Below are 227,602 nucleotides of genomic sequence, written 5' to 3'. Positions count from 1 at the left end.
GTGTACAGCTTGTATAGCAGTGTAGATTTACTGTCTTCTGAAAATAACTCAACACACAGCCATTAATGTCTAAATAGCTGGCAACATAAGTGAGTACACCCCACAGTGAACATGTCCAAATTGTGCCCAAATGTGTCGTTGTCCCTCCCTGGTGTCATGTGTCAAGGTCCCAGGTGTAAATGGGGAGCAGGGCTGTTAAATTTGGTGTTTTGGGTACAATTCTCTCATACTGGCCACTGGATATTCAACATGGCACCTCATGGCAAAGAACTCTCTGAGGATGTGAGAAATAGAATTATTGCTCTCCACAAAGATGGCCTGGGCTATAAGAAGATTGCTAACACCCTGAAACTGAGCTACAGCATGGTGGCCAAGGTCATACAGCGGTTTTCCAGGACAGGTTCCACTCGGAACAGGCTTCGCCAGGGTCGACCAAAGAAGTTGAGTCCACGTGTTCGGCGTCATATCCAGAGGTTGGCTTTAAAAAATAGACACATGAGTGCTGCCAGCATTGCTGCAGAGGTTGAAGACGTGGGAGGTCAGCCTGTCAGTGCTCAGACCATACGCCGCACACTGCATCAACTCGGTCTGCATGGTCGTCATCCCAGAAGGAAGCTGACGCACAAGAAAGCCCGCAAACAGTTTGCTGAAAACAAGCAGTCCAAGAACATGGATTACTGGAATGCCCTGTGGTCTGACGAGACCAAGATAAACTTGTTTGGCTCAGATGGTGTCCAGCATGTGTGGCGGCGCCCTGGTGAGAAGTACCAAGACAACTGTATCTTGCCTACAGTCAAGCATGGTGGTGGTAGCATCATGGTCTTGGGCTGCATGAGTGTTGCTGGCACTGGGGAGCTGCAGTTCATTGAGGGAAACATGAATTCCAACATGTACTGTGACATTCTGAAACAGAGCATGATCCCCTCCCTTCGAAAACTGGGCCTCATGGCAGTTTTCCAACAGGATAACGACCCCAAACACAACCTCCAAGATGACAACTGCCTTGCTGAGGAAGCTGAAGGTAAAGGTGATGGACTAAACCCAATTGAGCACCTGTGGCGCATCCTCCAGTGGAAGGTGGAGGAGTTCAAGGTGTCTAACATCCACCAGCTCCGTGATGTCATCATGGAGGAATGGAAGAGGATTCCAGTAGCGACCTGTGCAGCTCTGGTGAATTCCATGCCCAGGAGGGGTAAAGGCAGTGCTGGATAATAATGGTGGTCACCCAAAATATTGACACTTTGGGCACAATTTGGACATGTTCACTGTGGGGTGTACTCACTTATGTTGCCAGCCATTTAGACATTAATGGCTGTGTGTTGAGTTATTTTCAGAAGACAGTAAATCTACACTCCTATACAAGCTGTACACTGACTACTCTAAGTTATATCCAAGTTTTATTTCTATAGTGTTGTCCCATGAAAAGATATAATGAAATATTTGCGGGGTGAGGGGTGTACTCACTTTTGTGATACACTGTATGTACTCTTCTTTCTACCCAGAAGCTGGGGCAATAACACAGAGCAATATCCAGCTTCCTTATAGTCAGGTGAGTCACAAATCTGTCAAGTACCAGAATTTATTATGAAAGAAATATAAGTAATGCCAGCATACAGGGAGGATTTATAATTAAGCAAACATACTCTACGAATAGATTATCAATTAAGTAATGTTTAGACAGGCCAAGAGGATACTAATATCAATAAGAACTCATCAGTAATAGTGGAGTTGGATAATGTTGGTTCTTTTTACATAATCTGTTGTGTTTTTACTGTGTTCTGCTAAGGAAACAAGACCCACCAGTAACAGCAAGCCTTTGCCTCCCAACAAACCCCCAGAATACATTCCATCCAGACCATAGCACATTTTACTACTTTTTGAGATGATGCCAACAATGTCTTTGTTTATTATGACATAAGAGACATTTGTCTCCCTTTTTGAAGTCAAAGTTTACACAACTACTAAACAAGAAACCCTACATTTTCAATACCAAAACCCACATGCTTATTACTACCATGCATGAAGGCGCAAACATGTTATTTTTATTAGTGAAAGCCTGACACTATAGAAACATATAAACCAATAAAACCCATAAAGCAATCCTGTTTGCTATATCAAAAATTAATTGATGCAATAATAAAATAAACCTTCACATTATTAAAAAGATTTATTAGCCAAACCTGTTAAACTAAAAAGTTGCCTATTGATCTGAAAGCTATGATGTAGTCATCTCTTCGTACTGTATTTGACTGTATTCACCATGTTATTCAACATTTTTGTAATGTGTGCAGCATGTGGTTTTCTATTGTCTTGTTGAAAAATGCATGGACGTCCCAGGAAAAGATGACGTCTTGAAGGCAGCATATGTTGCTCTAAGATCTCAATGTACTTTCCTGCATTAATGCTGCCATCACAGAAGTGTAAATAACCTTTGCCAAGGTCACTGACACAGCCCTATACCATGACAGACCCTGGATTTTGGACTTGTTGCAGTTTGGATGGTCATTTTCGTCTTTGGTCCGGAGCACGTGGCGTCCATTTTTTCCGAATAAACCTGGAATGCTGATTCATCTGACTACAATACACGTTTCCACTGTGTGATGGTCCATCCTAGATGCCTCCAAGCCCAAAAAAGTCGACACCGCTTCTGGACATGGTTAACATAAGGCTTCTTTTTCGCACAGTAAAGTTTTAAGTGGCATTTGTGCATATGACTCTGTATTGTAGTGCTTGACAAAGGTTTGCCAAAGTAATCCCTCACCCATGTGGTTATATTAGCTATTGTTGAGTGGCGGTTCTTGATGCAGTGCCGTCTGAGGGATGAAAGATCACAGGCGTTCAGCTTAAGACTTGACCTTTCCTGGATGCTGCTTTTATACCAAACCATGATTACAATCACCTGTTGACATCACGTGTTTAGAATCTCATCAGTTTTTTCACCTCATTACTAGCCCTAAATTGCCCTCGTCCCAATTTTTTTGGAATGTGTTGCAGGCCTGAAATGCAGGAATGGATGTTTATTAACAAATGAAATGAAGTTGAGCAGACAAAACATGAAATGTCTCAGGTTCATCCTGTCTGCAATCCAATATAAGTCAAAGTAAATGTAAGGAACACTGTGTTTTTATTTTATTTGCGTTTTTCAAACTGTCCCAACTTTTTCTGATTTGGAATTATAATATTTGCATATACACTTTATCTACATTTACAGTGTATCTAATCTAATCTAGGGCAGTGGTAGCTCAGTGGTTAAGGTACTGGACTAGTAACCAGGAGGTTGCCAGTTCAAGCCCCACCACCGCCAAGTTGCCACTGTTGGGCCCCTGAGCAAGGCCCTTAACCCTCAATTGCTCAAAAATTGTGTTCAGCCATAATTGTAAGTCGCTTTGGATAAAAGCGTCTGCTAAAATGCCGAAAATGTAAATGTAAAAATCTAATCACAACTTTCTCGAGAACCTTATAAGTCTACACCCATCATAAAATCACTAAAATATGACTAATTAAACAAACCGCAGTATGAGAAGAGAGATAGTTTGAAAAAGATTAGGAATTATTTAATAGGCAGGTATTTCTGAAAGAAAAGGAGAAACACACATAGTGACTGATGTTTTAAGATTACATTTTGAAATAAGAATGCCTACGTTGTGCCACTTGTGCCATAAATCATATTTTGTTGCAATGAAAATGTGTTCACAAAAAAAGTGAATTAATTACATGAATATCATGTACATACAACAGCTCTGCTCTGCACCATGTGCAGCTTCTATCCTTGCCCTGATCGATACACCGATCAGACATAACATTAAAATCACCTACTTGTTTCTACGCTCACTGTCCATTTTATCAGCTCCACTTACCATATAAAAGCATTTTGTAGTTCTACAATTACTGACTGTAGTCCATCTGTTTCTCTACATACTTTTTTAGCCTGCTTTCACCCTGTTCTTCAATGGTCAGGACCCCACAGGACCACTACAGAGTAGGCATTATTTGGTTGGTGGATGATTCTCAGCACTGCAGTGACACTGACATGGTGGTGGTGTGTTAGTGTGTGTTGTGCTGGTATGAATGGATAAGACACAGCAATGCTGCTGGAGTTTTTAAACACCTCACTGTCACTGCTGGTTTGAGAATAGTCCACCAACCAAACCATGGGCAGCGTCCTGTGACCACTGCTGAAGGTCTAGAAGATGACCAACTCAAACAGCAGCAATGGATGAGCGACCGTCTCTGACTTTACATCTACAAGGTGGACCAACTAGGTAGGAGTGTCTAATAGAGTGGACAGTAAGTGGACACGGTATTTAAAAACTCCAGCAGCGCAGCTGTGTCTGATCCACTCATACCAGCACAACACACACTAACACACCACCACCATGTCAGTGTCACTGCAGTGCTGAGAATGATCCACCACCTAAATAATACCTACTTTGTGGGGGTCCTGACCATTGAAGAACAGGGTAAAATTAGGCTAAAAAGGTATGTAGAGAAACAGATGGACTACAGTCAGTAATTGTAGAACTACAAAGTGCTTTTATATGGTAAATGGAGCTGATAAAATGGACAGCGTGTGTAGAAACCAGGAGGTGGTTTTAACGTTATGGCTGATCATTGGCTGGAGTTGAGAACTGATGGCATGGAACTAGACAATGAAATGCAAATTGTGGGCTCTTATTCACCCAGGTGTGTGCATTTCCATTTTTCAGTTAAGTTCTAGGATAATCAAAGCAAACAGGATGCACCTGACCCCATCATGGAGTTCCACAGCAATTTGGGATTTCACTTTCTGATTTTTAAATCATTGCTTTTAACTACCTCTAAAATACATAAGCAAAAAACATTTAAAAACAAAATATAGATAGATAGATAAGATTAGATAGATAGATAGATAGATAGATAGATAGATAGATAGATAGATAGATAGATAGATAGATAGATAGATAGATAGATAGATAGATAGATAGATAGATAGATAGATAGATAGATAGATAGATAGATAGATAGATAGATAGATAGATAGATAGATAGATAGATAGATAGATAGATAGATAGATAGATAGATAGATAGATAGATAGATAGATAGATAGATAGATAGATTAGATAGATAGATAGATAGATAGATAAAGCCCCAGTAGCATAATACAACATTTTTAGGATATACAATAATACACAAAATACACACTAAACATACACTATACAAAAGAAAGAAAGATTAGTACTATAGATATATTAGTACTACCAGCATTTGTAAACCATTCTGTAAAGGTTTGGTTATTTATTTTTAGATCTTGTTTTTTTTTAGTAATAATGTAATTTCATTCATTTTAAATTACTTAGTAAGCATCCATCTAAGTTCACTTTTTCACAATTAGAATAATAGGAGACCCCTCCTCCCACATTCCTATCATTGATCAAGCTTCATTAACATTCAGCTTTTAACATGCTTCTCGGCAGAGACAGAAAGAGAGACAGACACAAAGTGTGTGTGCGTGTGCGTGTGTGTGTGTGTGTGTGTGTGTGTGTGTGTGTGTGTGTGTGTGTGTGTGTGTGAGAGAGAGAGAGAGAGAGAGAGAGAGAGATCTGGTGGATTGTTCTCAAATGTTTGGAAAGTTAAAGCTCCTACTAGACGCCGTGTTAAGGTAAGAGATCTTGATGCTCTTTCACTGTTAAAACTATTGAGGAATAGAACTAATAGCCTTCAGGTAGAAGTCTTTATTCTTTTTAAATGCAGTTACTGAACAATGTGCACACACGTGAGCATGCTTAAAAGTTCTGTTATACTGCGAGTCATATTTCAAGACGCAGTAAAGTCATGCATGTTGGCACTTGACATTGCGCACAGTGCAATTGTGCAAATGTATCTTTGTCTGAAATGTGCAGTTTGCGGATATTGAAATCTAGCTGCATGTTAATAGCAGGTGATGTGATATATATATTAAAAAAAAAGGGTTTAAAGGGTAAACATGGGGTAAAGTGTGAACATGGTTCACTTAAGAAGTTTAAGATGACCCGCACCATACCGTAGTCTGTCAGAAAGATGATACATGAGAAAAATTTCAGTGAATGTGAGCTTGGAAAGTGTATTTTTTACAAAATAGAGGGACCTGAGAAGATTATTTGATGGTACCACAAATGAATGAATTTCCTACCATAACATTAAAACCACCTCCTTGTTTCTACACTCACTGTCCATTTTATCAGCTCCACTTACCATATATAAGCACTTCTAGTTCTACAATTACTGACTGTAGTCCTGTGATCTGTCTCTCTGCATGCTTTGTTAGCCCCCTTTCATGCTGTTATTCAATGGTCATGGTCTCAACAGGACCACTACAGAGCAGGTATTATTTAGGTGGTGTGTTAGTGTGTGTTGTGCTGGTATGAGTAAATAAGACACAGCAATTCTGCTGGAGTTTTTAAACACCTCACTGTCACTGCTGCACTGAGAATAGTCCACCAATCAAAAATATCCAGCCAACAGCGCCACGTGGGCAGCGTCCCATGACCACTACTGAAGGTCTAGAAGATGACCAACTCAAACAGCAGCAATAGATGAGCCATCGTCTCTGATTTTACATCTACAAGGTAGACCAACTACGTAGGAGTGTCTAATAGAGTAGACAGTGAGTGGACACTGTATTTAAAAACTCCAGCAGCACTGCTGTGTCTGATTTACTCATACCAGCACAACACACACTAACACACCACCACCATGTCAGTGTCACTGCAGTGCTGAGAATGATCCACCACCCAAATAATACCTGCTCTGTGGTGGTCCTGTGGGGGTCCTGATTACTGAAGAACAGGGTGAAAGCAGGTTAAAAAAGTATGTAGAGAAACAGATGGACTACAGTCTGTAATTGTAGAACTACAAAGTGCTTCTATATGGTAAGTGGAGCTTATAAAATGAACAGTGAGATTAGAAACAAGGATTTTAATGTTATGGCTGATCAGTGTATATATTTTGGTGTAATCTAGAACAAATAAAATATGAAAAACATCAGTCCTAATAATGATTTAGTAGCTTAGTAAATATAACAAGTACAGACTTGTGTTTTTGCACACAAAAAAAAGTCATTAGAAGTGTAAACCCAATTCTAAAATAGCCGGGAGAGGAGAGCTGGTGAAACAAAACAAAAAGCTATTATTATTTAATTTATTTATTTATTAGGATTTTAATGTCATGTTTTACACTTTGGTTACATTCATGACAGAAACGGTAGTTACTTGTTAGATAAGATTCATCAGTTCACAAGTTTAATGTCAAATGTCCACAGTTATGGACAATTTAGTGTCTCTAATTCATCTCACTCGCACGTCTTTGGACTGTGGGAGGAAACCGGCGCTCCCGGAAAAAAACCCACGCAGACACAGTGAGAACATGCAAACTCAGCACAGAAAGGACCCGGATTGCCCCACCTGGGGACCGAACCCAGGACCTTCTTGCTATGAGGCAACAGTGCTACCCACAGCGCCACTGTGCCACCCAAAAAGCTTTTAAATTAAAGTAAACTCTTAAAGAAACAGTCATGTCTAAAAATACTGGCACTCCTGCACTTGTTTCAGAAAATGCATCTCTACTCTCAGAATAATGTTGCAATTACAAATACATTGGTGTGTTTACTTCTTTTTTTTTTTAATTGCAACAACACAAGGGATGGCACTGGGTTGCACTGTTGCCTCACAGCAAGAAGGTCCTGCGTTCGGAGGAAAGTAGATTCAATCTTTGTGTCTGTGTGTACCACACTGAGCATGGAGGAAAGAAAGCTTTGTCAGTGGATGTGAGCTAAAATTGTTGTGTCTGTGTTCACTGTGTGCAACATTATATAGAAGTTTACAGCCCCTGCCTTTTATAAACTTGGTGCAGACATCAAATTTTAAATCATCATGTACTTACTGTAACAATAGTAGTTAAAACATTAAAAGTAGGTAAAATGGTAAAACACGCTAGCACACCAGAGCTGACATTTCGAACTCATCGGTTCGGAACTCGGCTCTGCCATCCGACTGGGCTGGGCGGCTCCATGAACAGCGGTAGGATAAGCCAAATACGGACTCCTCATAACTGAGCGAATGACTACCTCTGCTGGCTGATTGATGGCACCTGCACAGAGTCGAGGAATAATGCGATCAGGGGGCAGCTCAGGTGGCGCAGCGGTAACTCTATGCTAGCTCACCAGAGTTGGGGTTTCGAATACATCGTATCGAATCTCAGCTCTGCCTCTCCGACTGGGTTGGGCGGCCGCATGAACAACGATCGGCTGTTGTTCAGGGTTAGAGGGTAAAGAAAGTCGGATCATAGGTCCTCATAACTGGTGCAACTGCGGCCCCTGCTGGCTGACTGATGGCGCCTGCACAGGGCTGAGGAATAACGCTGGTGGGGGTCTGGCCCTCCGAGCATAGTGTCCGTCAAGTGTATGAACTCGACTCGCGCAGGTGAAAAATGCACAATCCGTACTGACTATGTGTGCCGGAGGGGGCGCATGTCAGTTGGGAGGCGTCCTCAGTCAGCGGTGAAGGGTCGAATCAGTATAGAGGATGCATTCAGGGTAAATTGGACACGACTAGACTGGGGGATAAAATTGGAGGAAAAAAGTGGGAAAAATAGTAAATAAAAAAAATTTTAATAAAAAAAAATTATGAGATCAGGGTGTGGCTCTCCATGCACAAAGCTGATACACGTATGAACTTGCCTCATGCAGGTAAAAAGATGCAGTCGACTACTGCACACGTGTCGGAGGGGTCGTGTGACAGTCTCACTCTCCTCACTCGGGGCGGGGGTCAGCTCCAGTGGAGAGGAAGCATAACGCAATTGGGTAAAAATGAAACATGCTAGAAAAGGGAGAAAATGCATTAAAAAAAATTTATATTTTGTCTTTATCTGGTCATGATCACAGTGGTCTCGTGGCACCTTGAAACACTGGGCACAGGGCAGGAACAATGGAGAGAATATCAGTCTATCTCAGCACAGACTATTCATACATTCACATCTAGGGGTGACATATAGAGCTGCATATTTTTGTCCTCATAGACCAGGGCCAGGGATTAAACTCTGGTCCACATGCCCAATGCTGTGCCAACCAGGTGTTCTGGGCAAAATTGTAAATACCGCTCCGTTTGGCAAAGTTATCTGATATCTCCTGCGTAACATTTTATTTGTTAGTTAGTTAGTTATCTGATTCAAATAAAGATTGTAGCCTGCGAGGTAAGGTGCAGCCACGATTATCTTCACTTAATCAGGTAAATAACTGACTCACCCTTCAAGTAAACTCTACTGGATTCCTGATAAATGCTGTTCCCTGTAGCAAATATGATTAGTACATTTAGATCTTTGATATGGTCGATGACAAATATGTCCTGTTATGTTTCAACTGCGAAAAACCTTTTCCAAAAGCAGCTGTCACTGAGCCTGCTGGAATTTGAATATAGAACCAGTATAAGTTTTCAGTGAATGGACAGAATTAAAATCTAAATTTTCTAATGCTTGGTTGCACACCTCTTTCCAAAGATTGTCAGTTGGATTAAGATGAGGACCAGTTTTAATTTTTCGACTTGTGCTTTGTGTCATTATCCTGCTGTAGGACCCTTCTGTCTGACTCAAATCTAGTTTTCTTACACTTGGGAGCACATTTTGCTCTAAAATGCTCTGATAATTCTCTGATTTCCTTGTTCCTGGAACATGTTCAAAGCCTTTAGTCCAAAAGTCAGCAAAGCAGCCCCACAACATTATGGGTCCTCAACTATGTTTCACTGTAGGTAGGGTGCACTTTTATTCATAGGCTTCATTTCTTCATTTATAAACATAATGCTGGTGTGCATTGCCAAAGGGCTCTAGTTTGGTTTCATGTGTTGATAGAATAATTCAAGGTGAAATTCTTGCAATTTGGCAGTTTCACAATTTGTGCACAGAGAAACTGTTTTTTTGCAAAGAAAACTGTGAATTTTGACCCATTGTTCATAAACCTGCTTCAAATGCATTACTATCATGTGCTTCAGTTCACCTGCTTCAAATGCATTACTATTTCACAGCATTCCTGGTCTTAATTAGCCCAGTTCCAACTTTTATGGAATGTGCTGCAGGTGTAAAATTATGAATTAGCATATCTTTATTGAAATCAACAAGGTTAATAATGTAAACCTATTTTTAAGCTGTTTTGAATTCAATCTCTATGAAATACTGTTTACAAATCACTTTTGTCTGATCTCTTGATGCATTCTCAATAATCCAGGTACACAAATCCACAAAGTTGAATCAGTTAATCTGGACAGTTCATCTTGTGTCCAGATGAACTGATTCAACTTTGTGGACTTTTGTTTGATATTTTCATTTTACCTACCATCTTTTTGGAATTGGAAATGTGAACTTAATTTATGTTAAAAATTAAGGATGTAACCATACACTCTACCCATGATGCGATGCGATTCACGATTTTTCCCCCAATTTTTTTTAAACAAAATGAAATTGAAGACAAATTATGAGAAAGTTTTCTTTTATAAATAAAATACTGCATTTGTGCTTATCTTTTATTTATCTAAATAATGAATTGATTTCTGAGGTAGGTACAAACTATGCAGAACAATGCTGCACATTTCCATTTTTGTGTAAAAAAAAACTGAAATGAAATTTTTAAACAAATCCCACATTAAATAAATAAATGAATAATACCAATAAAGAAAGTATCCTCATATAAACAAATTTGGCTGGAAAATTCTGAACCTGGCAATCCTGTAGTAACGTCAACCAGGTGAGGTGAATAGCGCCAGTGCCGTCTGCTGTTTAAAGTAAATATCGATTCATTATACATGTAAACCGATTTGAATCGTTACACATGTGAATCGATTTTTAACTGTCTTGTGGTGCAACGTTACATCCCTATTAAAAATACAATTAATTTTAGGCAGATCGTGTGACCATTCTCATTACATTATCAGATACATCTATTAAAAGGGTGATTAGAACAAAAATATATCCATAATTTATGCAATGCTTTTATTTTGCATTAATCTTAAGCAAAAGGATAACATGTTGTTTATCATGAAAAAGATACCAAGTGACATTTGTTTTGCAAGAACCGTCTAGCTTTTGCGACATATTATGAGTCATATTAAACTAATAGTTAGGCTGGTTCTGTCAGGTGCAAACTAAAGCAACATAGTCACAACAAAGATTTGTTTAAACATGTTTTCAGCCCTTTTAATCACGCCACCTTTTTTCCTGGATATTTAAATTAACAGAATTGTTGAAAAAAATACTGATTGAAGTAACTGCAATGTGTGCCTGGGAAAAAACACCTGAAAAAACACAACTATGGGCTAAACATCTAAGTCACATTATAGATATGCCCAAAATGGCATGCATAGACTTTAGTGCTTTAATGCCCAATTTTACTGGCTTAAAAAGTAAACAGATCTTCTTTTGAATTTACAGCTTTTAGATTTGTAATTTAAATATGTGTATTAAATTTAGTTAAGTGCAAAAAGAAGCATTTTTAGTGGTCTCAGACCTGACCCCCCAACATATACAATTTAATTGTATAAATTGTAATGAAACTTTTGTACAAAATGAAAAATGGAAGCATTTTTACTAGTGGTCTCAGACTTTTCGCCCCCACTGTATGTACACGGTAAATAGTGAGCTTTGCTGTAATCCTACAAGGGCTGTTTATGTTAAAAACAGTTTTGAAGGTAATAACTGTTTTTGAAAATGTCTAATTGGCTACAGTAAGCATTTGGGGTTGGTTATTGTTGCTAAGGACAAATCTTCATGATTCAAATGTGTTAATAGAATGGCATGTTGACTCGGTGGGTAGCACTGTCTCCTCACAGCCACAAGGTCCTGGGTTTGATTCCCAGGTAGAGCGGTCTGGGTCCTTTCTCTGTAAAATGTGCATGCTCTTCCTGTGTCTGTGTGGGTTTCTTCCGGGAGCTTCAGTTTTCTCTGAGTCCAAAGGCATACAACTTGGGTGAATAGGAGATACTAAATTGTCTGTGACTGTGTTTGACATTTAACTTAAACTGATGAATCATGTGTAACCTGTCTGTACATGGCCTGTCATGAATGTAACCCAATTGTAAAACATGACCTTAAGATCCTAATAAATGAACAAATGTTAATATACTTAATATACTCTTTTTAAGCCTAAATAATTAATCACTTAGTACACAAGTACAGTTGTTTTTAATGTTACTTTGGACAGAATGAATCTATAATTGAATATAAAGAGTACAAAGAGTTGAATTGAGTATAAAGAGTAATAAATGCAAATCATTTCACAGGATTCACAAACTTTCACTTGCAGTTGTAGTTACCTCAGACAAATATTACAGCCTCTTATCTGAATACGGTTGGCCAACTCACCTAACATATAAACGGTTTGGGTGTGTCATAGTGACTTACATATATCAGCTGCTATTCAGGTTATTAGGGTGACAAAGATTAAAACTGAAAGCTAGATTACAATATGATTTCTGTTTCTAGGCTGTTGGGGAAGAAATGTGCTGTGCAGAAACATCATGACTGTTATTGCTTTGTATTACGAATGTCTATAAATGTTTCCAATCATGTGTTAGATACAAGTCCAAAGTCCCCCTGACTATCTTTAATGATGCCAATACAGTGTATCAAGGCTAGCTTTTCTGTTTGGATGTCACTAAAGTCTTTGAATTGCATGAATGAGATTTATTGGAATAATGCTGGAACATTTAAGACGTCATCTTAGATAACAAGAAGAACAAACAGGCTGTGACGGAAGTTTAAGTTCCTGTTTGAAGGACAGCGTTCACATATCATCCATGATACTTTAAATATGAGTAATTTAGAAGCTATGCTGGGACAGTAAGGTTAAACATTTGTACATTTGTTAGGATCAAATTCAAAAATAACTACACTATGAAATAAGGCGGCGCAGTGGGTAACACTGTCGTCTCACAGCAAGAAGGGCCTTGGTTCAAATTCCTGGCCGTGTTTGCACGTTCTTCATGTGTCTGTGTGGGTTTCCTCCGGGTGCTCCGGTTCCTTAGGTTTCATCCCACAGTCCGTGTTAGTCTCGCTCTCCTCAATCAGCTGTGGAGATCAGCATCAGTAGAGAGTAAGTGTAATGCAATTGGGCAATTGAATACGACTTAATTAGGAAGTATGCAAACAAAAAGCAAAAAAAAAACATAATCTGCTCAACATGTTAGTCTATAAAGGTGAGCTTAAACACCTTTGAGTCAGTTATAGCATACAACTAGTTAGAATCCATGGGAAATACCCACATAAAATGGAAAAAATGCATTACATCTGTTATTTTGTACAACTAGGAACACAAAGCTATCTGCTTATTATGTACTCCTGCACTGTTATTAGGAAACCAAGTGTAGCCTTAAATTATAAACTATGAGGACACATTCACGTCTTTTAAATGGAATGAATGTGTTTTGAGTTTAGACTGTAAAAAAGTGACTTTTAATGGAGCGTGTTGATCTTATGTATATAAATATACATTATATTTACATTTATATAATAATGCTGATTATTATTGAGCTACTTTTGTAAAGTCCTAAGTAGGCTTGTTAAAGCTTTGCCTGTAAAATCATCAGGTTGTATTGTTCTGTAGTTCTTCACCGAAGCATGTTAACAGAAACCGACCGTTGCAGCATGTAATAACAAACTGATGTTTTTGAGCAATAATTAAAGATAACCAGTTTGGCTGGTGTGATGATTATAAATGCAAAGTGTATGTCATAGCATTATGGCTATGACTGACAATCCAATGTGTTTTTTTTTGTTTGTTTTTTGAGACTACAGTTATTCATTTATAGGTTTTAAATAAAAATTATGTTCTGTACATTTTTGTTTGTTAAAAAAACATGCAGTAAACATGCAGTAAATAATTTTTAATAAAATTAGCACATTAAATCCAGATGTGTCATATATGATACAAAACAAAACTCTTCTTATTTAATTTCTTTTTTTTTGTATTTCACAGATGGTCAAATAAGGGCTCCAGTTTAAAAGAATTAGAATTTTTGGGATATTTTTTGGTGGTTTAGGCTTTAAAGGGTAAAATATCTAAACTAGTGGGAAAACATAGATACATTTATTGTCCTTAAAAGCATTGTAATATGTTTTTAAGGTAAAAATTGTATTTGGTAAGTAGCCTCAGACTATGGACTGAAAAGCCACATAAAGGCTTATTTATTTATTCTTTTATTACTGTACGTTCCAAAATGGAGATACTAACATATATCTTTTTGTCTTCAGGGTGGTACCCTCAAGGGTATGTCTTTTGTATATTTTATATGTATATTTCTTACATGAGGACACTGAAAATATTAAGTTTTATCAGCATATGATGTACCATTATTAAGTTCAAGATACAAAACAGTACTTTCTCATGTATGTGCGTATATAGTTACTGTTTGTACAGTTGTGGTCAACATTATTGACACCACTAAATATTAACTACACCATGTAAAATATTTCCTGAAATAGTGTTTAGTGAAACTGATTGGATATACAGTGTATCACAAACGTGAGTACACCCCTCACATTTCTGCAAATATTTCATTATATCTTTTCATGGGACAACACTATAGACATGAAACTTGGATATAAGTTAGAGTAGTCAGTGTACAGCTTGTATAGCAGTGTAGATTTACTGTCTTCTGAAAATAACTCAACACACAGCCATTAATGTCTAAATAGCTGGCAACATAAGTGAGTACACCCCACAGTGAACATGTCCAAATTGTGCCCAAATGTGTCGTTGTCCCTCCCTGGTGTCATGTGTCAAGGTCCCAGGTGTAAATGGGGAGCAGGGCTGTTAAATTTGGTGTTTTGGGTACAATTCTCTCATACTGGCCACTGGATATTCAACATGGCACCTCATGGCAAAGAACTCTCTGAGGATGTGAGAAATAGAATTGTTGCTCTCCACAAAGATGGCCTGGGCTATAAGAAGATTGCTAACACCCTGAAACTGAGCTACAGCATGGTGGCCAAGGTCATACAGCGGTTTTCCAGGACAGGTTCCACTCGGAACAGGCTTCGCCAGGGTCGACCAAAGAAGTTGAGTCCACGTGTTCGGCGTCATATCCAGAGGTTGGCTTTAAAAAATAGACACATGAGTGCTGCCAGCATTGCTGCAGAGGTTGAAGACATGGGAGGTCAGCCTGTCAGTGCTCAGACCATACGCCGCACACTGCATCAACTCAGTCTGCATGGTCGTCATCCCAGAAGGAAGCTGACGCACAAGAAAGCCAGCAAACAGTTTGCTGAAAACAAGCAGTCCAAGAACATGGATTACTGGAATGCCCTGTGGTCTGACGAGACCAAGATAAACTTGTTTGGCTCAGATGGTGTCCAGCATGTGTGGCGGCACCCTGGTGAGAAGTACCAAGACAACTGTATCTTGCCTACAGTCAAGCATGGTGGTGGTAGCATCATGGTCTTGGGCTGCATGAGTGCTGCTGGCACTGGGGAGCTGCAGTTCATTGAGGGAAACATGAATTCCAACATGTACTGTGACATTCTGAAACAGAGCATGATCCCCTCCCTTCGAAAACTCATGGCAGTTTTCCAACAGGATAACGACCCCAAACACAACCTCCAAGATGACAACTGCCTTGCTGAGGAAGCTGAAGGTAAAGGTGATGGACTAAACCCAATTGAGCACCTGTGGCTCATCCTCAAGTGGAAGGTGGAGGAGTTCAAGGTGTCTAACATCCATCAGCTCCGTGATGTCATCATGGAGGAGTGGAAGAGGATTCCAGTAGCAACCTGTGCAGCTCTGGTGAATTCCATGCCCAGGAGGGTTAAGGCAGTGCTGGATAATAATGGTGGTCACACAAAATATTGACACTTTGGGCACAATTTGGACATGTTCACTGTGGGGTGTACTCACTTATGTTGCCAGCCATTTAGACATTAATGGCTGTGTGTTGAGTTATTTTCAGAAGACAGTAAATCTACACTGCTATACAAGTTGTACACTGACTACTCTAAGTTATATCCAAGTTTTATTTCTATAGTGTTGTCCCATGAAAAGATATAATAAAATATTTGCAGAAATGTGAGGGGTGTACTCACTTTTGTGATACACTGTATACACCAGCTAATATCCAGAGTAACCACCGTGTGCAGCACGGATAGCAGCTAGACGGGCTGGGAGTGGCTCAATAAGGTCCTGGTAGGTTGTCACAGGTACTTGGCGCCATGCTGACTGCTGTGCATCCCACAGCTGCTGGAGGGTGTGTGGGGGAGGATCCATAGAGCGAACACGACGATTGAGGTGGTCCCACAGATGTTGGGTTCAAGTCTGGGGAATTGGGGTCCAGGGTAGTACTTGTAAGCTCTTTCAACCAATGTTGGGCATTTCTGGCCAGGTAACATGTCGCATTATCTTTGCTGAAGATCCCATCTGTCCCAGGGAAGACAATCGGCATGTATGGGTGTACGTGATCTGCTAGGATGAATTCATACCCAAATCAGTTAAAAGTGCCTTCCACACCTTATATACCCACCAAGCCAGCTCACAAAACGTGCCTTCCTTCATGAGCTACGCGCTGCAGCCACGTAGGATGTGGTCATAATAATGTGACTCGACAGTGTATAAACTTGTAGGTTTGATACAGAAAAGCACAAGGCACAAAACTCAATGGGCAAAGGCCAAGACAGACCCCACTGCTTAAAGAAAAGTTACATAGACAAACCACAATCTTTCTGTGGAAATGTCCTGTGGCTGGATATAACCAAATGCTGGCAATGCCTGTCAAGGTTATACCAGCAATTTGTTGATCGATTATAAAATAAAACCTAAAAGAAAAGTGCACACTGCCTGCAGTGGTCCATAATGTTTTGGGGCTGTTTTACCACTTCTTGAATTAGAGAGCTTAAATGTGTTATAGGAACAATGCAATCACAGGATTATCAGAGCGTTTTAGAGTGAAATGTGCTCCCAGGTGCAAGAAAAATAGGTTTAAGTCTGACTAAAATGGTCCTACAGCAGAATTAAAGGTACACAAGAATGGTTTGGGGAAAAGAGACTGTTTTGGACCACCAATGAGTCCTGATCTCAAGCCACTAACAATCTATAGATGAAATCTGCTTTGGGGAAATGAAACGGTATACAATTTAGGGCCCCTGAGCAAGGCCCTTAACCTTCAATTGCTTGCATGGTGTTTGGTTAATGTGTAAAGTAAACCATTTATATGGTCAGTAATTGTCCCAGAAGACAGTTAAGCATGTACTTATTTAAAACTGGACTGGACTTTTAAGCTTAATGTCTTAATACCGGATACAAAACACTTAATTTACATTACTGTGGTAAAATTGCTACAGTAAAGTATATGCAGACTTTGTGGTGTTTATAAATCTGAAGCATTTAGGAAAAGATTAATTAGATTAATTATTATGATCTTGTTTGCCTGCCCATCTGCCATTCAGTCATTAAACCACAGATCAGATCCATAAATGCCACCAAAGTATTTGGCTAAAGAGTTAAATGTGCAGCTGCAGTATGAAACCACTCTTGGCACCCTAAGGTACCCAGGGGTGTGTTTAGGGCTCTTCTTATTTGAATACTTTCAACTTTTTTATCCTTGTCATACAGGTCTGAGATGCGAGTCATTACAAGTACATCTACACACTTCGAAATTCAGCCCCATTATTTCAAAAGAAGCTCCTGTTCAATTGCATCTACTTTCTAACTGTGAAGAAAACACGATGTACACAAGAGACGGCATTTTCAAAGTCTGCTGCAGCGGAATCTACAGTTGCTACTGGAAAGGACTTAAAGAAAGAAACCCAGGAGTAAGCATCTTTTCTTCTATGATTTTACGGTTTTAGATAGATTTAGATAAATATTTAATTTAGATAAACACGTTTTAATCAAATAGGTCATTAATGAGCACTTACTATGTAAATGTGTTTGCTTGTTAACTAAATATAGGAATTGTGATCTCGGACAAATGATTTAATCCTGGTGGAAGGTATTCTGATTGGAAGTCTGTTTGCTGATGCATTGAGTGATTTCTGAAACCTTGTAAGGAATGAAGTAGTTTCATGTTTTTAGCTGCTGTTAAAAGCTGCAAGTTTGTTATTATACGCAACATCCTAAGTCTCATCAGTCTGTTATTAATAATGAAGAAAAGCTTAGCATGAAGGAACAGTGGCATGGTTCCAAGGGGCCTTTGAAATAGCTGAATACAGCCCCCAAAAGCAAAGAAAAGGTTATTTTCTGAGCTGTTGATTTACAGAAAGGTTCAGGGGATTTTTTTTGTTTGTTTTTCTCAAGGAAAGCACAATGAATTAAATTTCATTCATGATGTTTCAATGCATTTTTACAGGAACATGGATATTAATATTACAAAACATGGGGTGAATTCAGGTAAATTGCATTGAAGGCGGATGGACCAAATTTCTTTTTCACACAGTTTGGTGTGAGACTGGTGGGATACTGGTGGGAAAGCTGCATTCATAAAAAATCTTAGTTTTTCTTATAGTGTTAATACATTTTATTAATTTACAAATTACTTGAAACTAAAAGTTTCCGACTATTGGACATCCAGCATGAAACATGAGTAGAATACTGCAGCAAATCATTGGTTGTTAATTCCCTTTTTATGATATTTTAAAATGTAAACATTTAAATTTTAATTTTACATTGAAGCAACATCAGCAGAAGAACTTTGTTGGCCACTATATGTGAGGTTTTCATGGCATACACCAACCCTAGATGTGCAATATTATGTGTAAAGCACAATGACATTGGACTCTGTAGAAATGTATTGTGGTTGCCAGGATATTACCTGCACAAATAAATAGTGTCAGTGCCCAGCACAAATTGTCACAAATTGTCACTGGCATACTTTGAAGTCTCATGGGGGCATTCTCAGATCGACCTTACATTGTGGTCACTCTGTTTAATACCATTTGTTTTTTAATGTGATGTTCGTTAAATGTGATGTCCAACAAGACTTCAATAGAATTATGCAAGAAAGGTCCATTTATGTGAATTCACATTACATTAATAACAATATATATAATAATTACAATATATTACATTATGTAAACTTAAATGATATAAAAATGAGCTATGTGAAAGCTGAACCGTTAAGATTTGCCACATGTGTAGTTCTAATATACAGGGTGGGCCATTTATATGGATACACCTAAATAAAATGGGAATGGTTGGTGATATTAACTTCCTGTTTGTGGCACATTAGTATATGGGAGGGGGAAAACTTTTCAAGATGGGTGGTGACCATGGCGGCCATTTTGAAGTCGGCCATTTTGGATCCAACTTTAGTTTTTTCAATGGGAAGAGGGTCATGTGACATATCAAACTTATTGAGAATTTCACAAGAAAAACAATGGTGTGCTTGGTTTTAACGTAACTTTATTCTTTGAATGAGTTATTTACAAGTTTCTGACCACTTATAAAATGTGTTCAAAGTGCTGCCCATTGTGTTGGATTGTCAATGCAACCCTCTTCTCCCACTCTTCACACACTGATAGCAACACCGCAGAAGAAATGCTAGCACAGGCTTCCAGTATCCGTAGTTTCAGGTGCTGCACATCTCGTATCTTCACAGCATAGACAATTGCCTTCAGATTACCCCAAAGATAAAAGTCTAAGGGGGTCAGATCGGGAGACCTTGGGGGCCATTCAACTGGCCCACGACGACCAATCCACTTTCCAGGAAACTGTTCATCTAGGAATGCTCGGACCTGACACCCATAATGTGGTGGTGCACCATCTTGCTGGAAAAACTCAGGGAACGTGCCAGCTTCAGTGCATAAAGAGGGAAACACATCATCATGTAGCAATTTCAAATATCCAGTGGCCTTGAGGTTTCCATTGATGAAGAATGGCCCCACTATCTTTGTACCCCATATACCACACCATACCATCAATTTTTGTGTTCCAACAGTCTTGGAGGGATCTATCCAATGTGGGTTAGTGTCAGACCAATAGCGGTGGTTTTGTTTGTTAACTTCACCATTCACATAAAAGTTTGCCTCATCACTGAACAAAATGTTCTGTGTAAACTGAGGGTCCTGTTCCAATTTTTGTTTTGCCCATTCTGCAAATTCAGTGCGCCGATCTGGGTCATCCTCGTTGAGATGCTGCAGCAGCTGGAGTTTGTAAGGGTGCCATTTGTGAGTAGCTAATATCCGCCGAAGGGATGTTCGACTGATGCCACTCTCCAGTGACATGCGGCGAGTGCTACGCTGTGGGCTCTTGCTGAATGAAGCTAGGACAGCCACTGATGTTTCTTCATTAGTGACAGTTTTCATGCGTCCACATTTTGGCAAATCCAACACTGAACCAGTTTCACGAAACTTGGCAAGCAGTTTGCTAACTGTAGCATGGGAGATGGGTGGTCTCGTAGGGTGTCTTGCATTGAAATCTGCTGCAATGACCCGGGTACTGCGTTCACCAGACATCAACACAATTTCTATCCGCTCCTCACGTGTTAACCTCTGCGACATGTCAATGGCTGTAAACAAAGAGAAGCTTGTAAATAACTCATGAAAGAATAAAGTTACGTTAAAACCAAGCACACCATTGTTTTTCTTGTGAAATTCTCAATAAGTTTGATGTGTCACATGACCCTCTTCCCATTGAAAAAACTAAAGTTGGATCCAAAATGGCCGACTTCAAAATGGCCACCATGGTCACCACCCATCTTGAAAAGTTTCCCCCTCCCATATACTAATGTGCCACAAACAGGAAGTTAATATCACCAACCATTCCCATTTTATTTAGGTGTATCCATATAAATGGTTTAAATGAATGTTGACAATTTAAAGTACTTATTTGTTTTTTTGGGAGGTGTTGATTTAAATTAACCAGTTAGTCCGGTATAATAATTACAAGTGAAAGTCATTTTGAAACGTAGCATGTAGAGACTTGAACAATCCTTATTCTTTTTTTTTTTATTATTCTTTACAGTGTAAAGGCTTCTGGTTCACCTTCCATTTTCTGATGTCCATTCTGACCCTGGGGTGGATTTACATTTGCTTTGTTGCTTACAATGACCACAATGATGTCAACTGGTAAACACACACTCCTTTTATTAAGAAGAATTTTAAATTATATTTATTCATCTATTGCTAGTATGGTATGCTTCCTTCATGCTGTAGTTATGTTTTCATTTCTATGACTTAAACAGGAAAGCCTTTAATATACTTGGTGTTTGGATACACTGGTACATGGCTGTTATTATTCTGTCTGCAGTACTGGCCATATACTGTCTCCTGCTAGTGGTGAGAACAATACACAAAAATGCATGCATTTACAATACACACCTAAACATATATTCAAAAATGTGGACACACTTTGTAATTAGTGCATTTTGATAATTCAGTGTTTCCACAGAAGAACAATTATACACTGTGTTGAATTTAAGAAGCCAGTAACATTATGCACAATGTAAAGTGGCACAAAGCACACTTCACCACATACCAGTCTTATGCATAATTCTCTTTTTGGTACAGGCCAGAAGAACAAACCTGTCCAAAAGCATAGTGCCAACTGCATGGTTGGATAATGGAAAACTTGTTCTTTGGGGCTGTTTCATGATATAACTAGACCTCTTTCATACTGTGACATTTTAGGAAACTATTTTAGGAAACTATGCTTCTGTATGGTTTCAACTGTTTTCAAATAACAATGCACCTGTGTACAACGAAAGGTCCATAAAGACAAGTTTTAGAGTTTGGTTTTGAATAATCTAGTAGACATATACAGAGTTCTATCCTTAACCCAAGTGACTACCTTTTAGGACTAAACTTAAATTTAATTTGCTTGGGGTGGCACGGTGGCTCAGTGGGTAGCAGATCCCCAGGTGGGGAGGTACGGGTCCTTTCTGTGTAGACTTTGCATGTTCTCCCAGTGTCTGTGTGGATTTCCTTCGGGTGCTCCGGTTTCCTCCCACAGTCCAAAGACATTCAAGTGAGGTGAATTGGAGATACTAAATTGTCCATGACATTGAACTTGAACTGATGAATTTTATTTAATGAGTTACTACCGTTTCTGTCATGAATGTAACCAAAAATGATATTAAAATCCTAATAAATAAATAATTTCGCTAGTGAGTACTTATTGGTACTCACCAATATATGGTGCCTAAATAGAAAGAAATCCCTTCATGTTAGAGGACTGAGTGGCAAAAACCGATCAGATTGTAATGAGATGTCAAATAATTCAGTCATGATGGAAACGTTTTGGCGTCCACATATTATTTGCATTTATTAATATTGCCAGTGCATGTAAGTTATTATTTCTTGTAATTAAATTACTTGCTCTTTCAGGTTTTTGCATTGGTGCTGTTTTCTATGAAAGAACCTTTGGACTTGCACTGTATACATAAGGTAAAATATTCCTCTTTATGACCGGTCACAGATTGTTTAATATTACCTGAAAAGCCTGTTTCTATCATTTCATTTAGCATATTTCCTTTGAGCATAACATCCTTTCTGTGTGAAGTTTGTGTTCTCCCCGTGTCTGTGTGGGTTTCCTCCGGGTGCTCCGGTTTCCTCCCACATTCCAAAGACATGCAAGTGAGGTGAACTGGAGACACTAAATTGTCCAAGACTGTGTTCAATATAACCTTGTGAACTGATGAACCTTGTGTAATGAGTAACTACCGTTCCTGTCATGAATGTAACCAAAGTGTAAAACATGATGTTAAAATCCTAATAAACAAACAAACAAACAAACTTTTAGCATATTTATATACAGTTATCTACAGTGTTGGGTTGGGCTGAATATTTGTGAAAACGTAATAATGTATGAATAATAAATGTAGTGAACTAAATGTATTCAATGAAGTATTTCTTTAAGGTACATGGAAGAATTTTGTATTAAAATATCTTTAGAATAATATTCTGGGGAAAACATGGTAACATATCTGATTACTGTATTTATTAAATTTACCATTATAGAAAACATCGAACACAAGTATGATTTGAAAAGTATTTAAAAATGAAATTATGCTTTAAAAAGCTTATGCCTTTAACTTCAAATTATGTGCAAGGCCGTTGAGCTTTAAAGGGAACATTTGGCTGGTGAGCAACATTTTAAAAGTGCCGCATGATAAAAAATGGCTATTAAGCAAACCAAGTGTATAAGCAGGTATGCGAAATAGTCCTAAATAATTGTAAATGCTATTAGCTATGAGAGTAATTGTACCTTTTTACTGACACACAATATAAAATATTCTAATGTTTATATCTAATGTTAAAGCAGCACTGTGGCCTGGTGGGTAGCACTGTCGCCTCACAGCTAGAAGGTGCTGGATTAGATTCTCATGTGGAGCGGTCCAGGTTCTTTCTGTGTAGTTTGCATGTTCTTCCTATGTCTGCCTGGGTTTCCTCCGGGAGCTCCGGTTTCCTCCCACAGTCCAAAGACATGCATGTGAGGTGAATTGTAGATGCAAAATTGAACTGATGAATCTTAAAGACATGTGCACTAGTGGAAATGCGAGTTGGCTACATGTCTAATAGTGCACTTGTCTACTCACATGTCCAGTCTTTAAATATGTACCTGTGGTGCTAAAAAATGCAATTTGCTCATGTTTTAGCATATTGGTTGTACTTGATTGTTTAGTTACATTTAATATTATCTAACACCAACTGGCCCTGTGTAAAATTAAACTTCCCTTAGCAGTTTAATTATCCAATTAACCAAATTAATGGGTTAATTTACATGGGACATACCCAGGCTTAATTACTGTCAGCCTGGTTAAATATAATCATCAGTTAAATAAGATCAAAAATGTAAAGTATACTAAACAGTCTAAAAAAACCTTGGACAAAGCACCAGCAAACCACAGTCCAAGTGGCACAGCTAGTTAATAATAGGGGTAACACTTCTTTTTTTTTTTTTTTTACATCGGTGATATAGTTGTTGCATACCCTTTTCCTTCAGTGAATGAAATTATCATTTAAAACAGTTTTGTACTGAGAATCTGAAACTATTTTGTGAGATGATTATGCAGAAAGAGAGGAAATCAGGATCACAGCATCATAAATTATTACAATTACAAAATACAATTATTTTTATAGGCAAACATTTACAGTTTAACTTATTGTGAAAATCAACAAGGACAGCAATTTTGTATTCACACAAATATGTGGGTAAATTAGACAACAGCTAGAATGGTTTCAATCCCATCAGTACAGATAATTAGAATCTAGAGTCTATTCAGCACTCAGCTTTAAACCTGTTCTAGAAGCATGTGGTGGCCCAGCACTTTAAAAATGATGAATAAATTTAAAATTGTTCTGAAAATCAATGTGTGTTTTCTTATTGTGTAGTTTTTGCTGTTTGTGGGCCTAATAATAGTTGGGTTTGGCGTAGCTGGAATAAGCATAGAATGGCGTGAGGAATGGAATACCATCCATATGTCTTTGCAGGTATGTGTAGCCTGTATATAATAGCAGTGCTTTGTTGTACCACTGTCTGTACTGTAAACTGAAAATGGAATTTTATCTTACTGTTCCACAGGCCACAGCTCCTTTTCTGCAGCTGGCTGCTGTTGCGGCCTTGACTGTAATCAGCTGGTTTGTGTTCGAGAAATTCTTTAGAGCTCAAACGACTGGTAGGTATTGCCTGTATTTTTGAATATTTCAGTAATATCTGATATCTAGTGGCATCAAATTGTTTGATAAACTGTGGTCAGCGAGGATGTACTGTATGTGATTACAAACACCATTTTAATAAGGGGCACAGCCTCAACTCTTTGTGGCAAATTACACAAGTTATTTCCAATTCCCCACTGTACTTCCATCCTGCCAAGTTTAGCCACAGATTATTAAATTGTTATGATGTACGTGGAACCAGTTTGACATGGCTGTGCTTGGTGACATATAGTGTAATATTGTGGGCATACTGTAAAGTGACCCATATTGTCAGTGGCTTTTGAAGGATGTTTGTTTGGCATTAGGTACCACAAAATGTGCTAAAAGTGTTATATCATTCACACTCTTTGCAACAGATTCAGACCTGCTATCTGCATGTTGAATCAGAAAAAGAAAATCATCAAATCTTCAGCTGTTCATTTTTGGTGAACCTGTGCCCACTGTAGGCTTAGATTCGTATTCAGATATGCCCACATTCTGTCAGACTTGTGGATTTATATGATTGAAATGATTAACATGAGTCAGTCAGTAATCTGACTTATCAGTGTGATGACCTGTAGTTAAGTGTTTAGAAATAAGAACAAATTGATTATTGGCCATAAATCCAGAAGTTAGTAGAAGTGCGTTTTGCTCCATGTAGTCAGTGCCAGTTTCTTTATTGCAGTTCTCATTTGCGCTGCCCAAAGCTGTATCAAGTACTATCATGAGATAATCAGATTACAACCAAAACCTTAGCAAAGTCAGCTTGAGCAAAATATCATATGAGGTAAAAAAGACAGTTATTGTAATTACATTAGCAAGTCTCTCTTAACTGATGTTGTTTAGTGGTTTTTAGCAATACCATTTTCAATTCCAGCAATTCCAGTCATGTTCCAAGATCTATTTCAAGGCCAACATTGTGAACTCTTCTATGAGGAATCTTCAAAAAGTTTGATATTTTGGTTGGAAACGGTGAGGGTGGGAGGAGGAGTAATTGGTCATGTCTGAGAGACTGAGAGAGATTATAGTCCAGATTTCCAGATAGATCCAGATTGTTATTTAGAAGATTGTTACAGTATACAGATATGTGTTAATTAAGCAAACCATTGTCTTTGTGTTGGAACAGTATGTAAGGTCTTCATCATTGGGACATTAGTGGCAGTTGCGGCCCTGATTTTCCTCAGTCCATTGAAGATTTATTCTCCATGTATTACTGATAATCTTCCCCCTAAACCTGCCCTTGTGGCCCATCGTGGTGCACCTCTGGTAAGAACAGCTTTTTCCTAAATACTTTAACTTTCTAATTCTATTACTGTTTTGCTATACACCTCGATATACCTGACACTGGAGTTTCTGGGACAGAGGGGTTTTATTCTAATGTTTTTTTATGTAAGTTGTTACAGTGTGACAGAGACACAGTTTAATTATTAATGAATGAACTACTTATTATTTCATCTACAGTATTGGCATTGTTCCTGGATTGTAAGCTGCTAAAACAAAACTGTGTTTTTATTCCACATGATCAGATCAGTTTGGCAGATAATGTGGAAATGTTAATTAAATCCAGATGGATTTGTAGACTAATTTGGTATTACTGAGACAGATTTTTCCCAACCAACAAAATCCTTTAAACTAGTTGATCCAGATAAAGACTTAAACTCAATGAAAGAAGATTTTGAGATTTGAACTCCAACTGAGCTGAACAATGTTAAATGGTTGACATGGTATTGGGGATTTTGATTTGGGAAGCCAGGTATTTCATTTAAGCTCTGAAACTTTAAGGTAATAAGATACAGTGTTTATACAAAATAACCAGTGACAGGGCTGTGGTTGTAATATAAAATAGCAGGTACTGGTAATGATGGTTGCCAATCACTTGTAATCTATCAGTTTAGACCTAGACTCAATTAGACCTTTCCAAATGTACAAAATACAAAGCTATTTAGGATTTGGGTCTACCCTTAAAGCTGATGGCACTGTAAAATAGGACATGATGTAGCTTAATCAACCTGGATATGTTGGATCAATATGGATACATGTGGATATTGCTTCTAACTATTCATGACTTTAAAGTCTTAATTGTTACATATTATTTTTTTATTGGCTAAATGGTGCAGTACCTATGTTGTAGATGCTTCTAAATTGGACCTTCAAAAATACACACATAAGCCGCTCAGGTGGCGCAGCGGTAAAAACACACGCTGTTCACCAGAGTTGAGATCTCGAATACATCGTATCGAATCTCGGCTCTGCCTGCCGGCTGAGGCTGGGCGGCCACATGAACAACGATTGGCCTGTTGTTCAGATAGGGGCGGGATTAAGCCGGATGGGGACTCTCTTTCAGACTAGTGCGATTACGACCTCTGCTGGCTGGTTGGTGGCGCCTGCACGGAGATGGGAAAGGAGGTGCGGTAGAGGGCGTGGCTGTCCGTACACAGCGCTGTACTGCACTGCACTCGTCAAGTGTAGGTGATAAGATGTTCGATTGCTGTGCACGTGTCGCAGGGGGCGTGGAGCAGCCTCGTCCTCCCCAATCAGGAGCAAGGACCAGCATTAGTGAGAGGATGATTGACGGGCAGAAATTGGATGCGCTAAAGTGGGAGAAAAAGGGGGGAAAAATACACACATAGTAAGAAGTCAGTTGAAATTCGGCCCTGTGAAATATGTTTCATACTTTTACCAGAATCATTTTAATTATTTCCTGTTCTAAAGTGTTTTTTATCCATATAAAGGACACAGATAGGTAGCACAGGTAATGAGTAGAAAGCTATTTGTAATTTGACCCTACAAAATGTGCATTTATCTTCTTTCATTTCCATCTTACATTTGGCTTTTTGTTTAACTTTAATGCAAGATAAGAATAAGTGAACCGACTTCAAATACTTGAAACAGCATACCCTTGACATAGCTTGACATTCTGTTTTACAGTTGTGTACAGTTTGGTATGCAGCCCAAATAAAGTGCTTGCCAAATACTGCAATTATGCTATTGGCAGCTAATAGTGGTTATTAGCAGTTAGTTGGCTGGCTTGCTTTTAGGGGTGATTGAAGAGGACTTTAATTTACATTACATTACAGTACATTGTATTTTCTTGCAGAATTACTTAAATCAGACACATTGGAAGACTTTTAAGCATGAAAGGTTCCATTTCAGCATCACAATAATATTCAAGTCAGAACTTTTGACTAGGCCACTTAAAAACATTATTAAATGTTTCTTTTAAGCCGTTTAGAGGGGGGCTTGTTTTTGTATATTGGATTTTTGTGTTTCATAACTTAATTGCTGATGACTAGATATTTTTCAGTAATATTTTATAGAGCACACTTGATAGGTTCTTAATATTGGACAACATTTATTAATAACTACAGACAAAACAACGGTTAATCTACATTGCTGACTATCTCTTAATTAAACAACATACACTGATCAGCCATAACATTAAAACCACCTCCTTGTTTCTACACTCACTGTCCTTTTTATCATATCCACTTTCTGTTTGTCTGCATGCTTTGTTAGCCCCCTTTCATGCTGTTATTATATGGTCAGGACCCTCCCATGACCACTACAGAGCAGGTATTATTTAGGTGGTGGATCATTCTCAGCACTGCAGTGACACTGACATGGTGGTGGTGTGTTAGTGTGTGTTGTGCTGGTATGAGTGGATAAGACACAGCAGTGCTGCTGGAGTTTTTAAATACCGTGTCCACTCACTGTCCACTCTTATTAGACACTCCCACCTAGTTGGTCCACCCTGTAGATGTAAAGTCAGATCGCTCATCTGTTGCTGCTGTTTGAGTTGGTCATCTTCTAGACCTTCATCAGTGGTCACAGGACGCTGCCCATGGGGTGCTGTTGGCTGGATATTCTAGGTTGGTGGACTATTCTCAGTCCAGCAGTGACAGCAAACTCCATCAGCACTGCCTTGTCTGATCCAATCATACCAGCACAACACATACTAACACACCACCACCATGTCAGTGTCACTGCAGTGCTGAAAATGACCCACCACCCAAATAATACCTGCTCTGTAGTGGTCCTGTGGGGGTCCTGACCAATGAAGAACAGCATGAAAGGGGGGTAACAAAGCATGCAGAGAAATAGATGGACTACAGTCAGTAATTGTAGAACTACAAAGTGCTTCTATATGGTAAGTGGAGCTGATAAAATGGACAGTGAGTGTAGAAACAAGGAGGTGGTTTTAATGTTATGGTTGATTGGTGTATACTTACAAAATTAATAGCAATAATATTTGCTATCTCGTGTACAGCTGGCTCCAGAAAACACTTTAATGTCTTTCGAGAGAAGCATCGAGTGCAAAGTCGCAGCATTCGAGACAGATGTACAGCTTAGGTAAGCCAACTCCTGTTGTTTAGTGAAATAATTCACCTACTGTGGCTCTGCTATGTAATATAAATCTTCTCCTCATTTCAGCAAGGACAACGTTTCCTTTCTTATGCATGACCATGGAAAAGAATTTCTAAAGAGGACAACTAACGTGGCTGCCGTTTTTCCTAATCGAAAATATGACACGAGTCATGACTTTACTTGGGAAGAGCTACAGGGGCTAAATGCGGGCGAATGGTTTGTCAAGGTAAATAAAAGTGTAATATTTATAGCAAATTGTAGTTGGTTAAATAATTACTGAAGTTTTATAGAAGTTGTTCTGTTATCCATGCAGACAAACCCGTTTTGGTCCGTATCCTCGCTTTCGAAAGAACAGAAGGAACTTGCTCGAGAACAGCGAATAGCATCTCTTGCAGAACTTTTAGAGCTTGGAAAGAAGCACAACATCTCTGTCATATTTGACATAAAGAACGAGGAGGATGACTGCGAGCACATTGTGACGACTGTCCTGAAATCCAACATTCCACATAATTTGGTGAGCATCCCATGTAATTAACTTTTTTTGCAGTGTTGTTTGCCTTAGTGTTGGTGTTGTAATGGGGTTGCATGGTGGTGCAGCAGAGCCTTTAATTTTAGCCTCTTGTAAATGTCTTATAAAAGTTTAGTATGTTCTCCCAGTGTTTATTAGTTGGCTTTTTACAGCCATCAGTTTTCCTTTCACCTGGTTTGTGTTACCACAAGCAGAATTATCACCAAGCTCTGGGCCATGTAGATGGATTAGAATGTTGTTTGAGGTTATTTTATTAAACTTGTTCATTTTTAATTACCCTGTTTTTTGTCTTTCGATTACAAACACATTAAATATACACCGATCAGCCATAACATTAAAACCACCTCCTTGTTTCTACACTCACTGTCCATTTTATCAGCTCCACTTACCATATAGAAGCACTTTGTAGTTCTACAATTACTGACTGCAGTCCATCTGTTTCTCTGCATGCTTTGTTAGCCTGCTTTTATGCTGTTCTTCAATGGTCAGGACTCTCCCAGGACCACTACAGAGTAGGTATTATTTGGGTGGTGGGTCATGCTGACACTGACATGGTGGTGTGTTAGTGTGTGTTGTGCTGGTATGAGTGAATAAGACACAGCAATGCTGATGGAGCTCACCTCACTGTCACTGCTGGACTGAGAATAGTCCACCAACCAAAAATATTTAGCCAACAGTGCCCCGTAGGCAGCGTCCTGTGACCACTGATGAAGGTCTAGAAGATGACCAACTCAAACAGCAGCAATAGATGAGCGATCGTCTCTGACTTTACATCTACAAGGTGGACCAACTAGGTAGGAGTGTCTAATAGAGTGAACAGTGAGTGGACACGGTATTTAAAAACTCCATCAGCATTGCTGTGTCTGATCCACTCATACCAGCACAACACACACTAACACACCACCACCATGACAGTCACTGCAGTGCTGAGAATGACCCACCACCCAAAAAATACCTACTCTGTGGTTGTCCTGTGGGGGTCCTGACCATTGAAGAACAGGGTGAAAGCAGGCTAAAAAGGTATGTAGAAAAATAGATGGACTACAGTCAGTAATTGTAGAATTGGTTTTAATATTATGGCTGATCAGTGTATACAGGGATTCTGACCTCTGACATTTATCTTCAACTGTTAATAATGTAATTTTCTGAATAAGATGTTTGCTGTATTCTGTATTTCTCTATTTAGATTTGGTGGCTCCCTTCAAGATGTAGAGACACTGGATTCCGTCAGGTGTACGACAAGCCGTTAAATGAAAGTGTCAGCGGAGATTTTCTGAACTTAAAATATAGTGCATCCAGTACTAAGGAGATTAGGTGTGTATTAGATGTCTATTCACACACCCTATGACATGTTCAGACATGATATTAGCTTGTTGAATGTTGGCTTAAGAAAAACAGTAGTTCTACTCCCTAAGGGAAAGATGCCTGAGTTAAAATTAAGAACATGGTGCATTCTGTTGTGTATAGTGGAATGTGCAAAATGTGGCATATAACCAAATAGCATCTTTTCATATGGATTCATATTTATTAAGAATAGAAATGTACCCACTTCAGCATCCACAGAAAAATAGATTTAATACCAATACAAAAAAGCTACTTTATATTTTAACAAAAGTTGGGACAGCATAAAAAACAGTTTCTTACATTTACTTTGACTTTTATTTGATTGCAGACAGAATGAACCTGAGATATTTCATGTTTTATCTGCTCAACTTCATTTCATTTATAAATTAACATCCATTCCTGCATTTCAGGCCTGCATTTCAGGCCTGCAACACATTCCAAAAAAAGTTGGGACAGTAAAGCATTTACCACTTTGTAATGTTGCCATGCCTTTTCACCACACTTAAAAGAAGTTTTGGCACCGAGGATACCAAGAGATTTAGTTTTAGGTTTAATTTTGTCCCACACTACATACATTTTTTCAAAAAAAGACCTGGAATGTTGATTCATCTGACCACAATACACGTTTCCACTGTGTAATGGTCCATCCTAGATGCCTCAGAGCCCAGAGAAGTTGACACCGCTTCTGGACATGGTTAACATAAGGCTTCTTTTTTGCACAGTAAAGTTTTAAGTGACATTTGTGCATGTAACTCCGTATTGTAGTGCTTGACAAAGGTTTGCCAAAGTAATCCCTCACCCATGTGGTTATATCAGCCATTGTTGAGTGGCGGTTCTTGATGCAGTGCCATCAGGGGAATCAAAGATCACGCCTTTACAAACTGAAATTCCTTCATATTCCTTGAATCACTAATGATATTATGCACTGTAGAGGGAGAAATATGCTAATCCCTTTCAATCTTTCTTTGAGGTACATTGTTTTAAAACATTTCAATAATTTTCTCACACATTTGTTGACAAACTGGAGATCCTCTGATCATCTTTACTCATCAAAGACTCAGCCTTTCCTGGATGCTGCTTTTGTACCAAACCATGATTATAATCACCTGTTGATATCACCTGTTTGGAATCACATCATTTTTTAGTTGTTTTCACCTCATTACTAGCCCTGAATTGCTCCCGTCCCAACTTTTTTTGGAATGTGTTGCAGGCCTGAAATGCGGGAATGGAGGTATATTAACAAATGAAATGAAGTTGAGCAGATCAAACATGAAATATCTCAGGTTCATCCTGTCTGCAATCAAATATAAGTCAAAGTTAATGTAAGGAACACTACATTTTTATTTTATTTGCACTTTCTATACTGTCCCAACCTTTTCTGAATTGGGGTTGTATATTTAGGTAATGCTGAAATACACTGTATGTCTAAAAATATGTATAAATGGAGCTCACTTTGGTACATGGGCACAGTCATCCTGGAACTGAAAAGGGCTTATCCCCAACCTGTTGCCAATAAGTTGTGTAATTGATTTTGCACACCTGTCAGCAATGGGTAAGGCTAAAACAGTGTCTACATACTTTTTCCCACACAGTGTAGTTATATAATTAATGCTAAAACCAGAAAAATAAATGCACAAACCCTTTAGGGGAAATGTACTACAGGTGCATGAAATGAACCAGGAAATCAATAAATAAATGAATTTAATGGGTAATAAAAGAGAACAGAGCAGCAAATATGCACAATGAAAAGAATGTACATGTTACTTCAGCATACTTTTTAAAAGTACAAGTACAAATCATAATACAAGCTAAAGTCACTAACTGTACATTTGAAAAGTACATTTCTAACTTGTATATCTAACTTGAGTGCAAACTAAGAAGTACACTGACAAAAAATAGGTAACGTTATGCAATATACTTTTTCACATTTGTGATACAGTAAGTCACGGGAGAAGGATATATCTGTCAACCTGTGGGTGGTGAATGAGCGCTGGCTTTTCTCATTGCTCTGGTGCTCGGGGGCAAGCTCTGTGACCACCAATACCTGCCACCTCCTCAAGGACATGTCTCGGCCTGACTGGCATCTGGTAATTACTACTTTGCTTGTTGCTTTCATCGTCTCCACAGTGGCAATGCTAACAGAAATGCAAATAAAGCTTAATAGTACATACATAGTGGTGTATAAAGTTTAGCGTACTATATCTTTGTTTTCTCATAACTGTGTGTGTGTGTGTGTGTGTGTGTGTGTGTGTGTGTGTGTGTGTGTGTGTGTACTTCTTCAGGCCCCTTACGTATACAGGATTATCTGGATCACTGCTGACGTGGTGTCATTCTTCGTGACGGTCATACTGTTCTTTTTACAAAAGTAAGAAGAGCTCATATGTGTTATCTCGTTAATGTGAGACACTACAGGAAATGATTGAGGTCACATGACTTTAGATAACATCTATAACGTCTTTAGGAAAATGTAAATTATATAAAAGCAGGTCTGTTGGGTTTTTTCCTTTTCTTTTCCTGACCACTTGTGTAAAAATCTAAAGTTGGTTATTTTTGTGGGCTTTAATTCACCGTACCTTGCACACCTTCACTCATTTATACCTAAAGACAATGTCCCTACTGGCAAGTAGTTTTTTAAGCTGGTAGATAACCTAATTATATCCAACTACTGTGAACTCCTCCCAGATAGTGTGCAAAGGATTGAAGTTAGGTCTACAGGGCCCATGTCACTGTGCAGTACCCACACTACCTAAACCTTGGTTTTTGTCTGACATTGCTATGCAAATTTGGGGCCCTTATAGACCCAGGTGTGCGCTTTTCCAAACTACTCTACAACACTGCTGACAGGTGTAATAAATTAGTTATAAAGGGTGTCCCAAAATTCACGCAAGATTTGAATTTGGCGCCATTTGTGCGGTACAGTGTTGCCAACAAAAAAAAAAGACAGCGTGACAGCTCACAATTCAGGGTTATTAAAAATGGAGCGCTACACGAAAGAACAACGCGTTTTCATTGTTGAGCAATATTTTAAAAATAATTAAGGTTTGGCAGCTACAGTTCGCAATTTTCGTACAAAATATAGTCGGAATAGTGATTTAACTTCATCAACTGTGAAGAGATTAATTAAAAAATTCAGGGAGACTAAATCAATTAGTGATCTTAGACACTCTGGCCGTCCTTCAACAAGTCGTTCAACACAAAACATCGAAGCAGTTCGTGAGAGTGTTGCTGAGAGTCCAGGAACATCAATTCGGCACCGTGGTCAAGAATTGAACATTTCCAGAAGCTCTCTACAGCGTATTCTCACGAAAGATTTGAATCTTCATGCTTACAAAGTTCAATTGAGTCAAGAACTGAAGCCTACTGACCACGCACAGCGAAGAGAGTTTGTTGAATGGATTTTGGAACAACAACAAGTGGATGCCGATTTTTCGAACAAAGTCATCTTCAGCGATGAGGCTCATTTTCATCTTGATGGCTTCATTAATTGTCAAAATTGTCGCATTTGGGGTTCAGAAAATCCACGAGTGATTGTTGAGAAACAAATGCATCCACAACGTGTCACTGTTTGGTGCGGATTTTGGGCTGGAGGCATCATCGGACCATTCTTCTTCGAAAATGCGTCTGGTCAGGCAATAACAGTTAATGGTAATCGCTATCGCGACATGATAATCCAGCTTTTTGTGCCTAAATTGCAAGATATGGATGTGGACGACATGTGGTTTCAACAAGACGGTGCCACATGCCATACAGCCCGAGAAACAATTCAATTACTGCATGAGTCATTTCCTGGTCGTGTAATTTCCCGTTTTGGTGATCAGAATTGGCCGCCCAGATCATGCGATTTAACGCCGTTGGACTTTTTTCTTTGCGGTTTTTTGAAGTCTAAGGTTTATGCCATCAAGCCCACGACCACCCACGCCTTGAAGGAGGAAATTGAGCGCTGTATCAACGAAATTCAGCCACATTTATGCAAAGCGGTCATGGAAAATTTCGACAAAAGAGTGCGTATGTGCCAGCAAAGCCGTGGAGGCCATTTACCCGATATGCTATTCCATACATAACCCTATACTGTATACTTTATGAATCAATTAAAAATTTACAATTTTTAATTAAAAACCTGTGTTCTCTATCAAAATTACTTCTTGCGTGAAATTTGGGACACCCTATATAAAGGAAACTATGCAGCAGTAGTTTAGGGAAGGCCCTTCCTGTTCCAGCATTACTGCGCCCCTGTGTACAAGCAAGGTCTATAAAGACGAGAGGAAAAGCTTGCTTTAAAGGCACAGAGCCCTGACCTCAACCATCAAAAGAGGTCACTCTACTTTAGTACTATTTTTAATGGGATGTCCAACAAGCTCATGATCAGGCAGGTGTTTAAATATTTCTGACCATATACAGTAGTGAATGTGCACTAAATTCAAATAGCAACGTGTCGACTACAGTTGAGTTCTTAGCACATCATAAGGATAATTAAAGCAAAGACGTTACACCTGACCACAGTGCCAAAGTACAGTGAAGGCTTGTGATTAAGAGATTTCAGTTTTTGAAAACATTCTAATGTTATTATTGGCGATAAAGGGAAGATTGCTGGGTAAAATAGCAATTATATCATTCAAATTTAAATACAAGACACATTGCAGTGTGTAAAAGGGGTCTGAATACTTTCTGAATCTATCGTAACAAAGCAACCATGTAATATAATTGTGGTTTATTTTTCTCTACAGGAGAAGAAACACAAGACGAAGCATTTCATCCTGGAGTCAATTAGGTCTTTATTACAGACCACATTTAATCACCTGAATAGTTTTGTTATACTTCCCTAATACAAAGAGTCCGAACAGCATATAGTAAATTACCTAAAGCATCACTTCATGGAAAGTACTTCATGGCCAACCTGTTAAAAGGTAGTATTATGTTAAACAAAGGTTTAGGGACTTGAGTAAAATACTTTATGGTGGTGCCCCTGTAGTATCACATGAATCTATAAAAATATAGTATAAAAGCACAGTTCAAGACAAAGTCCCAATGAAAAACCTCATCATACTGGGTTTAGCTAGTTTTTGGAGTCCCTAGTAGAATCCGTGGTAGATCATTATCCTGGAAAAACAAGGCTTTATAGTGGAAAAGTCCTAGAGGCTCTGTACAGATTTCCATATTTGTACTATTAGACAGTTGTTTGCACAGATTACTCTCCTGTGACATTCCTGACCTGTGAAAATATACTGTCTATTATGAGCTCTGTACACAGCTTTCCAAACTTCCCCAAAGTAATGCTATTGGACCCATCAGTTAGAAGTGCAGTTAAACTAGTTCTATTCATATGGGCACTCATGGAGGTCACTCTATGTAGTCATAATCAATAGAAAGAAATTGGAAGGCCATGCAACAAGGTTAAATAACATTACAGAATTTTCTACACCACCAAACTAATAGTTGAAGTTACTGTATATATGTTTTGAATCAGCAGGTTGTGTCATATTTTTAGAAAACCTTTAATACGTTCATTAAAGTAGAACCATTGTCCTGGAAAAGCAAAGCATTATAGTGGAAAAGTCCTGAAGGCTCTTTACAGAATTCCATCCTTGTGCTATTAGACAGTCGTTTGCACAAATGAACCTAAAGATGCTTAGAAATAACTTTCCTATGATCTGTGACATTCCTGACCTGTAAAAATATACTGTCTGTTATAAGCTCTGTACACAGCTTTCTAAACCTCCCCAAAGTAATGCTATTGGACCCGTCCTTTAAACTAGTTCTATTCATAGGGACACTTAGGTACAGACTGCATTTTTCACCTGCACGAGTCGAGTTCATACAAGTTGCAGAAATCAGACTGCTATGACGAGTATGTATAAACTACTGAACTTTAACTTTATTAATGTGTTATCAACCACTATCATTTGCTTACATCATAAAATCTACTTATCGGAATGAAATGTTAGATTGATTTATGGCCGTTACCAGCACAACTCTTTGGTTTGTTAAGGGTTCATTATTTTGATGTTTATTACTTTATGAACATAATATATTGCACTAATAGATGATTCTGGGATCAAGCATGTGGGACATTGTTGTTTACAAAATATGTTGTAATGGTTTGTTAATTTCATATCGCATTTTATTTTTGTAGCTTTTTAATGTTTATGGATAGTTTATACAATTTATTTGTGAAGGGCATTTATGGGAATTGTAATGATAAACAGATTTGTAAAGATTATTGTATCAGGTCTTACTGAAACAGCATAAGTGTACTTCATTGAGAATAGCTCCTTTACAACTTGGTATTTACATTAGTAGAGTTTTTAAAAGGCTTTTTTGTATGGATGGGGGACTGTCATATATTATGTCTAACTGAGCCAAGGGAATTGCAAAAAAGTAAAATAATAAATGGAAGTCAGATTAATAGTGTTAAAATTGATTTGTTTTGATTTATTTACACAGAGTTACAGAGTTTTCAGATTTCAGAGTAAAATTTAAATAAAAGTAAACGTCGTGTCCACTTGTTTGATTTCTGCAAACTAATAGAAAGTTATTCTGAATGGTCACTTTCAGAATAACAAGGATCAGAACATTAGAGGTAATGAAAACTGGCATTTTTAATTAAAATTAAACTATCCAACTGAGGGTTAACATTGGCACTGCCCTATGAGTGAGTGTATTTAAAATGTCAAATATACACCGATCAGCCATAACATTAAAACCACCTCCTTGTTTCTACACTCGCTGTCCATTTTATCAGCTCCACTTACCATATAAAACCACTTTGTAGTTCTACAATTACTGACTGTAGTCCATCTGTTTCTCAGCATGCTTTGTTACCCCCCTTTCATGCTGTTCTTTAATGGTCAGGACCCCCACAGGACCACCACAGAGCAGGTATTATTTGGGTGGTGGATCATTCATGCAGTGACACTGACATGGTGGTGGTGTGTTAGTGTGTGTTGTGCTGGTATGAGTGGATCAGACACCGCAGCGCTGATGGAGTTTTTAAACACCTAACTGTCACTGCTGGACTGAGAATAGTCCACCAACCAAAAACATCCAGCCAACAGCACCACATGGGCAGTGTCCTGTGACCACTGATGAAGGTCTAGAAGATGACCAACTCAAACTGCAGCAGTAGATGAGCGATCGTCTCTGACTTTACATCTACAAGGTGGACCAACTGGGTAGGAGTGTCTAATAGAAAGGACAGTGAGTGGACACAGTATTTAAAAACTCCAGCAGCGCTGCTGTGTCTGATCCACTCATACCAGCACAACACACACTAACACACCACCAGCATGTCATTGTCACTGCAGTGCTGAGAATCATCCACCACCTAAATAATACCTGCTCTGGTGGTCCTGTGGTCCTGACCATTGAAGAACAGGGTGAAAGCAGGCTAAAAAGGTATGCAGAGAAACAGATGGACTACAGTCAGTAATTGTAGAACTACAAAGTGCTTTTATATGGTAAATGGAGCTGATAAATTGGACAGTGAGTGTAGAAACAAGGAGGTGGTTTTAATGTTATGACTGAGCAGTGTATACAGTTCTAGCACTTAAGAGTTAAAGGCTGTGCTCAAGGGCACCAGCGACCCTCCAGTTATTTTTCCAATGCCATTTCACAGTGGTTTTTACGAATCACTTCAAAGGGCACAGTAAATACACAATCTTTTGAGAGATAACTTTGTTCATAAGTTTACAGACGACAAAGCATGACTATCTCTTACCAGGATCTATAATAAAGGAAATGAAAGCAAGTAAAGGCAAGTAGATCACAATAGGCTGCTTCAGTGGTGAGAAAAAGATGTCAAGTACACTAAGTTTTTGAACTGAGACTGAAATCAAAAGTTTGCCGTAAGCAGTGATTCCCATGAACTGTCATATTCACAGTAACAAAATGTTGGTAGTTATTTCAGCCACACCCATTTTAATTAAAACCAAGCACACAGTTGTGCAATCTTCGTAGATGCTGACAGCAAAATACTGTTAGTTACACTAAACTGCACCGTCAGTTTTAATGTGGTACTGTCAAATAATGCCCCCTGTTTCAGCAAGTCAGCATGTAACATTTCATTGTAACATTTTAAAGTGGAAATTTCAAGGAGCCAAAACATCTCAGCTGCCAAATCAAAGGTCACACAAGCTAAAATATAAAAATAATCTATGCTTCGTTGTCTCCAACCTGCCTTTGGAGATATTAACACATGAACGGGGTATCAGGAGCTTAATGGATTGGGTTTTTATGGCCAAACAGCTGGATACAAGCCTAGAAAACCAGAAATGACTATCAGATATAATTGGCCTACGCACTTTTTTGTGCTATCTTTACAAAGAGTTTGGAAGGTCCTGGGTTCGATCCCCAGGTGGAGTGGTCTGGTCCTTTCTGTGTGGAGTTTGCATGTTCTCCCCTTGTCCACGAGGGTTTCCTCCGGGTGCTCCGGTTTCCTCACACAGTCCAAAGACATGCAAGTAAGGTGAATAGGAGACACTAAATTGTCCAGGACTGTGTTTGATATGAACCTTGTGTAATAAATGATCACCGTTCATGTCATGAATGTAACCAAAGTGTAAAACATGATGTTAAAATCCTAATACACAAACAAACTGTCAAATGATGCCCCCTTTTTCAGCAAGTCAGCATGTAACATTTCTGTCCTGTTGGAGATGCATTAGTGCTGTTTTTGTAAAGTGGAAAATTCAAGGAGCCGTAACACCTCAGCTGCTAAATCAAAGGTCACACAAGTAAAAGTATAAAAAATTATCTATACTTAGTTGCCTCCAATCTGCCTTTGGAGATATCAACACATGAACAGGTTATCAGGAGCTTAATAGATTGGGTTTTTATGGCCAAGCAGCTCGATACAAGCCTAGAAAACCAGAAATGGCTCAGATAGGACTGGCCAATGCACCCTTCGTGCTGTCTTTTTCAAGGAATTTGGAACACTGCTCAAAGGGGTTCATTTGTTCAGTGTAACAGCACCACCATCTGTCAGTCAGGTTCGTTTCCAATGCTGCCACACCATTGTTAATGTTGGCAAACATTCTTATCTTTTCGGGAACTACGAGGGATCTTCAATAAGTTTCCACACTTTTATATTTTGGTTGGAAATGGTAAGGTGGGAGGAGTAGTAATTCGTCGTGTCTGAGACCAAGAAGAGAGCTTGTTGTCTGGATTTAGCACCATCTGATTTCCACCTGTTTGGACTGCTCAAAGAAGCTTTAAGGGGAAGAAGATTTTCATGTGATGATGTGCTAGCAGTGGCGCATCAGTGGCTATGCGCTTAACCAAAAACATTTTTTGCTGATGGCATTAAAAAGCAGTGTGGTAACAATTGGTTTCTGATTGGCTGCCCTATTGTCTTCTGAGCTTTTACCACTTCAGATGGCTGCAGCTCAGTCATACAAAGACAGAGATAACCCAGTCTTATCCAGTTTTAACTAACCGACTGTTCATTTCACTTTGACTGCATAATTTACCTCATAAAGTAGGCCAAGATAAAAACTTGCAATGCTGTAATTGTTTTTAAATTGTCTTTTATATTTGTATATTTGGCTTCAGATCTTCATACATGTCTTATATAATCAGGTACTGTGACCTTCAAACATAACTACTAGTTCCACTTTTACGTGGAACAAATGCTTTCATATCACTGTGGAAGACGTTTGGCACACTCATTTTTGTAAAATTGCTTGAATTCAGTTAAACTGAATGGCTTTTGGGCATTAACTAATAAGTTCCTGCCATCCTGGCATTAACTAAGTTCCCCAGCATTTCAATGTAATTGAAGTCAGGGCCTTAAAGCAACGAAGTATCCCTTACAGTACTTTTTACCCTGGACTTCATCTGCAATGTTCAAGCTCTGCAGTTAGACTGTCTGCATTTTTGGGACTTCCTGGATTAGCTGTTTATTGACTTTTGGACTTGTGGTAGGCTGGCCCTTTCTGGAAAGAGATTACACCACTGTTCTTGGTTTTCCTCATTTAAAGGTAATGACTCTTACTTTAGCTCACTGTCTTAGAGCCTTAGAAATAGCTTTGTAACCTGCTCAAAGTAATATATTTACATGTTCACATTATACATCTCTTTTACAACTACTTTTCCTTCTAGCATAGTGTACTTGATTATAAGGACCATTTAACTTATTTTACATTGCTGAAGAGAATCATTTTAGGTCATTTAGATTTACATTATCAGCAATTAAGCTTCATTGTGTCTAGTGTACCAATTTATTAATCAAATTTACTATTAATGCCGAGGTGTTTTTTTTCTCGGAAAGTTTCAGCATTTCAGCTTTTTACCACTAGATGGCAGCAGCGACCTGTTAATTACTCAAATATTTACTGCTCTGCTTACAAAAAAGCTGCTTTAATTTAATGATTCGTTAACCTTGTAAGGTTTTACAAAGAGCATAGTGTGACTCTCCACAATTATACAGCTCTCTGTGAAAAGATATTTGGATATTTCTCTTCCAGTTTGAACACCTTGATCGGGAAATATTTGCTCATCTTGTTAGATGTCCTATTCAGGGTTGCAGTGAGTCCATTCCATAGGGGGAAAGGTAGGAAACACCCCGTACAGGTCGCTAATCTGTCACAGGCCAAACACTCACACACATTCATACCTAGCACAATTTTAATAGCTCCAATTAACCTGACTGCATGTCACTGGTCTGTGGGAGGAAACTGGAGCTCCCGGAGGAAACCCATGCATACACTGGCAAACTCCTGGGAATCAAACCCAGGACCTTCTTGCTACTGGGAGAGTGGTAGCCTAGTGGGTAGGGCTTTGGGCTATCAACTGAAAGGTTGAGAGTTTGAATCCCCACTCTGCCATGCAGCCACTGTTGGGCCCTTGAACAAGGCCCTTAACAATGGCTAACTCTGAGCTCTGACCAAACAAGCTGGGATATGCGAAGAAAGAATTTAATTGTACTGTACATATATATACTGTATATACACACACTGATCGGCCATAACAATAAAACCACCTCCTTGTTTCTACACTCACTAGTCCATTTTATCAGCTCCATTAACCACACAGAAGCACTTTACAATTACTGACTGTAGTCCATCTGTTTCTCTACATACCTTTTTAGCCTGCTTTCATCCTGTTCTTCAATGGTCAGGACCCCCACAGAGTGGGTGTTATTTGGGTGGTGGATCATTCTCAGCAACTGCAGTGACACTGACATGGTGGTGGTGTGTTAGTGTGTGTTGTGCTGGTATGAGTGAATCAGACACAGCAGCGCTGCTGGAGTTTTTAAACACCTCACTGTCCCTGCTGGACTGAGAATAGTCCACCAACCAAAAATATATCCAGCCAACAGGGCCATGTGGGCAGCGTCCTGTGACCACTGATGAAGGTCTAGAAGATGACCAACTCAAACAGCAGCAATAGATGAGCCATCGTCTCTGACTTCACATCTACAAGGTGGACCAACTAGGTAGGAGTGTCTAACTCCAGCAGCGCTGCTGTGCCTGATCCACTCATACCAGCACAACTCACACTAACACACCATCACCATATCGTTGTCAATGGAGTGCTGAGAATCATCCACCACCTAAATAATACCTGCTCTGTGGTGCAGGCTAAAAAAGTATGTAGATACATAGATGGTCAGCAATTGTAGAACTACAAAGTGCTCCTATATGGTAAGTGGAGCTGATCAAATGGACAATGTGTGGTTTTAATGTTATGGCTGATCGGTGTATGTATATATGACAAATAAAGGCATTCTATTCATTCTATTCTATGAGGTGACAGTCCTACCCACCAAGTCACTGTGCCGCTCAGATTATAATGTGTCATGTAATCAGACAAAATTTACTCTTTTAACAATGTATAATTTTTAATCTTGTTTAAAACCAGGGGCGGCTCGTTCCTTAGGGCGATCGGGCGACGCACCACCAAAGGGCGAAAGGGAAGAAATTTTTCTATCACAGCTGTGACTGTTCTGGAGTCAGTCTTGTCTCGGAATATCGTAGTCCGATCAGCGTCGAGTTGTGTTCCGTCTCAGTACCGCCCCTTTCGGGGCGACATCAGCCTAACTGAAAATCGCCCCGGATCGCTCTCATAGACTCATGTTAAGGCTCTTTTTTTCGAACTGCAGGCGCTGCAATACATTGTGAATGGCTTCCGGTAGGGCTCGCACTTACGTGCTTGCGTCACACGTAACCTGGTGTCGCGATCTCGTCACCATGACTACCATATACCTCAGTTCGGAGCGACTCCATCGTGTAATCAGGATAAATTAGCAACTTAAGAATTAGAGCTACCCAGACCAAATTTAAACATCAAGTATCTTCAAGGGGGGTGGGGGGGGATCATATAAGTTACAAGTAAATTACAAGTAAGTAATGTCATTTTTAAATTGTGATTGCACTTATTGTATCTTCGCAATTGTTTAATTGTACTTCTTTATTCATTGCACATCAGCCCCGATGCCAATCTTTATTCTGGATCTGCTGCACCTAAAATAAAATGCTATCTGATGAAGACTGAATGAAATTGTTAGTGTGAAGTCTTTACCTAATTTTATGATTAATGGTTAAGCTGTTCTCTCTCCACGTTCAAAGTTATTAACTGACAGATGACTTAAGATGTTAATTATTTAAGCTTTAATTTACCCATTGAACGGGTCACCCTGGCCATCATCGCAACAATTGCCCCCCCTGAGAGATTTGGCAGGAGCCGCCACTGTTTAAAACTATTGAACATTGATCAGTGTAGTGAATTGTGAGTGACCAGGTCAGTCATGTGGATGTTAGTGAGTCAGTAATGCTCACTCCGCCCTCACTGCTCTGCTCCGTCTGTTCTGCTCTCTGAAAGAAAGTTTACAGCATTATGAAGGCCTGTCAGACTGCACAGACTGCACAAACCGACATCCTTACCTCTTCTTAAACTCTCAGATGACTGACAGACACTGGACACAGACAGTGGACTGGAAGTGGACGGAAAACCCGAGGAGTCGCGACATTGTGAAAGCAAAAGGAAAGAGAAGTGCACGAGTAACGACGCTTCTGTAAACGTGGACGCGCTGGATAAGCGGACTGTGTAACTGTCAGGCTGGGTAACTGTTCACGATGGTCCATAAATACGGTAAGTTCAGTTCAGGTTGTAAAAGCTTAGGTTTACTGTATGTAACGCACTTTTAACTCGTTATCTTTGTACCTGAAGTGTGTGGTAGGTCATGCTGCTGTTTACACAACACTTGGGCACGCAGTGTTTGGCTGGGTGGCGTTTTATCATCCTGTTATGTTGGGAAATTCCACTGGGAAACGAGAAAGTGGTTTTACTTGCTTGGCTGCAAACTTTCATCCTAATTGTGGATGGATTTTGAGACGAGATGACTTTTTGGGGGGATGGGGTTGTTGGGTAAAAGTTTAGGTTCTCAGTGTGCTTTACTGTAACTTAACCCCTGTTTGTCTTTGCTCTTATGCACCAACTCTTTAGATATGTAAAATTGTTACTCTTAAATTATTTTTATACGATTATTTTACTAGTATACTATAGTATACCATTAAACACTTTTTCTAATATAATATTATTATGGCTGTCATGCGATTAAAACTTTTAATCGAGATTAATCGCGATTAAAGAACCAAATTAATCGCAATTAATCGTGTGCAAACATAACAGCACAATTTGAACACGTGGTTACCAATAAAAAATTAATAAAATCAAAATTATTTTTAGAAAGCCAGCCAATGCCTATATAGCAGTGTTTCCCAACCACTGTGCCGCGGCACATAAGTGTGCCGTGAGAAATCATCAGGTGTGCCGTGGAAGATTATCCAATTTCACCTGATTGGTACTGCGGTGTGTAGCGACAGGCAGAACAATTACATTCTCTTCCACTAGAGGGCAGTACAACTTCTTGGTGGTGTGCCTTGTGATTTTTTAATGTGAATTATGTTCCGTATCTCATAAAGGTTGGGAAACACTGCTATAAGCAGTCAAATGAGGCTGTTAAACCAATGGCATACAAAGCAATACAAAGATGAGCCAATGACAGATAATATTGATAAAAAATGTAACCAGTTCACTCCAAAAGGAGGATTTTTAAGTGTCCGTCCTAGCGTTGCATGGGCGGAGGACTGGCAGCTGAAAAACGCGAGGCGAGTTCATTTGCCGATCAGCTTTGTGTACGGAGAGCCACACCCTGATCAATGCATTATCCCTCATCTCTGTGCAGGCGCCATCAATCAGCCAGCACAGGTCGTAATTGCACCAGTCATGACAGAGAGACCCCATCCGGCTTAGTCCCGCCCATCTGAACAACAGGCCAATTGTTGTTCATGTGGCCGCTCAGCCTAAGCCCGCAGGCAGAGCTGAGATTCGATACGATGTATTTGAGATCCTAGCTCTGGTTCCAGCATGTGTTTTTACCGCTGCGCCACTTGAGCGGCCTCCTTACATTTACTTTAACTTTTATTTGATTGCAGACAGTTTTAATCCAAGATATTTTATGTTTAGTCTGGTCAACTTCAGTGTGGCGAAAAGGAATGGCAACATTACAAAGTGGTAAATGCTTTACTGTCCCAACTTTTTTTGGAATGTGTTGCAGGAAATAGTGAACTCAGGGTAGACAGGGTATGACTGTTATCAGTGCAATCGGGTGAACTTATCATTTTAGGCGATGTACTGTGTCTATGTAAATGTGTTGATGGACACGTTAATATGTGAAGATTCTTTGTTGTACTTGAAAAAGCAGGCTACTAATAGCTAGTTTGTTCTCTGTTTTCAGATACGGACAGAGCCGTTGGATTACTGAAGCAGTATCAGGCTAGTTTAACTAGCCCAGAGGAACAGGCTCTAAAGACCAATGTGGGAAAGGTTTCTGCTATATTTGGCAGTCAACTGTTTAAAGCTCTGTTAGGTAAGATTTGCTTCTCTGTGAATCATGTCTCAGGTCATTAAATATTAGAATTTTAAAGTGGAACCTCTGCACTGCATTTTAAAGTGAAATCACTGCACTCAGAAGAAAATTGGCTTTGCAGGACTTTGCTATGCTCTGGTTTTGGCCATGTTTTGTTTATCGTCGTCCAGTAATTATCCAGTTTTATTGTTGCATAAAGCCACATTTCCACCAGCTCTGGTGGTTCTTTTTTCTACTGTATGTTTTAGTACTTGCATACACATGAAATGCAGGCACATATTTGATGTTTGAGCTCGGTTTGAAAAGCGAAGTCTTTATTCTCCTAACCAGTATAAAGAGATTGAAGCCATGTTATATTAATTTATGTGCACACATAACAAAATTGATGTTTATTGAATTAGGAGCATTCCAGGTAATAAAAATAAACATGGATCATTATTAGGTCCATGTGACAGCCTGCAAATTTCATTATACTCAATTGCATAACCTGTTTTTTATATAAATGTTTTCTCATTTTTCATTTTCATCATTTGATTTATCATGGTCAGTGTCGCGGCAGTGTATGCTTGAGTATAGTGATATTTAAGAGTATTTGAGTATTCACTGGACAGGGATTCTATCATCCTAAAACATAGCCAGTGATGTTTGTGTAGATCTCCGACTGGCTGATAGCACCACTGAGATTTGAACCCATAACAGACTTTATCTCACCTTTTTATCAGCTTGACCCCAACAGTGAGCATCTCCAGAGTGCCATCTCCATCTCTTTGCATTATTTTTGTATATTTGCCAAACATATTTGTTCAAATTCTCATACAACATGTAATAAAAGACCTATTTAAAAAACATTTTATTAATTATCCATGTAACTTAATAACTGGTTGTGCAACAACAACTGCAACCAAACCCTTTCAAGATCTTAACATCATGGTTAACGGACTATTTTGCATTTCTTTTTTGGCTGCTTCCATATTTAGGAATCGCCACAGTGAATCTGGTCCGCATTTCAGACTTGGTACACTGGTTTTTACGCTGGATGCCCTTCCTGAGGCAATAATTTTTATTCAAGCTTGGGCCCAGCGCTGAGAGCACACTGACTAGTGCGTCGTCCATTGGCTGAACTCACAAGTTTACAATCAAACCAAAATACGTCGAAAAGAAGTGATGTGCGACGTATGGATGATGTACTTTGCTAGCCAGTCATCAAAACAATGCACCATGCTGGGCTCGGGGATTTTGTATACCAACTGGAAACACAGTAAGAGCTGGTAAAATGGATAAAGGAGTCAAACAGCACCAGTTCTCTCATTTACATTTACATTTTTGGCATTTAGGAGACGCTTTTATCCAAAGCGACTTACAGTTGTGACAGTACACAATCTAAGCAATTGAGGGTTAAGGGGCTTGCTTAAGGGCCCAACAGTGGCAACCTTGCAGTGGTGGGGCTTCAACCGGCAACCTTCTGATTACTGGTCAAGTACCTTAACCACTAGGCTACAGCTGCGTGTTTAACATCACATCTGGTGTCTTGTGGCGTGTTTAGTGTCGCATCTTGTGACATCACGTTTAGATGCCTTTGTTTTGTATTGTGTTCATACCTGAAACAAATTGCACCAGAATTCGTTAGAAATAGGCTGTGACCCCCTTGCTCCAGCGATTTTGATCTGCTTATTTGGTGTGCACCAGAGATCAAAAAGAACTGTTCAAGCTGACTGTAACAAACCTCACTAAGGGAGCAATCTCATAAAGGTTAGTTTTAATCGAACCAAAGCTGACGAGTATAAACACATTGATAGGGGCAAACACATTTTTATGCTGCAAATACAGAAAGAAGGTATAGTTTGTTGGTTTTGGAATCAAAGGCTGCTAAATGCCATCTCTTAACAAAACTAAATATCATACATTCAAAATCTGGAAGCTGTCAGATAACCTGTTATTTCATCCTGAAGGGATCAAGCCCTTTCATTTGCATCTGAATGAATCTCACTTCACATCAAAAGCACTTTTGAAACATATTGAAGTGTTGCGTTTTGAAGAATGGGTTTGTCTGCCGTGCTTACCTAGTTAAATTCACCAGTGAGCAGTGTACTACATTGAATTCGGGTTTCAATGCATCTTTTATTCACTGTTATCCAATAATACTGATAGTGAAGAGAACTTGAAGAGAAGCATTTTATTGAGTTACTCACTCTATATCTGTCCTTGACCTTTTTGCCTGTTTTCTTTTTGTATTTAAATCTTTGTATAAGCTTAGCATCTTGAACCCTGTGCCTGCTCTTTCATTGTAGTTGTATGTTTTAAAGTGTTGGCTTTAAAAATAATAAATGTCTACCCATGTGTTATACACCACTATGTATAAAAAAAAGATTAGGACACAGAAGATAAACTGTTGGTCCATTATTTCTGCTTCTATTGTAACTGAAACCCTAACTTCCCTAACAAGAGTTCACCTTCTGTGGTAATAATAATAATAATAATAATACATTTTATTTATATAGCGCTTTTCAAGATACTCAAAGACCAGTGTCTTTAATAATAGTTATGACATAATAATGCACATGAAAAATACTATTTGTACAGTATATGCAATACTAATATCTGTCACAGCCACACATGCCAGTAATTTATACTTACCTTCATGCTTGTTGGGCATGCAGAGCTAAAGTAAGTCAGGAGAGTTATTATTATGTCATTTAAGAAGGTGCTGCATGAGCGGTGTTTGGCTCAAGAGCACCACTTTACCTGGCATGAACCTTTGGTCATGATGTCTGACTAACCTCATCTCTAAAACCCAGCTATTGTATAATTAGCCTTTATTCAGAGTTGTTTTTCCTTGTTGAACCTCCCGTCTATTCTACAGAGGAAAGAAATTTCCATCACCTTGAGACTTAATTAGCACCCCCATACCTTAATGAGGGTTTTCTTACTGTTACAGCAGTGCTGGTAGATACCAGCAGGGGATGTGACTGAAGCAGGGTGTTGGTATAGCTTGGGTTGCTATGAGCCTGTAGTGATGAGAGGGACTTGTGCTTCCTCTGGTTATTTCTAGGTGACTTGGTTGGGGCAATCTTACTACTTACTACTGTGTTAAAAAGCATTCTGTTTTCTCCCATGATGCATTCTGTTAAAAAAATAAACAGTAATGTATTGCGGCTGCAGACATGACTTTTAAATAAACTCTTCTAGTAGGTTAAGCAAGTTTTGTTTCTAATTGTCTAACGATCAGATTATTATACATTTTATCCTCAAAGTTGATGTGTTAGAAGCAGAAAAAATGAGCAAGTGTGAGGATTTGAGCGAGTTTGACAAGGGTCAAATTGGTATGGCTAGACAACTGGGTCAGTGCATCTCCAAAACCGGCGACAGGGGAATTGGCGGCTAAGCTCCACTCTACCTTAGAGAACTCATAAAACCCTGCTCTGTACCATGCAAGCTTTGTGCAACAAGTCTAGCTCGTCTTGATCCACCACTCAGAACTAAAGGAAGACATGCATCAAGGATATTCTCTCTACATTTATATTATCAGCATTTAGCAGACGTACAATTATCCTCTGCTTTCCACCATCTATCAGCTCCAGTAAGTCATCTGAGTACTTTTCGCGTACTCTTTCATGTATACTACGTATTCGGACATACTAACCGCTCTCGCTTACTGCTTTTGTGTACTGTTCACTATGGAAGTATGCGATTTCGGACGCAGCTGTGGTCTCCCTGTGTCTGCGAGAGTGATATTGCCCTAAGTGTGAGTGTGTATGTGGGGGGTGTTTTACCCAAGTTTTTATTTTATACAAGGACTGATAATTCCCATTTAAATCATGTATTAAGAAAGCACAAACACAAGAATTTTAGTGCAAAGCTGAGTGGAAAGGATTACACTTAGGTTCTGGATTGTTAGAGGAATGTGCATGCCTGACATGTACTGTAGACTTCAGTGTTTCATTCACATTTCTCACAGGCTGGGAGTATGATTTTTTTCTGCAGAGCATACTTAACTCTGGGGGAGAGGTCAGACTGTCTCACAGGTATAAACGAGAACAGAGTCGCGGAAAGCTGGGCTGCTAAAAACATGTGTCTTTAATCAGAGCAAGCTCTGGTCTGGTACTAATGTCAGGAATGAAAATAGGAGCATAATTTCCTCACTTGAGTGATTTCTCTGTGTTATACACAGAGCAGTGCTTGCAGTAGAGGAAGCGCTGCTTATGATGTCTGCAGTCTGTTTTTCATTCTTGACCTCTGCTTGTGGTTTTATGGACAGTTTTAGTGTCCTGAATGTTAAATGTTAAATGCTAAATGTTTTAGACTTAATTGCCTAGGTCTAAATTCATGCGTTGGTGTGGCTACCATATTTTGGTGTAGCATCGTAGCCTCAAACTTAGTAAACAGTATGCAAATGTAGGCTTCATAAAGCTTCAGATCCATTGCAAACACCAACAAACAAAGCACAGAGGGTTTAGTTTAAAGATATGCCAGTACTCACGAGATTTCTATTCCTTTGGTCAGGTAAAGCCAATCATTTCTGTGTCTGGGCATCTGGAACGAAGTCAAAAGATGTTATGTGAGTAAAGTTGAGAAAGATCAACTGGGGTTATTGGTTGGTGCAGGACTAAATCATGCTATCAGCTGGTTGGGCGTCTACACAGAAATGGTTGGCTTTGTTGATATGTGTGTGTGTGTGTGGGGGGGGGGGGGGGGGTGGACAAACAGCTTTGCCATTGAGAGATTGAAGGAACAGTGGTAAACGAGCGACAGGGTCATGGGCGGCCAAGGCTCATTGATGCACGTGGGGAGCGAAGGCTGGCCCGTTTGGTCTGATCCAACAGACGAGCTACTGTAGCTCAGATTGCTGAAGAAGTTAATGCTGGTTCTGATAGAAAGGTGTCAGAATACAAAGTGCATCACAGGTTGTTGTGCGTGGGGCTGCATAGCCGCAGACCAGTCAGGGTGCCCATGCTGACCCAACAGTGGACACGTGAGCATCAGAACTGGACCACGGAGCAATGGAAGAAGGTGGCCTGGTCTGATGTATCACATGGGAACCTGTGGAACACATGGCACCAGGATGCACTATGGGAAGAAGGCAAGCCAGTGGAGGCAGTGTGATGCTTTGGGCAATGTCCTGCTAGGAAACCTTGGGTCCTGCCATCCATGTGGATGTCTTTGACGCGTACCACCTACCTAAACATCGTTGCAGACCATGTCCATGACCATGGAAACGGTATTCCCTGATGGCTGTGGCCTCTTTCAGCAGGATAATGCGCCCTGCCACAAAGCAAAAATGAAGTTTGAGGTGTTGACTTGGCCTCCAAATTCCCCAGATCTCAGTCCAATCGAGCATCTGTGGGATGTGCTGGACAAACAAGTCCAATCCATGGAGGCCCCCACATCACAACTTACAGGAGTTAAAGGATCTGCTGCTAACATCTTGGTGCCAGATACCTCAGCACACCTTCAGGGGTCTAGTGGAGTCCGTGCCTTGATGGGTCACGGCTGTTTTGGCAGCAAAAGGGGGGACCAACACAATATTAGGAAGGTGGTTATAATGTATGCTTGAGAATTGTGTATTATATTACTTGTACAGGCATTACAGAAGCTCACAGAGGTCTTTACCAAGGCACTGCTCTGTGGGAGGCAGGGGGAGAGAAGCTGGGATGCTTGATTGGATGTTTGCGTGATTGCACAATCTTGAACAAAAGTCTCCCCAACAGCAGACTCTTCCCTTTCTTCCAGAGCACACAAAAGCCCAGGGGAACATGCAGTTCTCACAATACATGTTCTATGGCGACCTCTGTCAGTGAATCACTGATTCGTAGTGCATGAAAGGGAATCACCCAGTTAAATTGTGAGGTTATGTAACCAAATTAGAACATTTTAGAAATGTAGAAAACACAACTGTGCTGTACGAGCCAAGCATTTGGGAGGAAAGGTTGAACTGAAATTTTACGTGTGTGTGGGGGCTCACATATAGCATTGTGTAAATCTCTGTATGTGATATGGCTTTGTTTGAGTTCAGTTTGGGAATTGAAAATGACTATATTGAGTGAAAAGGGGGATGGTTGGATGGTGTTACAGTCAGGGTTCTGTCATAAAACCCAGCAAACTATATAGACCTTACTTTGTACACATACAAAGATTTTATAAGCTCCACTTTGTAGTTCTACAATTACTGACTGTAGTCCATCTGTTTTTCTACATCCTTTTTTAACCTTATACTCTGTTCTTCAATGTTCATGACCACCACAGAGCAGGTATTATTTGGGTGGTGGATCATTCTCAGTACTGCAGTGACAATGACATGGTGGTGGTGTGTTAGTGTGTGTTGTGCTGCTATGAGTGGATCAGACACAGCAGCGCTGCTGGAGTTTTTTAGATACAGTGTCCACTCACTGTCCACTCTATTAGACACTCCTACCTAGTTGGTCCACCTTGTAGATGTAAAGTCAGAGACGATCGCTCATTTATTGCTGCTGTTTGAGTTGGTCATCTTCTAGACCTTCATCAGTGGTCACAGGACGCTGCCCACAGGCGCTGTTGGCTGGATATATTTTTGGTTGGTGGACTATTCTCAGTCCAGCAGTGACAGTGAGGTGTTTAAAAACTCCAGCAGTGCTGCTGTGGTAAAAGGAGGTTAAAAAAGTAGGTAGAAACAGATCGTCTACAGTCAGCAATTGTAGAACTACAAAGTAAGTGGAGCTGATAAAATGGACAGTGTGTGTAGAAACAAGGAGGTGGTTTTAATGTTATGGCTGATCTGTGTATAGATATATCATACTAAACGTGGTAAGACAAACCAAACTATTGCCTATTAACAATGGCTTCTCTTGAATTTTATTGCATGCAATATAACTTACATTTGTCTTCACTGTAACTACTGGGTGCAGCCCAAGTCTTTTAAAACAGACACACACCATTGTTCTTCTTCAACCAAACTTTACAGACTGCTCAGACATGAAAATCCAATCCATAAAGATCCCTCTCAACTGTTCCAGTGCTAAATTTGCTTTCAATGGGAGTTTAGAACTCAGTTTTAAGTGTTCTGTGATCTGTGTTTGTGTCGTGTCAGCTTGTATGGACTACCACAATGTAAATGAGTTAGTTATTTTTAAGTTATAATAATCTTCTCTGTTGCGTACATGTTGGAGCTCACATCTGTCACCATCATACTGAACATAATGTAATGGATTGGTGTGGTAAGTAATGAGACAGTGTTAATGGAAATGAGTGGGCTAAGATAGGGTTGCCAGATGGATTGTTTTTTGTTCATAGAACTGGAGTACTTCTAATCTCACAACATTTTCTGTCCATGGGTTGGAAGTGGAATTATTTTTAACAGAATACAGAATTACGAGGGTTCTTCAAAAGTTTCCACACAAATTTTTTTAATGAATTTCTAGAGTTTTTGGTTAAGTGTGTAGCCACTGATGCACCGCTGCTTTCACATCATCATCACATGAAAATCTTCTTCCCCCTAAAGCTTCTTTGAGCGGTTAAAAAAGATGGAAACCAGATGGCGCTAAATCTGGACTATAATCTCTCTCTCTCCAATTACTACTTCTCCCACCCTCACTGTTTCCAATCAAAATATAAAAGTTGGAAAACTTGAGGGGATTGAGGGGAGCGAACTGATACACGTCCCCTCCAATACGTGTGCAGTAGCTGACTGCATTTTTTCAGCTTCACCAGCCGAGTTCATATGCGAATCAGCCCTGTGCACAGAGAGTCACACCCTGATCAGCATTATTCCTCTACTTTGTGCAGATGCCATCAACCAGCCAGCAGAGGTCGTCATTGCATCAGTTATAAGGTCCCTCTTCAGCTCCCTAACCCTGTATGAACAACAGCCAAACGTTGTTCATATAGCCACCCAGCCCGATGGCAGAGCTGAGATTCGATACGATGTATTCGAAATCCCAGCACTGGTGTGCTAGCATATTTTACCACGGCACCACCTGAGTGGCTTTTTAAAAGTGCGGAAACTTGATCCCTCATATTTTCTGTACTTTTAATAAGATTACATAATTGTATATCTACCCTGTTCTACAACCCCAAATCAGAAAAAGTTGGGACAGCATGGACAATGCAAATAATAAATAAACACAGAGTTTCTTACATTTACTTTGAATTTTATTTCATTGCAGACAGAATAAATCTGAGATATTTCATGTTTTGTCTGATCAACTTCATTTCATTTATTAATAAACATCCATTCCTGCATTTCAGACCTGCAACACATTCCAAACAAAACAAAAAAACATGTGGTTTTGCATTGTCTTGTTGAAAAATGCATGGATGTCTCTGGAAAAGATGACGTCTTGAAGGCAGCATATGTTGCTCTAAGATCTCAATGTACTTTTCTGCATTAATGCTGCCATCACAGAAGTGTAAATTACCTTTGACAAGGGTTCAGCTTAAACTTGCGCCCTTGGCCTTTACGCACTGAAATTCCTCCCGATTCCTTGAATGGTTTAATGATATTATGCACTGTAGAGGGAGAAATATGCAAATCCCTCCCAATCTTTCTTTGAGGTACATTGTTTTTAACATTTCAATCATTTTCTCACGCCTGTGTTGACAAACTGGAGATCCTCTGATCATCTTTGCTCATCAAAGACTCAGCCTTTCCTGGATGCTGCTTTTGTACCAAACCATGATTACAATCACCTGTTGACATCGTTTTTTCACCTCATTACAAGCCCTAAATTGTCCCTGTCCCAACTTTTTCTGATTTGGGGTTGTATTTATTAAGTACTTACAGTATTCTTATAATATTTTAAGTCTGGGTCGGTGTTTTTAAAAAAAGTTTTCTATTCACAGAAACGTAAAAAATATGCAAAATGACATGCTGGCCATGTGCAGGTGTCCAGAATATGGTGTACCATTTTTAAGTTTCATAACCTCGAGTGGAACAAATTACAAATAGCTTTTCTATTTTTGCACTACATAGGAAACATGTCGGCTTTTACACTTTATTCAGTGAACTATGTAGCCAATAAGTAGAGATGGAAGGATCAATCGGCTATGTATCGAAATCGGCTGATTTTTAATCAAAATATGCAATCGGTGATCGGTCGATATTTCCTAAATTCAGCAGATCCGATCGCGTGATATATAAAGATCACCTCCATGTTAAGCTTAACAGCTCAGGGGATTGATCCAGACTTTGAGCTACAAAGCACCATTCGTCAACCATCGCATTTCACAACCTAAAATAACATAATTAACGTTGTGCATAATACATACGATGCAATTTTGCTGATTGAAATATTTACTTTAAAAAGATGATTCAACCCGGTCACATCTGAGTCGATTCTATGAGCACATTATATAAATTCGTGGTTCACTTTGGTAAATCGTAAGCGGTTCTAGCTTTTGATGTAGATGAGAACAGAAAACGTTACAGAGCCAATCAGAGGCAAAAGTTTATTAAATACTAAATTCATTAGTTCAGGATCATCTGCTCTGACTGACAGAAAACTTTTAGCTCCACAGGCAGAACGAGTCTGACTCGGTTACCGCTCTGTGGTAATAGCAGATTATTTAAGCTTTTTAATTGAGCTTTTTAATGTAAGAGAGTCACACAAAATGTTCTGTAGTAGCTGGTGTTTATTTAAAACCATGACATTAATTAATAACAGTAAACACGGAGAGATAACTGAGAAGATAAACTTACGTTTCGCATAAAATGAACCGACCCCTGAATCACTTATATCGATACTGTGAACAGAGCGTCTCTCTTAAAGACACACACGCCGTTGCTTTTGTGACCGGTTTATCTTCACAGTTAGACCTATTTTTAAGGTTTTTTCAGACTGAACTGGATAACATTAAACCTGCGTGTGTGAGTGTGTGGTCAGTTAGACTAATGAAATATGTCTCCTGTGGGTGAAAAAATTAATTGCTTTAGTTTTTGAAGTAACATATCCCCCCCACGGTTGGAATCGACTATCGACCAAAACAGGAGATCGCCCTGAAAGGAGATCGGAGATCGAAATCGGTGCCAAAAACCCCGATCGGTACATCTCTACCAATATGTACTAATTTAGAAATGGCCCTATTGTCTGGCATCACATTTTCATCAGAGTAGCTGTTTTGGTTGTGTTCTAAACTAAACCATTCAGATTTAGGTAAGTGTACATCTTAGTGTACATAAGCCAGACTGCCAAGTTTAATAATCAAGAGCTAATTCTTTTTAGTTCAGTTTTTTCTGTATTCATACTACAATACCTCATTGGCATTTTTCATATTTATTAGCTGTAATTAGTGGAATAAAAAAGAAAGATGAGTTTTACCTATGAATTTACCTATGTAAGTGTGAACTAGGCCTTGAATATTTCATATTTTATAAAGCTAAATGTTTTATAATCATGCTAACTGACTTGAGCCAGACTAACTTTCGTTTCAGTTTATTTTATTCACTTCATTTTTTTCTGGTTCTATTTATCTTTTTCTTTTTCTCTGGTCAGCTGGGCAACTACCACCCACACAGTGTTCTCCTCCCACTCATACAGACTCACAGAGACACAGATGAGTCACATTCTTTCCCCAATTCTTTTAATGTCTCCACCGTTGCACCTCTGGGGGACACTAGCGCCGGCCCTTTCACCAGCTTGAGCACAAATTAACCCATGTGTTTAACAAACTGCCACTCAGAAATCTTAAAATTCTGTTAAAATGCATACAAAAGGACATTTCAGGGCAGTACATAAATGTATCCATCATTTGTATCTTACAGTTTTGTAATGGCTTTAGATCAGAAGACTGGATGACCATGGTCTGTACTTGACTCTGGGGAATTGTCGGATTGCTCTGTGAATTTGTGAATGTTGTAAATGATGGTCATTCTGAAGGATTCAACCACAACCCAGTTTTAGCCTCTTGGCATGGGCAGTCAGAATGCCATTTAAAATATTCTGGTACTTCATTAAGTCTATGCTGCTATGCTAACCAGTCACTGTTCCAGTAGCATCTGGTGACCTCAGGGGCTTTCAGAAAAGACAATGCTTTTAGTTCTAATTGTGGTGTACGTTTGAGACTTGATTGCCCCAAAATGTGACCAATAGGGTGGAGGTCACAGCTTTGTGCTGGACACTGTTGTTCGCAGCAAACCAAACTCACCAAGCCCTGTTGTTATAGACTTTGCGTCGTGCACTGTATGCATTAGACCGTAAACATCAGATCATTTTGACTGTATGGCATGTGATGTGTCACACATACCTGGTGTTAAACATCATGTCATACATGGTATGGACAAACACATTAGTGTGGGATGCGCCTGGGAACAAATTAACCTAATTATGTATGACACACAATGTACACAAATGTGATTAGTTAACCAACTGTGTTAACAGTTTAGCTGTTAGTTTGAATGTGTGTGACCTATAGTAATGCCAGTGATGATTGTACGCTTGAGGAATGTTCTGTGTACTTAGCTGTGCTATCAGCAGTGAATCACATTAACAGCCTGTCTGTTAGTGAGTGTGACTGCTGCTACTCTCTAAACTTATTATGAGTGGAAATAAATGGACGGAGCTGCTGGAAATTATTTATAGAGCTTTATAATGGCAAACCTGATGCTCAAGTTATGCCAAAAGCTGACCCTTGTTCTATCCTGTCATTTAATAAATGTTTACTGATGAAACAACATGACAGTTTGTGGTAGTTTTAGAGATGCTTCATGTTATGGCCAGGGATTTATTACTTTTTCGGCTAATGGTTGTTACTCATAGTACACATGTGAATGCAGCCAGTGATGTAAACAAGGGCCAAAGTATTATAGCTAGAAGACTGTGCTCATGGGCCGCCTAATTACCTTCCAAAAGTAGTCTGTGGAGAGATAAGCTACAAATGCTGACAGGGTGTTGGACAGTAAAGATTAAGTCATTGACGCCAAAGACAATGAAGGCTATTGTGTCCATTGTCCAAGAATACAATTGGGTAAAGTAAAATTTTTGAGTTTTCTTTTAATTTACCAACACATACCTTGATGATATCAGCTTTTATATCCATATAACTCAGAGCTTATATGGTTGTATTCATTATAGATGTGTGTTGTTGTTTCTTTTTTGATTCAGTGTCATCTATGGCAGCAGTCCCCAACCTTTTTAGCACCACGGACCTGTTTCATATCAGATATAATTTCACGGACCGGCGGGGTGGGAGGATTTTAAAATACTGGGCCGCACAGAAAGAATAAATAATTAGAGATCGCTACAAGAGCAACTACATTTCCAAAACTCTTTGGGTGTTATTGTCTCTTATCACCACTAGATGGGAGCAGCGTCTTGTTGCAGCATAAAAAGCTTAGGACTCACACTGATTTTTAATTCTATAGTTATTCAATTCCTCCCGCCCCACCGGTCTGTGAAATTATGTCTTTTATGAAACTGGTCCATGGTGCAAAAAAAGTTTGGGGACCACTGATCTAGGGGATCAAATGTCAAAAACATTTAATGTTGGTTAACATGCTTATTATATGTGCACAGAGATTTCATCAGAACTTTGAATCTTGTAATAATATTTTGGACTGTAGATGGCACAGTAGGTAAATTTATCTGCCATTATACATGGATAAACATTGTTTTGTAGCTGTTGAACTATGTTCCTATTTTATTTATGCATTTTTCTCCCATTTTTCTCCCAATTTAGTGGAGTCAATTTGTCCTCCACTGCTGGGGGATCCCTTCTCCGACCCGTGCGCAACCCTTAGCGGAACCCTTTTTCACCTATGCACTCTGCACAGGCACCTCTCTATCTGCCAATCAGGGTCCCTACACAGCGTTTGAAGACCCCACCCACATAGTCCGGTCATCCCACTTTAGCAGAACCAATTATGCCATAGATGGCACACAGCCGACTGGTGGCAACGCCGAGTTGCGAACCGAGGAGTTCAGAATCTTGGTGCTGGTGTGCTAGCGGAATATCCCGCTGCGCCACCTGGGTGCCCAAAATTGCAAATTTGTACCTACTTTGCTACTAAACAACATATATTAATTCTCCTTTTTATACCCAATCATGAAAACAATGCCTGTTGACGCTTAGCATTTATGTGAAAACAATAAATCTTCTGCTGTTTTCACATAAATACGTATAAAACACAATTAGCGGATCACTGCTGTCTGTTTTATTAGCAATCCCGCTACTGTCTCAGCTTTTTTCTCAACTGTAACTATGGATACTGTTTTTCTACTATTATTTTTTTTAGACATTCAAGAATGCTATGAGGTGACCTTGCAGCTAAATGCAAACGAACATAAAAGTAAAGAAAACGGCCCTAAGGACACATGGAAGGTAAGAGGCTTACAGAACATGAAAGGACACAAAATGAACCTTCCAAATTATTTGTAGGCTCACATAATTAATGCAGTTTTACCAGCAGACACCAGTTCACTTTGCTTTTGTGTTTCCTGTTCATAAAAGAAATAGGCAAACTGTGGACTCTAATGGCTCAAAAAAGAGAAGGATGAATTTAATAAAGCAAAAATAAATGTGAAACTAGATAAAGGGAGAGAAAAATCAAAGGGAGTTATACTGTAATGCAGTAATTATTTCTACAAGGGACTGTGTTGATAGCATCTCATCAGCGGCAAGATAACAATGTAACCAAGATCTTCAAATTAGGTGTCCAATCACATGGTCAAAAATATTTTGGCACAAACTACTGTTTTCAAAGCCAGCTTCTGGGGACCCCTAGTGGTGCCCAAGGAGGGGGTGACTTGACTGACACACACCGGCGACCTCTGTGCTCCTCCACCGCTGTTCGAGCATCCTGGGCAACCAGGTTCCTTTCACAGCTCCACCCCTTTGTTAAATCCGGTCCTTTCCAATGCTAACAGACTGGAGGCCAGTGTTGACTGCTGCAGGGAGCCCAGCCGACCGGTAGCAGAGCCGAGACTCGAACCTGGGAGTTCAGAATCTTGGCACTGGTGTGCTAGCGACTTATCACACTGCGCCACCTGTAAACAAATAGTAAAATAGGACTCGAATAGGTAGTAATTTAGGAAGTATTATAAGCGATTTATAAAATAAATGGTCAAATCTTGCAAATGCTGTTTGTATTGTATTTTTTGTGCATTTTTCTCTCATATAATTTAATGTTACCCTGTGCACATATCAGTAATAGAATAGAATGCCTTTATTCGTCATATATACATATACACGTGTACAGTACAATTAAATGCTTTTTCCCCATATCCCAGCTTGTTTGGATGCTGGGGTCAGAGCGCAGAGTCAGCCATCGTACAACGTCCTTGGTGCACTGAGGGTTAAAGGCCTTACTAAAGAGCCAGGATTTGAACCCACAAGCTTTGGATTGATAGCCCAGAGCTCAACCCAGTAAGCTCCCACTGTCCTAATAATGATAAATATGTGAGCTTAATAGTGAATCAGTATTCAACACTGAAATGATTGCAGCTGGACCTTTTTTGTGCCTAAAGCTATGCCAACAATCCAAAAAAAACCCATGTAATTATTAGGGATGTAATGATTCACCACAAGACAATTAATAACCGATTCAAAAATTCCACAATTCAAATCGATATTCACTTTAAACAGCAGAGGGCACTGGCGCTGTACACGTTGCCTGGTTGACGTCACTGCCGCTATACGCCTAGTTGCCAAATTCGGGGGTTTTCAGCCAAATTGGGCTTAAATCAAAATTGTTTTGCATAGTTTGTACCTACCTCAAAAATACAAGGGCATTCATTATTTAGATAAATAAATAAAAGATAATCACAAATACAGTATTTTCTTTTCTTTTTTTAAGAGAAATAATAAAAGGAAACTTTGTCATCATTTGTCTTCAATTTCAGTTTTTGAAAAAATTGTGTAGTGAACCCAGTATCGTGACCCGCATCACATCGTGGGTAAAATACAGTGTGGCGCATGAAAAACCGAACCGTCTCGCGTACGTCGGCGTAGGTTTCTTAGCCCGTACATGAAACGAAAGATCTGCAAATACAAAAATCTGTACTTACTGGTTAGAGGGGGTACTGGAAATGATTTCCTTGTGTTGTGCGTCAATACACTTTTCCGCGATCGCGACGGCGCCCGCCTGTATAATAGCTCGAGCCAGCTGATCAGAGACGGTTCTGTTTTTTGTGTGCCACCCTGTATATCGTTACATCGCTAGTCATTATAAATGTATGACTGACTTTGTAATGGTAGTTTTTTTTTATTTCACAAAGGTTACCCACTACAGCATTAAGAATTTATTGCTGTAATGAACTGATTGAGAAGCAGATTTAAACAGATTGAGAAGCACAAGTTCCACATTTTACTGTTTCCAAAAGCAGCAGCACTGTGCGACAAGATCTTCTCTTCCTTAAACATACTGCAGGGGTCACTGACTCACTGTGTTATCAGTGCTGAAGAACGTTCCAGGCCCAGCAGAAATGCAAAGCTTCAATGTGGAGAGCTACCGGCTGTCGAGTGAAAGCTAGCAGACATGCAGGGGAGGGCTGGAGCTGAAAGAGAATCCAGCGCAGTTTCATTAGCATTCACCACACATTCCCACCTGAGTGGAGGAGAGTTAAATGAAATGAGTCTGCAAATTCAGTGAATTTGTGCACAGGCTAGATGTAAGAAAAAGACATCAGCAGCTCTTCTGACTGACTAAAGCGCCATTATGAGCCCACCGATGTAATCACTTGCAATTCATCTGATTATTTTATGTATGCAGCCAGAATGAATAGGACTAAGATTTTAGGTAGAGACGCACCGATCCCGATTTAATTTTTTTATATCACAGCTATCGGGATCAGTGATTTCCGTTACTGATGGGCTTAACAGCGACCGATACTTCACATGTTTTGGTGTTATGCAACAAGTTATGTAAAATGGCACAGGCGTGATAATGCCAGGTGTTAACACAATTTGTTGCTGATGTTTATGTGTGAAATCAGTTCAAACCACACTCATTAAGCATAAAATACAGCAGTGGATCAAATGAGAAAATAAACCGATGAGGCATAACATTATGACCACTGACAGGTGAAGTGAATAACACTGATTATCTCTTCATCACAGCACCTGTTAGTGGGTGGGATATATTAGGCACCAAGTGAACATTTTATCCTCAAAGTTGATGTTAGAAGCAGAAAAAAGCATAAGGATTTGAGCGAGTCTGACAAGGGCCAAATTGTGATGGCTAGACGACTGGGTCAGAGCATCTCCAAAACTGCAGCTCTTGTGGGGTGTTCCCGGTCTGCAGTGGTCAGTATCTATTAAAAGTGGTCCAAGGAAGGAACAGTGGTAAACCGGCGACAGGGTCATGGGCACATGGGGAGTGAAAGCTGGCCCGTGTGGTCTGATCCAACAGAAGAGCTACTGTAGCTCAAACTGCTGAAGAAGTTAATGCTGGTTTTGATAGAAAGGTGTCAGAATACCAGAGCAGTCAGGGTGCCCATGCTAACCCTTGTCTATTGCCGAAAGCGCCAACAATGAGCACGTGAGCATCAGAACTAGACCACAGAGCAGCAATGGAAGAAGGTGGCCTGGTCTGATGAATCACGCTTTATTTTACATCACGTGGATGGCCGGGTGCGTGTGCGTCGCTTACCTGGGGAACACATGGCACCAGGATGCTCTATGGGAAGAAGGCAAGCCGGCGGAGGAAGTGTGATGCTTTGGGCAATGTTCTGCTGGGAAACCTTGGGTCCCACTATCCATGTGGATGTTACTTTGACACGTACCACCTACCTAAAGCCCTGCCACAAAGCAAAAATGGTTCAGGAATGGTTTGAGGAGCACAACAATGAGCTTGAGGTGTTGACTTGGCCTCTAAATTCCCCAGATCTCAAACCAATCGAGCATCTGTGGGATGTTCTGGACAAACAAGTCTGATCCATGGAGGCCCCACATCACAACTTATAGAAGTTAAAGGATCTGCTGCTAACATCTTGGTGCCAGATACCTCAGCACACCTTCAGGGGTCTAGTGGAGTTCATGCCTCGACAGTTGCAGGGCTGTTTTGGCAGCAAAAGGGTGACCATCACAATATTAGGAAGGTAGTCATAATGTTATGCCTGATCAAAATAGCTTTTGTGCTGCTGTGCCGTTATTTCCTGTGGAGTGTGCTGGTGCACAAAGCTTAACCCTTTGATGCACAAGCTAAGCAAACCCCTTCTAATGCACAACATGGGTCAAAAATGACCCATATTCATCCATTCAAGAATATTTTCATATGCACATTTGTCAGTTATTCATGTATTTGCTGTCTTAGCTAATAAAAGCTATCTACAGGTCCTTCTCAAAAAATTAGCATATTGTGATAAAGTTCATTATTTTCCATAATGTAATGATAAGAATTAAACTTTCATATATTTTAGATTCATTGCACACCAACTGAAATATTTCAGGTCTTTTATTGTTTTATTACTGATGATTTTGGCATACAGCTCATGAAAACCCAAAATTCCTATCTCAAAAAATTAGCATATCATGAAAAGGTTCTCTAAACGAGCTATTAACCTAATCATCTGAATCAACGAATTAACTCTAAACACCTGCAAAAGATTCCTGAGGCTTTTAAAAACTCCCAGCCTGGTTCATTACTCAAAACTGCAATCATGGGTAAGACTGCCGACCTGACTGCTGTCCAGAAGGCCATCATTGACACCCTCAAGCAAGAGGGTAAGACACAGAAAGAAATTTCTGAACGAATAGGCTGTTCCCAGAGTGCTGTATCAAGGCACCTCAGTGGGAAGTCTGTGGGAAGGAAAAAGTGTGGCAGAAAACGCTGCACAACGAGAAGAGGTGACCGGACCCTGAGGAAGATTGTGGAGAAGGGCCGATTCCAGACCTTGGGGGACCTGCGGAAGCAGTGGACTGAGTCTGGAGTAGAAACATCCAGAGCCACCGTGCACAGGCGTGTGCAGGAAATGGGCTACAGGTGCCGCATTCCCCAGGTCAAGCCACTTTTGAACCAGAGAAGCAGCACTGGACTGTTGCTCAGTGGTCCAAAGTACTGTTTTCGGATGAAAGCAAATTTTGCATGTCATTCGGAAATCAAGGTGCCAGAGTCTGGAGGAAGACTGGGGAGAAGGAAATGCCAAAATGCCTGAAGTCCAGTGTCAAGTACCCACAGTCAGTGATGGTCTGGGGTGCCATGTCAGCTGCTGGTGTTGGTCCACTGTGTTTTATCAAGGGCAGGGTCAATGCAGCTAGCTATCAGGAGATTTTGGAGTACTTCATGCTTCCATCTGCTGAAAAGCTTTATGGAGATGAAGATTTCATTTTTCAGCACGACCTGGCACCTGCTCACAGTGCCAAAACCACTGGTGAATGGTTTACTGACCATGGTATTACTGTGCTCAATTGGCCTGCCAACTCTCCTGACCTGAACCCCATAGAGAATCTGTGGGATATTGTGAAGAGAAAGTTGAGAGACACAAGACCCAACACTCTGGATGAGCTTAAGGCCGCTATCGAAGCATCCTGGGCCTCCATAACACCTCAGCAGTGCCACAGGCTGATTGCCTCCATGCCACGCCGCATTGAAGCAGTCATTTCTGCAAAAATTATTGAGTGCATAACTGAACATAATTATTTGAAGGTTGACTTTTTTTGTATTAAAAACACTTTTCTTTTATTGGTCGGATGAAATATGCTAATTTTTTGAGATAGGAATTTTGGGTTTTCATGAGCTGTATGCCAAAATCATCAGTATTAAAACAATAAAAGACCTGAAATATTTCAGTTGGTGTGCAATGAATCTAAAATATATGAAAGTTTAATTTTTATCATTACATTATGGAAAATAATGAACTTTATCACAATATGCAAATTTTTTGAGAAGGACCTGTATACTAGAATATGTAAACAGCTAGCAAGCAAATAGTATTGGACATATTCAAGATTCAAGAGCCTAATCTTTGGTTGTCTTTCAAAAATTCATTAAATATGTTTTTGACTACAAACACTTACAAATGTCAGTAGTTTCTGTCAAACTCCGTAGTAAATACATAAGGGTCATTTTTGACCCATGTTGTGCATTAGAATGGTAGTGATACAAAAATTATTTTTATTAAAAAAGCAAAAAATATAAAACTGAAATAAGGATTTGTGATGATCAAAAACAAGTTAATTGAAAAATTCATGAAAGCTTGAATGACGAAATTAATTTATTGCAAAGATATAGAAAATAAAAACTCATTTGGGTCACTTTTGACCCAGGTTGTGCATCAAAGGGTGCCTTATAGTACTAAAACCACAAGCAGGGATTTTTTGTGTGGAAAGAACTTATGAGCAGTAATAATTATGAGAGGTTTAGTGTTCCTGTGTCGTTCTTTTAATACATTAAGTCACATTAAGCTTTTTTTTTTACCAATAAGTGTTTTAGACTCTTTTAGAAAAACTGACTCTCACAATTTCTCAGAACCCCAAGCTATAACACAAGTTTAAAAGTGAAACATGAGGAAAATCCAGCTAAACACAGATACTTGCCACACAAATGCAGATTCGTCTCATATTCGCACTTTGATGATGTTTTACCACACCGCTCAAGCCAAGCTCTGAACAAAACGGCAGTCGCACACATGTCAAGTTTAAGGTAAACGTTGAGTTTAAGGGTACAAATTTCTTGACAAATGGTGTTGAGTTTTAAAGATTTTGAGTTTAGGGGACGTCGGGTTACAAGGTATCACTGTAATCTCAATGTTTTTAGATAGATACAAACTTTTTTTTATCTTGTATGCTGTCATGTATTGCTCTTGCTATTATCGGAAATAAGATTATAAACCATTTACATTAAGTTTATATTGATTTATTTTTATTTACATTTTACAATTCATCAATCTGTGTATTTTATTTGTTTATGTGTAACAGAACTGTACAATGGAGGGTGTGTCCAGAGTCCGAGTGACCAGCAGGAGTAGCCCACAGAAGTTGGAGAGAGTGGCTGGGATTGTGAGTCTCTCCCATGTGGAGACACCCAAGGTATGTGGCAACTGGATTTACAGAATGTTTCAGAATTCAGTAGAGGCTTGTACTGATTTGAAATAGTCGTATTTGTCTAAAGAAGAATATTGATTTACTCACTTTCAATATGTTAATAAGGCCGAAGTTTAGAGTTTGGCCTTTTAAAATGTGTAAATTACAAATTTCCTCTTGTTCATATTTGTATTATTTTACCGAGGTCATGTGACATTATTTGTGCATAAGGCTAAATAGTTCATGCTTGACAAACGAAATGGACCAGGGTTGTGGTGGATCTGGATATCACCTATAGTTTAGCCAAAGTAAGGGGCATTTACATTTGTTTTCAAATCAAACTTGGGAGATTATGACTCTCACTGTGTCTCACTGGAGTCTATGAGCCTTATAAATAGCTACCCATTTAGGACTAATATAATCTCATTTTTGTTAGCTGTTGTCGCAAAGTATTCCAGTATTCCAGAGACTTTACGGTGACTGCTTGTATTTATGGTGAAGGTTTAGCATTAGTGAGATTTATCTAATAAATATAAAATTGAGAAAGGACATCCAACATTAAATAGGATTAAATGGTTACTTAACATTATGAATCAATTAAAACTGTAAAATATTTCACCTGTTACTGTCAGGTGTAGTATAGCATGTTGTTTATACACTATATTGCCAAAAGTATTCACTCCATCATTCAATTCATTAAATTCAGATGTTCCAATCACTTCCATGGCCACAGGTGTATAAAACCAAGCACCTAGACATGCAGACTGCTTCTACAAACATTTGTGAAAGAATGGGTCGCTCTCAGGAGCTCAGTGAATTCCAGCGTAGTACCGTGATAGGATGCCACCTGTGCAACAAGTCCAGTAGTGAAATTTCCTCGCTACTAAATATTCCACAGTCAACTGTCAGTGGTATTATAACAAAGTGGAAGTGATTGGGAACGACAGCAACTCAGCCACGAAGTAATAGAACACCTTTGGGATGAATAAAAACGGAGACTGCGAGCCAGGCCTTCTCGTCCAACATCAGTGTCTGACCTCACAAATGCACTTCTGGAAGAATGCTCAAAAATTCCCATAAACACACTCTTAAACCTTGTGGAAAGCCTTCCCAGAAGAGTTGAAGCTGTCACAGCTGCAAAGGTTGGGCCAACATCATATTAAACCATATGGATTAAGAATGGGATGTCACTCAAATTCATATGCGTGTGAAGGCAGCCGAGCGAATACTTTTGGCAATATAGTGTATGTTTATGTCACTACTTCAGGGACCCTTCCACATCCCAAAAACATGCCAGTGCAAAAATGCTTCAGGAATGGTTTAAGGAGCACTACAACAACGAGTTTGAGGTGTTGACTTGGCCTCCAAGTTCCCCAGATCTCAGTCCAATCAAGCATCTGTGGGATGTGCTGAGCAAAGAAGTCCCACAGATGCATGGAGGCCCCACCTTGCAACTTACAGGGGTTAAAGGATCTGCTGCTAACATCCTGGAGCACACCTTCAGGGGTCTAGTGGAGTCCATGCCTCAACGGGTCAGGGCTGTTTTGGCAGCAAAAGGGGGACAAACACACTATTAAGAAGTTGGTCATAATGTTATTCCTGATCGGTGTATATATAGACTAAATAATTTAGCAAAGATATTTCAAATGTCTAAGTATTACATTTTAGAATTCTTAAGGGCCTGCTTTTAAGAAACTGATGCCCTGTTTGCTACAATTTGGTACCAACTGATAATTTTCCATGAATGGAGTGTGATAAATGCCTCTGATTGGCGGCTCTGTTAGACAACCCATCTAAATTAGTAAGCCCCTCAGTCAGGCAAAAAATCCTAACAAAACATCCTGCTATTCATTATGTGAGAGATGTCACGATGTCTGAGATGTCTTCGTTTCTTAGAATGCTCATCTAGGGATCATGGCAGAGTGCCACCCTATCATGGCAGACCTCATTTTCACATGCCTTCCCAATCACAACATGCCCAGAGGCGCATGGCAGCACAATGCCTGCAGGCGCTGGCTTTTGAGCCGAGTGAAGAACTAAGCGAGGGGTGTGGGTGTGACGAGGGGGAGGAAGGTGCGATGGTCTCGGCTTCTGCTTTAGCTGTGTAGTCTCGGCGGATTTTAAAGACATGTCGAGTGTCGTTTTTCTGCATTAAACTGTATGGTATAACACCGGGGACGTTCCAATGACGGCAAGGCTGGGTGATGCTGAGATGAATGTTGTGCCATGTCTCTGCGCGCACGAGGAGGGAGGATGAGGGTATGAGGTGCTGAGGAAGGATGCAGAAAGAGTCGCAAGTAAAGCGGGAGATAGAGAGAGAAAGAGAGAGAGAAATAAAAATAAAGAGAGTGGGGGAGGATAGAAGAAACGAGCCGACTGAGAGGCAAGGGCCGGTGCAGTGCAACGCAGTTAGAGCTGGAACGGACACCCAGAGCTCAGCCTTCTGCAGGTTGCCATGGTTACCACATTCCTCCCTCTGCTTGCATCCCCACAGACTGAGTGCTTAGCTCGCTCACCCTCCCTCTACATTTTCTCATCATTCTTATGGATCTTTATACCTTACTCAGTCACATATGTGCATCGTTAGTCCATAAAAATAACCCCAAACCATGACGGGTGTTGACGTTTTCAGCTAGAAGTGAACTCGATGCTTTAATCCAATTATTTGTGTGCAACAAGTTTCCTTTTTTTAAAATAAATCACTAGGGTTTTTTTGATATGCACATATTTCTTGTCATCTTCACTAGCATGGTGTTGTAGCTCAGTCTTTTCACTCACTTTTTGTTTCCCTTTTGCCACCATTCCCTCCCCCCATTATTATACTGTCACTCAAATGTGCAGTATTTGGTACAGCAGCTGTTTTCTGACACCATTCTTATCTGTACTAACAGATTTAGTTTAGGATCTTATAGAGGATCTTATGAAGGTCTAGTCTGAGCATTGCTATCATTAATTCTACATAGAAAAACACAATCAAATCATTTAAATATTTGTATATGCATGACACCAAACCACAATCCCCAAAATACCCCCAAACATAACGTACCAAGACCTGCGACATATTCACACCATATCAAAAAAAGCCCTCTATTATACAACACTGCCTCTGCATTTCATTCAAAGCCTGCTTAGTAATGGTGTTGCTGCCCCTTTAGGTCCGCCGGTACCTTCTCATACCTTATATGGGCATGCTTCCTGTCAAGTGGTAAAAGAGCAGTCACATGGGCTGCTATGAGAATGCACAAAAATTCCAGAAATGTTCTTTCGATGCTGTCTATGTGAGTGAGTATGTGCAGCATGTGAGGCAGGCTCAAGGGTTTATGTAATTGGGATTGCAGGAGCTGGCAATAAAGCTGGCAGATAAAAGCGATTTGTCAAAAGGTGGACTCTGCCCTCCTGAAACCTGCTGTTTATGCTATGCGTAAAGCTTTCCAGTCATCTTTTTTTGAAGAGTATGTTATGACTTTGCTGTTTATGGTGATTAACTGTAGTTGCCTCCACTGTTAGAGTGTTTAGACCAGGGGTGTCAAACTCACGGCCCGCGGGCCAGATCCGGCCCGCCACGTCATTTTATGTGGCCCGCGAGAGGTTTAACGACTGTATGATTGTTGTGATGGTTCGAGTCGTTACAGAGACGCGCTTATAATTTAACGAGACACCTGCGCCTTTAAGAGACAACCGTGACATCGTAGTCATGGCAACTAATTTTAACCATAAAAAAACTAAAAGCCATGTGACTTTTACGGCAAAGAGAATGCGAAGTAGCGTAGTCAGTAATGTAAACAATAATAAATAAATACTGTAAATAAATAATTATCTTTCTGTATAATACCAAAGCTTCGTCTGTAAGTAGTGGTGTTTATATTCTCAGTTGTTAGTAAATGTTTAGTGAGTATATCACAGCGTTTTAGTTACAAATTTACCGTAATTAAATACTGTTGTTACGTTACTGTAGCGATTAGTATCTTTACACAAAATTTAAACTCGTTAGCGTTATTTTACGTTTGGTTAAATCTCATATTGTACCAGATGTAACACTTGACTACAGCTGTGTGCTTTTACTGTATTAAGTTCTTTATTGTTTTTATTGTTTGTGTTTTTACTTCATTTTGATGCACACAGTATCACACAGCTGGCGAGCAAATAAACCGACTGTATTCTGAAGAGAGCTGTCTGTAGGTCTGTCTGTCTGTCTAGCTGGGAAAGGGGGATAAACTATTAGTGAGGGCAGAATGATTGTCTTAAAAATACACTGTAAAATCCTAAACAAACTGCATCTTTCAAAATGCATGCTGATTTTGTGACCTGCAAAGTGACACAACCCGCCAGTAGATGATGTTACACATATTTACACATGATCCTAAAATGTACAAGAAGATAAGTAAGAAAATTAAGCATAAGGAGGAAATTTAATGAAAATGAAAACAAGTTTGTGCTTCAGGAAGAGAAACCGGTGCGTCTCTTGTGTTATGAGGCCATGTCTGTGGTAAAGTAGGACAATATAAATGCAGAATTCGGCCTCCAAGAAAAACAACAGACTGCAATCACAGCAGGATACGTTACAATCGGCCCTTTGAGGGCCACCATAATGCTGATGTGGCCCTCGGTGAAAATGAGTTTGACACCCCTGGTTTAGACCTATATTGAAGCTTCTTTAAATGATAATAATTCAAAAACAAGAATATTAGAAGTATAGAAAACCTTTATTTGTCATATATACATATACAGGTGTACAGTACTGTACAATGAAATTCTTTCTTCACGTATCCCAGCTTGTTTGGAAGCTGGGGTCAGATCGCAGGGTCAGTCATCATACAGCCCCCTGGAGCTGAGAGGGTTAAGGACCTTGCTCAAGGGCCCAACAGTGGCTGCATGGCAGAGCTGGGATTCGAACTCTCAACCTTTCAGTTGATAGCCCAAAGCCTTACCCACTAGGCCAACACTGTACCCTTCAGGTAGATATTGTATCTACCTAACTTCCATAAAGTGATGATATGGTTATATACAATTAATATACAATTTATATACACCTGAAGAAGTATGAAGTATTTTTTGTTGCTGGAAATATTCTATTCATAGGTTGAAAATATGAATAGGATATGCATAAAATATACATATTAAAATTAAACAAATTAAAGCCTATATATTACAAAGCTGTAATACTATTTAACATTGCATGACCTTCTAATTCTTCGTTAAAGATTATGCTAGACAATAGCTGGTGATTTCTCTGTGCACATAAAAATAGGACTACATTACCAAAACCTAAGTACATGAAAGAGTTGTCTTGTGCCAAGGTCAGGAAGACAACTCAAATGGTCATTTAATGACCTATTCAGTATGGTTCCCTATGAGGCACAGCCACTGACAAGTAAAAAGATGCCACAGGGAGTATGTGATAGTCTAGGCTCTTCTCAACCAGAGGTATTGGCAGTGATGAGAAGTGAAGTATATGGAAAAGTGCAATAAAACCCCAAACCGCTTTATATCTTGGAGCACGAATGGGTTCAAGTTTATTGAAACAGCGACACTAGGAGTCAGTATCCATCGATAGCCATAGGTATTCAAGATACCATTATAAGGAGTATGTGATAGTCTAGGCCAGGGGTGCACAACATACGGCCCGGCAAAACTCTCGATCCGGCCCGCCAAATGAAGTGCTGATGCATTTTTAAATAAATGATGCTGTCACTTTAAATTCACCGGGTAATTCCATGAACTTGCGACTGAAAAGTAAATTATGTAAATACAGGTTACTTTAGCGGTACCATGTTTGTCCAAACCAAGTACGAGTAAAAAAAGAAAAGTGGATCTCGAGCATAGGAAATTTAACCCTGAATGGACATACAAGTATTTTTTTTTTATTAAACGGGCCATGGCGTTTTCTCATGTCTGGTTTTCACGATTAATTCGGTTAATTTGAATGAACGTTTTCACCCGATGTTAGAAATGTGACAATCGCAATTGTTTACATACTTTATATTTTAATTACATTTACATTTACATTTTCGGCATTTAGCAGACGCTTTTATCCAAAGCGACTTACAGTTATGACTGAACAGAATTTTGAGCAATTGAGGGTTAAGGGCCTTGCTCAGGGGCCCAACAGTGGCAACTTGGTGGTGGTGGGGCTTGAACCGGCAACCTCCTGGTTACTAGTCCAGTACCTTAACCGCTGAGCTACCACTGCCCTAAAATTAAAATACCAACATGTCACGAGGCAGAAACTGACCAGACGCCCGCAGATTATAAATCAGGGAAAGTTTAATATCAAAAGGGCGAAAACAGTGTACAAAATCCAAAACCAGAGGATAAACAGACCGGCAGCAAACGGAAGACAACAAGGATCATACACGGTAATGGTTAGATTCAGAAATAAGGACCGCAAACACGAACGGCAAAACTTCACAACGAGACTCAAACAGAAGAGTTTAATTAAGCTGCGCATGGAACCGAACACAGCTGAACTGAATCAAAACTCCGGAGACGGTGAGCGCGATCAGGATTGGCTGACCCTGGACATGTGATAGTCACGTGAGAGTACGTGGGAGCATGGGAATTATAGTCCATATTGTTAGACGCAGAATGTGCCCCGTCCATCCACCCACCCAGTCACAAGAGGACAAAATCAAAGCTGAGCTGACTGCTCACTTGATGTCCCCTAGTGTAGATACTGATACAGACTCTTTAAATTATTGTTAATTATTGTTATATTGTTATTGTTATAAAGTTTATAGGTGGTGCTGTCTCTATTTTTTAGTCTTTTAAATTAAATTTTTTTAATTGCATTATACAAAAACAAAACAAATCGTAATTGAGAATCGATAATACATTTGAAAATAATCGAAAAATTTTTTTTGGCTTAATCACCCAGCCCTAACTGTATTAAAAATTCATGTGGACAGGCCTGTAAAAATGAAATTTGTGGTCCCTCTGGTTTAGGTGTTTATGTGAAATCGGCCCTTGGTAAAAAGAAGTTGTGCACCCCTGGTCTAGGCTCTTCTCAACCAGAGGTATTGGCAATGATCAGAAGGAGCACGAATTTTATATCTTTATATCTTGGAGCACGAATGGGTTCAGGTTTATTGACACAGTGGCATTAAGAGTCAGTATCGCCTAGGTGTTTCACTTTAAGAAAGTATATTCTGTATTCTATCAAGTATAATCTAAATATCACTCTTTTATGTGATTTAGAAGAATATGTTACATAATGCATTTAACATTTAGTAATTAGCATGGAATACTTTATTTGGATTTTTCCCAATCTTGTTCTTAATCCAGTTTTACTATTTTCTTGGGCCTTACTAAGCAATTTTTTTAGCTTTATACACTTCTGTGCAAAAATGTGCCAAGCCTAAAGTGGCAATACATTAAGCATTTAATGATCTTAACAACAAATCATTAGTCAGTAAATGAATTCAACAAATGCAAGAAATGCACTGCCAAGACCACTCACTGTGCCACCATTTGCTGCCTAACTTTTGCCACAGTGTAGGGGTACAAATTTTGCCAGTTTTCTATCAACTCTAATGTCATTAGTCGATGGTTAACCAAAAACCAGAAAGCTAACATTAAAATATATTCATATTATTAAATTTTTATATTTAATTAAATAGCATAATGTTGTGAATGTGTCAGTAATGTTGAACAGTAACATAAACACTAAGAACTAGTGAGATTTTAAACAGAAGCCAGTAAAGAACAGTGTATTATTAACTCTGACTTAACATGCTTATCATAAATAATAAAGATGCAGCTTGTTTTTAAAGCGTTTCCTAACATAATTAGTATTAAGCAATAATAAGCAAAATTCTACCTATATACTGGGACATGCTGCATCTTTTTCCACATCATTTTGTAAAATAAATAAAATCTGTAGAGATTACCATGGAGTCAGATTCCATACTGACACGAACCAGCTTCTGTTTGTGATTTTTTTGTTTAGTAGTTCGGCATCCACAATCTAAATTCATATAAATAAACAAATTAATAAGTTCTTCTATTCTGGTTAGATCAGCAGCTGTCTTGTTCGGACACCTAGTTGGCATTAAGCTTTTTTTAACAATAAATGTTTCAAACACAAGTTTAAAAGTGAAACAGGAGAAGAATCTGGCTAAACACAGATACATGTGGATCTTTTAGAGTTGAGAATTTGACTGTTATCCCACACAAATGCAGATTCGTCTCATATTCACACTTTGATGACGTGTTACTGCACCACTCAAGAGTTTAAGGGTACAAATTTCGAGTTTCAAAGATTTAGAGTTACAAGGTACGACTTTATTTCAAATAAACCGGTGTGAACAGAAAACTATGAAAGAAGGGGTAAACAAACAGGAATGTTCAGGAATATGGAAATACGTAACAGAACATATACTAACAGTGAACTAGGAATCCATCTAACAGTGAAGCAGTTATTAACACTCAAACAATGCAAAACAAAGGGAACAAGTTTTTTGTAAAAGCACTAATCAGGGGAACATGCGGAACAAATGAAGACAATAAACAAGAACAAATCAAAAGAAAAGGCTGGTGACTGGGTTGGGATCTGGAAATGACAGCAAAACTAAGAAGTTCTTGTCAAGCGTGTAACTGTTTCATTTTGTGGTTTTAAAAATCTAGTTTTGCTATTTTATGTCACATAGACTGTGTGGTTGTGCGTATCAGTTGCACTAGAAAACATTTATATATGTGAATACTGTATTTAAAGACATGCTGGGTTTACGAATCTTAATCTAGAGCTTCATAGATGCTTTTCCTTACATCATTCAGCTGTACTAATGGCATATTTGTTTTTAGAATTCAGCCTGAGAGGATGCATCTGCCTCTCCTATCACACAGAGCATACAGTATGTGTGTAGCTGCCTGCAACTGCGAAATGCATATGAGCACATAGTTAGAGATGCTCGATGGCTGCAGCTTGATATTTTAAGACCTTCTTTAATCCGTGTTTATGTGTATCAAAGCTCACTATCCCTTTAACAACCTCTTTCTTTTATTCTTCTTTTATCCAGCTTGTGCTCTCATGCCTAGGATTACATACAGGGGTTGGACAAAATAACTGAAACACCTGTCATTTTAGTGTGGGAGGTTTCATGGCTAAATTGGACCAGTCTGGTGGCCAATCTTCATTAATTGCACATTGCACCAGTAAGAGCAGAGTGTGAAGGTTCAATTAGCAGGGTAAGAGCACAGTTTTGCTCAAAATATTGCAATGCACACAACATTATGGGTGACATACCAGAGTTCAAAAGAGGACAAATTGTTGGTGCACGTCTTGCTGGCGCATCTGTGACCAAGACAGCAAGTCTTTGTGATGTATCAAGAGCCACGGTATCCAGGGTAATGTCAGCATACCACCAAGAAGGACAAACCACATCCAACAGGATTAACTGTGGACGCAAGAGGAAGCTGTCTGAAAGGGATGTTCGGGTGCTAACCCGGATTGTATCCAAAAAACGTAAAACCACGGCTGCCCAAATCACGGCAGAATTAAATGTGCACCTCGACTCTCCTGTTTCCACCAGAACTGTCCGTCGGGAGCTCCACAGGGTCAATATACACGGCCGGGCTGCTATAGCCAAACCTTTGGTCACTCGTGCCAATGCCAAACGTCGGTTTCAATGGTGCAAGGAGCGCAAATCTTGGGCTGTGGACAATGTGAAACATGTATTGTTCTCTGATGAGTCCACCTTTACTGTTTTCCCCACATCCGGGAGAGTTACGGTGTGGAGAAGCCCCAAAGAAGCGTACCACCCAGACTGTTGCATGCCCAGAGTGAAGCATGGGGGTGGATCAGTGATGGTTTGGGCTGCCATATAATGGCATTCCCTTGGCCCAATACTTGTGCTAGATGGGCGCGTCACTGCCAAGGACTACCGAACTATTCTGGAGGACCATGTGCATCCAATGGCGGTGCCGTGTATCAGGATGACGATGCACCAATACACACAGCAAGACTGGTGAAAGATTGGTTTGATGAACATGAAAGTGAAGTTGAACATCTCCCATGGCCTGCACAGTCACCAGATCTAAATATTATTGAGCCACTTTGGGGTGTTTTGGAGAAGCATCACGTAGTGACCTGGCCACTATCCTGCAAGAAGAATGGCTTAAAATCCCTCTGACCACTGTGCAGGACTTGTATATGTCATTTCCAAGACGAATTGACGCTGTATTGGCCGCAAAAGGAGGCCCTACACCATACTAATAAATTATTGTGGTCTAAAACCAGGTGTTTCAGTTATTTTGTCCAACCCCTGTATATAGACAGCCATTGATTTATTGTTGCCTTAACTACGAATACCCTATTTTTATTATGGTATTATCCGTTACATTATTACATGATCCCTGCAGGAGTAAGATCCTTTGCCAAGGATACTACAAACACCCACATACACATGCAGCACAACAAACAATCAAGAGGGTTAATTTAAGCATATAATCCATTATGATCTGTATCTCCAGTAGAGAAGAGTGTAAAGATTTAAACATTGCTTTTGGTCAGAGTTTTAATTTGGGCATCAAGACGTGTGTGGTTGACCATCACAGGTATCTAACACATGTGCTGTGATCTACACAGATCAGCCATAACATTAAAACACACTCACTGTCCATTTTATCAGCTCCACTTACCATATAGGAGCACTTTGTAGTTCTACAATTACTGACTGTAGTCCATCTGTTTCTTTGCATGCTTTGTTAGCCCCCTATCATGCTGTTCTTCAATGGTCAGGACCCCCACAGGACCACCTCAGAGTAGGTATTATTTGGTTGGTGGATCATTCTCAGCACTGAGTGACACTGACATGGTGGTGGTGTGTTAGTGTGTGTTTTGCTGGTATGAGTGGATCAGACACAGCAGCGCTGCTGGAGTTTTTAACACCTCACTGTCACTGCTGGACTGAGAATTGTCCACCAACCAAAAATATCCAGCCAACAGCGCCCCGTGGGCAGCGTCTTGTGATCACTGATGAAGGTCTAGAAGATGACCAACTCAAACAGCAGCAATAGATGAGCGATCGTCTCTGACTTTACATCTTCAAGGTGGACCAACTAGGTAGGAGTGTCTAATAGAGTGGACAGTGAGTGAACACAGTATTTGGTCCCTTCCCCCTTTCCCAGATAGCACAGATGAGATTCAAAACCAGAGAATTGGTGGGCTAGAGTAACAGACTGCTTTGCAGGGCAGTTGTAGCCTAGTGGTTAAGATACTGGACTAGTAATTAGAAGGTTGCCAGTTCAATCCCCACCACTGCCAGGTTGCTGCTGTTGGGCCCTTGAGCAAAGCCCTTAACCCTCAGTTGCTTAGACTGTGTACTGTAAGTCGCATTGTATAAAAAGTAATAAACTGCTAAGCAGGCTAAGCCGCATGATAAAGTTAATTAATTAATTGAAAATTGTAGAGATGAAACTTTCATCTGAATGATCTCAGTGTAGCCTTTATCATGAGTTAGTGGTAAAGCATCTATGCTTATGTCCATGCTGATATACGGAGCGCCGGCCCTTTAAGAGCATCCACTGAAACAATGGGCGGTGGCGCTGCTGCTGCTGCCCATGGCTGTACCGTGCTCCGATTGGCTGCGCCTCTCAGAGCCGAGATGCTGTAGGGATGCTGCTACGCATCTCCCTCTCCCCCCTCTCTGTCTCGCATCCTCCGTCTCTCTCCCTTGCCTGCTCGCATCCTTCTGTATATTTCTCATTTTGGGCGAGCTAACCGAGAGGCAATTCAATGCTCAGCTTCTTTCTGCAGGCTGAGAAAAGAGAGAGAACGAGAGAAATCGCTTCCCAACGCAGGAGAAAGAACAGGAGGAAAGCTTTCCGGTGAAAAGAAGAGAAACACAAAGGAAGACTTGATTACGGATATTATTCATTTACATATATATATACAAATGGTTTATTATATTATATATTTGTACACACGCATATAGATATTTATACATATATATCTATCTATATGTATATATATACCTAATATATCTGTATAGAATTGTATCTGTGTTTGTCTGTTTATATTAATATTTTTATATGTAAGTGTGTGTGTAAATATATACATATTTAAACAAATGAATATATATATCTATGAATTTTTATACACATCACTGTGAACCAAGACGGGCACGAAGAAAGTTCTATCATCGGGGCTGGTCTCTGATTGTGTGATCATATACAATATTTTCATCGTTCCAGCATTTAATTCCCCATTTTTCTTACATCGAACAGAGGAAGACTACAGACCTTTTTGTATCACTTGTTTACTGGTTGCTACTTTCTCGCCTCCTTTTTCCCCGATTGGGAGGAACAACGAGGAAACGAATAGGGCTTTTATAAGCAGGGAGACGACGGCAAGGTTCCTGTGATTTGTGCTTTTCACCAGCACTGCTGTTCCCTGAGCCGAGCAGCATTGTGCACCGTTTGATCTAAGCAACAGAATCAGCAACAGCAGCAACGTACGACAGTGCCACACCGTGCGATCCAGCCAGCATGCACAAACACCACCACTGCTGCAAGTGCCCAGAATGCTACGAGGTGACACGCATGGCCGCCCTGCGCAGAATGGACGCCCCGGCGTACGGAGACTGGCAGCCCGAACCCTACGGATACCCGGCCAGCTACGGTGGCGGCCAGACCCTGCCTCCCCAAACCTCGGGCGGTGGATCGGGCATGAGCGGAGGGGGCACGCTGGGCAGAAGTAAGGGCAAAATGATGTCAGCCGGTGGTCCCGGAGGCCCCACTTCCAAGAGCCAGTCCAAGAGTGGTCCTAAGGTAAATGGCAACAACTCGGGAGGGCAAGGTGGATGGTGGCCAGAATGCACCTGTACCAATCGGGATTGGTATGATCAGGTAAATGCCTTTGCCATGCTTGATAGTGTGTGCATGCCAGTGGGGCATTGCAAGTAGGCAGTTGATGGATGTGCCTGCTAGGTTATTTAGTGGAGTTAAAAAGCCTGTTGTACCGTACAGAATCAAGGCTCATGTTGCGTATGCATTTAGTCATATTGCTGTGTGTGATTATACATGATAGGGCTCATATTTTCCATAAGGACTGTCTTTTGCGTGCTCATCTTATATTCTCAGTCTAGTTGAACGTTTATTTTTTAAATATAATGCAAATCATCAGACAGAAATTTTAGAACAGCAAACTGTAGACGTGAATGTAAAATGTACCTCATAATTTACATTGATTTATTATTCTAAGTTAAAATAGTAACATTCAGCACAGATGCTTGGATGCAGTACTATTTATACAGACCTGTATTTTTTTTATGAAGACGTGCTAAAAAGGCAGCAAAATGCATTCATGTGCATAGATTTTTGCAGAGAACATGGAGGAAGGAAGTGACAGGGTACAGAATAGCACAATAACTCTATTCTCTGTGATGATTGTACAAGATCTGTTGATGCACCGCTTATTAAGGATGGAATGGAATCATCGAAGGGAAATGTTCAGGATAAAACACACCATTCCTCGTAATTCCTAACTATGCGAATGGTGACGGCTTTACACTGCTCCCGATTGCTTATTTTCTGACAGATCGTGTCGGCTTGGAGGCTAGGAACACAAACTGTAATTAAATAAGGTGTGTGTGAAAAAGAGCAGGGGTGGGGGAAGGGTCGCTCTTTTATGTATGAAATGGAAGGCACAACAGGCTCCCTGCACGAGCAACACAGCCTGCGTGATTCTAGTTTATTGAAAAAAGAAACCTGCAGTACATGAATATTTACATGGATTTGAAATTTGGGATTTGCATTATTTGGGGGTGGGATTTGGATAGAATAGATGCTAGTAGACAGCAAAAGTGCAAGAGTAAAATGGAGGGTGAAGTGTCAGTGACAGATTCCACCGTGCGTGCATGGGCCTGGAGAAAAATGTGAGCAGATGGTGATGCTTGGTTTACTCGGTCAAGATTGCAAAGGTTTCTATGCCAGTTGGGCTAATTTGGGTATTGCAACTAAGACAGAGTGTATAGTACATCCTCCACAGGTTTCCTCTTTTTACTTAGATGTATGTGAAAATTTGCCTTGAATATGAACACTGACCAGGTAGCTTTAGTTATGTAATGGCTTAGTAGGCAGATTTCGCTTAGTGTCTTTCGGTAGGATATGCTCAACATTGAAAGGTGGTTAAATAACAGAAAGCAGGCAAGCGAGACTATTTTGGGATGCTAAATAATTCAGCTGATTCCATCTTGCCTGTCACAGCTCATGAGCAGGCTTCAGTAATCTTCAAGGGCCACCTCCACATCCTTTACATTACGTTGCAAGTTGCACAGCAGTAAAGGCGCCAGAATCATTCGCTCATCACATCTGCTCGTCATTAGTGAATGGCCGTGATAAAGCTGAAATTTTTAATTTTAACAAATAAGCTGGTAAAAAACAGGCGGTCGGGCAAGGGGGGAGGGGGTTATGTAAGCTCAGGCGCTTGGTGATGCTGAGCGGAGATGCTTAGAGAGAGCAGCAATGGAGCTATGAACCAGCATCTGCCCTTATTCTCTGTAGGGCAACAGTTTACTGCTTGCAAGCTCTCATTAGTGTATAGGCATTCACATACGCCTACGATTGAGCCGGTTTACTTTTCTACTCTTAAATGAACGCGCTGTTAGGCTACACAGCTAGACAATTATTATGTCTAGTTATTCATTTCTTACAATCACCTACAATCACACTTTTTTTGGCTGAGATAGTTTGTCTCACATTATCTTACAAAATTGCTGTACAAAGGCAATACTGATGGTTGTTCGCCATCATGAGCACCGCCCAGCCAATGCTCTTCATATACAACATTGCTCGCTGTGCAGATCATCATTTCTCAATATTTAGCAGACCTGTTTTGATTCTAGTATGATAGTTATTTAGCTGGTAATTGCAAGCGCTATGGTTGTGCCATGGGTTCTGTCAATGCCGACTAATTGTAAGGAGCTACAAACAACTGTTTCCCCTGTGTTTGCATTGGCAAGTGTCCCTGGAGTACTTCAGTTTAATCCCCCTTCCAAAAACATGCCAGAACTGGGTAGCCCATTCTAAATTGGTCCTAGATGTGGGTTTGTAAAATTGATTGTGTGTTTTTTTCTGTAACGGATTAGTACCCTGTCCAGGGTGTATTTCAGCCATCTATCTATCTATCTATCTATCTATCTATCCATCCATCCATCCATCCATCCATCCATCCATCCATCCATCCATCCATCCATCCATCCATCCATCCATCCATCCATCTATATCTGGCCAGTGTTTTAATAAATTGCTTGATTAAACACATGACAACATTTAGGAGACGTACATCTGATACTGCATATCACCACACTACACAGTGTGTCAACATACTGATCACAGTATTGATGGTAAAAGATTTTGGCACGCCAGTGTGTATATGGTAATAGTAGATCAGTGGTTAAGGTACTGGACTATTAATTTGAAGGTTGCCAATTCAAGCTGCACTATCACCAAGTTCCACTGTTGGCCCCCTAAGCAAGGCCTTTAACCCTCAATTGCTTAGACAATAAACTGTCATAGTACTGTAAGTCTGCTAAATGCCAAAAATGTAAATGTAAATGGTAATAGTAGATCAGTGATCTCCTAGTTGCCACTGTTGGCCCCCTGAGCAAGGCCCTTAACCCTCAATTGCTCCAATTGTATTCATTCCTAATTGTAAGCCACTTTGGTTGAAAGCATCTACTAACTGCAGCAAATGTGAATTGTAGTATTCAGTTTAAGAAACAGCTATAAATCACATTTTTTTGAACCAGGATATGTAAGCTAATGTTTCACAGTGAGCAAAAAGTCTATTCACCATGCTACCTAGTTGAAAGGATTGGTTTGCTGGTTGTGTCTTATTTGCTCTCATGTCACACTCATCTCTAGCTTTTACTGACAACGTAGGACTTAAAGCTCCATAATGAAACAACAGAGCACTCCTGTCATCAGAACATTACAAGTTCAGTAGTCTGGAAGATTGTTGATAGTTGTCCCTTCTCCCATAATGATCAAGAAAGAAGCACTAGCCGATCTAATGCAACTTACGAGTATGACTCTTTCTCCAAGACTGGTAATTTGCCCAATTGTTTTGCACTAATTGCTGGTTAATAATGTGGCATTGGTGGCTTTACATGTCTTGGAGGAAGCATGTGCTAGCCCATGTCCTCCCAGTATGGTTCATTTCATTTGATAAGTATGGACACTGTGGGAACTGAGAAACTAAGAAAAATGAGGCATGACAAAAGAATGACTTGAAAAGCTTTAACTACTGTCTAATTCACCTATTTGTGATAAAATGTATTCACATAGGAATTGTGTACACATTTAAATAGTCATTTAATTAAAGTAGTTATTAAACAACCACCTTTGAGGAAACATATACTGTTGGAGGAACGTTTACCTTGTGTAAATAGAACTATAATTCAGGATCATATGTGACTACTGTGTGACACTGTTATGCTAGTTATGCTGCATAGTAGCGTTGATTTTGTGAGCCTAGGTTTGGTTCTTAGTTTTAGCCATTTATTGTCAGGAACTTTGTATGTTGTTCCAGTGTCGCACTGGTTGAATGATTGAACACCTTTATTTGTCATATATACAATTACAGACGTACAGTACAACGAAATTCTTTCTTCACGTATCCCATGTGGAAGCTTTGGTCAGAGCACAGGGTCAGCCATCGTATGGCGCCCCTGAAGCAGAGAGGGTTAAGGGCCTTGCTCAAGGGCCCAACAGTGGCTGTGTGGCAGAGCCTGGATTCGAACTCTTAACCTTTCAGATGATAGCCCAAAGCTCTACTCACTAGGCTACCACTGTCCCACATTTTGGCTACTACATAACTACAGGGCAGTTGTAGCCTTGTGGTTAAAGTACTGGACTTAATTGGACTAGTAACCGAAAGGTCGCTGGTTCAAGCCCCACCACCGCCAGGTTGTCACTGTTGGGCTCTTGAGCAAGGCCCTTAACCCTTAATAGCTTAGACAATATACTGCACAGTACTGTAAGTTGCTTTGAATAAAAGCATCTGCTAAATGCCAAAAATTTAATGTAGGCTATCACACAATAACTCATTTTACTACATACAACAAAGAAATGTTAATGTAGAGAGATATGTTTATTTTATTAGATCTAATTATAACAGAATATATCACACACATTCATCAGGCATGAAAATAAATTTTTCTATCTTTCCTCTGTGCAAAATGATCTAGATTTATTCCCCTGATTATTATAATGTTATTTAGTTGGATAAAACAGGGTGAAACAGTCAAATGTATATTAAACAGGTCAGTTGTAGCCTAGCGATTTAGGTACTGGACTAGTAATCAGAAAGTCAGTGGTTCAAGCCACACCACTGCCAGGTTGCTGCTGTTGGGCCCTTGAGCAAGGCCCATAACCCTCAATCGCTCAGACTGTAAACTGTCGCAGTACTTTTAGTACCACTGATAGTACATGGGAAACCCTTTGGTGGTATGCCAGATGATTGTGGAAACAAAATGCAGAACCCAGGTGGAATGATGGTAGCTCTGATGAATCAGATATGTACCTGTTAGAAAGACTAAAAACAACAAAAATGAATATAATGCATTTCTTAATATAATGATATAATAAAGCAGTCGGCAGTAGGTAGTAAGAGAAAAGAGCTTAAACAAGGCTTTAACTTACAGCCAGACTATTAATGTGTTTTTACTATGAATTAGTGTTAACATTTTGTCTGTTTGACAGCTACCCAACCAAACCCCCAAACCCCAGTGCAGCCAGTGTTCAATTAACACCTACAATGTTCAGCTGAACATAAATTGACTTGTTGTTTATTTATCAGTACATTTTCTCTACAGAAAGAAGAAGGAGCTGTCATTAAAACTATTAAAGAATATGTTGGGTTATGTACATATAAGTATTTTTATAACAAAATAAGGAAAATATTTGTTTTATTTTACTACTTAAAATAAATGTCATTATAAATGCAGGGTCTATCTGTAAATGCCATTGTTACTAGTGTCATTACCTATTAAAATATAATCTAACCACCTAATAGATGAACAGACAGTTTTCATTCATAGTAGGCATGTCCTGATTCATTTTTAATCCCATCCTGATGTCATAGCTTTGAGTACCAGCCAATATTAATATTTATACTTATACATTTATCCAATTCCAATTCCGTCCTATTGGAATCATGCTGCCCAAGAAAGCACTCAGACGCACATAGTCGCCAGCTGCATCTTTTCAGCTACCTGCATTGGAGTCTTCATCATGTTCGAACAGACACTCCGTCTAAGCTCTTCATATCATCCATTCCTAGTACAGGCGCCTCGACCAGACAGCAGAGACCACGACTGTACTGCAGTGATTAATTTTGGTTTAATTTCTTTTTTCTACTTCGTGCCAGGCAATTGTGCATGTGTTGGGTGCCCAGCCTGGTTGATAGCACAACTGAGATTCTACCTTGGTAGTGCATTAGACCGATTTGTAGCGATAGCTTTGTATGGATATAAATGAATAAGTTTAAATATGTCAGCTGGTGTCAGAGCGCAGAGCTAGTCATTGTACAGCACCCCTGGAGCTACAGTCTTAAGGGCCATGCTCAAGGGCCCAACAGTGGCTGTTTGGAAAAGCTGGTATTCAAACCCACAACAATACTATTGAAAGCCCAAAGCTCTACTCACTGAGCTATTTCTGTCTTGTATTTTGGTTTTCTTATACTTCCAAAAAACATGCCAGTAGGTTTATTGTCGCTTTAAATTGTCCCTTAAAGTGGGTGTACAAATGTGTATGGATGTGTTGGACTGCAATGAACTTTTCAGTCTGAATTCCCTTGCTATAACCAGTAATTCCTTTAGTGTTTATATCCTGACCTGGAAGCTGTTAGTAGTGGGACTACTAGGGGCTGTGTTTTTGGACCAACTGGCTTTGTTTTAAGGGAGCATGAGCAATATCAAATTATATTAAGAGCTATATAGTAAGAGCTTGGGAATAATACACTATTTTGCTAGTTTACTAGTTGGCATCAAGATGTGCCTTTGTTAATATACTTAATGCAATGTACTGGTGTTCTGCTTGATCCCAGCAGTCGTGACCCTTTCCCCGCACCATTTTGGCTATGCAGATCATAAATCCACATACCACGTACAGCTAAATGTTCTTTCCATAGGTTGTAGTTTCACATAAATACATTGGTAAAGCATTTCCAGTAGTGGTGTTAATGGTACATTTGAAAAGCACATGTGAAGTGTTGGGAGTAGTTGTCAAAGGGCTAGATAGTGTAGAGAAACAAATGGTGGCTGATAGATCTTATCACAGCCATCCTTTGAAGCAGGGTCGGTTTCACGGCACCTTTTTCCTCTAAAGCCACTCTGTGTCCTGATAGTAAAAGACTAGACATCATAAAAACAAGAGAGTGATGTCATACTGCTGAGGTGTGATCAGTAGTAACCAAGGGACCACAAGAATACAAGAGATCTTATACACTTACCAGGCACTTTAATAGGTCCTCCTTTCTATATACAGTAATTTAATTAATAAAACAAACCTACTATACAGATGAACATTGTTTGTGTACAGTTATTGACTGTAGTTGCTTTGTACACTTTGCCCTTACCTTCCAACCCTCCACTGACTAGGTGATGTTTGGCTGGTAGAACTCCAGAACTCCAGTGACACAGATATGGTTATAACATGGTAGTGGGACAGTGGTAGCCTAGTGGGTAAAGCTTTTGTGCTTTTAGCCTGAAGGCCGTGTTTCGAATCTCAGCTTGGCCATGCAACAACTCTTGGTTCTCTAGGCAAGGTTCTTGCCCCTTACAATAGCTGACCCTGCGCTCTTCGAATAATCTGATATGCAGAAACAAGAATTTATTGTGCTGTACACATGTAAATGTATATATGTCAAATAAAGGAATTCCATCTGCTCTACACAGACGAAGCATAACATTATGACCACTGACAGGTGAAGTGAATAACACTGATTATCTCTTTATCACGGCAACTGTTAGTGGGTGGGATATATTAGGCACCAAGTGAACATTTTATCCTCATAGTTGATGTGTTAGAAGCAGGAAAAATGGGCAAGTGTAAGGATTTAAACGAGTTTGACAAGGGCCAAATTGTGATGGCTAGACGACTGGGTCAGAGCATCTCCAAAACTGCAGCTCTTGTGTGGTGTTTCCGGTCTGCAGTGGTCAGTGTCTATCAAAAGTGGTCCAAGGAAGGAACAGTGGTAAACCGGCGACAGGGTCATGGGCGGCCAAGGCTCATTGAGGCCCATGTGGTCTGATCCAACAGACGAGCTACTGTAGCTCAAATTGCTGAAGACATTAATGCTGGTTCTGATAGAAAGGTGTCAGAATACACAGTGCATCACAGTCACAGGGCTGTTTTGGCAGCAAAAGGGGGACCAACACAATATTAGGAAGGTGGTCATAATGTTATGCCTAATTGGTGTAGATTATTATTATTATTATTATTATTATTGCTATCAAATGGGATACAGCAGGGTGAGAGAGCTACAGATGGTCTACAGTCCGTCATTGTATATGCCCAAAGATAATGTCATTGAATCAATTCCAAATGGATGTTTTTAATAAAATAATGGCTGAGTGTAAAACTCACATTACATTTATTTCATTTAGCTTAAAGTATCATTTATTCATTTTCTATAAACCCTTGAGCATTTTTAGGGTCGTGTAAGATCCAAAGCCACCCAGAAATACAGGGTGCAATGTAGGAATACCAGACATCCCAAGTCTCCCAGAAGTTCCGGGAGTCTCCCGCATATACATAGCGGCTCCCTGATGCCCACAAGTCAGATAAAATCTCCCGGAATCTAGAACGAGCGGCCAAGAGCGCGCACACACACGCACGCAGGCGACATAGACTTTATTCCCGATTGCGTATCAAATCCGTTATCTGATATACAATCTAGAGCACTGTGCGCTATGTAGTGAACATGAATGCGTAATCTGATATACAATCTAGTGCACTGTGTAGGGAACATAAACCAATTGTCTAATATACTGTCTAGTGCACTATGTAGTGAACATGAATGCGTTATCTAATACACTATCTAGTGCACTATGTAGGGAACATAAATCCGTGATCTGATATACAATCTAGTGCACTGTGTAGGGAACATAAACCAATTGTCTAATATAATGTCTAGTGCACTATGTAGGGAACATAAATCCGTGATCTGATATACAATCTAGTGCACTGTGTAGGGAACATAAACCAATTGTCTAATGTACTGTCTAGTGCACTATGTAGGGAACGTAAATCCGTGATCTGATATACAATCTAGTGCACTGTGTAGGGAACATAAACCAATTGTGTAATTCACTATCTAGTGCACTACATAGGGAACATAAATTCATATCTAAAATACTAGTGCACTATGTAGGGAACATAAATCCGTTATCTAATATACAATTTAGTGCACTATGTAGGGAACCTAAATCCGTTAACTAATATGCTACCTATGTAAGAAACATAAGTCTATTATCTAGTACACTATCTAGTGGACTAAGTAAGGAACATAAATTCTTTTCTAATATACAATCTAGTGCACTATGTAGGGAACATAAATCTATTATCTTTCACACTATCTAGTGCACTATGTAGTACACATTAATGTGTTTGTGATGCGAACAGAACACACATAAAGAAAATTGGAATACGTGATAGAACATACAGAACAGTGACTGCTGTAAAGGCTCAAACCCAGGTTCTTAGGTCCCACTCTACCAGATGCGCCACCTGTTTTTGTTTCATAAACTGTACATATTTCCCTGCATTTTGCAGACTCGAATTGCACTTTTCTAATGAAATGACTCATATTCTCTTGTTGGATGCTCTTCATTACATAATACAGTTTATCTCAAAAGTGACAGAATCCTGCACTGCTTGTTATTTTCCATTATGTAAAATCGCACAGCATCCTTTGATTCCACTGGTGTATATATACTGGTTATTGCCACAGTCTCACTAGATTTGTAGTTTCCATCAGACAGAAATTCAGTTTTGGAAGAGAAAACTGCATAATCCCTAGTACAAGCACCTAGCTCATGTTGCCATGGCAACCTGAGGGAATCAGACTTGTACTGCTATTTTGTAGATATGATTGTTTTAGCATTGCTTTTGCTGGTGCGCTTAGTCTTTAAAGCTCAATTCCAGGACACAGTGTGGAACAGTGAAATGTAAATAAAAACAATAAACACTGATGGATAAATCCACAGTAAACTGCATTTAAACAAAAACAGGATAACGACCAGATGATAAAGTGTATTTTTTTGGAAAAATACACTTATTCTTGATGGCTGCAACACATTCCAAAATAGTTGGGACAGGGCAATTTAAAAATATCTCACCAGAATCTAAAAATACATTTAGCTTATGCAATCTGTGAGTCGCAATCTGTAGGTAATCCAACTTTGTTTCTCATTCATATTTGTGGCATATAACAGACGCTTTGATCCAGCGTGACTTACAATTATGACTGAACACAGTTCAAGCAATTGAGGGTTAAGGGCTGGGTTTGAACTGGCAGCCGTACTGTACTACTATTGCTCCACGTTTTTCAAAGAATGATTGCAAGGATTTAAGATTTTTCATCCTCTACTGCACATATCATTATAAAAAGATTTTGTTAACACTTCCTAGATAAACACAATTTAAGCAATTACTCAGGGGTCCAACAGTGGCAACTTGGTGATGGTGGGGCTTGAACTAGCAACCTTCTGATTACTAGTCAGGTATTTTGCCAGCTGTATTAACCCCATACAGCGCATAACATTATGGAAAGATTTAGGTAATCCAGAGAAATGCCTGTGTGAAAAAGGTAAGGCAGAAAATCACTACTCCAGATGTGGCAACTAGGTGGTAATGGGGCTTAAACTGGCAATGTTCTTAACAACTGTACTACAATTGCCCCACATTATTCAAAGAGTGATTGCAAGGATTTTAGCTTTTTACCCTCAACAGTGCATAACATTACAGAAAGATTTAGGTAATCCAGAGAAATCTCTGTGTGAAAAGGGTAAGGCAGAAAATCAGTACTAAAGGTAAATACACTTGAACTTTAATTTATCAGACAGCACTGGCTTAAACTGGCAACCTTCTGATTACTAGTCAAGTACTTTAACAACTGTACTACTATTGCAAGGTTGCATCTGGAGGTAATCTAACTTTCTTTCTCATTCAAATTTGTGGCATATAGCAGACACTTTCATTCAAAGTGACTTACAATTATGACAACACAATTTAAGCAATTGAGGCCTAAGGTGATGGTGGGGTTTGAACTGGCAACCTTCTGATTACAAGTCAAGTACTGTAACAACTGTACTACTATTGCAAGGTTGCATCTGGAGGTAATCTAACTTTCTTTCTCATTCAAATTTGTGGCATATAGCAGACACTTTCATTCAAAGTGACTTACAATTATGACAACACAATTTAAGCAATTGAGGCCTAAGGTGATGGTGGGGTTTGAACTGGCAACCTTCTGATTACAAGTCAAGTACTGTAACAACTGTACTACTATTGCAAGGTTGCATCTGTAGGTAATCCAACTTTGTTTCTCATTCAAATTTGTGGCATTTAGCAGACGCTCATCCAAAGTGGTTTACAATTATGACTAAACAAAGTTCAAGCAATTGAGGCTTAGGGGCCTTGCTCAGGGCTCCAACAGTGGCAACTTGCTGGTGGTGGGGCTTAAACTGGCAACCTTCTGATTACTAGTCCAGTACCTTAACAATTGTACTACTATTGCCTCACATTTCCCAAAGAGTGATTGCAAGGATTTTAGGTGTTTACCCTCTACAGTGCATAAAATTATAGAAAGATTTAGCCAATCCAGAGAAATCACTGTGTGAAAAGGGTAAGGCAGAATACACTTGGCCCTTCATTTATCAGGCAGCACTGGATAAAAAAACTGACATGCTTTTGAGGAGGATATTACCACACTGGCGCTAAAATAATTTGACAAAAAGGGTCCAACAGTGGCAACTTGGTGATGGTGGGGCTTGAACTGGCAACGTTAACAACTGTACTACTATTGCAGAGTTGCATCTGTAGGTAATCCAACTTTGTTTCTCATTCAAATTTAAACAATTGAGACGTAAGGGTCTTGCTCAGGGGGTCTTGCTCTGTCAACCTTCTGATTACTAGTCAAGTACATTGCCAGCTGTATTACTATTGCCCACGTTTCTCAAAGAGTGATAACAAGAATTTTTGATTTTTTACCCTCTACAGCGCATAACATTACAGAAAGATTTAGGTAATCCGGAGAAATCTCTGTGTGAAAGGGGTAAGGCAGAAAATCACTACTAAATACACTTGACCTTTTATTTATCAGGCAGCACTGGATTAAAACTGGCATGCTTCTGAGGATGATGTTACCACACTGGCGCTAAATAACTGTTGTAAGTTAATGCTCCATAGCTGTGTCCACATATGTAAGTTAAGATCATATTATTTTGAGTTAAAACTGTCTAGACATGCTACTGACATCTGTGCTTAAGTTTGTGTAAAATAGATGCACACTGAAAATATGCATTGTGGTCTAACTTGTTGACATTTCACGTCATGCTTCCTCTCCACCAATGCCTATCCCCGCTCTGATTGAGGAGAACGATGCAAACCCACGCCCCCTCCGACACATGGGCAGCATGCCGTATGCATCTTGTCACCTACACTTTAACGAGTGCAATGCGGATCAGCACTGTGTACGGAGAGACACACCCTGACAGCACTCTTTTCTCGTCTCTGTGCAGGCGCCATCAATCAGCCAGAAGAGGTCATAATTGCATTAGTTATTATATTATATTATATTAGAGAGAGAGCCCCCATCCGGCTTTTTAATATCCCATCCCTATCTGAACAACAGGCCAATCGCTGTTCATGTGGCTGTTCAGCCCAGCCGACAGGCAGAGCTGAGACTCGATATGATGTATTCGAGATTCCAGCTCTGATTTACCGCTGCGCCACCTGAGCGGCATTAATCTCTTTTTTAACCGCTTAACAGTCACTAAAATGTATTTATCCCCTAAAACCTTAGACTAGGAATAACTTGGCAACCTTAGATGTCTGAATAAATTTAATTTTAATATTATTTCAAATAACGGGAGGAGTTTTTAAAAACACTGACGTCATGTTCCAGACTAAACAGTGGTTGACTTGGTTGAGTTTTATGTTTGTAGTATATATTTAATATTGCATAAAATATTAAATATATAAAAGCTGGGCGCCCAGGTGGCGCAGTGGGATATTTAGCTTGCACACCAGCACCGAGTTTCTGAACTCCCCGGTTCAAAACTCGGTGTTGCCACCGCTCGGCTGGGCGCCATCTAGCGGGCATAATTGGCGGTGCCTGCAGCAGATACTAATTGGCCACCGTATCTGCAGGGTGGGGGCCAGACTATGTGTGGGTGGGTGGGTCTTCATACGCTGTGTAAGGACCCTGATTGGCGGAAGAGACGCCTGTGCAGAATGCAGGGGCGAGAGAATGAGGGCTGTACACGTGTCGAAAGAGGCATGTACAGCGACGTGCTCTCCTCGGATGTAATCTGGTATCTCTCAGCAGCGGAAGACAAAATTGAGTGTGCTAAATCGGGAGGAAAATGGGGAGAAAATGCATAATATATATATATATATATACTGTATATTAGGGCTGTCGAAGTTAACGCGATAAAACGCAATCTCAATTTAACACGATAAAAAAAAATAGTGCCGTTAACGCAAATTCTATTTGGCTCTGCGAGTCATCCGTAGTTCATGTTGAGACTTGACCGTGCATGGCATCTCTCATTAAGTCAGCGTTTCTCAAATGTAACCGAGCGTGGTAGTGATGCACTTTCTTAATAAAGAAATAAATACACGGTATATTCACAAGTTGTCGGGAGCAAAACACTTTATTACTTTTTCTGTTACGGTACCGAATAGCAAACAGCTAGAGTCATACCGTTAGCCAAGCATGCTATTCCATGCACTATGGAAGCCCCAAAGGGTCAAAACACACTCACTTCGTGTAGAAACGTCCATCAAACCATCGTCACGATACAACCACAGAAAAGTCTGTTACAATAACTACGCCTTATCCCACCTAAAGCACCGCTGATCTACAATGTTTGCTGATGGAGAAATTTTAACCTACAATCTGACATATATACAAAGTCAAGGGTCTCTGCTGGATAGTATTACTGCCTAGTACGTGAGTGAATAAAACTCCCTTACAGTTTTCTGTTGTCCCAGCAGTTTTTAACATAAGTACATTTAGCATAAATTGTGTTCACCATTTTAATTGTAACATTTCACTTAAAAATCCTTGTTTTCTATAACATTTACACATATTTTTTTTAATGCGATTAATCACGATTAACTATATGAAATTCTGAGATTAATCGCGATTAAAAAAAATTATCGTTTGACAGCCCTAATATATATATATATATGAGCTTCTTAATTCTATTTGTCAGAGGCAGAGGCACAACAATGTATCTAAATCTACTTTCTAATATATTGCATGGTATGCATTGCCCACTATATTGGTGATATTGGCCAGTCGGGCGTCTACACAGACATAGCCTAGCGATTGGGAGGTGACCTTGTCAGTTCTTTCAGAGCCCAGATAAATAGGGAGGACTGCGTGAGAAAGGGCATCTGGCGTTAAAATTGTGCCAAATCAGGCATGCGGGCCAAAATTATCTGCTGATGTCAGTGCTTTTACAGCGTGCTTTATGTTTATGGACACATTGCACTAAAATGCTTTTAGTTGAAGTAAAAGAACAAATATTATACACCGATTAGGCATAACATTATGACCACCTTCTTAATACTGTGTTAGTCCCCCTTTTTCTGCCAAAACAGCCCCGCAACATTGATGCACTGTGTACTCTGACACCTTTCTATCATAACCAACATTAACTTCTAAGCAGTTTGAGCTACAGTAGCTCGTCTGTTGGATCGGACCACACAGGCCAGCCTTCGCTCCCCACGTAAATCAGTGAGCCTTGGCCGCCCATGACCCTGTCGCTGGTTTACCACCGTTTTTTCCTTGGACCACTTTTGATAGACACTGACCACTGCAGACCGGGACCACCCCACAAGAGCTGCAGTTTTGGAGATGCTCTGACCCAGTCGTCTAGCCATCACAATTTGGCCCTTGTCAAACTCACTCAAATCTTTATGCTCGCCCATTTTTCCTGCTTCTAACATCACCTTTGAGGATACAATGTTTACATGATGCCTAATATATCCCACCCACTAACAGGTGTCGTGATTAAGGGATAATCAGTGTTATTCACTTCACCTGTCAGTGGTCACAATTTTATGCTTGGTTGGTAAAACAGTTATCAAAGACCACCATGTATTTAAAAAAAACATTTTTACGTTTTAACCGTATGGATACGTATATGTGTTGGGAAAGAAAGTCTGTAGCTAAATACCTAAAGATTAATCTTTTTATAGGTAGGTATAAAAAAGTCTCATAAGACAGCAAAGTGTCTCACATCTCATCTCAGCAAATTTCAGAAAAGCTGCGGGGCAAGATCATGAATATGAATTGACCAGTGCACAAAACCCAACGTTTGATTGAGGTGAGACAGTGTTGCTAAGGCAACTGCTTCACACTCGGGCTTCTTTGGTGGTCTGGCAGTAAAGCTCATTGTTTTAAAGGAAACATTCAGCATAAAACATGTTTATATTGAAATAATTGGGGATTTACTTTAGGGTTTTAGTGTTTGTTTTGTGTTCATTTCTAGGGTGAATGATGTTGCTGTATTTGTATTATTCCAGTGAGAGAATAGTTACCCCAGTGGAGGACTCTGCCTTCACTGTTAATATAGCATTTAATAAAATGGAATTGTAAAAAATAACCATAATTACATGGTCAGGTTTTAAAAAAAGAGCTTCTTTATTTATTTATGAATTTTTTAAAAATATATATGCATTTCTCCCATTGTCTCCCAATTTAGCGTAGTCAATTTGTCTTCCGCTGCTGGGGGATCCCTGATTTTTTGCAGTTGAGGAGGGTATATTGCTGCTCACGCCTCCTCCGACCCGCGCGCAGCCCTTAACAGAACCCTTTTCCACCCATGCCCTCTGCACAGCCGCCTCTATCCGCCAATCAGGGTCCTTACACAGCGTTTTGAAGATCCTGCCCACATATTCCAGTCATCTCTTCCTGCAGGGACTGCCAATTAGACCGGTGGCAACATCAGGTTTCGAACCGAGGAGTTCTAAATCTCTGTGCTGGTGTGCTAGTGGAATATCCTGCTGCGCCACCTGGGTGCCAGAGCTTCTTTTTTATTAGACTTTGTAATGAATGGAACTCAAAGTTTCAGAATGCAGTGCAGCATTAGGACTCATTTGAGGTGTTTTGGGGGTTATGCCTGGTAACATATTTATCTTTATTACCGAGTTATTTTAATGTACATTAGTCCTCCATATCTACTGATTCACTTGCCATGGTTTAACTGTGAATATTAACCAAAATTCCAGAAACAAGCTGTTCTTAGGATTTAAATTGCTCACGGTCTGAGTAGCTTGTTGAAATCACCTTTCGCTGTCCCACTCCAGACATAAATCATCTCTTTGTTCGGCGTATCCACACTGTACGTTTTACTCTCAGTTACCCCACAGAAGCTGTAAAGTGCTTTCGTTAAGTGAAAAGATAAACATTTTTGACTAGATACAGAATGAAAAAGGTGTATGCTGTGGCTGCTAAAGTCATGTTATGTATTATGGGTTGCTAGAATGGTGCAGCAGTAAATTAAACCAGCCCACTATCGCTGGTATCCAGGGTTCAAATTCCCAGTGGTGCTGTTGGCCAGAAGGTCATCTACATACAGACATGGTTGCTGTGTCGGGGGGTTGGAACTTAGTTTGACCGAGGCCCTGCAATTCATTGTGGGAAAGCTGGACCCACTGCAACCCTGTTCTGAATAATGCAGTGGTAAAAACATGAAAATGAAATGAAAAAATAACATGTATGTATAGGAAAAACAGGCATTATACTGTACATAGGGTTTTGTACTATGCATGATTATAGGCATCTGCAGAGAGTCTTTAAACTTTTGAACTATTATGAATTGCATTGTAGGTTACAGGAAATTGATGTAAATGTGGACTAATGTTGAATATATATATTTATTTATAGCCAGGTTATCTGTTTTTCATGCACGATTCAGTTTATTTTCATAATCTTGCTCCTGAGCCTCCAACGATTTGTAATTTTGTGCACCACCAACACTTTCATTAAAAACGCTGTTCAGTTAATGGTGGTTTAGCTAATCTGGGCTTATAGTGTTGTTATCAGTGCTCCTGCATGAATTATCACAAGGCTCCAGAAGGTTGAACACACTCTATCAAACCACCCACTTATCCTCATGTCCTATATATACAAATATATATATATATATATATATATATATATATATATATATATATAACAGGCTGTCACACGATTAATTTTTTTAATCGCGATTAAAGAACAAAATTAATCTCGATTAATCGCGATTACAAATTTTAATCGTGTGACAGCCCTAAATATATATGTATTCATCTCAATTAATCGCAAACTAATAATTAAGCAAAATTTGAACAGTTATGCACATTGTTATTGCAAGAACGTGTTTACCAATAAAACATTCATAAAATATGATAGAATTATTAAATCTAAATTCATTGTAGAAAGCACATTATCTGACAAAAGTGAGGATCTTTTCCTGTTCATGACCCTGACACTGAAAACAGGTGCACCAACCATAATGTTTTGATCTAATATAAGGCATCAATAAAGCATCAAAACACAGATATGATTATTTTATAGATCTATTAAGAAAACCCTTTAATACTGTGTTTGTGCAGAAAGAATACTGGGAAATACTGTTCTAAATTACCATTTAAACATCTATAAATACCTGAAACAGTCAAGTTAGCAGACATTATCTATAAGTAATTGACTGTAGCTATATAAAAAAAAGTGTTAATTAAAACAGTCCATGTAAACGCTTAGTCCATATAAATATCAGATACGAATGTGTTTTTAGAAAACTACAAACATCACAAATATAAATCATGTTTATAACCATGTGATAGAATAACCTGAATGAACTGTAGAGATGAAACATCACGCAGAGTTTCACTTTTTACCGGAGGGGGAGGAGGCGGAGCTACGCGGTTTTGATGGACAGCTCTAGCAGCCAATGGAAATACTCGTTACAAAGCTTGCGTGGTTTCATTCATCTTTTCATCAACACGTAAAAAAAGTGAAAACCGCTAAAAGTACAGGGGTTGGACAAAATAACTGAAACACCTGTCATTTTAGTGTGGGAGGTTTCATGGCTAAATTGGACCAGTCTGGTGGCCAATCTTCATTAATTGCACATTGCACCAGTAAGAGCAGAGTGTGAAGGTTCAATTAGCAGGGTAAGAGCACAGTTTTGCTCAAAATATTGCAATGCACACAACATTATGGGTGACATACCAGAGTTCAAAAGAGGACAAATTGTTGGTGCACGTCTTGCTGGCGCATCTGTGACCAAGACAGCAAGTCTTTGTGATGTATCAAGAGCCACGGTATCCAGGGTAATGTCAGCATACCACCAAGAAGGACAAACCACATCCAACAGGATTAACTGTGGACGCAAGAGGAAGCTGTCTGAAAGGGATGTTCGGGTGCTAACCCGGATTGTATCCAAAAAACGTAAAACCACGGCTGCCCAAATCACGGCAGAATTAAATGTGCACCTCGACTCTCCTGTTTCCACCAGAACTGTCCGTCGGGAGCTCCACAGGGTCAATATACACGGCCGGGCTGCTATAGCCAAACCTTTGGTCACTCGTGCCAATGCCAAACGTCGGTTTCAATGGTGCAAGGAGTGCAAATCTTGGGCTGTGGACAATGTGAAACATGTATTGTTCTCTGATGAGTCCACCTTTACTGTTTTCCCCACATCCGGGAGAGTTACGGTGTGGAGAAGCCCCAAAGAAGCGTACCACCCAGACTGTTGCATGCCCAGAGTGAAGCATGGGGGTGGATCAGTGATGGTTTGGGCTGCCATATCATGGCATTCCCTTGGCCCAATACTTGTGCTAGATGGGCGCGTCACTGCCAAGGACTACCGAACCATTCTGGAGGACCATGTGCATCCAATGGCGGTGCCGTGTATCAGGATGACAATGCACCAATACACACAGCAAGACTGGTGAAAGATTGGTTTGATGAACATGAAAGTGAAGTTGAACATCTCCCATGGCCTGCACAGTCACCAGATCTAAATATTATTGAGCCACTTTGGGGTGTTTTGGAGAAGCGAGTCAGGAAACGTTTTCCTCCACCAGCATCACGTAGTGACCTGGCCACTATCCTGCAAGAAGAATGGCTTAAAATCCCTCTGACCACTGTGCAGGACTTGTATATGTCATTTCCAAGACGAATTGACGCTGTATTGGCCGCAAAAGGAGGCCCTACACCATACTAATAAATTATTGTGGTCTAAAACCAGGTGTTTCAGTTATTTTGTACAACCCCTGTAGTTTATCATCGGACAGTTCATGCGCTTTACATCCTAATTCATCTGAAATACAGATAATTACCACAGAGACACACATGTACAGTGTATCACAAAAGTGAGTACACCCCTCACATTTCTGCAAATATTTCATTATATCTTTTCATGGGACAACACTATAGACATGAAACTTGGATATAACTTAGAGTAGTCAGTGTACAGCTTGTATAGCAGTGTAGATTTACTGTCTTCTGAAAATAACTCAACACACAGCCATTAATGTCTAAATAGCTGGCAACATAAGTGAGTACACCCCACAGTGAACATGTCCAAATTGTGCCCAAATGTGTCGTTGTCCCTCCCTGGTGTCATGTGTCAAGGTCCCAGGTGTAAATGGGGAGCAGGGCTGTTAAATTTGGTGTTTTGGGTACAATTCTCTCATACTGGCCACTGGATATTCAACATGGCACCTCATGGCAAAGAACTCTCTGAGGATGTGAGAAATAGAATTGTTGCTCTCCACAAAGATGGCCTGGGCTATAAGAAGATTGCTAACACCCTGAAACTGAGCTACAGCATGGTGGCCAAGGTCATACAGCGGTTTTCCAGGACAGGTTCCACTCGGAACAGGCTTCGCCAGGGTCGACCAAAGAAGTTGAGTCCACGTGTTCGGCGTCATATCCAGAGGTTGGCTTTAAAAAATAGACACATGAGTGCTGCCAGCATTGCTGCAGAGGTTGAAGATGTGGGAGGTCAGCCTGTCAGTGCTCAGACCATACGCCGCACACTGCATCAACTCGGTCTGCATGGTCGTCATCCCAGAAGGAAGCTGACGCACAAGAAAGCCCGCAAACAGTTTGCTGAAGACAAGCAGTCCAAGAACATGGATTACTGGAATGCCCTGTGGTCTGACGAGACCAAGATAAACTTGTTTGGCTCAGATGGTGTCCAGCATGTGTGGCGGCGCCCTGGTGAGAAGTACCAAGACAACTGTATCTTGCCTACAGTCAAGCATGGTGGTGGTAGCATCATGGTCTTGGGCTGCATGAGTGTTGCTGGCACTGGGGAGCTGCAGTTCATTGAGGGAAACATGAATTCCAACATGTACTGTGACATTCTGAAACAGAGCATGATCCCTCCCTTCGAAAACTGGATATCCAACAGGATAACGACCCCAAACACAACCTCCAAGATGACAACTGCCTTGCTGAGGAAGCTGAAGGTAAAGGTGATGGACTAAACCCAATTGAGCACCTGTGGCACACCCTCAAGTGGAAGGTGGAGGAGTTCAAGGTGTCTAACATCCACCAGCTCCGTGATGTCATCATGGAGGAGTGGAAGAGGATTCCAGTAGCAACCTGTGCAGCTCTGGTGAATTCCATGCCCAGGAGGGTTAAGGCAGTGCTGGATAATAATGGTGGTCAAACAAAATATTGACACTTTGGGCACAATTTGGACATGTTCACTGTGGGGTGTACTCACTTATGTTGCCAGCTATTTAGACATTAATGGCTGTGTGTTGAGTTATTTTCAGAAGACAGTAAATCTACACTGCTATACAAGTTGTACACTGACTACTCTAAGTTATATCCAAGTTTCATGTCTATAGTGTTGTCCCATGAAAAGATATAATAAAATATTTGCAGAAATGTGAGGGGTGTACTCACTTTTGTGATACACTGTATATGCCAAATAATAATAGTTAGATTAAAATTTTTAATCTTGATTAACGACAGCCCTAATATATATATATATATACATACAGTGGGGCCAAAAAGTATTTAGTCAGCCACTGATTGTGCAGGTTCTCCTACTTAGAAAGATGAGAGAGGTCTGTAATTTTCATCATAGGTACACTTCAACTATGAGAGACAAAATGAGAAAAAAAAATCCAGGAAATCACATTGTAGGATTTTTAAAGAATTTATTTGTAAATTATGGTGGAAAATAAGTATTTGGTCAATAACAAAAGTTCAACTCAATACTTTGTAACATAACCTTTGTTGGCAATGACAGAGGTCAAACGTTTCCTGTAAGTCTTCACCAGGTTTGCACACAATGTAGCTGGTATTTTGGCCCATTCCTCCATGCAGATCTCCTCTAGAGCAGTGATGTTTTGGGGCTGTCGCTAGGCAACACGGACTCCACAAATTTTCTATGGGGTTGAGGTCTGGAGACTGGCTAGGCCACTCCAGGACCTTGAAATGCTTTTTACGGAGCCACTCCTTCGTTGCCCGAGCGGTGTGTTTGGGATCATTGTCATGCTGGAAGACCCAGCCACGTTTCATCTTCAATGCTCTCACTGATGGAAGGAGGTTTTGGCTTAAAATCTCACGATACATGGCCCCGTTCATTCTTCCCTTAACACGGATCAGTCGTCCTGTCCCCTTTGCAGAAAAACAGCCCCAAAGCATGATGTTTTCACCCCCATGCTTCACAGTAGGTATGGTGTTCTTGGGTTTTTCTTCTTCCTCCCAACACGACGAGTTGAGTTTTTACCAAAAAGTTCCATTTTGGTTTCATCTGACCACATGATATTCTCCCAATCCTCTTCTGGATCATCCATATGCTCTCTGGCAAACTTCAGACGGGCCTGGACATGTACTGGCTTAAGCAGGGGGACACGCCTGGCACTGCAGGATTTGAGTCCCTCTCGGCATAGTGTGTTACTGATGGTAGCCTTTGTTACTTTGGTCCCAGCTCTCTGCAGGTCATTCATCAGGTCCCTCCGTGTAGTTCTAAGAATTTTGCTCACCGTTCTCATGATCATTTTGACCGCACGGGATGAGATCTTGACCCCAAGGGAGATTATCAATGGTCTTGTATGTCTTCCATTTTCTTACAATTGCTCCCACAGTTGATTTATTCACACCAACCTGCTTGCCTATTGTAGATTCACTCTTCCCAGCCTGGTGCAGGTCTACAATTTTCTTCCTGGTGTCCTTCGACAGCTCTTTGATCTTGGCCATGGTTGAGTTTGGAGTCTGACTGTTTGAGGCTGTGGACAGGTGTCTTTTATACAGATAACGAGGTCAAACAGGTGCCATTAATACAGGTAACGAGTGGAGGACAGAAGAGCTGCTTAAAGAAGAAGTTACAGGTCTGTGAGAGCCAGAAATGTTGCTTGTTTGTTATTGACCAAATACTTATTTTTCACCATAATTTACAAATAAATTCTTTAAAAATACTACAATGTGATTTCCTGGATTTTTTTTTCTCATTTTGTCTCTCATAGTTGAAGTGTACCTATGATGAAAATTACAAACCTCTCTCATCTTTCTAAGTAGGAGAACTTGCACAATCAGTGGCTGACTAAATACTTTTTGACCCCACTGTATATATATATATATATATATTTGACCACAGGACACTGACTCAAACTCTTAAAAACATCATGTACAAAGTCTGTAAAATCTGTTGGAGGAGAACATTCACTGCAAAATCACTATGTAACAGAAGGACAAGGTACACACTGCAATATTTATGTCCACATTGATATGAATACGAATTGGCTTTTATCGCTTATAGGAAGGCTAAAATGTCTGTTCTTGAGAAAATACTTTGAAGATAGATATTGTTTATAATAATAATATTAGATGGCTGATTAAAAGTAGAGTTTTGACCAACAGTGGTGATAAGGTTTTCATCGCACTGCTTTATCCTGGTCAGGGCCATGGTCTGTCTAGTGTAAGACATGAATACCACCAATATCACCAATCAATCATGTAGCGTTTTGGCCATTCTCCCTCTCGAACATAACCAACCATGTCTGTGAAGACGACCATCCGGTCAGTTGCACCTCTGAGATTCATACACAGATCTCAGCAGTGGTGGACTAGCACCCACCCAGGCTTCATCATGAGCTTGTCTTCATTATTATGTTAACTTACCATAATGGTTTCATTTTTGCAGTGCACTTTCATTCACTGTATTTATTTTCACTCAGTATTTTCATCCTGGGTCTGCTTACACAGAAACCCTTGGTACAAGGTATAAATACATCCTGGTCTGGGTTCCAGTCCATCACAGGCATAAGGTCCCAGTATTATTGCTCTGTTGCACCAAGTCTATTTAGAATGAACATATTTTACAGTACAATTTCTTTATGATTGTAAAGTCTGTCTGTATATGTTTGGATATGTGTTTTAAAGTATGATTCACTGACACTTGTGATGTAAATGCGGTTTCTTTTTTGGAATAATGTATTTGACAGTATAATTAGCTGATTATTATGATGTTGAGTGATACGGTACAGATCTTTTACCTTACCATTATTGTCATAATTTTGATGTTTTGCACTATTATTATTGACAGTCAGTTGTGTTTCTTAGTAGTATTAAATATTGGTCGGGTGCTATAATAAACACCATCAAAATGTACACGGAGGACTTACTGTACATTTGGAGATTTACTATTCTCCACCTACCTTAAATGTAGTCAGTCAGCTAAGACATGTGCTAACGCGACTAACCAAATAGCGAAATGCAAACATATTATAGTTTCCTTGAAAAAATGCAATTACTTTTTCTTTAATCTGTGCAAGGTGAGAAGTATGGTTGTTTGAATCCCCCACAATCTATAAGCTAAGCAATGGTTAGTTATATTGCTATATAAATCATTGATTGTTTAATATTATACTCTTAATGTGAAATGTCTAAACGCTATGAGGAATAATATGAAATTAATATGTATCCAGGGCAGAAGATTACAAACCTAACATGCTAGAAAATATGTTACATAAGGATATATACTTATTAGAGTATATACCTATTTATTATGATTAGCTTCTTTAGAGCAGGGTTTTTAAATTTAATTAAATAACAAATACTAACTGGCACATAAACTTGTCCACGAACGCCCCCATGTGGAGGCTTTACGTTACATCTTGTAAACCACAATGGGACCAGATTGCTACCATTTTCATTAATTAAGTATATTTGTTTTGTGCTTCATTTTGATGAACTGTTTGTGTGCCTTGGTTGCGGTAAAAATCGTGGACAAAATGTGGCTCGCTTGAAAAAAAACAGTTAAAAAGTCCTGCTTTATAGTAATGTTATTTGAAGGAAATTTGAAGGCCATTTAAATGAAGCCAGGCTTATTTTGCTCATTTGCTTTGTGGAACACTAATTGACTCAATTGTCTGGAGATTGCATTCTAGAATCCCTATATCTTTCCTATTGGTAGCCCTGCTACCTGTGTGGGATGGAAAATTTGGAGCATCTAAAAAGCCCATGTAAACAGTGATGGCTTAGCTGTTCAGATAAAGAACTATACAGTATATAAGAAGGTTGAGGGTTTAGCCTTTCCGCTTAAATGCTTAGCTGTTGGTTACTTTAGATAAAAGCATGTGCCAAGAGATTAAATGCCAACGTATGTTAAACAAGGCATCACAACTCATATTCAAGTGCCTTTAGCTGCCTTGTGACATTAATTCAAAGCATGTGTGTCATGTGTTTTCACTCTTCTTGAATGGTATGACACGCTAAGATAAGATTTAAACCAGAATATTTAAACTAATGAAACGATCTGTTAGATGTTTTGGGAACACAAAAAACATCATAAATGTGCCGTCCAACAACAGGAGAAACAAATGGTCACAACAAGAACCCTGACCTAGTAGTGTGCTAACAGATTGGTTCATTGGTGGTCACTTTATACAAAAGCAACAGAACAGATTATATATATATAGTGCCTAATTGTAAAAGTCTGTTGCCCTGTTGCACTGTCATCCAACTCTATGCCATCCATTGGTTGAAATAACCCTCTATAGGAGCTCCAATGACCAGACATTATTTGGATGATAAATCATTCTCAGCACTTCTAGCCTTTGATAGTGGACAGTTTCTGAATAAAGCGTACTGCTGGCTCATAATATTTGGTTGGAGCACAGTTCTCCTCCTGTGAACGTAATCAAGAAGCAGAAGAAGTCTTAATTGCATCACCTCTGCCGCTTGCACCACACTTGCTTTGATTGAGGCGAGTCGCAGAGTATCACATGGCCCCACCGACACACATGCAGACTTGGCTAGACTTCCCTCCCTCAGGCACCACCATTTGTGCCTGTTAGACGTTGGGCTAGGTTGATAGCACCTTTGATATTCAAACTTGAGAGCTCAGTTGTGGTGATCTGTTGCATTTCACTGCCACCCGAGCGCCCTAGAAGTTTGAATTTTTTCAATTCAGAATTCAGAGGAATTCAGAATCTCGGCCCTGGTGTGCTAGCGGAATATCCCACTGCGCCACCCTATTTTATTTATTTATATTTTCATTTCATTTTCCTCATAGTAACTCTGGTTCTCTTGTTACATATTTCTAACATTCAAAATCTGTTTCCAAAGGATTTTATTTAAAAACCGACAAGGTGTTCTCAAGGTCATAGTGTTTGATTTTCACTTGTACAAAGCTTGCACATTTTATATGTTTCACGGATTTACATCTCTTGGTGCAAAGAATGTAGTCTGTTTGATTTCAGTAAACTCCCTTTGGTTATATCTAGAAAAACATATGTTGTTTTGGTTGCTTGACGAATGTCTTAGTAATGAGAACTCACTGTATTCACAGAAGTTGATTTGTTGTTCTTCTGCTACAGGCTGTGTGGTCCAACTGTACTCTTTTTTCTTGTTCCTGACATTGGCTTTCCAGTCTGCAATCATTATTAGTATATATTATGTGGCCAAAGTATGTGTAGACCACACCCATGACTACCAGGTATCGTAAATAACATTAATTCTATAAAACTGTTGTTGCAGCATTTTGAGAAAGGCCGTTTTCTGTGCCAGCATGGCTGTGAGTAAGTTTGGTGTGGAGGAATCTTGATCTTGTTCTTAAACCAATTAAAGCCTTTTGGATTTGTTGGGACATTGGTTGTAAGCCATTGTATGGAGTACATGAAGCTGTTGTAGCCTAGTGCAGTTGTGGCCTAGTGGTTAAGGTACTGGACTAGTAACCAATAGATCACTGGTTCAACCCCCACCACTGCCAGGTTACTCTTGAGCAAGGCGCTTAACCCTCAATTGCTTAGACATGATACTGTCACAGTACTGTAAGTCTAAAACATGATGCTAAATGCCAGAAATGTAAATGTAATGGAGCTGAGTGGGTTAATGGCCTTGCTCAAGGGCCCAACAGTGGCTGCATGGCAGATCCAGTATTCAGACCCACAACTTTCCTATTAATGGCCCAAAGTTCTACCACTAGGCCACCACTGTCCCGTTCAACGTTATTAGACTAAATGTGCACAAACGTCTACTTACTGTGGAAGAGGGCTTTGCAACTCCATATTAAGGACCATGATTTTTGGAATTGGTTGTTCAGATACATATGTGTCCACATACTTTTGGCCATGTAGTGTATCTTGGCAGTTACTTTAGGAGCTTTACAATAAAAAACTTGTAGATTTCTTGCTTGTGTATGTAGTTAGTGCATAAAACCTAGAGACTAATACTAATAGTTTTTACATGAATTGATACATAAGTTGATAATTGTATAGGTTCTAATCCTTTTTGTGTAGTATCTACTTCCATCTACAATATTTCCAGCTTTCTATGATTCATAATTTCCAGCTTCCCATGATTTTGTTTTAGCAGCTTAGAATTCTCAATTTGTCCACAATGTTTTGACATAGCTGCATCATACAAGCTGTTCTTAGAAAACCCCTCAGCTCTTTCACAGTATCAGATTTAGTTACTCTTAACCTGATTGTTCTGTTTTCTGGAACTAGATCAACAATAATTCTATCTATCTATCTATCTATCTATCTATCTATCTATCTATCTATCTATCTATCTATCTATCTATCTATCTATCTATCTATCTATCTATCTATCTATCTATCTCACTCTCTGTCCATTTTATCAGCTCCACTTACCTCATAGGAGCACTTTGTAGTTCTACAATTACTGACTGTATTCCATCTAATTCTTTACATACTTTTTAAATCTGCTTTTACTCTGTTCTTCAATGGTCAGAACCCCCACAGGACCACCACAGAGTACGTATTATTTAGGTGGTGGATCATTCTCAGCACTGCAGTGACACTGACATGGTGGTGGTGTGTTAGTGTGTGTTGTGCTGGTATGAGTGGATCAGACACAGAAATGCTGATGGAGTTTTTAAATACCGTGTAAACTCACTGTCCACTCTATTAGACACTCCTACCTAGTTGGTCCACACTCTAAAAAATAAAACATTGGGTCAACAAAAAAAATTAAGGCAACGTTTTGCATTAGTCTTTTTGAGTTATGCCAATTGCTCGTAGAATTACGCTGATCCAACACAATATTTTAAATTACACAAACTTAATAACTGTCAACATGAACAGATATTTTTAAGTTGATGTTATTTAAAAATGCTTTTTACTGAATTATGAAAAGCTAATCCACCAAACCTATAATATTGTGTTGGATTACCGTAATTCTACGAGCAGTTGGCATAACTCAAAAAGACTAATGCAAAATGTTGCCTTGATTTTTTTTGTTGACCCAATGTTTTATTTAATATTCATTTAACTTAAAAGTTGTTAATATTAAATAAAACATTGGGTCAACAAAAAAAATTAAATCAACATTTTGCATTAGTCTTTTTGAGTTATGCCAACTGCTCGTAGAATTACGTTGATCCAACATCCTGTAGCCTAATATCTCTAAACATTAATTTGAATGTTTGTTAGCATTGCACTGAATCTGCTGAATGTAAAACAATTTAAATACAAGATACAAGAACATGGAAACATGAATTATTACCAAAAATCTTTTATTACAGAACACATCTACTTTTAACAAATCCCATTAGTGGACAACAATAAAAACTATGACTATAAAAAACAAATTCCACATATCAGTATTTGAAAAATGATATGCATTAAACAAATGAGTAATGTTTATTGTTTAGTTTATTTTTTACCTAGAACGCAAACACGTAATAATTAGCTAGCTAACCTTAGCATAGTTGTTGGCTACTTTTGCTACACAAACATCACAAAATAGACTAGACAAAAAATACGTTTTTAATAGCTCACCAGGGAAATTTTATGTCAATGGAAATATTTTAATCAATGAAAAAGTCAAGTTTTACTCAGTTTATAACACCAAGGGGTGTCTGTCTATGCCAGGCTGAAGAAAAGCTGGCCAGCTAGCTAGCTAATTTGCATAGCACTCAAACTCTCTCTTTCCCGCTCTCTCGCTCTTGTAGTCTGTGCCTACCGACCTTCACCTGCAAAGCGGGCAAATTATTCAAATCACAAAAGTGAAATCTCTAGATATATAGGTTTAAAAATGTTTGTAACGGTTAGAACGCTCACCTTACTTGTAAAAAACTCACTCCACAATGAAGAAAGCGCGCCTTGAGAACACAGACCGTTTCTGTCCGTGTGGGCGGGGCGAATTAAAACTACTGAGAAAATTAAGTCGTACAGTGTAAGTATTTTAAGTTGCTAGAAGCTAAATTTTGTTCTTTATTGTTTAACCAAATATCTTAAGTTCAGGTGATTCATTATAGTGTGTTGAAACAACACTTATAATTAACAACTATCAATAAAATAACAACTGCAAGTAAAAAATTGTGTAATATAATGTAACTTGATTTTTTATCATACAGCAGTGCATATATTTAAGTATTGGCTAAAGGCCATCTGAATTACTTTTTAGAGTGCACCTTGTAGATGTAAAGTCAGAGACGATCGCTCATCTATTGCTGCTGTTTGAGTTGGTCATCTTCTAGACCTTCATTTTGGTCCTTCATCTAGGACCAAAATATCTTTGGTTGGTGGAATATTCTCAGTCCAGCAGTGACAGTGAGGTGTTTAAAAACTCCATCATTGCTTTGTCTTATCCACTCATACCAGCACAACACACACTAACACACCACCACCATGTCAGTGTCACTGCAGTGCTGAGAATGATCCACCACTTAAATAATACCTGCTCTGTAGTGGTCCTGTGGGGGTCCTGACCATTGAAGAACAGCATGAAAGGGGGCTAACAAAGCATGCTGAGAAACAGATGGACTACAGTCAGTAACTAATTGTAGAACTACAAAGTGCTTCTATATGATAAGTGTAGCTGATAAAATGGACAGTGTGTGTAGAAGCAAGGAGGTGGTTTTAATGTTATGGCTGATCGGTGTACAATATGTATATTATAGGACCGCTTGTAGGTGTTAAAACTTTGGGCAGCATAACTTTTTGCTTCTTTCATGCAAACAAGTCTCCCGAACAGCTAAAAAACACCAGTACATGGAGAATTCTGTGTATACCCCAACATTACTTCCAAAACCATGAGCCAATTAACATGGACCTGTCTCCATTTGCTACTTATCTAGGATGGATTCTATTGACTTTTGAAACATAACTGCACAAATTCCTTTCCATTTACCCAACCGATGCTGAATGTGGAGATCTTAGGCATTTGTGCAGATGCTTGACTATTGAATCACAATCCTTGAGGCTCCAAACAAACAGATATTGTACTGTTGTTTACAGTTGTGACAGTTTTAGTTTTATCAACTTGTTGGAAAAATGGCATCTAGTGGCTTTGAGCTTTGTGGCCCAACACATTTAACCGGCATGTTTCGTTTATAACAATTGTATGTGGTGTAGCAAAATAACCTACTAGTTGAAAGTGGTGTTTAGATACTTTTGGTTTGGTAATGCATATAACATTATGGAAGAATAAACATTTTCAGAGTATCAAAATATGTAGCAATATTACTACTAGGAGGCATTATGGTTGGTGCATTCTAGTCCCATACCCATGCCCTTAGCCCTTCTAGGAAGACTTTCTAATAGCTGTTGGAATTTGTGGCTATTTTGTTTTAAAAAAAGCATTTATGGGGTCTGTTACTAATGTTGTAAGAGGATGCATTGCTTTCAATCAACGGTCACATGACATTGGGGCTCTTTGCAGGTCAATAAAGTTCCACCATACCACACACCCCACAGGAAGTCATGCTGGACCATAAAGGGCCTTCCCTATTTTTTTTCCCCCTTTTTCTCCCACGTTAGCGCATCCAATTTCTGCCCGTCAATCATCCTCTCACTAATGCTGGTCCCTGCTCCTGATTGGGGAGGACGAGGCTGCTCCACGCCCCCTCCGACTTGTGCACATCAATAAAACATCTTATCACCTACACTCAGTTGCGGAGCCAGACAATTTTCATAGGGGTGGCCAGACTGAGACCATTGCTCACACAGGGGTGGCACAGAAACTGATACCTTTTTTTATGTGGTCAATCACTCATTTACCTATACAGGCAGTAAGTGCCATGTAGAATTACATCACGAAGAATAATAAGCTTTTTTTCTCTCTTCATTTTCCCTGACAAGTGAAAAACCAAAATATAGCCTATAACCTTAACATTATGAGGAAGAATTTCAAAGCTATTCCTTTGCAATACATTATCATTTGGCTGCCAACTTGTGTGTAATGATGAGACTCAATTGAACCCGAGAACATGCTAGTGTGAATGCATGGAAAACAAATTTAAATTTTCTTTCAACAATATGATACAGACTGACCAACACTATTAAGCCAAATCAGCATTGAAAATAGACTTTACATTTAACAGCCTTCTACAATGCTGGAGCTTCTTAAAACGGAATATATTCTTTTAAATAGAAGTGTTATTTACCTGCTATTAAATTGTTTTCCAACAAAATCCGCCCAATTAGGCGGATAACCGCCCAATCTGGCAACACTGGAACGCGCAGAGCCTGGTTGCGCCTTTATTCGTAGCTCGCCACAAATACTACTAAATAGTACTAGTAGAACTATGTAGTACTGCTTCTGTAATTGTGTTGGTGGTTGACATTTATGTCGTGTATTACTGCACGGTTTTGGGGGAGAACTACTTTGAGGTGCGCTGTTGAATTGAGTACCTGCGTGCAGAAATGCATCCGCAAAAAAAGTTGCCGGCAAAGCGGTGATGGGGGGGCCGGAGGGGTGGCCGAAGATTCATTTATGGTGGCCATGGCCACCACTGGCCACCCCCTGGCTCCGCCCCTGCCTACACTTGACGAGTGCAGTGCAGTACAGCGCTGTGTACGGAGAGCCACACCCTCTACCGCACTCCTTTCCCATCTCTGTGCAGGCGCCACCAACCAGCCAGCAGAGGTTGTAATCACACTAGTCTGAGAGAGAGTCCCCATCCGGCTTAATCCCGCCCCTGTCTGAACAACAGGCCAATCGTTGTTCATGTGGCCGCTCAGCCTCAGCCGGCAAGGCCTTCTCTATTTTGTATCCACACATTTGTAAGCACATAATTTATTTCAAGCAATTGATTTTTTAAACCTGTTGGCAACGGATGTGGCTGAAACACCTGACCCTAAAACTGACGTGTTCTCATACGTGTGGTTACATAATTAGGCACAGTTTTCACATTGGGCTTCTATAGATCTAAAAAAAAAAAAAGGATTTCATTTTCATCAACCACTATATCCTGGTCAGGTTTGTGGTGGGTTTGGTTTTACCGGGAAACACGGGACACAAAGCAGGAACAGCCTGTACACAGTGCCTATCCATCACAAGGCTTTGGCTGTCCCCCTTCAGATGTAGCCAGTCATGTCTGTGTAGATACCCAGCAGCTGATAGCACCGCTGAGATTCGAACCTGTAATAAATCTCTACACCATCCTTATCCCATTCCAACAAAGATCTATGATCTATATTAATCCTCATTTATTTAAGAGAGGGAGTTTGTTTGCACTGTTTAAAGTAGTGTCTATATAACAACTTGTTTCTAGGTGAAATGCTTAAGAGTTGACACGTACACTTAGTTTTCTCACTTTAAGAAGAGTGATTTTTTTATCTGTGATGACAGCGCTGGCAATGCAGAGCATTTTACCCATGTGGAGGTGCACTGAGTGCCATTTCTCACTGATGCGTTATCCAAACAGCCTTTCAGCCATTTGGTCTGGACGCAGTCCCTTTCATTAGTGACTTTTCATGGTTATTTACTTAGCTTTTCTTAATAGTATTTAATTTTACACTTACTTTCCCACTGTTTATGCAGCTTGCTGTCGGGGGATATATAGTATATTATTTTTAACAATGTTAGCAGTACAGGTTTTAAGTGGACATGTGTTTATCTAAGTAAAACCAAATGCACTCACTGTCCAATTTATCAGCTCCACTTACCATATAGAAACACTTTGTAGTTCTACAATTACTGACTGTAGTCCATCTGTTTCTCTGCATACTTTTTAACCTGCTTTCACCATGTTCTTCAATGGTCAGGACTCTCCCAGGACCACTACAGAGCAGGTATTATTTAAGTGTTGGATCATTCTCAGCCCTGCAGTGACACTGACATGGTGGTGGTGTGTCAGTGTGTGTTGTGCTGGTATGAGTGGGTCACCACCCAAATAATACCTACTCTGTAGTGGTCCTGGGAGAGTCCTGAACATTGAAGAACAGCATGAAAGCAGGCTAACAAAGCATGCAGAGAAACAGATGGACTACAGTCAGTAATTGTAGAACTACAGAGTGCTTCTATATGGTAAGTGGAGCTGATAAAATGGACAATGAGTGTAGAAACAAGGAGGTGGTTTTAATGTTATGGCTGATCGGTGTGTAGTAATAACATTTTATTAAGTCTCAGATTTAATAGACATTCTATATTGCCTTTATAGGCTTTGTATTGTGTTAGTAACGTAAAGTTTTAAGCGTCTTTGAGTATCTTGAAAAGCGCTATATAAATAAAATGTATTATTATTATTATTATTATTATTAGTAACAAACTCGTAGCTCATGAAGAAAATCACGTCTTGTGAGCTGGCACATAAGGTGTGCACATATATCCCTTCAAGTACCATGCGTAAAATTGTCCTCCCTGGGGCGGATGAGATCTTCCAACAAGACAATGCGACATGTCACACGGCTAGAAATGTTCAACATTGGTTGGAAGAGCATGACCAAGACTTCCACGTACTACCCTGGCCACCTAATTCTTCAGACTTGAACTCAATTGAGCATCTGTGGGACCACCTAGATCGTCGTGTTCACTCTGTGGATCCTCCCCACGCACCCCCTCCAGCAGCTGTGGGATGCACTGCAGTCAGCATGGCTCCACATACCTGTGACAACCTACCAGGACCTCACTGAGTCACTCCCAGTCAGTCTAGCTGCTGTCCGTGCTGCACACGGCGGTTACTCTGGGTATTAACTGGTGGTCATAATAATGTGACTAGACTGTGTAATAATAAAATTAAGTAAAGATGATTATTGTTTGTTAATGGAAATAGGATAAGCTTTAAGATAGTACCTTAGGTATGTAGACATGACCAACAGTTCTCAAAGAATTGTATGTTGATGCAAAGATCTCTAACAGTGAATAAACTACACGTGTTATCTAATCATCGTTAACAACAAGGGCAGACATTTTTACGTTATTTTTAATGTATTTCTCCCAATTTGTACTCCCAATCTAATCATATCCAGTTACTCGATGCTGCTGACTTCCACTCTTGACCAAGGAGGGTTGTGGCTAACACACGTCTGCAGTAGCTGACCACTCAGTACTCAGGAAGCATGTGTTTTTAATGTTGAAACTAAAAGCATATGCAATTTTATATGTACACTTAAAACGTGAACTTTATAATTACACTGATGAGGCTTAACATTATCACCACCTTCCTAATTTTGTGTTGGTCCCCCTTTTGCTGCCAAAACAGCCCTGCAACTGTGATGCTCTGTGTATTCTGACACCTTTCTATCAGAACCAGCATTAACTTCTGCAGCAGTTTGTGCTACAGTAGCTCGTCTGTTGGATCGGACCACACGGGCCAGCCTCCGCTCCCCACGTGCATCAATGAGCCTTGGTTGCCCATGACCCTGTCGCCGGTTTACCACTGTTTCTTCCTTGGACCACTTTTAATAGATACTGACCACTGCAGACAGGGAACACCCCACAAGAGCTGCAGTTTTGGAGATGCTCTGACCCAGTCATCTAGCCAACACAATTTGACCCTTGTCAAACTCGCTCAAATCCTTACACTTGCCCATTTGGTGCCTAATATTTCTCACCCACTAACAGGTGCGGTGATGAAGAGATAATCAGTGTTATTCACTTTACCTGTCAGTGGTCATAATGTTATGCTTATGCAACTTTATAATTGTTTGCGGCAAAGTATAGGGGATCCAGATCCAGTTCTGCAGGGAGATGATTGGCTAATGTTCAGGTTGGAGATGGCCAAAATAGCCTAGCCACTGGGAGGTGCACCTGTCAGTTTGCTCTCAGTGCTGGTCCCAATGCTGGATAAAAATAGGAGGGTTGCGCCAGAAAGGGCATTCCAAGTAAAAACCCTGTCTGGTGTGAGGACCCGATCCAAGGTAGCAAACCCCTAAATACAGGGCAGCCAAAAGACAATTATTTCCTGTCAAATCAGAGGGAATTCTGTTCATGTTTGTGCTGTTTTCAGTAGGTTAAAATATTATCAACCATTTTTAAAAAAGCGGACTCTTTAAATAAAAGCAGACTCAGGAACAGTGAGTGAAACATGAAGATGCGTAGGATTTACGTTATGTTTTGCATTTAGAGGAAAGTTGTTGACGTGACATTAGTCATCATGACTTCGTGACTGCCTAAAAACAGAAAGCAGAAAAAAGACCCTCATTAAGGCTTTGTTACAGCATGAGGGACTGGTGTTAGTGCTGCAGCTCATTAACCACATGCTTTATGAATGTCTTTGCATCTTTTACAACCTTTTGTGCGAGTGTGCAATTGTTTGAATTGCTGTCATGAAAAGGACATGTTAAATATTACAAAAAAGCATCACACAACAGAGACATAACACACGCATCCTGTCACACATGCTGCGGCCACTGTGCTGCTTGGTAAGAGAGGGTAGGAGCGGGTAGGAGGGGAGCTTTGCCAGAATCATCGTGCTGTTGTTGCCATGGTGCAGTCTGTACCGAGCTCTGTATTAGTTGTGCTCTGCTTAATAGAAGGAGACTGCAGGACTGCACACTGCATGTGTAGCCGAGCACGTATAGGCTGTCGTATACTGACCGTTATTTATGCACAGGAATAAACAGACATGCAGATTAGGAATCAAGTACACAGCAATCTGCATAAATATCAACATTTTACTTCTGGCTTGAGGAGTGGCTTCTAGATTTGCCTGCTAAGTGAGCTTCAGCTGAATGTTTACTCTACCTGCTGAGAATCAGCATAAAGTGACGTTAAGAACAGGTTACTAAAACCAGCTTAAAAGAACCAGCTGTAGGTCCTGTCTGGATTAATATGCTCTATTAAAATTCTAATTATATAATCAGCCAAATCTGATTCTTCTTGTGCTCATAAGAATCAACGCAAGGCCACTGATGATGCTGCCTGTACCAATCAATGAGTAAAAATTATCACTTTACTCATTTTACTTGGATGTTATCATCATTAGGGATGTCCATACCCATTTTGTTTCTTCCAAACCTAATCTGATCACTTTCATTTAAATGATCTGATGATACTGGTACTAACCCGATTTAGATTTACATCTTTCTAGATATTACATACAGCTGCATACTTACTAAAACAAAACCTAAAATGCTAGAGCATTCATATGAAAGCTTTCAGAGGCTGAAATTGCATCAAGTGAAGAAGCAATTATTTATTGGGATTTTAAAGTCATCTTTTACACACTTTGGTTACATTCATGGCAAGACATGTAATTACTGGTTACACAAGATGCATCAGTTTAAGTATTTAATGTCAAACACAGTCATGGACAATTTTATATCTCCAATTCACCTCACTTGCATGTCTTTGGACTGTTGGAGGAAATGGGCACTGCTGATATATATATATATTTACTGTATATACTGTATATACTGCTTTGTTAGCCCCCTTTCATGCTGTTCTTCAATGGTCAGGACTCTCCCAGGACCACTACAGAGTAGGTATTATTTGGGTGTTGGATCATTCTCAGCATTACAGTGACACTGGCATGGTGGTGGTGTGTTAGTATGTGTTGTGCTGGTATGAGTGGATCAGACACAGCAGTGCTGATGGAGTTTTTAAACACCTCACTGTCACTGCTGGACTGAGAATAGTCCACCAACCAAAAACATCCAGCCAACAGCGCCCTGTGGGCAGCGTCCTGTGACCACTGATGAAGGTCTAGAAGATGACAAACTCAAACAGCAGCAATAGATGAGCGATTGTCTCTGACTTTACATCTACAAGGTGGTCCAACTAGGTATGAGTGTCTAATTGAGTGGACACTGTATTTAAAAACTCTAGCAGCTTCTGCTGTGTCTGATTCACTTATACCAGCACAACACACACTAACACACCACCACCGTGTCAGTGTCACTGCAGTGCGGAGAATGATCCACCACCTAAATAATACCTGCTCTGTGGTGGTCCTGTGGGGGTCCTGACCATTGAAGAACAGGGTGAAAGCAGGATAAAAAGGTATGTAGAGAAATAGATGGACTACAGTCAGTAATTGAAGAACTACAAAATGCTTCTATATGGTAAGTGGAGCTGATAAAATGGACTGTGAGTGTAGAAACAGGGAGGTGGTTTTAATGTTATGGCTGATCAGTGTATGTAAATTTATATACAATTATTTATATACGATTATTTATATATGATCCTATTTCCCATCATGGCTGTAATAATCGTACACTTTGCGAAGTCTTTTTACAAGAGTTTAGAGTGTGTCTAAAAAAAGATTTTTTGCTCATTTAATTAAAAAGCCATTTGTGAGGCCAGGTTAGGTGTTCCAGTTCATCCCAAAGGTCTTATATGAGAAGATTAAACTTAAGCAAACTGATCCTTTTTCTCAGAGCAAACTGAGTTTACAGGTAGCTTATATAGCGGTATTTGTAACCGTAGCTGTAATGTAGTTAAATAATTGCTCGATATTTGTGAACTTCCACTTTCTTCTAGGTGATTGCTTTTTTACATCTGCTGAGTCTCCCTTTCTCAAACTGTCCTCAGAGAATATGGATTAATGAGCAAGAGTCATTTGTGTAATTACTGTACATTGTCTTATTTGAATTATTAAATAAAAAAAAAATCAAGCTCTTATACCGTAAAGGGGCTAACGCTAGGCTAGTAGCAAACTTCTTTGTCAGGCACGGTAATTAGAATTACAAATCAGACTACATGTATAAATACTGTTAGTCCTTTTTTCAGGCTGTAGTGTATGCACATTTGACTAGATCTTTTATCTGGCATTGTAAAGTATAAACATTTGTACTGAAATCGGATAACGTCTTTAGCATGTAGCATGTAATGTTTGTCCTGCACAGGTACAGAGAACTAGGTTCAATCTTTGTTTCTGTGTATTATCTGTGTGCATTTTGGTATGTTCTCTCTGTGCCTGCGTGTGTTTTACTCAGATGTTCTGGCTTTCTTTTTGTATTTGATTAAAATCTACTGAACACTCACTCACTTTCTTAACTGCTTATCCAATCAGGGTCGAGGGTGCTGGAGCCTATCCCAGCATTTCAATGGGTGCAAGACACACAGTAACAACCTGGACGGGGTGCCAGTCCATCGCAGGGCAGACATATACACACACACACACACACACACACACACACACACACCCATTCACCTATAGGGCAATCCAGTGTCTCAAAGTACCCTGACTGCATGTTTTTGGACTGTGGGAGGAAACCGGAGCTCCCGGAGGGAACCTACGCAGACACGGGGAGAACATGCAAACTCCACACAGAAAGCACCCAGACCGCCCCGCCTGGGGATCGAACCCAGAACCTTCTTGCTGTGAGGCGACAGTGCTACACACTGAGCCACCATGCTGTCAGCCTGTCTACTGAACGGTTTTATTATTTTTATTAAATTTTTTCGATGGCTGAAATTTGGGACAGAGGCATCACATCGCCTTTACTTTTACCAGCGTTCTTGGGGCGGCACGGTGGCTAAGTGGATAGCACTGTCGCCTCACAGCAAGAAGGTCCTGGGTTCAGGTCCGGGTCCTCTCTGTGTGGAGTTTGCATGTTTTCCCCGTGTCCGTGTGGGTTCTTGCTTTTTATAACACTTAAGCTGCTTAATATATTCGTCCGTGCGCTGCGCAGACAATTGCTGTTTTTAATTAAATACTTGTAAAGGCAGTTTATAAACCACTTCCTTTTATTTTGATTTGCAATTTAACTAGTGTCCCAACTTTTTTGGAACTGGATTTATGCCCCTATCTTGCACATAGTGTTGCTAGGACACTTTTCAATCAAGCTTTTTATTTAGATTAGTGTGAGGACTTACATGTGCTTTCTCTTAGACCGCCATCCTTATACACTATATGACCAAAGGTATTTGGACACCTGACCATGAGCTTGTTGGACATCCAGTTTCAAAAATAAATGGTATAAAAATAGAATGGTCTTTATGTGATCTTCTTAGCTATAGCACCAGCCACTCTTCTGAGAAGGCTTGACACAAAACGTTTGAAGTATGTTTGTGGGAATTTGTGCCCATTCAGTCTGGCTGAGCACTGATGACTGATGTTGGTCAAGAAAACCTCAATTGATTTTACAGTTTATTCCAAAGCTGTTCAGTGGGATTGAGATCAGGGCTCTGTGCAGGCCACTGAAGTATCTTTAAGCTTTTTTTATATCTTTATAAATATTGTTTTGTGCACAGGGGCAGAATAATGCTTTTCTTTCCTGAAACAGAAAAGGACCTTCCCTAAACTTCCCTGAACCTTGCTGGAAAGTTGGAATCATATAGTTTCCTTTATATAATTGCTTTCATACACCTGCTAGAACCTGCAGCTTATGTAGGTCAACGTGCTTGTAGGTAGGCTCTTCCCATCCACTTCCAAACCTCTGAAGCTAAGAGACACCCAGGATTAGTTGGCATCATGTGATTGGCAAGAAAGTGAGGAGGACCAGACCAGAGAGCAGAGTCAGCTCATGTTTAGCTCATGTCTATGAACATCTTGTGGCATATTCAGGACTCAGACCAATAAGATCCAGACTATAGGAAGAGAGAGTGCTGTCTTTGGTCGGGGAGGGGAGTGGTGAAAGCTATGATGTGCATTTACGAGACACCTGCATCCAGCTATCACCTCTTTATGTGGGGTAAAGCACAATCCACCCACTAGTGGGTCACATTACATGAGCTTACAAATGCCCAAGATTGGTTAGTGTTGCTTTGATTGTTAGGAAAGACAGGAAATACACCCACCCAGATTACAAGGGCAGTTCTAATCAATAGGAAATTTGGTTATGACCAAAAATGTATGGATAAGCATAAAATCCATGAGTTTGTTGGACTTTCCAACAGTCTTATTTTTAAAACCATAGGCATTAATATATAGTAGGCCTCTTTTGAAGCTATAACAGACCCCCTGTGGAATGTTTTGTGGGAGTTTGTTCCCATTCAATCAAAAGAGCATGTGTGAGAACAGGCATTGATATTGATATTGGATGTTCCAATTCATCAGGGCTCTGCGCTGGTCTTTAGGGTTTTTCCCACACCAAACATGTCAGACGTCTTTATAGATTTGTTTTATTAAATAACAGGATGGACAGGAGTGTCTTCATTGACTGGCTGGTGCACTGCTTTATGAAAATACACTATAAGCTTAGCTATTAACATTCACACAGCACCAGTGCAGTACTGGAAACCTACACCGATCAGCCATAACATTAAAACCACTCCCTTGTTTCTACACTCACTGTCATTTTATCAGTTCCACTTACCATAGAGAAGCACTTTGTAGTTCTACAATTACTGACTGTAGTCCATCTGTTTCTCTGCGTGCTTTGTTAGCCCCCTTTCATGCTGTTCTTCAATGGTCAGGACTCTCCCAGGACCACTACAGAGTAGGTATTATTTGGGTAGTGGATAATTCTCAGCACTGCAGTGACACTGACATGGTGGTGGTGTGTTAGTGTGTGTTGTACTGGTATGAGTGGATCAGACACAGCAATGCTGATGGGGTTTTAAACACCTCACTGTCCCTGCTGGACTGAGAATAGTCCACCAACCAAACGCGCCCCGTAGGAAGCGTCCTGTGACCACTGATGAAGATCTCAAAGATGACCAACTCACACAGCAGCAATAGATGAGCGATCGTCTCTGACTTTACATCTACAAGGTGGACCAACTAGGTAGGAGTGTCTAATAGAATGGACAGTGAGTGGGCACTGTATTTAAAAACTCCAGCAGCGCTGCTGTGTCTGATCCACTCATACCAGCACAACACACACTAACACACCACCACCATGTCATTGTCACTGCAGTGCTAAAAATGATCCACCACCTGAATAATACCTACTCTGTGGTTGTCCTGTGGGGGTCCTGACCATTGAAGAACAGGGTGAAAGCAGGCTAAAAAGGTATGTAGAGAAATAGATAGACTACAGCCAGTAGTTGTAGAACTACAAAGTGCTTCTATATGGTAAGTGGAGCTGATATAATGGACAGCGAGGTGGTTTTAATGTTATGGCTGATCAGTGTCGATACTGCATGTTTTTGGGAGGAAACTCACACAGACAGCACAGGAACATGCAAAGATTTAAGCCCCCAGATTTAACGTTCGGTGAGATTGTTCTTTAATGACTACTAAACATACATGCTTTTGATTTAATGCTGCTTTTTCATCATAAGATGTACAAATCTGACCCCTTCATGGGAGGCAGATTGCCTTGGCAATGCCTAAGCTAATATAATATTTAACAAAAGCCTTTTGGCAATAAATATGCCTACATATGGATCAGCATACACAATACCTATAATAATAAGTGTAGATAATAGTGGCACTCTTGTTTTCTGCACTTCATTTGTTGCCACTGTCCTACTTACTGTAATTCTGCATCACTATCTACACCTACACAGATATATCAGGCGAACTGAACACATTTACACTGATGGAATGGATCTGTGTGGGTGCATTACAGTGGAACGATGGAGACCCGATCCCTCAGGCATGTCAGGGAGTCTGGAAGTCAGAAGGGGGAGGCTTTCTTCCATGCTAAGAGCAAGATATACCCCTATCATCTGTGCTTGTTTGTTTTAATGGCGTACAAGTCCTCTGCGTTTTAATGACCCGCAAGCTGCTCCTGTGTACTCGCCCGCCAAATTTCTTTCCATCACTGCGCACACAGTGCCTTTAGGGGGCCTCAACCATCTTACACCCTGAACCTGAGCCAGGGTGTAATGTCAGAGCGTCTGAGGTCAGGCTACATTTCATCACTAAAGAGGTAATTTTAGAGACCATACAAAGCAAGAGACAAATCATTTTAACATTGAAATGCCCTCCAGCACCGACTTCCTTGCATACAAGATGATGCTTCTATCTATTTACACTTTTGGCATTTAGCCCATGCTTTTTACACACACATTTCTGTGGGGATGGCTGATGCCCTGCGAAGGATTGGCGCCCTGTCTTGCGCCAGTGCTTTCCAGTCATACCGGATCCACCGCTACCCTGACCAGGATGAAGCAGTTAATAAAAATACGAATATTCATCATTAGGGATGTAACGATGCACCACATGACAGTTAAAAATCGATTCACATGTGTAACGATTCAAATCGGTTCACATGTATAATGAATCGATATTCACTTTAAACAGCAGAGGGCACTGGCTCTATTCACCTCGCCTGGTTCACGTCACTACAGGGTCGCCAGGTTCGGAATTTTTCTGCCAAATTTATTTATCTGAGGATACTTTCTTTATTATTATTATTTATTTATTTATTTAATGTGGGATTTACAACCCCAAATCAGAAAAAGTTGGGACGGCATGGAAAAAGTGTATTGTGGTCAGAGGAATTAGCATTCCAAGTCTTTTTTGGAAAAAATGGACACAGTGTGTTCCGGACCAAAGATGAAAAGGACCATCCAGACTGTTATCAGCAACAAGTGCAAAAGCCAGGGTCTGTCATGGTATGGGGCGGTGTCAGTGCCCTTGGCAAAGGTCATTAACACTTCTGTGATAGCAGCATTAATGCAGAAAAGTACATTGAGATCTTAGAGCAACATGTGCTGCCTTCAAGGCATGGCTGCGGAAGAAGAGGGTACAGGTACTGGACTGGCCTGCCTGCAGTCCTGACCTGTCCTCGATAGAGAATTTTGAAAGGAAAAATGCGACAACAACGACCCAGTACTGTTGCACATCTTAAGACGTGTTGGCAGGAAAAACGGGACAAAATAAAAGCTGAAACACTAAATCACTTAATAATAATAATAATAATAATAATACATTTTATTTATATAGCGCTTTTCAAGATACTCAAAGACGCTTTACATAAGACAAATAATCAAAACAAATACGTACATACACCATACAAATCATAGTACAAAATCAAAATAGTACATCAACATCAAGAATAATTAAGATAAAAACAAAGAGAGCAGCATAAGACAGTTCATTAAAAATTAGCTAAATTATGAGAGAGAACAACAAATATAGAACAATTTCTTAAAATTAGACAGAAACAGGACAGATTTACATGCAATCAGGAAACTGAAAACTTTACAAGTTTTAGGATCTAGGACTTCACATTTCTGTCGTGATCTAAGTATAAAAACTATTAAAAAGAATAGCAAAAATAAAAGCATTTATTTTGTGTTGTTACAAGTTAAATGCCACTCTGAATAGATGAGTTTTGAGAAGTGATTTGAATTTGGACAGGTCAGGACAATCTCGTAGGTGTTTGGGGAGAGCATTCCATAAAGATGGAGCAGCTATGGAAAAGGCCCTGTCACCCCAGGTCCGGTGCTTGGTCCTAGAGGGTATGGACAGTAGGTTAGCCTCAGAAGAGCGAAGGCTACGGGAGGGAATGTGCTGATGGAGCAGGTCGGTGAGGTAGGATGGGGCCTGATTATGGAGAGCTTTGTGAGTGAATAGAAGAATTTTGAATTGAATGCGTTGAGCAACGGGAAGCCAATGAAGTTTTTGTAGAACAGGTGTAATATGATCACGGGAGCGAGTATGAGTAAGGAGGCGAGCAGCTGAATTCTGGATATACTGAAGTTTTTTTAGGATTTTGTTAGATGTACCATAAAGGATGCTATTGCAATAATCAATTCTGGATGTAATAAAAGCATGAATCAAGGTTTCGGCGGCAGAAAAGGAGAGTGATGGACGTAGACGTGCTATGTTTTTTAGATGAAAGAAAGCAGTTTTGGTGATGTGATTTACATGGCGGTCAAAAGAGAGGTTGCTATCAAAAATTACACCAAGATTTCGGATGTTAGAAGACGGAGACAAAGTGTCATTATCAATGGTAATTTGAAAATTTTTTGTGGTTTTTGCCAGGGTTGTAGGACCTACGATGATCATATCTGATTTTTCACAGTTTAATTTGAGGAAATTAGCTTTCATCCACAATTTCATTTCAGTGATGCAATTTGTCAGAGTGGAGTGAAGTTCAGTATTAATGGATTTGGAGGAGATGTAAAGCTGAATATCATCAGCATAGCAGTGGAAATGTAAACCATGCCGACGTATGATGTCACCAAGGGGGAGCATATAAAGAATAAACAAAAGGGGACCTAACACTGAGCCTTGGGGAACGCCTTGGGACAGTGGAGCAATGGCAGAACTACAATTGTTGATATTAACAAACTGTTGTCTGTTTATGAGATATGACCTTAACCACAAAAGGGCAGTACCAGTGATGTTGACAGAGGATTCAAGGCGGGACAGAAGAATGGAGTGATTAATGGTGTCAAAAGCTGCAGTAAGATCAAGGAGGACGAGAATATTAATTTGTCCAGAGTCTGAGGAAAGAAGAAGGTCATTTGTGACTTTGAGGAGGGCTGACTCAGTGCTGTGCTGGGGGCGGAAACCAGACTGAAATGATTCAAATAGATTATTGGAATTTAGGTGATCTTTGAGCTGTGAGGCAACAACACGTTCCAGTATTTTCGACAGAAATGGAAGATTGGAAATGGGCCGAAAGTTACTCATAATGTTAGAGTCAAGTCCAGGTTTTTTAAGTATGGGAGTAACAGCAGCCAATTTGAGTGATTGAGGGACTGAGCCAGAACTAAGAGAGGAATTGATTATCTCTGTGATAAGTGATGAGATAACTGGAAAACAACCCTTAACAAGTTTTGATGGAGCAGGATCCAAAACACAAGTGGAGCTTCGCATCCCTGTTAAGATCTCAGATAGGTCCAAAAGAGACACAGGTGAGAACTGAGACAGAGGCTGAGTAATAAATTGAGATGAGATAGGCGGAGAAACAGAGATGACAGGGGAAACTGTCAGAAAATTGTGGATATTCTCAACTTTTGTTTGAAAAAATGAGAGGTAAGAGTTACACTTGTCAACTGTAAAGGAATTGGTAGTATTGTCAACTGGTTTGAGAAGTTTATTTATTGTGGAAAAGAGAGTCTTAGGATTTGTTGATCCAGCATGTATGAGTTCGGAATAGTAAGTGGATCGGGCTGCCGTAAGAGCGTCTTTGTAATGTTGAAGATAATCAGAATAAATCTGATAATGTACTGTTAGACCGGTTTTCTTATAAAGTCTTTCAAGCTGGCGTTTACGGGATTTCATTTGGTGAAGCTCAATTGTGTACCATGGTGCGGAATGACTAAATGAAACAAATTTGGTTCTCAAAGGAGCCAGCTCATCAAGACATGAGGCGAGTATGTCATTATAGTAATCGACAAGGTCAGATGAATTACTAGACAGTACAGGACAGACAGACATCTTTTTAACAAGAGAATCTGAGAAAGCAGAGGGAGAGATATATTGAAGATTCCTGAAGGATATTTTACGTTTAGCTCTAGTGATGGGCCTAGTGACCTCAATGTCCATGATGATTGTCAAATGATCAGAGACAGTAAGGTCATGGCTGGACGGCTGATGAACTAGGACACCAGTAGAGCAGACAAGGTCAAGAGTATGACCTTTTTTATGAGTTGGAAAATGTATATGTTGTGTGAAATTAAAACACTGTAACAATTCCAAAAATTCCCTGGCAAATTTACAGTTGTTGTCATCAATATGGATGTTAAAATCACCCATAAGCAGTACAGAGGATGAGAGGGCACTAAGCTGGGTTAAAAAATCTGAAAAATCAGAGAGAAAGGAAGCGTTTGGCTTTGGCGGACGATAAACTACAGCAGTGACCAGAGGAGTAGGCCCTGACAACTTGAAAGCCAGGTGTTCAAAAGAAAGAGCAGCAGGAAAAGACAAAGTGGTTATTTTAATATCATCCCTATAGACTGCAGCAACACCACCACCTCGCCCTTCCATACGAGGTTCATCAATATACGAGTATCCCATTGGCGTGGTCTGATTTAACGTAAAATAATCCAAGGGTTTATGCCAAGTTTCAGTGAGACAGAAAAAGTCTAGTTCACTGTCAGATATAAATTCACTGAGTACAGTACTTTTTGTGTTGAGTGAACGAACATTAAGCAATGCCATTTTCAAGTGGTATTGTTGTGTAGTTGGCTGTGAGGAACGAGGAAGAGAACGGAGATTTGCTAAGTCCACTCCGCGTTTCCCATCCCACTCCGTGGACAGCGTTGTCATGGAGACTACACCGCTACTGGTGTGCAAGGCAGCAGCGCTCTGATGACGTGTTTGCGCAGCGACAGTGCGCACGGCTGACCAGAAGGATGGAATAGCGTTACCGTTTCGAAGATAAACAAGCTTTCTCCGGGAGCCCCTGTGAATATAACGAGGCCGGCGAAGGAGTCCAAGCTGTTTGATGACTGAAATACACGATGGAGTAGTGCAGTTGTTGAACTTCCTCAGCTGGTCAACGGAATAGTTCAACATCGTGCCGATCCCAGGAAAACTCATCCACCGTTCACCACCGGCCGCAGACGCGATGTACAGTAGAAAGAACAAAAAGTATCAAAAGCACAAATAAAAGTATCAAAAGTAACATAAAAGAAATAGATCCACAAGGTGTGTAAAAAGATGAAAACGAAAAACGATAAAAATACAATAAAATACGGTAAAATACGGTAACGGTAGCGGCAGCCAAATGCGCCAGCGTCCACCATCACCATGACTTGGTATCCTCGTTGCCAAAACGTCTTTTAAGTGTGGTGAAAAGGAATGGCAACATTACAAACTGGTAAATGCTTTACCGTCCCAACTTTTTTTGGAATGTGTTGCAGGCCTGAAATGCAGGAATGGATGTTTATCAATAAAGTAAATGAAGTTGAGCAGATAAAACATGGAATATCTTAGGTTCATCCTGTCTGCAATCAAATAAAAGTCAAAGTAAATGTAAAGAACACTGCATTTTTATTTTATTTGCATTTTCCATACTGTCCCAACTTTTTCTGATTTGGGGTTGTATTTCATATCAGTTTTTGTTTTTTTACACAAAAAAGGAAATGTGCAGCATTGTTTTGCATAGTTTGTACCTACCTCAAAAATAAAAGGACATTCATTATTTAGATAAATAAAAGATACAATATTTTATTTTTTTATTTTATATATTGTTTATGCATTTTCTCCCCTTTTTCTCTCTTTTTAGCGCGTCCAATTGCCCGATTGCGTCATGCTTCCTCTCCACCAATGCCGATCCCTGCTCTGATTGAGGAAATCAAAGCTAACCCACACCCCCTCCGACACGTGGGCAGCATGCCGTATGCATCTTATGCCGTATGCACCCGCACTTTGATGAGTGCAGTGCAGCTCAGCGTTGTGTACGGTGAGACACACCCTGAGAACACTCTTTTCTCATCTCTGTGTAGGTGCCTCTAATCAACCAGCAGAGGTCGTAATTGCACCAGTCATGGGAGAGAGACCCCATCCGGCGTAGTCCTGCCCAAATCTGAACAACAGGCCAGTCGTTGTTCATGTGTCCGCTCAGCCTCAGCTGGCAGGCAGAGCTGAGATTCGATACGATGTATTCGAGATCCCAGCTCTGGTTCCAGCGTGTGTTTTTTACCACTGCGCCACCTGAGCGCACCTTAATTTTGTTTAAAAAATACATCCCTATTCATCATCCATGAATTGAATTATAACACATACTAAATAAAAGTGCTGTTAATTCTGTTAACACTGACACTTAAAGACTCTTATACATTATTACAAGCAGAACAAATCCAGTCAGGTGTAGTTTTTTATATGATAAAGAATTTTAGGAGTGAGTTGTTTGATAAAGGTACAATTAAAATGTCAACTTTGTTTAGGCAGCTCCATCAAATACTGTCACTTTTAATTCTCCTGCTGTAGTACAACAACCATACAGCCAGATTCAGTAGTACACTTCAGAACAAACCCTTTCACTTACATGGGATGAAAAATTAGGCTAGATTCATACAGCAGGACAAATCTTATATCTCCCAAATCAGTGTCCGCACTGCAAATCTGATTCGTCTATCTGTATGGTGGTCTGTATGTGCTCGGTTATCCAGATTTGTTGCTATGGTAACTATGCAGGCATGTGTAAGCTGGATAGTGTGGGAAAGGAGAAAAATGGGGTTGGTAAATAAAACTTCGATGTACAATAAACATTTATGAACATGAAGATTAGTGAATACATCATTATTTGTTAATGCTACGAAAAGACGTTCGTTCAATGATTAATGAGCGACGTTTAACCTCTTAGGAAACGTCCTTCTCCAGCAAAAATGTAAGATTATTTAGATTATTTAGACATGAATGATTAGATTATTAGTATTATCTATTTATTTTTTAATCCATTCACCTTTGATAAACACTTAATCCTGATCAGAACAGAGTGTCAAGTAATGCAAGACATCACTCACTCACCTATTCACATTTTTTTCTATTTATTTATGCATTTTCTCCCGATTTAGCATGGTCAATTTGTCTTCAGCTGCTGTGGATCCCCAATTGCATTCGAGGAGGGTACCTTCCGATGTGTTCACAGTCCTAGCGACCCCGTCTTTACGCCCGTGCTTCGGTGGATTCGCACATTCGCTCATCCACTTTCTGCACAGGCGCCTGGGTCTGCTAACCAGGTTTCTTGCACAGCATTTGAAGACCCCACCCACTTAGTCCAGTCATTTCCCCACCCACGGTGGGCAATTTTTGTCTGCTGCAGACACTGCCAATTGTGCCCGCTATATGGCGCCCAGCCAATCGGTAGCAGAGCCGAGATTCGGACCTATTCACGTTTTTGTAATGTTCGAGGCAGCCACAGTACCTGGAGGAAACCCAAGTAGACAGAGAAAGAACATGGGAATTAAACCTAAGTCACTGGAACTGTGCTGCACTAACATGTCATCAGTAATAATGATAATAATAATAATAATATTTAATAATTTCAATTAACTAGCTGCTTTATCCCGGTCCCGGTTGTGGTGGATTTAGTAACAAATTGAAACACAGGGCGTAGAACAAGAACACACCATGAACAGGGTTCCAGTCTGTTTGGCTTCCAGTTGGCTTCTATTCTGTTGGGTGGGAAAGACTGTGAAGGGATTGGTGGACTGCGCACACGTCGAAGGGAGAGTGTGTCAGGCGACTATACACCCTCCTTGGATGCCGTTAGGGTCCCCAGCAGCGGATTGGCTATGCTAAATCGGTAGGAAAAGGGGTAAAATGCATAATAAAGATACATATATATATATATATATATATATATTAGGGCTGTCAAACGATTAAAATTTTTAATCGCGATTAATCTCAGAATTTCATATAGTTAATCGCGATTAATCACTTTTTTTTTTTTTTTTTAAAGGTGGTTTTAATGTTATGGCTGATCGGTGTACATACACTAACATACACAAAAACTCATTCACTATCAACACAGTCTTGTTCCCTGAGTTCTGACAACTCATACTAGTGACTATATTACTTGCATCTTTGCACAGTATTGCATTGTTTTTGCACCTTATTCTCACCTTATTCTACCTGCTGCTATATAAACCCTACGCTGCTAACTGGATATCAGAATACGTTTTTATTAGGGCTGTCGAAGTTAACGCGATAATAATAACGCGTTCCAGTGTTGCCAGATTGGGCGGTTATCCGCCAAATTGGGCGGATTTTGTTGGAAAACAATTTAATAGCATTTAAATAACACTTCTGTTTAAAAGAGAATATTCAGTTTTAAGAAGCACCAGCATTGTAGAAGGTTATTAAAAGTAAAGTCAAATTTCAATGCTGATTTGGCTTAATAGTGTTGGTCAGTCTGTATCATATTCTTGAAATGATAAAATATTGCAAAGGAATATCTTTGAAATTCTTCCTCATAATGTTAAGGTTGCTATATTTTGGTTTTTCACTTGTCATGGAAAATTAAGAGAGAAAAAAGCTTATTATTATCATGCGTGTGATATATATCATTTACGTGATCTGCGTATCACGTTACCACTGTGTGTTGTACGTCACTGAGCTGATATGTGTATCAGGTGACCAGCGGGTAACGGCGTGTTATGTTTAAGTGTGATGCTCCAAGTTGTGGATTAAGCAATAAAGACAAACACGTTCTCCACATAACTAGTGTCATTTGTATTTCGTGGTTAAGTACAAAACATAACAATGCGGGTCTTCGTGATGTAATTCTACATGGCACTCACTGCCTGTATAGGTAAATTTTTCCTGTATAGAATTTGCGTTAACGGCACTATTTTTTAAAATCGCGTTAAATTGAGATTGCGTTAATGCGTTATTATCGCGTTAACTTCGACAGCCCTAATATACATATATATAGTATTTTAAATTTTATTATATGACATGTTTGCGCTATATTTGTATAATATAAATAACACATATAATTACAGGTTTATTATTATTATATTATTATATATTAAGCATTTTGACATTCTGTGTGGAATGATATCAGATTTTGTGAGACCAGTATCCGCACGCTCGTCCACTTTCTGTACAGGTGCCTCGGGCTACTAACCAGGGTCCTTGTACAGCGTCAAAGACCCCACCCACTTTCAGCCTGGTCTTTTCCCACCCAATAGTCTTTAATGGCCAATTTCGTCTGCTGCAGGCACCGCCAATTTTGCTCACTAGGGGGCGCCCAGCCAACCGGTAGCAGAGCTCAAATTCAAACTCTGGTGAGTTCAGAATCCCAGCACTGGTGTGCTAGCGGATTATTCCTCTGTGCCACCTGGGTGCCAAAAATACTTTATTTAAATGAAAAGTTTAAAAACAAAAAAAAAAACATCTTATTTAGATTCTGCTCTGTGTGACAGTTCCAACAAGTAAAACGATGATGGATCTGATTATAGAGCTGCTTTTGCTGGGGTTAATATTACATGGAAGATGTGTGATTAGACAGGGTGTATCAGATTTAGTTAATATCCCAGACAGTGCTGATGTGCTCCATGCTAAACTTCTACATCTACTAAAGTAGCACATTAGTATAAAGATCACGTCTTATATATAAATGCATTGCTAATTACTGCATATAAATGAATGATTCAGCAGGAATATGTAACATTATTCATTCATTAGCTTTTAATTTAATTTCCTGATATGTTTAACACTGTGATGGACTGCCAGTGGCTTTGAATAAAACGTCTTTGCTAGATGCTGTTAATGTAAAGAACTGCATTATTATGAATTAATGCCCAATATGAAATTATACATCTATATAACTATAGTGTGAATATCTTCATGTACATTGTTTTTAGGTGACCCTGCTATAGTGGTAGCAGATCAAGTAAACCCACACATTCAGAATCAGGCTCGTATTGTGTATATGCTGCTGCGGCTGTAATGCTCAGCTTTATTATTTTTATGGTCTTTATGCGTGATGAGCTGAAGGTCAGATCAGTGACCTGTCGGAAGCTCATTTAAAGCTATTCACCGTAACCAAACAGACACTAAGCCGTGGTGCACTTTAGTAGCATTATATAAGAGGAGGAACTGCTATTGAAGACTTACACCTCATTCTACTGTCTGTAATATTTTCTGATTGTGTTTAACCAGTATAACACATGTTTTTATTTAGCATTTGTGTTTGTTAGGGCTGTCTAAAATATACACTTTATGGCCAACTGATCATGAGCTTGCTGAACATCATATTTCAAAAACAAATTGTATTAAAATCAAGTGATCTCTGTGTCATCTTCTCAGCTATAACACCAGTCACTCTTCTTGTCATAAGACTTTGAAGTATGTCTGTGACAATCTGTGCCCATTTAGTCAAAAGAGCATTGATGGCTGGGCACTGGTATTAGCCAGGTGATGTGCATGGTGTGTTTTTACATGACAAAGTGACAAAAATGTGTTTACATTCATCACATCCGACAAAAGAATAGTTTTCCTTATGTTGCCAGTCATTTAAATTTCATTTAAGTGGCAAGTATGAGGGATCTTCAAAAAGTGGATCTTGGGGGCCGCTCAGGTGGTGCAGCGGTAAAAACACACGCTGGAACCAGAGCTGGGATCTCTAATACATCGTTTCGAATTTCAGCTCTGCCTGCCGGCTAAGGCTGAGCGGCCACATGAACAACGATTAGCCTGTTGTTCAGATATCGGCGGGACTAAGCCGGATGGGGTCTCTCTCTCTCCCATGACTGGTGCAATTACGACCTCTGCTGGCTGATTGATGCCGCCTGCACAGAGATGAGAAAAGAGTGCTCTCAGGGTGTGTTTCTCGTCAAAGTGTAGGTGATAAGATGCATACGGCATGCTGCCCACGTGTCGGAGGGGGAGTGGGTTAGCTTCGTTCTCCTCAATCAGAGCAGGGATCGGCATTGGTGGAGAGGAAGCACAACGCAATCGGGCAATTGGATGCAATATAGAAAATATATATATATAAAAAAAGTGGATCTTGGAAACAGTGGGGGCGGGATGAGTGGTAATTGGTTGTGTCTTAGAGACTGAGAGAGTTGTTTTATATATTTTTGCCCTGATCTATGCTTTGCCACAATTTGATTGCAAAGATCCAGAGACAGTTCCTTGGACTTGGTACTCATGGTTTGGTTTTTGGCCTGACAGTGCAGTGTAAATTGTGTGTGCCTTTTCAAAGTACAGTGGTACCTTGAAACTCAACGTCAGTTGGTTCTGGGAGTGGCATTAAGTTTAAAAGGCGTTGAGTTTCAAGATGTTTTTTTCCCATAAGGATGTATGGGAAACCTGTTCATGTGTTTAATGGTCATGGCTAATGTAAAATAATGAGGTTGTTTTTGACACATATACACTGAAAATAACACAAATATAATATAAATACATTGAAATACAATTGAAAACATTTAAAATCAATATAAAAATAAATGCAGATTCGTCTCATATTCACACTTTGATGATGTTTTACTGCACCGCTGAAGCCAAGCGCTGAACAAAGTGGCTGTTTATTGTTAATTTGAAATTAAATAAATAAAAACATTTTTTAAAGCTGAACATGTTAAGTGTAAGGTAAACGTTGAGTTTAAGGGTACAAATTTCCTGACAAAGGGTGTCGAGTTTCAAAGATTTTGAGTTCAGGGGACGTCGAGTTACAAGGTACCACTATGTCCAGCTCAAATTGCAACAAGTGGACTCCAGTTGAGTTCTACATGGATATCTCAGGGATAGTTAAAGCCAACACGATGCACCTGACCACAATTTGGAATGCCATGGCAAAGAGTCTCAATATCTCAGGGTTTAAACTTCGTCACTATGAATGATTACGTGTAGATTGATGGGTAAAAATGGCAGTTATGTCCATTCTGATTCAAATCTACTACACAGTGAAGTGGACGATAAGTCAAGGGTTCTGAAACTTTCGGAAGCTGCTGTACCAGACTGTCGCTGAAGAGACAACTCATTAGATATTCTATTTATAAAACCATCACATTTCTTTTCATTCTCTTCTTCCATTTCTGCTGCCCCCTCTCAGCAACAATGCCTCAGTCAGTATGAATGAGATTTTTGGTGCATGGTAATTAGGCTTTATTGATTGGACTGCAGCTTGGCTTATATGAAAATGCAGTGAAGAGAGGCAAAAGGCTACATCCAAGTAAACTTCACATTATATTTATGCTGTTCAATATACTAAGCATACCTCACAGTGGGTTATCTATGCCTTACCGTTTTGCCAGTGTAGTGAGAGAACTGCTGACGTATATAATGAATTGAACATATGGTATATCACTCATTACGCTTCGTCTCTACTGATGCTGATCTCCACTCCTGATTGAGGAGAGCGAGACTGACACACGCCCCCTTCGACACGTGCGCAGTAGCCGACTGCATCTTTTCACCTGCATGAGGCGAGTTCATATGCGGATCAGCTTTGTGTACAGAGAGCCACACCCTAATCAACGCATTATTCCTTGACTCTGTGCAGGCGTCATCAACCAGCCAGCAGAGGTCGTAATTGCATCAGTTATGAGGTCCCAATTCCGGCTCCCACCTTGTATGAACAACAGACAATCGTCGTTCGTGTAGCGGGCGGCTCATAAATATGCACTTTTTACAATAATGCTACAAATCCTTGTTTGGTTTTCTACTCATTAATGTTAGACGAGTGTTTTTTATAGAAAGTGCAGTATTTGCAGACATACACTACATCACCAAAGCTAATCCATACAATTTACAATTTAAATAGACACATACTAAAGAGCCATTTTTACATAACATGGCTGAGATAAGATGTTACCAAGTTTTCAACAAGTCAGGTTGTCACATTTCTACACTGCTAAAGCTACCACAGAGGAAAATGTTATAATGCCCAAGCCCAAATCTAAATGTCTTGGTATCTATTTTAAGGCCGCTACTAACATCAAGCCTGATGTGGAGTATTACAGTTTTTCTGCTTAGCTACACATGGTCATTATAGAGAGCTTTATTAGCAGTCGTAGTATAAAATGAATATGATGACCCAAGTCAGCTATAGGCCAGTAAAACACTTGAGTAGTTGCTGTGTTAACTCTGTTGTCTAGCTAAACACTAGTTGTGATACATTAATATTAAACAAGTCATTTATTTTAGCTTTTTAATATTTTTTTAAAGTATCTCCAATAACAGTTAAGAAAAAAGTGGTTTAAAATATTTAGGTATGATGTGGTTTGAACACATGCAAATGTTCTGTCATGTTTCTTGGCAGTTTGGCTCATCAATGCAGCAAAACATTTCTTACTTTTTTAAATCTTTTAATGGTATCACATCATTTGTAATATTATTAATTTGCTTTTAATGTATTAAGAAATGCTGACAGGTATTTTACTGTAAGGCACCTAGGTGATGCAGCGGGATATTCCGCTAGCACATTAGGGCCGAAATTCTGAACTCATCGGTTCGAAACTCGGCATTGCCACCGGTACTAGGTGGCATCTAGCGGGCATAATAGGCAGTGCCTGCAGGGCGGGATGACCGGACTATTTGGGTGGGGTCTTCAAACGCTGTGTAAGGACCCTGATTAGCAGATAGAGAGGCGCCTGTGCAGAATTCATGGGTGAAAATGGTTCCGTTAAGGGCTGCACGCAGGAGACGTGAGCAGCAATATACCCACCTAGACTGCAATCAGGGATCCCCCAGAAAATGGGAATAAATGCATAAATAAAATAGAATTTTACTGTAATTAAAAAATGAACAAAGCAGCAGGGAGCTTGGGAAAGGTAGTTAGAAATATGTTTACATTGACGTTTAGCAGCCAATTACATCCAAAACGACTTAGAACTGTGACTGTATACAATGCAAGCAATTGAGGGTTAAGGGCCATACTCAGGGTCCCAATAGTGGCAACTTGGCATTGGTGCGGCATGAACCAGCAACTTTCTAATCAAAATTTTTTTTTTTTTTCTTGGTTTTGGGTATGGATGTTAGAGTGTCATGGTCAGCTGCCCATGTAATGGACATCAAATATAAAAAGTGTTTCTGAAAGCCCTGGTACTACAAAATTTGTCTACACTACATTATTCAGTTTCACCATTAGCTGAATTCTTTCCTGAGGGAAACCATATGCTACCCCAATCCAGCATTGTAGCCTGGGTAGTTGTCACCATAGAAACACATTGATTATTTAACACTTTGAAGGAGGTGCTGTCCCAGCACTCACCACTGTTCATTGAGAGCTTTTGGAACTATTTAGTCCCAAGGATTTGTAATTAAGTACAACTGGTAATGCTGGAAGCAAGTTTTAAATTTACTTCTTTATTAGGGAAACTCATGCTTGAGCAACATCTGCAATTAATATGCTTTCCAACAATGTAGTGTGTGTGTGTGGACATCATGCCAGAAGTGCAGCCAGAGGGATGTGAACAGTAACAGCTGGTTATAAAACAGGAAACTGTAAGGATTAGTCTTTAAATTAAAAGTAAATTAACAGATTTCTAATAATCTAATCCAGATTTAGTTAATTCCACCACTGGCCTTTTTTCCCACCCTTCAGCCTTATCTGGACAACCTCCAGTCGTTTAACGTGAATGGTATATTAATTTTCTGAAACCCATCATGGACAATCAGCCATTCACTTTCTCATTTACACACAGTGGGGGGGATTAAAGCAGGGGTGGGAGAAAAGCAGAGTACTCAGAGGAAACCCATCTGGAAACTTCTCACAGAGAAGAGGCCATGTTACTGTACCACATCCATTCTACCAGCTGTGCCAATTTACTGCTCACTTCAGGAAGCTGCCATTTCAGGTCTTAAACTACGTACATGCATATTAATCAATGAAATCAAGTAAAAGTTACTAACTTTCACTTTTATTTAATTTTTATCCACCGCTTTATCCTGGTCAGGGTTGCTGCAGGTCTGGTTCCACTGGAAAACAGTGGGCTCAAGACAAGGTGCCAGTCCATTACAGGGTTAAAGTCACCTTCCCCTCATCCTCAGACATAGTCAGTCGTGTCTGGGTAGATGCCCATCCAGCTGATAGCATAATAGTGGTGGGCTAGTGTAGTAGAGCGCCCGTGCACCCATAAAAAAAGAATAGAAACATCAGCCATAATATTAAAACCACCTCCTTGTGTCTACACTCACTGTCCATTTTATCAGCTCCACTTACCATATAGAAGCACTTTGTAGTTCTACAATTACTGACTGTAGTCCATCTGTTTCTCTACATGCTTTTGTTAGCCCCCTTTCACCCTGTTCTTTAATGGTCAGGACCACTACAGAGTAGGTATTATTTGAGTGGTGGATCATTCTCAGCACTGCAGTGACACTGACATGGTGGTGATGTGTTAGTGTGTGTTGTGCTGGTATGAGTGGATAAGACACAGCAGAGCTGCTGGAGTTTTTAAACACCTCACTGTCACTGCTGGACTGAGAATAGTCCACCAACCAAAATTATCCAGCCATTAGTGCCCCACGGGCATCGTCCTGTGACCAGTGATGAAGGTCTCGAAGATGACCAACTCAAACAGCAACAATAGATGAGCGATCGTCTCTGACTTTACATCTACAAGGTGGACCAACTAGGTAGGAGTGTCTAATAGAGTGGACAGTGCGTGGACACGGTATTTAAAAACTCCAGCAGCGCTGCTGTGTCTGATCCACTCATACCAGCACAACACACACTAACACACCATCATCCACCACCTAAATAATAACTGCTCTGTGGTGGTCCTGTTGGGGTCCTGACATTAAAGAACAGCATGAAAGCAGGCTAAAAAGGTATGTAGAGAAATAGATGGACTACAGTCAGTAATTGTAGAACTACAAAGTGCTTCTATATGGTAAGTGGAGCTGATAAAATGGACAGTGAGTGTAGAAACCAGGAGGTGGTTTTAATGTTATAGCTGGAGAGCTTAAGTTTGAATTTCAGTGGTGTCACTGGCCATGCCTGAGGAAGGGAAGGTCCTGCAAAAAGTGAGCTCTGCTGTTTGGTCAAGACACTGCCATGAATAGTGGAGTAACACACAAGTACACCTTGACCTGGTATAAAAAAGCAGCTGGCGACTACACATGTCGTAGAGGATGGGCACTAGTCTCAGACTCTTCTCTGCCAGCGTGAGGGTGGTGCAGACGTCAGAGCTGGAACTGACTAGACTGGGAGACAGAGGCCTCTGTTTGTCACTTTATATCCGTCCTCTCTGCATAAGCCCTCTCATGATTTTGATTTAAAATAGTGATTTAAGAGTGACATACAGCAGGGTTCAAGCTGTGTAAGCCTCTCTCAGGACACGACCTATCCAGGTCACATTATTGCTGTAACACACTGTGGTGACGTTGTATCACTGCTCATTCACAATCCTCAGAGACAGATTCAGCACACGTTGGGATTATCGTCCTCTTTTGTCGTGTTTACTTGTGTAGTATAATAAGATGTGGGATTAGATACAAAATCCCAGACTAAGATGATGGCTGTTATAGGCGTAGGTCTGTTGACTAATAACACACATATTTATTTGTATTAAATTAGCAGGCTGGACAGTACACTATATTTTATGGGGCTTTATGAATAACTTGCCTTGATTTATCCCAGTATATGATATGTTGTTATCTCTAATGCTAAATTCACACTACACAGCTTTCAAGTTATTCAGATCACTGTACAGATCACACTACACAACTTGATCTCTTGTAATCGGGAGTCTTTTAAGTCATTCACACTGATCAGCCATAACATTAAAACCACCTCCTTGTTTCTACACTCACTGTCCATTTTTTCAGCTCCACTTATCATATAGAAACTTTTTGTAGTTCTACAATTACCGACTGTAGTCCATTTATTTCTCTACATCCTTTTTTAGCCTGCTTTCACCCTGTTCTTCAATGGTCAGGACGCCCAGAGGAACACCACAGAGCAGGTATTATTTGGGTGGTGGATGATTCTCAGCACTGCAGTAACAATGACATGGTGGTGGTGTGTTAGTGTGTGTTGTGCTGGTATGAGTGGATCAGACACAGCAGTGCTGCTGGAGTTTTGGTCCACCTTGTAGATGTAAAATCAGAGACGATCGCTGATCTATTGCTGCTGTTTGAGTTGGTCATGTTCTAGACCTTCATCAGTGGTCACAGGACGCTGCCCACAGGAGCTGTTGGCTGGATATTTTTGGTTGGTGGACTATTCTCAGTCCAGCAGTGACAGTGAGGTGTTTAAAAACTCCATCAGTGCTGCTGTGTCTGATCCACTCATACCAGCACAACACACACTAACACACCACCACCATGTCAGTGTCACTGCAGTGCTAAGAATGATCCACCACCCAAATAATACCTACTCTGTAGTGGTCCTGGGAATGTCCTGACCATAATAACAGCATGAAAGGGGGCTAATAAAGCATGCAAAGAAAGAGATGGACTACAGTCAGTAATTGTAGAACTACAAAGTGCTTCTATATGGTAAGTGGAGCTGATAAAATGGACAGTGAGTGTAGAAACAAGGAGGTGGTTTTAATGTTATGGCTGATGTATATATACTATATATGTTTAGTAGAATGTTTACAGATATTGGTTAACCATCAACTAATGATGGTTGGTTGTCAGTCTAAAGAATTTGGCTAATTCTGTTGACAAATAGCTGTCTGTTAGTGCAGGAACCGTTCTTTGCATCAAAAACTGTCAAATTTGTTTGACAAATTGTCTCATCCTATTTGAATATGTGCACTGTGCAAATTTGCTCCACTGGCTTGTCCACCCACTGGCATGTTCACTCTACAGCAGGTGTGAAACAGGTGTTAAAGGTTAAGTATATACTAAACCCATAACAAAAACAGACTTCGATTTTACAGTTTTACTTATTTTTAATTGGAACTTTTTCCTTGAATTTTATTTCTGACCACCCACTCTGTCCTGCATCAGATTAAAACATACCCTATTCCCCATTTCCCCATTCCATGTCCTACATCACAAAAATAAATCAAATCTGTTTTTCCTTTCTTTGTTTGATGTTGTGTGATGTCGATTGTGATTTCAAATGATTTCGATAGGAAAGCCGTCGAAAGCAGTGGCCAGGAATCCAGGAGTACATAATGGGCCCCGCTCGAGGGATGGCATTTCTCTCGTCCCTGTCAATAAGAGATGCAGTAGTTAATTGTGGGCATCTTTGAGCTCATGTTTACAAATACTGCAGATAGCACTTCTCTGACTGTACATTACTGGCAGTACCCGATTGCATCCAAGGAGAGCACGTTGCTGTACACGCCTCTTCTGACACGTGAACAGCCCTCCTCTTCTTGCCCCTGCATTCTGCACAGGTGTCTCTTCTGTCAATCAGGGTCCTTGCACAGCATATGAGGACCCACCCACACATAGTCGGGTCGTCTCACCCTAGCAGATATGGTGGCCAATTAGTATCTCCTGCAGGCACTGCCAATTATGCCCGCCAGATGGCGCCCAGCTGACCGGTGGCAACGCCGAGTTTCGAACCGAGGAGTTCAGAATCTCAGCGCTGGTGTGCTAGCGGAACATCCCGTTGTGCCACCGGGGTGCCAAAACCATTTTTCAGTGTATCACAAAAGTGAGTACACCCCTCACATTTCTGCAAATATTTCATTATATCTTTTCATGGGACAACACTATAGACATGAAACTTGGATATAACTTAGAGTAGTCAGTGTACAGCTTGTATAGCAGTGTAGATTTACTGTCTTCTGAAAATAACTCAAAACACAGCCATTAATGTCTAAATATCTGGCAACATAAGTGAGTACACCCCACAGTGAACATGTCCAAATTGTGCCCAAATGTGTCGTTGTCCCTCCCTGGTGTCATGTGTCAAGGTCCCAGGTGTAAATGGGGAGCAGGGCTGTTAAATTTGGTGTTTTGGGTACAATTCTCTCATACTGGCCACTGGATATTCAACATGGCACCTCATGGCAAAGAACTCTCTGAGGATGTGAGAAATAGAATTGTTGCTCTCCACAAAGATGGCCTGGGCTATAAGAAGATTGCTAACACCCTGAAACTGAGCTACAGCATGGTGGCCAAGGTCATACAGCGGTTTTCCAGGACAGGTTCCACTCGGAACAGGCTTCGCCAGGGTCGACCAAAGAAGTTGAGTCCACGTGTTCGGCGTCATATCCAGAGGTTGGCTTTAAAAAATAGACACATGAGTGCTGCCAGCATTGCTGCAGAGGTTGAAGACGTGGGAGGTCAGCCTGTCAGTGCTCAGACCATACGCCGCACACTGCATCAACTCGGTCTGCATGGTCGTCATCCCAGAAGGAAGCTGACGCACAAGAAAGCCCGCAAACAGTTTGCTGAAGACAAGCAGTCCAAGAACATGGATTACTGGAATGCCCTGTGGTCTGACGAGACCAAGATAAACTTGTTTGGCTCAGATGGTGTCCAGCATGTGTGGCGGCGCCCTGGTGAGAAGTACCAAGACAACTGTATCTTGCCTACAGTCAAGCATGGTGGTGGTAGCATCATGGTCTTGGGCTGCATGAGTGTTGCTGGCACTGGGGAGCTGCAGTTCATTGAGGGAAACATGAATTCCAACATGTACTGTGACATTCTGAAACAGAGCATGATCCCCTCCCTTCGAAAACTGGGCCTCATGGCTGTTTTCCAACAGGATAACGACCCCAAACACAACCTCCAAGATGACAACTGCCTTGCTGAGGAAGCTGAAGGTAAAAGTGATGGACTAAACCCAATTGAGCACCTGTGGCACATCCTCAAGTGGAAGGTGGAGGAGTTCAAGGTGTCTAACATCCACCAGCTCCGTGATGTCATCATGGAGGAGTGGAAGAGGATTCCAGTAGCAACCTGTGCAGCTCTGGTGAATTCCATGCCCAGGAGGGTTAAGGCAGTGCTGGATAATAATGGTGGTCACACAAAATATTGACACTTTGGGCACAATTTGGACATGTTCACTGTGGGGTGTACTCACTTATGTTTCCAGCCATTTAGACATTAATGGCTGTGTGTTGAGTTATTTTCAGAAGACTGTAAATCTACACTGCTATACAAGTTGTACACTGACTACTGTAAGTTATATCCAAGTTTTATTTCTATAGTGTTGTCCCATGAAAAGATATAATAAAATATTTGCAGAAATGTGAGGGGTGTACTCACTTTTGTGATACACTGTATATATATTTTTACCACTTCAATCATACTCTCACTAATGCTGGTCCCTGCTCCTGATTGGGGAGGACGAGGCTGCTCCACACCCCCTCTGAAGCAATCGAACATCTTATCACCCACACTTTGACGAGCACAGTGCGGTACAGCGCTGTGCACAAAGGGCCACACCCCCTACCGCCTACCGCACTCCTTCCCCATCTCCATGCAGGCGCCACCAACCAGCCAGCAAAGATCGTAATCGCCCTAGTCTGAGAGAGAGTCCCCATCTGGCTTTAGTCCCGCCCCTTATCTGAACAACAGGCCAATCGTTGTTCATGTAGCCACTCAGCCTCAGCCGGCAAAACAGGGCCGAGATTCAATACGATGTATTCGAGATCTCAGCTCTGGTGAACAGCGTGTGCTTTACCGCTGCGCCATCTGAGCGCAATTTTTCAATATTTTAATATTTTCACATGATTAACTGACCGTGATTGGCCGAAGCCCTATGTTTGATTGGTGCCCTTTCTGGGTTATTCCTGCTGCAGCCAGTGTTTCCCGCACAAATGTTTTTTTGACTTGTGATTGGACACAAATTCACACAGACACATACCAAAATCAGGTGGAAAGTCATGTCTTTTAAATATCTGCAAAGCAGGGGTACGTCTCCATAGCAGTCCCCATGATGTTTTAACAGAATGTCCAACCAGCTCACATACACACAGTGCATTTAAGGTACTGTACATTAAACGAATAATCATGGATGATGAATTACGAATGATTGAATGAAATGATGCTGTAATCATGGCATCATCGGAGACATGTTCTAATGTTATTTTGTTTAGAGTGCCATCATGTTGTACCTGTAAGGATCTGTCAGGAAGCAGGATATGTTAGGAGAAAATTGAACCTGTGACTTAGGAAAAGCTCTTAGAATGTGTTCTTGTACTCTGAGTGGTACACTGAGTGGTCTGGTTGAGTTAGGTAAAGAAATAATTTAAAGTGTTTGACAATGAAGCACAAACTGCATTGCCAATGAAAGAGACTCTGAAAGGTGAAAGTCAGTGGTCTGTTTTTGTGCCTTACGTAATCCTGTAGTGATATGGTGCTTATTGTATGGATCAGAATTTTCTGGATGTTATAGATGTAATATATACACTGCCTGGCCAAAAAAAAAAAGGTCACTACCTGTATTTAACTAAGCAAATAGGTAAGAGCCTCCCATTGGATAATTACTGCATGGTTGATTATGATTCAGCTGGCAACAAGTTATTTAACCTTAACTGATGCAGTGAGTAGCTTCTCATTTGTTAAACAACCATATCGAAAGACACATCCTGTGGTCGTGGAAAAGATGTTAATCTGTTTCAGAAGGGTCAAATTATTGGCATGCATCAAACAGAGAAAACATCTAAGGAGAAGCTGAAACTACTAAAATCGTGTTAAGAACTGTCCAACGCATTATTAAAAAGTAGAAGGACAGTGGGGAAACATCATCTTCGAGGAAGGAATGTGGTCGGAAAATTAGAAGGGAACTCAAGGGACTAAACAGCTGTGTAGCCTTAAGAAAACCACTTGTCAGTGAGGCTAACCGACAAAAACGGCTTCAATTTGCTAGGGAGCATAAAGATTGGACTCAATGGAAGAAGGTCATGTGGTCTGATGTGTCCAGATTTACCCTGTTCCAGAGTGATGGGCGCATCGGGGTAAGAAGAGAGGCGGCTGAAGTGATGCACCCATCATGCCTAGTGCCTACCGTACAAGCCTGTGGGGGCAGTGCTATGATCTGGGGTTGCTGCAGTTGGTCAGGTCTAGGTTCAGCAACATTATGTGCCCAAAGAATAAGGTCAAATTCAAGATGACAATGCCAGCATTCATCAGGCTCAAATTGTGAAAGAGTGGTTCAGGGAGCATGAGACATCATTTTCACACATGGATTGGCCACCACAGAGTCCAGACCTGAACCCCATTGAGAATCTTTGGGATGTGCTGGAGAAGACTTTGCTCAGTGGTCCAAATCTCCCATCATCAATACAAGATCTTGGGCAAAAATTAATGCAACTCTGGACAGAAATAAATGTTGTGACATTGCAGAAGCTTGTGGAAACGATGCCACAGCGAATGCGTGCCGTAATCAAAGCTAAAGCCGGTCCAACGAAATATTAGTGTGTGACCTTTTTTTTGGCCAGGCAGTGTATAATGCATGGTGCTGTAGATCTGGATTAAATGTCTTTAAAATTGTAAACTGTTCTGCAATCATTGATATTTGAAAAATAGACACATAGAACAATTGTTGTTATATCAGTAATATTATTTGGAATGCAATTTCAGCTAAATGTATTATTTATGGGCATGAGTCTTCATTTCCCAAAAATAAAACTGATAGCAAACCAGAAAATGTCTCACTCTCAACCAAATTAGCAACACACTGATGTTATACCGTATCAGTGATAGAAATCACCCTTAGGTGTCTGGTAAAAGAAATCTATGCAGGTTCTTATTTGAGATTAATAGTAAAGTGTTGTATTACTTTAGAGACTTTGTACATTTGTATATGGATATAATTTTAAGTAAACGAACACTTTGCTATAAAGTTTAAAAGAAGGGCTACTGGTCACCTAACACTTCTGAATGCTCGGGTCTGTTGCCAGCATATGCTTACACCTTGTAGTTACACTTGATTAAAAAAAAGCTACGGTAGAATGACATTATGTGTGTTTCTCAGGGGACATTTGGAAATATAAAAGCATATATTTTAGAAATAGAGGCCATTGTCATTTTAACACCTCCATTCCGCTCTTCTCCCTACATTATCACACCTCAGCGATGATGTACCACGTTCCACTGAGTCACACTGGCTGTTTCAACGCATACACTTATTTTCTTATTGCCGTGTGTGCGCGCGCGTGTGTGTGTTGAAAATATTAGACATTGAGGTAATGTGCATCTCTCCATCTTGCAGGCAAACCCTCCTCCCATCATTGTGAATGCAGACTCACTAGATGCAGGCCCTTATGTAAGTATCTGCCGTTTCGCTAAGCTCATCTCCATTAGTCTCTGTATCTATCAACATAGAATAATTCTTCCTTAGACTTACATAGCCATTTCTGTATGTAGAATAGGAAGATACATTTGATGTATTTAATATGTATTTGATCATTTCTATTTTGTAAGATACTTTAGTGTTGTGGCATTGTGGCCTATTTTCAGTTAAACATCTCATAGCCATGCCCATAAATATAACATAAAAAAGCTTATCAGTATCAACAAGCTATTTAGGTCACGCAAGCATTAAAATTTATCTAAATTTTACTGTTTATATTGTCATCCAAATAAAGTACATGGTTCAGTGTATTTAAATGCATGGACATATGAGTATGATTTAATCCTTCTATTGTTTATTGCAGGTGAATGGAAGTGACGGCATGTACAAATATGAAGAAATTATACTGGAAAGGGTAATTATTTACTTGCATGCTTTTTTTTTTTACCAGTCAATTTAAATTTCAATTCATTTTCTGTTGTTTGTGCAAATCTGGCCACTAGATGGCAGTAAATAGTGATTTTAAACTGAAAAAGACGACTAAAATTGCTTCTTAATAAACAGGACTGATTATTATCCATTAAACAACATAATAATGGCTACAAACTTAATTTATTATACTAAAATAATTGAGTTAGGTGTACTGTTAAAAGAGAAAAATTAAATAAACATATTCGCACTATATATATATATATATATATATATATATATATGGTGCTTAAACAGCTAGCGTAATTCTTTTAGTACGCTAGCCCAACACAGTCATGCTATCGACCGGCTACACAGACATGATTGGCTATATCTGGGTGTCAAAAGTTGTAAGATGGATTGTCGCCATGTCCAGGGTGTGTATATATATACAGTATATACAGTGTATCACAAAAGTGAGTACACCCCTCACATTTCTGCAGATATTTAAGTATATCTTTTCATGGGACAACACTGACAAAATGACACTTTGACACAATGAAAAGTAGTCTGTGTGCAGCTTATATAACAGTGTAAATTTATTCTTCCCTCAAAATAACTCAATATACAGCCATTAATGTCTAAACCACCGGCAACAAAAGTGAGTACACCCCTTAGTGAAAGTTCCTGAAGTGTCAATATTTTGTGTGGCCATCATTATTTCCCAGAACTGCCTTAACTCTCCTGGGCATGGAGTTTACCAGAGCTTCACAGGTTGCCACTGGAATGCTTTTCCACTCCTCCATGACGACATCACGGAGCTGGCGGATATTCGAGACTTTGCGCTCCTCCACCTTCCGCTTGAGGATGCCCCAAAGATTTTCTATTGGGTTTAGGTCTGGAGACATGCTTGGCCAGTCCATCACCTTTACCCTCAGCCTCTTCAATAAAGCAGTGGTCGTCTTAGAGGTGTGTTTGGGGTCATTATCATGCTGGAACACTGCCCTGCGACCCAGTTTCCGGAGGGAGGGGATCATGCTCTGCTTCAGTATTTCACAGTACATATTGGAGTTCATGTGTCCCTCAATGAAATGTAACTCCCCAACACCTGCTGCACTCATGCAGCCCCAGACCATGGCATTCCCACCACCATGCTTGACTGTAGGCATGACACACTTATCTTTGTACTCCTCACCTGATTGCCGCCACACATGCTTGAGACCATCTGAACCAAACAAATTAATCTTGGTCTCATCAGACCATAGGACATGGTTCCAGTAATCCATGTCCTTTGTTGACATGTCTTCAGCAAACTGTTTGCAGGCTTTCTTGTGTAGAGACTTCAGAAGAGGCTTCCTTCTGAGGTGACAGCCATGCAGACCAATTTGATGTAGTGTGCGGCGTATGGTCTGAGCACTGACAGGCTGACCCCCCACCTTTTCAATCTCTGCAGCAATGCTGACAGCACTCCTGTGCCTATCTTTCAAAGACAGCAGTTGGATGTGACGCTGAGCACGTGCACTCAGCTTCTTTGGACGACCAACGCGAGGTCTGTTCTGAGTGGACCCTGCTCTTTTAAAACGCTGGATGATCTTGGCCACTGTGCTGCAGCCCAGTTTCAGGGTGTTGGCAATCTTCTTGTAGCCTTGGCCATCTTCATGTAGCGCAACAATTCGTCTTTTAGGATCCTCAGAGAGTTCTTTGCCATGAGGTGCCATGTTGGAACTTTCAGTGACCAGTATGAGAGAGTGTGAGAGCTGTACTACTAAATTGAACACACCTGCTCCCTATGCACACCTGAGACCTAGTAACACTAACAAATCACATGACATTTTGGAGGGAAAATGACAAGCAGTGCTCAATTTGGACATTTAGGGGTGTAGTCTCTTAGGGGTGTACTCACTTTTGTTGCCGGTGGTTTAGACATTAATGGCTGTATATTGAGTTATTTTGAGGGAAGAATAAATTTACACTGTTATATAAGCTGCACACAGACTACTTTTCATTGTGTCAAAGTGTCATTTTGTCAGTGTTGTCCCATGAAAAGATATACTTAAATATCTGCAGAAATGTCAGGGGTGTACTCACTTTTGTGATACACTGTATATATATATATATATATATATATATATATATATATATATACAGTATATATATATATATATATATACAGTATATATATATATATATATATATATATATATATATATTAGGGCTGTCGAAGTTAATGCGATAATAACGCATTAACGCGATTTCAATTTAACGCGATTAAAAATAATAGTGCCGTTAACGCAAATTCTAGTTAATGTTGAGACTTGACTGGTAGAACTACAACGCTCGGTTACATTATGTTAACAAACCGCAAATGAAAAACGGTGGCAAGTCCGACATTAAAACTTGCCACTGTTTTTCATTTGCGGTTTGTTAACATAATGTAACCGAGCGTTGTAGTGATGCACTTATAAAGAAATAAATACACGCTATATTCACAAGTTGTCGGGAGCAGAACACTTTTATTAACTTATTCTGTTAAGGTACCAAATACCGGAAAGCTGAGTCAAGCACGTTAGTCCATGCACTATGGAAGCCCCAAAGGGTCAAAACACACTCACTTCGTGTAGAAACGGCCATCAAACCATTGTCACAATACAACCACAGAAAAGTCTGTTACAATAACTACGCCTTATCCCACATAAAGCACCGCTGATCTACAATGTTTGCTGATGGAGAAATTCTAAACTACAATCTGACATTTACTGCCTAGTATGTGAGTGAATAAACTCCCTTACAGTTTTCTCTTGTCCCAGCAGTTTTTAACATCAGTACATTTAGCATAAAATGTGTTCACCATTTTAATTGTAACATTTCACATAAAAATCCTTGTTTTCTATAACATTTACACAGATTTTTTTTAATGCGATTAATCGCGATTAACTATATGAAATTCTGAGATTAATCGCGATAAAAATTTTTAATCGTTTGACAGCCCTAATATATATATATATATATATATATATATACCGACTAGGCATAGCATTATGACCATCTCCTTGTTTCTACACTCAGTATCCATTTTATCAGCTCCACTTTTATACAGGAGCACTTTGTAGTTCTACAATTACTGACTGTAGTCCATCTATTTCTTTACATACTTTTTTAGCCTGCTTTAACCCTGTTCTTCAATGGTCAGGACCAGTGCTGCTGTGTGTTATCCACCCATACCAGCACAACACACACTAACACACCGCCACCGTGTCAGTGTCACTGCAGTGCTGAGAATGACCCGCCACCCAAATAATACCTGCCCTGGAGTGGTCCTGTGGGGGTCCTGACCATTGAAGAACGTGGTGAAAGCAGGCTTAAAAAGTATGTAGAGAAACAGATGGACTACAGTCAGTAATTTTAGAACTACAAAGTGCTCCTATATGGTAAGTGGAGCTGATAAAATGGACAGTGAGTGGTGGTTATAATGTTATGCCTGATCGGTGTATATTCACAATATTATAGTAAAGTTTATCAAATATGGCATATGCTGAAGCATGCAGACTGTATAAGCAGTTTTGACTAAGACTGTTCATGGTGTTTCAGCCCTTGCCTTAACTTTCACAGTTTCTAGACGTTTTGGACAGTGGAACTGTTTTTACACAAGTGAGCTGGATGCACTTAGATATCTTTCATATTTTTTATAGCAATTTCTAGCTTTGTAACTCATTTACAGATCATCAGTCAGCTGATTTGATAAGCTCATGGTTGCCGAGAAGCACAAGGTTTTAAAGAACTGACTATCATTAGCTGACTATTTCTACTGGCAGTTTTGACCTCCCTAATTAGCCCTAGCAATCAATGATAGTTGTAAGACTTTAGAATTGTAAGGGAGTCTAAACTTCTACATATGTCACGATTAGTAATTATCCTAATTTGTTTATATATGTTTATGAAATATCAAGTAACTGAATTAACATCTGTGGTCATCTTGTTTACTATTATTATTTTCTTACTGTTTTACTTAAAAGTTCAACAAAATATGTAATTTAGGTGGGTCAGATATAGTATAGTAATTACTGTTTATTAAAACTATATAGTGGAGTTTTTAAACACATAGTAATTAAACAATATTTATGAGGGTTCTTCAAAAAGGTTTCCACACTTTTCTTTAACTCTATTTATTTAGAATTTTAAAAACAAATGCCATCACTTTTCTACATAGTCACCTTCATTTGCGATAAATTTTTCCCAGCGTCGTACCATTTTAATGCCATTAGCACTGATGCACCGCTGCTTTCACATCATCATATGAAAATCTTCTTTCCTTTAAAGCTTCTTTGGGCGTCCAAAAAGTTGGAAATCAGATGGCGCTAAATCCAGACTATAAGCTCTCTCTCAGTCTCTCAGACACAACCGATTACTACTTCTCCCGCCCTCACTGTTTCCAACCAAACGTGGAAACTTTTCGAAGATCCCTCGTGGAAACTGTGGAAACTTCTGTGGAAACTTTCTGTGGATCCCTCGTATATTATGTGCATGTTTAATTACTATGACTAAGACTGACCCACCCAAATGGCATACTTTGTTGAATTTGTAAGTGAGAAAAGTAAACACAACATCTGCAGCAAATCATAATTATATAGAATAGGTAGGTAATAGCTGTGGTAGTGAGTTGTGTATTTCACTGGAACACAAAATAATACTATAATACTACTGAATAATACTATTTGAAAAAGAAAAAATTAGAATAAAAAAATCTTGCAAACCCTGTGTGGAACGTTGCAGGAAAGTAGAACGTGTGGATGTGCATTATTTAAAATTAATTGGTATTTTGTTTGGTTCCACAAATGTGTCTAAAATAGAGTAGTAAGTGTAATTTAAATATTTAAAACTTTATTTTGGATTGAATATAGAATAACAATGCGTTTTTTGTATTTTGCATACACATTTACAATTCTTGTTTTCCATTAAGGCCAAACTTTGTTAATAAGTACAACTTAACACAGACCTTCTGTAGTTATGATTCATAAAAATTTGTATATCAGTGCTCACACGTGTTCAGTGTGGCACTGCGATCTTAAGTGCCATCCATTCACCTCAGAGACCAGACATTGAGTCTCAGATGTATGCTCTACAGACACAAATAGCCATGTCTAAGAGAGGGAAAGCCAAGCACTGCAACAATGATGCCCGCTGTCTGGTCGAGTCACCAGCAAGGCTGGTTAAGGAATACAAAGAGCATAGGCCGCTCAGGTGGACGCTGGAACCAGAGCTGGGATCTCGAATACATCGCATCGAATCTCAGCTCTGCCTGCCGGCTAAGGCTGAGCGGCCACATGAACAACGATTGGCCAGTTGTTCAGATATGTCTCTCTCATGACTGGTGCAATTACGACCTCTGCTGACTGATTGATGGCGCCTGCACAGAGATGAGAAAAGAGTGCTCTCAGGGTGTGTCTCTCCGTACACAACGCTGAGCTGCGCTGCACTTGTCAAAGTGTAGGTGATAAGATGCATACGGCATGCTGCCCACGTGTCAGCCGAAGAGTGTGAGTGTAGTGGGAACCTGCCCTTGTCTAAATTAAGGAGGGGGAAGAAATACTGTATTTCATTACTGAGATGTACTCAAAGAATATTTTAAATAGGTGCTAAACAGCATGAAATGAGTTAATAAACAGCATTAAAATTCCCAGGCCTGTTTCTAAATGACTCCATTTTGTATAAAGCAAAGACCTGTAGTCATTTTAATCAGACAGTGTACAGAATAAAACAGCAGTAGCTGGTAGAAAATGGTCGGAGCATTGGCAGAGCTCTATGGGCCTCTATCCTCCTACAGGTCTGCATGCATCTCTGGGCTTTCAAGATAATTGCAGGGCTGCTCCTCCACTAAGTGGAATTTGTGCATGCTGCGGCCTAAATAAACTGTTTAGGAACATATGTTAAAGGGTCTGTGGGTGTGGAACATTGTCAGTTGATCCTAGTTCGCCAGCTCTAACGGAATAAATGCTGAGCTGGGATGTTAGAGTTGTTCTAACCACAGCTCATTAATTATAGAAAATAATAAAGTGTAGATTTTCTTACAGAATGTCTGTTAGACAACTGAGTACATGGTCAATTCTTCTGACTACAGATGTTGAAGCCTGGAAAGCATAAATTATTTTATAATCACACTTGTTTTGTGGTTGTGAGAAAACTCTATATCATTTCTGCTGTCTGTATTCCATTAAATTTTTATCTTTTTAACCACCGCTTTATCCTGGTCAGGATTGTGGTGGGCCTGCTTTCTGAAATCATTGGGTGCAGTGCAATAACACACCTCAGGCAGGACACCAGTCCATCAGGGGCCTCGGCTGATCATGTCTGTATGTAGACGCCTGGCTGGAAGATAGCCCTGCTGGGCATTCGAACCCTGAATCACAGAAGTACTGGGTTAGCGTAATTTACCTCTGCGCCACCCGAGCACCTCAATGTCTGTACTAAGCACAGCAATGATAAATATGAAATCATTTACCTTTAATATCAAATTAAATAGGTAGTCAATAGGTTTATTAAATATGTCTATTAACACCCGTCCTGCATTGTACAGGGAAACTCTGGCCTGGGCTTCAGTATTGCTGGAGGAATTGATAATCCACACATCCCTGATGATCCAGGAATCTTCATCACCAAGATTATACCTGGAGGTGCAGCAGCCATGGATGGAAGACTGGGGTAAGTCTACACGCTCTTTTTCTCTGTTATTTCTTTCTCACATCACTATCTAGGATGCTGTCCTAGTAATCCACTGCCTTAGAGACGCTGCTCTAATTCTTTATTATACCAGTGTGTTTCTGTGTCAAATCCCAGTATCTGCCTGCCTTTTGGGGAGAACGTGTTGTGGTAAATTGTGACGATGGGTTAATATATGCACATTGTCAAGTTTCCCAGCTGGGAGCTAACAAAGTGGGTCAAAGGCTTGGCTTCCTTAAATAAATAAAAATGAGCTAATGATGATTCATGAGGCTGTATAACTTTCCTGCAGGACTGTAATATCAGGGTATGTGGATTTTGGCCTATCATTAATTTTAGCTGTCTAAAGCTAGTAATGTACAGTTTTTGTTCAGGCTGAGTCAGGGTGGTCTGATTTGATTGGGTGAGCATTTTTTAGTATTTTTAGTATGTGTGTGTCTATTCCTGCATTTCCTTTCAGCCACTGTCACTTCCATAGTCAGTAGGATTTTGAAAGCAGCTGTATATTGTGACATGTTATAATTTTTGCTTCTTACAGTTGACACCCAATTACTAATTATATTTTACATCATTTTAAGATGTTGCTTACATGAGATACAGAAATGCTGCTGTATTTCAAATGGTTGAGGAACATACACCGATCAGGCATAACATTATGACCACCTTCCTAATATTATGTTGGTCCCCTTTTTGCTGCCCCATACACTACAAACTGTGATGCACTGTGTATTCTGACACCTTTCTATTAGAACCAGCATTAACTTCTTCAGCAATCTGAGCTACAGTAGCTCGTCTCTTGGATCGGACCACACAGGCCAGCCTTTGCTCCCCACGTGCATCAATGAGCCTGTCACCGGTTTACCACTGTTCATTCCTTGGACCACTTTTGATAGATACTGACCACTGCAGACCGGGAACACCCCACAAGAGCTGCAGTTTTGGAGATGCTCTGACCCAGTTGTCTAGCCATCACAATTTGACCCTTGTCAAACTCGCTTAAATCCTTACGTTTGTCCATTTTTCCTGCTTCTAACATCAACTTTGAGGATAAAATGTTCACTTGGTGCCTAATATATCCCCCCACTAACAGGTGCCGTGATGAAGAGATAATCAGTGTTATTCACTTCACCTGTCAGTGGTCATAATGTTATGCCTCGTCAGTGTATTTCTGTTTTATTTTTACCTACTCACCTAATCAATCAGTCGAAGTCTGATGATTCTACTTGGGTCCAAAATTATTTGTTTATCTTATCATTGGGTCATTCCTACAATTAGGTGCCTTTTGTGTCCCCAGTCCTGATCATTGTATTTATTAAGTAAATTCTAAACAATGAAATAATTGACACTTTCAAATACTAAACACAATGTTTTCTACCCCCGCCCCCCCCTATAAAATTACTGTATACATACTGTTTTTATCTCTTAGACACCAGAGGTTTTCCCATGTTACCAGTACTGTACATTCTGATTTAGTGATGGATATATGAGGTTTAATCATGAAAACATCTCAGTCTTTCAATACTGTTTAAGTTTCTCTAAACCTTGGATTGTTTTTTCTTTTTGACGAGTTTCATTTTATTGCTGATTATAAGGGTTTTTCACACGTCCCTCAAGTTGCTGTTATTTCTTACTACTGTCTCTTAAAAATGAAGAGCTGTTTTGATGTTTTCCATCATTTCCTGGAACTCACATGATCTTTTTTGGAGGGAAAACAACTGTGGAAGATGGGTGGCTTATTAAACTCCTCATTTTACTGTTGTTTTTTCCACATTTTATCCTAAAAGTCTTATATGGTCAACCATAACATGTCCACCCTGGGATATATGAGAAAAAGATGATTTGATCATTTTAAAAACAATCATACTAAAAAGCACAGAATTCTTTGTCTGAATTCACTTTTATGCCAGCATGGTTTTGCTCACTCACTCGCTAGCTAATGGCTAATTTTATGTCAAAATGTCCACCCTGTTACAACCTTATACATAACAGGGTGGACGTCACAGTGTATATGAGGTGCATGAGTAATTTAGCTTGACCAATATTAGTTTGGAAAAGTATAACATGTCCTTTTTATAATACAACATGAAAAACAAATTAAAACTGTTTCATTTTCAAAAGGTTTTAAGGTCCAAAAGGCACCCAATCCCAGGAATGACCCCATTATATACCAGCATTCTGGAGAATGTCAAGTAGAGGAAAATAAGTAGAGGAAAATTAGTAGAGGAAAATAAGTACAGTCATGGCCAAAAATACTGGCATCACGTTGTTGTTTTTTTTAAATGCACCACATCTTCCAGTAAATTATTGCAATTAAAAATGCCTTGATATTCATGTTTATTTCTTGTGTTTGCATTAGAACAACATAAAACAAAAAAATTCAAACTGATTCCAGTCCAGACAGAACTAAAAAAAAGAACTGGATAAATGATTGGCACCTTCTCAAAATTAATTTCAGGTGTTGGGGTTGGGTTCTGGGCCACTGGCAAATTGTTGTTTCTCTTTTCTCTGTAATATTTCCCTTTTTTCTTTTTTTATTGTGCATTTAATTTGCATATACTGTTACAGTAGATGTTTTAATCTGTTGGGTAAACTCTAGCCTGTCTGACACAATATACACCTTGAAAGAACCTTGTTACGTTGCACCCCATTTGTACTAGCCTCAGGACTAAAAATAAGACAGCTATGTCATGCACTACAAATTAGTAAACAAGTGAAGTCGTGTGACCTTAGTCTCTATTTGTAAGGGTGAACGACTGCGTGCTGCGAGTGAACGAGGTGGATGTTTCCGAGGTGGTGCACAGCCGGGCCGTGGAGGCTTTGAAGGAGGCCGGACCTGTGGTTCGCTTGCTGGTGCGCAGGAGACAGGCTCCACCCGAAACCATCCTAGAGGTGAACCTTCTAAAAGGGCCTAAAGGTCAGTGCAAGTATCGATTTACAATCACACTGTTGTCACAAACAAATACTTACATTCTGGAGAGGTTAGTCCACTAAAAGTCCACAACATTTTATTGAAGCAACAAGCAAGTCTAATACGGCTGAATCATGATCATAAACTATAGATTCCTGTAATGAGCGAACATGCCATGGACATAGGCAGCATGGCTCGTTACGAACACGTTCTCCTGCCCTACCAAATTTGGCCAGCAGATGGACATGAATGGCCAGATGATTGAAGTGTCAGTGTAACAAGGCTGGATGCACTTTGCTATTGAATCGTGAGGCGAATCCACACACCTGCAAGAATAGAAATAGAACCCAGATGGAAATGCGTTAACCAAGGTAGAATAACACTGTAGCTAAAAAGTCACTAACAGGGGATAAAGGGGGATAATCACAAATAAATAAGGTGGCCAAATAAATTTTTAAAAGTAACAAATGGAAGACACAAAAGATCTGCTACCTGCAATGGAAAATGTGGATAGAACTGGGATAGTGCAGAACTGAGAACTGGACTTCACATTATGACAGGCTGCTCTGGCCATCTGTGACAAGCCAGCTCTCAGAAAAAATGAGCAGAACCCCTACTACACCACCTAGCGCACCCCGCACATAATATGGATTTACAGGTAGGGTATGCTCCAGAAATGGGGCTCATTGCCGCCTTCTGGGCAATCTGCTCTTCAAGAGTGGTGAAATTGTGAGGCCCAAAATGTTGCGATACCGGGGTGAGTTCCTGGCAGAAGACCAAACCGGATCGAGCGGCCCAGTGTCACGACTTCAGAAAAAAAGCAAGTGTACCAACATAGGAGCTGGCAAGTGTGAAAGGGAGAAACACCTCAAGCAAATTAACGCTTACAAGGCGCAATCGATCATCTGTGCCCTCGTGCCCCATTTGCTGGCAAACAATGGCAACACAGAAGGACACGATTCTTAAAATCGTTCAGTTGCCGAACCATTTTAAGCAGATGATCCACAATTTGTTTAAATCGCTTCAGGTGGGATTGTTTTTATATATCACGGATTCTCCTTCACTGTGTTGGCAACCTGCTCATTCTCTAGAACTGTGATGCTGGTCAAGTCCTGTTATCTTCTAGCATGGAATGCCAGATTTTCTTTATTTTCTTAGAACCTGGGTGAGGTTGTTGCAGATTCAGGCCTCATGACGGAACTGCCCTGGTAGAGCGAATTTTAATGTCCCTTTTCTGGGCGTGGCTGCCATCTCCAGCTGTCCTGAGGATATGCTATCCTCTTTTTTTCGAGAACTGGGTTGTCGCAGATGGCTGGATAGCCTGGCATATTGTGACAGTTGTTTCTTTGATACTCCTTTTCTATCCACTTTCTCCTTTGTAGGCTGTGGATGGTTTTGTGTCTTTCATGTGTTACTTTGTTGGCATCATGTGTTACTTTGTTTTCCATCATCCCTTCTTTGCTAGTGGCTTTTTAGTGGTGGGCTAGCGTAATAGACCGCTTTGCCACCTGAGGGCCTAAGTACAGTAACAAATATTTTAAAATAGAATCTCTCTGTGTTATGACTGTGACTGACGGTCGTACGGTAGTATGCCATCACAGCTAAAGTGTATGGCACATTTACCTCAGGAACCATAGTTCAAGTTTTTACATCATTTACTCCCAGTGGGTCTTTACTCCTCCCCACAGAACACCAATGTGAGATCAAATCAGTATACTAACTCCTCAGTATCACTTTGAGCTCTAAAGAAGACTGGAGCATCATTCCTCCAGTGCTGTCTTGAACCCATGGTATTGAATGACTAGTGCAATCCGAAATTATACTCCACACAGAAAGTTGGGTTAGTTGTGTTGGGTTATTTGTTATGTCAACATCTTTAAAAATCGGTAACAAATAGGATATTACGTTGCACAGGCAGTAAACTGATAGTAAGCGCTTGGATGCTGTTTCAGTGATTAATTTGTTGTTTTACCCTAGGCCTGGGATTCAGTATTGCTGGAGGTATTGGCAACCAGCACATCCCTGGAGATAACAGTATCTACATCACGAAGATCATCGAAGGCGGGGCCGCTCAGAAAGACGGAAGGCTGCAGACAGGAGATCGACTGCTGGCTGTAAGCAACCCACTCCACACTACTAATGAACGCTGCATACAGAAAACCTAGATTTTTATACAGTCACAAGGCGGCATAATAGACACCTTGCTGGCACTGAGCATTCCTAGTAAGTGTATAAGAGACAAGACGGCTAGAACAAAGAAGGCTTGGTAAAAAACTATCCTAAAATAATGTTGTTATCGTCCCAAGCTGTAGGCAGTGTGACTTTTGAAGATGCTCATGTACTTGCTGGGAATATAGCATTCCTAAATCAAAAAAGGACTCTCATTAACCAAGAAAATACTTTCCGTCTTATTAATACCTGCTATATTAGACGCAATCATATCTTTTTTATTGCTGTATTTGTATTTCTTCTATGTATACACAATTACATGGATTTGGTGTCCATGTGCAGTCAGTATGTTGGACAGTTCATTCACCCACAAAAAACATGCCTGTAACTAAGTCAGAAATTAAGTAAGTAGCGCACAGGTGGATATTCCGCTAGCACACCAGCACTGGGATTCTGAACTCCCCGAGTTTGAATCTCAGCCCTACTACCAGTCGGCTGGGCGCCCCTAGTGGACCTGCAGCAGACAAAGTTGGCCACTAAAGTCTGCTGGGTGGGAAAAGACCCTGGTTAGGAGCCCGAAGCGCCTGTAAAGAAGTGGAGGAACCTTGGGAACATGACTTTTTCGAAACCAGCCTCATGTTCAAATTTGCCAAAGTATGGGCTAATAAGAAGGGGTCGGTGGACTGCGCATGCCTCAGGCGGAGCATGTGTCAGGAAAATATACCTTCCTTGGTCATGATCGGGTTCTCCAGCAGTGGAAGACAAATTGGCTATGCTAAATTGAGAGAAAAAGGGGGGAAATGGCAAAAAAGAAAGAAATTAAGTAAATATATTCCCGCCCTGCACCCTGCTTTCCAGAGTAGGCTTTAAACTCACCACAACCCTGATCAGGATGAGGCAGTTACTAAAGATAAATAAATAGACACTAGTTTCGCAATACAGAAAGGAAACATGTTGCCTGTGCCCGGCATCGTCTTCCTATTGTGTGAAAGTTCCTCACGCTGCATGAGCCATCCGGTCCCCGCTGCCTTCCTTCCCATTCACTCGGACACAGTGACTGGGGTCACTGTCCAGACACCGGTTTACATGGTGTGTGTGTTTGTTTGTGTGCAGGTAAATAACATCATTCTGCAGGATGTACGTCATGAGGAGGCTGTCGCTGCTTTGAAGAACACTTCAGACATGGTCTATTTGAAAGTTGCCAAACCAGGACCAGTACACCTCAACGACATGTACGCACCTCCGGACTACTCCAGCAGTACGTACCAACTTTTGCCAGATTAGACTTTTAACATATGTAACCCAAATGTAAACATATTTACATATTACCATCCATCCATTTATCCATCCATCCATCCATCCATCCATCCATCCATCTATCTATCCAATATTGTGTTGGTCCCCCTTTTGCTGCCAAAACAGCCCTGCAACTGTGATGCACTGTGTATTCTGACACCTTTCTATCAGAACCAGCATTAACTTCTTCAGCAATTTGAACTACAGTAGCTCTTCTGTTGGAACGGACCACACGGGCCAGCCTTCGCTCCCCATGTTCATCAATGAGCCTTGGTCGCCCATGACCCTGTCGCCGGTTTACCACTGTTTCTTCCTTGGATTACTTTTGATAGATACTGACCACTGCAGACCGGGAACACCCCACAAGAGCTGCAGTTTTGGACGTGCTCTGACCCAGTTGTCTAGCCATCACAATTTGGCCCCTGTCAAACTCGCTCAAAACCCATTTTTCCTGCTACTAACACATCAACTTTGAGGATAAAATGTTCACTCGCTGCCTAATATATCCCACCAGATAATCAATGTTATTCACTTCACCTGTCATTGGTCATAATGTTATGCCTGGTCAGTGTATATACAAGCGATCTTCAAAAAGTTTCCGCACTTTTATATTTTGGTTGGAAATGGTGAGGGTGGGAGGAGTAGTAATTGGTCGTGTATGAGAGACTGAGAGAGAGCTTATAGTCCGGATTTATCACCATCTGATTTCCACCTTTTTGGATGCTCAAAGAAGCTCTAAGGGGAAGAAGATTTTCATGTGATGATAATGTCAAAGCAGTGGTACATCAGTGGCTATGCGCTTAAGCAAAAGCATTTTTTGCTGATGACATTAAAAAGTTGTGACGACGCTGGGAAAATGCATCAGAAGGTGACTGTAGAAAAGTGATGCAATTTGTTTTTAAAAGTCTTAATAAATAGAGTTTTAAAAAAAAGTGCGGAAACTTTTTGAAGAACCCTCGTATATATCTATATATATACACATGTACAGCAGTACAATGGAATTACTGTTCCGCATATCACAGCTGGTTTGGAAGCTGGGGTCAGAGCACAGGGTCAGCCATTGTACGGCGCTCCTGGAGCAGACAGGGTTAAGGGCCTTGCTCAAGGGTCCAACAGTGGGTGCATAGCAGAGCCTGGATTTGAACCGACAATCTTCCAACTGATAGCCCAAAGCACAATCCACTAAGCTACCACTGTCCACTGAAGATTGGATAAGCATGCGTCAAAGAACCCCCATCCCCCCCTAGTTTCTTGTTCATGTGTTTCATGTTTAAATGGGTTTTTAAACTCATACTCGACAGCAGCCAATTAAAACTCCTGCCCATTCGCTACCAAGTTAAATGGCACGTTTGGGTGTTTGTGTTTCCAAAAGTAGGTTCTTAAAAAGTACAAAAGAAGTATTTAGAAACATTAGAGAAGTAGGCTGTTTGCTTTAAGGCTGTTGTATTTTAGTGTTGTTGTATAACACTGCAGAGGTGTAGCGGTGGGTGTAGCGTGTCTACTCTGATTCCAGACTCCCACACTCTGCAGTGCTGCCTACCACACTGCTCCGTACACAAGCTTCCTCCTCCTCTCTCTCCTGCTGAGTGAGGAGGCGCTTAAAAATGTGAAATCTCACCTAAGCTCTGCCAAGCACCAACTGGCCACACACACACACACAAAATCACATATATACACTATATGGCCAAAAGTATATGAACACCTGACCATGAGCTTTTTGGACATCTTATTTCAAAAGCAAATGATATTAAAATTGTGTGACCTTTTTAATCTATGACAACAGCCCTCTTCTAAGAAGGCTTCTTCAGTTCTTGCAGACCCCTTCTTTTACGCCTGTGCTTCGGTGGATTCGCACACGCGGCTCATCCACTTCTGCACAGGCACCTTGGTCTGCTAACCAGGGTCCTTGCACAGCATTTGAAGACCCTATGCACTAAGTCCGATCATTTTCCCAGCTAGCAGACACAGTGGCCAATTTTTGTCTGCTGCAGGCACTGCCAATTGTGCCCACTAGATGGCGCCCAGCCGACCGGTATCAGAGCCAAGATTTGAACCAGGGTGTTCAGAATCGCAGCGCTGGCACTAGAGTTTCTTTTAACCAGGCTTTTCTTCTTTATAGCCTTTGCTTTGTGCACACTAGAGTAATACTGGAGCAGGAAAGGGCCTTCCCTTAACTGTTGCTGCAAACTTGGAAGCACATAATTTCCTTTATATTGTGGCGCCAGCGAGCAGGAAGGCGGGCGTCGGGGCCTCGAGTGAGCTGCCCTTGGCAGTTCTCTCAGTGGTTTAGGACGTACACTCATTCATTCACACATACATTCATACAACAGACAAACATATAAGCTACCTATCCAGCTCTCACCGCAGCCACCCAGTCTCCCACACTGGGATACACGCTGACGGTAAGCCTGGATACCACGGCTCCTCCCACTGACGCTACAATATAATTGATTTTAGTTACACGCCTGTTAGCAATTGTTGTGACTAAAACACATTAAATAAAAAAATTAGAGGAGGCGTCCAAATACTTTTGTCCATACGGTGTACATACTAAGTGTTTTCACAGACACATATACCCTGCATTAACCACTTCAGGACTAATCATCTCCCTTTACCCTCTACTGGTCTCGCCCTCCCTCCAGCCTTCCCCACCATGGTGGATAACCACGTCAGCCACAACTCCAGCATGGCGTACATGGGAGCCATGGAGCCCAAGCCGGTGTATCAGCCTCCCCAGGTCACCCCGTCACGTTATTCTCCAGTACCACGCCACATGATGGGCGAGGACGACTTCACCAGGTGAGATGTTTGCCTTTTTTATTTTACTTATGTTGCCACTGTTTCAATTATTACTGAGTATGTTTACATGTATACTATTATATGATCATCATATAATTATTGTCTGCTTGTGGGTACAACAAGGTAGGAAACACCCTGGACAGGTTGCCAGTCCATCACAGGGCAAACACACACAAACACACTCACTACAATTTAGTATGCCCAATTCACCTGACTGCTTGTCATTGGACTGTGGGAGGAAACCGGAGCACCCGGAGGAAACCCACACAGACACAGGGAGAACATGCATACTCCACACAGACAGGACTCTACCAGGGAATAGAACCCAGGAATATTTTGCTGTGAGGAGACTGAAGTGCTGAAGTGTGTTGTGTGTTTTTAATATGACAGATCTGCTTGGTCGCAAATATACACACAGTAGAGCTAATAATTTATTATATAACACTTTACTCCTTTTACCTCAATCAACTGCTTTATAAAAACCTCAGTTTGAAGATATCAGCGTATTTGCGGATACTTCTACTTATTAAAATGTGTTTATGGCTGTTGATGGTCATCAAAAAGCTATTCGCACTATTCTGGTTAAATATTTGATTACCTTTATTTATTACAGTCTACATGTTTTATATTTAGGGGAAATAAGGGCTTTAAAGCTCTTTCCAAAAGCCTAATTGTTGCCTGGTTTAGTGTTTTGGGCCATTGTACTGCTGGAAATTCTACTGTCTAAGAATCTTCTGACTGTTTGGTTTGAGTAAAACGTTCCTCCCTCATTATTCCGCAATGCACCGGTTTTATTGGCGACAAATTACTACCACCAATGTACCACCAACAGCTGTGGGTCTGGTGTTACTGGGTTCAAAGTCTCACATTTTCTCTTCCAAACATACTTTTGGTCATTTAGGCCCTGCGATGGATTGGTGTCCTGTCTGGGTGTGTTACCTCATTGCACCCAGTGATTTTGGTGACGCTGGACCTAGCGTGATGTTAAGCAGGATAATGTCTATGTGAATTTGTTCACCAAGCAGGCCTATCTTTTTTATAATAACGTTAATCACTGTGATTGTACATGTAAACATACTCATTTTGTTGTAAAAGATAGACAACATGTTAAGTTTGTTAAATATTTCCCACAATATTTTACTTTAGCACTATTTGTGGGTGTTGATAGATAGATAGATAGATAGATAGATAGATAGATAGATAGATAGATAGATAGATAGATAGATAGATAGATAGATAGATAGATAGATAGGTAGGTAGGTAGGTAGGTAGGTAGGTAGGTAGGTAGACAGAAGATAGATAAATGCTTTATTTATCCTGAAGGAAATTATTGGCCCCGGTAGCTGAACAAGAGCTATTACACATGTACAATTTGCATATATACAATATATGATACTCAACTAAAAGCAAAAGATTCTGAACTCCTCGGTTTGAAACTCGGTGTTGCCACCGGTCGGCTGGGCACCATCTAGCGGGCATTATTGGCAGTGCCTGTAGCAGACAAGTTTCTGCTATGGCGGGATGACCAGACTATGTGGGTGGGGTCTTCAAATGCTGTGTAAGGACCCTGATTACAGATAGAGAGGCGCCTGTGCAGAGTGCATAGGTGAAAAAGGGGTCCGCTAAGGGCTGCGCGCGGGTCGGAGGAGGCATGAGCAGCAATATATACACTTCGACTGCAATCAGGGATCCCCCAGCAGCGGAAGACAAATTGACTACGCTACATTGGGAGAAAATGGGAGAAAATGCATAAATAAAATAGAAAAAGAAAACAAATAGTAATACATACATATACATACACACACACAAACTGTAAAAAAAAAATATATATATGATATGAATTAATATATTTAATAGAAATAGTAATATAGACTACAACCGATATATAAAAATTTTAATATTAAAGGATTATATGTAGGTCTGATATGATGGTGTCAGTGTGTGCATGAGTTTAAGTCTGATTTACCGTTTATATTGATTCAATTCAATTCATAGACAACATAGACAAAGATAAATCACATGCCGTGGGTGAGGACTGAGAAGTATTTGTGAGATCTCTGTACCTCAGTGTGTACTGTGTGCTCTCATTTTAATGGCGTGTTTGTGTTCAAAACAGAAACACGTGAGAAACAAATGCACAGAGAGAATACTTCGGGATAGACGATTCTGTTATGAGTTGATTTAACTGTGAAAAACTGTCATAGCTTGTTGAAGGAGTTCAGCCTGAGAGCCAGTCCAGTCCTCACTGCCGCCGTCCAGTCCAGGCACACCACACCTTTACTCTAAGTCTTGTTTGTGCACACCAGTTTGTCTTTGGATGCATGTACACATGTCAGTGTTTCTGTCTCTGTCTGTCTCTTTCTGCTGTCTCCATGTGTCTAAGCCTCATTTACTGTGTGATTTCTGTACTTACTAGGCCCGAGCCCATTTACAGTGTCATCCAAAAAGGGGATACAAGCCCTCCCTCACCCCACTCATGCAGAGGGGGGAATGGCAGGTATTAACTTACTGCTTTGAACTTAGCCAACCCTAGACTAGTCTAGCTAACCTGACAGTCACCCTGTGTATTGCTATTCATTTGCATCCCCCCACCAGCACATTACTCCGGTTTTATACAGACGTGTTTGGCGGCTGTCTTTAGTGGCAGCTGGTGCTTTCTGATACGGGAGACGAACAGTTGTTGGTTATGGCAAATGGTAAGAACCATAAGCTTGGATCAGCATGGATTAATTGAACCACCTTTCTGTGTTAGATGTAGCAGAAAATAAACAACAAATACAATTAAATCCAAATAATTGTGGATGTAAATTAATTGTCTGTTAAAATGTTATAATCAATATCAATTTAAACTCACCATATGAAGTATATCTAAGTTTCTGTAGGGTGAAACTGCTAAAATGTCCAAAAGTGTGTAGATGCCCTTTCTCACTGGTGGATTTTGCTATTTCAGACACACTTATTGCAAAAAGGTTCACAAAATCAAGCCCACATTCATGCAGCCTCCATAGACAGTCATTTGCATTAGAATGGGTCAGATTAAAGACCCGTGTTACTCTGTACTTTCATAGGATGCCACCTCTTGAACAAGACAGTTCATCTGATTTTGCCCGGCTACTTTTGTGCCTTGTATGTGCTGCAATGTGGTAGGACACTCAGTCCTACAAAGCAGATTCCAAACTACCCTGAAACTAACATTAGTAAGAACAGTTTGTTGGACCCATATTAAATGAAAGCCTAAAACCATCTCGGTCAATCATATACACATGCCTGTGAGACTTGTTTTTCAGAATTTGGTTTTCCTTGCCACCATGACTGTTTCACAGCATATTACAACACAGTTTATGTGAAACTAAGATGCTATCCTATATACAGTAGCTCGTCTGTTGGATCGGTCCACACGGGCCAGCCTTCACTCCCCAAGTCTAACCATCACAATCTGGCCCTTGTCAAATTCATTCAAATCCTTACACATTTTTCTGCTTCTAACACATCAACTTTGAGGATAAAATGTTCACTTGCTGCCTAATATATCCCACCCAGTAACAGGTGCCGTGATGATGAGATAATCAGTGTTATTCACTTCACCTGTCAGTGGTCACGTTATGCCTGGTCGGTGTATAATTCACGGCCATGAAAATCGTGTCACGGACCGTGAAATGAGCCTTTTCCTGTGTAATATGCAATTTGTTATGAAATTCAAGCTTTAAAGTTTGTGTTTAGTGATTTAACATTTTCAAGTGCCTTATGTTTACTGGTTAGTTTGCACTGTGAGGTGGTCCTAGCAATCCTACAGCAATTCAGTTAGCAATCGGTTATTCAAAATTCAAGATGTCAAAGTCTAAAGCAGCTAAAAACACGACTCAGGTAACTGAGTTTAAAAAAACTCCCAAATGATTCTATAGATGTGGAGGAGGGTGCGTCAAAACACACACTGTCGCGAGATGTTCTAGGTTTACATTCAACTATTAAGGTAGGCTGTGCTGTGCATTGTAGCTTACATTCATTGTATCATTCAATGTACAGTATGAGTGTTATTTAATGAGGTCCGTGAATTAAGCACATTATCCCGTGAATTAATTAGGGCCCTAGTTATAACATACTGTATAACATGCTAGTCTTTATGCACTACCTGGGCTAGAATTGTAAAAAGTGTTACTTAGAGGCTGTAAAGCAGTTCAAATTCATTTACTCTTCACTGTCTGGTAGTCTGATAGACACAACTGGTTTTGGTATGTTTTAGGAGAACAATAGAGTTGGTATCTACAGTGACAAAGTAAAATTAGATAGACAAGTATTACCTGCCTGAGGCTGTTTAATGTTTTGGGTTGGACCTCTTAGTTTCATTCAAGGACACACACAGTAAGATTCTAAGAATGTGTTTGTTACAGAACTCATGCAGACAGTTAAGGATGGCTCTTTCTGTCTTAGCATGACCACACCTCATACACAAACAGAGGTTAATAAGGAAGTGGTTTGCTGACTTTGTTTTAAAAGAGTTTGACTGGGTTGCTCAGATCTCAGAGCTTATCTACAACCAACCACTTTGGGGTAAGTTGGAGGAACCACCGAAAGGCAGGGTTTATAGCCAAACATCACAATCCATCCATACTAATATTTTTTTTGATTGAATAATAATCTATGGGAAACCTTAACTAAAGCTTGTGGACAGTGGTAGCCTAGTGAGTAGACCTTTGGGCTATCTACCAAAAGGTTAGATAATCCCAGCTCTGATATTTAGCCACTGTTGGGCCCTTGAGCAAGGCCCTTAACCCTCACTCCAGGGGTGTCGTACAATACACCTGTATATGTATACATGACAAATAAAGGCATTCTAAAGGCATTCTATTCTATTCCATACTAAAAGAATGAAAAAGGGGGTCAACTTCATATTAAGATGAACTTATTGGCTTTTTTTAAAGAGTGAACACTGTTAGTGCAGCAAAATTTTGGAGCAAACTCCACATAATGACCATTACCCGTTCAGACCAGAAGCCATGCATTGCGTCAAAGTGACTGGCCGTCATTCATTTTTAATTATAGCTGGCGAATTCAGGAGGCATAAAGAAGAATAGCAACACAAAGTGGGTGGAGTCAGTGAGATGAAAAAGTTGAGCAAAATGTAACTTCATGCAAATTATTAGCGAAGCGATGTGGAATTGAACATTATTTCTGCCACCATGGCAGACAGTGATGGATATTTACAGGGATGAAATTAATAGACATGTTTACATTTGAATTAGTATTATTCCTCATACCGTATGGATTTTTCAAATACAGCTGTACCGTAGCATAGCTAATACAACCGCTGTAGGATTCAGCAAATCATATAATATTGTTTGCCACTAAAAGCGCTAGGGAGCGCCGTACAGATTAGATACAGCTACCGAGTTAGCCAGGTAGTGTTAGCATGACAGTGTTAACAGATGAGAGAGGTTTCCTCAGTATGGTGGAAAAAATAAACAAAAACAGATGGAGGATAAAGAGAGGAAGACCAAATATGCACCGGAAGAACCTGCCAAAGAAATTGTACTGATTCCATCATATATTGTTATTTTGTGGGGCCAAGCAAAGCTTATAGTACTCAAAAACCTTTATTATATACATGGTGAAATTAAAACTTTTTATATTCTATATACTTATGACAGTAGAATCAGCCACAGACATATAAAAAGTCCTAGTCATACAAAAAAAAAAACATATCGTGATACACGTGAATTTTTGGTCATACCGCCCAGCCCTAATTTGAACTGCCATGTGCCATCTGGCCAATCTACCATAAAGGCCTGATTGGTGGAGTGTGTTAGCAATGGTTGACCTACTGGATGGTTGAAAACTGGATGAAAACTGGGTAGAAAGCAATCGGATTTGTATCTGATCTGTGGTCAGATTGTTTATTGTATACACTCTGTAGATACTAGTCAGTAAAGTACGCTGGACTGTTTTTGCTGATGTGAAAACAGGGCGAGATGATTTGGGCGACAAAAGGCGAAAAATCGCTCTTGGTCTGAACGTAGGTCTAGTGGAGTGGTGTAGATCAGCGTTTCCCAACCTTTTTTGCACCACGGACTGGTTTCATATAAGATATAATTTCACGGACCGGCAGGGAAGGGAGGATTTAATAATATTGCTCACAAACAATGTAAAATGAGCTTTTTTTGCTGCAACAGGATGCTGCTCCCACCTAGGGGTGACAATAAGACAATAACACCCAAAATAGAAGCAGTGAAAACTGCTTTTCTAGCGATCTCTAAATATTCATTCTTTCTGTGCAGCCTGGTAATAAATAGCACACGGCCCGGTACCGGTCCGCATCCCGGTGGTTGGGGACCACTGGTGTAAATTCATTGTGCAGGTACAAGGTGTGTGCAACTCAAAGTCATCCCCAACCTCAAACCACCACCATAAAACTTTTACTCATGAAGTAAATCAAAGACCCATTTGAATTAGACTTGAATAAGCAGTATCATACCTGACATCATTTAAACAAACAAACACATCAAGCTATGTGAGGTCATCCTTTGGTGTTCTTGCCTCATCCACCTCAGATGTTTTGTTGTCCATGTGCAATGCTGAGTGTGTTTGTTCTCCCATACAGTGTGGTTTAACAGAACTGTCTGTTCATGAAGGGAACACAAAAAAGGAAATACACCCTGTGGGGGTCGGTATCAGTTGTGGTCTATGTGGAGAAACCTGTATTATTGGATTGTACTGTTTGCTCAGTACACATACAGTACACGGCATACTGTGCAGTTACACCGTGCTGAAGTCATTCATGAGTCACAGTGAGGAAAAAATGAGCGTGAAATTAGTCTTCCTTTATAGCTCACATTCTGAAAATGTCACTGTGTGTCTTAGGGCTTTTATGCTATTGTCATTCTACCGTTACTATCACTGTGGAAATTATACATGTAGTAATTAATAAATTCATTATGTATAAATACAATTTAAGAGACAGATTATAAGATCTCTTCCATCAGCACAAGCTATGACGTAAAAACACATCTGTGATGAAACTGCATCTTCAGAAAAAGTTATGGAGTTATTAGCAGTTAGCTATATGTAAAGTTGTTAGGGACATTTCCAGGGGCAATAGTATGTATATAAATATATATATATATATATATATATACTGTATATACAGTATATATGGGTATATATATATTGTGGCGCCGGCGAGTAGGAAGGAAAGCGTCGGGGCCGCGAGTGAGCTGCCCTTGGCAGTTCACTCAGTGGTTTTGGACAGACACTCATTCATACACACAGACATTCATACAACAGACAAACATATAAGCTGCCTATCCAGCCCTCACCGCAGCCACCACATCTCCAACACTGGGATACACGGCCACGGTGAGCACAGACAGCATGGCCGCAAGGGCTTCTGGGTAAAGCCCGTGGCGGCCCCCTAGCGGTGACGCTACATTGCCCCCTCCCTAATGGTCAACCGACCCGGTGACCAACTCACCAGCGTTCACTGGGTGGCTCCTCGGCCGGACCGCACCCCATTACACTGCCGAGCCGTCGTTGTACCCACTGCTGCGCCTGGCTTACTGGAACACCACACTGACCCGATCAGTGGGCAGGGCACAAAAAGACGAACACGTCTTCTCAGCCGCCAGCAACACATGCCCCCGCAGCAGCACCTGGGCTAGCGCAATCGCACAGTTCGGGCATATTGGCCCACCGAACCACCAGAGCCACCCAAACGCCACAATCCCACTTCTGACACCAATGTGGCACCGGCGAGTAGGAAGGAGAGTGATTTGAGACACACTCATTCACACACACATACATTCATACAACAGACAAACATAAAGGCTGCCTATCCAGCCCTCACCGCAGCCACCACATCCTCAACACTGGGATACACGGTCACGGTGAGCACGGCCGCAAGGGCTTCTGGGTAAAGCCCATCACAATATATACTGTATATATATGCAAGGGAACAGATAGCCGGTGTCGTTATCAGTAGTGATGTGGACAAAGTCTGTGATTGGACAGGACTGTTTGTTCAGAGTACACACACAGTACACTGCAGACTGTTCAGTTCCACTGCACCGATGTGTTATGTCACTCTGACTACAAAAACATACATTTAACTAGTGGTTCTTTATACCTTGTAATAAAAAAAATAGTCACTATAGCTTCTAACTTATTTTCATTCTAAACTGTGGAAATTTTTGGCAACTATAACCAAGCTCCTGAATTTAAACTGTTAATCATTTATCACACCTAGTTTATTCTTAGCTGTTCCAAGGCTTGAAATATCTTCAACAGGCGGTAGCGGCAGAGTCAGATGAGAATAGTGTGCCGTAAGAGAGAGAACAGTGGTATTAACCCGAAACCTTTAACAGTCTCAAAAAAGATGAACGGGGTGTTATATAGTCATGGAAGACATGGACCTGTAAGCCCGCCAAAGACAATGTGTGTCCGAGTTTCCCAGAGAGAGTTGTGTGTTTGTAGAGACGTGTCTGCTATGTCCACAATTAATCACTCAAGCAGAGCCAATTACTGTGAGCACAGAAAGAGAGAAAGCGAAAGAGCGCTGGGTGCACCGGGGGCAGAGTGACCCAGTAAACCTCAAACCCTGCGGCCCCATCTTCAGCAGTAAGGTTGAGAATTTTAGCCCGCACTACAATCGAGCTGGGGGAGGGTGTTTGCCACGAACATTACCAGAAAGAAACACAACATGGAAGACGTGGAACAGTCTGTGAGAAACGAGCGAGATGAAATGAATTCTGTACACCGCAGAACCATTTACATTTTTGGAACAGATAAAAAGGCAGTGGAGGAAGAAGAGCAGGCCCATAATTTGAACAAGGACTTGATAGCTGTTTACGTAACCTTTGGAATTTAATCCATTCTTTTTTGTCCCTACTGTTATCTTGCATTTTTCGTACTCGCATGATGAGTTCTAAAGCACGATGTGGCTAAGCTTGATGTACAGACATGATCTACATGTACCATGAAGATAAGGCATGTGCTAATTACAGTGGTACCCTGAAACTCAACGTCAATTGGTTCTGGGAGTGGCGTTGAGTTTAAAAGGTGTTGAGTTTCAACGTTTTTAGTTTTTTTTACCATAAGTATGTATGGGAAACCTGTTAATGCATTCCATGCTCCCGTGGACTTGCATATATTTTAGGCTAATGTAAAATAATGGGTTTGTTTTTGACACTTATACACTGAAAATAACACAATTATAATATAAAAACACTGAAATAAAAAGCTGATTCTTACAATTTTTCAGAATCTCGAGCTATAACACAAGTTTAAAAGTGAAACAGTGAGGAAAATCCAGCTAAACACAAATACATACATGTGGACGTTTTTAGAGTGATTCTGATGGTTATTCCACACAAACGCAGTTTCGTCTCATATTCACACTTTGATTACGTTTTACTGCACCGGTCAAGCCGAGCGCTAAACAAAGCGACTGTTCATTGTTTATTTGAAATTAAAAACAATACATTTAAAAAAACAAACAAATTGAACACGTTGAGTTTAAGGGAAACGTTCAAATTTCTTCAAATTTCTTGATGAAGGGCGTTGAATTTCAAAGATTTTAAGTTTAGGGGACGTTGAGTTACAAGGAACCACCTTACTGTATTCAGACACTTTTAAGAGACAGCGTTCATGAGTATTATCTTTGTATCAATGCCCATGTTTTAAAAGTGATCATCCACTGTTGGTCATATACTGTAGATCTACTGGGAAAAAAGGTCCTTGTCTTTCCAAAAGCTTGTCGTCTAACATTCAGCAGTAATAGCTATTAATTTAACTAGGAAAATCTGGGCAGATAATTTTAGTGGACAGCCCACTGGCACAGTTGCTGCATAGCAACATGGGTTCTAGAAACACTTGTCTCTCAAGTCCATCACTCTTCTCCTAACAAGATTTGGCATCTGTGAAATATCATTGGAAAAATTGGCTAGAATTGAGCACAGCCACTTCCACAATTTTTTTCAGACAGTAGGATTTGTTGTTGCAGCAGCACGGAGGTTTGGCCTTTCCTCTGACAGACATGATTGGTTGTGTGTGTTGAGTGTCCAAACAGGCTGGTGGCACCACAAAGTCTCTAACTTGCTTTGTTTATAAGAGACATCCATTTTAGAGTTTTTGGCTTATCTGCCACCCAAGTTAACAGTCCATTTAAAGTGCATTAGTGTTCCATCAGCAGAGAAGTTTGGGGACTTGGGATGACCAGAGCATCTTTAAATAATTGAAATAATTGCATAGATTCTTTAAAATCTGTCTTAAAATGTTTTAAAATGACATTCAAATGATTTAAATCCCTTTTGATAACAAAGGTGCGCTAATGCCTCCCAATAAACAATGCTCTGTTTTAGATCAGGGTGAACTGAAAGTAAGTAAGGGTGTGTAAGAGTTAAATCTCAATGCTCTTGACGAAGCGAGTGCTAAAGTGCTAAAGGGGTGCTGTTTCCCATCACACCCATACAGCAAGAAAATTCCACACACTTACAGACAGACACACACACACACCATACCAGAGATGGGACAGGGATGTAGACAGTCAGAGTAACATATTTACAGCCAGTTTGGAGTAGTTGGTGGCTGGAACCATGTTCACTGTGAACATCTCGTCTTCTGTGCCACTGGTACGATTTAATCTGGAGAGACAAGGAAAGAAGCAGGTCTCCTTTCTGACCCAGGACAGGATCTTCAGGTAATTGTGTGCAGTTCCCTTTGTATGCCATGCAGTCTAGATTTGTTTAGAAGGGGTTTTGAGGATTTCAGATGCTTTGCTAATATGTTTTCATAATCTGAGTGCTAAGGAACCTTATAACTGTTTGGCTTGTTGGCTAGATGTGCTAGAAGTAAAACTGTTACTAAGAACCTTATTTAGTAATATTGAGCGATACCTTGCAGCTGGCATTGTTAAATTATCCAGCATTTTAAGCTTACTTCATATAAGCTCTGTACAACCTACTTATTGTATCAATGTAATGACTTAATACGCACTATAAAAGGAATTTATTTAGATGTATTGTGTAATATATACAGTACACATTTCTCTGTGCACATGCTGTTCTGTAAAAGTATTGTTAGCTGATTACCCAAGGCACTGTCCTTGGAATATTTTGTAAATAACGTTTGCCGTTTCTCCACTGTCTGCAAGCTAAATGTTTGTTTGAAGCATTCAGATCTTCAAAAGGAAAGTAGTCTGTCATTGATTAGATTTACTGTAATCAGCAGTAGAAAGCACAAACAGAATGTAAATGGTTTATTAGATTGCTGTCCATGTACCAAACTGGTATCACTAAAATGGAAAACATGAAAACCACAATGAGGACAGAACGCAAAGAGTTTTGACATGTCTTTGGTATATTTGAGTAAGCGTATGATTGTGTCTGCCTCTGGCCATGCTTTCACTGTGTTTGATCCTTACTGGGAGTCCTTGGGAGGCCAGGCCTGAGCAATCTGGAATGCTTTTGCATGCAGATGAGTAACCAAAGCTAGAACAGGGTTAGTCAAGCATGAGGCAGAAATGGGCTTCAGCTGTGTATAATGTGTATAGTTTGTGTATGTTGAGCTTAGTGTAAAATTAATGCATCTCTAAAATATTGTGTTGCAACCAGAGCGTTGTTTTAAGTGACGCCACAATTGATCATGGTTTCTTTTGCTTCGCTGACTTTGTATATTCAGGGTAAAATACAGTTCTGGTATTGTTTTACTGGTTGTATCAAATTTAATACATGTTTATCACATTCAATATATGGTTGAATTCAAAAGTTCATATACACTTGTAACAGATACACAGCCATAACATAAAAACCACCCCTTGTTTCTACACTCACTGTCCATTTTATCAGCTCCACTTACCATATAGAAGGACTTTGTAGTTCTACAATTACTGACTGTAATCCATCTGTTTCTCTGCATAATTTTTAACCCGCTTTCATGCTGTTCTACAATGGTCAGGACCCCCACAGGACCACTACAGAGCAGGTATTATTTAGGTGGTGGATCATTCTCAGCACTGCAGTGACACTGACATGATGGTAGTGTGTTAGTGTGTGTTGTGCTGGTATGAGTGGATAAGACACCTAGTTGGTCCACCTTGTAGATGTAAAATCAGAGACGATCCCTCATCTATTGCTGCTGTTTGAGTTGGTCATCTTCTAGACCTTCTTCAGTGGTCACAGGATGCTGCCTACGTGGCGCTGTTGGCTGGATATTTTTGGTTGGTGGACTATTCAACAGATGTGTTTAAAACCTCCAGCAGCACTGCTGTGTCTTATCCACCCATACTAGCACAACACACAATAACACACCACCACCATGTCAGTATCACTGCAATGCTGAGAATGATCCACCACCTAAATAATACCTGCTCTGTGGGGATCCTGACCATTGAAGAACAGGGTGAAAGCAGGTTAAATAAGCATGCAGAGAAACAGATGGACTACAGTCAGTAATTGTAGAACTACAAAGTGCTTCTATATGGTATGTGGAGCTGATAAAAAGGACAGTGAGTGTAGAAACAAGGAGGTGGTTTTTATGTTATGGTTGATCGGTGTACGTGTAACATACATGAAATCTATTATGAAGTCTTTAAACTGCTATGACATACACATTCCTTACAATGAAGAATTATTGAGTACTTTTGACAAATAATATCTAAAATAAATAAAATAAAATCTAAAAGTGTGTTTCACTTACATACAGCTCTACAACTTTAAGCCAATTACACTCTGTTGTCAGATTATTAGTAGATTGACTTGGTCTTTGATTGTCCCTGACTAATACAAACTAGGCTTTTTAGCTCTTAACGATTTGCTGTTAGCTATGTGCTATGTGCTAACTTTAAATATTTCAAATTGTACACTAAGTATTTTACATTACCATTAAAGAACATAGGACTGAGAATGCAAACAATGTAAACAGACTAATGCTACGTCCACTCATTTATATCTGTTTACACTACTATGGAATGAGTAGTTGTTTACATGCTATCCTGTTAGCTCTGGCTAGCATTTATGCTAGCCTGAATAAACTGTAGTTATTATAATATGTTTGGCTTATATTGACAAACTGCCAAATCAATAATATAAATGGAACTGAAATTCTATTTTTATCATATGTATTGTATTATTATTGGGATTGTTACTAATCCAATATATTGATGCATGTAATTCTGTTCAGATGCAGCCAAAGTAGTGAATGCTATTTTTTAATCTTCTGTCTATGCTGATTACCATAAATATAAATGTGAACTAGTGAAATTACAGGAGGTTAGTGGATGGCAGAAAAGTTTTAAAAGTTTAAAATGACAATTTCATGAGTGCCTTAAAACATTCGATAGAAATCACCTTCTGGACTGTGAACCTGTGAGATGTTGAAAGTAAGGTTCATTTTAAACATGTGTAAGGCCTACTGCTTCACACTGTCCAACAATCCTTTCTCTATTAGGTACACCTCCTCCTCTCTTTTTGTGTTGCACCGCAGTCTTTGTTGTTCCCCTCTCTGTACTGTTAGCTGATTTAATCTATACTCCATGTTCTGAAGTTGTTGCTTTGTTTGGCAGGGAACCGCGAAAGGTCCTGCTGCATAAGGGCTCCACAGGACTAGGATTCAACATAGTTGGTGGAGAAGATGGAGAAGGAATCTTTGTATCTTTTATCCTGGCGGGAGGACCCGCTGACCTGAGTGGAGAGCTGAGAAGGGGTGATCGCATCCTTTCGGTTAGTAATTGTTAATAATATTTAACTATTGACATTAAAACACTAGGGTGTCTTTATTGCACACAAATACCCAAACATAGCTTATACACTTGGTGAAAATGATCTTCTAGATATTTGACACCAATGTGAAATTTCATCTGTTTTGTTCCTGTAATGGAAGCCAGTATTAATTGGAAGCCAGATTGTCTTACTTTGGTTGATTAATGGCATACAAAAAATTTTGCTGGCATGGATTTCCAATGAAACTTGATCCAGTTTTTAAATGTCACTATACAAATGTACAAATATACAAATTCACATATAATTATTTATATACACTCACTGAGCACTTTATTAGTTACGCCTATTATCTGGTAAGTGCATGGATTGATTATTTTAAAGGATACAGCTACAATACAGATGAACTTTGTAGGTATGCGATTGCAGACTGTAGCACATCTGATGCTCTGTACACTTTGTTATCCCCCTGTACCCTTTTTGTCAATCGAAAGGGTCCCTCAGTGACTAGATGTTATTTGGGTGGTGGACCATTCTCAACACTGCAATGACACTATGTTGTACTGGCAAGAGTGCATCAGGTGCAGCAGTGTTGGGATTTTTAAACACCTCAATGTCAGTCCATCAGCGTCTTGTGATCAGAAGGTGTCCACTGAGTGAAGATTAACCCACACTGTGCATGAACAGTTAATGAATAATCTAAATAAACAGCATAGAGTAACTATACAAGGTATGTGTTCTTCATGAAGAGGCCAGTTTTAAAAATCCCAACAACACTGCTGTACCTGATACACTCATACCAGAACAACACAGTACCATGTTGTAGCCATCTAGTGCCACCTAATAAAGGAACTAGAATATATGTTGTTAAAGAAATTGCATAAAGCTTTTTAATCAAAGTGATTTTTCTGATCCATCATATTAGGTGAATGGTGTGAATGTTCGAAATGCCACTCATGAACAGGCTGCAGCTGCACTGAAGAGAGCTGGTCAGACAGTCACCATCATTGCTCAGTACAGACCTGAAGGTACAGCTGCTGTTTATTCTTCTTTTAAACTGAATTAGTTAAGCAGGATGCAAATGAAAGACAAATGATACAAAACTACAACTGTAGTTTAATAGTAATTTACTCCTGTGTAAAAAATGGACCAAACCCACAATGGTAAAACAGTAAGCTTTTAATTGTCTTGGCCAGTACGTAGATGATTCAAATGGCAATTTGAATTTGCAATAGGGAAATGGGAATGGAAATTAGTAGATTGGCAGTAAAAGTCAAAAAAGCCAAAAAATAGATATCATTATTTAAATATTGCTCCTATCACTAGTTATGCAAAGCTTATGCATAACTGGCTTAAGTTTAATGACCCAGCTAACAAGCTCATCTTTTGCTATACATGTAAATGATTTGTATGGATGCTGTGACAAGACAGATTAAATTAGCAGTTATGAATAAAAAAGTGCACTTTATGAAAGCTGCAGATAAATTGTGCAGCTTGAATAATTTCCTGGTATATTTAGTGTGATAGTAAATGGTTGGTGGTTTTTTTTACTAGGTAGTTGCTATTTTGTTGGTGGTGGCTACAATGTTGCTAAGCAGTTGCTATGTACAAAAAAAAACTATTGTATTATTTAGTTAAAACCAAATAATATTTTGCCTTTGTAATGGTTTAATTTAATATAGATCTAGATTAAAAATGCAAATCATTAACGTATAGTGGGTAGTGGTTGTTCTGGTACCCCAAGGTTTAATAACCATTTACTGTGGGGGTGTTTGCTATGGTATTCAGGTGGTTGCCAAGAGTGTTGCAACACTATATGGACAAAGGCACACCCCTTCCGTTTCAGCCATAACAATTGCTAAAAGGTGTAGAAAGCAATTATATGCTTCCAATTTTGCAGCAACTGTTTATGGGAGGCTATTTCTGTTCAAGAATGACTGTGCCCCTATGCAAGGTCTAAAAAGACATGAAGAAAAGCTGACCTCAGCCACTTTAAACAGGAAATAACTGGAACATTATTTAAAACTTTCTTGACCACCATCAGTGCCAAATGCTCTTTTGACTGAATGTGTACAAATTCCCACAGACAGACTACAACATCTTGTCAGAAGTCTTTTCATAAGAGTGGCTGTTGTTATAGCTGAAAAGATCACATAGAAGCCACTCTAATACTTTAATACTGTTTGTTTTTGAAATGGGATGTCCAACAAGCGCATAGGCCACATAGTGTATGTGTTTTTTATGGTGTTTGTTAAGGTGTTGCTAAGCACTTGCTGTGGTAGCCCAGGTGGTTTCGTCCACTTCCAGTACTTACCAGTGGTTATAGTGTGTGTATGTGGAATTTGGCCTGTTTTTTGAAGTATCTGTATTAGTTTTCTTTTGGGTACTCCAGTTTTGCTCTAGTAACGTAGTCCAGCGGTCCCCATCCCCTTATCTCATATAAGATATAATTTCACGGACCAGTGGGGGGGGAGGGGGGGTTAAATCAGAATAACTATAGAATGGAAAATCAGTGTGAATCCTGAGCTTTTTTCGTTGCAACAAGACGCTGCTCCCACCTAGTGGTGATTGGGGACAATAACACCCAAAGCGTATCAGAGATTTCATTGCTCTTATAGCGATCGCTAATCATTTATTCTTTCTGTGCGGCCCAGTAATAAATGACCCAGGGGTTGGGGACCACTGCTCTAGTCCTTTAGTAACATACCAGGTGTGTTATACTGTACATTGTGAAGAATTGGCACACTACTTAGTTTTCCCACCTTGTGTAAACATAATAGGCTCTGGACCCATTGTGGCCCTGACCAAGGTAAAACACTTACAAAAAATGAATTAATTAATTCAATCTAGGAGATTTTTTTAAATATATATATATTTATTTTGTGTGGGGTTTAAATACACATCAGGTATTGGATAGCATTAGCAAGCTACTTTTCATCCCAGCCTTCAGTTGCTTTCTGTGTATGTTGGGTATGTCCTGTCTGCATGGAAACATGCTGGTAGGTAGACTGGTTACTTTAAATTGTAAAAAAAAAAAAAAAAAGGACTAGATTGTGGTGCGTCTATGTGATCTGATCTTGTAAGTACAATAATTCTGACAGGGTTTGAAGGCAGCATACATTGCATCAAGTTAGAAAACAGTAAACAGTATAGAATCATATGGGTTGCCAGGTGTATGCATTTTAATAGTCTGGATTGATTTTAAACTCGGACACATTTGCTCCAAGAAGGTATGCCACCCTGATATGGTGTCAGTTAGAGTTACTGACTCTGGTTCCAGTCTGTACTGGTGCATTCTGTTGGTTGGTTTGAATGAAGTTTGTATTACAGTCAGTAGTTAGTAAATTCGAGCGTTCTATGGCTTTAAGGCAGGTAGGTAGATTTCAGTGCCTCGCCTAGTTCAGAGAAAGAGGGCATGGTAGGTAGCGACTGATTGGCTGTAGATGTAGCATTACGTTTAGCTGGTTATTGTGTACTGGTGGAACTGCACTGTGTGCACACTGGGCTGGTGGACTGGCGGCCTAGTGCTGCTTCCTCTCTGCCTGAGTCGAGCATTACTAAAGGGGAGGGATCACCTACCAATCCTGCAGGACTACAAGCGCAGGGAGCGAGAGAAGAACTGGAATTGGAACCGGTCGTGGATGTTTGGGGTTTAAAAACAATCGATGGCTGTATGTACGGTATTGAAAATGGATTTCTAGCAGTGGATCGGGGTGAACGAGGAAAATCCCGCGAATCAACCGGTTGTGACCCTGTCCGGACGAGGTGCTCTTTATGTTTCTATGCGTGCATGTGTATGTGTGTGTGTGTGCTAAAGGGAGGAGCAAACCTGGGAAAAGCGAAACGGTTCGAATTATTTGAAAAATTATTCGTTTTACAATTTTCGGAGAAGAAAACAGTGAGTGTTTATGCGGGTGTACAGCAGCACGCTGAGCTGCGGGTTGCTTTTCCATTCTGTGCTCTAGAGCTGCTTTATGATTTCCCGGGTGGATTGACTCGAGCAGGCGGTAACTTGGCTGCGCCAAACAGGCTTCAGCCGGGCGCGTAACAAAACCACAACTTCTTTCATTCAGACTTGATACCGAATACAGTATCGGTTTGTTTAAGTTACCGTACATTTAAACGTACACAAAGATACCGCGAATAACAATTAAAGCTCGACTAAAATGGTGCTGGTTTGTTTCGGTACTTTTGAATGAACTGAGGTAAGTTGAAATTTCTCTCAAATTAACGCGTGCATTAGGTTATACAGTAGGTTAACATATCTAGTTTAGTTTTGGCTTTAAAACGGATTTAAACGGTTAAGTTTTTTCCCAACGCGAACGAGTTGTTTATTGCGTTAATTTAGCTAGAAACTAGAAAAAGCTAACAACCAAACTTCTGAGGTACAGTAATGTCACGGTGTTCCGCACATTGCAGGTTATGTGGAATTTCCTCTGTATTCGATGAAACTGAATGTTTGTGTTATGAAAAACTTCTAATGCTTATTATTTGGTTTACTGAATAATATTTAGACGATACAAAACTCAGTAAAAAAATCTTCAAATTATGGTTCACTGTATTGTGCGGAACACTGTGACAGTAAGCTAATTTAGCTGTGGTGATTGTTAGCCAGTTGCTATGCACTGAACTTTGTACACACATACACACGGCATATACTGTATATGACAACCTTCTAATTCGTTGGACGTTTTAAAATGTATTTTTAGTTTGTAAATAACAAACTAGTACAGTTTTAGTATTAAACGTACATATTCAATAAGCTTTAATTCAATAAGAACAGGTGCGGGCTAAACAAATCAATTATTCATTCATTACAAACTTTAGTGCGATTCGGGTTGTGTCATTACTTACTCCTAAATTTAAGTTATTTCAAATTAAGATAATCACTTGACATGATGTTAACACGTTCCTAGTACATTAAAAAACGAATACTTTTTGTATTACACAATCAACACGTTCCTAGTACATAAACACTAATAATTTTTGTATTACACAATCGAATAATGTCAGTTAATTTGATTGTGCAAATAGATTATTAAAAGGAATTTATCATAACACAGTCATAAGTAAAATATTTCAAGCTGTGCATATATAATGGCAGCTTTAAAAACATTTTGTCATTAAAAAGCATCTACCAGGTATGTTGATTTTTGTCACATGGCATAGACATAAAAAAATCTCATTAATGTGAATAGTAATAGCATTCTGATATTTACAGGTTTCTAGATGATAAACACAGGTACGTTGGTATTTGATCAAATAAACAGGAGCCATTATGGTTTAGTAGTGGAAAATGTGATTATTGCCAAAATATTATTATTTACAAGTAAAGCATAGGTGAGACAAAATACCAGCCCTTTCAACAGTTGGTGGGCTGACCTGTTTTCGTTAAAGCCGGAAGTACAGGAGGTGACAAGCCTGACAAAAAGCTGCTGCAAATATCTTGTTTTTTCATCTGATGCGTAGATATATGATCTAGAAAAATTCTTTTTACAAATTCTTTGAACACTCCATTATAGATTTGGCTTAGACATTTTGTGAAGGATAAGACTCCGCCATCTTGTAAAGGATAAACAATGTGACACAAGGAAGTCTGTGAAATGTAGTCCTTAAAACATAAGCTCTTTCATCGAAAGAAAACTGTGATATTTGACTTTCAAAGATATCAAAGAGTTCTAAAGGGGGACACAGACTACCACACTGTCTCTGACATGCATGTGGTCGCTAACAGCCTTTTTTTTTTGGTTTACCTGCCTTGTGTTTGCGTAACAGCAATGAAATCCTGTCAACCTGCCTCCCTCAGACACTGCCAATTGTCTGTTGGATGCTTAATCTCAGTGGTGGTGGGATAGTGCACCGTAATGAACTTTTTGAAATCTTTCAGAATATTGCAGTAGTTATACTTGGTGTTTGTTTATCTTACTGTTCTATAACACTGCTGTGTTCAAGACATTATGCTATTTTCTTATTCATTAAGTATGAAGATTTGTTAATAACAATAAGCTTGATGTGTTTTATGTTTTGTTATATAACGGTTTACTAATGACTGTCGGTTAGTAGTTTTGGGAACATTTGCATTCCTGTTTCCAGGACTGCCTTTTTACTGATAAATCATTGACATTTTAGTGTATGCTGCTAGATTGATTCTTATGAGTCAATTCCCCTTTTTGCTACAGGCACAGTGATGTCATTGGTTTTGTTTTTATGATTTTATGTTATTTTTTAACTTTTTAAGCATTAAATAGACTTTTAGTTAGAATGTGACTTCCACTTAAATCTCTGTAGCTTTCATTATTAAATATTCTTACAGGCTTAACATTTCAGTGAAATTAGATTAAAATGAAAGCTATTTAAATTATGCCATCTTGTCATAGAATAGCATGTGACATAAGGTGGGCTGTCTGGAAAACCTACATTACTTTACATTAGTTTACTCAGTAGAAAAATAAGGAAAGCCAAAACACAATGATGCCTGGGGGTTCACTTTTGTATTGCTCGTTAAATTGTCCACTTGCCTCCTAAGCAACAAGCAGTTTTTCATCAATGGCTAGCTGTGTTAAAACAAAATAATCATCCAGTTAGCTGTGATGCTAGGGTAGCAAGCACTTTGTACACAAGGACCATGTGCAGTATATACTAACTGGCTGCATTCGGTCTACCTAAAAAGTAGCCACAACAAAATATACACACCACAAACAAGGTAGTTAATTCACATCTGTTTTTTGTAAAGCAAAGTCTGTAATGTAATGTCATATTAAACTAAAACATCCCATTCTCATACTTTAAGGATGTGTGGATCAAACTAGACATTTCACTAACGTTTTATTCTTTATAGCCTTGGTATTTTGCCCCACCATGTAATCCACCCATTACAGCTAGCAAACAGGTGATAAAACAAGCTGTTTTACTAACTAGCAGGCCTGCTAGCTTTCAAACGTATGAACTGCTTTTATTAGCTAGACAGTGACTGCGAATATGAATGTCAACTTAACTTAGTGACTTGGCGAACACAGACGAAAGTTTAATTCACACTGACATTTTAAACGTTACACTGTGCCCTTTCACATTCTAAACTGCATAGCCGCTCCAGGGTTTCCACAGAGACTTTGCGTAGGGAGAGCATGGACACTTCCAATGTGTTCCTCTAACAGCAGAGCATATGGTAAGTTAGCCACATTAGCCTCTTGACAGCAGAGTGTCTCGCTTGGGGTCGGCATTTCAGTGCAGTTACCACACTTGCACCAGCTGGTGTTGCCCACCCTCTTAACACCTCTGGGAACCGATAGCTGTTCCTCTGCAGAAACCTGGGTTTGAACAGTTACTGGTTTGAATGTATAAGTCAATGGGTCAAATCTTCTCAGATTCAGTTTTGTATTCTCAGGTTTAGTTTTGTCTTCTGACATAATGTGACTGAAGCAACAAAGTTAGGTTGTTCATGTCCCCTATAAGTATTTAGAAATGTTGGGATGCTCCTGGGAAATCAGCTCCATATTTATGGCCAAGGTATTAGAATGGCATGTGCAGCAAGCTCATGGTCACTGTCTGTGTTTTTTGGCCATTAAGTGTGGCACAATAGCATTATTTTAATATTGTTATTAAAAAAAGTTAACATTGAGACTGCATATACAGGTTCAGCTAAATATTCCAGTGTATGCTGGATGGAAGCATCTTGTAACATATGTTTTATAACATCATGTCATAAAGAAGACCACAAGCCATGTTTGTGGTGCAGTGAAAAAGTCAGTAGCCCTTCCTCAAATATTAAAAAAGAACTAGTTTGGTTCAGTTTCTATATCAGGTAAACTAAGTGTGCTAAACTAATTAAAACTGGGCCATGTGTATGAAATTGTTAAATGTAGACTACAGATTAGTAAAACATTTATTCTCGACTTGTAAGTACATCTAATGTATCTTTATATAAATGCATTGTGAAAATGATTATCCATATTACCACTTTAATTAGTTTGTTTGAGTAATTATAAAAGGATACAAATAAATAAGCACTTTGCTTCCTATTTCAAAACCCATTTCGAACACTATTGGTTATTTGTTGCATATTTCATTACTGTGTGTTGTGCCAATAATCATAAAATAAGTCAGTTCTTTCTGTCAGTTGATCCGGTAAGCTTTGACGTCATGCAGCATGTACATTATCGGAACCTCACTTGGCGTGAGGAGTGAGCAGTATGTGTGATTTAGAGTTTGTAGTGTGTTTTCTCACTGTAAAATATGAAAGGAATGTGGCAGTAAGTTATCTGTCGTAGCATGCTCACCCTTCTGATCTGGAATATAATTGAACCACTCCCTCCTCCCAGGGGTTTATATGCCTATTTAGAAACAGAACTTACATACTAATTTGGGCCAGAATATATTATTGAGCTAATGTAGGACTCTGCTGCGGGACATCTTGCATGTAAGATAATGACCAAAGCTGATGCCTCCACATTCAGTTTGTGTCAGGTGGGCAGTCTGAATGCTCTTTTTATATAATTTTACTGTAGTCTTTGTCATCATTATTATATTTATATATTTTGGGCATCTTTACAGCTGTTTTAAAGCACTCTTTTGGCAAGTATGTTTATTTAATACCCTGTCTTCTTACTTAAACCAGTACTCCTATTTTAAACCTGATCCTATGTTGTAGTGGTCAGTGTCACTGGCTTAAAAAGGAAGTGGGGTAATTGGAGCTGCAGTGGTGTTTTGTTAGTGGGTTCTCGGATGTCTCTTGGAAATTGTGTCTACTGCTTCTATGAGGACACGGCATGTGAATGGCACACACATTATTTATCAAAGCCCACAACTGAGAACTTAGTTGTTGTATTCACCCATTCATTCATCATTTATTTTAATCAGTTGCTTTTATGCTTTTATAAGGGGGTCACTAATATGCTAAGATGCCACCACTTTTTCTATTACAGTAACAGCAACACTGCATGGCTAAATGTGGACACAAAGTAACCACAGTAATAACTGTGAGCAGGGCAGTTAAGCATCCTGGTGATATGACCCATTGACACAGCTATCCATTAGTTAGTTTTACATACATGTGTTGAGACAGGGTGATTTCACACTTTTATCCTGGACCATTTGGGGTACTCATCTTTGATTAACAAGGGTCTGGTGTTCAGCCTATGACATGTTTAGCTGATTTGCTTTTATTTCCAGGCATTTAACTCTGTGATATATATATATATATATATATATATATATATATATATATATATATATATATATATATTAGAGATGGAACGATCGATCGGCTATAAATCTATATCGGCCGATTTTTAATCAAAATATGCTATCGGCGATATTTCCCAAATGTAGCCGATCCGATCGCGTGATATATAAAGACCATGTTAAGCTTAACAGCTCAGTGGATTGATCCAGACTTTGAGCTACAAAGCACCAACCATCACATCACCATTCATCGACCATCGTACAGAAACCATCGTGAAAGCTCTTCACGACCTAAAATAACATAATTAACGTTGTGCATCATACATAGTTCAGGATCATCTGCTCTCTGACTGACAGAAAACTTTTAGCTCCACAGACGGAACGAGTCTGACTCGGTTACAGATCTGTGGTAATAGCAGTTTAATTAAGCTTTTTAATTGAGCTTTTTAATGTAAGAGAGTCACACAGAATGTTCTGTAGTAGCTGGTGTTTATTTAAAACCACGACATTAATTAATAACAGTAAACACGGAGAGATAACTGAGAAGAGAAACTTACGCTTCGCATAAAATGAATCGATTCATGAATCACTTATATCGAATCTGTGAACAGAGCGTCTCTCTTAAAGGCACACACGTCAATGCTTCTGTCACCGGTTTATCTTCACTGTTCGTCCTATTTTTAAGTTTTTTTCAGACTGAACTGCGTGTGTGTGTGTGCGTGGTCAGTTAGACTAATGAGATATGTCTCCCGTGGGTGAAAAATGAATTGCTTTAGTTTTAGAAGTAAAAAAAATCTCGCAATGCCGCCACACCCCCTGGTCAGTGTTGGGAAAGTAAGGGGTTAATGTTTTGAAAACACATTGCATTATGGGCACTGTATTGCATGTTGTTGTAGTCGCTGTGTGCTGTAGCCGGGGGCAGCACGTGAAAGTTATATATAGTATATATTCACTGTAACTAAGGGACCTAGACCAACCCCTGAAAAAAAACAGCTCATAGCATTATCCAGTTGGCACAATGCAGTTAGGCAGTTAATGACCTCCTGGCATTTACCAAACCCAGACTCGCCTATCGGACTGCCAGATAAAGAAGAGTGATTAGTCACTTCACAGAACACATTTCCACTGTTCCAGAGTTTCTGAATAAACACCATTTCTGACATTTAATTCAGTTTATATAACAGGTAGTTCCGACCTTACAATCTGATTGGTTGAGAAGCGTTCTAGCCGTGCTGATATTCGTGATAACAGCACGGTCTTTTCACACCACAATGGTATTACTCCGCTGACGCATTGCCATTAACGACAAGCTTCATGCACACAAACGCGCACGCAGGCAACACAGACTTTTTTTCCCGGTCGCGTTTTAAATCCGTTATCTGATATACAATCTAGCGCACTGTGTAGGGAACATAACCAATTGTCTAATTCACTATCTAGTGCACTATGTAGGGAACATATATCCATGATCTGATACACAATCTAGTGCACTATGTAGGGAACATTAATGTGTTTGTAACGCGAACCTGTTAGCAGCATCTAGAAGTTCTGTTTTCATCCATAGCCTTTGGTGTGTGCGAGAGGTTTTTTTTATTTCTTTTTTTCCCTTCGGAGGTTCTTGCTTTCTTCTTCTTGTTCTTACCTCCCTGAAATGAGTTTTTTCAACTTGGGATGTTTGCTTTGTAGTGTTAAACTTTATATTTGTTGTGGAACTACTTTTTGGCGGAAGGTATTGTCAATATTAAAGCATATTTAATATGAAATTCAGGGCTTCTTTGATTTATTTTCTTTCTTTATTTTGTAAAAACTGTTGTATAAAAGCAATCGAACACTCGAGGTCGTGTGTTATCGCGAATAACATCACGGCTGTGATGATCTACGGCCACAGCCGTGATGTTATTCGCGATAACACACTCCCTCTCGTGTTCTATTGCTTAATTGGCCCATCTACACTTAATAGAGCAGGGGGTCTGTTTGTCATCATCATTTAAATAAGAACAACAAAAGAACTGTGTAACTATCAGGATGTAGTCTTACATTTACATGTATAAAACAGCTGATCATCCATTATATCAGTTTGAACAAGCTATATATTTCACCTGATAAAAGATTTGTTGCATTGTTCTTAAGCCAGATGTTCTTAACACTTTGTGGCCAGTCACTATATTTTCACTTTCATACTGTAAATTAGGGAATATCCCATAGAATGTTTGCTAAGTTAATTATTATAATTAAAATATGCTAGTAACATATTTAAACTTTTAAAGGTTTGTAAAAACTCCTGTGACCCCATCTGCATCTCAGACAGCCCTACATGGGGACCCGATACCATGGTTGACGACCACTGTGTTAAGCTTCGGTTACACTGCAATATAAGGGTTAAAATTAAACATTCTGTAGTAGGACCGGTAATCTGTCATTGTGGTGTACATTTAAATCGGGAGCAGTGCGTGCTTTATTTTAATAAATAGGTGCATGACATGATTCTGATTAAGAACAGACACAAATACATCCACTATTGTTTGCTTAAGACTTGATTTAAGGTTCAATACATATGCCAGTTCCTAGAATGTTTGTATTGTTTCTGCTGCTAAAAGATAAATTGCATTTTCTTTTTTAGTTTAGGCCTCTTGTGTTTACTGTTAAAGTTGAACCCTAGTCCATGCACCTTTAATATTGCAACCTGGCAGTTCTAAGTATTTAATAAGTTATTTGTTTTAACTTCTGAATATTTAAAACATGACCAAAATATCCATGCCCAGTCCTAATCATTGCAGTACACTAATTTGCTGGGAAATTAGTTTTTTAAGTGTTTTTTTTTTTTTTCATTCAATAGGCAAATAATTAAAAACAAAAGTACTTTTGTTTACTTTGTTTAAGAACATTACTGTATTGGAATGTTTGCTGGTCATAAGTGGCTGGAAACCAGAGCACAGATGCTAGTTTCTCTATCTATTTCTGATATTGTAAACTATGTATAGGCTACTATACTCTGTATAGTAAATGTGGTTTTAAAATAATTAAGCTATATTTGTGGTCCTTGTGGTTGTTGAGTAATTGTGACGGGCGTAATCACAACCTTGTTTTTTCCGGTTGCCTGAGCATCTGACTATTTGCTTCTGCATTCTTCTAATAGTGCCAGTGTGTTTCCTTGGCTACAGTTAAGTGGTATCAGGTTAATCTACCTGTGCTGTTATTTCTTTGTGGTGTTAACAGCTGTGTGATAGACAGTGTGGGTACTATATGATGTGGTTTGTTTTAGTTTACTTCAGTTTTTTTTTGGTGGAAGCTTAGGGTTTATTGCAATTACTTGTGTGGGCCCTTTGAGAAAATGTCAAATGTCTGAGTTATTTAAACAGAGACGGTACAAGTTTTCATTAAGATATAATCTAGTCAAATCGGATATTGATGTCCCAACTCTCTCGTTTGTTACTCTTTTCTTTGTGACTCTTGGGTTTTGTACTTCAGTGCCACTGTTCCCTTTTGTGCCCTCTGAATGGGTGTGTTAGTCGGTTGCTAATCGAGAGACTGCAACCAGGTCACATTGCCACAGAGGTGTAGCTCATGGTTTAACCTAGAGCCTTTTAAACAGTCACATCATACTTCTGTATGGCTTTAAAAATAATATCTTTTTATCGTAAAATACTGATTATGCTCAGATGTGTGTTTGACTGTTGTAGCTAATTGAAATGCATAATTAATTGACTGGTGTTAGGCCGCATTCACGTGATGGGCAAATGAGCAAAACCACTTCGATGCTGGATGTGCCATTGTTTCCTGTAGCGTGAGGTGGTGCCGCTTACATTGTCAATATCATTAAGAAGAAGAATAGAAGAACGCCTTTGTCATATACAGGTGTTCAGTACAAAATTCTTTCTTTGCATATCCCAGCTTGTTTGGAAGCTTAGGTCAGAGCGCAGGGTCAGCCATTGTACGGCGCCCCTGGAGCAGACAGGGTTAAGGGCCTTGCTCAAGGGCCCAATAGTGGCAGAGCCTGGATTCGAGCTCTTAACCTTTTGATTGATAACCCAAAGCTCTACCCACTAGGCTACCGGCAGAACTAGATGTTAGTAAATGTATTAGAGGACAGAGATGTGGATAAATAATGAGCACATTTACCTGTGACAGATTGTGTGTCCTGGCTATTGATGTTTTATTCATACTTGCTTGGTAAACAAATGATTAAATAGGGATTAAGTGAATGGGGCGATTATCATTACCTAAATAAACCAGGAATTAAAAATAAAATACTTTATAGCCTAGTCTGTTTAACATTAGGTTTATGTGTATTTACACTTGATTCGAGATCTGAGCTGCAGGTCTCACAGTACCCTGCTTACAGCTGGTATCAACACAGAGTTTCAGTTTCATCTCAAACAGAGAAACAGTAATGCATTTATTATTCAAACAATAAATAATGGAACTATACATTTATAATCTTAAACAGGGAAAAAAAAGTAATTTCAGCTACATACCGGAAAGCTGTTTTGCATTAGAATAAAATCTGACTACATCTCTAACTCTGCACATGTGGATTTACATTTATGGCATATAGCAGACACTTATCAAAATGCTTTAAACTCTTATCTTTTGGATGAAGTATCGGATGCTATTTTTTATTGTTATAGACAACTTTTCTCTTTTGTTTTTACAGAGTACAGCCGTTTTGAATCCAAGATTCACGACCTGAGGGAGCAGATGATGAACAGCAGCATGAGCTCTGGATCAGGCTCCCTGCGCACCAGTGAGAAACGCTCCCTCTATGTCAGGTACAAGCTGTGCATCATATTCACTTCACTTTGCCTGCTAGGTTAGCATAGGATTAATTGTAATTATTTGATCCACTTGACTTGCTGAATGGCTCTTTGTGGTTGATCATTTATTTAACCTTTGTACTGTTTGCTGTGATTGATAGTCTGTGTTTGACTGCTAATCCACAATGTCTTCTACCAGTGTGGCCACAATTACTCTTTTAAAGAAATTTGATGGATGGCAGTTTTAGCTCCTTTAAGCAGTGGTAGATAGATTTAAACAATGTTGCGAGCTGCAAACAAGAATATATATATTAAGTAAACCCTCTGTTTTATTAGGATAGATGTATCTGTTTTGTAGGGTGGTTATGGTTTTGATTTTTTGTAATTATGGTAGCAATGTAGATAATCACTATGTAATAACAATATTTTAAAGGTGTGTACTGCTTTGCTAGGTCCTGGGTTCAATTCCCAGGTGAAGCGGTCTGGGTTCTTTCTGTGTGGAGTTTGCATGTTCTCCCTGTGTCTGCGTAGATAAATAAATACTGCTTTGTTAATGGCAGAGAGGTTAATAGAGTTTCCTTGCTGCTGTGGAAATGTAACTTCCTGACTCGAGGTCTGGTCTAGATGTTGATTTATTTATTTATTAGGATTTTAATGTCATGTTTTACACACTTTGGTAACATTCATGACAGGACAGGTAATCACTGGCTTATCAGCTCAAGTCTTTAATGTCAAACACAGTCATGGACAATTCTGTATCTCGATTCACCTCACTTGCATGTCTCTGGACTGTGGGAGGAAACCGGAGCTTCCGGAGGAAACCCACACAGACAAAGGGAGAACGTGCAAACTCCACACAGAAAAGACCTGGATCGCCTCACCTGGAGCCCAGGACCACCTTGCTGTAAGGCGACAGTGCTACCCACTGAGACACTGTGCCGCCTTCTAGATGTTGAATACAAGTAGTGGATGATTTATAGAGGGCGTAGCGTGACGCTCCATGCAATCCGGCCCTCTGTTGGAATCATTACTGGCAGGTAAAAAGTAACAGGTAGCCACTGCACCTGTTATTTTTACGATACATCATGTGATGAATTTCCTTGTATCCACTGAATAACAACATCGATTTCTACACAGACACTAAACTGGCAGCCATCATGACCTTGTGAACTTTGTCCTGATTAGTCAGGTGATGAAAAGGCACTTGTCTGAACTTTTAAAGCACCATACACAGTGCTTTTAAAAAGCAACAGGTTTCTGACCTCAGTGCAGCCGGTTTTCTGTAGTATTGTATGCATATTAGGTGCAGCCTTTTGTTGAAAAGGACTCCAGTGTAAACCTACCTTAAAAACATAAAGGAAAATAAGTGCTACTAATTGTACCAGTGCAAAATCTGTTTTAAATCAGATTAAAGGCACTAGTTAAACAACTACTGTACAATAAACTTAAAGTATTATAATTAATTATACGTACTGATACAAAACTTATGTTTGCAAATGTCTCCTTTTAATTTGACAAAACTAACATGGTTTATCTTCAAAGCTGGACCATTAACCAGTCCATGGTCTGCTGTATGTAACATTAATGTTACCAAGCAGTGACTAGTGGACATATGTTGGCAAAACATGTACTATTAAAGGTCACATTTGGCTTATAGTAAAAATTATTGTTCAAATGTCATCAGTTTATTTGATGTCACAGATTGAGAAGTTTATAAAACATAGGAGAGAAACACTAGGAGGGTAAAATGGATTATTTAGACTGATGACTAAGTACAACGAAAGTGCACATTGGACATTGATCTGTCAAACCTGATTAAAAGCTAAAGTACTTGAAACTCCACTAATGGAAGTGTGAAACTTCATGCCTGAAATGAAGTTGGTGACTAAGCTTACAACTATTCATGCAATCCGCCTTACGTGGTGCAAAGGTTACAACTATTCACAAACACCTAATAGCAGTTTTCTTTTTGCGTTCTTCTCTGTTAGGCATAGGCATTCTTAAACTGTTCTCTGTTTATGAGACCTGGGAAAGGACTGATTGAAACTATTCTCTCTGTACCTAGGAATTCATTTCTCATGCCACTTTCATAAATAAAATGTGAGGGGGAAATAGTGAAGCAAAGTATTATACTTTAAGTGTAACGCAATTTAGGTTTACATAATGTGGCAATATGTGAGCATTTTGGAACTGTTCAGGGGTAAATTCTTACTTGTTAAAGAGTTTGACATACACATATTTTAGACACATTATATCTTCTAATGTTAATAAATTATACAACTAAACTAGAAATTGTTTAATGGTATGTTTGTGTTCATTTGTAAGTCTCTTTAATTTATTGCAGGCTTAAAAGATCACATTGTAGTTATTTATAATAAATGTATAATCCTTTAATCATGTATGTTAGAGATGTTTGCTTCCAGATGTTTACGACACAGCCACTAAAGCCGCTGTCCAGAAAGTAATTTTATGAGTGATTCTATTCAGTGGGTTAAATAATGCTGAGACTGCAGAAGTGACATTTTATGTTAACTGGTAGGCCCACTTGATACATTAGTTGTTTATTGGTTTATTTTAAACAGTTGAATGTTTTGTAAATGTTTGTAAATTTAATTGCGGTTGGATAATTTGGAATGCTGTAACTGTAATTTTCTCTGTGAAGTAGCTTAATTCTGGCTTGTAGCTTTACGTTCAGACCGTCAGCGGCACATACATGGCAGACAGAAATCGATTCTTATTGTTTTATAAAAACCCTGAACTGTTTCTTTCCACCATAAATTAGAGCCACAGCCTTGTAAGAAAGCAATACAGCATGTGATACTGGGAGATTGGGTTTGCATTTTAAATATCAAGTTTCCTTGTCCTAGCACCGCTAGTTGTGGCTTTGTAGCTTTTCAGTTGATTTAATTTATTCTTGTATTAATGAAACAAAGTGTCTCAAAATCCACTCTATTCTAGGTGGGTTTTTATTCTTTTTCTCCAAATGAGGATTTTTGCTTATGCTTCCTTATGTAAACTAAAATACATTTTATACAGAACTCCATCTGAATAAACTGGCGGTACCGGCTGTCAATATTTTTTAGCATTATTTTTTAACATTTATTATTTTAAGCTTGCTGCTTAGTGGCACAGCGAGCACAAAGCTGTTTTGCCACCCATCATGTGAAAGGTGGAGATGATCCTTAATTTAGCCTCCTTTTTGTCAGACACATCTAAATGTATGTCGAGAGCACCCAACCAGGCGAGTCTTTGTGGCGACTGGGTTAGTGTAATGCCAATGTTTTGTCAAGAACTTGTCAGACAGTGACCCGACACCTAATACTGCTAGTCACTAAAGTGGATCACACTACAAAAAAGGTTTTAAATTCAGACTTTAAAACGACCCCACATGAGCATTGAATGTACAGTGCTGTGAAACAGTAATCACCCCCTTTCTAATTAAATAAGTAGCTGTTTAATGTTTTATTAATGTCAAACAGTTTCATGAACAGAAATATATCACAACTAAACAGGTTAATCAAATAAATGAATCAACTGGTGTTTTATTTCAGTTATTGGTGACCACAGTGATCAGTTTAACAGAGTAAGCGTAGTCACACATAGGAAACAGTACTCTTTATGTTTAACTACAGCCCTAAAAGTGTATGAACATGAGAACCGGTTGAGCCGGTCTTTCTTCTTTCTTTAGGGTCTTACCTGTCTGACAAGGTATGAGTTTTGATCGCCGAGCAAACGCCGAGTTGCTCCCGAGTCGGCAAATCTAGCGCCGACCAGTCGCCGAGCGAAAATCAGGGCCCTAGATACTAATTGCTTTAGGGCCCTAGATACTAAACAGTGTATTTTGTTAGAATGTTAAATGATATACAGAAGATAAACAAAATTATACAAACCTTTAATAACTTGATAATTAGCTGCTGTCACTATTTTCAGGCTGCTAGGGCATTTACAAGTTCATCATATGACCATAGTAATCAGAGGTTCTGATACGTCATCAAAAGCTTAAAATGGATTTGACTGAATGAGTAATACATAAGAAAAAGACATCAAATTGAAACTGGCTTAAATTTTAGAACCATTTAAGTCAATAAAATTTTTATTATGACCATAAATTCCAAAGATGCAACTTGGACACATTCAGACTTACTAAACAACCACATCTACCCCGCTTTAGCAAATACTTCTTGCATTGGGAAAAACGCTCACAGCTGTGGTTTAATGTGGTTTAATAAACAGAAGGTTGCCGGTTCAAGCCCCGCCACCACCAAGTTGCCACTGTTGGGTCCCTGAGCAAGGCCCTTAACCCTCAATTGCTCATCGTGTTCAGCTCATTGTGTAAGTCGCTTTGGATAAAAGCGTCTGCAAAATGCTGAAAATGTAAATGTAATGGAGTAAAATAGTTATATGAACCAGTTGGTTTATGTTTAATGAATATCTGTGACGACCTGAAATGTAAAGAAACACATTTCTTCCCCGTACAGGGCTCTGTTTGATTATGACCGGACCAGGGACAGCTGCTTGCCCAGCCAGGGCCTGAGCTTCTCATATGGAGACATCCTACATGTAATCAACGCCTCTGATGATGAGTGGTGGCAGGCACGGCTGGTTACATCTCATGGGGAGAGTGAGCAGATTGGTGTCATTCCCAGCAAGAAACGGTACAACTGCATTACCAATCATATGTAATAAATCAACTTCACAATTAAGAATTGAGGGCACTGGTAATGGTGCAGAAAGGAGGAAGAAAGAGTAATAAACGATTGTTTACAATGTAGTAAAGTTCATAAAGCATGTGCATATGCATATATAAGCATATAACATATATATGACTGAATAATAAATGTACAAATCAAACGTACACTTTTAATTATTACAGAGTATTAGTATTAAAATCCATATATTACATTTAAGGGTGTACACACACTGGTGGTATAGGAATGTATGACCAAGTCCTAGAGAATAAGCCACATTTAAATACACGTTGTACAGTCATGTAATCATCACCACCAGATGGATTGTCACATTTTAGTATACTCTTAGAAATAAACACCATTAGAAATACAGTATTGTATATGTAACTTTATTGAATACATATTTCAAATAACAAAATACTACTCTTCTATAAAATTATATTAAAACAAATAATTTAGCTCAAAATTTAGTCATTGGTACTAAACAGAATGTGAGATTTGGCCTCCTGGATGGCAGACATATCAGTTAAAATTATTATTCTATATGTACTATTCTTGCGGCCTGTTGGAAGTGGGGGTGGTTGGGGGTGACCGAAGTTCTGCATTGTATTGGATGCAGCATATCTCTGCCTTGGCACCCAGTGTTTCTTGGTGCAACCAGACCTACCACAAATCTCAAAGAAAGGCACATAGTTTACAATTGATTATTCATTATGCTGATGTTTAGTTTGATTCTGGTAAAATATATATATATAAAAAACCTCTCATTTGTTTTAAATGCTATTGAGGTCACTATAACCTGCAATATTGTGCTGTTCAGAGAACTTCCCTCAGCTTAAGTGCACTAAACTAATATAACCATACCTGTCATAGAAACACTGATGGTCCACACAGGATGGGGGAGGAGAAAACATAATTCTCAAAAGAACTTTGCTATTCCCCCGGGGTGTGGGTGCAGGGAAATATATGCTTCCCACGAGGACAGTAAAAGTAAACACAACATAAGGAGGAGCAAATGTAGAAGAGCTTACAAATTTCATTTCTCTTCGTGCTCTGTGTGCTCTCTTCATGCTTTCTCTCAATTGGAAATGACCTCTAAGCAAAAGTTTTCTGACAGTGAGACTTGACATGTGAAATGACACAGAGGAGAATACGTCAGAGATAATGTAGAGGAGGACCCTGATTATAATAAATCCTTCTCTGATAAGGTTGAGACCCTTGATGTTGACCCAATTTCCCCAGTGGTGCAAATTGCAGGCGGGAAACATGGCCAGTGCCAGAAATGTCACTACAAAAATGACTACTACTGTAGTGCAGACAAAGAGCTGGACTCTCTCTGTTGATAGTCTGTAGAGGAAGTACTATGCTGTGCATATTCTGTCCATCCTGTTTGTATTGTCAATTTTAGTGACTACATACAGTGGATATAAAAAGTCTGCACATGTCTGTTAAAATTCCAGGATTTTGTAATGTAAAAAATTAGATCAAATGAATCATTGCAGATTTATTACCAGCTTTAATGTGATCTGTGCAAATTATATAAACAACAAACTTCTTATGCAACTAATGTGGTTGCATAAGTGTGCACACCCTCTCATAAATGTGGATGTGGCTGTGTTGATATGTGCATATTTTAAACTCATGTTAACCTGTAGTCAGTACCTGCCATTAATTAAAGTGACTCTGATTAACCCCATATAAAGTACATCTCTTCTAGCAGGACATTTACGGCCTGCAAAGAGCTTACAAGTATCAAAGAGATCTCATTCTTCTAAGGTATTACTCAGGTGAAGGCATTGCCTATACCATGAAAACACAGTAAAGACATTCATCAACAAATGGATAAAATATGGCATCACAATGACATTACCAAGAACTGGATGTCTCTTCAAAATTGATGAAGATAAAAAGAAAACTGGTCCAGGACGCTGCAAACAGGCCTACAGCATTAAAAAAGCTGCAGGAATTTCTGGCATGTATTGGTTGTGTACATGTGACAACAATCCACTGTATTCATAAGTCTGGGATGTAGGGTAGGGTGACTAGACAGAAACCTTTCTTAGAAGGGTATATTTTGCAAAAACTTGCATCAACTCTGTCAAAAGCATGTGGGCTGCATTGTGGCTTCACAGCAAAAAGGTCCTGGATACAACTCCCAGGTGAAGCGGTCCATGTCTTTTCTCTGTGGAGTTTGCATGTTCTCTCTCCCCTTGTCTCCCACAGTCCAAAGACATCCAAGTTAGATGAATTGATACAAAATTGTCTGTAAACTTGAACTGATGAATCATGTGTAACCTGTAATTACCTGTAGGAAAATGTGCTTTGGTCTGATTGGTCCGAATTCTAACTTTTGTACTTAATTCCAGATGGTATGTTTGGTGCAAAAACAACACTGCCATCACCCAAAACACCATACACACAGTGAAGCATGGTGGTGGCAGCATTATGTTTTGAGGCGGTTTTTCAATTGAACTGTACAGATCATACATCACATTTAAAGGTGAAAAAAGTTTTTCTCGTATAATAACTCGCATCCAAAGAAACAAACAGTAGCGTAGAACAATCCCTGACACAATGCACAAATAGTTTTTTTATAGGTGATCTTTTTTTAAATGAAGAACTGTTGTTTCTCCTAATGATATTCTAATGATCAGTTTGACAAATAAAATCCTTCTAAATGTTCAATTTTTCTGGAGTTAAATAGTCTCTGAACATAATACATGATATTGTCCTTAATAACAGAAATAGTTTGGATTTCTAGTTGTTCTATAGAATTAAAAAACCCAACTTATAATTACTAATAATTCCAGGTAATTAAAAACACCAACATTTATATTTATTTTTTAATTTAAGCTCAATTAGTGAGATTTCTTTGGTAATTTGATTATTTTTCTGTAGTCAGGTAATAAATATCATGGAATTATAAGGGGTTGCAAATGTTTGTGTGTTTTATTAAAGGCTTATTTTATAGTTAACAAAAACATGAAGTACCTGATACACAAACTTTGGTTAACAATTTTAATTCTATTTATTTTTTGGATGTTTCCATTGCTGGGGTCCAACTGATCCCAATGCTGGAAGATGTTAATATATGTGAGGATAACTAAATTACTAAACTAAATTACTAAGTAAATGTATTTGGTGTTTATAACTGCATCTTGGAACATAAAGGTAAGGTATTAAAGGGTTTAAAAAATATGTCTAGCATGAAGACTAACATTCATGTGCTCCACATTCACGTCTGCATTTTTATGACCACTAACAAAAATGTCTGAAAAGCAAAATGACTATTTACATTTTTACATTATTTCATTTTTTCCCTTTTAGGGTGGAAAAGAAAGAACGTGCCAGGTTAAAAACAGTAAAATTCCATGCTAGGACGGGGATGATCGAGTCCAACAGGGTAAGTGTGATTTTAATCTCTCTCCCCAGCTCTCCTGTGTGGAATATTTGGAAACTGACCCACTTTATTCTGAGTGTGGGAATGGACGTCTTCTCACTGCTGTTGCAGAATTGAAGACTCCTATTACATAGACCTCTCATGTGTCACTGGGTGTGTGGAGATCAAGAGACTTAAGCTGTGGTTATACTTGCTGTGTAACTGTGGATACGTACACACGTGCACCTGCTGCACAAGCATCAATGCTTTTCAGATACATTTACAAGGAATTAAATGAACAGCTGAAGTGCCGGCTGATTGGCTAATGTTATGTCAAGATAACTTCTGAAGAAAATTCAATTCTTGGAAACGTTTATTATGGGTAATTGAGCCCAATTAGAATGCCAGGCATTGGTACATGTGGCCAATTAGCGCAACATTCTCAGTAACATCAGCATTCATTGTGTTTTGGACAGATGTTATTGTGCTTGTTATCGTTGATCTTAATGTAGTGTGAGTCACAATGCGTACCAAAATTTGTTTCGAAATTCTACTTGGCACATAGTACTCGGCTCGGTGGGTAGCACTGACGCCTCACAGCAAGAAGGTCCTGGGTTCGATTCCCAGGTGGAGCAGTCTAGGTTCTTTTTGTGTGGAGTTTGCATGTTCTCCCTGTGTCTGCATGGGTTTCCTCCCACAGCCCAAAGACATGCAAGTGAGGTGAATTGGAGTAATTGGAGAATCTTGGGTAACCAGTAACTACCACGTCTGTCACGAATGTAGCCAAATTGTGTAAAACATGACGTTAAAATCCAAACATAATATAATAATGTCACATTAAATGGGCATGTAGCCTTATACAAATTTATTATAAGACAAAGGAGCACATGAGCATAAACATAACAGATCATTACATTCATTAAAGGTAAAAGGTTATGCAACACACATCACCACTTTCAAAATTACCTGAACTTAATTGCTTGGGCAACCTTAAGCAGCTGGAACATTAAACAAAACAGTTGTTTTGGTAACTAACTAGGGTTGCTGTTGCTGTGTAGAAATTTGGTCCTGCTCCTTGCAGAATTGCTTAAATTCAGCCATGCTAAAGCAAGAACTGTTGTTAGGTCCTGCCACAGCAACTTAATGGGGCTCAGGTCAGGACTTTGGATCCTAATTTTCGTTCTGTTGAGCCATTTAGAGTTGGTCTTGCTCTAGTGCAGTTGATTGTTTTGGGTCTGTCTGTGCTTTGCATTTTGCAGCTCCCCCATGTACACCTTTTTCTGCCCAATGTCCTTCTCATTGTGTACATTGACCTTAACTGGGACAAGTGAGGCCTGCGGTTCTTTATGTCCTCGTCTGGGTTCTTTGTAACCTCCTGATTGAGTCGCAGATGCATTCTTGGTAAGCTTGGTAACCAGGAGTGGTGTGATGGCCATTTGTGGGTATCGGCTCTTACTGTGGTTCACTGGAGTCACAGAGCCTTTTTCCATACTGGTAGATTTTAATGACTCTGTCACATCTGTGGGTGTCTAGTGAAATTTAACCAACTGTCCATTAAATTTGGTTAAGTGGTTTATTTAGTAGCTAAGAGAGCTAGTATTTAGCTTGCTTAACAGTCCAAGGTTAGTGTTGTCTGATTCTTCTCTTTATGATGCACCAGATATTGACTGCAGGCAGACCAGTCAAGCACATGCACATGTAGTATGTGCTGAATGAGGACTGGCATTGTTTTGTTTTGCTTAAGTAAACACAAACTCATGCTGTGGGCACGGATGCACCACCATACCATGACAGATGTTGGCTTCTGCATCTTTTACTGATCGCAGTCTGGATAGTCCTTTTCATCTTTGGCATGGAGAACTCTTTGTCTGTTGTTTCTGATAACAAGCTGAATTGTGGGTTCATCTGACGACAGCACAGTTTTGATCCATCCGAGATAAGTCGAGACCCAGAGAACTGAGCTGTTTCTGTATTGAATTGATGTATGGCTTTCACTTTAAGTTTCAGTTTGCATTTCTTGATACATCAGTGGACTAAGTAACAATGGTTTTCTAAAGTACCCTTGAGCCCATGTTGCTATATTTAGGTTAGTAGCATGCCGGTTTTTATGCAACATCGTCTAATGGGTAGATGGCCACGCCCTTTCAATAATGGTTGATGGTCTTGTCCCATACAGACTGAGACTTAGTCTGGAATGTCTAAATGTTTTCACAATATGTATGCTAATTTTGCCCTGTACATTTTTTTTTTTATATTTATCTATAATTTTATTCTCTCAAGATGTGTGGTACAAAGTGGTGAGCCACAAAGTGGATGGGATTTGCTTTACTTCATTTTACTGATAAATAAAAATAAAGCTGATGACAATATAATCAATATAATGTGGTCAAGATTTGGGACACTTTTGCAATACTGCATTCAGTGTTCCACACCAACTGGACATGAGGCTACTAAATAAACTCAGAAATTGAGCATTATTATGTGTACCCATTGTTAAAATCAAGTATAATCACAGTCTTGGTCATTTAAAAATATCTGATTACATTCAGTGACTGTGAGAACATTTGGTTAATTAGTATTTTCTGTTTTGTATACAGTTGGTATTTTCTGTAAAACATGTAATTTGTTTCCCTTTTTATTCATTGTTCTTGATGCATTTGAAATCCATCAGTTGTACAAATGATCGTCTTTGTTTTGCATGATTATGTAATGTGTGCGTGTGCTGTCGACTGCGTTGAAACTCGTTTGTTCTGATTGTTTCATCTCTCATTTCCATTCCCCTCGTGTGGTCACGTCCATGCAGCCAGTCAAAGTAAAGCGCAAAAAAAGCTTCAACCTCTCACGCAAGTTCCCGTTTTACAAGAGCAAAGAGAATATTGTGCAGGAATTGGTGGAGACTGAACGTGAGTACAAGCGTGTGCAGGGGGTGTTGAGGGCTCTAACGCTGTCCTTCATGCTTCATCCTCCTCTCACTGTTGCTTACCACAGGGACAGTGTGCTCTGGCTTTTGGTGTCTCTTCATCCCTTTTAAGTCCTCTCAGAGAGACAGCAGAGCCAATCGGAGTACAGTGTTCTCCATGGCCTCTGCTTTCTCCAAATGGGATCTTAGATTTTTTTGCTGTTCACTGGTGTAGAGCTGCACTAATGCTGATGCTGTGCTTGATCCTAGTCCAATTAATTTACAGAAAAAAATCTGTGCCTTTCTTGCCAGACAGACAATGAACAGTTTTGGAAATGTTGTTCTCTGGTTTAAAAACAACACTCAGCTTCTGCTCAACTGGTCCATATAAACAAGACTTGCAACTGACAAACTTAGACTGCTCTTCAATCGACAGACTAACCCAGCAACTGAAAAGCAGTGGTTGTGCTTAAGCCCATGGTTGTCTTGTTCTTATAAAATATTATACTTCAATCTTGACCAACCTGGACTCTCCACACATTCCCCAGTTGTGCTGTTCGGTTGATTTTATAACACCGTTTTTTCTCTCCTAAAATCACACCTGTAAACTCCCCTATCACTTGACGGCCAAAATGTTGGGAGTTTGGGCTACCCTATGCTTCCTCTATGATATGTAAAGCCAGCCACTTCCTCTTTATGAACTGGGGCTCTTGGAATGTAATTGGGCTGATGAAAGTAATTTAAAGGTTTTAATAATAATAATAATAATAATAATGAATTTATAATATTAATAATAATTTATAATTTTTACAATTTAGAATTTATCAAAATGTATAAAGTTTAGCATTTATAAAATGTATAATTGTGAAATGTAGAATTTATAAAATGTATAAAGTTTAGCATTGATAAAATGTATACAATTTACAATTTATAAAATATTTAGAATTTATAAAATTATAGAATTTGGAATTTATACAATGTATAGAATTTATAAAATTAAAACAAATTAGAATTTATAAAATTATAGAATTTGGAATTTATACAATGTATAGAATTTATAAAATTAAAACAAATTAGAATTTATAAAATTAAAAAAATTTAGAATGTATAAAATGAATAACATTTAGAATTTATCAAATGAATAACATTTAGAATTTATCAAATGAATAACATTTAGAATTTATCAAATGAATAACATTTAGAATTTATCAAATGAATAACATTTAGAATTTATCAAATGTATGAAATTTAGAATTTATCAAATGTAATTTAGAATTTATCAAATGTATGAAATTTAGAATTTATCAAATGTAATTTAGAATTTATCAAATGTATGAAATTTAGAATTTATAGAAATTATAATATTAATAATAATGATAATTAATTTTAATTATAATTGTGTTCTTAAAACAAATACTCTGTTCTAAAAGACTTCACTTGCAAAATCTAAATAATTTAAACGAATGTAGCAAAGTGTATAAAGATTTCGGGCTGTTTTTTATGCAAGGAAGGCGTTATTAGTTTAAAGCAGCCTCGGGAGCACATGGACATCATTTATATAGCTAAATGTAAATAGTGCTTCTTACAGGTGACACTTTGAGTGGTGTTGGGGGGGAATAAACAGACTAAAGCTCAATTAAAAATTTTAAATATTTAAAGCAGCATTTCTAATCCTGTATGCCTAGCACAGGAGCCTTTGGCATCAAAACACTGACCTGATCCACACTGACTATCTGGATACCAAATGGACAACCATGAATGCAGAACACGAATATGATCACACCCGCTTTCGCTGCTTAGCCTAGAAACCCAGCTGAATTGTGTGTGTACCTATAAGAGGTCCGTTCTGAAGAGCATTGGTTCCATCTTCCTTTAGCTCCATCAGTTGGATTTCCATTGTACAGTGTCTGTCTGGCATACGTACTTCACTCAAACACTTAAAACCTTCCTAGTTTCCTAGTTAAATTCAGACTTTTGTTATCATAAATCTAAACCTGGCACCATGTATGATAACAAATAGCTCTGTGATTTTGCACAGCCAGTTTGTTAGTCCTCCTCAATATCCAGAGAGCACTGCACGTCTTCCCTCCTCGCTTTTCACTAACATCTCGTTTTCTTCCTGTCTGCTCTTTTCTTCTCTTTGTTTCTGCGCTCACCTGTCGGAACACTCAGGACTTCCCAGGGTTAAGCGATGACTTTTATGGATCAAAGAGTTTAAGTAAGTGTATGGTTATACTTGTCAAGCAGTCGCCCGGTGAGCTCGTTTCTGTTCCGGTATCACGGCTGCCGTACACAATTTTGCAGGCACATCTGGAAAGAGTATTTGCTAAAGCTTATCACTTAATGTGCTGAAAAACAGTGCAGGCTTTTTCAATATAAATTGTCTTTTTATGAACATAACTCCGCTTACTTTTACCACCTATACTGAATGGCAACAGTAAAATTTGGCTTTAGTGACACTATTTATGCGGTGCAGAGGATACTTTGTTCTAAAACGACATGTTTTTTCTTCACAACACAACTGCCATCGTATCTGCTGACCTTTTATAGGTATAACAGCATTGTTTAAAAGCATGCATCAGTAATGTTTCTAATGCTTCTCAAATAGGATGCAAATTTCACCAAATTATGTGAACCAGTACTTGGTAATCATAAGTGAACAGCCTACATATTAAAATGTCAGGCAAATGGATAATAAGCAGGATAATCCTCTAGCACACCAGTGCTGGGTTTCTGAACTTCCCGAGTTCGAAACTCAGTACTGTTAAGGTATGGTGTGAGTCGAAGAGAGCACGAGGCAGGCGAAATGACCCCTCCTCGGACACGACCGAAATCTCCAGCAGTGAATTGACTATGCTAAATTGGGAGATGAGAGAAAATGCTTAAATATGTCAACAAAGCTTTAGGTTTTATTCAGTAACAACAACCCAACACTGAGCATTGCCATGTGGCAGTCTTGTAGAACAATAACATGAACTTAAGTGTAATTGGACATCGTTTGGTCAACATGATGCTAAATTGTGGGCAATTGCCATGGATGGGCTCTTCAACTGATTCTGCTATTTGGAAAACCATTCGATTAAACTAGTGTTTAAATATTTAGACAAGAATATATTTAATAGTATAAAGCATTAATAGTTAAAAACATATACAGACCAGTGACTTCTCCCTTGATGTGTGCTGGTGTTGTGAACACTAGCTAGCGTGCAAACAGGATGCTAAAATGTGCTTAGTCAAATATCAGCACAACACACTCTCCCTTGAGCAAATATGTGATACCTACAGTTTTAGCACCGCAAAATGAATGTAGACGTTTACATGTGTAAACAAAGTTAAATCATGTTTTGTTACGCAACAGCATCGATCAGAACAACAATCAATATGATGACACTATTTGTAGTGTACTAGTTTGATTTGTTTAGAACAGTAATATTGAGTTTGGGACACTTCAGTCACTTCAGCTCAAGTTCTGTTTTCATGGTTTATCAGGATTGGCCTACAGACTTCAAGCTCATATTTAAACTAAATACCCAAATTTACAGTGAGAGATTTTACTTTGCTCCAGTTGTCTAATCTCTCTGGACTGTAAAGTATGCAACATCCTGGTGGAAACTCAGCCCTAGTCTTTAATCTACTCTTTAAGCATGTCACACATGCTCATTACATACCACTGGGTTTTAAATGCAGGTTATAAATCACTACGGTGCCATTTGATTTAAACTAAATAATAGAGTGTTGACTTTGGCGCAAGTTGTAGTACAAGTTTTTGGTGCGGTGGCACAGACGAGGCCATAGGAAGTCCTGTTCAGGGAGTGGAGCTCACTAGGGACATTGTAGGAGGAAATACTTTATTTCCTATTGCTGCCACCTCCCACCACTTACCTATAAAGGAAGCATCGGCCGTGCGCACACTAAGAATGTTCTAACGTTTATTCTGCTCTCTGTTTCCTTTCTTTGGAAGTGACAAGTGTTATTTTCTTACAATTCTTTAACTTATGCTATTTTAACGTGACTTCATGCTGTGACATTCAGAAACGTCCCTTTCTTTTTACAGAGTGCTTAACATCCAACACCAGTGACAGTGAGAGCAGCTCCAGTAAGTGACTTAAACGTAGTTTTATGTATTATGAATCAGTATTCACTGCACTTGGTAATATTTAATCGAATTGTTTTTATGTAGGACAGTGTTGTTAGGTGTTTATCTTCATTAGCCGAATTGGCTTTGAAAATGGTCTTAATTCTAAAGCTGTGTGGGTAGCACTGTCGCCTCACAGCAAGGTGGTCCTGGGTTCAATCCCCAGGTGGGGCGATCCAGGTCCTTTCTGTGTTGAGTTTGCATGTTCTCCCTATGTTTGTGTGGGTTTACTCCGGGAGCTCCGGTTTCCTCCACAGTCCAAAGACATGCAAGTGAGGTGAATTGGAGATACAAAATTGTCCATGACTGTGTTTGACAATAAACTTGTGAACTGATGAATCTTGTGTAATAAATAACTACCGTTTCTGTCATGAATGTAACCACAGTGTAAAACATGATGTTAAAATCCTAATAAATAAACAAATCATTCTAAAGCTGCATTCACATGACAAGGGTTTTATTTACCGTGAAGCTGGGCCCATAATTCCACTTACCACAGGGTTTAAGCGTTCACTTTCTGTGCGGCAAAACTGCTTTCTGCTGGCTGCAATATAGAGCGCCAAGCTTGAAAACAAGCCAGTATTTACTGATAGTATTGACGGTTTATTCACATGCAGTTTTGTATGAAATGTATTTTCGTCTATACAAAACACTCAGCAGTTGGCATTAGGAGATGTACTAAGATTAAAAAAGCAATTGGTTTAAAGTAACATTGGTTCAATTAAATGACTCAATTTTATGATTAATCCGACAGTTCAGGGTTTTGTGAAACAGTGAGAATCAGTTTCTCTACACCATGTCTTTGCCTCGTTTCTGTTTACATCATATAAACAATTAGTCTAATTAGCTGCGCTTTGAAAATGTCAACGGCAAACTGTTCAACAAAGTTTAATCACATTGAACTTTGAGCAGCGGTGAAAAACTTGAGTCAACGCGGTAAATGTGTGTGGTGCGTGCCACTCAGGGAGGCAGGGTAAGGTAAGCTGCAACACCTTACTTTATAGAAAACAAAGGCACAGCAGTGCAAAAGTGGTTATCATGTGAATGCAGGTTTTTGAAATAAGGTTTGTGTTAGCTTAATTCTTATTAATAAAAATTGTATTTATTTAAGGTATTTTTAATGGATGGACCTTAATCTTGTTCTACTTCACATTATGTAATTGGCAATGCTGCAAAATGTTAAAATGTGTCCAAGAAGCAAATAGAGATTCAAAACTACTCCAGAAGCTATGAGCAAATGTCCATGAAAAATTTTGGCAAACACATTTAACAAATCCCTATTTACAGTATTAATTCTCGTTTCCTGTTTTTTAATCATATAGAAGGACAGGAGGATACAATTTTATCTTATGAGCCAGTAATCCGACAAGAGAGTAAGTGTTATGTTTTGCAAACATTTGTGCAGGTTGAGTTGTATTTACACTGGTTTAAATCTGACCAAATTTTCATCTTTTTCATCAGTTCATTACACGAGGCCAGTAATCATTTTGGGTCCAATGAAGGACAGGATAAACGATGACTTGATCTCAGAATTTCCTCATAAGTTTGGATCCTGTGTACCTCGTAAGTGTTTAGAATGTTTCCAGAGGCTACGTCTTCATTAGAACCTTCTGTACATTTCTACTTTTTATTTAACAATGCTTAGAAATGAACTCGCTGACTAAATCACAAACGTTTCACAGATACAACTCGTCCACGAAGAGAGAATGAGATGGACGGACAGGACTACCACTTCGTGGCCTCGAGAGAGCAGATGGAGAAAGACATTCAGGACAACAAGTTCATTGAAGCAGGCCAGTTTAATGAGAATCTTTATGGGACCAGCATTCTGTCTGTCCGGGCCGTGGCTGAGAGGGTTCGTAACCTCTTGCACATGCTAACACACACATTCCAGACCATCTCGAGTCTCTCTCTAAACAAAACGACTTGTTGTTTTTCTGTGTTTATGCTGTAGGGGAAGCATTGTATCTTGGATGTGTCTGGGAACGCCATTAAGCGACTCCAGCAAGCACAGCTCTATCCCATTTCCATTTTCATCAAGCCCAAATCCATTGAAGCTTTAATGTAAGTTTCAAAGTTTTATAACCCATCTAACAGAATTTTTTTTTAAATTTTTTTTTATATATACCTTTCTGCTACATATACTATAGCCAAAAGTATGTGGACACCCTTTGTAATTACTGACTTCAGATGTTTTAGCCACACACTTTCCTAACATATAAAAATAATCAATTATGTGGAAGGCTTTTCCCTATTTTAGGACATGCTTTAAGGAGTTAAGTATATAGAGAAGCAGTGTGCCCTGCACAGAGCCCCGACTTCAGCCCTATTAAACAGCTGTTGGGGTCAAATTGCTTTTGGGGTGCAAATGAATCCCCACACACATTTTAGGATCTTGTGTCTTCTCATAGGAGCAGAGGATGTTATAACTAATATATAAAGTGTGGGTATGCTGGCTCTGTAATAATTCCTATCCTGTTGGAATGGAATGTTCAGCAAGCTCCTGCTTTCGTGTCCAGGGTTTATTTCACACCTCCAGTTACTGTCTTTGCAAAGTTTGCCATGTTTATTACCCTGTGTCTGCATAGGTTAAAATTTTTCTCCTCTTTTCCAAAACATCGTAGTAGGTGGGTTGGCTTCTTTTAGAGAATGTTTACACGGGTAGTTCATTTCTTTTGGTTCAGACCAAACAAGAAAATTATACCAAAAAAGGTTCTCTGGTTCAACACAGGGCATGATGTCACAAGATGCGACACTAAATGTGCCGTGAAGGAACAAAGCTGAAAAATGTAAACACACCCCTAATTGCCCCTCGGTTTAAGTAAGGGGAGGGGATGCCCTGTGATGGGCCAGAATGTTTTGGCATTTACTGAAAGTGTATTTCTGGAATTTAAATCTCTGTCTAGTATCTAATCCAGTTCTAATCAGCAGCTAGTTTGACAATTACAATAGTAAAACTGTCACTCCTGTTTACCAAGGAGAAAAAAAATACTCCTAGCTGTGTCATTACATACAATAAATGCCAAGATCTCCAGACCTGTTGTTAACTTTGCAAATAAAAACAATGAACATTTATTCCTTTAGTAAAAACAGAATGGGAGGTAAAATACTCAAAGTAAAAAAATGGAAATATGAGTACTTATAAAATAAGCAGAAACAATAGTAAGAGTGTCTAGAATCAAATAAAGTGTTAAATGATTTACAGTGAAGTATGTTTGTCCTCCACAGGGAAATGAATAAGAGGCAGACGTTTGAGCAAGCAAGTAAAGTCTTTGATAAGGCAATAAAGCTTGAACAGGAATTTGGGGAATATTTTACAGGTAATAATTCTTTTTTTTGTAATGATATTCTTAAATGTGCTAATTTTTTCTGGTCCTACTGGGGGACATTAAGCTTCCAAACGTTTTGGAAACTGTTTAGCCACTACGCAAGCTATAGTGGAGCTCTAAAAAAAAAAAAAAAAAAAAGTTATGTTTGTGAGTGTCATTCTGCTCTATGATTGGCTTATTTGTTTTTCTTTATTCCAAAGTAAACAAAAGTGTGGAACAGTGTTTGTATTTCAAACTCGTTACTATAGCACTACCAGGGTTTCAAAACAGTTAATCCTACATGCTTTAGTGCAGTCATTTTACACTCTGTGTAGTCCAAGAGCATGTGATTTGAGATGCAGCTGCTTCAATAAGCATCATAGTGACCTTGTATGCTTCCTGTTTGGTTTGAGACATAGAAGTACTTTTAAAATGTGCTAAAACTAATTATACAACAGTTAATTCCAATCTTACAATCTGGTTGTTGTGAAGCGTTCGGTTTTAATTTTAATAACGGCACGGCATTTTCACACAGCAACTGTATCACTTTGCTAACGCGATGCCAAGTACCAACAAGCTGTATGCACACACACACCTTATTTGTTTTGTAGTTGTGCTTGTACAAAATGTGATTATTAAAATAACATTTGACCTGCAAAACAAGTGGTAAATCAAACATTTAAGTCTAGGCCCTCCAGGACTGAGGTGCTGCCTTGTTAATTTTGCAACATGAATGTAATAATACTCTTGTACTGCTTAACATTGTATGCTCTGACAAAGTGTCTACTGTTTACTACTTAAATGCATACCAGATCTCCCATTTAATAGTATTTAGCAGTTAGTGCCACTTGCACCACCCCCACTCTGACTGAGGTGGGCTGATGTGTCTTCTTTGACACACATGCAGTCACCGACTGCTTCTTTTCACATGCTGTGCCACTTTTGAGTCATCAACCCCTCATGCAGGTTCCTTGACCAGCCAGCAAAAGTTGAAGCAGCAATGAGGCGTGCACTAGTCTGCCTCTTTCCTTGGCCAGCCCATCCCCGTGATGGTGCGTGCAAGCAACAGAGGAACAGAGAGAGTTGTGTAGTTTTTTTGCTTTAACAAAACCTAATATGCTTGTTTTCTGTCTCTTTGCAGCCATAGTCCAGGGTGACTCACTAGAAGAGATCTACAATAAAATCAAGCTAATCATTGAGGAGCAATCAGGCCCTTACATCTGGATCCCTTCCTCAGAAAAACTCTGAGCTTGCAGCCTCGACTTTTGCGCGCATGCGAAGTCGTTTCCCGACCCAGCCCTATTCCAGCCCGAGTCCTCGCCTTTCCTTTTTACTGATATGTTTCATATCAAGTTTTAGTGTCATCGTTATGTTACGCTCAAAAGAAAAGAAACCTTTCACCATTACTGTGACTGTGCACACCCCTGCATGAGTTTCTCAGCAAATCCATTCAAGACTGGGAATTTCCTTTCAAATTATTTTTATGTCTGGTAAAACAAAAGGGAAAGTAATATGATGGACTTGGGAAGAGAATGCTTTAAAATGAGAGTTGGCTTTGGGATTTTAGTAAGTTACTTGGAATTTGAAAGTGACTGAAAAGCTGGAACCCTGTATATCGTTCATTGTTACATTGTAAAGACAAATGAAATATGCTAAGCAGAGACCAACAAGGTTTTCTACAAAGACTAATGCAGACCAGTCCTGCTGAAGGTACTGTACATGGTTCACCGATCATGTTTATAAAAAAAATTAGTGATGAATCTTAGAAACTGGTTATCTTTGGTCATCAAAAAGCAGTTTGCCTGGCAGCTGCTGCCAGTTTTTATGGCACAGTTGATAAAATGCAACTGAAGGCAGAACAAATGGAAAACAGATTATAAATCTATACATTTATATAACTGAAATTACATGGTAAATAAAAATCATATGGAGTGATTTTATTACATATACTATGGTACATATTTTACACTTCACTAGAATTGTCTATATATATATGGAGGGCTGTTAGTTCATCTATTTGTCTTTTGGTTTTTGTGTTTTCTCTTTTCTTGTGGTTTTTTTTTAGCTGCTCTTTATTCAAAAATAGGGTAGAGGGGTGTAACTGGGCTTTCTGCAGAACACCAAACTGCCTTATAATTAATAAAAATCTGCAGAATCAATTTTGGGGTGACGATACAAATTGTACAAATATTTAATTGATCAGTGCTAATGGAGTTTTCTATTACGTAGTTGGAGGCCTAAGTGAGTGCAATAGATTTGAGTGTCTTACCTACAACTCTCCCCCCTTCCTATCCCAAACTCATCTTTTGTCTTAAGTGACTGGATTTTGGCGACCAAGGCTTCCCTTAAGATATTAAGCAACAGACAGCCCACTTGCACTTTCTCTGCCGTATAGACTGAACGGTAACATGGTACTGTCCTCTAAGATGCCCGACAGAAGGCCTTAAAACGGGTAAAAACAAGATAATTGTACTGGATGTCCTTCTATTAAAGATTTAGTACAGCCTAAGTTGGCCTTAGTTTCCTGACCTGACAGATGTTAGAGTTAAATTTGTTGTTTGTAATTATTTTACCTTTTATTTATTTTTCATTATTTCTCGGCTGACATGACTCGACTGTATTGATCCTTGAGCCGAGGTAAGCTCGGTTAACCAGCCATCCTTTGAAAGAAACTGTCAAGAGGGATATTAATGTTGACAAAATGGCAAAACTAAAATTTATTTCTTGACCTAACAAAGCTAGCATATAAGATGCATTTTAATTCATTTTATTTGCCATGCTTTGTGATTGCTGCACCTGTGGTGACCCTCTTGTGTACGCCCTGATTCAACAGTGCTAAGCTTTACCACTCTGTATATAAAGGGACTATGCTGACTCAATGATAAAGGAACACTACAGTCCCCCAAAACTACTGAGATGACTTTTCACCTCTTTCTGCTTTTAAGTGGATGAAGGTTTTGTTAGAGGCATAAGAAGCAGCCCAGCAATTTTGGACACGGGAAGTGATGACATTGCTGAGCCCTCTACACCCCAGCTCCTGCATCAGCAGGCACTATCTGAGTAGGTGTGCCCACCTGCTAAACATCTTTACTAAACCAGCTCTTCTATTTGTGTCAAAACCAGAGTTCAGGGAATAATTGAAGGGAACAGAGCCATTTATAAACTGCTTACAGACTGTTTCAAAGGGTGTTAGCTGTAAAATGTAAATATCCCCTCACTTGTGCTTCATGCATGTGTGAAACAACTGGGACAAATGTTTTATAAGATCACAAGTGTCAGGTAAGTAAACGTTGACTTATTCTGAGATTAATTTCCATACAGATGTGCTGTAATGTGGGTATTTCTCTATAGATGAAAAATCTTCAGCTGTCTATCAGAACACATTTTTTAGTCAGTTGGGGGTTAACATTCCTAACCTAGGGGCTGTCTACCTGTGCTATTATGTGGAACTTGTCTGAGTGTATAGATGAGAAATTGTAAAAAGTTATAAGATTCAGACAGAAACCTGTAGGGAGCCATTAAAGTATAGCAGGAGCCAAGTGAATTCATTTAACGTAGAACTGCTCCTCATGGTGTTAAGTAAAAGAACAGCTGACTGTTAAATGTGTCTGGTGTCAATCAGCCATGTCAGTCAAAGCCCAAAGAATTTTCATTCATTGTAATCTATTCTATTTCTATTAAGGTTGCTGAATCCTCCATTGATTCTGAATGGCTCTGTGTGTATTGCTGAGGGTTTTAATTCTTGCTCCAGAGAAGTGTGATGTAATAAACTTGTTTATGGGTGGGGCACATGGGGTTCAGTTTGTCTTCTTGGGTGGGGATGAGTTGCTAATGTGAAAGCACACAAACACGTAGTGCTTACGAACACAAACCCTTCGCTTGTACAGGAGCACCCATGGAAAACGAGTCCTCTACCCTAGTCAGGAGGGAACATGGTCCTAGTATTTATTTTTATTTTTCATTTGTTTATTTTTGGACTGGACAAACATTTATTTCTTTAAAAATAATAAAATGTGTGGTTCGAATGGACTTTGAATCTTAAATGTTTCCATTTCCCCTTAATCCAAGTAACTTTGTTTTAAGAAGCTGCAAAACACAGGCAATACAGAACGACCCCACAGCCTTAAAGATCATTTTTGCTATTCTAATACTGTTCTACGTTCTGAACCTGAAATACAGTGCAAAAAGTAACAAGAGGAAAACTAACTAATGACGTGGTCATTCCTCCATTTTTAGATTCTTTTTGGCTTTGTCCAACCGGTCCAGCACCTCGCTGTACAGACCAGACATCTAGGCAAATCAAAGGAAAATTAAAATCTGCATAAAACTTACTGATTCTTGTTAACTGATATCTAATGGTAGCAGAGTTTTCTAGAGCTCTCTTTTAGACTTTGAAAAATGTGACTTAACCCTGTTTATCCAGCAGTAAGAGTTAAAATTCAAGTTAAGAGCAGAGCTTCATACACATTATTGGCATATGGAAAAGGCTGGTTGTGTGCTGAAATCCGACCCCTTATAGCACATGCTTGGGTTTACCTGGACCTATAAGATGCATTCCCTTTTAAGAGTGTGTACATCAGTTAAATCTGGAAATTGATTATGCAATGAAATCATTAATTAGAAAACTAACATTTAAATAATAAATGTTAAATAAATTATATACAGATCCTGATGGTAAACAGACATGTGGATGAATGTGTGAAGCTGCAAAAATGATTATTATATTTTGCTGTTAAAACGCTGTTGATCATGTTTAACTAGTTCCATCTTGTAATGAAATACTATCTACAGTAATGCTTAGTTTTAAAATCTAGATTTTAAATAGCTCTCCATATGATATTTATTTTACTTGTCTACATTACTGCCATTAAACTGCAATGTGTTAAATATTTGTGCAGGACACTTTACTGAAGTAATTACATATCGTATCGATAAAATGACTGGGCAGGGCACTTGGGTGGTGCAGCAGTATGTCTTAGCACAACACTACAGAGAGCTTTCGAGTTAAAGTTTTAGTGGTGCTACCAGCCTGGCTGGGTTCTTAACAGCTACAGTTGGCGGCATGTCTGCAGGGGAATGGTCAGCTAGGGTTTCTCCTAACTACTGCTGCAACAGTGACTTCTGCTGTCTGGTTACACCACTGGCTGGTGTAAAAGGAAGTGGCCAGCAACGTAAAACATTGAAGGAGGTGGGGTATTTGTCTGCAACTCTTTGTGGAAATTGTAACAGAATTAAAAATTACAGGGTTTTTTGACAGAATTTGCATCCATATATCACAGCCTAATATTTAAAACTACAGAACCTGAAATCTACCCAAATGCAAATAATTTCCCCACAAAATCTTTAAACCTGCAGACATGGGTACTACCTGAGTCTGATAGCTCTCCTGCATAGAACCCAAATGGTGCAGAAAGCTCATCCCTAATCCGCACCACTTCTCAGCCTCAGCATATTGAGCTAGACTGTAGAGCAAAATTCCTGTGTTCCACGCTCGAGTCAACAGCCATAAGATCTCCACTTCAGGGAAGTCTTCAGGCTGGAAAGAAAGACTAACACTGTGAGGACACAGTTCAAATGATGCTTCTGTTTTTAGGATTTCTGTATTTCACTTTATTATACTGACACCGAGAGTTCTGTATCACATTTGAAAACTGCATAATGTTCAGACCTTATATATTTTCAATTTGCAGTAAAACAAGGTCATACTGTAGTGCATCATGGGTAATTAAATGTTATGATTGAGAGCAACCCAACCAATCAGTTAAAAAATATCTAAAAAATAAGAGCTACCAAAAAGTTTTCAATTAGGCAAATGAACAGGAAGATGCTATGAATGGAGCATCTGCTAACTGAAGTGTAGCTAAAAGGCTATTGACAAACAGGAGATCCTTTTTGAGATGGGGCTAATTGCTGAGCCTCAGCAGCTCATGTGTGATGTGTACCGAGTCATAGTGGCCAGCTTACTGCAGCTGTAATAATGGACAGGGCCTCCTCATAGTAACCCCACACTTCCTCTAACACACTTGGCTCCACTTCACACACACCACTGGGCAAGGAGAGCTGGATCAGACTGTGCAAATAATTGCTGTGGGGTGCACACACAAAACAAAATTAACTCAATCTTGGGGAAAAAAATGGCTTTTAATATGGCAGAATCTGACAATAGAGCAATATAAAGGTATACTTAAACCAACCTGCAGTGTGACAGATCTGACTGGGGGCCTTGTCTGTGCAAACAGAGTGCAATTCTCAAAGCTTTCTTACACAGCCCTGGAAAGTGGGCTGGGGGTTCCATTGCTAAGGCTGCACAAAGCAAGTACATTTTTCACAACCTGCATAACATTTTTACATTGCACCATAATATTTATCTTAAAAAAATCTTTAAAATGACAAATCTTTAGTCTAAAAACAAGTAAAAATAGATGTCAGGTGCAAACATACTTTTGATCATCTAGTGTATCTGCAGGTAAACTAAAATAAGGTAAATAAGAAAAAAAACACATTAAGGCATCTACAAAAAGTAAATGTATACCCTGGACAGGGCAGCAATCCATCACAGGGCTTCGGCCACACCCCTCGGATATAGCCAATCATGTCTGTGTAGACACCGATAACACCACTGAGATTTAAACCCGGTAGTGGGCTAGCTTAATAGACTGTTGCACCACTTGAGTCCTCTAGTTTGTCATTTACTTTAAACATCAATTTATCTTTTAATAAGTGTTTCTCTAGTCAGTACCCAAAGTTCATTACAATGAAATATACAGTTGCAATCGGAAATATTTATACCATCGGTTGACCTAATTTTGAGTTTAAATGAAAGACATCTAGTTAGTGCGGAGAAGGGTGTCTTCATAGTCCTGTAGAGATTGCTAAGGCCTCCGGACAAAATTTGGGGCTTTCTCCCATGGCCAGGCATGTTTGCTGATGCATCATACATTTTGGAACATTCAGATAATAATCCCAGTGTTGTCTCTAGGAATGTTTAAGGTCTTGGAAATGTTCTCACACCTATTGCACTTTTGGTGCAATAAAATGATCTCCTTTTGTGACAGCTCCTCAGTTTTCACCATGGTTGCAACACACCTTGAACACATCACAGCTGAAGCAAATTAAAGGTCGGTATTGATTTCACAGAGGTTTAATCATGCTGTAGCCCAACAACAGGTAATATGGACTAGCAGCAGATTTTATGATCAGCAGTATTATGTAACATGTAACTACTCTAAAATACATATTTCATTTTCTTGGTTTGCTGTATCCTTCAGCTAATAAAGACTTTATTTAAAGCAAAATCTCACTCTGAAGAAAAGTTTAGAGGTAAATCCTTATTTTATCCTAAAGTTAAACATTTTCGATTGCAACTGTATGTACTGTATATCTTTGATGCATGCCTACTGTATGCATTAAGTAACTTGAGAAAAATTACTTGTGCCAAAGTTGTATTTTGTTCTGATTTTGAGTATTTAAACATGACTTGTTTTTGACTTAACAATGCACCACATTGCAAGACATTTTTAATATTTCTACTGGTGTGCATACATTGCCAATAAAAATAATACATGCAAATTGCACTGGTTTTAAACCAATGTGTTCATTGAGAGTAAGAAAGAATCTTGGAAGATAGTTTGGACACACCTGATTAAAGTGAATTATATTCATCTGATGAAGTTCAGAAAAGCAACCAACCAGTGCTCAGTCAAATGTGAAAACTTGACTTTTAGAAAAGCATTGCAAGGAATTGTTATGTACTGTAGCTGGTTGAGAGAATGCTTATGATTTTAAATTCACTGCATACTTTTGCTTTCATGTCTTTCATATTTTCTTAAAGACAAAATAATAAAAATAATGAAAAACATTTACTTATTATTTACCCTAACGCTCTGTTACTAGGCGTGTCCAAATTGCAACAGTTAGTTTAGTAGAAAACTGAGTAAGTAAACAATAACTGACCTGCAATTGTCTCCAGCATTTTGGTGTCAATGTTATCAAGCTCCAGGACTGACTCGAGCACAGACTCAAGCTTGGGGTCATTTAACTTGGCACGTGCCTCAAACTCATACAAAAGTAATAAGGCTTCAGTGGGATCTTTTGAATATTCACCTATAAATTTGTTGAACAATAAGTGATGTTTGCTGCATTTTAGATTGTTTATTTACACTAGTATATATATATATATATACTAGTAATATATAGTAATATAAATTTTTTTGTAGACAGGAAAAACCTACCTGAAGCTTTAAGAGTCCTCCAGACCTCCCAGCAAATCTGAATGTACTCTAAAGCCTGCATTAGGATCTCAGTCTGAAAAACAGTATATATTTTTATGTTTAACATACAGCGCCATCTGGTGGATAATTTAGTTTATAATATCGCACATGTACTGTAATTTGAAAACGAATAATTTGTCCATACACAATTTAATGTTTGCTGGCAAATATAATCTAAGGCATGACTGACCACTAAGGTTGATCAAATTTATGAATGCTACTGAAAATAATAAAGCAAGCCATTTTGAATATACCTGTTCAGAGTTAGAAGACATCTTGCAGATCTCCATACAGGCAGCGACAACCATCACCAAACATGTCTTCTGTCCCATTAAAATAACTCTGTCTGGGACACACAACTTTGACAGCTGAAGAAAAACAACAGACAAAAAGGTATTGAAACAAAAACAGTATAAAGACAACATACACTTTATGGCCAAACAGTGATGAATGTGCATGACCATTGAGACCATACTACCTAAATGTCAGCCAGTGTGTAATATATGGGTCTATACGAAAACCTAGTGAGCTGCCTACTGCCTACCTAGTCAGCTGCCTAAGTAAAAGGATTCTAATAAGACATTGAACTTATAAGGCAGGTTAATCAGACACACTACGTAGACAGTAATTACGGCGATTACGTCACCACAGTTTTCACTTACTAAGCTAACACATTCAAACCAATGAGCTAAGGTGGCACAACCCACTAGCACGCCATTTAACATCTCCCGCCGTGTACCGAAAATAGTTAAACTGTCACTGACAAGCCCAAATTTGCAAATAAATGACACTTGTACACCTTTATACAAATTAAAAATCAATGAGCATTTATTTAGATTTAAAAAGAACTCAGTTCAGTTTTGCCATATTTGTAATTTTTTTATTATTAGATTATTAGTAGGCAGCTTTTTAAGGTATCTAAGAATTCGAACAGCCTTCTTTTCGGGAGTGGGCATAGGATGACGTAAAATGCTGCCTATGTAGAGAGCTCACTAGGTTTTTTCAAACAGACCCTATGTCATTGCTGACCTTCCAGGTCCTATGTCAACCTTCTCTTGTTTACCAGTCCTGTCATCTGCTTCAGTGAGTCCTTTAATCTGCCCTACACAGACCCCCAATCTTGTTGTCTGCCTCTCTGGGTCACCCAGTTTAGTTGAATACCTTGCCAAGTCTACACATAACATGTTAATTTTTCGGACCCTTTGACTGACTTTGCTGGCCTTCTGCATTCATGTTGTTCATGTCTGTAACTCTAGAGCAAAACTGTCCACTGTGTTTCAGCCCACCAAAAACTTTTTTGCCAAAGGGTCCAGGGCCTACTTTCAGTGAAACAATCTTTCAGGCAGCTCCTCTTGTTTAGAACACATGACTTCCTGTTTACTTCATAAAAAGGCAATTGTTTGCATCTGCATATTGCTTGTCTATTCTGTGTAGGTTCTGAGAATTATTACCTTGCAATACTAAAGTGTAACATTACCTCTTGCAATGTTTATGAATTCACTGACTATTGCTTTTTGTAATTGTTTGCTTGGATTATATTGCTTTTTTTAATCTGACCCAGTGACTGTGTTCTTGAGCAAGAAATGAATCCTCATCCTTTTGCTGAGTCTCCTCTATTTTAGCACATTTGTATAGTGCTGACGCCTTACTGAAGTCTGCAAAATACTATTTTAAAAGTATTGTAACAGGGCTGTTTGTGCAAAATGAATTACAATAAGAATAAAAATGACAAAAAAATAAATGACAATACTAATCAACAGTCAGATGATAAAATCCCATTTGTATGTACTGGTAATAAATGCAAGCTAACAGTTTTTAAGCTAATTGGTTTCCTATTCCAAAATGACAGCATTTTACTTATCAGTTTCATAGTGGTACACTTGCAAGGTTAGGTGAACTTACCTCATAAGAAAGAATAAAGAAATCTTTCATTCTAGCAGGACTGTTCTCACACTGCAGGGCTGTGTTCCAGGCTAACAAAGTCAAGGACATACAAGGGTCAGCATTTTAGCAATGCATGGCTACACGGTCTTACGGTCTTAAGGAAAATGAAAATCAGAACAATTGCACCTATTTTTCTGAACCAATTGGCCTCTTTCGAGCACTGGTCAGCATTTTGGCCAGAAACTTCACTAAGCAGGGGCAAGTTTTTTAATCCTGAACAAAAACACATAAAAACACGTTTTCCACACCCTTCAAAACTAACCTCTGAGAACAGAACATGACGTAATGGTTCTACCAGCAGTCTTAAATGTGAGCAATATAAAACCAATATAATCTGCCAGCATTATCATACATACCCATCTTTAGATATGTTAAAAGGGCATCTAGACTGGCATCCCTGTGGTGTTTAAAATATACATGTTAAGAGCATTTGTAACAGTTAATGTAAATTTCTTAATACAGAAGTGATTTGTAAATTACCAGTCATCATCTGTTATTTATATCCAGCAGAGATTTATTTACCTGATCTCATTAAGGGTGTTTTCAATTGTTGAAAGCTCTAGTCGAATTAAACACCTAAAAAAGATGGCTTTAGCTATATACATATATATATATATGTATAGTCTGGTGAGTGTGTATTAGCCAGACCTGAGAGCAGCGAGTACTTGTACTACATCTTGTGAGTGTTCACACAGGCTTTCCAAAGCTTTCATGGCGGTCTCCTGTTGTTCATTCTGCATTAAACAAAGCTTGATGAGGACAGTACTTTTAAAGCATATTATTATTATTATGACAATCTACTTGTAAAAATAATAAGAATTTAAATAATTGTATTAAAAATGTACATGTAAAACATAAATGGTGGCAGAAAATGTTAATAGACAAATTATTCACATTCTATACTGTTACTGACCTCCAGGGCAATCTGTGCAGCTAGACTTAGAAGGCTTGCTGCTGCATTCTGTGACACAAGAAGCCTGTCCTCACCTTTCACAGGCGTCTGAGCTAAAGCACCAATCTCTCTTATAGCCTCAGCAGCTAAACGACACACAGTTTAAATAAGCCATTATTATCAACGCTTTCTGTGCTTCTTGATCAAGAGATTCATAGAGCATAGAGTTCAGCCATCCTTGGTTTAATGATCTCATACAGACGAGAAATAGGTTTTAAGATCATCAATATTAAGTAGTGGGTTGATTAACTGTGACATGGTAATAACAAAATATTCCGATACTTCAAACTTTTCTGCAGATCACAATTTAGCTTTAAATGAAATCTTTATTTATAGTCTTCACTGAATGATAAATTTACAAAGAAAATAAAGTATTTTAAATTTATACATCCTTATTTTCTTTGGGGAGGGGGTGAATATATTTAATGTCAATATTTGCAGGTGATGGAAAACCTTCTGCTAAAAAATGTCTAACTAAATTTTGCTTTGTTTAATTTGGAAAAGGCTACTGAGATTTTCACTGCACCAAAGGGTACTTAATTTATCAGAAGCATAAAAAATAAAAAGGCATTGGTTGTGCTGCATAATGTCTGATAAATCAGAAATCAGATTTTTGTTTTTCTTTGTGTCATACCAAACTTTTATATTAATTATTTTCAAAGACTACATTACTCTTTTAGTAGTGTACTTATTTGCATATAGAAATACAAAAAAATCCATTACACATTTACATTTAAATGCAAAAAGAATGTCAAAGAGTTCTTTATTAATTACATAAGTCAAAAAAAATAACACACATACACATTGACCTATATATTTATACACGTTAAAAATATTACTGACCATTCTCTCCGTTGTTCTCCAGGACAGCAAGCTTGAAGACGCAAAAATGTGTAAAAACACTGTTAGGATCACACCTAGCTGCCTCTGAAATAGCTTCCTTGGCCTACAACAAGATCATTTATTACAAATCTTTAGTGTGAAATATATATATATACAGGATATATATATACTGTATATATACTGTATATCTCTCTATATATATACATATATATACAGGGGTTGGACAAAATAACTGAAACACCTGTCATTTTAGTGTGGGAGGTTTCATGGCTAAATTGGACCAGTCTGGTGGCCAATCTTCATTAATTGCTTATTGCACCAGTAAGAGCAGAGTGTGAAGGTTCAATTAGCAGGGTAAGAGCACAGTTTTGCTCAAAATATTGCAATGCACACAACATTATGGGTGACATACCAGAGTTCAAAAGAGGACAAATTGTTGGTGCACGTCTTGCTGGCGCATCTGTGACCAAGACAGCAAGTCTTTGTGATGTATCAAGAGCCACGGTATCCAGGGTAATGTCAGCATACCACCAAGAAGGACAAACCACATCCAACAGGATTAACTGTGGACGCAAGAGGAAGCTGTCTGAAAGGGATGTTCGGGTGCTAACCCGGATTGTATCCAAAAAACATAAAACCACGGCTGCCCAAATCATGGCAGAATTAAACGTGCACCTCAACTCTCCTGTTTCCACCAGAACTGTCCGTCGGGAGCTCCACAGGGTCAATATACACGGCCGGGCTGCTATAGCCAAACCTTTGGTCACTCGTGCCAATGCCAAACGTCGGTTTCAATGGTGCAAGGAGCGCAAATCTTGGGCTGTGGACAATGTGAAACATGTATTGTTCTCTGATGAGTCCACCTTTACTGTTTTCCCCACATCCGGGAGAGTTACGGTGTGGAGAAGCCCCAAAGAAGCGTACCACCCAGACTGTTGCATGCCCAGAGTGAAGCATGGGGGTGGATCAGTGATGGTTTGGGCTGCCATATCATGGTATTCCCTTGGCCCAATACTTGTGCTAGATGGGCGCGTCACTGCCAAGGACTACCGAACCATTCTGGAGGACCATGTGCATCCAATGGCGGTGCCGTGTATCAGGATGACAATGCACCAATACACACAGCAAGACTGGTAAAAGATTGGTTTGATGAACATGAAAGTGAAGTTGAACATCTCCCATGGCCTGCACAGTCACCAGATCTAAATATTATTGAGCCACTTTGGGGTGTTTTGGAGAAGCGAGTCAGGAAACGTTTTCCTCCACCAGCATCACGTAGTGACCTGGCCACTATCCTGCAAGAAGAATGGCTTAAAATCCATCTGACCACTGTGCAGGACTTGTATATGTCATTTCCAAGACGAATTGACGCTGTATTGGCCGCAAAAGGAGGCCCTACACCATACTAATAAATTATTGTGGTCTAAAACCAGGTGTTTCAGTTATTTTGTCCAACCCCTATATATATATATATATATACTGTATATACTGTATATATTTATATATACAGGTATATATATATATATATACTGTATACATGCCTGTTTAAGAAACACTTCTGCAGTAGATATACAGTATAAACAAACATTTTAGCACCTTGTTTAGTTGCTGTAAATGAAGGAAACAGGACGCTCGGTTTCTTTGCAGTTTGCCCAGGTTCTGATCCAGCTCACCAGCCTTGTAAAAACTTAGTGAATAGTTGTACCACTGCAAAGCCTCATAATACTTTTTGGCCTGAGCAACAAAAAGCACATAGTGTGATTGTAGTAGTAGAGGTTCAAAAACAATTGTACTGCCAATACTAAAAATAATATTTATGTGACTTCAAAATGAGTAAAACCTCAAAGTTTTTCGATGCTTTATCCCACAGAAGCAGATGAAGGGAGGTGAGAATCTGTGGAGATAATTGCCTTCCTGTGTAATGACCTAAATACAAAACAGAGAAATGTTTATAAAACAAATACTTTAATGTGCATTATTCCATTGCATTTTAGGCCATAGTTATACTTGCTTTTTGGCAGTGTGTATGTGTCTGTGTGATTTTTTTTTTTTTTATGAATATAATCCCAATAGTGTTTGGTGCCACTTTCATCGTATGTGTAGTTCTGAGTATGCAGATTGCATATTTGTATCTGTAAACCGGCATGAATATTTAATAGGCTTGTTTTTTCTGAGCACATGCAAAAACAACACAGCATACAAATGCAAGACACACAAGATGCCATTATGTATAAGCTTACAGTGCTATAGTGTTAAACTTATTTTGCTTAGGTTAGCACAGCAAATAGAAATTTAGACTATTTATCTGCATTACCTGTGATTGCATCCTCAATTTTCTGCTTGCCCAGTAGTTCTTTGCCTTTCAGCAAGAGAAGTTCAATATGCAACAGAACTGCAGAGCCCAGCTCTGGCGACGTCTCAAAATGCTGACAAACAGTTTTCAGAAAATCAAAGGCCAGTGTTTCTCTAAAAATGCATCAAAGCGTCACAGCGTAAGAATGACACATGACAGATTAAATAGACAGAGCAGCAGAGCATTAAGAGATAAATGAGGTGGTACCTGTTCTCTGCCATCAGCAGTTTGACTGTACTCAGACATGCGTCCAGAGGAACATCAGAACAAAGTAGTTCTGCCAGTTCTACATTACAGCAGAGGCAAAATGATCAAGGACAGTATTAACAGCCTTTATTTTTAAACCAAATTATATATTGGGTTAAAAAATAAATTTATTACGTTGTCTCTCACCTGACTTGACAGCTTCATCTGGTGTTCCACTCTTCAGCATAATGCGGATCTTTAAATAAAGGCCTGATGGCTGTAAGTTTTCCTGACAAAAATAAAGCATCTTGTGAATAAATTGTCTATTTCCATATGTCCATATTTGCTAAATGATACATGTACCTAAAATACAATGTAGATCAAAGCATTACAAATAATGTTAAAATATGTTGTTGCAGTGATTTGTATTAAAAAAAACTTATTTACCAACTGCACTATATTATAAAAAAAATGGACGTTTCCCTGTTCATACACATATACAGAGATATATACGAACATACTGTATATACCTTATTAGCCATGCTGACAGCATGTAGAGCTTTATCCCGATACTTCTGACAGTCTAATTCCAAGTAAACTGTAGCAAGAAGTCTCAACACTTTGGCCTAAAAATATAGAAATAAAGAAAGAATATGATACTTTTACACTCTCACATAAAAAAAAAAACAAGAGCTATAAATTAAGCAGTGTACCAAAATGTTTACCTGCATTTCTTTTCCTGGAGAGTATTTTGCATTAACCTTTCCTATATCATAGCTCTGACTGGCAATAAAAATATATGTAAACCATACAATCCAACTACAATTAGACAACACACTTAAGCATCTACTGACAAGTGCCAGACTTAACTTAAAAAAGAACATAGTTCCACTAAGAGTTTTAGTAAACTTAAGAAACCAGTATTCGTGGAGGTATTTATTTTATTTAATCTAGTACATTAACAATTCTCATTACTGATTAACACATCCTCACCTAAGCCAAAATGAACTTTCCTCATACTTCTTTTTACCATATGTGTCTACGCCAAAGTTATAGCAAACTAGGGACAGATAGCCAGTCTACAAAAATACAGAAAAAAGACAAAAAAGTACAATGCAGCTAAAATATTTTGAGTCGCTCTTTAAGACAACACACCTCCTTGGGAAATCTCAGAAGCATCTCTTTACATCTTTGTATGCAAGAAATAGCCTTATTGTGATTGTCCTGAGCCACTGCCTGTAATGATACAACACCAACATTCCAGTCAAGCCAGCTATGATTTATGCACAAACCCCATTTGGAACATTTTGTAAAAAGCAACAGAGTTTGATTTGTTAATTCTTTTGAAAAAAGATTACATACTTTCTTTTTAATGTTTTGGCTGAGCAACTTGACTGTATTTGGTAAATATAAAAAAAATTGAATTAGAAGCCTGCAACGTAAGCAAAAAAGTAAGATATGAGTGAAACAGATATAGACTATTTAAGTTACACCATTTGAAACATTTTACAATAAGCAGGTAAACAAGTAATAGTGTATTACCAATTGAGTAACCATCACAGGCTTATTCTTTGTAAGCAAAGATGGGTCATGACCATTTTGTGCCAAACTTCCTGAGAGAACTGTTAATCACTTCAAAAAGAACAATTTACCATCTACCATACATAATATTGTAAAAAATCAGGGAATTTGTAGAAGTCTGTGTAGGGCTAGAGCAGAAATCATTGCTGAATGTCAACAACTCAAGCCTCTGAGATGCATAGATTGAGAAACCTTTATGTGACTGTGTTAAACATAGTCACATGAGCTCAGCAGTACTTTGGAAACTGTTGTGTCCTATCACAGTCCACTGCCGCATCAAGAAATGCAATCCAAGCCATACATCAAGTGCCTGGGCCCGAGCTCGTCTCAGATGGACAACAAGGCAATGAAAACGTGCTTTCATCAGGCAAGCAGCTTGTTTTTTGTGAAACATAAAGTATCATTACTAAGAAAGTTCATATTAATGGTGATGTCAAATTTTAAAGTTGTTGATATTTACAAAATACTCTAAATATATATAAAAGTTGGTCAGTGTAACCACTGGAAATCTTTTCCGATTCTTGTTTTTATTGCATCTTCCAAAATGTCCCAACTTTTCTGGAAATGGGGTTTGTAATTCTGATTGCTGACAATCATTGCATTCTTTAGTTTTCTTTGTATCATAATAAAGCAATAATTAGCTCACAGATTCAGCTTGATAAGAGAGAACCCGCAGCAGGTCTTTCTCAACATCTCCTTTTGGTGCATTCATATCACCAACATCACCACCATGGGTTATTAGTTGACTGTAAAGAGTCTCCAGGCTCTGTGATATCAAACAAAAATACATTTCCATCTATTTCTAAAAAGTAAACATATATTAATTCAAAAATCACTCTTACATTCACAGCATGATTTAAAAATTCATCAGCCAGCTTGGGATTTTTACAATCAAGCCATGTTCTTCCTGTTTTACTAGCCATCTAAAAACAGAGATTTTAGAATTAATATACAAAAAAAATAAACTGTGATCATGTATCTGTTGTAAATGAGAATAACTAAAAAAAATACACTGGCAAATGCAAAAAAAGAAAAAAAAGTCTAACCAAAATTTGCTTGCGAATTGTATTCTCTGGCGGGTTTTCAGGTTCACATAAGTACAAGAGTTTGCAGGCCACATGACGCACTAAAACACAATAAAAGACTTAAGACACCTGTACACATGAAAACATGCTATAAGTTCATAATAACATGACCTTGAACCTTTGGCTTTATCTTGCTCACTGATGGATGAACCAACATTTTTGGTCACAGCCCAGTTCCACAACTGGATAGAATACTCTTCAATCTAAAAAAAAACCCATTAGATTTAATAATTATTTTTTCTTAAATAACATGCCTTAGTAGTTTTTTTTTCTTATAACTTGGATCTTAGCATTACTGAACCTAACCACAGTAAGTGGGAGATAAAATCTCAGGAGATAAAAATATAAACAGTTGAAATAGAGGCCATACAAAACAACTGATTTGCCTGACTTATACATATATGGAAACCTGTACATCCATACATAGTATTTACCTGTAAATCCTGGATTTTAGTGGGCTGCTCAAGAGACAAAACCTCTTCAAACAGCTTGTCAATAACTTCAACCAGACTTTCATTACTTTGACTGTGCAGGAGCTTCTCTAAAAGATCTAAAGTAGAGATAAAATCATAAAATCTTTCTTGCTTCTAAATATAGTCCTCCAGTATTAGTAGTAACAGGGGCCTATATTAGAAATATTGTCTTTTAATTTAATTCTTTTGGCTGCTTCTGTATTTAGGGGTTGCCACCGCGGATCTGGTCCGCATACCAGACCTGGCACAGTTTTTACGCTGGATACCCTTCCTAAAAACTGTCTAAAAACAAGATTCCGCCGTTGCAGAGAGATCCTTTGACCCCAGAGACCCTTTAGACTACATCCTTCAGAGAGCAGGCACCAGAATAATCACCCTGTGCAGGTGTAAAGAAGCGTTTGGCATGGGTTAGTGGCACAGGGTTGCAGCAGGTCCTGTTCCACTTTGAAACACTAGGGGCAAAGCAGGAGGAATACCCTAACAGGGCACCAATCCATCACATGGCTTTGGAAACTCCCCACCCCAATGTAATAATTTGGAAATTAAAAAGTAGAATGTTGAGTAACAATTTAATTAATAAAAAGCTGATAATAAGTTCTTAAAAAATTTAACACAGGGTTTAATTTGCAGTGGTATTAATTTTCTTATTGATTTGTATTTAATTATTTACACAAAACACTGATAAAGGTCAATTGTATGGAACAATAAGACTAAGAATACTCTACCTGTGGCAGGTTTGTCTAGTTTTATAAAAAAAACACTTTTTTGTAAACTTTGTTGTCCAATTAAGTTTCACTGCAATTAAAATAAAACTTGATGACAGTCGACTATATTAAATGGATTGACACAGAGAATATTGTCTATGTGTGCTATGACTAAACAACCCTGAATCTAACGAACTAGCTAACACAATTATAGTTTATCTTTTTTACTCCTTACCTTTCACGTTTCTAACAAACAGCTCCATGTCATTATTAGCACTTATTGTGTATACCTAATTTACTGAATAATTACGTTTTTATGTCAAGTTAGCCAGTTTTGTAATGTTAATGTTCTTTTTTTCTTTTACAATGTCGTTACAAACACCTCAGTCAGTAAGAGCGCCTTCAAAAGTCTCGCGGGCGATTTTACCGGCGCGAGCCTGAATTTCCCGCCTAAAGTATGGAGAAGCTAAAAATAGGATGTGTCGTTTGCGAAAGAGTCGACTCTTTAATTTGGTTGTTAACAGCCGAACGTTGAGAGTCGGCTCGCATAAAAGATTCTTTTTTAGACACCGTGTCAAATGAAATAAACAGGGTTTATTTTTAAAAATGGAATAGAAACCAACAAACTGCATTGAGATTTTATATTTTATCTGACGACTGTATGAGGCAACACATTTCCCAACAGATTAATCAATCAATAAATAAACAAAGTTTATTAAGTGCACACATTTAAATCCTAAAAGAAAAGAAAAAATCATGGCGTGATAATTAAACAATTTTTTTAATTGAAAATGCAAATAAAACATGAAGCAATAATTCGTTCCTTTTTTACAAAGTCTGTTATATGTATTTTATGTAAATGACACAAAGTTAATTTAAGTTTTTGTCTAGTCTATCTACAATGTCATACTGTTTTGGAACTTTTCAACGGTAACCGTAATAAGTAACAGTTGATGACATTATACTTGGTTATTGAAAGAGCATTACCTAAAGGCTTAGTTTTTAGGTTTTAGGTTTACCTCTTTGCAAAAAAAACGACATGAATGAATATCCAAACAGTTTTGGAACTAAATGCGTGTTTGCAATGAATTTGAGAATTTCACCATCTACAGCATGTGACATTATTAAAAGATTGAGAGAATCAGAAAAAAACCTATGGACCATTTTCACAAGACTGGTGATTGCAACATGCAGTTGCTCTGGTTCATTTGTCAGATGTACAAATATACTGCACACCTCAAAAGTACTCTGTTGAAATCACAGTCTCCAAATGATATTGGAGGGTCCAATGTGTGTCAAGAAAACAATTCCCACATTATTACACCACCACAGACAGGCTAAAAGAGGTTCAACATTCATCAGCCTATAATGTTTTTATTCTTGAGCTGTCCAGTTTTTGGAAATTCTCCTCTTGACTGCTGTCGTGGGCAAGCAGTAGCCTAGTGATTAGGTTACTGGACTAGTAATCCGAAGGTCGCTGGTTCAAGTCCCACCACTGCCAGGTTGCTGCTGTTGGGCCCCTGAGCAAGGCCTTTAACCCTCAATTGCTCAGACTGTATACTGTAATAGTACTGTAAGTCGCTTTGGATAAAGGCGTCAGCTAAATGCTGAAAATGTAAATGTCATTAACATGATATTCTTGCCTGCAAAACTGCCAGACACTTGTTGTTTTTGTTGTTGTTGTTTGCTTGTTTGTCTTCGTTTTTCACCATTCTCTAGAATCTGTAGAGAGTTCCCAGATGACAATCCCAGGAGATCAGCAGTTTCTGACATATGCAATGCAAGCCGCCTGACACCCTGTATTCAAAGGGTGGCTGTTCTACATGTAATGTTGCCTTATGGCCACAGGATGGCATGCTACACATATTGTTTTGTTTAGAAATTTTAAGTATACAAATGGGGTTGTATATAAAAACTAGTCAAAAGTAATAAAATGACTTGATTGAAAACCTATAAAAAATGACCTAAAGAAGAATATAACTAAATGCAATATTATTTAAATTCAACCCATGCCAATTTGATGTCATATTAATGTTGAGCCCTGCAATGGATTGGCACCCTGTCCAGGGTGTTCTTGCCTTGCGCCCAGTGTTTCCTGGTGGTCTCACTGTAACCCTGACCATGATAAAGCATGGTGGCACACCACTGGTGGTACACCACTCAGCTGGCAAACCACTATATTATGCTAGCCCACTACTGCTGATATCCTGGTTTAAATATCAGCGGTGCTATCTGCCAACTGGGCATCTACTCAGACATAACTGGCTATGTGTGGCTATGGTTGCCAAAGTGGTTGATAAAAAAAAAAAACATTGACTGCTTAAGATTTTTGCAATTAAGGACATTATTTTGTAAGGACTTTGTTTAGTCAGATTTACCCACTGAAACATTTTCATGTTGTTTTTAAAGGGTTTAATGCTGAGATTAAGGAAAGAGTTTAATCTGCACATATATTTATACAAAGTGTGCTCTATTGTGTTCTGCAGACTAGATTTTAAAAGAAATGTCTTAAAACCCACTCCTCTCAACCCCCAGTTTCCAGCAATTGTTACTGCAAAACTCTTATCTAGCTGCCCTTCTGGCCCTTAACAAGTGCAGAGCTCTGAAGTCTTGCGTTCAAAAAAGAAAAATCTCTGCTTCATCTCTATATGAGGTGTGGTGTTGAATGACCATATTGTTGTGGTTAGGTGATAACAAAATAAACATTTACAAATGGATCTATGCACTTAGGCTTTGAAGAGAATCAAGGCTTAGCATGACTAGTAATTTTTACAAAAAGTTCAATTTTAGACACATTTATAAATTAGCTGACTTTGAAATTCCATATCCAGACTCGTGCCAATTTTTCTCACACGGCAAAGATGAAAATGATGATAGTTTATAAAAACAATATAGAGACAGTATAGAAAGTATCACTGTTCTAATATCTGATGTTCAAATAAAAAATGTAATCTAATGCAGCAAAAAAAAAAAAAATTAAAAGGTTTAATACAGATCTGGTCATGGGCATAGATGCCCAACACTCAGTTATCAACACAAAAAACAATCAATTTAATTCCAAGTACTTATACCAAATACAGACTTATTTAATACAGTGGATTCCATAGAGTCTTTTTTAATTTAAATTTGTGTAACATATCTTAATTAAAAATTAAGAAATCTATTATTCACAAAAGTATTAATACCCTTTGCTGGGGCACCCCAAATTTTAATCATGTGCATCCTGTTTACTTTAATTATCTCTCTCAGTTGGACTCAGTTGGAGCCAACCTGTTGAATTTTGAATTGATTGGACATATTATGTAAAGTCACATACCTGCCCATAAGGGTCCATACTTTAAACTGCATTGTCAGGACAACAACCAAGCCGTGAAGTCCGAGTAACTGTCTGTGGATTTTTGCAATCAGTTTGTGGCAAGGCATAAATCAGTGCATGGATATAAAACAATGTCTAAGGCTTTGAGTATTCCCGGAACCATTCTGCCCTCAGAACCTTGGCGGAACCGTAGCCGTCCTAGGGTTGACTGTACAGCCAAATTAGATATCTGGGCTAGGAGGGCCTTGATTAGAGAGGTCACTCTAAAAGAGCTACAAAAATAGTGTACGGAGATGGGAGAAACTGAAAAACCATCTTTGCTTCACTTCATAAATCAGGCAGATGGGTAAAATAAAAGCCACTCTTGAGTAAGAGGCATACAACTACTCTACAACTACTGCTAAACAGCATGTGAAGGACTTTGGAAATATGAGGATTCTCTTGTTTGATGAGACCAAATCCTTGGGTGACAGTTTACTTTTCAGCAGCTAACAAAAAACTCAACAGTGGCTTTGAGGCATGTCTCTAAATGACATATGTTTTTTCTTTTTCATCATATGTGATTAAGTGTAGACTGATGGGTACTGAAAACCTTCTGAATCCACTGCATGTCCTGTCTTATATAAAACACTCACCCTAAGTGTTTAAAAACAGTGCAGTGAAGAGTGCTCTGGAGGAAGTATGTTATTTTGAGCATTAGGATGAAACAGTTTGTTGATCTTTCAAACACCATGGGGTGTAAAAAAGATATACAAAGAGTTTACCAATGATTATTTACATTAATAAAATTTAGACATGTATCCTGTTTTCTACATTTAAAAATAAAACCCAGACAGATTAGGTGTTTAAAAGCATTAACTGAGGAACTGGTTCATCAACAGTTATTTAAAATATCATAAAACAATTAGTAACATAAAGCATGTTTATAGTCAAGTTGAACCAACAATAATAATAGTAATAGTCATAGTAGTAATAGTAGAAGTAGCACTAGTAGTAATAATAATAATAATTTAATTTTTTATTATTAATTTAATTTAATTTATCAGTTACTGTGACGAGTAAAAATGGTTAAACACCTGTACATGAGTGTGCTGGACATCCAATTCAAAAAGTGGCATGGAAATACAGTGACTTTTATGCGACATTTTCTACTGTGAAAAAGCCACTTCACACAAGACTTTAAAGTATGTCTGTGGGAATTTGTTCCCATTCAATCAGAGTCATAGCATTTGAATGTCTGGGCTCAGGTGTTGGTCAGAAAAGCTTTATCAGATATTCCAGATCATTTCATAGGCTGAGAACAGGGCTCTGTGCAGGCCACAGGAGTTTGTGCTTTTCTTTATGTCTTAATAGACCTTGCTTTGTGCACAGGAGCACAGTCATGCTGGAACAGGAAAGGGTGTTCCTTAAACTGTTGCTGCAAAGTTGGAAGTATATATTTTCCTTTATATAAATGATTTATTACTCTTGTTAGCAAGTGTTGTGCTGAAACACAAAAATGCAATAATTAGATAGAATGATAGATAGATAGAATGATAGATAGAAAGATAGAACGATAGATAGATAGATAGATAGATAGATAGATAGATAGATAGATAGATAGATAGATAGATAGATAGATAGA

General features: G+C 39.3%; 3 protein-coding genes across 12 annotated transcripts; 2 read left to right on the top strand and 1 right to left on the bottom strand.

Annotated features, from left to right (window-relative positions):
• Positions 1 to 5,543: 5,543 nt before the first annotated feature.
• gdpd2 (glycerophosphodiester phosphodiesterase domain containing 2) lies at positions 5,544 to 37,347 on the top strand. Its single transcript, XM_062999831.1, has 15 exons — positions 5,544 to 5,640; positions 17,596 to 17,795; positions 20,944 to 21,047; positions 21,164 to 21,257; positions 22,305 to 22,364; positions 24,312 to 24,410; positions 24,502 to 24,595; positions 25,741 to 25,880; positions 28,882 to 28,964; positions 29,046 to 29,205; positions 29,293 to 29,493; positions 30,695 to 30,822; positions 32,792 to 32,939; positions 33,135 to 33,217; positions 35,577 to 37,347. The coding sequence occupies exons 2-15, from the start codon at positions 17,709 to 17,711 to the stop codon at positions 35,650 to 35,652; spliced, it is 1,557 nt and encodes a 518-aa protein (XP_062855901.1). The 5' UTR covers positions 5,544 to 5,640; positions 17,596 to 17,708; the 3' UTR covers positions 35,653 to 37,347.
• A 6,343-nt stretch (positions 37,348 to 43,690) lies between these two features.
• Positions 43,691 to 208,300, top strand: dlg3 (discs, large homolog 3 (Drosophila)). 7 transcript variants are annotated; one of them, XM_063000488.1, is made up of 24 exons: positions 43,691 to 43,938; positions 45,587 to 45,718; positions 58,917 to 59,002; positions 65,537 to 65,647; positions 141,851 to 141,904; positions 142,296 to 142,346; positions 148,911 to 149,035; positions 151,798 to 151,967; positions 153,939 to 154,075; positions 155,244 to 155,388; positions 158,069 to 158,225; positions 171,775 to 171,931; positions 172,854 to 172,956; positions 185,763 to 185,877; positions 190,341 to 190,517; positions 193,878 to 193,953; positions 196,733 to 196,832; positions 200,883 to 200,924; positions 202,286 to 202,336; positions 202,425 to 202,526; positions 202,646 to 202,818; positions 202,918 to 203,027; positions 204,192 to 204,283; positions 205,413 to 208,300. In XM_063000488.1, exons 1-24 carry the CDS (start codon positions 43,923 to 43,925, stop codon positions 205,517 to 205,519), a joined length of 2,589 nt encoding a protein of 862 aa, XP_062856558.1. In that variant the 5' UTR covers positions 43,691 to 43,922; the 3' UTR covers positions 205,520 to 208,300. The 7 variants fall into 7 exon arrangements, with proteins under 7 accessions (XP_062856558.1, XP_062856561.1, XP_062856559.1 ...); XM_063000491.1 differs by lacking the exons at positions 43,691 to 43,938; positions 58,917 to 59,002 and having other exon boundaries at positions 45,647 to 45,718; XM_063000489.1 differs by lacking the exons at positions 43,691 to 43,938; positions 45,587 to 45,718; positions 58,917 to 59,002; positions 65,537 to 65,647; positions 196,733 to 196,832 and adding exons at positions 77,809 to 78,484; positions 199,001 to 199,046.
• On the bottom strand, positions 206,146 to 223,013 carry tex11 (testis expressed 11). 4 transcript variants are annotated; one of them, XM_063000483.1, is made up of 29 exons: positions 222,898 to 223,012; positions 221,920 to 222,035; positions 221,604 to 221,688; positions 221,447 to 221,526; positions 221,243 to 221,323; positions 221,047 to 221,166; positions 219,975 to 220,055; positions 219,813 to 219,898; positions 219,545 to 219,602; positions 219,350 to 219,445; positions 219,027 to 219,108; positions 218,841 to 218,919; positions 218,595 to 218,746; positions 218,121 to 218,206; positions 217,877 to 218,014; positions 216,281 to 216,383; positions 215,399 to 215,523; positions 215,134 to 215,219; positions 215,008 to 215,061; positions 214,842 to 214,882; positions 214,612 to 214,698; positions 214,444 to 214,514; positions 212,796 to 212,909; positions 212,503 to 212,575; positions 212,225 to 212,374; positions 210,466 to 210,574; positions 210,236 to 210,356; positions 209,640 to 209,807; positions 206,146 to 208,561 (listed from the first exon to the last, which is right to left on the bottom strand). In XM_063000483.1, the coding sequence occupies exons 1-29, from the start codon at positions 222,923 to 222,925 to the stop codon at positions 208,490 to 208,492; spliced, it is 2,742 nt and encodes a 913-aa protein (XP_062856553.1). In that variant the 5' UTR covers positions 222,926 to 223,012; the 3' UTR covers positions 206,146 to 208,489. The 4 variants fall into 4 exon arrangements, with proteins under 4 accessions (XP_062856553.1, XP_062856554.1, XP_062856555.1 ...); XM_063000486.1 differs by lacking the exons at positions 206,146 to 208,561; positions 209,640 to 209,807; positions 210,236 to 210,356 and adding an exon at positions 210,713 to 210,742 and having other exon boundaries at positions 210,490 to 210,574; positions 222,898 to 223,013; XM_063000484.1 differs by lacking the exons at positions 221,243 to 221,323; positions 221,447 to 221,526; positions 222,898 to 223,012 and having other exon boundaries at positions 221,920 to 222,004.
• Between the last annotated feature and the right edge of the window lie 4,589 nt (positions 223,014 to 227,602).

This window comes from Trichomycterus rosablanca, chromosome 8, assembly GCF_030014385.1.
Source record: "Trichomycterus rosablanca isolate fTriRos1 chromosome 8, fTriRos1.hap1, whole genome shotgun sequence".
NCBI classification, from domain to species: domain Eukaryota; kingdom Metazoa; phylum Chordata; class Actinopteri; order Siluriformes; family Trichomycteridae; genus Trichomycterus; species Trichomycterus rosablanca.
This window is presented reverse-complemented; position numbering and strand designations above follow the sequence as displayed.

Coding starts and splice junctions, on each gene's coding strand:
- gdpd2 (XM_062999831.1), top strand. CDS start 17,709: ATGTACACAAGAGACGGCATTTTCAAAGTCTGCTGCAGCGGAATCTAC. Junction 21,258..22,304: donor TATACTGTCTCCTGCTAGTG/GTGAGAACAATA, acceptor TTGCTCTTTCAG/GTTTTTGCATTGGTGCTGTT. Junction 32,940..33,134: donor CTCGGCCTGACTGGCATCTG/GTAATTACTACT, acceptor GTACTTCTTCAG/GCCCCTTACGTATACAGGAT.
- dlg3 (XM_063000487.1), top strand. CDS start 78,125: ATGCACAAACACCACCACTGCTGCAAGTGCCCAGAATGCTACGAGGTG. Junction 142,347..148,910: donor AAGAAATTATACTGGAAAGG/GTAATTATTTAC, acceptor TGCATTGTACAG/GGAAACTCTGGCCTGGGCTT. Junction 196,833..200,882: donor GGAATTGGTGGAGACTGAAC/GTGAGTACAAGC, acceptor TTCTTTTTACAG/AGTGCTTAACATCCAACACC.
- tex11 (XM_063000483.1), bottom strand. CDS start 222,925: ATGGAGCTGTTTGTTAGAAACGTGAAAG. Junction 216,384..217,876: donor ATTTACAGCAACTAAACAAG/GTGCTAAAATGT, acceptor ATCTTGTTGTAG/GCCAAGGAAGCTATTTCAGA. Junction 210,357..210,465: donor TCAGATCTGTCACACTGCAG/GTTGGTTTAAGT, acceptor TGCACCCCACAG/CAATTATTTGCACAGTCTGA.